The 288,358-nt window shown below is 42.2% G+C and overlaps 1 protein-coding gene and 1 non-coding gene across 5 annotated transcripts; both read left to right on the plus strand.

Moving 5' to 3' along the window:
• The first annotated feature begins 16,597 nt into the window (after nucleotides 1-16,597).
• On the plus strand, nucleotides 16,598-228,099 carry LOC126456729 (androgen-dependent TFPI-regulating protein-like). 4 transcript variants are annotated; one of them, XM_050092474.1, is made up of 5 exons: nucleotides 16,598-16,809; nucleotides 192,508-192,648; nucleotides 222,130-222,350; nucleotides 223,832-223,989; nucleotides 227,457-228,095. In XM_050092474.1, exons 1-5 carry the CDS (start codon nucleotides 16,648-16,650, stop codon nucleotides 227,525-227,527), a joined length of 753 nt encoding a protein of 250 aa, XP_049948431.1. In that variant the 5' UTR covers nucleotides 16,598-16,647; the 3' UTR covers nucleotides 227,528-228,095. The 4 variants fall into 4 exon arrangements, with proteins under 4 accessions (XP_049948431.1, XP_049948430.1, XP_049948429.1 ...); XM_050092473.1 differs by lacking the exon at nucleotides 16,598-16,809 and adding an exon at nucleotides 62,626-62,877 and having other exon boundaries at nucleotides 227,457-228,099; XM_050092472.1 differs by lacking the exon at nucleotides 16,598-16,809 and adding an exon at nucleotides 110,372-110,538 and having other exon boundaries at nucleotides 227,457-228,097.
• On the plus strand, nucleotides 141,620-141,694 carry Trnat-ugu (transfer RNA threonine (anticodon UGU)). The gene has a single exon. It is a non-coding gene; the product is annotated as a tRNA-Thr (tRNA).
• Nucleotides 228,100-288,358: the final 60,259 nt, after the last annotated feature.

The following is a 288,358-nucleotide window of genomic DNA, read 5'->3' on the forward strand; positions in this document are numbered from 1 at the left end:
GTGAATCACAGCATTCTTTTAAGTAAATTAAAATATGGTGGCGTCACTGGTAGTGCTGCAAAGTGGTTTCAGTCATATCTTACTAATAGAAAACAAAGCGTGTCACTACCTAACACTTCAGCAGTAGGTAGTCAGACATCATCTGACTGGGACAAAAAAAAAATTACATGTGGTGTTCCCCAAGGTTCCATACTAGGTCCACTATTATTTCTTGTGTATATTACTGACCAGTTATCCGTTACATTACCAGATGCCAAGTTTGTCTTATTTGCAGATGATACAAACATTGCAATAAATAGTAAATCAAATATAAATTTAGAAAGGGCAGCTAATCAAATTTTTACTGACGTTAATAAGTGGTTCATAGCCAATTCACTGTCATTAGACTTTGAAAAGACCCACTATATGCAGTTCAGAACTTCCAAGAGATTTCCTTCTGGGGTGTGTATAAAATATGATGACATGGAAATAGGAGAAGTTGAGAGTGAAAAATTCTTGGCATTACAACTTGATAATAAATTCAGTTGGGAGCAGCATACTAACAAACTGCTAAAGCGCCTAAACAAGTCTCTGTATAATGTCAGACATAAGAGAATTAAATATAAAAAAATTGGCATATTTTGATTATTTTCACTCCATTATGTCATATGGTATCATATTTTGGGGTAACTCCACAAACAGAGAAAATATTTTTCGAGTGCAGAAGCGTATAATAAGAGTAATGAGTAGTGTAAATCCAAGATCATCATGTCGAAACCTACTCAAAGAATTGGGCATATTAACCACAGCTTCTCAGTCTATTTATTCCTTAATGAAGTTTGTTGCAAATAATACATCTTTTTTTCCAACTAACTGCTTAGTACACATTATCAATACTAGGAATAAGAATAATATACATAAAGATTTAAAATCACTTACTCTTGCCCAGAAAGGATTCCAGTATTCAGCAACGCATATTTTGCAATAAGTTACCAGCAACCATTAAGAGTTTAGTTTCAGACAAGGCACAATTTAAACATAATTTAAAAGAATTTTTGGTGGCAAACTCCTTCTATTCCATCCATGAGTTTCTCAACAAGTGCAGTAGACCATTTTAAGGAAAATTTATTATACTTTGATTTTTGACAATACTTGGTTGTAACAACCAAGTAAGTACCTACTGTGTGAATGATGGATGTATGGAAAGCAGATGTAAGTCTTAAGTCTGTAAATAGTGGTAGTTTAATTTTAAATCTTGTACATAATCTGACTGTTCTTAACTGAGGATCACTGAAATGAATAATTTACTTCAATTTTTGACAATACTTGGTTGTAATAGCCAAGAAACTAGCATATGTCTGAATGATGGGATTTAATGAAACCAGATGTAAGTATTAAACCTGTAAATATTAGAAGTTTAAATTTAATTCATGTACATAATTTTACTGTTTATTGATTGAGGATCATTAAAATTAATGAAACTCAAGTTATTCTAATTACATTTTTGTAACGTGTTCATCTGACATGTCCACACCCAGGAGGCTTCTGTCTTTTACGGACCTATGGAATGACTAATTAATCTAATCTAATCTAAAAAATACCTCGTTGTCGGTGCAGAGATATTGTGGCTCTAAGCACCATGAGGCTTAACATCTGAGATCATCAGTCCCCTAGACTGAGAACTACTTAGACCTAACTAACCTAAGGACAGCACACACATCCATGCCCGAGGCAGGATTCGAACCTGCGACCGTAGCAGCAGGGCGGTTCCGGACTGAAACGCCTAGAACCGCTCGGCCACAGCGGCCGGCGTAAACCATCCTCAGTATCACTACTCCATATTTTATTCAAAAGACGTCATAATTTATAGTCTGTGCACTAATTAATTTCTATCATAAGGTTCAAATGGTTCAAATGGCTCTGAGCACTATGGGACTCAACTGCTGAGGTCATTAGTCCCCTAGAACTTAGAACTACTTAAACCTAACTAACCTAAGGACATCACAAACATCCATGCCCGAGGCAGGATTCGAATCTGCGACCGTAGCGGTCTTGCGGTTCCAGACTGCAGCGCCTTTAACCGCACGGCCACTTCGGCCGGCTATCATAAGGTCTCCGATGGGAAGTCATGTACAAAGTAAGTACAAAGTGTCTTGTTTTACCCCATATACTGACAATACCAGGTTGGCGGGAACTAGAAATTGGTAACCTGCAATCGTTAATTTGACGAGGGTTTAGTAATCTATTCTTTATGAAATAGAGCTGTGCGTTTTATAATGCAGATCTTAAATTTCGAATTATTTAAATCGCTCTGATTAGCAGATGCATGACAACAGCTGAAATCCGTGGAGAGAGTAGAAACAGTCCCCATCAACAGTCGTCAACATATTAATGGAAGCTGGTTATCTCGAGCTACCATGAGACCGTTGCCTTGACGACGTATCGCGTTGACTTCCGTGTTGAAGAGCCAGAGAAGAATGAGACACTGATTGGCAGTCTGTAGAGTTCAGCGATGAGTCTCGCTTCTCTTTGTGACAGTGTGACGCCAACGTGCCTGTTCACGACCTACTGGTCACAGGAAGCAGCTATCCTCGGGATCCACATCTCAACTCCTGGTATCACCGTGTGAGGAGCTGTTGGCTATGACTACAGGACTCGTATGTTAATTGCTGAAGCAAGGCCGAATGCTTCTTATATTATGGGAAGAATGGCGAACCACTAACAGAAGAAGCCATTACGTCAAGGTCCACCGATGGAACTACAAGGAGCGTCCATTAAGTAATGTAACGTATTTTTTTCTCGGCCAGTTTCGGTTGAAAAAATGCGGAATTTGCTGTGGGACATCGTGGAATATTCCCGATTCAGCACCTTAAGTTTCATGAGGTCCCAATACATGGCGTCGATACACGTAGCCTTCAAATTGGCGACTGTAACAGAAGTGCATTCCAGGCAGATAGTTTCATTTTCTCTTGGTAGAAAACCAGAGCATCGCAGGTATTCATAGGCTCTTGCAGCTGTGTCACCTGCAATGTTGGATCGTGCAGACACTCTCATTGCACGTGATCGACGGATCGCAGTCAAACAAATCGCTCCTCAACTGAACGTCTTTGTTGGTACTCCTGACGCACTCGTCCGTCTCTTCGGGTACTCATAGCCTTGTGTCCACTGGTTTCCTCGGCGACTAACAGAAGGCCATAAAGAGCAACGAAAACCATCTGTGCATAGTTCCTTGCACAATACGAGAATGATCGTGACAATTTTTGTCGAACATTGTTACAGGCGATGAACTATGGGTTTATCACAAAACAGCAATCCATGAAGTTGCGTCACACCACCTCTTCTCCGAAGAAAAAGTTCAAAGCTGCACACTCAGCCGTTAAAAGCATGGCGACGGTCTTCTAGGATTCTGAAGCGGTTACTCCGTTTGATGTCCATCCTCGCGGTGCAACAATCAACAGAAGCACGAGGGCTGTTCGAAAAGTAAGGGAGGATAGGTAGCGAAATGGAAGCCACAGTGAAAATCAAAACTGTTTTATTTGCAACAGTTAGCTACACCTTCCAGCTACTTCTCTACACAGTCGCCGCTCAGGCTTAGACATCTGTCGTAGCGTTGTACCAACTTTTCAATCCCCTCGTTATAGAAGACAGCCGCCAGTGCTTTTCGACAATTTTCTACTCTGGACTGCAGCTCGTTGTCTGTGTCAAAATATTGGCTTCATAGCCAGCGGTTCATTTGAGCAGAGAAGAACCTCAGGGGTAGCCAATTACGGGCCGTATTGTGGGTGATCAAGCACTTCCCATCGAAAACGCTGCAGGAGCATTTTCATCCGAGAATTGTCGTGTAGACCGAACCGCATGACAGTTATGTTACGTGGATTGCATAGCTTCAGGCGAAATCTTTCGCCAGGCTCTCGTACTTGGCAGGAGACGCTAATTTCTAGCCATCTTTACGTTCTCACTGTGAACTCAGAACTGAAAAGAGCGACATGATGCGGTAAACGGGCGTACTAGACACAGTGTTCAACGCATCTACGTAAAGCGTCATCAGATTTTCACTGTATTTTCATTTTCGCGACCGATCGTTCCTTACTTCCCGAATAACCCTCGTATATTGTTTTAGCGTCAAGATATTGAAGAAACGCCTTGAGCGTGTTCGTCTTCACAAAAATGCAAACGAACTTGTCCTTCTCCACGACAAAGCAAGGACAAGTCGGCGCACCCGAGAGGAGCTCACGAAACTTCGTTGGACTGTTCTTGTACATCCATCTTACAGTCGGGATCTCGCACCTTCCGACTTCCACCTGTTTGGCCCAATGAAGGATGAACTCCGCAGGAAGCAGAACGTGGATGGTGGGGAGGTTGTTGTGCAGCAAGACGGTGGCTTCGATGTTGACAAACAGAATGTTACCATGTAGACAAGGTGGTGTAAGGCCATCACACTGAACGGAGATTATATTGGAAAATAGGTTTTTGTAGTCAATATAGTGGTGAATAATGTGGTGGATTGGAATCCTGAATAAAGCCAACTTACATTATTTATTGATCACTCCTCGTAGCAATTTCCTCTATACGAAAATTTTAGTGAAAGCAGTCTCAATTAAAATTTAAGAACATGTTCGATCGTTTAATGCGAGAATCCTCTTCACAATTTCAGGTGTACACAGTCTTACCCACTTCTAAACAGCAACTTTCATATTGTCTGCATCATAACATCGTTGTCTCCGAAGAATCTCTCTCACTGGACGCTCAAATAGAGATCAGGGAGGAAGGGGGGGGGGGGGGGAGGGCGCAGATTTCAGAGCTTAGCGTGGCTAGGGAGCCACGAAAGGTCGTCCGATTTTTTGGCAAAGAAGTGTGCAGTCGCGAATGTCAGTGATGAATCTGTATCAGTTTCAGATCCTTGGGTGGTAACTCCCTCATAATAGATCCTCCAAACTTATGGAGTGTAATAAGGTACCGGTTGGGTCTTTGGTACTTTCGAAAAGCCAAATAAATCGACAGCGATGAACCTGTTGTCATCTGTGAAACGCATAGAGCAATTTGTACCACCCCTAATCATACAACTTTGTAAGTGACGAAGGTATCCGTTACTATTCGATTGGAAAAAAATCGCTGGAAAAACAGCCATACAAGACTTATATACAATGACCTACAGTGCAATCGCTACAAAAAAATGACTGCAGGAAAAGCATGCGCCAGACTCAGATTTAGGGGAATAATTTAAGAAATTGTAATTCATTCATAAAAAAGTGGTTTGCAAAACATTTGTAAGACCGACTGTTGAGGTTTTCTCATCAGTCTGGAACCCTTACTAGGTTGTAAAATAGAAGAGATAAGATCAAACGAAGAGCGACACTTTTCTGCATTGCTCTTTTAGTCAACGTGTGAGTGTTAGAGAAATGCTCAACAAAATCCAGTGGCAGAAGCAACAAGAGAGGATTTTTGTATCACGGGAAGATTTATTGTCGAAATTCCGAGTGCGTTCGTTCGAATAAAAATCCACAGCATGTTGATCCTCCGAGATATGTATCGCTAACTGACCAAGACGAGAGGATCAGGGAAAGTAAAACTCACACGGATATTTGTCGACAGTATTCTCCCACGCACTATTGAACAGGGAAGGGGGCAATTAACTATAATACTAGAAGTACTCTCCCTCACTCAACACAAGGTGCCTTGCGGAGTATAGACGCAGATGCAGCATTAGGGAAAAAATACGTGGAGTAAAACGCATTACGCGCCGCCAGGGACATGTAAAAACAATCGGAAACGTCTCAATTTGGTTTGAATCTATTGTTTTCAAGGACGAGAAGAAAATGGGGATAGACCAGAAGCCTTGTAAAATCAGGAAACCAGGCAGTTAATGAAGGTACTGTGCAGACTTGTTATCCTTCAGCAGGATACCGAGTTCTTATTTTCATGTTCGAAATCTGCATGTACCATTTGTCCACGTGATTAATGTCATTCTACGTGCAATATCTCTCTCTCACTCACTGACACACACACACACACACACACAAACACACACACACACGCGCGCGCGCGCACACACACACACACACACACACTATCACGCTTTATAAAATAACTCGGAATCTAAGTAAATGTAACGTGATGTTTATAGATTCAAAATTGTTGTTTTATCATTACGCCAGGTATCAGATATTGTGAGGGAGATTATTCCAGCGTCGATGACTTATACGCTATAGAATTTAGATGTGGTGACGCTGTGATGGACGAAGACTGGAGGGACTTTGCTCAGATAAGAACGAGAGGAAAATGGAAAAGCTGTGGACAATATGTTTGGCGCGTCATGCTTGTAAACAGGTGAGCAGAATAATATATAGAGCAATAGAAGGAAAAATTGAAGACGTAGCCTAAACGAGAAATATGTCTGATTTCAAAAAAATCAAAGATGCCTAGAATGCAAAACTGATCCTCGTATTGATAATAGAAGAAAAATTAGAGAAAAATCAGGACATTTTCCTAGCATTTGTGGACCTTGAGAAAGCCTTCCACACTATAAGGTGAACTGAGGTGTTCAGAATTCTTAGAAAACTTAGATTTAAGTATGAAAGCAGACGAATAATCTACATCCACAAAACTCAGGTGGTAGTAGTAAACTTGAAAGTCAAGAAAGACAAAATCGTATTAAAAAAAGATGCAAGTCAAGGGTACAGTTTTTCGATACTGTTGGTCAGCCCAAGCATCGAAGAAGCAAACATGGGCGTGTTAGTAAATTTTGGAAAAGGATTAAAATTGCGAGGGCTGCATGTAAAAGGTGTTAAGAAAAAGTATTCCGCATTTTGAGAGATGGTAGTATGGACCAAAACAATAAAAGAAGTCCAGTAAATATGGACTCTAAACTGAATACGTTATGATCTATGATCACTTGGTCATCTTTGCTACTGTGACACACATCTCTTCGACTGCAAGCTCTTTGCTAGTACGTACGACCCATAGAGAGCAGTATACAAATGAGTAAACAAGAGGACACGTTATTCTGTCACTGTGCAACAGCAGAGTTTTTGATGCAGCCTGTTTCTTAATATATACGACCTATAGACGTCAGCCATCGATGTAGGAGGTGCTCCATATAGTGTTCTTCATAGTAAGCAACGCTACTTTCTGACGTCTTAGGGAATAAAGCACTATCTGAAAAACTTCAGATTTGTCACGGGTGTGCTAACTGGCACTGATGCAGTCCTGCAGTGTTTGCACATCGTTAATGGGGCTTGCGCAAAGATTTCCAATGCCTCCACAACCAGAAATCTACGAGATTAAGATCAGGTGAATGAGCTGGCCAACTTGCTGTATCTCCCTCTCGAATACATCGCCTATTCGTTGTCTATAATAGCAAGCTTAATAAAATTTATAAAAAAATAAAAATCACCTCCTCAAAAAATTAAAGCTAGTAACATACTTATAAAAACAATTCTAGTATTCTCCCAAAATAATTAAAGTAAAACCACCTATGTAAGGTGTTCTCGGACATTTCGGAGGAAATGGCATGGCGCTCCGAGCAGCTGAAGAGACCATGCACCAGTCAACCTGTTTGGTAAGTATGCAAAGTTCTAACAGTGTATGGACCAAACCACAACAGCGGAAGTGAACAAGTCCTCGTAGCTCTTAAGGTGTGCGTTTTAGAGCCCATGTTTACTCGATATTTTTTGCTCTTTTTGGTCCATACTACCACCTCACAAATCACGGAATACTTTTTTTTTAACATCCTGTATGAATGATAAGTTTCACGAACGACAAAGCTCGTCTGGTCGAAATGAAGGAAGACTAAGACTTGTTGAAATGCATAAACACCACACTGACCGAGTATAATGGATTAAAGATAAACAAATCAAAAACGAAGATGATGAGGAATATTAGCAAGGACAATTACGATTGGTTTAGCAAAAGAATTGGGCACGATCTGGAAACAGACAGAAATACAAATACAGAGCATGGCTGAATCAAGGAAGGTATCAGAAGTAGAGTGGTACAGGAAAAAATCTTTCTCCTTGATCTTGCGCTACAGGTATGGAATATTGATACGGAATTGATGAAGAATTTTATGAAAGTGTAAGTCTGGAGCACAGCATTGCATGGAAGTTAGACGGGGACCGCTGGAAATGCGAAGCAGACGAAACTGGAAGCATCTAAAGGGAGCTGGCATCGAAGAATTTTACAGAATAAGTGATGAGAGACGGTACGGAATGAAGATATAAGAGAATAGACGATAGAAGAATACAATAAAACACCTGACGAAGGGAGAAGTTAATGGGACATCTTCTACGACATCCGGAAATAACTAAATCGGCGCAGGAATCAACACTAGAGGGGAAGAATAGTGGGGGAAGACTGTACTTATTATAAAAAACACCTAGTGGAACTGTCATAGAGGCAGTAAGGGTGTGGACTGCTGCACTGCATAAATAACCGTATACTTTTTCATTAGTTGTTATACTATGAAAAGAAGTTACAGTGTGTTGCTCTTAAGCCTATCAGATGTTATGGTTTTGTGGAGAGCTCGGTTCACCAACACGTGTTGCACTGATTCCACAACACGCCCCTGTTTCCACACAATGCAGAGGCTCTTGATGCCAATGATGAGGATTTTCTGAACTCTTAACTTCGATTGTTCTGCTAGTCCCCGTACCCCAATAAACTAAACCATATTTTATTAGAAACAAGTAGAGAATCGGGAGTAGGACTCGTTCTGGTGGTTCCATACAAGCTGAATTACGTACATGGACAGTTCATCTACAGGCTTTGAAGAGTGAATTTGCGAATATCAAGGTATGTGACGTAAATGTTGATTGCACTGACTTAGGAGCTGAAATTTTTCCATCCGCCAAGACACCATACACCTAAGTATTTGACACAAATTTCAAATGGATATCGCCACCCGCTCATAAGAAAAAAGGGGCCTTTATTGATGGACAGACAGACGGACAACCAAGTAATCGTATTAGTGTTCCGTTTTTACCGATTGAGGTACGGAACTCCAAAAAACAGTGTAACAAAATCTACCTTTCCATCACGTACGGACTGCAGCAGCCAGTTTCAGTAATGGCGACGAGCAACAGTATCTGAATTGGTCAATTTAATCATTACCGTTACATTGCTAGGTTCCAGTTTCAGTTTTTGCATTGCTGTGTAAGCAAAATGCTAGAGACAAATGAGTCTGAAACGTTACGTGGCGCAACGACTTCCGCAGACTTCTTGCCAGTGCGTATCGTTTATTCCCGAATTCACCGATACACCGTCTTGCACAAGCCAGTGAACGAACCGTTACATATACGGCTATCTGATCATACCTGCCCTTGTGTTGATCGCCGCACAACGCCGGATTCAGCGCTTGCGTCGTAGCTGAAACTTAATAGTTGTTCGTGGTGTGAAAACAAACGTTTTGCAATCAATAGTGCGAACATGGAAGATTATTTTGCATGGATTACTTTTTATCGTCATACACAAACTGTTGAAGCTATTAAGTTGCAAAGTAAAACTAAAACGTCCACCTTCTTCACAGCGGCCATCCATACGAATTATTGAACGAACCGGTATATTTCTTCTAACAACACCCAAAGTGGAAAAATGTCACCTCCATTTTTTAAAGCCATTCAGTAGTTTTTGAAAAGAAGATTTTAGTAATTTAAGGTACTTTATAGTAACAGTGAAGCATTTAGTAAAAATACCCGGAGAACAATTTGAAAGGAAGGCCAAAGCAGCCTCGTTAATCGGTATACAACAGGTGTGTGACTGCAGATACGGTCGTAATATCGAGCACACTTCTCGCCTTTACGGAAATATTAATCTTAAACTTAATAATAGAGGGAAGCTGATCTCATCACAGACGTTTGTTCGATAACATAAATGCTTTATATATTTCTGACATCGTCAATCTGGTGACAGTCTGAAGTGTGTGATAACTGAAGAAAACTTCACAAGACATATTCGCTAAAAAATCATTTTGTGGGATGACCGGTTTCGACTGAGCTCTATTGCCACCATTGGATCTTACGTTTTAGAATTTATGTATTGTCGCACGTCGCTTCATGTTGCTTATGTACTTCCCACTACCACACAGATCACTACACACCGGCATGTCAAATATAAAAGTATAATGTAAAAACATAAACGTATCTATATTGTACCGATTGCAAGTGTTCATGTTCATCGCCAGCTGGCAGCGTGAGTGATCGTCATGGTGGTGGGAAGTAGACACGCAGTGTGAAGCGGCTGGGAACACTCGTGGACAACAAGTTGTCCAAGAACGCCTGAAGATGACCAGAGCTCGGCTTGCCGAAATATCGCGCCTTTCCGGCGACGCTACCCGGCTGAATACCCGAGAAAATTTCAAATTGAGGTCCTATGATGACGGCAAAGATCTGTCGAAACGGGTTATCCAACAAAACGCTTATTTAGCGATTTGAGCTTGTGACGTTTCTGTAGTTGTCACTTAAGTGCTTTACTAGGCAACTAGCGATATTCTGAACGTGGCATTCCTATACCTTCCAGCGTCATGTGATCTGACTCAAGGAACGAATTAGAAGGAGGCCAATTATTTGAAAGGGAATCCGACATAATTGACATTTTGAAGTGCATAAGATCACATAGAACCGAAACCGGATAGACCTCATAACCATTTGACTTGTTCCGCAACTACAGTCTCTGCACTGTAACAATTTTATAGGTAATTTTAGGAACAGCTTTCTGAGCCTGAAAATTAAAGAAGTATTTTATTTACCTCGCTGAATAGATAGTATTTTTCATTTGAAAATTGCCATTTTCAAATCATTCTATTTCATCTTCATTGATGCGTGTATCTTGTAATTAACTGTTACACATATAGTACTTGCATCATCTTCATCAGGATTTCCTTCAAGCGAGCCGGGTAGGAACTTTGTGAACGATATGTCTCCATTGGTTTCTGTCCTCGTATAGCTTTTCCCTCTCCACTACATCCCATGTTACTCCTCTCCTGGACTGATGACCTTCGCAGTTAAGTCCCATAAGTAAAAAAAAAAAACTCCTCTCCTCTTGAAATCTTCCTTAACCTGGTCTGTCCGTCTATTTCTAGGCCGCCCAATTGGTCTTCCTCAGTCAATGTCACATGCAGGTCTCTCCTTACATAACCATTCCTGACTCTGTCTCTCCTAGATTTTTGTAGAGCTGACCTAAGGAACTTCATTTCACATGCTTGTATTTGACTCTCTTCTCTCTTATTTATGACACAGGCCTCTAGACTATACATCATCATTGGCATGATAGTACTAGCAATGAGAATCAAACGACGGTGCATACAGTACTGAGACATTTTTGAGATGAACTACAAACTGCTGGCAACCAAATTTGCACATCGGGAAGGAATCACAAACTAGACAGTATTGACGCCATGAGTATTCTGCATGTGAGAAGAGATAACGCAGCAGGTTTGTTACGGAGAGATCATATTTGGATGTTGGTGGGAAGATCGTGTTATGCCTGCTCTTACCAGGAGAGACATGTAGCAGCTCTTATTGGCATTCGGCAACAGTGAGATCGTGCCTCACTAAGACAGTGGTTTATCGTTCTGTAATGTTGTTAGTCGTTCTGGACAGAATGCCATGAATGTCATTCGAACATGAAATTGATGGAGGACCATACTTAAAGCTATGCCGAATGTCGAGCACCGATGCGATTAGAGCCCGATAGGACTGACATATTGGTAACTACGCCGTCCGGGACTTTTACGTACCTTAAGCCAGGAAGTGAGAGTGTCCGCATCAAGATTCGTATCCACATGGGCAGTACGACGAAGTGTGCAGCGCAACGGGATGTCTGAACGTCGGCCATTGTTGTGGCTTTCCTTGCCGCGGCAACAAAGCGACGCACGCCAACAGTGGTCCGCCCAACGTCAACACTGGACAAAGGAGTGGAACCACGCCGTCTTTTCAGGTGTGTTCCGCTTCTACGTACAGCATCACAATTAACGGATGAGTGAATGGTGGCTCTGACTAGCAAAAACGTCACCATTGTAGCATGGGCCTAGTACTTAGCGTGATGGTATGGGATGCAACTGAGTACATAAGTCGATCACCACTGGTTCGTGCAGCGGGTAATTTGGATAGTAGCTGTTCCATTTCTTACGTGGTGAGATTAGCGGCTGCACCCATTATTCGAATTCTCCATGACGTTTTGTTTCAACAAGGTAGCATGACTGAATGGTACCCGAGCTGTCGTGACCAGCACATTCTCCAGATCTGTCACTCATTGAAAATACGTGATCTTGGGTTGCTGAGAGACAGGTACGCCAGCACTTAGCAGCCACAACGGTTGATGAGCTCTCGCATAGTTGAAGTGTCATGGAGTGACGCGCACATATGTGTCACCCGAATTCAGTTCGATTCAATCGCCAGCCATCTTATAGTCATTGTTGCTACCAAATAACTCAGCTACTGCATTTTTCTCCCTGTATTCCAAAAATTACTCACAAATTTAACCGCTTATGCTTCGTACTATACTGCACAAACATAGTACACTGAAGCGCCAAAGAAACTGGTATAGGCAAGCGTATTCAAATAGAGAGACATGTAAACAGGCCGAATACGGCGCTGCGGTCGGCAACGCCTCTGCAAGACAACAAGGGTCTGGCACAGTTGTTAGATCGGCTACTGTTGCTACAATGGTAATTTATCAAGATTTAAGTGGATTTGAACGTGGCGTCATAGTCGGCCCACGAGCGAGCGATGGGACACAGCACCTTCGAGGTGGTGATGAAGTGGGGATTTTTCCCGTACGACCATTTCACGAGCTAATCCACCCAAACATAAAGCTCCGATATCTCTGTGGTCGGAAAAAGACGCTGCAAGAACAGAACCAACGACGACTAAAGAGAAACGTCCAACGTGACAGAAGTGTAACCCTTCCGCAAATTGCTGAAGATTTTAATGCTGGGCCATCAACAAGTGTCAGCACGCGAATCATTCAACAAAACATCATCGATAAGCTCTTCCGGAGCCGAAGGCCCATTCGTGCACCATTAATTACTGCACGACACAAAAATTTACGTCTCGTCTGGGCCCGTCAACACCAACATTGGTCTGTCGATGACTGGAAACATGTTGCGTGGTCGGAAGAGTCTCGTTTCAAATTGTATCGAGCAGATGGACGTGGACGTGTGTGGGTATGGAGACAACCTCATTAATCCATGTACTCTGCACGTCAGCAGAGGACTGCTCAAGCTGGAGGAACCTTTGTAATGGTGTGGAGCGTGTGCAGTTCGAGTGAAATGGGACCCCTGATACGTCTAGATACGACTCTGACGGGTGACACGTATTTAAGCATCCTGCCTGATCACCTGCATCCATTCATGTCCATTGAGCATTCCGACGGACTTGGGAAAATGTGACACCCCATACATCCAGAATTGCTACAGAGTGGCTCCAGGAATATTCTTCTGAGCTTTTTAACACTTCCGTTGGCCTCCAAACTCCCCAGACATGAAGATTATTGAGCAAATCAGGGATGCCTTGCGAAGTGCTGTCCAGAAGAGATCTCCACCCCCTCTTACTCTTACGTATTTATAGACAGCCCTGCAGGGTTCATGGTGTCAATTCCTTCCAGCACTTCTTCAGACATTAGTCGAGTCCATGCCACATCGTGTTGCGGCACTTCTGAGTGCTAGCGTGGGTCGTTCACTGTATTAGGCAGGTGTAACAGTTCCTTCGGCCCTTCAGTGTAAGTTAATATTTTTATTTGTATCCTTCTTGGTGTTTCATTTCCAATGAGCAGCAGTGTAGAATTCAACACTGATGCTGAAATGAACTGGCAGTTGGGAAGCGACAGGTAAGTGAACTACACTACTGTCCATTAAAATTGCTGCACCACGAAGATGACGTGCTACAGACGCGAAATTTAACCGACAGGAAGAAGATGCTGTGATATGCAAATGATTAGCTTTTCAGAGCATTCACACAAGGTTGGCGCCGGTGGTGACACCTACGACGTGCTGACATGAGGAAAGTTTCCAACCGATTTCTCATACACAAACAGCAGTTGACCGGCGTTGCCTGGTGAAACGTTGTTGTGATGCCTCGTGTAAGGAGGAGAAATGCGTACCATCACGTTTCCGACTTTAATAAAGGTCGGATTGTAGCCTATCGCGATTGCGGTTTATCGTATCGTGACATTGCTGCTCGCGTCGGTCGAGATCAAATGACTGTTAGCAGAATATGGAATCGGTTGGTTCAGGAGGGTAATGCGGAACGCCGTGCTGGATCCCAACGGCCTCGTATCACTAGCATTCGAGATGACAGGCATCTTATCCGCATGGCTGTAACGGATCGTGCAGCAACGCCTCGATCCCTGAGTCAACAGATGGGGACGTTTGCAAGACAATAACCATCTGCACGAACGGTTCGACGACGTTTGCAGCAGCATGGACTATCAGCTCGGAGACCGAGGCTGCGGTTACCCTTGACGTTGTATCACAGGCAGGAGTGCCAGCGATGGTGTACTCGGCGACGAACATGGGTGCACGAATGGCAAAACGTCATTTTTTCGGATGAATCCAGGTTCTGTTTACAGCATCATGATGGTCGCATCCGTTTTTGGCGACATCGCGGTGAGCGCACATCGGAAGCGTATCATCCGGCGTGATGGTATGTGGTGCCATTTGTTACATGTCTCGGTCAACTCTTGTTCGCATTGTCGGCGCTTTGAACAGTGGACGTTACATTTCAGATGTATTACGACCCGTGGCTCTACCCTTCATTCGATCCCTGCGAAACCCTACATTTCAGCAGGGTAATGCACGACCGAATGTTGAAGGTCTTGTACGGACTTTCTGGATACAGAAAATGTTCTACTGCTGCCCTGGCCAGCACATTCTCCAGATCTCTCACCAATTGAAAACGTGTGGTCAACGGTGGTCGAGGAACTGGCTCGTCACAATACGCCAGTCACTACTCTTGATGAACTGTGGTATCGTGTTGAAGCTGCATGGGTAGGTGTGCCTGTAAACGCCATCCAAGCTCTGTCTGACTCAATGCCCAGGTGTATGAAGTCCGTTATTACGGCCAGAGGTGGTTGTTCTGGGTACTGATTTCACAGGATCTTGTTTCTTGTTGTTGTTGTGGTCTTCAGTCCTGAGACTGGTTAGATGCAGCTCTCCATGCTACTCTATCCTGTGCAAGCTTCTTCATCTCCCAGTAACTATTCCAAGCTACATCCTTCTGAATGTGTTTAGTGTATTCATCTCTTGGTCTACCTCTACGATTTTTACCCTCCACGCTGCCCTCGAATACTAAATTTGTGATCCCTTGATGCCTCAGAACATGTCCTACTAACCGGTCCCTTCTTTTTGTCAAGTTGTGCCACAAACCTCTCTTCTCCCCAATCCTATTCAGTACCTCCTCATTCGTTATGTGATCTACCCATCTAATCTTCAGCATTCTCCTGTAGCACCACATTTCAAAAGGTTCTATTCTCTTCTAGTCCAAACTATTTATCGTCCATGTTTCACTTCCATACATAGCTACACTCCACACAAATACTTTCAGAAACGACTTCCTGACATTTAAATCTATACTCGATGTTAACAAGTTTCTCTTCTTCAGAAACGCTTTCCTTGCCATTACCAGTCTACATTTTATATCCTCTCTACTTCGACCATCATCAGTTATTTTGCTCCCCAAATAGCAAACCTCCTTTACTACTTTAAGTGTCTCATTTCCTAATCTAATTCCCTCAGCATCACCCGACTTAATTCGACTACTTCCATTATCCTCGTTTTGCTTTTGTGGATTTTCATCTTATATCCTCCTTTCAACACACTATCCATTCCGTTCAACTGCTCTTCGTCCGCCCCAGTAGCTGAGTGGTCAGCGTGACGGATTGCCGTCCTCTGGGCCCGGGTTCGATTCCCGGCTGGGTCGGAGATTTTCTCCGCTCAGGGACTGGGTGTTGTGTTGTCTTCATCATCATTTCATCCCCATCCGGCGTGCAGGTCGCCCAATGTGGCGCCGAATGTAATAAGACCTGCGATATGGCGGCCGGACCTGCCCCGCGAGGGGCCTCCCGGCCAATGACGCCAAACGCTCATCATCATCAACTGCTCTTCCAAGTCCTTTGCTGTCTCTGACAGAATTACAATGTCATCGGCGAACCTCAAAGTTTTCATTTCTTCTCCATGGATTTTAATACCTACTCGAAATTTTTCTTTTGTTTCCTTCACTGCTTGCTCAATATACAGATGTCAGAATCTATGCACCCAAATGACGTGAAAATGTAATCACATGTCACGTCTAGTATAATATATTTGTCCAATGAATACCCGTTTTCTTCTTGGTGTAGCAATTTTAACGGCCAGTAGTGTACATCAGCCCAGCTTCAGGATTGATGAACAAAACGAGAAGCACCCACGAGTCGGGCGACAGCGCATTAGCTACCCTTCGTGACGTCAACTACGGACGCGATAACCCCGACAGGTACGTTCTGAAGCGGTCAGCACCTCGGCTGCACAGAGCGGTGAGAGGCGCGCGGAGCCGAAAACCTCGCCCCACCACGAGCGGCCGCAGCGCGTCGCGCGCGGCGTCCGGTGGCTACGTAGGCGAAGCCGCTCCGTGTCCGGCAGTGGCGACGCCGACCGTGTGTCTGGAGGCCACGCAGAGCCGAGCCGAGCCGAGCTGCGCCATGCGAGACCGCGGGCTCGCGCTGCACGCCTCCCAGGCCGCCTACTACCTGTGGCTGGACTTCTGCGTCTTCCACACCGTCAGGCGTCTCCTCAGGATCACCGAGCACATGCACACCATCATGTTCTGCTACGGGCTCGACTTCACCACTGTCTGGAACCAGGTACCACCCACTTACGTTCACATTCCGAGAGTCACTTACGACGCATCTACATAAACCGCCATCGTCTGAATGACAAGGAGAATCAGTGTTCCCAGAATGAAATTTTCACTCTGCAGCGGAGTGTGCGCTGATATGAAAGTTTGTGGCAGATTCAAACAGTGAGCGGCACTGAGACTTGAACTAGGGACTTTTCCCTTTCGCGGGCAAGTACTCTAGCAACTGAGCTACCCAAGCACCCCTCCTCACACCTTTACTTCCGCCACTGCCTCGTCTCCTACCTTCCAAACTTCACACAAGTTCTCCTGCGAAACTCAGTTGATAGGGCACTTGCCCGCGTAAGGCAAAGGTCCCGAGTTCGAGTCTCGGTGCAGCACACAGTTTTAGTCTGCCAGGATGTTTCGTATCAGTGCCCACTCCGCTGCAAAAATTTAACTCTAGGGACATTCCTCAGGCTGTGGCAAAGCCATGCCTCCACAAAATCCTTTCTTGTAGGCGTGATAGTTCTGTTGGTTTCGCAACACAGCTTCTGTGAAGTTTGTAAGGTAGGAGACTATGTAATGGCAGAAGTAAAGCTGTGAGGAGGGATTGTGAGTCGTGCTTGGGTAGCTCAGTTGGCAGAGCACTTGCCCGCGAAAGGCAAAGGTCCCGAGTTCGATTCTCGATGCGGCACACAGTCTTAATCTACCAGGATGTTTCAGAATCAGTATTATTTCCAATAACATGACACTTTGTAAGGTACAGAAAGGGTAGAAACGGAAAACTTCACAACTGCCAAATCTGACATTTCTCAGGAGAATGAAAAATCTGTGTATTTCTGCACGAAACTGATTTCTATCCAAAAACTTGATAAGTTACTCTGATACCACAGATTTATATTGCTCACCGCATCACCACAAAACTGATGAGACAAGTTAGAAAATAAATACTTTAGTAACAAGATTCTAAATGAAATATCAGGAACCTGACAAGTTGAAGCTGCCAATAAGAAAATTTTTAGAATATGATTATTGCAAAGAAGAAGACAGCTATTTTCAGCACAAACAAACACCAACATTTTAGGTTTGGCTCTAAAGCGACTTTCATTGATTTAAAAAAAAAATTTCCTGTTACCACTCACTCTTCATTTATATCCACAACGCCTTTCCAAGCCGTAAACCGCCATCGTCAAATGCATTTATGTGTTAATACTAAAGGTGGCACTGACTAATGAAGAAACAAAACCCTGTTTCAGATCGTTAAAAACTAAACGTGGACGAATTTTTTTGAAATAAAACAACAAAAACTGAATACCTTCGTTCTCCGTCCTAAAACATCACATATAAACTGTCACGTTTTCTAAACAAAAATGGTGTCTGGAAACTATTAGGTTCAAAGAACAGACAGCAAAAACAGAAACTATTTCAACGTACAAACGACATATAGCAAAACAACACCATTATTTCAGCTTTGTGGAGATCTTTGGTTGAGTTGATGAATACCTGCGTTAGAGTGAATACTTCAGGTGGTATATAAATCCTTATCATAAAGTTTACACAGTTTAAATTTGGCATTCGTTTATGTAATCAGGTGGCAAGCTGAAAACATCAAGTGGAGTAATTATGTTGCCAACTGCGGCAAAGTAGATAACAATTTTGGCTGCGATTCTGAGAGAGTATAAAAGGACTGCGAGAATGAGAGAAAAGTATTCTATTTGTTTTCTTTTCACATTTACAAAAAAAATGGCTCTGAGCACTATGGGACTCAACATCTGAGGTCATCAGTCCCCTAGAAGTTACAACTACTTATACCTAGGTATCCTAAAGACATCATACAGGTCCATGCCCAAGCCAGGATTCGAACCTGCGACCGTAGCGGTCGCGCAGTTCCAGACTGTAGCGTCTGGAACCGCTCGTCACATTTACATTTACGTTTACTTTTCAGTCGATCTCCGCAGAGCCATGTTGCTTCTTCACTAGGCAGTTCCACAGGGTCCGCAGCTCGTGGTCGTGCGGTAGCGTTCTCGCTTCCCACGCCCGGGTTCCCGGGTTCGATTCCCAGCGGGGTCTGGGATTTTCTCTGCCTCGTAATGACTGGGTCTTGTGTGATGTCCTTAGGTTAGTTAGATTTAAGTAGTTCTAAGTTCTAGGGGACTGATGACCATAGATGTTAAGTCCCATAGTGCTCAGAGCCAAGTTCCACAGGTTACCCCAAAGTCGTAACACAAAACACACATGTCTTGTTAACACTACTTCATCTACTCGATGACGGAAGTTTAAACCTTAGAAAGGCGCTTTCGATACAAATAAACAGCGACTGGTAACAGTAAATTTGTTGTATCATTCGAAGAAAACAGCAACTATCCACTGTTAATAACGTTATTTATTTACCTAAAGAACACCGTTAGCGATTACGAAACGACAGGTTCATCTTCAACTGGCTGCTCACAGTATTACATTTATTGTTGTTTGCATTACTTGTTGGCAGTTTTTTCTGCAACTAATCTAAACAGCAACAAATGAAACGTAAACGTCGATAGCCGGTTGAAGATGAACCTGTCGGTTCGTAACTGCTATTTGTGTAAATAAATAGCACAAACAGGGGCTGGTTGCTGTTTTCTTAATACAAGTGTCGTACGAAGTACAGAGCCACAAAACAGCAGTAAGTAAGTTTTTGCTCCAACTGCCATCACTGCTGAGCTATTATGTTTTATACAAGTGCAGAAATACAGCATTACGTTCTCTACTAAAAGAATTGTAATCAAGAAAACCACTTTTCATATCTTTTAGATTTTGAAACTTCAGAGAGAAGCACAGCTTGGCACGAAGAACACGCGCCATCTACTAACGCGTATTTGAAAGACTTTCTCCGTGGTGTGGCACCTGAACAAGTCTAAGGACATGCCACAGAGTACCGAGAACACAATAGCAATGAAAACACGTTTTTTTTGAAAAAAAAGTGGCAGCTAGAACGTTTTCCATTACCAGTTTTCATATATTCTTCAATCTTTCGAACGCTTTCTTCTGTACACTCCTAAGACGAGGAGTCTCTCTTAGTGACATGGAATAAGAGACAAGCAAATCCCACCTAATATGCAGCCCACTCTATATTATGATGGACGATTTTTGACATCGATTAAAGAACAATCATAGTTTGGTTTCTAACCTCTAATAGCAACCGTGTTTGGAAACTAAATAATGGGAATTCATGTCCAGCTAAAATTCAAACAACAATTCAATGTTCTGCAAGACATTAGTTTACATTATTATGCAGCTGTATTATGTCCCTGCTGACGTCAGCAGGGAATGACAGCACAGCACCTACAAACATGGTGTTTTCTGAAATTCAAAATTTTAACTTGCAAATGTGATTCGATAAAAGCGTGCACCGCGTATTTCTACAACAGATGAGCAGGAAGACAAGGACAGGTACCGCGAAAATATGACGAGTATAATAATAGTGTAAAGAAAGCTCTGCGTAACGTAACATTCTAGAGCATAAGACATGAATAAAACAATTCACTGATGATGGCACTAATATGCCGAAACACATGATCTTCTAGCACGATTGATAAACAGTGTCCTTTCAGGTATACAACTGAATTGTTGACTGTATTGTGTTGATAATAACTCGATTTGCTACCCAGTAATATTATTTAGACGCTGCGAGCTGTTTGGTCACGCGTACTTGTTGCCCGGACTCCAGCCAGACTGTAATTGTTGGTGGGCCGCCTCTATTTGTGGTCGCGTTTGGCTCCCGGTGCCAGCTTCGCCCTCTGACACTCATTTGCTTTTCTGAGCCTGCACTGATTTTTCAACTCTGTTGGATGAGATGGCCAGCGATATTTTAATTAATTGGCTACCAATCCCTAAGCATTCCTTAAATTGAAATCACAGTTTCGGTTTATTAAGTTTTCCCGCACCTTTATGTCGATATTGTTGGTAACTGTTCTGTCCCAGAAATATTGCAATGACACCACGATGTTGGTCTCGTAGTGTTTCATTTCATGATCACATTCCAGGCTGTGCTCGACAGCAACTGATTTTCTTGGTCATTTGATGGGATGTGTCGCTGATTTTCCTTGCACCTCTTCTCGACTGTCGTTATAGCCTGCCCCACGTGAGCCGTAACACATTCGCATGGAATGCGGTACACAGTCGACTTTCGGGGACCTACATCGTCTTCAACGTTGTAAGGAGTACATTTTATATTTCTTGAGGGGAGCGCAACACATTGGAAGCCATGCTACCAGGAAGCGAGTACGCTTAACTATACAGGTCGCAGCACCTGTAGAAGACTACGTCGGTCGTCAAAATATTGTGCACAAAATGAATCAACGACTCGGCTGAACACCTGAAAGCACACCGCTTGTGCTAAACATATCTGAACATTAAAAACAATAGTTGTTTGCGTATCAGGCGGACCACAATCCAGAAACTATATAGGTTGCTAACTGCTGAGAATGAATCTGTACAACCTTTGAACGGTTCTCAATTGGAGCTTATAGCATTCTTCACAAAATCACCCGCTCCAATTCCTTAGCAGATGTTGACCACATTCCATCGATAACGCTTTAACTGGTGATTCCGAAGGACACGTCCTTTCTTTCATTACAAGATTTTCAGTGTACAAGTGCTAACGAAATCACTAGAATGATTCCCGTATTTACTCGTTTCTGTAACGTGTAAATGTGTACCGATACACTATACATCCCGATTTTTGCAGTTGGCTACGTCTGAAATATGTGAATTAAAAGTGTGATTCAGACGAGACCTTCTAACAGAATAGTTGTATGGGACGGTCTAATGAAAACGAGACAGACGGAAAAAGTAAACTGCTTATTATTGCAACAGTAGTCTCCGTAATCTATAATATAAAAATGAATCGCCGGCAGAAGTGGCCGTGCGGTTAAAGGCGCTGCAGTCTGGAACCGCAAGATCGCTACGGTCGCAGGTTCGAATCCTGCCTCGGGCATGGATGTTTGTGATGTCCTTAGGTTAGTTAGGTTTAACTAGTTCTAAGTTCTAGGGGACTAATGACCTCAGCAGTTGAGTCCCATAGTGCTCAGAGCCATTTGAACCATAAAAATGAATCGCAAAATGTGTTGGTAAGCGCATAACTCAACAACGCCTCGACCAATTTGGCCAAATCTTTTTTTAAAATGTTCGTTGAAGTTCAAGGATGGTTTTTACGGCGAGAAAAATTAGAATTATTGCTGGAAAAACCCTAAAAATAGCCCTTTTCTTTTTCCTATACAAATGATTTGTAACTAAAACGTAGTCAATTTGAGCTTTATTGCTATGGTATAAAGTTCATATTAAAATGAATCGCAAAATGTGTTGGTAAGCGCATAACTCAACAACGCCTCGACCAATTTGGCCAAATCTTTTTTTAAAATGTTCGTTGAAGTTCAAGGATGGTTTTTACGGCGAGAAAAATTAGAATTATTGCTGGAAAAACCCTAAAAATAGCCCTTTTCTTTTTCCTATACAAATGATTTGTAACTAAAACGTAGTCAATTTGAGCTTTATTGCTATGGTATAAAGTTCATATTAAATTACAAGCACTCACTGTTGTCTAAGCAATGTAGGTGTGTTCCTAACGTCAAAGATCATATCTATCAAAACAATGTGCGTGTGTGCGTTGGAGCACAGAATACATAGTTGGAGAAGTTTAATGTCGCGTTCCGAAACTCGCGTTTCTTTTGTATTAGTTTCGGCACGCGAGATAAAATGCATCAGTTTCCACGTCATTACATCAGTCAAACAAAAATCGCGTTACAATTCGTACGGCTTAAAAGGATTTGACTTCAAGTCATATAAAATTTAAAAAAAAAAAAAGTTGTCTGTGACCTAATCTACTGAGTTTGCTTTTGTCAACTGATACACGAAACAAATTCGTGTTTTGTGCAGAGTGTTTACTTAGTTAGTGTTTGTTTAGTTCGTGATTAGTGAAAAACTAATTTATATTTGATATGCCTCCTATAAGACGAAGCAATTTAGGTAGAAGAACCAGAAATGCTACAAACCAAGCTAATTACCGATCTAATCGTACGGCACAAGAACGTGACGACGGAAATGAACGTGAAAGAATTCGGATATCACAAACGCGTGAAGCGCGAGCGCGACATTCAACTAATAATCGCGCAAGTTTGAATCGAGCTGCTTTCAGTTACGATGTGTCAATTGACTACAGTAACTACCAATGTGTTGTTATTGGTTCTATGAACTCGGTTTGCTCACACTGTAAGGCATTAAAATACAAAAACGAAGCCAATGGATTGTGTTGCGCAAATGGTAAAGTGAAATTGATACCATTGGACCCACCACCAGAAACATTGTACTCATTGGTTTCAGGAATAGGAACAGATTCTATACACTTTTTGACACATATCCAACAATATAACAATTGCTTTCAAATGACTTCATTCGGGGCAACAAATGTAGTTCGGGAAAATTTTATGCCAACTTTCAAGGTATGTATTATAGCAGTTACTCATAATTATTTTAGCGAACAAAATTTTCTGTCACAAAAGTTAAGATGTGTCACTAATCTTCAATTTCTTAATCACTTATATATCACTTAGTCATCATATTATATGGTGATTCAGTTTCAGTGACACTTTTATTATATTTTATATTTGATAGATATTAGTTCAAACTAAATATATACTTTTTAAGATCAAATATTATTTAAGTTTGAATCCATTAATTTATACCACACCATAATATTTTATTTTATTTACAGATACAAGGGCAAATATATCACAGAGCAGGTTCACTGTTACCAGTGTCAGATAGCGACAACAAATTCCTGCAAATTTATTTTATGGGCAATTCACCACAAGAAATTGATCTGCGTTGTGCACATAACAATTTAGTAAAGAGGTCTATTGTAGAACCATTACAAACTTTATTTCATCAACACAATCAATTGATTATATTGTTTAAAACTGCCCTGGATCTGATGCCATCCGATAATCACAAAATTGTAATCAGAGCTGATAAAACACCTGCAGGTCAACATACAAGACGTTTTAATGCACCAACTATTGATGAAGTTGCTATCGTTGTAGTTGGAGAAAACTTGGAATCCCGTGATATTGTTTTACATCGTCGGAATGATCAATTACAACGTATAAAGGAAACACACCGCTCATATGATGCACTGCAATATCCCATTATATTTTGGCAAGGTGAAGATGGCTACGATTTCTCAATAAAAATGATAAATCCCATTACAAGTAACTAAAATATTAATTTAGCTATGGCGATAATATCTCAGTCATTATATTATGTATTTTAATTTTAGATTTGAATGTTATTAAAAGAAAATCTATTTACAGGTTCTGAAACCAACAAAAAAGTCAGTTCAATGAACTATTATTCATACCGCCTAATGATTCGGGAAAATGAAGAAAATCACATATTGAAATGTTGGCGATTATATCACAAATATGTTGTTGACATGTATGTAAAAATTGAAACGGAGAGATTAACATTCATCAGGTTGAATCAAACCAAACTCCGATCTGAAGAGTATATTCACCTTCGAGATGCGATTAATACTGATGGAAATGCACAGAATGTCGGTCGGGTGACTATTCTTCCAGCAATATACATCGGAAGCCCTCGGCATATGCACGAATATGCTCAAGATGCCATGTCGTATGTTCATCATTATGGTACAGCAGATTTGTTCATCACATTTACATGCAATCCGCAATGGATAGAAATCAAGCAGGAGTTATTCCCTGGGCAATCACCCATTGATCGTCATGATATTACAGCCAGAGTCTTTAGACAAAAGTTGAAATCTTTAATGGATTTCATCGTAAAACATAATGTGTTTGGTGAGACACGCTGCTGGATGTATTCTGTGGAGTGGCAGAAACGAGGATTGCCACATGCACACATTTTGATTTGGTTGGTTGAAAAGATAAGGCCAAATGAAGTTGATGCAGTGATATCAGCTGAAATCCCTAATGTACAAGTAGATCCTGGATTGCATGAGGTAGTTATCAAAAACATGATACATGGTCCCTGTGGAACTCTTAATCAAAATTCACCGTGTATGATGGATGGTAAATGTTCAAAACGATATCCACAGACATTAATATCGGAAACAATTACTGGTAATGACGGTTATCCATTGTATCGTCGCAGATCGACAGCAGACAATGGAAAATCAACAATTGTCAAATTAAATCAACAAGATATTGAAATAGATAATCGTTGGATTGTTCCATATTCACCCATTTTATCAAAGACATTCAAAGCACACATCAACGTTGAATCTTGCCATTCAGTGAAATCTATTAAATACATTTGCAAATATGTAACCAAAGGGAGTGATATGGCTGTGATTGGAATTGGTGCAGAGAATTCCAATGATGAAGTTACCCAATACCAAATGGGCCGCTATGTCAGTAGTAATGAAGCAGTTTGGCGAATATTTTCTTTTCCTATTCATGAGAGACACCCTTCTGTTGTTCACTTAGCTGTGCATTTAGAAAATGGACAAAGAGTGTATTTTACAGCACAGAACGCAGTACAAAGAGCTGCTCAGCCACCATCTACTACATTAACCAGTTTTTTTGAGACATGCCAAAACGATCATTTCGCACAAACATTGCTATATTCTGAAATGCCAAAATATTATACCTGGAATCAATCCTCAAGGAGATTTATACGACGGAAACAAGGAAAACCAGTTCCAGGATATACAGATGTATATTCCACCGATGCGATTGGCCGGATTTATTCAGTACATCCAAGCAATGATGAATGTTTTTATTTACGACTGCTATTAGTCAATGTACGTGGCCCAACATCATTCCAACAGTTACGAACTGTTCATGGTGAATTGTGTGGATCCTACAGAGAAGCCTGTCAACGTTTGCAATTGCTTGAAAATGACGCTCATTGGGAGCAAACTCTCAATGATGCTGTAATATCATCACACGCTCATCAAATACGAACATTGTTTTCTATAATCATATCTACATGCTTCCCATCAAACCCAATTGATTTGTGGATCAAGTACAAAGATTATATGTGTGATGATATTTTGTATCAAATACGGAATAGAATGGGAAATCCAAATATACAAATCAGTGAAGAAATTTACAATAAAGCATTGATTTCAATTGAGGACATGTGCTTGATAATGTCAAACAAACTATTAATTCAATTAGGCCTGACCGCGCCCAATCGTCCAATGCATGACGCTTTTAACCAAGAGTTGCATCGAGAAAAACTGTATGATCTCAACGCTTTGAAAGAATTAATTCAAACAAATCTTCCACTGTTAACTGAACAACAGAAGTATGTATTTGAAACTCTTATGAAAGTAACAAATGATGAAACTGGAGGGATTTACTTCTTAGATGCACCTGGTGGTACAGGAAAAACTTTTTTGATTTCATTAATATTAGCAACAATTCGCTCACAAAATAAAATTGCACTTGCACTCGCTTCGTCGGGAATCGCAGCAACTTTGCTTGAAGGTGGTCGAACAGCCCATTCAGCACTAAAATTGCCATTAAATATGCAAAGCAATGAAACTCCAACCTGCAACGTTTCGAAGAACTCTGCAATGGCAAAGGTTTTGCAGCAATGTAAATTGATTGTTTGGGATGAATGCACGATGGCACATAAAAAATCTTTGGAGGCTTTAGACAGAACCTTAAAAGATCTACGGAGCAATAATAACCGATTTGGTGGTGCAATGATTTTATTAGCAGGAGATTTTCGTCAAACATTGCCAGTGATTCCACGATCAACGCCAGCTGATGAACTCAATGCATGTCTAAAGTCCTCCAATTTGTGGAAACATGTCAAAGTACTTCATTTAAGCAAGAATATGCGTGTCGAGTTGCGAAATGACCAATCTGGAAACATATTCTCTAAACAACTCATTGACATTGGTAATGGCAAATTTCCTATAGACATGTTGACTGGCTGCATTAACTTTCCTCAAAGTTTTTGTCAGTTAACTCGATCAAAAGATGAACATATTCAGAAGGTGTTTCCAGATGTTTCTCAAAATTACAGAAACCATGATTCGTTTAGCGAACGAGCTATACTGGCTGCAAAAAACATAGATGTAAATGAATTAAATTTCAAAATTCAAGAACAAATTACAGGCGAATTGAGGATATATAAATCAGTTGATTCGGCTACTAATCAAGATGATGTAGTCAACTATCCACCGGAATTTTTAAACTCGCTGGATTTGCCAGGATTGCCACCTCACAATCTTCAATTAAAGGTTGGATCGGTGGTTATAATGTTGCGAAATATCAACCAACCGCGTCTTTGCAACGGTACACGGTTAGCGATAAAAAAATTACTAAACAATGTGATAGAAGCAACTATACTCAAAGGAAAGTATAAAGGAGAAGATGTTCTCATACCGCGCATCCCAATGATTCCGACTGATGTGCCATTTGAGTTTAAACGACTACAGTTTCCAGTGCGGCTTGCTTTTGCTATGACTATAAACAAGTCCCAGGGGCAATCATTAAGTGTTTGTGGTATTAATCTAGAAAACCCATGTTTCTCACATGGTCAATTGTATGTTGCCTGTTCCCGTGTTGGAAAACCATCAGATTTGTTTATCTATGCGCCAGGTAATCAAACAAAAAACATCGTATACCACAAAGCACTACAATGATAATAATAATAATTATGATTCACATGATTAACAATAAAGCGATTACTTACTTTTAAATCCTTATATATGTTTTATTTAATTATTTTTTATTCACAACGCCCTATCACCAGGGTGACGGTTCTGTTCAGGAGAATTTTTTTAAATACGTAGGCAAAAAAACTGCCATATTACAAATCTTTTTGACAGGACGAAGTCTGTCGGGTCAGCTAGTTGTTAATACATTTATCCCGCTGTCAGCAAAGACGGTCACTGTCTTCATAAAAAAAATTTGCGGTTGCCTATTATGCCCGCACACACACCGTCGTCGCGACTCCACAGATATCGATTCGCCGTTCCGCCCCCCCGGCAGCGGAGCTGATCTCAAAAGTTTGTGTATATATTGTCCCGGCTAGTTAAGAACCATTCCCTGCCTTGTTGGTCGGCCTTAAAACAACTCTGAATCACGTTGTGAATCTAGTCGTGTGAACTAGCAGCTGAAAATTGATCCCTTTTTTCCAGAGATATTTGATACACTTTCAACCACGACGGATCCAAAGACAGTTTTGTTTTTATTTTTATTACTCTGGAGTAAGATATCAATTGAGGTCCAGTCTATTTTTACTAATTTGTTTCCCTGAGTAATTTGATTTAGTTACTTTAGCAGTCTGTATGAATTCGTTGAATTCTATTAAATCTGTTTGTAAAAAGGTTTATCAGTATCCTTCAATAACCCTTGAATGCTCACAGATATTATTGTCTATGTACAAGCTGATTATGGAATTCAGTAAACACTGGGAATTTGTCGTATATTTCTGTTTTATTGACACAATTAAGTTCTTAAATTAATTAGAGATGGCACTGGGGAATCAATTAAAGGAGAGTTGATCCCAGAGTGTATTGTTTCGGTATGATAACAGTCAATCAGTACTACATTCCTCCTTGTACCTATCACCAAAGATATGCTTTCCCATGAAACTGTCCTTTCCCATAAACGTCCGATAAATTATAAATATTTCGCTGGGCCTTACAATGTCTAAGCTTCTGAATTCTCATGACACGATATTAATTATGGGTTCGAATCCTTTCAATGTCTGTTCAGAACGAGTTTAATCTTCTAACGGGTACTATTTTTCACTTCTCGTTTATTAGCGGAACAAGCGGCAAAGATACTAGTGAGATAAAGTACAAACTGTTTTCGGTCCCAATACTCTCTAATAATTCGCATACAGCGAATAAGGTCCTAATTCAAATTAAAGTTTGCATATTGTCAATAAATTCCTTCATAATCGTAAGTATACGAGCGTAGCGTTTCGTTTAACACGTACAATCACCATTCATCTGAATATCAATGTTCGGACACCCAGTCACCTCTAATTGACTGCGTCTTTGAATTTATCCCAGAATAATCTATTCACCACCACTTCAATGTCTAATCCAGTTCTAAGAATGCAATTTAATTGGGGCTCTAATCTCAAAATTCCGACTGAAAAACTGCGAACACACCCGCCACCGCTGAAGACAAAAGACGTAACAATGTTGCGCAGTGTATTATATATTACATTCCAAACAAAACGCAGCTCTGTTATGTCTCCCTTGGATTCCCTTTGTACTACTTTGGGTTACTCTGTTTGGAATATCTAGTCTTTGTAAAATTTTAACTAACTATTACTTCGAAGTACTACTACCGTTTTTTGGCTCTTAGGCCTTTTCGTATTACATAATTTAATCTAATATCGTTACTGTATAACCAATCTCTAAAGAGTGGTTACACAATGGAATCTTGATTGTACCCAAGCGTGCACCTCTTCGAAAAAGTCGGCGGGCACGAATGTCTTTCTCCAGCGCTGCAAAAATATGGAAACCGCTTGGGGAGAGATCTGGACTGTATGGATGACGTGAAAGGGCTTGCCATCGAAATTTCTGCTGCAAAGTCGAAACAGCCTTGCCAACACGTTGGTGGACATTATGCTGCAACAGAATGGTAGCTCTGTCAACACTCCTGGACGTTTGGACTTGGCGCGCTTCAAAGTGTCCACGAATCACTGTGCGTTGTTTATGGCACCGTGATCGAGAAAGTCAATGAAGAGCGGGCGCTTGCAGCCAAAGAAAAAGGTCGTCACGACGTTTTCGGAGCTGGCGCCCACGCCAAGGGACATTTTCGGTGGCCGTGTATCCACGTGCTTCCTTTACTGGCTTGACGCCTGTTGTGTTGTTCAAAATGATGACGCCATCGACATAAAAGTTTTCTGGGTATAGTACCGCGTCATAACGTAAAAACTACTGCTACTGGAGAAAAACCAACGTTTCGGCCACGATTGCAGCGGCCTTCTTCTGGATCTAATGGTACGTTCTAGCTATGCAGTGTCCCGCTGCAATCGTGGCCGAAACGTTAGTTTTTCTCCAGCAGCAGTAGTTTTTACATTATGACGCGGTACTATACCCAGAAAACTTTAATGTCGACTGACTCTTGCCGTGGAAGCTTTCGCAATTATATGATGACACCATGTTTTATCTCCCGCGAAGAAACGGGGCGGGAAACGATGTTCTTCATTGTGACACCGTTCCAAATTCTGCGGTGGTGTCGACATTCAGGTCTGCTCCTCGGTCTGGCTGTGGGGGAACAACTGCGCACAGATTTTCCGGAACTTCAGATGGTCTGTGGTAATGGCCTGAGAGTAGGTGTCTTCTATTATGAGCTGCTAAAACCTGGTGGAACCATTAACACTGACCGCTACCAACGACGACGATTTAAATCGAGCGTTATGTGAGAAACGACCGGAATATGGAAAAAGGCAAAACAAAATCATATTGCTCCATGATAACGCCCCATCACACACAGAAAAACGGATCACGGATACGATCGAGGTATTCAGTTTGGAAATACTAGGGCATGGCTTACCCTCTAGTCTTGACTACGTCCGGTTATCATCTATTTGCATCACTGGGACACGCTCTCGCTGATGAAAATGTACGAAAATGGCTCGCTGACTGATTCGCTTCAGAAGAACGGTTTTTTTTTTTTTGGAGTGGGATTCAAAGGCTGCAGGAGAGATGGTAGAAATGTATAAATAGCAATGGAGATTACTTTGTACAAAATATTGTTTATCAGTTTCAAACAACAGACGTGTAATTATTGCAACCAAATTCCAGTTTCATACTTCTAGACCTGGTAGTTCCATCACCAATTAAGATACTTTAGTCTAACTATCAGCTTCCAGTTGCTTCAGTTGTGTCTATTTAGCCATCATTACATTATTTGCTGTTTATTCAGAGATCTCCAGCATTTATCATTGAAATATGTAACTGAGTGTAAAACCACATGTTATTTAAGATTTAGAACTGGCTCTGGACAGAATCTACTATTCCTAAATTCAGCTTGATACTTCCCGATTTGTTCATCTAATAGAAGATTTAACATGTCCAGAATTACCGTTATTGCTGTTATTCTTGCATTTAGCAGAAATACAGATTTATCTTGTCACGTAAGACGTGTTTATGTTTCTCGTTTGCAGGCAACTAGAGCAACAAGTCATATAAACTGATACCCTCAATAAATGTTAAAAATTCTGGCCACAATAATTTCGCTGATAACGTGTTCTGCAGAATGCAATAAACTCAACTGCTACTTTTCTGTAGCAGTCTTCGTATTTGAAACGATACGCTCCTGTGTGAATCACTAATTTCAGTTGTTCTCAACCTATCGTATTTCGTAGATGACTTATTTTTTATAAACTCAGTTCTCATTTCCGAGGCCGAGCAACCCCTGTCTAAGACGCTGAGGTCATGGACTGTGCGGCTGGTCCCGGCGGAGATTCGAGTCCTCTCTCGGGCATGGGTGTGTGTGTTTGTCCTTAGGATAACTTGGTGTAAGTAGTGTGTAAGCTTAGGGACTGGTGACCTTAGCAGTTAAGTCCCATAAGATTTCACACACATTTGAACATTTTTTTAAGCAACCCCTACGTAGTTACCAACATGGCTTTCGCAAGCAGTGATCGTGTAAAACCCATCTCGTTTTGTTGTATCTTGAAGCTGAAATGGCAGCAGGCAGAGGACACCACGTTTATGCAGTGTTTGTTGGTGTCCACAAAGCCTCCGGTGTGCACTTCTGCACCGTCGCTAGTAAACCAAATATATTAATACAGAATGCTTGAATATATATACGACTGCAGAAATCCTAGAAATTGTTCTCAACACGTCGTACTTAATGGAACAACTACGTCAGAAGTAGGGGTACTATTCAGCGTACCTCTGAGTAATGCTGGTGTTAACGATAGACATAAGTAAATAGCCTTCCAGATAGCGGCTAACAGACTACATGGTTGTGTACAGCGAGGCGACATACTTACGAAATGCGGAACAACAAGCAAATGATCGGTACGTTATGCAAATATTGGAAACTGGCCCACACAACATTGATAAATGTAAAGTAATGCCTGTAAATGGCGAAACAATCCGACAGCATTTGATTACGCATCGGCGTTAGGCCACTAGAAGGAGTCACGTCACAGCCTTCACGTATCTAAGCGTCCCTGTCCAGAACAATTCAAGGTGAAGCGAGCTCACACATTCAGCTTTGGCGAAGGCAGATGGCGGGCTCTGGATCGCTGAAAGAATGCTAAGGAAGTGTAATTCAGGAACGTAAGAGGTAGCTTGCACGATCCTAGTTCGAGAAAATCGTGAGTATTCACATGATTGACAATCGTGCTTGACTTTTAAGTGACATGATTGTTATACACTACCAGCGGGATTGAGAACGAAATATTTGAAGAGTTTCGTTGCTATTGAAGTTGTGTAAGGCATAGCTACCTTTTTTTACTCGAGGATGGTCAGATTCATAACTGAAATCGGTCATCTTTATTTAAAACAATAAAATACAGCTAACTAATTTCCGATTCCATTTTTAACCTTGTCAAAGGTGTACAGCACCGCCCACAAAAATGTTTCATTTTTTACATCTACATACGAGTATATACTCCGCTAGCCACCAAGAGGTGTGTGGTGGAGGAGACAATTCGCGCCAAAGTCATATTTCCCGCTTCAAATGGTTCAAATGGCTCTGAGCACTATGGGACTTAACTTCTGAGGTCACCAGTCCACTCCATTCACGGATCGCGCGAGGGAAAAACAACTGTCTGAACGCCTCAGTACGAGCTCTTATTTCCCTTATCTTCGAATGGTGATCATTGTGCGATTTGAAAGTTGGTGGCAATAACATACACTCCTGGAAATGGAAAAAAGAACACATTGACACCGGTGTGTCAGACCCACCATACTTGCTCCGGACACTGCGAGAGAGCTGTACAAGCAATGATCACACGCACGGCACAGCGGACACACCAGGAACCGCGGTGTTGGCCGTCGAATGGCGCTAGCTGCGCAGCATTTGTGCACCGCCCCCGTCAGTGTCAGCCAGTTTGCCGTGGCATACGGAGCTCCATCGCAGTCTTTAACACTGGTAGCATGCCGTGACAGCGTGGACGTGAACCGTATGTGCAGTTGACGGACTTTGAGCGAGGGCGTATAGTGGGCATGCGGGAGGCCGGGTGGACGTACCGCCGAATTGCTCAACACGTGGGGCGTGAGGTCTCCACAGTACATCGATGTTGTCGCCAGTGGTCGGCGGAAGGTGCACGTGCCCGTCGACCTGGGACCGGACCGCAGCGACGCACGGATGCACGCCAAGGCCGTAGGATCCCACGCAGTGCCGTAGGGGACCGCACCGCCACTTCCCAGCAAATTAGGGACACTGTTGCTCCTGGGGTATCGGCGAGGACCATTCGCAACCGTCTCCATGAAGCTGGGCTACAACCCCGCACACCGTTAGGCCGTCTTCCGCTCACGCCCCAACATCGTGCAGCCCGCCTCCAGTGGTGTCGCGACAGGCGTGAATGGAGGGACGAATGGAGACGTGTCGTCTTCAGCGATGAGAGTCGCTTCTGCCTTGGTGCCAATGATGATCGTATGCGTGTTTGGCGCCGTGTAGGTGAGCGCCACAATCAGGACTGCATACGACCGAGGCACACAGGGCCAACACCTGGCATCTTGGTGTGGGGAGCGATCTCCTACACTGGCCGTACACCACTGGTGATCGTCGAGGGGACACTGAATAGTGCACGGTACATCCAAACCGTCATCGAACCCATCGTTCTACCATTCCTAGACCGGCAAGGGAACTTGCTGTTCCAACAGGACAATGCACGTCCGCATGTACCCCGTGCCACCCAACGTGCACTAGAAGGTGTAAGTCAACTACCCTGGCCAGCAAGATCTCCAGATCTGTCCCCCATTGAGCATGTTTTGGACTGGATGAAGCGTCGTCTCACGCGGTCTGCACGTCCAGCACGAACGCTGGTCCAACTGAGGTGCCAGGTGGAAATGGCATGGCAAGCCGTTCCACAGGACTACATCCAGCATCTCTACGATCGTCTCCATGGGAGAATAGCAGCCTGCATTGCTGCGAAAGGTGGATATACACTGTACTAGTGCCGACATTGTGCATGCTCTGTTGCCTGTGTCTATGTGCCTGTGGTTCTGTCAGTGTGATCATGTGATGTATCTGACCCCAGGAATGTGTCAATAAAGTTTTCCCTTCCTGGGACAATGAATTCACGGTGTTCTTATTTCAATTTCCAGGAGTGTATGTTCTACATTCTCGGTGAAGATCGGATTTCGGGATTTAGTGAGCAGCCCCTTACGTTTATCGCGCCATCTATCTGCAAGTGTGTCCCACTTCAAACTTTCTATGAGATTTGTATCGCTCTCGCGATCGCTAAATGTACCAGTCACGAATCTTGCCGCTTTTCTTTGGACCTTCTCAATCTCTTGAATCAGACCCAACTGGTAAGGGTCCCATACAGACGAACAATACTCCAAGACTGGACGAACTAACGTATTTTCAAAGAAGATTTCCACTGTTCATCATGATACTGTGCGTGGGGGCTTAATTAAATAAAATGCTAATAATTTTAATAGCTGTCTGTCCGGTTACGAAGTCTCGTAACCGGTTGGCCCTGACTAGTATTAGTACGCAATCTGACTGCATAGAATAACAACAAAGAATGATAGGAAATTTCCGTTAACACAATTAATTAATTAAGTCCCCAGCAACTATAAAAGCTACGAAACAACAAAGCACAAGTGTAACTGTTCTGTGTGTGGAAGTGTGATTCAACGTACACATCTGACACGGTTCTTCCTCAATACGACAAGATGCTTTAAACGCCATTTACAATGAAGTAATTAAAAAACCAGAAATACTATGATTGCACATAGAAACGAGAATTACGCTCTAATACATGAATACAAGCCAGATGCTTTGTTGACTGAACCTGTGACCAAGAGGCATTGTTATTTAGGAAATTTGAAGTACAAAAATTTTTTGTTACCTTCATATATATTGACGAAAAATACACTCTGATCATTACAACATCCCCAATCGAACAGCATCGGCTGTCTAGCCCATCAGAACAACTGCACACGACATGCTCACAACTAGTACTGCTATCGACATCCTCTCAACAAGCACTGCTCACGGCTACCTCAGAACGGTGATCCTTATTTAAAACAATAAAATACAGCTAACTAACTGCCCACGGCAACTTTTCAACTGCTACTGCCCCAGTGGAGGCGGCGGAAATAATACTCTTTGGCGCAATCTCTGGCGCTGTGACTCAGAGCAGCCACCTTTCAACTGTTTAGTCACTGTGGGAGTATTGCAGAAGTGCTTAACAACAGACAGTGCAAAACGTTACAAAGAAAGACGTGCCTCGCTCAGAGCCTCATTCACCAAAGAGATAACGTTCCAAAACAAACAGATAAACGTATTACTCCCTCCAATCCACATATTTCCGAAATAATCACGATGTTAAAATTTGAAAATTCGGTTTCGTTAAAGAAAGGGCCGTGTGGTGTTGTTGGCTGGTCCACCCCGAGGGGAAGATTCAGTCCCTAATCGGAAATGGACGCCTGCCTCCACGCACAGTGGTTCCATCTCTCGCGGATACACGACACTTTGTGCCGTACGAGTATGTGTTGAGTATAAGTGAGTGTAACGAATGTGTATTCAGTGTGATGTTGTTTTTGGGTTGTATGATGATGAAGGGAAAGTGTGAATGCAGGTTCTGGCATGTAGTCTACTACTCTGAAATAGCAGCAAAGGGACCGCTGGGCTTAACATCACACACACTCTCCGCAAGTCACCGTATGGTGCATGGTTGAGGGCACCTTGTACCGCTATTAGTTATTTCCTTTCTTGGGTAAGGTGAGCCCTAATTCCTCTTGTCTTCATGATCCTTATCTACATGTTTTTTGGCAGCAATAGAATCGTTCTGCATTCAGATTCAAATGTCAATATGACTTTTCTTAATAGAGTTTCGTAAAAAGAGCGTCGTCTTCCTTCCTCGGCTTTCCATCTGAGTTCACAAAGCATCTTTGTAATACGCGAGTGTTGATTTAACCTGCGAATCTCAATCGATATTTTCACATGTCTTCATTCGTGAGACACTGCAGTCTGTAATTTCAACCACGATATTGATGCAAAGTCTGATGACCACGAACTTAACGCTACTTCATGTCCTCCCTTCACTCCCCAAACACTGACTGTTAAATTCCTTCCATTCATGAATTCGAAGTGGCTAACCTCCGAATCGACGCAAATGCGCAATCGTTCGTTAGCAGGTTCATATTTACCAGCATATCTGCTGAAATTGGAATTAAAATAGAAATGAATTATATAGTACATTTTCTAACCTCCGCAACACCACACACGGTGGCTGGCGGAGTGAAGGTGTAAATGCAGATACATACACAGTAGCATTAAACACCCTACGTAGATATGCGACCAAATTCACGGACGCGCCAAGTCAGTGGACACGCCCCGTTGGATACTGTAGAGGGTGATATTAGGATACCTTAGGCACATCTTCACAACAGCCACAAATATCTGAAAGACTCAGAATATTTGTAAAAATATATTACAACGCCAAAACAACGAACACTGTCAGTGCACCGATGCCTAATACATTTTATGAAACAAGCTCCAGAAATTAGATGCTTCTGTCAGTGTGTCCGCACTACTTCCTCAAAAATCTAAATACATCACTAGAATGGCTCTGAGCACAATGGGACTTAACATCTGAGGTCATCAGTCCCCTAAACTGAGAACTACTTAAACCTAACTAACTTAAGGACATCACACACATCCATGCCCAAGGCAGGATTCGAACCTGCCACCGTAGCGGTCACGCGGTTGCAGAGTGTAGCGCCTAGAACCGCTTGGCTACCCCGGCCGGCGGTCGCAGGTTCGAATCCTGCCACGGGCATGGATGTGTGTGACGTCCTTAGGTTAGTTAGGTTTAAGTAGTTCTAAGATCTAGGGGACTGATGACCACAGCAGTTAAGTCCCATAGTGCTCAGAGCCAGTTGAACCATTTGTCCCACGATCGCTCTTGAAAACGGAAACAACCTGCGCTTGTTTCCAATCGCTAGGTGCTCTACGCTGCTCCAGCGATCAACGATAATCTATTGTTGTACGTGGAGCAATTATTCCACATAATCTTATGGGTATCTCATCTGATGTTGATGCCTTTCCACGTCTAACCGATTGCAGCTACTTTTCTATACCGCAATCACTTATCTTAATATCTGCCATTTCGGGTTTCGTCCGATGGCTGAAGCGATGTATTCTCTTATGATCCTCTGTTGTGAAACGTTTCAAAAGACCGAATTCAGTATTTTCGCATACTCTCGGTTCTATTTCGGCGCCAGTATGGCCACTGAGAAGCAGAATATACGCTTTCGATACGCTTAGTGAGTTTACGTAATACCAGAACTTCTTGGGGGTCTAGTCAGATCGGCTGACAGAATTTCACTTTCAGCTTCATTGAACATTCGTCTCATTTTTCTTCTTATGATTATTTTTCTGGTACCGCGCGCCGCGGAATTTGAATCCGCGCCAGACGTCATGGACGTCGAAGACCCCTAGAGGTCTCTGCACCATCGCGCCGTAAGCGGTGGCGGCGCGCGCCTCCTGGCCCGCTTTTAGTGTGAGTGAGCCACAGTGGAATACGTGGTTCCAGCGGCCAATAGCGGCGCCCCCGATAGGGCCTCTCGGTCAGCCAACCATGGTGTAACCAGTGGCTCCTGAAAATCAATCCTTCCGAGACCCAGGCAATCATCGTACGTCATACCACTCGCTCCTTCCGGCTCCGGGATCTCCTGGATTTCTCCCTTACCATTTGCACCCGTTCTGTCCGTCTCCCCCCCACCCTCACCTACCTTGGCCTCACCATTGACCGTCACCTCACCTGGATCCCTCATCTCTGCTCCATCCAATCCAAAGCCCACAACCGCCTCCAACTCCTCAACCTCCTCTCTGGCCGGACATGGGGTTACACCACTCTACCATCCTCCACACCTACAAATCCTTAATCCGTGCCATCCTCTGTTATGCCAGTCCCACGTGGATATCTGCCCCCTCCCCCCAAATTCTGTAAGTCCCTCCATATCCTTGAGCGTCATGCACTCCCGTCCCCCACGCAGATCCTCTATGACCTCATTCCTTTCCCCCATCTGCTCCTCTTCCTCGAACATATCGGCATACTCTACAGCTCCTGCCGCCTTGATCCCCCTCACTCCCCTGGCTGCTCCTCTCCTCTCCCGTCCCCACCCCTTGCCACGTCTTCACTGTTGTGTCCCCCCTACCCTCCATCTCCTCCTCTATCTCCTTTCCCAAGGTGGCTTCCATCAACTCCCCCTCCCGTACGATGCCCTCTCTCCCTCCATTTATCCCTCCTGTCAACTCTGATTCTCACCCCCCCCCTCCTTTCCTCTGTCCTTTCCCTGGGCTCCCTCTTCCCCCCTTCCATCCTGTCTTCTCCCCGCCTACCCTCTCCCTACCTCTCCCCCCCCCCTGAGTTCTTTTGTTTTCCCCTCCTCTGCCATTCCCCACTCCCTGTCACGTCTGCCCAGCCCTCCCCCCCCCCTTATCGGTCCTCGTCCTCCATCGGCTCCTTTCCCCCCCTTTGTTTTTCCTCTCCTTCCCCCCTTTTTTCTTTTCCCATCATCTGTGCAGGTTTCCCCCCACCTGCCCTCGGCCTTGGTATGTGATATTTGCCTAACTTTTTAGTGCAGTGTTCAAGTGAATGTCCAGTGTTGTTCGTCCTTCCAAAGTGTTGCGAACAGAAATCATGCTGTCACTGGGTGTGAATTTTATGTCTCTTGCGAACAGAAACCAGACTGTGGCCGTGGTTTTTAATTGTCTGTCTATTATTTTACCTCTCTGCTTCATGTGTATTTTATTAGCATCATGATCCCTTTGTTTCTATGTTTTAAGTTCCACGATTTTTTCTGCCATGTCACCGTTTAAGTCTCCGATTTTATCGCCTGTTTTTATTGTTTATTATCTTTCTCTTTTTAAAACGTATTCTGTAGGCTGAAGAGCGGCATACTAAGCTGCTGCCAGCCCGCCCCCTTCGGGGGGAATCGATGAAAAAAACAAGCTCAACCAGCCAGCCTAACCTTGCGTACGTCTCTGGACATGTCGCCTCGCGTTAGACAGCGTATTTACTTTCGTTTTTTGTTTACGAGTGGACGTGGTTGTCTAGTTATGTTTTCTTGACTCTGTTGTTTCGTTCTTGTTGTTGTCGTAAGGTCCTTCGTTGGTCGTGTCCGTCCTCTCCCGTTGTGTTGTTCGCTGTCCGCTCCGCGGGTCCCGCCGCGTTTTCCGTCACTTCAACCCCGCGACTGTTCCGGTCGCCGTTACAACAATTTGCGTTTCGTTTAGCGAGATTTTTAATTCGTTTAAATCTGCCATGAAGCTCTCCTCGCTTCCATAGAAACTGTCTGACATGGCTGTAACACGAAAGTGCATTTTTGTCATACCACAGTAAATTGCTCGGAACATACTAGTCTAACGCATATTGAACGACGCTTTTTAATTTTGTACACTTGTGCTCCAGATATCTGTACTGAAATCTAATATTTGTTGTTGACTACCTAGATACTCCGCAATTTATATCTTGTCATTCTTACCTAAATAGTTTTGATTCACTTACAACACATGAAAACACATGGTTGACAGTAGAAAATTGTTTTGTGACCCAACACAAGTGTATAAAACTGAAAACCAACGTATATGTGTGTCTGCGTGTGGAAAAATATGAACAACATCATGAATACGATTCGTTGGAGAAAAACTGTAAAAACGACTGTTCTAGTAAATGAACGTAACATGTGTTTTCACGAAAGCATGCAAGCCATCTGATAATGAATTGTGTCAGTTCGAAACCGGTAACGGTACTTCTTCAACGAGGTTAACGAAAAGCAATTTTTGGCTGGTTGCTGGTGTACACCACCAGCAGTTTGTTTCACTTAGCGTCCACTGTCTCCACTCGTGTCTTGATTTGACAAAATTACTTGTCTCTGAAGCACTCTGCAATTACAGCTCCTGGGGCAGGCGGCCTATAGAATCCTCCGATTACCATGTCTGATCCACCGTTATTGCTTAAATTCACCCACATTATTTGAATTCGGAATCCGTAATAACCGCACTCAGTATTATCGGATTCTTTACTGCAGCCAATACACCGCCACCATTGCCTGTACTCCCATCCTTGCGATACCTATTCCTCTATCAAGCGTTTCGTAGCTGTTGACTTACGGATTCGACAACCTTTCTGTCCCTAATACTATCTGAATGTTATTAGCTCTGATAAGCGATATTAATTCTGGAACCTTACCATGCACGTCGCTGCTGTTTACTAATGTCACATTCACCTTTCCTTTTTCCTTTCTGCGAGGACAAACGTTGTCTAGAATAATACTTTTGCTCTGGCAAGCTTTTCATATCTGTTCCCAAATGAGGGAAAAAGGGGGGGGGGAGGGTGAGAGAGAGAGAGAGTAGTCGCTAATTTCCCTCGAACCTAAAAATTCCTTCATGTGCAAGCTACACGCACTCCGCTACCTTAGTAGTCGCTTCCTGTGTGTACAGCACGCCTGACCTACTGAGTGAGGCCACAAAATTCTTCAGCCGATAGCACAGATAAAGAAATTAGGGTCCGATATTGTTGCAGAATCGACTGAGCCACTGGTTCAGACCTTCTCCTCTGCTCCAAAGCAGAGGAATACGATCGACTCCCGCTGCTCCTTCTCTGATGCTTCAAATAGTAAGCTGGGCTTGGACTCTGCGGGCGGTGCTAGGAACCTCAGGAAATCAGCCAACCGTCGAAAGGAATCGAAGATGGCCTCAGAACCCAAGAGGCACGCGTCATTCGTGCACACATGAGCCACGACCATCATCCGGTTGCAACCAGTGCGTTCGATAGCCGTAACCGGAGCCTCCTCCACATCCCCGACGAGACCTGGCGAACGTACCGACTGCTTACTGGCATTCTTTGCCGACCTACCCTTTATATCTCTGAGGGCTCTACTACCTGTGCGCTCAGTGACTAACATAACCGCCCTCTGCACTTGTCCGGACTGGATGCCATGTGCTGGCTCAAAAGCATCTCGCACTTGTTGTTAAGGTTTAATGGGATTGCCGTGTGACCATAACTCATTTTCGCCCTCTGTCTGGAGACACGGAAAAACATTACTGTCCGCCATTTCACCCTCTAGTGAAGACAGACGTCGCTTATCGGAAGACGCAGTGACAACAGGTTTTTTCATTGGGTTCCAATGGCACCAAAGATTCGCAGCTTTCGCCACTGGTGATCTTGTGTCAGCGCAACCAAAGTCGTGGCCAGCGCAGCTTCCAGCAGTTTTCGAACGGTGACTAAACCTCTCCAGTGTCCGCACACAACAACCACAGTCCCTATCCATTTCGTACTTTATAAAAGGCTATATAAAGCCTCAAAAAATGCAAACAGAGCAGGCAGGACTAATTGAAGAAGAGAAAGAAAACGTAGCAAGAGATAAAATTACCTCACTATAGCGCCTCTGTAGTTAGGATACACATAAAATGTTAACGATAAAAATAAATTTTAAAGAACGCAGCACTAAAATCTGCTCTGCAAAGAATCTTACCACATGTTCTGAAAACAAAGCAAAATTACACTAGCAAAAACAAGTATATAAATAGTTTACTTTCATTAGAAAGTCAGTTCACACAAAAGTTGACACTTATAACATGTACCTAACTCCTACTCAATCCAGATATGCACACAGATAATATGACAGAAGCTCGTGATAAAATACGAAACTAAACGCTGTGTACAAACACAGTCAGCAACTATGCTCCACACTCAGAATACGTCACCTTTCCCACGGGTAGAGCGCGTGTGGAGCTGCTTGCTTAGCAACAATACGAGTGCACTGGTCATTGTCAAAAACAATAATGTGTCTAAACACAGCAAACAGCAGATCCGCAAAGAAGAATGTCCTTACCTTCTACACCAGATTTAATCTTCAGTCTTTACACATCTCAAAGACTGAATGCACACAATGCAGCTAAATAGCGCTTAATATTTGGTGGGTGAATGGTTTACAGAACAACTAGAATGACTGTGAACATGAACGCAACTGTAAGTTGCAGAATTAAGACTCCACGTTTGCTAAACATGTACTGGGTGAGGCCACAACTACTAGCTACTGTCCCAAATAAAATCTGTTCGAAGCCCTGAAAATCAACAAACATCTGGGCCACAGTCCTGATTTAATACCAAATGACCAAACACATCTCAATACTCCCCCTCCTCTAAATGTCACTTAATCCTCACAGTTTTCCAATGTTTCCCTCAGTATTCCTGCATTTTATATGAATTTATTTATTTTATTTTTTCTGAATTTATTTATTTTTGATGTACTCCATATATTTTGTGACAACGATTGTTTACTGTATCCTTAGCTCTGTTCTGTATCACCGTCCATATCAAATCCTTTCATGCCATTGTTCTTTACTACTGTCGTGCACTAATTTCTTTTATTGGGATTATCACTCTTAACCGTTATATATACACTGTTTTCGAATTTAATGTTATGTTTTTCTGGTTTATCCCTTTAACATTTTTACCAACGCCCTGTCAAAGATGACATACTTCGTACCATACTCTTGATGTTCCCCACTCTTTTCAGTGTTGTTCATGAAATTTGCACCTTTTTTGACGGCGATAGGCAGTCCAAGTCTCATGGTGGCCTTGTAGGTTGAAAGGTGGTAAATAAAATTAATTAATACTGTCTAACGAAGTCAATATTTTGCTTTTCGATTGTAATTCTCGACTGTTTCATAGAACTGCAAACTGTTCTCTAAACTTATGTAAAAGACGCTTCCGTCTATAATTACAGACGTTAGTCTTAGACGATATTCGACAAGATACCTCCGGATGGCCTCTGCTAATCCACACAGTTCCTCAGCCAAAGAGTAAATAGAGAAAACAGGAGGCATAAAGGACCACTTGGTACTACAAAGTGCTTTCTCGAAAACGAGTAGATTTAAGTGCTACATAGTCAATAGAAACACTATATTCCTCGGTCAGTGCGGCTAAACACCCAGGGACATCGCTTTTCTCGACATTTCCTTTGCTGCAAAATTATTGTCGTTCCGTACATTTAGGCATGAGTTTGAAACACTATTCACAATATTTACTATGTAACTGTTAGCGATTCAGTGACATAAGAAAATAGGAGGAACGTATAACGTCGTAATTGGAAACAAGCGAGCGAATGTTATTCGTTTTCCACAAAACTCCCTAAGGACCCACTGAACTGCAGTCCAAGAAGGCACACACTGCTCTTCTGAATTTCACCTTTCGTGACTGTCTCTAAAGACCGTTTCTGGTCTTACGTCACGATCTGTACCAGATTTCAGTTGAAACTATACAATTCTTAAACAGGTAGGTACCGAAGATTCGAGGTACCCATTTCCGAAAGACGAGACTCGCTCTGATCGATGACAGTGAATGCTAATGTGTGTTGGTGGAAGCCTTCCGAAATTCGTTCCAAGTGTGTTTGACTTGCAAATGCAGTCCTTGAGCTGAAGGCCTGTATACTGCTTGTTATGTTGGTAGTGTGAAAAGGATTAACGTAGATAACGCTCGCGACGCCTTTAGCATCTGTAAGTAGTTGTGTTTTGCATTGCCGGTACACTGTTAATCTGCCTCAACACTGAAGGCATCAACGGAAATTGGCTGAGTGTGCTTCTCTACACACATGCGAGCGTGCGCGCGTTGACAGAACAGAGTTTTGCCGCCTCCAAAACCCAACGGCTGCGATAAGCTGTTATGTTGTAAACACTTGGTTTCAAAGCTCTTACGTCTACTGATTTTACTCATTCTAGAGTTGTATTCACGCAGTTACGAACTGCGTAAGTCATTTAGCGAGTGAAAAATGTGTGTGAAATCTTACGGGACTTAACTGCTAAGGTCATCAGCCCTTAAGCTTACACACTACTTAACCTAAACCATCCTAAGGACAAACACACACACCTATGCCGGAGGGAGGACTCGAACCTCCGCCGGGATCAGCACAGTCCATGACTGCAGCGCCTTAGACCGCTCGGCTAATCCCGCGCGGCTAGCAAGTGAAGCAAGGCAGCATACTTGTTACTTGTTTCCGTCCATTTCTGTCCAGGCAGCATGAAAAATCGAAGACTAGAAATTCAAGAGGAGCTAAGTACCATTTTTGTAAAACAGGAGATAGGAGGTACGTGTCAAGGCCATTATCTGACGAGAGATGCTATGTCCGTACGTGCTCCCGTTAGTCTCTAAGGCCGCTCGGAGATGGCGTTCAATCCATGAGGAACGTCGAAATGTGCTAAGTCCACGTTCTACCTCTGGAGCTCTGCTGTGCATCAGTTGACATTTGTTAATGAAGATGGCTGAGGTTATGATGCCTCGTGAGTATGAATACTGTGATGGTCCAAAAGCAATGAAGAGGCAATGTGAAAGTGTAAGTAAGAGAATGGTGGAGAAGGAAAGAACAGTGTTTGGTTTATCATACAAGACAGGAAAAGGAAAAGAAAGACGGCTCAAGAAACAGCCAAGCACGCAGTTATGGTACCAGTACTTCAAACGTTAATACTCTGCAATAAGAATATCTACGTGAGACTCTTATGATTGAAAACAAATAATACAGTATTGTAATATTATAATGTATCACAATATTTGGTTTTAGGTTTCCCGAAAATGTGGGTTTTACTGTCACTCCTTGTCAGTGGAACATAAGATGAACTCGTTTTCTACGCTCTACAGTAAGATGTGCAGACACAAAGTACGTTCTTAATGGGGCTCATGGACTTTATTCCAGTAGAACGTCGGAGAAATGGAAAGTACGCCGGTCCAACGGAAAGTTATCGCCAGTGCACATTGATTTTCACGGCTCCTGATGGTGAGAGTGCACATAAGCAGGTATGTAAGAAGACCTTTATGGATGTTTTCGGTATTTCAAAGAAAAATAGAGGTCATGGCACAAAAAAAAACCGGTGGTAATGTTTTCAAAGCTAAAACAGGTTGATAGTTTAATAGCAACTACACAGATGAAGATCGGCAGATTTTTCGGGCCCACATTCACGTGTTGCCTATAGATGCCAATCACTACAGTAGAAAGCGCCCAACGAAGGAGTACTTAAGCCCCCATCTCAATATGAACAGGTTCCTCACTGCATTCAAAGTAAAATATCCCAATAGTACAGTGGCGTATAAATTTTACAGAAAAGTTTCCCTTGCGGGTTTTCCGCAGGTATCCTTCAGAAAGCCACGCTCAGACACATGCCGAACACGTAAGGTTGATGGTTTAATAGAAAACACACAGATGAAGATCGGCAGATTGTTCGGAGCTACATTCAGATGTTGCTTAGAGATGTAGAAAGCACACAACGGAGGAGTTCTTAAGTCCCCATCTCAATATGAACAGTCCCCTCACTGCATTCAAACTAAAATATCCCAGTAGTACCGTGACGTATAAATTTTATAGAAAAGTTCTCGTTGCGGATTTTCCGCACGTATCCTTCGGAAAGCCACGATCAGACACATGCCGAGAATGTGACCGATTACTTGTAGAAGGTAAGAAAAACCACTAAAATGCTGACAAAGCTAAGCAAGAACTTCATTGCACCATCGCAAAGCTGAAAGGGCCACGTCAAAGTTAAGAACTCATGCACTTGTTGCCACGTTACCAAACATTGATATTTGAACGCTATCCATAGATCTCCAACAGATTATGTTCTTACCTTTTCTTATACATTCAGATATGTTCTATCTGAGGCACATCTAACGTTACAGTTTCGATGTACATATGCGTGACACTGGTGAAGCTACAATGCGTGTGTGGAATGAGACAGGAGGTGGCAGGGGAGCCAATGAAATCGCATCCTGTTTATTTGCTTTTCTCAATCAAGTACCTAGCGTCACAATAAAGTAGAAACTGTGCGTATGGAGTGACAACTGCTGCAAACAAAATAAAAACCAAATACTTCTATTCATGTACATGTTTCTAGTGTCTTGTGGTATGTTTGAATGCGTTGCCCACAAATATCTCATTTCTGGACACAGCTTTCTGGCATGCGGTCCAGATTTTGCAACCACGGAAAAGAGGAATAAGACAGTGAAATGTCTTGTTCCGTGTTATCTAATAAAGATAGTGAGTTCATCACGCCATACAAAGCCATTCAATATTCTGGAAGTACGTGACTCGCACTTTCTTGACTTTAACACAGAAGCAGAAAACTTGATCACCACCAACAAATTCTTTGTATCAGCTGCATAGTGGATTCGAATAACTGCCCCTGGAGAGGTCAGAATACGTAGAACCCTTAACGAGCTGCAAGAACGGCCAAAATTCAACGCTCTGCCAAATGGAAAAGCAGTCAATTATTTCCAAAATATGAAACTGAAGCTTATCGCGAAAGAAGAAGAAGGACCAGGTAAGTATGAAACCATATTTACCAGAAGAACGCAGGCAGTTTTACCAGGACATTTGTGGTTAAATGCGAGTAAAATCTCAGAAAATGGTGTTTGGTACTCTTATTCCGCGTCGTCTTGCTATTGTTTTCTTGCTATTGTAGTCATTGCAAAACAACACAAGAAGAATGGTCGTTGCGTTTTTGCAAATTGTCATTTTCTTTGTGATACAACGGGCGCACTAGTTACGTACCAGATCGCAGCGGCCTGCAATGCGATTTGCAAATGTATTATTTGCGTAAAGGCTTTATACGCGTAATAAATTGGTTATATTTCAATTTCTTGAAACATGTATTTTGGTACTTAGCTCTTTTTGAATTTCTAGTCTTGAATTTGGGTTCAGACAGCCTCAACAACAACAAATGCCCAGCAGTTCAGTTTGTGAATACAGAATAAGTACGAAAAGGAGAAGAAGATTATGAAAACTTTCTTCTGGGTCTCGGGGACTTCACTGACTTGTGACAAACAATGTGACGTCCCAGTGAGAGTCAAAACACGCAGTTATACGGGAGATAGTTACAGTACATCAAATAACTATTCCCCAGTAGTTCGTAAACACCGTTTCTTTCAGGAAACTAAAAGTCACCACCACAGAACTCGGATATATTGTGTTCTCAGTATACTATCAAAGAGCTCGAACTTTCACTGAACATAACAACCGTATCGCTGAAAAGCTGTGTTCCGATACACTATGAGCATGATTGTCACTTGAGATGTTCTCTTCAACCTGGAGTAGCAGACGGTGGACAGCACTGGCCACAAACTTCAGTAATATCAGTAGCGGAGTATGTCGTCCTCTCCCCCCCCCCCTTTCCATCCCCCCTCACCTCCAGTCTCGCCCTGTAACCCCACCCTCTTCCACCGAATGAAAGAGTCGCAATGTCCATAAATTATGTCCACTTCGACCATAACGCATCATAACCTTAAAAATCACTTTAACTTCTCTTCATTCACAAGATAAGGTATTTAATTTCAGACCTAAAACAAAACTTTTGACTCTGAAAGGTAGGTATTTAATGTATTAGATGTAAAAAATGGTTCAAATGGCTGTGAGCACTATGGGACTTAACATCTATGGTCATCAGTCCCCTAGAACTTAGAACTACTTAAACCTAACTAACCTAAGGACATCACACAACACCCAGTCATCACGGGGTAGAGAAAATCCCTAACCCCGCCGGGAATCGAACCCGGGAAGCGAGAACGCTACCGCACGACCACGAGCTGCAGACTATTAGATGTATTTGTCACATCAGTTCTTGATGAAAATCAGAGTTTTTGACAATGTCCACCATTGTCAACGTCAGGAAAGCAAATGGCCGCCGAAGTAGTAAAGGAATCACAGAGATCTAACGGCTGTACTAGAGACAGCGATATCTTTACTATCTGGTTTTCGAAATCCAGCTGTCTCAACATGCCGGAGAGAGATGCTTGTATTTCGTTTCTTGCCTGGTTACAACACGGCTGCCACGAAATGTCACTAGAGCGTAAAATGATAATACCTTTTGATTCTGCTTCCAGGTCAGCCTATTCATCACATACTGATATAAAGTTCAAAGTTAGAAATAAGTAAAGAATTCTTTATCACGTACAGACCGGTGGAAGCTTTCTTGCCTAGCTACAACATGGTGGACTATGCTGACGACAAGAATCTGCAAGCACGTCGAAGTTCCACGCTCTGAGATCAGAGACCTATATGCAGGTTTTATAAAGTTCACTGTGTTGCGCCCATTACGACCAGAGATTACATTTGCGCCAGCATGTACTCCTGTACAGTCTTTCGGTGTTATTATGTATAACAATACTCAGGACACTTCTCGACAGAATGACAAAAAAGGGCAGGTTTCCTTCGATCTCCACTTCCACTGTGAACTTAATGTTGGAATGTATGCTGACCTTGTGAACAATAAAATGCTGCGGTGTTACTGAGACACTACACAGGAGTGTATCCCGTGTTACATCTCGTGATGTAAACAAAGACTCTGAGACTGGCGTTTTGCCGGCCGGTGTGGCCGAGCGGTTCTAGGCGCTACGGTCTGGAACCGCGCGACCGCTACGGTCGCAGGTTCGAATCCTGCCTCGAACATGGATGTGTGTGATATCCTTAGTTTAGTTAGGTTTAAGTAGTTCTAAGTTCTAGGGGACTGATGACCTCAGCAGTTAATTCCCATAGTGCTCATAGCCATTTGAACCATTTGAACTGGCGTTTCAACGGTTGCTTCAGTGCACTCTCTGATCGCAGTGGGCACTAATCAGTTATCTCTATTACTCACAGACATATATTACTAGATTGGTCAGGCACGCCTTTTACTGAAGCCTGGAGTTTGATGAAACAAGATGGCGGCGTCAGGAAGTTTGTGTACGGTAGTACTACGATTTTCTGAAACGACATGATTTTGTTGGCTTTATGAGTTGGTCTATATATTTACGTACCTGTCGAGTTTAACACATACACTGCAGAATCGTGTTGTTGTCATAACATGAAGTTATATATACGCACGTTTAAAGCAAACTGTAGTTTACATAAAAACACTCAAATGAATAAAGACGCTTGTTGTCAACGACAAATAGCACGTTCTACTTCTATAACGAATATATTACTCGAAAAACGACAAAGTTGATGAAAACTGGTTAAAAGTACATCATTAAGCTACATATGTTAATATTATAATGAGTAAACTCCTTAGAATATTCAGATGAGACAAACTGTAATGTAATTATTTAGGCTGACATACAGTACATAAGCAAAAATAGGTAGTGATACTTGAATTAAGACGTGTTCCTTTCCTTGTATCTTCCGTCTGCTATATGAAAAATTGCAGCCAGACAAGACTCATGTCAAAACTCTAACGCTAACGGAGTTATATTAGTTTATCCCAATTTCTCACGACTGTTTTATCACTAAGTAATCAGCTCGTTAGACGTACTTTACACTTGCCTCCATATTGTTTCCCTGATGCTGACAGTTGTGGATATTGTCGGACAATCGATTATCAACCGAAATAAACACTTGAAGTGTACCGAGAAATTCATCGCGAAAGACTTTGTGGTTATATTCGGTAAGGACAGTTGTACTCTGTTTTCACGAATATTGACCAGCCGCTAATGGAATAAAAACTGCATGGTAGTAACTGCATAAGCCACCGTTATAAAAGCATTAGCTTTACTTTCTACGGCTGGTCCCGGCGGAGGTTCGAGTCCTCCCTTGGGCATGGCTGTGTGTGTTTGTCCTTAGGATAATTTAAGTAATGTGCAAGCTTAAGGACTGATGATCTTGGAAGTTAAGTCCCATAAGATTTCACACACTTTTTTTTTTTTTAGTTTCTAGAAGTGAGATTTCTTTGGCTCCAGAGTATCAGATGTGTATGTGACAACTTCAGTAATATAGCTCGTCCTTCCAGTCTGCCAATATTGGGACTATTGTCCTGTTATTGTGTCTGTCTGACGGGTCCCTGCCGGATGTTTCTGCCACTATCCATGAAATTAGCGCCGCATAAGCACGTCATACGTGATGTTTACGCTCCCCACTAAGTGGAGAGTGAGGACCCCTTCATCCATACAGTTATATCGCTTCTACCCTGGTAAAAAGAGTGCTACAATTCTGTATAAATAAACGAATGCCAGTGTCTTGGTAACTAATGAAGTTGCAGAAACGCGATATGTTTACATCATGTTCTCCCGGGCATTACTCGTTTAGGTTAAATAGCATTAAAAATATCTTCAGCGAATTTTAAGTTGTTTGATGTAAAAAACGTTAGGTGCTTCATCCTGAAACTTTAACAGTTATAAACAAGATATGTAGGATAATCACCAAATTCCCACTACATGTCGTATTTTAATGTCGACGTGTTTATTATTTCAGCAGCAACTATTTGATTACTTTGATATTAAAGCAGTTGATGTTTTGAAAGAACAAAGAAATATAATTAAAAAATAAAAGAAGAAACTCTAGTGACTAAACTGAACGTTCTGATAAATTTATTGATTTTCTTATATACATCTGCATATTTCACAAATATTAAACTGTTTGCACGGGAATGTTGCTGGTGTTAAACAGTCTACACACACTGCTGGCAATCAAAATTTCAACACCATGAAATGCTAGAAACGTCACATTGGCGCAATGTGCACTACATGCGTGGATATGCAACTAAATAGCATTTCTGTGCAACAGCAAAAATAGGTAGGGGTAACGCCATTTACATTCTCTGTATAGGAAAGATTACGTCGCAGGTTCCTCGTTCATGAGTCGCGTTTGAATTTTATGACAAGACCGTATCCTGCACCGGGTAAGGGCAAATGTCGATCAGAACATGTCTGAACTCGACAACGACATGAGTGTGGGCATTCGAGACTCTAGCTTATCGTTCTGCGATACTGCTGCCGGGGATGGTTGGAATCCCACGACTTTCATGTGAATATGGAATCGAAGTTTCCACACTTTCCTGCATAGACTGAACAAAGTTTGTGATCAGTCGCACTGGCAATGACACGGAGACGGGCGTAATAAACAGGCGGTTTCTGAGGGCGATGACGGCAGAGTTTACGAAGCGCAAGGCTAGCCGGGAGGAGAATAAAAAGCATAGCAAAAGCTGTAAGAGTGTACGAGGTCATCACTACAGTGTCAATAGCGCTATCGAAGGTTCAGACAACAGCGAGAACTGACGGCGAGGCATAGAGCTGTGGTATTTGTAGTCCCGTCACTAATGTGGACAGATCCACGTTACACGCGACCGAACTATGAAGCCTAAGTTTTTCTGACCTTTCCCATACATCAAAATCAGGCTGGGCGGGTAACTGGAATCAGTCAGATATTGAACTAAGCGTGCACGAAGATCACACTCAGTGCCATACAGGATTTCAATGGCACCAGTCGATTAGCGTCAGAGGGGTATGACATGTTGGCAACACTGTCGTGCAGTGTAGCGCGGCCACTTGTCTGCAACAATCCACAAGGACTCTGCAACGATGTCTGGAGCATCACGGACCAAAGTCGCAATTTCTCTTCACATGGGAGCACAGAGAGGCTCTCCAACCACTGTGCATACGACAGCAATGGACGCTCGAGTGGGTCCATGTCGTCTTTTCAGACGAGTACGAGAGTTGCGTACAGCATCATGGTTGGATTTAATCAACTGAGGAGGCTCCGAGGAGAACAAACGTTACGAGATTGCGTTCGTCCACGAGCCAAGCATCTCGTACGATGATATAGAGTGCGAAACACAATCTCCACTTGTTCTCATAGCCGATAATCTGGACAGCAGGCGTTACATTTATGAAATGATAAGGCTAGTAGTGGCTGTATCCTAGCTTTCAGGTCCCCATTACCGTATATTTCAGCAAGATAACGCAAGACCACTTGTTGCTCATGCTTTCCTAACCTACCTAGAAACAGAAGTTGTTAAATTGTTGCCCTGTCTAGCATGTTCTCCAGACCCCTCGCCCACTGAATAAATCTTCTCCTGCATTGCCGAGAGACTGGTATGCCTTCAATGTTATTGATGGTGCCTGACTCAGAGCTAAAGAACCATGAGATGACATTTCCCTATCTCTCATCCAATTTCTGTTCAACTATCTTCTCAGAAGGGTTAGAGTTGTTGTTGCTACTTGAAGTGGCAGCTCTGTGTACTATATTTCGCACCCTGTATAACTCCCAATTTGTCTACATATTTGGTAGTATATTCTTCCTCCTACACTGAATATACAGCGTAAGTAAAATTTCGTTATTTGCTATCCTTCCTGGAGTTGCAAATTTAATGTCCAGAACTGTAGGCACGCATTGAGGTTTGAGTACTGTACTTCCACTATGAGCGCTGTTCAGAAAGCAAGGTCCAGTCGAGTGCGAAGTGGAAACCACAGTGAAAATCCGATGAAGCCTTCCACAGATGTGTTGGGCAATGTTTCTAGTATGCTCGTCACTCTTTTCAGTTCTGAGCGCACAGTGAGCGCGTAAGGATGCGTAGAAAATTGTGTCTCCGGCTAAGTATGGGTGCCTGCGGCACATTTCGCCTGATTTCAAGCAGCCCACACAATGTAACTGTTACACAGTTCCGTCTTTATGAAAATTTTCTGCAGCACACTGCAGGGGCAACGGAGACGCTCCTGCAGCGTTTTCGATGGGAAGTTTTTGTTCGCCCACCATACTGCCCGTAATTGACTCCCCCTGGGTTTCATCTCTGCTGGCATGAACTGATGGCTATGAAGACAACATTTTGGCACAGACGAAAAGCTGCAGATGAGCGTAGAAGATTGATGAAAAGAACAGGCGAATGCCTTCTATGACAAACTGGAAGATGTAGCTCACTGTTACAAATAATTTTTTTTTATTTTCACAATGCTTTCCATTTCACGACCGATCGGACCTTACTTTCAGTCTAACCCTCATAAGCAAAATGTTTTTTTCGTGTAAATAGTGGTTCTCTTTATATCGGTAGAAGTTATCTTGTGTTGAAAACAATTCACTCATCAAGTGAAATAGTGCAGTGGTTAGCACAGTGGTCACGCATTTGGAATGGCAATGGCCCAGATCAAAGTCCATTTCCCGTGGTTCAAGTAAATAATTTATGACAAATGCCGAAATGTTTCCCTTAAGTAAGACATGGTGCATTACATTCCCCATTCTACCTTCAAACTCAGCTTGTTCTCCTTCTCCAGTGTCCTCAAAGCGGAGGGTATTTTAAACCTTAATTTGCCTTCTTTCATTTGCAGCAAAACGTTTATGTGTTTCCAAACGGCAGCTTAACTGAGACAGGTCGTAAGTGATGTATCACTTCTCTTTAACTTACAGTTCCCTGAGATTGGTGCCTTCATAGTTTGCAACCCGCAAAACGTAAGTGTCCTACAGTTCGCTGCATCCTAGGCGCTAACCTGGACAGTAATTTACGTCCCTCACAGTATTGAATTCGCAACTTAAAAGTCTCCTACAAATCATCTAGCCTTATTTGCCATATATATATATATAGTCACTGCTTTGCGATTTTCGAGGATTTTACGAATTCTTTAACTGTATGTTTTTTGGAGTTGCAGCTCAGTTCTCCATTCCATTATCCGCATAGTATTTCTAAACCTTACATAATCACCTTCCAAAGGTGCTCCGAGCAGTGGTAATACGTATGCTGTCTGCATGGACTCCATCCATAAGGAGACGAAGAAGCCAGTTGTTGGAACATTATGAGTAAAATGGAACCGCGTCATCTCGGCTGTGAATCGACATTTATGCAGTCAGTATCCCAATTGTTTAGCACTATAGTGTCTATCCCTCTCCTTCGATCTCGTGAATCTAGCATTGAAGTGTCGACGATTCCCTTCGAAAGAGGATCAGTAATACGCAATTACGGTTTTCTTGACGTGGCTTGACAAAGTGTTTTATCAAAAGGATATCTCCAACATGATGTGTCCGTGGGATGATTTCCTCAATACTCACGGCGATTTTGCCTGATTGGAATACCGATTCTGTACTGTAAGGCCTTCGGAAGAAAATTTCCTGATCGCCCCTTATAATATCAAGGTAACTATCTTGAATCTCGCAACATGATGTAGAGCGTCTATCTTCTGGTAAGATTTTTCCAACTCAATTTTTCGTAATCGTTCTTTTGTAATGCGTTTTCAATTCGAATTTCATGTTAATTCTTCGTAGCCCTCCGTAATATCTTATTTCATCTCCCTCTAATACTATGATATTTGTCTCGTCTGCGTTTCATTTCCATACGACTGAGTGCTCGAGTAACTTCAATTAATAAAATTCACCGGAAAATCTGCGAATTTGCCGTCACTTGATACCATTTGACTTCTTTTGATCAAGGAAATATTTTTCAACTACATGCTCATAGTGCCCTGGTGTGTAATGTTACTTACTAAGTAACAGAATTAAGGGGGTCTGCGCAAGAAAGCACTAGTCCACAAGAGCGGATTTTCAAACTGATTGATTAAAGGGAAATAAAAAACATAAATGCAATAAATCAAACCGATTTAAACAGATGACAACTCTTCATACTTTTTTTATAGCGGTATAAATGTAACTGCTTGATGCCAGCACGTGGTGCACTTGAATGTAAGACACAGCGTGATCAGACTTATCCTTACTAAGTTGAGGATTAGCACTTTCTTCCGGCGACCCCTTCAATTCGTTCAATGCCACTTAACTAGCATTCAGGAAGAGTGAAGTTCAAATTTGTGCCAGTTCACAACAATACAGAAGTTTCGTGATTTCCGAAATTAGATGATTGCTAGGATGGTCACGTCGAAAAATGGCTGAATAATCCTCTGCTTTCTCTTCGTATCTTTGTCCGACTAATTTATTATCCCGTCCCAGTGGAGTCGACATGGAAGGAATTGAATGAGGCATTCCCGTATCTTTTACTTTTTGCAATGAATATTGCAAAATTTTAAATACTTGTGATGTCACTAATGTTTATACTTCATCACTTTATATTCTTTTGTAGATTAAGCTCAAACTAAATTCTATGCTAAATATTTGCCCATTCAGTTTTTCACTCTCAGCCCGCAGAACTATACTAACTGCAAAACCTTAGCTTTTTAATCGGTTTCTATAGTATTTGGCTTTGGTGTATGAGGGTTGGAAAGTAGAGTGGAAACAATAGGATTGTTGGAGAATGGTTTGAGGATGGTGTAGATTGTTCGGAGGTGTTCAGGGTGAATGAGAAGGAATTTGATGAGATGGTAAAGGATCCTTGTGGAGCAAGGTAAACGGATGTGGAAAGTGAGGCGAAATACATAGTGTTTCAGGACTGATAGAATTTGGATGGGGTGGAGATTCATTCAACATTCACATAACAGAGGATGGGAAGGATCAAAGATTTGTAGGTGCAAATGACAGTGGAGACGTGCAAGAATTCACACTACCATTCCGTGTACTAAAATCCAGTGCATATGTTTCTCTCTCTGCATTTTGTTCAGACAAGGCTTATTCCTTGGAGTCCTTCCCGCAAATAATTTTTAGAAAGTTTTTGTCTGACCGTTCGATCTGAAACTTGAACCCTGACTTTTCAAGATGACATTTACATCTTGCGCTGTACGCCGATGAAGAGGGCAGATCCTACGACAGTCTTGATCGCTCAGTATTGGTTTTCTGTCAGTTTTCGTTGACCCAGTTTCTTCACATGCCTTGCAGACTTTCCTCACGCCCATGTCCAAGCATTTTGTTACTTCTGCGTAAGTAGAACCATCTTAGAGCATACATTTTTCGAAATCCAAGGTACATAGTTTAACTCAGACAGAACAGTTATGAACACCATAATTATGTCAAATGCAGCAGCTACTCACAACAAATGAAGACATTAAATCGGCTTTTAATGTCTTCGAGCCGCGCCGGGTGGCGCTAGGGTGTTCTACTTGCATCGCTGATATCGATATTCGGCTGTCCTGCTATCTTTGACTGCTCCCCCCCGGCGGGTTTTCCGGGTGAACGTGTCACGAGAGAGTCTCCAGTCGGCGTTCAACGAGCCAACTTGTGTTGAAAACAAGCCGGTGTCCCTAACCGTTGTGCATGGGCCTCGCCGTGCTCGCCGTCCTTGTCTTTTGTGGCGCCGGATGTACGGTGCCGATCATGGGCGCCTTGATGTGCAAAACTGTGGTGGGTTCGTTGTCTCACGCTGAACAGCTTCCCAGCTCATAATTTGCAAGTTCCAAGTTACGTATGACTTTTATTCTGTGTTTAACTAAGAAGACTGCTGCCGGAGATGGTTCTGAACGTGGCGCTCCACAGGGGCTATTTTAAGGAGGCTGGTGATCCTCATTTCGTTTCTCATCATCCGTGGAGTTTGCTTTTTTAAGTGGTTTCTATGCAAGTTTTAACTTGTTTTAGGACATATTGACCGCTTGGGGACTGGTTTCCGTTGTGTACGCGCCCGGCAGCCGTAGAATTAATGGTTTAATATTTGTCACGGCAGGATATGGTATGTTTATTTAATGTTGAAAGTGCTTTAAGGCGACTGGAAGTGATCTCTGAGTTTACTGCTAATTTACTGGAAGACGGGTAATGGTAGAGTATTGCTCCATAAGAATTTGGGGCCATGCTTATTATATATTCCAGTGTGGCTGTGATTTGCCCTTGTTTTCATTGCAATCTATTTGTGCTGCAGGCCATTTGTTAAGTCTGCTCGTTCCCTGGCGCAGGTGCGGTTATGGATACTTGTCAGGACTGCCCATTGTAAGGCCGGTCGGACTATATACAAATATATATACCACCTGCTAGTGAGCCCGTGCACAAGCCGTGGGGAGTGAACGCTCGTATTGCCTGCCGGCCGTAGCGTTATTGCTTCAAATTCTGCTGGGGGCATTAACGCTGTTCTCTAAAGTTAAGTGAGGCCACTTCGTTAATATCAGCGTTTCTGTAAGTTACTTTACTGGTTGAATTATTACTAGCCATTGTTATTTAACACTTATGATAATCATTTGTGTATCTTCAATGAATGTCCAACTTGTTAATTTTCCTGTGTGCCAGTTTGCGACCTTGATTGTCCCACTTTGCATTTATTAGTATAAGCATGTTTCACTGTGGACCTTTATGAGGACAGTTCAGTTTTATTACGCTTTAATATCTTTGTCTTTTGATGAAGTTGTGGTATTATGTGGCTGTGTAACCTTTCGTTGGAAGTGTGTAGTGTTAATAGTCCTTTGAGATATGGTTAAATAAGAACGATTGTTTATGGTTGATTATTCACCGTAGCTACTATCTATGACTTTGGTTGCGGACGCAAAATATGATTCTTATTCGTGAAACTTCCTGGCAGATTAAAACTGTGTGCCCGACCGAGACTCGAACTCGGGACCTTTGCCTTTCGCGGGCAAGTGCTCTACCAACTGAGCTACCAAAGCACGACCCACCCCCGGTACCCACAGTTTTACTTCTGCCAGTACGTCGTCTCCTACCTTCCAAACTTTACAGAAGCTCTCCTGCGATTATTCGTGTTCATGTAATTCAGTTAAAGTGAAGATTTGTATATTGCATCAGGAAGAGTGCAAATGTCCGAATTGAGGTTTATAATAAATTCTGTTTTGAGTCATTTTAAAATTGTAAAACAATCACAAGCTCGTCCATCACAGGTGATCCCGGGCTTCTTATTTCCTTTAAATAACTGTGGTGAGATTGTAATTTTTTATCTTCTAAACAACTGAGTAGTACCGCAGTTCAGTCTTCATTTTTAGTGATGCAGGTTCTCTAAATAGTGCCTCATGAAAAGAACTTTCCTGAATTTCTTCGATGTCTTCCTTTATTCCGACCTGGTGAGGATCCCAAACACTCGAGCAGTGCTCAAGAATCGGTCGTACTATCGTTCTGTACTGGTTCTCCTTTATAGATTAGTTACACTTCCCGAATATTCTTTCAATAAACCGAAGTCTACCATTCATCTTCCCTACCACTGTCCTTACGTGCTTTTTCCGTCTCTTATCGCTCTGCAACGTTACGAAAAATGGTTCAAATGGCTCTGAGCACTATGGAACTCAACTGCTGAGGTCATTAGTCCCCTAGAACTTAGAACTACTTAAACCTAACTAACCTAAGGACATCACAAGCATCCATGCCCGAGGCAGGATTCGAACCTGTGACCGTAGCGGTCTTGCAGTTCCAGACTGCAGTGACTTTAACCGCACGGCCACTTCGGCCGGCTGCAACGTCACGTCTAGATATTTAAACGACATGATTGTGTCGAGCTAATGCTGCGCTGGAAGGTTGTAGAATTGTTTTTCCTACTCATCCGCATTCATTTGCATTTTTCGACATTTAGAGCAAGCTGTCATTCGTCACACCAACTACAAACTAATGTCCAAGTCCTCTTGCGTCCTCCTACAGTCACTTAACGACGACACCTTTCCGCACACCATAGCGCCATCAGCAAACAGCCGAGAATTTCTGCTCATCCTGTCCTTCAGTTCATTTTCTTGTATAGAGAAAAATAGCGATCGCATCGAGGACAATGTACTGTGCTCTATTACCTAATAAGTTTCCGAGCCACTCACACATCTGTGAACCTTATTCGTGTGCTTGGACCTTCGTTAACAATCAGTAGTGGAACACTGTGCCATACGCTTTCCGAGAAATCTACGAATATGGAATCTGTCTGTTTTCCTCCACCCATGGTTTGTAAGATATCATGTGAGAAAACAGCAAGCCGTGTTTCGCACCAAGAGGACCTTTCCAAACCCGTGCTGGTATGGGGCAGAAGATTTTGTGTTCCAGGGAAATTTATTATAATCGGACGCAAGTTATGCTCAAGAATTCTACAGAAAAACGATGTAAAGGATACTGATCTGTAATTATGCTCGTTCGTTCTTTTACCCTTTTTATATATGGGAGTCATTGCGCTTTTTCCTTCGCAATGCTGCATTACTTAGAGACATGAGAGAAGTTATATCTGAAATTCTGATAAAAAGACAAGTGTATGTATAACGGAGAGTAAAAGATAAGGACATTAAGAAACTTAAAGAGAAGATCGGTATAAACTAAACTGTATACCAGACTGTAAGACGCAATTGTACACTCTTGCTCATAAATTAAGGATAATGCTGATACATGGTGGAACAACGCTCTGGTGGGAGGTTTGCGGGTTTAAGTCACCTCAGGGTATGACCATGCGGTGCATGTGACCTGCAGTCGTCGCACGGTGGCGCTGGCAGCAGTCCACATGCGCAGAGGGGTGCTGGTGCATGTCAGAGTACAGTGCAGACGTTTTCAGACGTGCTAATGGTGACTGTGTGTCGAGAATGGCTCAAAGAACACATATTCATGTGTTTATGAGGGGTAGAATACCAGGGCGACTGGAGGCTGGTCAAACACAGCAGGTTGTAGCACGGGCCCTCCGTGTGCCATGAAGTGTGATCTCAAGATTATGGCAACGGTTCCAGCAGACAGGAAACGTGTCCAAGCGCTACACTAGGGGACGTCCACAGTGTGCAACACCACAAGAAGACCGATATCTCACCATCAGTGACCGCAGACGGCCACGGAGTACTGCAGGTAACCTTGCTCGGGACCTTACCGCAGCCACTGGAACAGTTGTCTCCAGACACACAGCCTACAGACGACTGAACAAACATGGTGTCTTCGCCTGGAGACCTGCAAGGTGCATTCCACTGACCTTTGGTCACAGGAAAGCCCGTAAATCCTGGTGTCAAGAACACAGTACATGGTTACTGGAACAGTGGTACCAGGTTATGTTGACGGACGAGTTCAGGTATAGTCTGAACAGTTATTCTGGCCGGCGTGAACCAGGAACCAGATACCAACCTCTTAATGTCCTTGAAAGGGACCTGTATGATAGTCGTGATTTGATGGTGTAGGGTGGGATTATGATTGGTGCATGTACACCCCTGCAGGTCTTCGATAGAGGAACTGTAGCAGGTGAAGTGTATGGGGGCGTCATTTTGCACCAGTATGTCCGCCTTTTCAGGGATGCTGTGGGTCCAGCTTCCTCCTGATGGATGATAACGCACGGCCCCACCGAGTTGCCATCGTGGAGGAGTACCTTGAAACAGAAGATACCAAGCGAATGGAGTGGCCTGCCTGTTCTCTAGACCTAAACCCCATAGAGCACGTCTGGGATGCTCTCGTTCGACGTATCGCTGCACGTCTTCAAACCCCTACGACACTTCAGGAGCTCCGACAGGCACTGGTGCAAGAATGGGAGGCTATACCCAAGCATCTGCTCGACCACCTGATCCAGAGTATGCTAACCTGTTGTACGGCCTGTGTACGTGTGCATGGTGATCATATCCCATATTGATGTCGGGGTACATGCGCAGGAAACAGTGGCGTTTTGTAGCACATGTGATTCGGGACGGTTTTCTCAACTTATCACCAATACCTTGTACTTACAGATTTGTGTCGTGTGTGTTCCCTATACGCCTATGCTGTCAGCGCCAGTTTTGTGTAGTGCCACGTTGTGTGGCACCACATTCTGCAGTTATCCTTCATTTATGAGAATGAGTGTACTACAAAAGTTACACACATGTATAACAATTATTTTGAATGCCTGTTAACTGTATTTTCCACGTATACAGGACAGAAAATTATACAGCAAAGTATGCACTGCACGTGGTGTCAGTAAAGCTATTGCTAAATTTGGAAAAAAAAATTGAAGACCTAAATTAACATCCAACAAATGCTTCAGGGACTATTTTAAAATTAAGTATGAATAAAAATTTAAAAATACTATTACAATGTGTGAAGTGAAACTAAGTAGTAAAAGTTTCTTATAAAAATCCCATAAAGAAAATCAGTCCGAACAGGCGTTGAAGACCCAACAGTACCGACCGACCGCAGTGTCAACCTTAGTCCGAAGGCGTCACTGGATGCTCATATGAAGGGGCACGCGGTTAGCACGTCGTTCAGTTTTCTTGCCCGTAGCCGCTACTTTAGTCAAGTAGCTCCTCAGTTTGCCTCACAAGGACTTGGTTCACCCCGCTTGCCAACAGCGCTCGGCAAACCCGGGCTGTGGCCGAGCGGTTCTAGGTGCTTCGGTCCGGAACCACGCTGCTGCTACGATCACAGGTTCGAATCCTGCCTCGGGCATGGGTGTTGTGTGATGTCCTTAGGTTGGTTAGGTTTAAGTAGTTCTAAGTTCTAGGGGACTGATGACCTCAGATGTTAAGTCCCATTGTGCTCAGAGCCATTAGAACCATTTTTGAGCAGACCCGGACAAAGCTGCACAACAGCAACGGTTTCACGTAATAAAATTATAAACAGCCGACCAGTTGCAATGGATAAAGAAATTCTTTAACTAGGTTTAGACAAATATAAATTTGTCTTCTTCAGAAGGTAACAATTTTACATTAATAAGGACTAATGAACCATCGCCGTTTTTAGAATTGTCGGCATAGATCCGTGTGTCAAAAATAAAATATAGCCCTAGAGTTAGTGTTTGTCACGTTAATACAAAATATCTCATGGATCTTGCAGAGCTCACAAATTAAAATTGTTACCTTCTGAAGAAGACAAATTTATATTTGTCGAAACCTAGGTAAAGAATTTCTTTATCCATTGCAACTGATATATATATATATATATTCATCCAGTACACAATTTCTGCGAGTCCCACGTAAATCGCCAGGCTGTGGCCAGCGCAGCCGAAGTGGAAGAGAAGTGCTGGAGATAACGCCATGGAGAACGGCGGCGGTGCGGCCGGCATATATATATATATATATATATATATATATATATATATATATATATATATATATATATATACAGCCGACCAGTTACAATGGATAAAGAAATTCTTTACCTAGGTTTCGACAAATATAAATTTGTCTTCTTCAGAAGGTAACAATTTTACATTTACACATATATATATATATGTGTGTGTGTGTGTGTGTTTGTGTGTGTGTGTGTGTACGTATATTTCAAACTGGTTTGACGCCGCTGGCCACGAATTCCTCTTCTGTGCTGAATAATGGTAACATTGATATAGTAAGTAAAAATGACGAGAGTTAATTTGTCGTAAGCAGCACAGTTAAAATAGGAAAATATGTACCTCTTCTGTGAAAAGAAGCACCAATTGTTTTTGCATAAAGTACAAAAATGGTTCAAATGGCTCTAAGGACTATGGGACTTAACATCTCAGGTCATCAGTCCCCTAGAACTTAGAACTACTTAAATCTAACTAACCTAAGGACATCACACACATCCATGGCCGAGGCAGGGTTCGAACCTGCGACCGTAGCAGCAGCGTGGTTCCGGACTAAAGTGCCTAGAACCGCTCGGCCACAGCGGCCGGCATAAAGAACAGGGAACCTAGATATTACCATTCCAGGACATCGAATATATAAAACAAAATGGTTAGAGTAATGAAAGATCGTAGCTGTAAAATAAATGTTTATTCCAAGAGTCACAGAAGGAAATTGTGACAAATGACTTCTTTTTCCGATTAATTAATTACCATTTCCAGTCTCAATACGAAAATGACACAGTTAAAATCAGTATACAGTATTTCATTACAAAATAATTATTACAGCAGATAAAATTAGAAAAACACTTAAGTGTCCCTTGTCTTGTTTAACACTTTTTTTTTGGCTCGCATAGCTTTTCATATCCTCTGTACTACGTCATGCCACGGTATGGGATCTAAAGCGAATAGAATAAGGTCTAGGTTGGGCGCCTGATGCATTGCTAGTCGACGATGTTTCTCGTATCATTCCCAATGGGGGGTGTGCTATCTCAGTCCAGCACAGTCCTGCTGAATGCCACAGGATGCTCTGTTATCTCCGAGAGGTTGCCTCAGCGCGCAACAGAAGCAAATACGACACTGAGTGTTTGCCTCAGTCAGGTTAGGAGATACGTGTACAAATTCTGAGCGGAACAGCTGGAAGTTGTGCCCACAGTTCACGACGCTTGTACGCCGAACGTGCACCGCCGCCGTTCTCCATGGCGTTATCTCCAGCACTTCTCTTCCACTTCGGCTGCGCTGGCTACAGCCTGGCGATTTACGTGGGACTCGCCGAAATTGTGTGCTGGATGATACAGGACGGCGTGGACGTATGGTCTTTCTCTGCCTGCTATTCTCTGGAATACGTATCCGTCTGGAATCAGGTACTATATTTTACTCATCCATTTGTGCTTCGACCGATTTTGACGGCGTTCGCCAACAGTCCATCCTATCACTTGTTATTCTCCTTACCTATACACTTCTTACGAACAGCTATGTCAGTAATATGTGATAGATACTGGAAGCTTCGCCACTCTGTAGTTTTTCCCTTCAGTGCATTAGCAAATGTCATGTGAAACATGGTCTTTCTTCATTGACTTATTTCTCCTATCTTCTTTTAGAGCATCACTAAGTTCGTCGTTCTGTACAGCTTTTGTCGACGTTCAGTAGTACCTTACTTAAGATGTCTCCTAGTTCTACCACCCATCTCTCAGATCACATGCTTTTGACTGCTTTCTCTTAAATACACAAAATAGTAAGTATTCTACTACAGATGTCATGTTCGTGGCTCTGAGCACTATGGCTCTGAGCACTATGGGACTCAACTGCTGAGGTCACCAGTCCCCTAGAACTTAGATCTAGTTAAACCTAACTAACCTAAGGACATCAAAAACATCCATGCCCGAGGCAGGATTCGAACCTGCGACCGTAGCGGTCTTGCGGTTCCAGACTGCAGCGCCTTTAACCGCACGGCCACTTCGGCCGGCTGTCATGTTCGTAACTTGCGTCTACGTAGATATTAAAAGTTCATTTTACTTTAAAGCAGAGACAGTGCTGAAAAAGCTCTACGGTGGTAGACTTTGCCCCCGAAATTAGTACAGTTTCGCCTATTTTTCAAGTTAAGGTACACTACGTACAATGACATGTATATTTACTAATTTATTCGAATAGCCCTTTTCGAGGATACGATAAATCAACTTTAGTTTCACCTCTGTGTGTTTAATTTTCGTTTCTCCCTGACCTCCTTCATCCTTCGAGATCGCCGTTCCTTCTTTTTGTGGATCGAATTCCTTCCTTTTGCAGATCTCTTTCTTTCCTTAAATCCTGAATTTTGTGTTGCCTCTCTAAAAAGTATTCTGTTATTAAGTCTACAAGTTTGCGTCCGCCATTTCTTCTCGATGTTTGAGACTTTATTGTGAGAAAATTAGAAAAAACTTACGTTTCAAAGAATCGGCCTCGCTGGTCACTCGTTTCTCCCCTACTTCGTGCAGCATACGAACCCCATGAGGAGATCCATGAATCGATCCAATTTTTCACTTACTTATACAATCGGAAGTGCTGGTCAGTCAGGCCGTGTCCACTGACTGAAAAAGGCGGTAGTCAGAAGGAGAAACAACGTCTGGAGAACACGGCGGGTGGGGTAGTACTTCCCATTTCAACGTTTCCAAGTATGTTTTGATGGATTTTGCGACATGCGGTTGAGCATTGTCACGCTGCAAAGTCAACTTTTCTTGTCTATCGCTGTATTGTGGCTGTCTGTCTTTTAGTGTTCGGCTCAGACGTAATCAACTTTTTAAAACAAGCGTTCAGTGCATAGTGTTGTGGAATTGGGGAAAAAACCGCAAATTGGCGTTCATAAGAAGAAGAACACCAAAAATGCAACAGGAGCGTAATATGTAGGAAACTGTCCACGCAACCTGCCACTGATGATGCCTTGCAGAAAATAAAGGCGAAACGCGTATGGCACTAAAATTGTGTTTTATTCAGTTGCTGTCAGACGGTCCATAAGTAAAAATTATTAATATACCGTAATATTACACGTAACTGAGGAAGACAGGACTATAAAAGTTGAAGTTATCAACTGCTTTCGATAGCGGCATGCTGCGATTGTTTCCGTCTGTTGCAGTAGCTTCAGAAACCTTCTCTCTTCCACCGTCGTGCCGGCCTCTGACGGCAAAATCATAGTTCCTGAAGAATTGAAACCATTCTCTACACGGTATTTCACCAACAATGCCTCGCTATAGGTCTTGCCCAGCATTTTATGAGCCTCAGTTGCAGATTTCTTGATGTTAAAGCAGAAAAGTGAAACGTACCGCCAATGACGAGAATTGGCTCTTCAATTTAGAATAACTTTATGATGCAATCACAAATTGCGTTTGATGCCACTATATTTACAAATGCCTAAGCTTATTGTACGACACTTACGACCTACCATCTGCACCGCCGTTTGCTGCTACAGCCACGTACTGCTAAACGATAGAAACAATTTTGAAGATCTAATACCTGTTATGTCGCTTCGTATCTTTGTCAGTTTCACTAAACCCTGTGGTTTTTTATTTTTAACTGTTTAGTAAGTTCAAGGTCTGCTTGGTTGGTCTGATATTTCCCATTCAGTACATGTATCCATAAAACTGTTAACTTCTTTTCTTCATTACATCTGTTAGCTTTTGCGTTTTCAAATAGAGCTTTGTTTGTTCTTAATTTGTATTCAACATTACTACTACTTCTAAATTCAAGTATTTTCCTTAGAATTTTTTCGCCTTTTCCAGTTTTCCAAGATCCCCAAATTTTGTTATTTTAAGTGTGTCTGCCGCATAAAGCGTTTCAGACCGTTCGTCTGTAGATAGTGTCTTAGTTTTGTGTTGCAGGACAAACACTTTTTTATATATATTTTTTCTATAGCTATCTTTTCTTTAGCATTCCTTATTATCCGTTCTCCTAGGCGTTGAAGACAGTTTGTTTTGGGTGCTGTGTTGTTATGAACTTTAAGATTTGGAGGGCATCATTGATATTTGTCATGAAGTGTGGGTTTTTTCAAATGATATTTTTAGTCCTATTTTGTCTGCTTTTTTCTATAGTTATGTGATTCGTTCTTTCGCACTTTCCAGAGAGTCAGTAATTAATTCCATGTTATCTGCAAAAGCTAGACAATATATGATGATACTATTTCAGTTTCTTCCTAGTTGAACACATTTAGTATTGATATCCTTCCTCCTTTCTCACACTATCTTCTCTAGCGCGCAGTTGAAAAGCATCTCCCTGTCTTACTCCTGATTTCATTTCAAAAGGTTTTGACATTTCCCCTAGAATTTTAGCTTTCGGTGTTGCTTTTGATGATGTTTATTCTGTTAGTTTCGTTGTTTTATTGTCGAGTCTGAATTCCTTCATGATGCTGATTATTGCATTTGTATCAATTCCTTATCATGCCTTTTTAAACTGTACAAACGGTATTACATATTTCCAGTTTCTCATTCATATTATGTTCTTTAGGTCTAGTATTTACTGTGCGCAAGACGTTCCCTTCCTAAATCCTGCTTGATGTTCTCCTTGTTGTGGACCGAGTGTTCCTTCATCTCTCTTTAAAGGCGCCCTGGGAAAGATCTCATACGTCACTAGCGAGAGGGAGATCACTCTATGATTGTTAGGAACACTTTTCTATCCTTTTTGTGTAGTGGATTTACTAATGCCGATGTCCATTCTGGTGGTAAGCTATTTGCTATCCAAATCTAATTCATGATTGCTGTTAGACATAGAATAAGGTTGTCACTAGAGTGCTTCCACAATTCAGCAACAAATATTATTTTCTCCTGGAATTGTCTTGTTTTCAGTTTTATGTTTTTTCTGATTTCCTCTTTTGTTGGCGGCTTTGAGTCTGGTTGTATTTGGATTAAGTTATCAAAATGAAATTCTTCTTTTGGTGGGTCGCAGTTCTGCAGTTCTTTGAAGTAGTTTGCACTCATTCTGCAGTTCTCAGTTTTATTATATGCTATTATATGCAGTCTTTTGTGTTTTTGGATCTATGAACCTTAAACTTGGTAGTGTGTTCTTCTTTACACTATCTTTGAATGTCTTGTAAAAGCCCCTTGTGTCGTTATGCTTCAATTATGATACAATTTACCTTAGATTATCTTTTATATGTTGTACTTCGGTTTTCTTGAGACCTTTTGATGCACGTTTCCTTACTTCTATAAAATTTTCCTTTTTCTGATCAATTTTATTTTCGTTTCAGATATTCCAGGCTCGCTGTCTCCCTGTAATTAGCTCATCACAATCATCATTCCTCCAGAAATTTTTCCTTTATTTTTAAGAGGAACAGTTTCTTCTGCAGTCTGAATAACACCTCTTTTGCAGTTTTTCTTAACATTTAGATTTTATTTTTTCCAACGGCGTTGTGTAAATATTTTCTCTAGGTAATGTCTGAACATCAAATTTTTTGGGTGGACAATCATTTTTTCTAAATATTGGTCTGAAATTGAATTTAACGATAGATCGGTAATGATCTGAATCTAATCCTTGATTCTTGGCAGCTCTTACTTTGAGTACCTAAATTGCAGAGCGTCTATTTAGAGCATCGCGATCGAGTTGTTTTTCTCCACAAATCCGATTTGGTGATATGAATGTTTTTTGTGTTTTTTGGAAAGTTTTTTGAAGAATGTAGGCTTTACAACTGTGTTCTGCTCTCTGCACCGGCTTAAGAGTCCCTCTCCATTTGCATTATTTTTCTGTTTGGAAGAAGTAATACTGCGTTTTTCGATGGAATGTGATTTAGTGTGTCAAGACTTTACTGTATAGCTCTTTCTGTGCTCTGTTTTTCTGAGTTGTTAGTGACGGTGTAATTAAAGCAGTGTAAACTTTGATGGTTTAAATGTTAGAGTGGGAAAGTGTAGGGCAACATCCAGCAGGTCAGATATTCGGAGTGTGCGTCTGAGCGTTGACCAATGAGATGGCTCAACGCCACCTACGTCACACGCACGCCGTCTCCCTTCAGTACAGAGTTGTGAGGCGCCATATTGGTATTGATTTCAAGCCTATACGTATATATGCCGTTTATGAGCACCAGCAAATTGAGAATCACTGGAGAACCCGTTGTTAACTGTGTGATTAGTTCCCAAAAAGTAATGAGAAACATCATACTCGTGGAAAAATAATTATTGTAACTAACATATTATGAGAATATGCCATTTTAAGACAGCGACACACTGAGGATCCACCAAAAACACATCGTTCTTGGTACAATTTTTTATAATTAAATTTCAGTTAGTAACATATATACGATTAAGGTTTTCAACAAGTGGTAACATGCTATGATATCATGTAAGTAGTGTGTTGGTGGTTTAGCCCAGTGAGTGGAGTCACTGTTGTGCATGAAGTTGCATGGCGAGGTGGAGATTCGCTTTCCAACACTTCAAAATTTTTTTCCTAACATTTGCGTTTTTATTAGGTTCTCATGCTTTATTATTAGTTTAATATAAGTATATACTATAATATTTGATGTTATGTAAATATAAGTTCACCTTTTTTTGAGGGGTGACTTTGTTCGATTGGCTTAACCTACAGGACATCTTGCGCTACTTGTATAAAGATACACTCCTCGAAATTGAAATAAGAACACCGTGAATTCATTGTCCCAGGAAGGGGAAACTTTATTGACACATTCCTGGGGTCAGATACATCACATGATCACACTGACAGAACCACAGGCACATAGACACAGGCAACAGAGCATGCACAATGTCGGCACTAGTACAGTGTATATCCACCTTTCGCAGCAATGCAGGCTGCTATTCTCCCATGGCGACGATCGTAGAGATGCTGGATGTAGTCCTGTGGAACGGCTTGCCATGCCATTTCCACCTGGCGCCTCAGTTGGACCAGCGTTCGTGCTGGACGTGCAGACCGCGTGAGACGACGCTTCATACAGTCCCAAACATGCTCAATGGGGGACAGATCCGGAGATCTTGCTGGCCAGGGTAGTTGACTTACACCTTCTAGAGCACGTTGGGTGGCACGGGATACATGCGGACGTGCATTGTCCTGTTCGAACAGCAAGTTCCCTTGCCGGTCTAGGAATGGTAGAACGATGGGTTCGATGACGGTTTGGATGTACTGTGCACTATTCAGTGTCCCCTCGACGATCACCAGTGGCGTACGGCCAGTGTAAGAGATCGTTCCCCACACCATGATGCCGGGTGTTGGCCCTGTGTGCCTCGGTCGTATGTAGTCCTGATTGTGGCGCTCACCTGCACAGCGCCAAACACGCATACGTCCATCATTGGCACCAAGGCAGAAGCGACTCTCATCGCTGAAGACGACACGTCTCCATTCGTCCCTCCATTCACGCCTGTCGCGACACCACTGGAGGCGGGCTGCACGATGTTGGGGCGTGAGCGGAAGACGGCCTAACGGTGTGCGGGACCGTAGCCCAGCTTCATGGAGACGGTTGCGAATGGTCCTCGCCGATACCACAGGAGCAACAGTGTCCCTAATTTGCTAGGAAGTGGCGGTGCGGTCCCCTACGGCACTGCGTAGGATCCTACGGTCTTGGCGTGCATCCGTGCGTCGCTGCGGTCCGGTCCCAGGTCGACGGGCACGTGCACCTTCCGCCGACCACTGGCGACAACATCGATGTACTGTGGAGACCTCACGCCCCACGTGTTGAGCAATTCGGCGGTACGTCCACCCGGCCTCCCGCATGCCCACTATACGCCCTCGCTCAAAGTCCGTCAACTGCACATACGGTTCACGTCCACGCTGTCGCGGCATGCTACCAGTGTTAAAGACTGCGATGGAGCTCCGTATGCCACGGCAAACTGGCTGACACTGACGGCGGCGGTGCACAAATGCTGCGCAGCTAGCGCCATTCGACGGCCAACACCGCGGTTCCTGGTGTGTCCGCAGTGCCGTGCGTGTGATCATTGCTTGTGCAGCCCTCTCGCAGTGTCCGGAGCAAGTATGGTGGGTCTGACACACCGGTGTCAATGTATTCTTTTTTCCATTTCCAGGAGTGTATTTTGCTCCTTTTTCTTTTACGCTTCGTAATTCACATGTTACAAATATTCTGCTACTGGGTAGGAATAGTGGTCAAGTAATACTGACGTTGGGGTTTTACTAAAGTGTGGGAGTGATGAAATAATGTTTATCTTATGTGGAGAAGTATTGCAAATTTGTATCGCACTGTTTGTAATGGAACTTTTATAAGCCTGTGTCCGTATTGATTGGACATGGTACTTACCTTTTCGTGGACGATGGAGGAAATGTGTGTTTCAATAGAGCTAATGTGGGATTTTTACGCAGCCCGTTTAGTAAACAGTGTGATTTACCAACTGGAAACATACCGCAACTGCCGCTGGAGTGCGTTGTGATGGCGTATACCACGTTGGGGCCCACGTACCGTATGAACAAGTGGCATCATTTCTGAGCGTTCATCATCACCACGTTGAACTCACCGCGCTCAACGTTGACGTTCGACAGCACGGTCCGTGTGCCGACGGCTTAAGGCACCTGTCGCACCGGACTCTGCGTGTTGATTAAGGACTATTTATCAGTGCAGGTTGTTTACGAGTAGTGCACACTTCGTATTTGCATTCAGAGGCCGAGTTCGACGTGCAAGGAAAGACCTAACAGAGTTCCAAAGAGGGTAGATTGTGAGGGCTCGATTAGTTGGAGCATCAGTAACCAAGACAGACAACTTACTGAATGTTTCAAGAGCAACTGTTTCTACATTCACGAGACCCTACACAAAACATTGAAAGACATAATCGTGTAAACGTAATAGTGGTCGCTAATCAAAACTAAATGACGGATATCGTCGTACGCTAACACGAATTGTGTCAAAACAACACAAAACTACCGCGGCTAAAGTGCCTGCAGAGCTCAACAGCCATCTTTGAGACCCCGTTTCTACCGACACTGTCCGCCGAGATCTCCATAAAGCGAATATTCACGGACTAGCTGCTATATCGAAACCATTAGTGACGACCACCAACGCAAAGAAGCCTAAAACGTGGGGTGGTGTCAGGAGCATAAATCCTGGACGGCTGTTCAATGTAAACATGTAAACACTTCATATGGTCCGAAGAGTCAACGTTTGCAGTATTTCCAACATCGGGCCGGGTTTTGCGTCTGGAGAACGCCAAAAGAAGCCCACAGTCCTGACTGCTTGATTCCAACGGTTAAGCATGAAGATGGAAGTGAGATGGTGTGAGCAGACATACCGTGGTACTCTGCTGGTCCCGTCTTTACTCTCAGAGGCCGTGTTACAGTCAACGATTATGTGACCGTTACTCAAATGTTGTTCCCCCACAATGATGCCATATTTCAGGGCGATCATCCACTTACCCACATAGTCAGTTCAGTACAGTGGTGATATGACGTGCATGCAACTGAACTGCAACGTCTTCCCTGGCCAGCGCAGTCGCCGGACTTAAACATTATCGAACCCTTCTGGGCGGTATTGGGGCACAGACTGCGGAGATTTCCGCGTCCCTCATCATTACGTGAGTTAGAAGAGGTTCAGATCGAAGAGTGGCATAATATTCCACTGGAGACTATACAGTCATTATATGCCAGTATTCCAAGAAGAGCAGCCCCTTATTAATAAACCATTACCAAGTAAGTGGAGCTGTTCACATTATTTTGCCTGTCCCTTGCACTCTCTTCATGACTCTTTTCCTGGTTTTCCCTTAAATATCCTGAGTCCTTCTGAATAAGGTTATTCATGAGTAAAGCATGATTGTTGCAGCGCTTTTTCCTTCCGGAAGCATATTAAAGTTTGAAGTTTTCCTGTTTTTAAAAGTGAACTTACATTTCAAGTGGATAGGTAATTTATGTGTCTGTGTCTGATTTAACTGGTTTGTCTTTTAAGGCACCTTTCAGAGCCAACTCAGTATTGTCAGCTCTTAGGAATTTTCCAGACGCACCTCTGGTGAACAGACGCTCACCACTTTGCCGCTTGTTGGAATTCAGACGCACAGTGAATTTTATCTTGTGTTGTTTCTTCCGCTAGTTCTGCAGTTCCAGGATCTATTCTCTCCGTCTTCACTGTCGCTGAAGTCTTCACTGTAACCCTACAATAGAGGCCTCAAAGGGTGCCACCACCCGGTTCACGTGTCAGGTGAGGCCCGCCTTGGGACCGGCGTAGTGGATTGACGTGTGCTATACCGTTATTCTACTTCCGAGATATAGGTTGCCTGCTAAAAAAAGTTATTTCCGCATGATGACAGTTAAACATCATACGAATATTAACATCAATCAGAATACTAATACACAAACTACAGAACAAGTTGAATGGAATATGTTATTCAACAAAAAAACTGCTTTCCTTTCGTAAACTGTAGGTCCCTTTTTTTGTTACTTACATTATTTTCTGAAGAAGTTGTTCATTTTCTGCAGGGAACACTTGATCATCGGTACATAACCTTCTCTCTCTCTCTCTCTCTCTCTTCCTTCTTTCAGTTCCTCATATTACTCACTACTTTGCTCACAAATCTTCCACGACAGATATTAATTAGGCAAGAAACACATTATGACCTCATCTTATTTTTTTAATGGTTATTTGTCCATTTCTTTCTACTGTATTCTTACCACTCCTTTCTAGCTTATTGTTTGATGAAACTCCTCTTAGTCTCGCAGTACTTCCAGTTTAGGTCCCCTTACGATATTTCAAATATAACCTTTTTTCCCAGTAAAACGACTATCACCAGTCATTGAAAGACACATACATCCCCCAGTTGACTTCAGTATTTCGGACCATCAATAATCCACGTGTAACAGCCGAATACTTTACGTGTCAGTAAGCAAACACTTACGGCACAATATACTTTCGCCTGTTTTGCGGCTTAAACAAGAGACAACCATAATCAAGTTTTATATCACGGTACTCCTATCATCGAGGGACCTCAGTCTAAAAAAAGGATGTAGTTGTTTTAACATCCCAGTAGAGATAAAAGCTAAAAATTAACCACACAGCAAAATACCCCTGTGTGTACTACTCATTATTTTTGTTTATTTGATTTTTATCGCTGTCCACCTGACGTGGAAAATTCTTAATTAATCTAACGGTTATAAAAGCAAGCCGTTTAGAGCTTTTGAATCCTCGACAACTCTTTCTGTTACGTAGAAGAATTTAGATTATTGTAATGTGTAAAAGCTGTGGATAGCAATTACTGATTCGTATCTCTAGGTTTAATTTTAAAAAACTGGCCAGGCACGAGTAGAGCCTGCACTCAGAGAGTTCTGTGCACACTTTGTTACGTGTATAGACAGTTCATCCATCCCGGGAATCGAGACGCTCATCGATTGTTGCCTATTATCGTCACTGATGTTGCCAAGACACCTGTCCACCGTATCCCTATACTTTCGAGAATTTTTTAAGTTTAATTTTGACGTCGGATTACAAATGAAAAAATAAATATTTTGCATGTGATATAATTACAAATTCACAATTTTCGGATTTTTTTCCTTTACTTGTACTATGAAACCCAGCTTTTTGCCACATTTCATGATTATATGCCTAAGGGATGTATCCTATAGGTTTTGATTAGTGAGTTTGCGAGTACGAAAATGAATGACATAAATAGCCGTATCGTTTGATTGCACTGACCTAGAAGCTAACATTTATTACGTCGCCAACGGACCATAGACTTTGTATGTGATATAAATTCAAGTTATACGTCTACCCGATCCTTAGAAAATGGAGTCTTAACAGTCGGAGGGATACACAGACAATCGGATAAAAAATGACACTTTTTTTCGTTTCATATAATTACAAATTAACACTCTTCGTATTTTTTCCTTTAATTGTTTCGTGAAATCTTGCATCTTGCCAAATTTAATGACTGTAGATTAACGGGAAATACCTGGTCGTATTTGAGAAGAGAGTTTGCGAGTATCAAAATATGTGACATAAATGGCCGAATGTCTTGATTGCATTGACATACAAGCTTGAATTTTTTACACCGCCCTGGGTAAACGTTAGTAGGTGAGATAAATTTACACTTGATAAGTCTACCCGTTACTGAGAAAATTCAATCTTAACAGGGAGACAGACAGAGAGACAGACAACAAGGTGATCCTATGGGGGTTCGGTTTTGAGTGACTGAGGAAAGTAAACCTGAAAAATTCATAAATGCTCAATGCGCTAGGCATATTTATAAATTAATTTGCAATGTGAATGTAAAATGATTAGTTTCACATCATTACGATTTATCATGCAAAGGATCCATGAAACATGAAACTAATTAACTACATCGCTTTTTCTCCATTCAGTTTACCAGTGGGGACCCAGTAACAGTAACGGAAGTACTCAAGCACTGCAGCTACTGCAAAATTTTCTATTTACAATCACTGAGTAGCACGAAGCGAGTTCCTAGACATCATAAGATTGACCTCTGGTAACAGGTACCTGTCATTGGTACGCATTCATTTCCTTTATAATATTTTGTTTCTTTTCAGTTTCATGTGTTAAATTCTTGTTCAGACCTAGAAAGCTATGATAGTGCTACTTTCTTTGCTCACTGTACTTTCATTAGATACTCCGGTCCCTTCTTCTTGTCAGCGTTTTCCATACGTTCCTACCCTCGGTTCTTCAGAAAACATTTCTTACTATCAGTCCACATGTCAACATTCTTTTGTAGCTCTCATTGTCTATTTTGCTTCCTAAGTAGCAGAATTCCTTAACTTCATCTACTTCGTAACCATCAATCCTGATGTCAGGTTTCTCGCTGTTCTCATTTCTACTACTTCTCATTACATTCGTCTTACTTCGATTTACTCTCGATACATATTCTGTAATCATTAGATCGTTCACTCCATTTAACACATTCTGCTATCTTTCTCCACTTTCTTTATTAGTGAATCTAAGCATTAATATCCTTTAATCCTACTCTGGGACATCTCCCTCATTGGTTCTTTGACGTATAGATTGAACAGTAGAGGTGAAAGATTACATCCCTGTCTTATACCCTTTTTAATCCGAGCACTTTGTTTTTCCAATCTTATTTTTCCTGAAATGTGAAAAAAACGGCCTCTTAATTTGGCCAGGAAGGAAAACGAGGAAGGGCTAGACCAATGGGTATCTGTTACAGAAAATGTCAATTATAGCTCGCACACAATCATTGTTTGCCAAACCATAAGATAAAAGACTAATGATACAAATTTCAATCAAAATTTAAACAGCCATAAAAATTACCAAACAGCAGATGATGCCATCAAAAAAATATAATAAAATTGACTCAGCCATACAATAGGCTACTGCCAAACACTTTTACTAAAATACAAAGTGACCAAAAAATGAAAACAAAGATTTAAAACCTCATAAAACAGACATTGTAGCAAGCTTCACAAGGTTCAAATGGTTCAAATGGCTCTGAGCACTATGGGAATTAACATCTTAGGTCATCAGTCCCCTAGAACTTAGAACTACTTAAACCTAATTAACCTAAGGACATCACACACATCCATGCCCGAGGCAGGATTCGAACCTGCGACCGTAGCGGTCGCGCGGCTCCAGAGTGCAGCGCCTAGAACCGCTCGGCCACTCTGGCCGGCGCTTCACAAGGTTCGACAATAACATTCAAATAATTGAAATTTACATTAAATTGGAATGACCATTGAGATCACGACCATTAGTAAAATGTTTAAATAACTTAAAAAGAAGCAATAAAGTTATAAAAATGGAACCTCTTTTAATTAACAAGCAGTGTGACTCGGAAGTGCTCTAAGACTTCAACTTAGCTTCAAACAGTAGCATTAAAGGCCACGGCTGCGCTTGTAACAAATAACACTGCAGAAGAGGGGCAGCGCGAGCTTTCGCTGCGCAAGACTTGTGCAGAGAATAGCAAAAACAGTCGGCTGTGTAAGCCGTCTGGGTCCAGAATGAGTGGTCCCGACAAGGATCGGTAAACAGCACCGACGCCGGAGCACAAGCAGTCTCAACGAAATGCCCTGCAGCACAAATAAATTCCAATACGAGCAAGATCAAGCCGCCGGCCGAGATTATAATAAATAATGATTACGCTCCCAATGGTTACTGCTTCCATAAGGCGCGATATTCTAAATGTAAGTCTTCTAACATTTTAGCAGAAAATTTAAAACACCACATACAGTTGGCTTAAGGAAATCTCAGAATTAAATAGTTATACCAAATCCTCTTGGAACAATGACTAAGCCAACCCCGAGCCAGTTGCCTTAAAATCTAAGGCTCCTTGGCTCGTACACTCTACAGGCCAAACAAAATAAAATTTCCGTGCAAACCACAAAAATAAAATAAACAACTATATGCATGACCTGAAGCAGAATTAGCAGCACATTAGGCTCAATCAATGAGTCACGATGGGGCCACGTCCTGAAAGACGGTTAATCTTCCGCCAAACGACAACTACAAATTGAGCATAGCATTTATCCAAATGTCCTGTTGGTGCGTTGGGCAGACGGAGGGAATATTTTGAAAAGTTGCTCAATGTAGGTGAAAATACGATCAGTAATGTTTCAGATTTCGATGTACAATGGGATAGGAATGATGACGGAAATAGGATCACATTTGAGGAAGTGGAAAAAATGGTCAATAGATTGTAGTGCAATAAAGCGGCTGGAGTGGATGAAATTAAGTCGGAACTCATCAAATACAGTGGAATGTCAGGCCTTAAATGGCTACACAGGATAATTGAAATGGCCTGGGAGTCGGGACAGGATCCATCAGACTGGACGAAAGTAGTAATCACACCAATCTTTAAACATGGAAACAGAAAAGATTGTAACAACTACAGAGGTATCTCTTTAATCAGCGTTGTGGGTAAAATCTTCTCAGGTATTGTTGAAAGGAAAGTGCTGGAGGCCTCTTAGAGGTTGTCAGGACCAGATCTTTAGCTTACGGCAAATAATGGAGAAGTGTTACGAGTGGAACAGGGAATTGTATCTATGCTTTATAGATATAGAAAAGGCATATGACCGGGTTCCTAGGAGGAATTTATTGTCTGTTCTACGAGATTATGGAATAGGAGGCAAACTTTTGCAAGCAATTACAGGTCTTTATATAGATAGGCAGGCAGCAGTTAAAGTTGACGGTAAATTGAGTTCATGGTTCAGAGTAGTTTCAGGGGTAAGACAAGGCTGCAACCTGTCTCCACTGTTGTTCATATTATTTATCGATCATATGTTGAAAACAATAGACTGGCTGGGTGAGATTAAGATATGTGAACACAAAATAAGCAGTATTGCATATGTGGATGACTTAGTTGTGATGGCAGATTCGATTGAAAGTTTGCAAAGTAATATTTCAGAGCTAGATCAGAAATGTGAGGACTATGGTATGAAGATTAGCATCTTCAAAACGAAAGTAATGTCAGTTGGAAAGAGATATAAACGGATTGAGTGCCAAATAGGAGGAACAAAGTTAGAACAGGTGGACGTTTTCAAGTACTTAGGATGCATATTCTCACAGGATGGCAACATAGTGAAAGAACTGGAAGCGAGGTGTAGCAAAGCTAATGCAGTGAGCGCTCAGCTACGATCTACTCTCTTCTGCAAGAAGGAAGTCAGTACCAAGACTAAGTTATCTGTGCACCGTTCAATCTTTCGACCAACTTTGTTGTAAAGGGAGCGAAAGCTGGGTGGATTCAGGTTACCTTATCAATAAGGTTGAGGTTACGGACATGAAAGTAGCTAGGATGATTGCAGGTACTAGTAGATGGGAACAATGGCAGGAGGGTGTCCACAATGAGGAAATCAAAGAAAAACTGGGAATGAACTCTATAGATGTAGCAGTCAGGGCGAACAGGCTTAGATGGGGGGGGGGGGGGGGGTCATGTTGCACGCATGGGGGAAGCAAGGTTACCCAAGAGACTCATGGGTTCAGCAGCAGAGGGTAGGAGGAGCCGGGGTAGACCAAGGAGAAGGTACCTGGATTCGGTTAAGAATGATTTTGAGGTAATAGGCTTAGCATCAAAAGAGGCACCAATGTTAGCACTGAATAGGGGATCATAGAGGAATTTTACAAGGGGGACTATGCTCCAGACTGAACGTTGAAAGGCATAATCAGTCTTAAATGATGATGATGATGATTTATCCAAATTGTTCAAATTATACATAAGTCACTCGGTTCGTAACACTAGTCCTGATAACATGCTTCAACAAGAGAGTCCACTTTCGCACCAAAAACAGACAATCTGTGATAATATTAAACATCGACCAGTACCGTGCGCCAGAACAAATACCAGCTGACAAGGAAGCCGAGAATTAAACATTTATATAAATAATACACTGCCAACGAACTTCACAACAAACGTCCTTGTAGAGGGCGACACCAACATTACCCTAAACTAAAGGCGCCACGGACACTTAAAATTCACTGATCGAACTTCCAATAAGATGCCATATACAAAGATTTAATTAAAATATTTGACAGACCTTTATAACACAAATTATTGCACATACGAATCAGCCTGCAATATTCCATAGAGTCGCGGACTCAAGTACCAATAAACAGAACCGCAGTATCCAGAAATTCCGGTACACACGCCTCTGACAGTTGGAGAGTTTTCAATAATCCACTCCTGAGGTTCCTTGTCATTGCGAGCCAAACACAGGCCAACACGACCCCTGCATATCCTTCTCAGCTTACGTCAACACAGAGAGACAGGTGGGTGGCTGCAAAGGGCCTCCTTTTCCCGTGGTTACTTGATTGATACTCCCTTTATCATACTAACTGCCCTACTCGATTGTGCCTCCAGCAACCCGGCCCTCCACGCCACACCAGAGTGAGCTGCACTCTATGGGCAACATCTTACAGCCAAAGATAAGATTATATCGATATCGATACTGTATGACAAGCCGCCACGGCCCAGTTCCCTCTTGGTTCTTGCACATATTGTGCATTATCCTTCTTTCCCTATAGTTTACCCCTATTTTTCTCGGCATTTCGAACATCTTGCACCATTTTACATTTTCGAACGCTTTTTCCAGTCTGATAGTATATCGCCAGTCTCATACGTTCTACATATCAACGTGAATAGTCGGTTTGTTGCCACTTCCCCCAGTGATTTTAGAAATCCGGATGGAATGCTGTCAATTCCTTCTGCCTTTTTTGATCTTAAGTCTTCCAGAGCTCTTTTTAATTGTGTTTCTAATACTGGATCCCATAATGCTTCCTTGTCGATTCCTGTTTCTTATTCTATCACATCGTCAGACACGTCTTGTCCCTCGTAGAGAACTTCAATGCCCTCTTTCCACGTACCAGAACTTAAAGGTGTCCAGGTCAGTCTGCAAATTTCGACTTCTGTAAAACATCACCAGTATTGAGAATTTTGTGTTCTTTTAAATTTGGCATGCTTTCTTTCGTTACTTCTGAAAGTGTTCTGGCCCGTTGTGTGTACCATGGGAGGTCAGTTCCGTCTCTTATTAATTTATTTGGTATATATCTCTCAACACCCGTCGGAACTGTTTCCCTGAATTTAAACCACATCTCGTCTACGCTTTTATAGTAAGACTGGAAAGACTGAAGACTGTCTTTTAAACAGACGTCATCGAATTTTTGTCTGCTGTTTTTGAATAGATACATTTTACACGTATTGTTAGTGGATTTGGATGTTTCGTTATTCAGTCTTGTACATCAACCTTTTGATCACTAATCTTTACTGTTATTTCACTCCTCTTGCGTCGTACAAAAGGAAGATGAGATTGCAGCAGAACCAATATTTAGCACTTCAGCCTATTTTTTTAATAAAATAATAGATACAAGCAAGATAAAGCACTGAAAAAAATTCACACTTATTTTAAGATATTAAAAAAGTTACTTTTATTGACGATATTTACAACTGAACTTTTTCCTATTTTCTCTTCTAATCAGAAAGGTGGCAAAGGTTGGAGAAAAAAATTTAAAAATATGACATGCGTTCAAATGGCTCAAATGGCTCTGAGCACTATGGGACTTAACTTCTGAGGTCATCAGTCCCCTAGATATTAGAACTACTTAAACCTAACTAACCTAAGGACGTCACACACATCCATGCCCGAGGCAGGATTCGAACCTGCGACCGTAACAGTCGGGTGGTTCCAGACTGAAGCGCCTAGAACCGCTCGGCCATAGCGGCCGGCTGACATGCGTTCATAAAAGAATCTAAACTGGGAAGCGATATATTGAAAGAGGAAACGTAGGGAATATGGAGTAGGAAGAAGACTGAAAGATTAGGGTTTACTGTCCCATCGACAACGAGGTGATAAGAGACGGATCACAAGTTCAGTTTTGGGATGGATTGGAAAGAATGTCGCATGTATTATTTTTAAAGGAACCATCCCTTAATCCCCTTTAAGATCTTTCAGGAAACCACGGGAAATCTAAAGCTAGATAGCGGAACAGGGATTCGAGCCGCTGTCCCCAGGCATGCAGATCGGCTCGGAGAGTGAGATCGGGACTGGCTCGTGTATGAAGAGATAGAATAAGAAGGAAGCCCTGATATAGGGTAGGAGAGATAGGTATAAGGCCGGCCGCTGTGGCCGATCGATTCTAGGCGCTTCAGTCCGGAACCGCGCTGCTGCTACGGTCGCAGGTTCGAATCCTGCCTCGGTCATGGATATATCGATGTCCTTCGGTCACTTAGGTTTAAGTAGTTCTAAGTTCTAGGGGACTGATGACCTCAGATGTTAAGTCCCATAATGCTCAGAGCGATTTGAACCATTTGAAGTGCCCGCAATACGTACGAGGCGAGATCGGTTCTTGTCACCAATGACGCCCCAAACAATCACACCTGGTGTTTGTCCGCTATGCCGCTCCACAATGCAGCCCGCCGGACACATCACTGTATGACATGTTGAAGTGGGACTCATCCGAAAAGATTAGATGTTGCCACTCATCACCCGAGTGACGGTGTTCACGTGCCCATTGCAATCGGAGGAGCTTGTGGTTTCGGGACCATGGAAGACGACGTAATGGCTTGCGTGCAACCAGTCCAACCTGCAGCAGATGGCGACGAACCGTCGATGCAGACACGTTCACACCTGTTGCAGCACTCCAGCGACGAACCAAACAGTGGATGACGCTGTACGGTCCGTAATGGCCATGCAGACAAGATGACGGTCATCCCGTGCTGTGGTCATGTTCCGTGGTCCAGTTCCCGCTTGTCGCTGCGTACGACCTTCCTCTGTCCACTGCTTCCACACACGCATCACTGTCGTAGCAGCATGCCCTGTGCGAGCCCAAATGCCACGGTATGACAACTCCGTTTCCCGCAGACCGATCATTCTGCCCCGTTCGAACTCGCTCACATGCCGATATGGCTCCCTTTGACGTCGACGAGGCATACTAGCACTCATTGTATTGTTTCCACCTTGCGTGAGAGCTCTGCACCGACTACACTAGGCGCAACACCGACCCTGTAGGACCGACACTAGAGGGCTCTGCTCGGCCTAAGTGTACCCCATCTCGCTGCAAAACGTGTGGTGTCACCGCCAGACACCACATTTGCTAGGTGGTAGCCTTTAAATCGGCCGCGGTCCGTTAGTATACGTCGGACCCGCGTGTCGCCACTATCAGTGATTGCAGACCGAGCGCCGCCACACGGCAGGTCTAGAGAGACTTCCTAGCACTCGCCCCAGTTGTACAGCCCACTTTGCTAGCGATGTTTCACTGACAAAATACGCTCTCATTTGCCGAGACGATAGTTAGCATAGCCTTCCGCTACGTCATTTGCTACGACCTAGCAAGGCGCCATGTTCAGTTGCTATTGATGCTGTAAAACATGTACCGTCAAGAGCGATGTTCACCATTTATGGATTAAAGTTAAGTATTCCACCAGCTACGTCCGTTTTTCTAAAGTCTAATTTCCTTGTCCCATTCCAGACCTCACGCCAGCCTGCGTGAGCTAAAACGCGTGCCTATCATCTTCCTCTAGTATTCCTGGGTTGGCTCTCCTGCCAATCCACAACAAAACGTATCACATATTGCTTGCACATACGTCGCCACTTCCACCAAGTGTGGCGCTATTCGGGTAATTGCTTTTCGGTGTTGCACTTTTCGCAAACGGCAGTGTAATAAGGTAAAATCCTTGAACGTGGAACCTGTGGATGCATCCTCCAATAATTACTTCTTGGTTTTGGAGGGACTGAATTTGAATACCCCGTGGCCGCACTAGAAGTTGAAATGGTTGACATAAAGATGTTGGAAGGTCAATAGTTAACTTCTTATGTGAGTTCCCAGTAGGTATACCAGATAGTGTGAAATTAATCTTGATGACTTTTGGAGCATTTAGGTCGTCACTTCCAGCTCGGTTGAAGACTTTTACAGTGATGCGTCCAGGGAGGTTAGGATGTGCGAAGTTGAAGTCTGTTTAACTCTCAGGATGGGGTTGGGAGTTTTGTGACCGGCAGGCTATCAGGAGCAGGAGCTCTTTGCGCTGTCAGCTGTAGACATTTAGGTCACTGGTAATAATAATAATAATAATCATATTCTTCTTCTTTCTTTCAAGGATAACACTATTGCGCCGGCCGCTATGGCCGAGCGGTTCTAGGAGCTTCAGTCGGAAATCGCGCTGCTGCTACGGCCGCAGGTTCGAATCCTGCCTCGGCCATGGATGAGTGTGATGTCCTTAGGTTAGTTCGGTTTAAGTAGTTCTAAGTCTACGGGGCTGATGACCTCAGATGTTAAGTCCCATAGTGCTTAGAGCCATTTCAACCATCTGATAACGCTATAGCCTGTTCCGAACTGACAAACAAAAACATATCCATCCCTTCCGAGGTCTCCCAATATCTCTTTCCTCATTCGGCTTCTGCGGAATTCTGTGCTCGGCATTCTCATGAGTTCGTGTCTCCAATTTTCACGATATTTTTGGCATATTTTCATTCACGTAGCAAATTTTCTCTTCTGAGATGTGCGTTTTCTTGTGCAGCCGTTCGTCCCCTTTAGGAACCATTTTTTTTTTCTGTGTTAACCCAATTTTCCCTTCCGTACGACAACACAGGAACAGCCATTACTTTATAGAATTCTACGACGGTCTCTTGTTGTACTTTTATGGCGTAATATTCTGCTGATGCTATCAAATGGTTCAAATGGCTCTGAGCACTATGGGACTTAACATCTGAGGTCATCAGTCCCCTAGAACTTAGAACTACTTAAAGCGTCAGATTTTAATAGAGGTTTGGAAGACTTCCCGTCAAAGAAGGTGGAAGGGATGGATGACATTTCTTCGGAATTTCTGAAATACTTTAAGAAAGCGGAAAACAAATGTCTATTAAAGCTTGTGTGCAGAATCTATGAGACTGGATATACACCGTCAGGTTTTCGGAAAAATATACGCTCTCAAGATAATGATATCGCACATTCAGCTTAACGACTCATGTGTCCGATTTGCTGACAAGAATAAAATAAAGAAGAATGAAAAATAAAACTGACGGACTGTTAGATGATGAGCAGTTTGGCTTTAGGAGTGGTAAAAGGACCAGAGAAGCAGTTCTGATGTAGCAGTCGATAATGGAAACATGACTTACGAAAAATCAAGGCACAGTCTTAGGATTTGTCGACGTAGAAAAAAAGTGTGACAGTGTAAAATGCTATAAAATGTAGAAATTCCGAGAAGAATAGGAGATTGTTACAGTAAAATAAGGATAATGTGCAATATGCAGGGAGATAAGAATGGGAGACAAAGAACGAAGTTTTCGGATTAAAGAGTGTGTTAAGACAGGGAAGCAGTCTTTTGCCACTACTGTTCCGTTTACACATCGAAGAAACATCATCAGTCTGACGGTAGCGGCTGTGTTGATGCAGCTCTTGGCCCTAAGCGGCCGTTCGGCTGCCATTTTATTTCCGTGGAATATTTTATCCAGTTGTAAGTGTCGTGTGACTAGGGACTACCGCCGAGTAGATCGTTCGCCGGGTGCAAGTCTTTCGATTTGACGCCACTTCGGCGATTTGCGCGTCGATGGGGATGAAATAATGATGATTAGAACACACAACATCCAGTCCCTGAGCGGAGAAAATCTCCGACCCAGGGAATCGAACCCAGGCCCTTAGGATTGACATTCTGTCGCGCTGACCACTTTTTTTATTTTCATTTTTTGTTCGCTTTCGTTCGTTTAATCTGCTTGGGGCGGACGTCGTAAGACATCCATTTAAGTTCGTTGTTGATCTGTTAACTCAGTTTTTTTATTACAGGGGGCACATTACCCTCTGTACCACTCAGCTACCGGGGACGGACATTTTATCCACTTGACAAACATGTTATAATTTTTCATTTTAGTTTTTATTCTTGTGACGTTCTCTATTTGACGAGAGCACTTTTGCTCAGACGTTTTTTACCAATGGTGTGACAACTTGTAACCCATGAAGTTTTTATTCTGATGAAGATTGCTCTAGTGCAATCGAAACCATGGTCAATTTGACAAAAATTGAGTGCAACCGACGTGGCTATATATACGTCCTGTAATTAATTTATGTAGAAGTAAATGTTACACAACCTAAATGAAATTTTAAAATTATTTATGACCTAAATCTCAGTGTAAACGCAGAAGTCGCCGACACCGCACCTCGTAGTACGTTTTACCGAAAAGCCACCTCGTGCGTTACGGGTCAAATAGTCAACGACATAGCTGTGGCTGGAAGTGGGTCAGATGTTGATTTGTGACCATCTTAGAACAGCGGAGTAGAAGATGGTCCATTTAAATATGAAATCCGGTGGTGAAATCGAAACATTCATCATATTCCGCAACGGTGCAGAGATAAAGCTCAAGCATTTCCTTTAAGAGTTTAATACTAATATGTCAGTTTCGTTAATCGACTACTGTGAATCGTGCACATAAGCTATCAGTTGGTTCCTCTCAGCGTTCTCGCGGATGCAGGAAGACACGTGCGGACTTCAGAGGCTTTATCTACAGCAGGCATAAATGAGAAATCGAAGGTAAACATTACTCACTGCGAGCTGAATCACTTGTTTGCGGAACTGGGGACAGCTCTTCCGAGTAGCAAAAGGGTCCAGCAGACTCCCTCTCATGCTCTTCGTCTTTCCATCCCGAACAAATGCTACCAACCGGCCGCTGTGGCCGAGCGGTTCTAGGCGCTTTAGTCTGGAACCGCCCTGCTGCTGCGGTCGCAGTTTCGATTCCTGCCTCGGGCATGGATGTGTGTGATGTCCTTAGGTTAGTTAGGTTTCAGTAGTTCTAGGTCTAGGGGACTGATGACCTCAGAAGTTAAGTCCCACAGCGCTTAGAGCCATTTGAAATGCTACCATGCCTCCAACTCTAGCATCGCTAATCGTAGTAGAAACTGTGCACTAACGGTCCTTTGATACTTGGGTATCCCTCTCAGTTGTCTAGTGTTTTGTCGAGCGATATTCCTTAATGCAACGAAGCCAAACTTTTATACAAATAATTGCAAAATTTTTGTGAATTAGTATGATGCAAATATGTGGGCTTATAGTGATAGTGGGTTTTAGATTCACGTATTAACCTGAAACCTATGTGAATGACGAGCAGTCTCTGAAATACTGTTGCATTAATTATCTTTTATTTCAGAACCGTTTCACATTTAAATTAATATTTAGAACAAACATGAAAACTATAAAGTAGGAAGAAATCGTTTGCGACATGCAGTACTTCAAAGCAGGCATTAATAAAAACGTAAATGAGAACTGAAGGTTATTCCCAGACCAGAAATTTTTAGCAGCTATATCTACGTTCGTCTCACATGTATTTACTTCTGTAGGTGCCGTAGCAGTCCGTAAATTGAAGCGTGAAATTCAGGAGAAGGAAATTATTTCGTCTGCTAGACCTCTCCCTTATTACTCTTCACGAAAGAATTGTTCTCAAGATATGTCCAGGCATTCGCATAAAATGATTCAGGGAAACGACGGAAAACTGTAATCTGGAAAACCAGTCGTAGATCTGAACACAATACTTACCGCTGTGAGTTAAATCGTCATCATTCCACAGAAACAAGAAAATCAAATAGCTCCGAGCACTATGGGACTTAACATCTGAGGTCATCAGTCCCCTAGAACTTAGAACTACTAAACCTAACTAACCTAAGGACATCACACACCTCCATGCCCGAGACAGGATTCGAACCTGCGACCGTAGCAGTCGCGCGGTTCCGGACTGAAGCGCCTAGAACCGCTAGGCCACACGGGCCGGCTCAGAAAAAAGTGCATTGTAGCACTTAAAAAATGAAAATAGCAGAACTTTAAACCACGACAATGGTATTTTAACGGCTAGAGATATCTGCAGCAAAAAAAAAAAAAAAAAAAAAAAAAACGAATAGGCAGTTAGTGATTCGAGACGGTTTGTTGTAATCCACACCTTAGACTGCAACTAATATTGAGACACATGACGGATTGGAGCTTCTCTCTCGATGCCAAAGAAAATATATAATGGAACAGATGTTCATGTTTGATTTTCAACTAACGCGTTCCACGCTTCCTCCATCATATTGCATAGTTCATTGATTTTGACTGCCTGATTATGTATCAGATTATTGAATGGTCTGTTCTCTATACACACATATAAGTCGGCGACGTAGCTGGGATATTGGAGTCCGAGAGGGAATTGGCATTTTACGCAACATGTTGTCTCAGGTGTCGGTGACCATACATTTAAGAGTAACATTATTCAGTAACCGAATTATACGCCCATATACAGGTGGATACAGACGCAAACGCAATGGCAGGCAGCTTCTTAGCATACCAAACGATTCTATTTTATGACGCGACCTATATATGTTCATTTTGCAGCCTAACATGATGTGTTTAGAGTGTAACATCGTTTTACTAACCTTAAACTTAAATGATCAGTTGTTTGGCATACGCTACGTAGGCTTAACGATATTCTGATGATAACATTTCTGAAGTTATTATTGTATTGTTATTGTGGTGCCGGTTTTCAGTCTGGCGACTGGTTTGATTCACCTCCCCACGCTATTAGAAACCATCTCCAAATAACTTCTTCAATCTATACCCATTTGAACCTGCTTATCGCTTTCATCCCTTGATCTGCTTCTACAATCTTTAACACCACACTTCTCTCCATTACCAAATTGTCGATCCCTTGGTGTCTTAGGATGTGCCCTATCAGGCGATCCTTTCTTGCAGTCACGATATACCACAAACTTGTTTTCTTCCCCAATTCTTCCAACAGTACTTCTCAGTATTTATTCTATCTACCGATCTAATCACCTGTATTCGTCTGTAGCTCCTATTCTCTTCCTGTTGGTGCTGTTTACCACCCACGTTTCACTCTCTATCAAGGATACAGTCCACACAAATATCTTAATATCGAATGTAAATTTAAGTGTTCAGAAAAGACTTCCTAAACACTTAAATTTACATTCGATATTAACAGAAACATCTTTCCCAGAATCACTTCTCTTGCTACTGCCAGTCTGCAGTCTATACCTCTCTACTTCAGTCATTATCAATTTTTTGCTACCCAAATAACAAAACTCATCTACAACTTTTGGTGGCCAGCTGGTGTGGCCGTGCGGTTCTAGGCGCTTCAGTCTGGAACCGCGTGACCGCTACGGTCACAGGTTCGAATTCTACCTCGGGCATGGATGTGTGTGATGTCCTTAGGTTAGTTAGGTTTCAGTACTTCTAAGTTCTAGGGGACTGATGAGCTCACATGTTAAGTCCCATAGTGCTGAGAGCCATTTGAACCATTTACAACTTTTGGTGCCCCGTTTCCTTATGTAGTTCCCTCAGCGTCGTTTGATTTACGACTTCATTCCATTACCCTTTGTTTTACTTTTGTTAATATTCTTCATGTAACTTCTTTTCAAGACGCTATTCATTCCGTTCAGAGTTTCTTCCAGGTTCTTTGCAGGCTCTGACAGAACTGCAATGTCACTGGACAAACCATAAATTTTTTATTTCCTCTCCCTTAAGTTAAACTCCCTCTCCTAATTTATCCTTCATTTCCTATGAATATAGCTTACGCTTTCCCTCTAGTAGGTAAACGGAGCGACTTGTTCAAGACGTTGGACTAGTATTCGGAATGGACGATGTTCAGATCTCCCTTAGGTCAACTTGGTTTACTTAAATTTAGATGAATCCTAGATTATTTTCTCCGACAAGCTATTGCAAATAGTCTCCCTAATTCCGATCGATAAACAGAGTTTACCCATTCTGTGACGTGACCATGGTAATTATTAAATACAGTAAATAAATTACCATCCCTGCGAAAAAGTCCTATACCTATAATACCGTCAATTTCTGAGGACTGAACCTCTCTCTGTAATGACGAAGTAGTCCTCCGAAAGTGGTAGCGTTATTAATAAAAGATATTGTGGCAGAGGTCGACCACTGTTTACTCCATAAAATAATATCGTATTGTTGACTGGGAGTCAACTAAAGGATTATTAAGCCTGATTGAGGATGCCTTCCTTCGCAAAGTGTACGTTTTATGACTTAAGTATATCCGCCTAATGAAGTTGATAGTGCCGAGTGTGTGTCACGTGTGTTGCTGAAGATGATGAGTGAGGGAGGAGGGGTAATGGTGCTGATATATAACAAGAGGGTCGACAAGTTTTCAACTACCCGTCCAACCGTCTAACTAGTCACGTGTTTCACTCCATAAGACACTGCGGAGAGCCTTGGAATTTGGCCCACAACATTGACACAAAGGTTGGAGATCAGAAACCCTATTCTACGACCTCTCCTCGCCTCCTGACCAAACACTTGCGAATACAAATTTTTCCTCCAGCAGGACTCCTGCCGGCTAGCCCCAAGTCGCGCGCCGCCCAAAAGTTCTTCAGGATCTCAGTTATCTCAGTTACTGGTCCTGGTAGTCCATATTAAGCAATTCTAATGACCTCGATATCGACGGGATGTTGATCTCTGACCTTTATACCTCCCTAATGTTGTGTGCTTTCGGTAAACACGAACCTGACAAGTACCACACCAGTCCAACTCCCTCTAAATGGCGGTTATCTACAACAAGCAGTAGTTGACGAAGGACAGTAAACATGACTCATTGTGAGCTCAGGAGTGTGTTTGAACTGCGTAAGAATCTTCCAATGAGGGAGAGGTTCCAGCAACGGAACAACGCGGGCCCCCACCACCAAGTCTCTTCGTCCGAGATCGAAGTCAGCGACAGTGGACAGTGGACAGTGGACAGTTGAGGATGTGCATCATCACGGGTACGGTCTCTCTGAGGCTGCTCCTACGGAGCGCCTACCACGTTGGGCTCGCAGTTTACAAAGTCGGCGTCAACATCGGTATCAGCCGCAATCTGCAGCACATGATGGACGACGGCGTCGACGTCTACTGCCTCACCGGGTGCTTAGCAATGGAGTACGCTACCATCTGGAACCAGGTAACTAAGCTCCTCTTTTAAATTTCCGTTGATCTACATCTACATATATACTCCGCTAGCCACCAAGCGGTGTGTGGCGGAGGGCACAATTCGCGCCAAAGTCACATTCCCCCTTCCCCCCCCCCCCCCCCCTCCCACTGTTACACTCAAGGATCGCGCGAGGGAAAAACGACTGTCTGAACGCCTCAGTACGAGCTCTTATTTCCCTTATCTTCGAACGGTGATCATTGCACGATTTGAAAGTTGATGGTAATAATAAATACTCTACATTCTCGGTGAACATCGGATTTCGGAATTTAGTGAGCAGCCCCTTCTGTTTAGCGCGTCGTCTATCTGCAAGTGTATCCCACTTCAAACTTTCTATGAGATTTGTAACGCTCTCGCGATGGCTAAATGTACCAGTCGCGAATCTTGCCGCTCTTCTTTGGACCTTCTCAATCTCTTGAGTCAGACCCAACTGGCAAGGGTCCCTTACAGACGAACAACACTCCAAGACTGGACGAACTACCGTATTGTAAGCTATTTGAAGGACTGCTTCGCTTCAGGATTCTACCAATAAACCGCAATCTAGAGTTCGCCTTACCCGTTACTTGTGTAATCTGATCATTCCATTTGAGATCATTTCGAATAGTCACACCCAGATACTTGACGGACGTTACCGCTTCCAAAAACTAGGCATTTATTTTGTACTCTTACATTAATGGGGATTTTCGCCTTGTTATACACAGTAGGTTACACTTACTAATATTGAGATATAACTGCCGGTCATTACACCACGCATTTATTTTCTGCAAAACCTCATTGATTTGTTCACAACTTTCGTGTGATACTACTTTCCTGTAGACTACAGCATCATCGGCAAACAGTCTAAGGCCGCTGCCAATACTATCAACCAGATCGTTTACGTAAATCGTAAAAAGCAGCGGACCTATTACGCTGCCCTGGGGCACACCTGAAGTTACTCTTGTTTCTGTTGAAGTCGCCCCGTTCAGGACGACATACCGCTTCCTGTCTGTTAGAAAACTTACTATCCAATCGCATATGTCATCGGATAGACCGGAAACGCGCACTTTTTGTAGCAAGCGACAGTGCGTAACTGAGTCGAACGCCTTTCGAAAGTCGAGAAATATGGTATCAACCTGGGAGCCGGTATCTAGAGCCTGTTGCATTTCATGCACAAAGAGGGCCAGCTGTGTCTCGCATGACCGCTGTTTCCTAAAACCGTGCTGGTTTCTGCAGAGGAACTTCTCAGAGACTAGAAAGGTCATTATGTCTGAACACAAAATATGTTCCAGATTCTACAACAAATCGATGCCAGTGAAATAGGCCGGTAATTATGTGCATCCGATTTTCTACCCTTTTTGTAGATTGCTATGACCTGGGCCTTCTTCCAGTTCCGTGGAACTTTGCGCCGTTCCAATGATCTCTGATAGACGGTGGATAAGAATCGTGCTATATTTGTAGTATAGTCAATATAAAATCTTACGGGGATACCGTCTGGGCCTTCCTGGTGTCTAAGGATCTCAACTGTTTTACAATCCCAGATACACTAAACACTATGTCAGTCATGCTTTCGTTTCTTCGATAACTGAAAGGGGGAATGGTGTTGCAGTCCTCTATCGTAAACGAGTTTTTGAAGGCTAGGTTTAGAATTTCGACCTTCTGTTTATCATCATCAGGTGCTTTACCCGTACTGTCAGCAAGAGGAGATATTGAATTATTTGTAGCGTTCATAGATTTTACGTACGACCAAAATTTTTTGGGGTTATTTTTAGAATCTATAGACAATATATTGCTTTCAAATTCGTTAAAAGAACCTCTCATTGTCCTTCTAGCAGCTGCTTTCATTTCGCATAATTTATGTTTGTCAGCGGGGCAGTGAGTACGTTTAAAACGACTGTGATAGAGTAGCTGTTTCATTTTCTATGAATACGCTTCTATTTTACCTCAATTCTTCCGTGTAGTGCGTCTATGTCTTGCCAGTGCTCATAGTGTTGTCACTCCTTTCGAAATGATCTGCGCCTTAACTATCACGGGGAGGTTTACTATTGAAATTTCGATAGCGTCCTTTCCGGAAACACGCGAGCAACATATTACCTGATCCCACACACGTCTCGCCAAGTGACCACAATGCTAAAATACGAGAAACCAGAGCCAATGCAGAGGCTTGCCGACAGTCATTTCCCCCACGCGCCATTCGCGAATGGAACGGGGATGTGGGGTCCAGTTTACGCTGTCAAAAGTATCCTCCGCCACACACCGCCTGGCTTGCGGTGTACTGATGTAGATATACAGTTCTACATGCACCTGTGGCATTTCTTAAAACACATCCAGTTTGCTCGTTCTCTAAATTTATCACTCTGGTGGCTTCCAAAGCTGATAGAGCTATTTCTGTTATTATCTGTTAACGCTGGAACCGTTTACGGAGTCTATGTGCGATAAATAATGTACAGGGTGAACCCGCACTCCGTCGACAAAATTTTGGGGGTTTTTATGCGATATTTTGTGGGTACCGTTACAGCACGGAAACGCTATAACCGATACACTGCCGGAAAAAAAAACCACAATATCAAAAAATAATGAATGTAGAGTAATGAAATTTTGTGAATACGTTTGTCTAGGTTACATGTTTAGGTGATTAACTCTGCAAGATCACATGTTAATGTAAGAGCGAGATAAGCCACTGCAAATGAGAAATTCTTGAACATTAACAACCGGTGTAACCGACAGACTGTTGAATCCAAGCGTGCAAACGTGCATGGATTGTGCTCTCCAGGTGCCGGCTGTCAGTTTGGTAGGTAGAGTTCCACCCCTGTTGAAATTTGGCGGTCATCATTGGAATAGTTAGCGGCTATGCTGGTTATGAATGGCGCTGGAGATGTCCGATGATGTCCCCGTACGTGCTCGATCGGAGACATATCTGGTAATCGAGCAGGCCAAGGCAAACATGTTGGCTCTCTGTAGAACACTCTGGATTACAACAGCGTTTTGTGGTCGAGCGTTATCCTGTTGGAAAACACCCGCTGGAATGTTGTTCATGAATGGCAGCACGACTGGTCTGAACGACGAACCGGAGCTGGCGACCAGGCAAATTGTGCGAATCGGTTAATTCGTTTCTCAAAAGATATTATTTGGCCTGAAGTTAACACTCAGCTAAAGGCACCATTTGCATCTGCACCGTTTGGATTTTACGTGCAAATTATGTGCAAGAAACACGTTTTCTTGGTAGGTTTTTGAACTTCTATACTTTTGTTATGTAATAATCTTTATCAGTTGTCGAGGCATTATGGTTCGAAGTCGAGGTAAATGCATCATTCTTACGTGAAATGAATGCGTGGAAACCGTTTAAAGTGATTCAGAGAAATAAAAAAATAATTCTTAGTATAAAAATGAAAATATGTTTTCAAAAATCTAGCTTCATTTGGATTTTAAGTGCAAAAAAAACTTTTTTGTTAGTCTTTTACGCGTGTCATTTCTATACTTCAGACTTGTACGAACCGGTTAAAATTTTGTAAGAAGAATACATATTATTAATGGTTGTTCCGTAGTTTTGTGAAAGCTTTAGCCATTGCCACGATACAAACATTATGGTTTGAAAGACAATAAAAATACCGTTACCGGATCAGTCGTCGGCCGAGTCTACAAAATTCTCCATCAGTTGCCAAGCTACGGCGGTTTAATGTCTAAATTATGGCAGAGAAGAAGTTGGGAAGTAGAATGAAAAATTGACTCTATCGTAGAACTAAAAAGGCGAATATATCTTGGCAGAGGTAGGGATGTAAAAGAAGGGAACAAAATTTTGAACTTACCTGGCAACTTCAACGAATTTTAAACCAAAATATCGCGGTTTTTTTGCTAGTTAACTTTACTTCTCAAGCGCAGTGAGCTCTCTTAACTGCAAGATATTGCAACATCTCAATCTCTCAATTTGTAGGCTACAGTTCAACATCCAGTGCCAAAAACCCAGAAGATTCACCAGTCATAGCAAATAATGTGTATCATATAATTGAAGAGTATCCATGTAATGGCTAAAAAAGTTTTTCTAGGAGGATTAAATTTCTGGAGGTGGATTTCTACCTGGGTGGGATGACATACAGTATCATGTCACTTTACACAACGCTTTATATTGCATGACATTCGAACTAACACTAGCAAGTGAAAAAGCGCGGATATGTCAAAATATTTTGACTTCAATGTCTTTGATGTTGCCAGATAAGTCGAAAAGCTAGTTCCCTTCTTTTACATTCCTCACTCTGCCCGTGACATATTTACCTTCTTCGCGCTGTTGTAGGAGAATCTTTTATTCTGGTTTTGGTATGAGAGATCCAGGTCTCCCCAGCTGATCATTATGAAGTAATAATGCAGCTATGATTTATTCGGTTTATTACCTCAGTTAATTTTTTTCTGTGACTGTAACCCACAAAACAGCTGAAGACTCTGTGATATGCAATTTTCAAAACGTGTAAATTGCCATCGCTGCCGGAACACGCAGACATAGCGTCACTGCGTCTCTCTACCATTTCATTCAATGAAATCACACACGAGGTGTGTGTCAAGCAACTCCTCAGTAAACCTATCCATTATGCTGCTTATCACTGTTGACGTACGACTAATACTGCCGGAAAAACAAATTCGGAACTGAATCGAGAAGCACTGAATACAAGCTTGTGGACGGAGAGTGAAGTGGGCGTTAGTATTGTCAACAGCAAGCACCGTGAATGAATGAAACAAGTTTGTTTCAAACCGAGAAACACAGCGCCTACCACAGAAACTTGCATCGTTGTGCAGTTATTTTCAGAGTAATGAAGATACAAAGGTAAAAGGCGGGTAGGAAATCAAACGAAATTAAATTACCATCTCTGACGAGCAACTGAACAGCCTCCGACATTCTTTCAGTTAAGTTGGAGTTTACCATGTGCATATATTTTAATACGTTGCTCTACAAGTAAAACTAAAGGAAAAAGTTCATATAAACATACGTTCGCAAATGTTTAGTTATGGAGCTACGGCTAGTAAAAGATTTTGTCTGACATTTAGCAACTTCGCTAATATGAAGCCATCGCCAACCTGTACGAGATTAAAGTAAAGCACAGTTTCCATTTATTTCGCAGTTATTGGTCTGGTGAATCTAATAAAACATGTCCCAGTGGTGTATCTACAGTAGTTTTCCAGAACATATAGAGAAGCGAAGAGTATTATAAAAGTAAATTTGTTTACTTTCCATTAAGAATGTAGAAACGCTCCTGTTATTGTTGGCAACCGTTAGTGACATGTTTTTCCGAAATTAAATGCTCTACAACTTCTGTTGAAAAATTTGTGCAATTGTCTGGAATTTAAAAAACAAACTGGGCCAAGTAGTTAATGCTTCTCTGGATATTCTGGAAAACTACTGCAGATACACGTCTGGGACATGTTTCATTAGATTCACCATATCAATAACAACAAAATAAATGGAAATCGTGCTTTACTTTAACCTGGTACAGTTTTGCGATGGCTTCACATTAGCGAAGTTGCTAAGTTTCAGGCAAAATCTTTTATTAGCTGTAACACCGTAACTAAGCATTTGCGGACCTATGTTTATTTGAACTTTTTTCTTTAGTTTTACTTGTAGAATAACATATTAAAATCTTTGAATATCTTCGTGCATCAACCTGTATATACGCTGAAATCCACCGCAGTGCTCTGGACAGTTTCAGACGGGGCGAGTCACGTCTAGCCGACTATAAAACAAGATTTTTTTTCCCCGAGATTACTCATTCGGAAAATATTTATAGCTGTTCGCCGACGCACGTTCCACCCAGAGTCTAGACTTGAGCTTAATATTTATGACGTCATATCTTTTGAACTGTGTGTCGTACAATCATATAATTTTGTAAGTGCATTCAGCGGCATATGTGGAAACCGTCTGCAAAATGTGTGGAGAATAGAGTTAGTAGCAACGGAGTAATGAATTTAAACATCTTGCAAGACGCGGCAGTTTCTCACGCGTGTCACTGTTTATGACGTCATATCTCCTAACTAAATGCCTACAGTGATGTAATTTTACAGTTACATTCAGCGCTATATGTGCATACTGTCTGCAAAATATGTCGCAAATACAGACAGTAGTGAAGAAGTAATAAATTACGTCACGTCCCATTCGGTATTTTTGCTGTATGAACAGTGGGATGATAGTAAGCGATAAACTTTTTTCCTTTCATCTTTTTATATGGGTTTATAGGGCTGAAATTATATGCAAAGTTGGTTGATAGTGGCCAAGTATTCTCAAATACTTGGTGAATTAAATCTGGAAACGGTCGCGGGCTACGCTTCGTTTACATCCCCACAACCACCCCTCTCAAAGGACAGAAAAGACCTACCATGGTTTAATAACGAGATTCGAAAAATGCTGAAGAAGCAGAGGCTGTTGCACTCTCGGTTCGAAAGAGAACGCACAAATGACGCCAAGCAAATGTTAGTAGAGATTCGTGCGTCTGTGAAAAGATCTATGCGCGAAGTATACAACTGCCACCTTAGAAAAAGATCTGACAGAGAAACCGAGAAAATTCTGGACCTATGTAAAATCTCTAAGTGTGTCTAAGGCATGCATTTAGTCACTTGTTGACCAGTCTACACCAGCTGAAGATAGCAAAACGAAAGCCGAATTTATAAATTTCACATTCAAGTAATCTTTCACACAGGACAATCATACAAAGATTTGTGTATGTGTGGTCATGTTTTCATACTGCTGCTCCATTTCATGAAATCATTCCCGTTTGAATCACCTCCAAAATTTACTTACTTTACTGACACTGTTCAGTTAGTTGTATCGTCTGATATATATACACTCCTGGAAATGGAAAAAAGAACACATTGACACCGGTGTGTCAGACCCACCATACTTGCTCCGGACACTGCGAGAGGGCTGTACAAGCAATGATCACACGCACGGCACAGCTGACACACCAGGAACCGCGGTGTTGGCCGTCGAATGGCGCTAGCTGCGCGGCATTTGTGCACCGCCGCCGTCAGTGTCAGTCAGTTTGCCGTGGCATACGGAGCTCCATCGCAGTCTTTAACACTGGTAGCATGCCGCGACAGCGTGAACGTGAACCGTATGTGCAGTTGACGGACTTTGAGCGAGGGCGTATGGTGGGCATGCGGGAGGCCGGATGGACGTACCGCCGAATTGCTCAACACGTGGGGCGTGAGGTCTCCACAGTACATCGATGTTGTCGCCAGTGGTCGGCGGAAGGTGCACGTGCCCGTCGACCTGGGACCGGACCGCAGCGACGCACGGATGCACGCCAAGACCGTAGAATCCTACGCAGTGCCGTAGGGGACCGCACCGCCACTTCCCAGCAAATTAGGGACACTGTTGCTCCTGGGGTATCGGCGAGGACCATTCGCAACCGTCTCCATGAAGCTGGGCTACGGTCCCGCACACCGTTAGGCCGTCTTCCGCTCACGCCCCAACATCGTGCAGCCCGCCTCCAGTGGTGTCGCGACAGGCGTGAATGGAGGGACGAATGGAGACGTGTCGTCTTCAACGATGAGAGTCGCTTCTGCCTTGGTGCCAATGATGGTCGTATGCGTGTTTGGCGCCGTGCAGGTGAGCGCCACAATCAGGACTGCATACGACCGAGGCACACAGGGCCAACACCCGGCATCATGGTGTGGGGAGCGATCTCCTACACTGGCCGTACACCACTGGTGATCGTCGAGGGGACACTGAATAGTGCACGGTACATCCAAACCGTCATCGAACCCATCGTTCTACCATTCCTAGACCGGCAAGGGAACGTGCTGTTCCAACAGGACAATGCACGTCCGCATGTATCCCGTGCCACCCAACGTGCTCTAGAAGGTGTAAGTCAACTACCCTGGCCAGCAAGATCTCCGGATCTATCCCCCATTGAGCATGTTTGGGACTGTATGAAGCGTCGTCTCACGCGGTCTGCACGTCCAGCACGAACGCTGGTCCAACTGAGGCGCCAGGTGGAAATGGCATGGCAAGCCGTTCCACAGGACTACATCCAGCATCTCTACGATCGTCTCCATGGGAGAATAGCAGCCTGCATTGCTGCGAAAGGTGGATATACACTGTACTAGTGCCGACATTGTGCATGCTCTGTTGCCTGTGTCTATGTGCCTGTGGTTCTGTCAGTGTGATCATGTGATGTATCTGACCCCTTCCTGGGACAATGAATTCACGGTGTTCTTATTTCAATTTCCAGGAGTGTATATATATATATATATATATATATATATATATATATATATATATATATATATATATATAGTTAATGGTCTGATGGGGCCTATTCAACGGCTAACTTAAGGTCAGCATATATATATATAATCTGGCCAAAGACTTCGCTCAGCTCCAAAACTTAGTTACAGATCTTGCATGAGAATGTCAGCTGATTGGCTTGAACATGAAGCTTTCCAAAACAAAAGTAATGTCCAACAAATGGGTCCCAGTTGGAGATGTGAAAGCCAAGGACAGTCTATTAGAAGAGGTCAGTGAATATGTCTACCTTGGCCAGATTAAAAATATAAGGCTAGAAGTCTATCGACGCATCAAGTTTGGCTGGCAAGCATTTGAGAAGAATTCAACAGTATTCAGATCAAAAATGTCAGTAAATATAAAGAAAGCAGTATTTGATCAATCCATTCTTCCTGTGATGACGTATGGCTGCGAGACATGGACACTGAACTCATTTACAAAAGGACAGCACGGAGAGCCATGGAGAGATCAATGCTGGGCTATACAAGAAAGGACAGGAAAAGTGCACATGGTCCGTGACGAAGGTTAAGGACATCTTAGAGACAGTAGGTTCCTTGAAATGGCAGTGGGCTGGCCACGTCGCAAGAAGAAAAGACAACAAATGGACCAAGCTAGTACTGGAGTGGAGTCCGAGAGAGCACCGGAGGCCTAGAGGAAGACCACCAGACAGATGGGACAAAGACATCAAGATGATCGCTGGTAACACCTGGCAGAGAACTGCCCAAGACCGTCCCACTTGGAGAAGACTGCTGAAAGCCTACCTGAATCCACGACTCGAAAGGACACATCATTTAATGATTGAATTGGCTGATTATATATATATATATATATATATTTGACTGTGTTTTCTATTATTGGTACTTTGGTATTTGAATTTTTTGACCAAAAACGTTCTTAAAACTAACCTCAGCGTTAAATACTTAAGATGTAACGACTTTTAACTGCAGGAGTCAATAATGGATACCAATCATATCAATTACCTCGTAGGGAGCCGGCCGGAGTGGCCGTGCGGTTCTAGGCGCTAGAGTCTGGAGCCGAGCGACCGCTACGATCGCAGGTTTGAATCCTGCCTCGGGCATGGATTTGTGTGATGTCCTTAGGTTAGTTAGGTTTAATTAGTTCTAAGTTCTAGGCGACTGAAGACCTCAGAAGTTAAGTCGCATAGTGCTCAGAGCCATTTGAACCAACCTCGTAGGGGTGTGTATATGTAAGAGTTCGCTGATCGCAACTGATTTATGCTAAGCTTAAGTTAACGGTAGGATACGTGCCATCAGAGGATACAATACATTGAACAGTGGCAGTGCTTCAGGTAAATTTTGGGGGTGATTCAAACGAGAAAGATTTCATGAAGTGGAGCAGCATCATGAGTGATAGAAACAGAATTAAGTCATTTCATTACTCGATAAGGTAGCAGAACTAAGACGCTGGAGAAAAGAATTTTCCAAGAGTAGGTAGCGCAGAATTCAAACCGAGTACGGACAGTCACCTGGGGGCAGTGAAGAGGATAGGGTTTATGTTATCGCAAATAACTACCTCAAGTGGATTCTGAAGCAAATCCATAACGAATGGATTCAAAAAATGTTGCACTTCAGCCTCTTGGATAGTCGGAAGAATGTATATTTTGGTAGTAGTAGCAAGAAGGAAAGAAACAGCGATAGACTTGTTCTCTTGTTGTTGGTGACGATGATGCTGATGAGGGGAATGAAGAGAGTCTGTTAGAATATGCATTAAAAGTAAAAGCTTGTGACTGCAGACTCATGTGAAATACTATTTTCCTTGATTTTATTTGGTATTTTATTGTCTTAATCCAGAAAACCGTCTTCAGTTTAAAAGGGACATGTTAAATTTTTAGTGCACTTGAATATTATGACTATAAGATAGTTTGAAATTTTCTTTACTCTGTTCTTGTCAAAATTAGAATATTCCCAATAGAATAGAGAATAGGGGAAAACGGCAGAGGAAGTGGAACCTTTTTTTTATATCCAGGGTCTTTTTATAATCAGATATGTACTGTACTGGGTAATAATATTGTCACCAACATTTTCTATCCGCGAAAGACATACTCCTTTAAGAAGTATTATTGTATCTTATCTATGCAGTCTTCGAGTGAAAGATACGCTAAGGGGATTATAGTTGTTGCATTACAGTCCGTCTTAGGCGCTGCAGTCATGGACCGTGCGGCCGGTCCCAGCGGAGGTTCGAGTCCTCCCTTGGGCATGGGTGTGTGTGTTTGTCGTTTGGATAATTTAGGTTAAGCAGTGTGTAAGCTTAGGGACTGATGACCTTAGCAGTTTGGCCGCTTAGGAATTCACACTCATTTGAACATTTTTGAACAGCATTACAGTCCATCTCTAATACTATAATTATCTAACCCTCCACAGAGAGCAATTGTATCAATTTTATGTCTTCAGACTAAGTGTATTTAAGATCCCCGGACGTCTTCCTACCACTTGGGACGCTCTGAATTCCTTCGGCCTCTTCCTTCTGGCGAGCGTGATGAAGCTCCTACACGTTTACTGTATGTTAAAGAATAGATCAAACACAGACGGTCGAGTGATATGTCTCTGTGGTCAAAGCGTCAAAGCACTGAATTCACATTGAGAGGAGCAGCGATCCACTCCCTGCCTTATTATGTTGATTTTGCTAGTTTGTGGTTTCCCTGAATTGCTTCACTGAGATACTGATACTTTCCTTGTAAGAACATGGGTTATTTCGCTCCCTATTCGTTCTCTGAACCTAACACCAAATTAAGAACACTGGAGAAAATTAAAGTGAAGCTCCTTCATAATAGGGCATATACACTATGTGATCAATAGTATCCGGACGCCCCCAAAAACATACGTTTTTCGTAGTAGGTGCATTGTGCTGCCACCTACTGCCAGGTACTCCATATCAGCGACCTCAGTAGTCATTAGATATCGTGAGAGAGCAGAATGGGGCGCTCCGCGAAACTCACGGACTTCGAATGTGATCAGGTGATTGTGTATCACTTGCGTCATACGTCTGTATGCGAGATTTCCACGCTTCTAAACATCCCTAGGTCCACTGCTTCGGATGTGATAGTGAAATGGAAACGTGAAAGGACACGTACAGCACAAAAGCGTACAGGCCGACCGTGTCTGTTGACTGACAGAGACGGCACTGAGTTGAAGAGGGTCGTAATGTGTAATAGACAGACATTTATCTAGGCCATCACACAGGAATTTCAAACTGCATCAGGATCCACCGCAAGTACTGTGTCATTTAGGCGGGAAGTGAGAAAACGTGGATTTTATGGTCGAGCGGCTGCTCATAGGCCACACATCACGCCGGTAAATGCCAGACGATACCTCGCTTGGTGTAAGGAGCGTAAACGTTGGACGATTGAACAGTTGTAAAACGTTGTGTGGAGTGACGAATCACGGTACACAATGTGGCGATCCGACAGCAGGGTGTGGGTATGGCGAATGCCCGGTGAACGTCATCTGCCACCGTGTGTAGCGCCAACAGTAAAATTCGGAGGCGGTGGTGTTACAGTGTGGTCATGTTTTCATGGAGGAGAGTTGCACCCCTTGTTGTTTTGCGTGGCATTATTACAGCACAGACCTCCATTGATGTTTTAAGCACCTTCTTCCTTCCCGCTGTTGAAGAGCAATTCGGGGATGGCGACTGCAACTTTCAACACAACCGAGCACCTGTTCATAATGCACGGCCTGTGGCGGTAAGGTTACACGACAATAACATCGTTGTAATGAACTGGCCTGCATAGAGTCCTGGCCTGAATTCTGTAGAACATCTTTGGGGTGTTTTGGAACGGCGACTTCGTGCCAGGTCTCACCGACTGACATCGATACCTCTCCTCAGTGCAGTACTCCATGAAGAATGGACTGCCATTCCCCAAGAAATCTTCCAGCACCTGATTGAACGTATGCCTGCGAGAGTGGACGGTGTCATCAAGGCTAAGGATGGGCCAACACCATATTGAATTCCAGCATTACCGATGTAGGGCGCCACGACCTTGTAAGTCATTTTCAGCCAGGTGTCCGGATACTTTTGATCACATAGTGTAACCCAGTGACAATCTTTAAATTTAGCAACTGTACAGTGTATCGTGAATAAAAATATATTAAACTTTGAGTAACTTAAAGTTTACCTTAACAAGTAAATAAGCAAATAAAGGAACGAAGGTGATGGTAATTGAGAAATTAACATTAAAATTACTTTGAAAGAAGATGTTTGATCAAAGAACTTGGATTTTACCCAAGTAATCAGCAATTCTGAGAATGCACTGTTCACTGTGCACTGAAATAGCAAGACGTTCGCTACACAGTAATCACAATATCGAGAACGCATTCACTTTAGCTAGTCCTTCATCTTGCAGGTATCCGTTTTTCTTGTCTTCCGTTTGACACTAGAATTAAGGAACCATTGCTGACAAGGTACGCCCTGTTGTACAGCCCAGTACCAACGTCTTTCATCTACATCCATACTCCGCAAGCCACCTGACCTGACTTCAAGTAACTGTGCTCGTTACATAGCACTGGTCATTCTGTTGTTGTCTCAACTACAGGAAATCAATAATAAGAGAATTATAAGTAGCCGACCAGTTGCAATGGATAAAGAAATTCTTTACCTAGGTTTCGACAAATATAAATTTGTCTTCTTCAGAAGGTAGCCTAAGGACAATGAACATCATAGCTTACATTCGAAAAGTATGAAACTTTAGCCAAGAATACATTTTAACACCAATTAGAGAATTCTTGCATTACAGAAATATGATAACGAAGACTGGTACTTACAATTTTACATTAGTAAGGACTAATGTACCATCGCCGTTTTTACAATTGTCGGCATAGATCCATTTGTCAAAAATGAAAGATAGCCCTAGAATTAGGGTTTGTCACGTAAATACAAAATAGTTCATGGATCGAAAGGTAAAGGCACCAGAGCGGCAGTTCTGACGTTGCTGTTGTTAATGGAAACAAGGCTAAAGAAAAATCAAGACATGTTCCACAATGTCAAATGGTGTTAGATGTTCGAAATTACGTTAAAAATAGGGTTTAGCTGTAGGGAAAGACGGGTAGTATACAATACGCACAAGAGCCAAAAGAGAAAAATAAGAATGGAAGGACAAGAGCGAAGTGCTCGCCATACATCGAAAAAGCAATGACGGAAATAAAAGATAGATTCAAGACTGGAATTGAAACCCAAGGTCGAAAGATATCAGTGATACGATTCGCTGATGACATTGCTATCCTCAGTGAAAGTAAAGAATTACTGGCTCTGTTGATTCGAATGAACAGCCTAATGAGTACAGAATATTGACTGAGAGCAAATCGGAGAGGGACGTAAGTCATGACAAGTAGCGGATATGAGAACTGCGAAAACTGAACAGTAGTATTGATGATCATGGAGTAGATGAAGTTAAAGAATTCTATTATCTAGGGCCGGCCGCTGTGACCGAGCGACTGCTACGCTCGCAGGTTCTAATCCAGCCTCGGGCATGGATGTGTGTGATGTCCTTAGGTTAGTTAGGTTTAAGTAGTTTTAAGTTCTAGGGGACTGATGACCTCAGATGTTAAGTCCCATAGTGCACAGAGCCATTTGAACCACTTTTTGTCCAGGCGGCAAAATAACCCAAGACGTACGGAGCAAGGAGGACATAAAAAGCAGACTAGCGCTGGAAATAGGCCATTCCTGGCCAAGACAAGACTGTTATTATTAAATATAAGCCTTAAAGTGACAAAGAAATTTCTGAGCGTGTACGTTTGGAACACAGCATTGTATAATAATGAAAAATGGACTGTGGGAAAACCGGAACAGAAGATAATCGAAGCATTTGAGGTGTGGTGGTACAGACCAACGTTGAAAATTAGGTAAGGAATCACAAGGTTCTCCGGCGAATCGGTGAGGAAAGGATTATATGGTAAAAATTGGCAAGAAGTGACAGGATGGTAGGTCAAGTGTTAAGACGTCAATGAATAACTTCCATGGTGCTAGAGGGAGTTACAGAGGAAATCTGAGATTGGAATACATGCGGCAAACAATTGAGGACGTAGGTTGCAAGAGCTACTTCGAGATGAAGACGTTGGCACAGGAGAGTAATTCGTGGCGGGCCACATCAAACCAGTCAGAAAACTGATGACTAGGAAAAACAAAGGGGGAGGGTTAGAACGTTCCCTGCGATGTCATGCGTTAGATCATTCGTTTATTTCCCGCGGAGGTCCCCTTGTAAGGGACAGAAGAGTAATCGCTAAATAGGTACGTATAAGCACTCGGAAGTTGTGTAGCAAACTGCATATACTATGACCTACAATATAGCAAAAAACTCAACTATTAGCAAAGACCAATCTATAAATAGCATTAAAGGTTCTGTCATGCAGAACTACCTCATCGGAGAATGCAGGTCCCACAGAGCTATTTGTTATTTTCGATCCATGTATCCTTTGTGCCAGGCATTCCGAAAGCTCTTAAGCCATTTGTTTATTTAATTAGTATACAGTCAATAATGAACAAGAGATTTAACACCACGTAATTGACACGATGTTTACTCGATAAATATGGAACTTATATGGCACTGGGATTTGCGATTCTGTTTCAGAGAAATACGATTCCACTCTTTGCAGTAAATAAAAACGACCTGCTGGATCACAATTTTTATTACTGACCACCAGTTTCAATCTGTGCTGCAGGTATTCTTCAGGTGTAACGCCGCAAGTGCAGCTGTCAACACCGGTATAAAAGCGGTAGTCTGTAATACAAAGTTGTGATCCAGATGGTGTTTGTTTATTTATCATACCAAAAAGAGGTCAGTCTTCCTAAGACGTGCCGTCAGTTATTAAAATCATATCATCAACGGTTTTAGAATGATGCAACATCTTCAGACGTCTAAAGGTGCAATTATTCCAAGTGTAATGAGGCTTTTTGCGAAGTGCGATTTTCATTGTATTATTGTCGTCTTCCAAATTGTCATCTTCCAAATAATTTTCAAGTTACCTTTTTTGAAGCACGTTGTCCAGCTCGTGGCTTTGATGTCATGTACAGCCGGCCGCGGTGGTCTCGCGGTTAAGGCGCTCAGTCCGGAACCGCGCGACTGCTACGGTCGCGGGTTCGAATCCTGCCTCGGGCATGGATGTGTGTGATGTCCTTAGGTTAGTTAGGTTTAAGTAGTTCTAAGTTCTAGTGGACTGATGACCACAGGAATTAAGTCCCATAGTGCTCAGAGCCATTTGTCATGTACAGTGAGATGGAACCTTTTGTGTTTGTCCACTCTGACACTGTACTTGAAAACTTCTTGTACGTGATAATGAAGTATAAAGTATGAGTAATAGGTTACACTGTTCCAGTTACACTAACGCAATCGAAACCTATCACTTTTTAATGGGTCGCGAATTAAGCTGTGAAGTACCATGAAACAAAGGAAACTGTTCGCGTAACTATAGCACTTTGTCTCTGAATGAAGACGGTTGCTCCAAATGTGTTCCCAAATTACTCACAGTCTTTCTAAAATGTAATGTTTGACGAAGATTAGTCCACCGTGAAATTTTTTTAGTCTCTTCTTTCAAAGACAAAAAATATCTGCGCAAATAATAGATTTGTTTCATTCATTATTGCCTACACACAACATTTAATTTGAAATATCTCTACTTCACGTTCCTGTCGTATGCCACATTTGCATAATACGCAAGTACAGACCTGCAGTCAACAAATCGTAACAAACTGGGAGCTGAAAACGTTCGTGACTTCCGCGTTGGAACGATTGTACTGCATTAGATTACACGTCTGTCAACCGAAGGAACCTATACCTACCAGCACTTACGAGTAAACAACACCCTGCCCGCTGGCGCTTTCGATGAGTCACGACTGCATTCCTGAATGGCAGCGAAGATACGAATGCGTAGCAAGCTCACGGATAACCCCTGACTGCAAGCAACGACACGCGCGCGATGGGCGATGAGGCTGCCTGTCAGTGACAAGGCCAGAATGGTACTCATTTGTTTGTTGTTGTGCTCTCCATTCCGAAGTCTGGTTCGATACAGATCTCCATGTTACTCTGTTCTGTGCAAGCCTGTTCATCTCTAAGTAACTACTGCAACTTAATTCTTGTGCAACTGCATACGATATTCGTCTCTAGTTTCCCCCTACGATGTTTTCCCTCCCACACTTCCCTCCAATACTGAATTACTGATACCTCCAATATTAAGCAATCTCTTGATGTCTCAGGATATATTCTGTCAACATAGTCGGGTTATGCCACAAATTTCTCTTCGTCGCAATTCTATTCAGTACCTCCTGATCAGTTGCGTTGAAAGGGCGTCTCCAACACAAAATGTCCGTCAATAGATCTTGAGAATTACTGCAAATGGATCATCTGATTTAAGTCGAGCAAAGAGTAATTGAAGTCATTGATACCGATCACCTTCCATCATCATACCCCGAGAGAGCCATTAGAGAAAATAAATGAGACGACCTGCCAAAAGGGTTGGATCTACCCCTCTATCTAATCTTGAGTGCTCCTGTGTAGCATCATATTTCAAAAGCTTCTATTATCTTTTTCTCTGCACTGTTTATCGTCCATGTTTCTCTTTGATACGTGGCTGCACTCCTTACAAAAGCCTTCAGGAAAGACTTTCCAACTTCCTAACACTTAAATATTATTATTATGTGCGTATGGACCCTGCCGAATCGGTCTAGCGGTTCTAGGCGCTCAGTCCGGAACCGCGGGACAGCTACGGTCGCAGGTTCGAATCCTGCCTCGGGCATGGATGTGTGTGATGTCCTTAGGTTGAAGTAGTTCTAAGTTCTAGGTGACTGATGACCTCAGAAGTTAAGTCGCATAGTGCTCAGAGCCAGCCTGCCGAATCACGTATTACATTTATGATCCGCCTTTCTAATAGCCCATATAGATTTCATTCTTTCGCTACGTGCTTTCTTCCTTTCTTATGACCACTTGGTCCCTTATCTTATAGGGGCTTCATTCTCTGACTTTACTACCCATCGTCCCGGGTTTGATTCCCGGCGGGGTCAGGGATTTTTCCTGCCTCGAGATGACTGGGTGTTGCTGTGTCGTCTTCATCATCATCATTCATCACCATTACGGTCGGAGGAAGGCAACGGCAAATCACCTCCGCTAGGACCTTGCCTAGTACGGCGGTGCAGGTCTCCCGCATCGTCCCCCTACGCTCCTAGGATGAACGTTTCTCCCTATGTAGGTTGGCGTCAACAAAATGTTTTCCCATTAGGAGGAGAAAGTTGGTGATTGAAATACCGTTGCAACGAGAAACGCCTTTGTTTTAATTATGCCTACCTCAAATCCTGTATCATGTCCGTGACACTCTCTCCCCCTTTTCTCGGTAATACAGAACGTACTGCCGGTCTTTGAACTTTCTCGATTTATACCCTTAATCCTGTCTGGTAAGGACACTGCGCAGCAGTACTCCAAAAAAGGACGGACAAGCGTAGTGTAGGCAATCTCTTTAGTACATCTGTTGCATCCTCTAAGTGTTCTGCCAATAAAATGCAGTCTCTAGTTCGACTTCCCCACAACATTTTCTGTGTGTTCTTTCCAATTTTAGTTGTTCGTAATTGTAATTCCTAGTTATGTAGTTTAAGTTACGGCCTTTGGATTTGATTGATTTATCTTGTAACCGGAGTTTAATGGACGTGGATGACCTCGCACTTTTCATTATTTAAGATCACTTGCCTATTTTGCACAGATATCTTTTCTAAATCTATATCCAATTTGCTTTCATCTTCTGATGACTTCACTAGAGCATAAACGACAGCATCATCTGCAAACAATCCAAGACGCCTACTCAGATTGTCTCCTAAACCATTTATAGAGATAAGGAACAGCAGATGGCTTATAACACTACCTCAGGTAAGGCCAGAAAACATTTCTGCTTTACTCAACCACTTTCCGTCAATTGCTACCAACTGTGACCTCACTGACAGGAAATCACGAATCCAGTTGCATAACTGAGATGATATTCCATAAGCAAATGATTTTATTACGAGCCGCTTGTCAGGTGTCAAAAGCCTTCTGGAAATCTATAAATAAGGAATCAATTTGAAATCCCTTGCCAGTAGCACTCAGCACTTCGTGTGAGTAAAGAGCTACTTGTGTTTCAGGAGAAGGATGTTTTCTAAATCCGTGTTGACTATGTATCAATAGATCGATCTCTTCGAGGTAATTCACATTATATGTTCTCAAATCCTGCTGTACACTGGATATGCTGCACGTTAATCATATGAGCCAGTAATCTATTGGATTACTTAGAATGCCTTTCTTGAAAATTGATGTGACTTGTGCAACATTCCAGTCTTTGGGTACGGATCTATCGTCGAGCGAGCGGTTGTATATGATGAAGTGTGAAACTATTGCAACAGCATACATAGTCTGGACCGGAAGACTTGCTTCTGTTAAGTGATTAAGCTGCTTCACTACTCCCAGAATTTCTGTTTCTAAGTTACTCATGTTAGCAGCTGTTCTTGATTCGAACTCTGGAGTATTTACTTCGTCTTCTTTGGTGAAGGAATTTCTGATTTAGCAGCAGAGTCATCGATAGTACTTCCATTGCTATCGTGCAGAGAAGGCACTGATTTTCTTTTGCCGCTAGCATACTTTACATACGACCAGAGTTATCTTTGGATTTACTACCAGGCTTCGAAACAAAGCTTCGTTGTGGAAACTGCTATAGTCATCTCGCTCTGAAGACCGTGCTAAATGTCGAGCTTCTGTAAAATATCTCCAACCTTGGGAATTTTGCCTTCGTTTAAATTTGGCATGCTTTTTTGGATGCTTCTGGAACAGTGTCCCGGCCTGTTTTGTGTGCCGTATGGAATCATCTCTGTCGTTTGTTAAATTATTTGGTATAAATCTCTCAATTGTTAACGACACTCTATTTGATTTCAAGCCACATGTCGTCTACAATTACATTGTTAATTAGGAAGGAGTGAAGATTGTCTCCCAGGAATGCGACAAGCGAATTTTTACCTGCTTTTTTTCCGTTCTGTATCGCCGTGAAAGTGTGTATCATGACAGAAACATTCGGTGTGTTCCTATTCTGAGGCAAATTAATACACTACTGGCCATTAAAACTGCTACACCATGAAGATGCCGTGTTACAGACGCGAAATTTAACCGACAGGAAGAAGAAGTTGTGATATGCAAATGATTAGCTTTTCAGACCATTCACACAAGGTTGGCGCCGGTGGCGACACCTACAACGTGCTGACATGAGGAAAGTTTCCAACCGATTTCTCATACACAAACAGCAGTTGACCGGCGTTTCCTGGTGAAACGTTGTTGTGATGCCTCGTGGAAGGAGGAGAAATGCGTACCATCACGTTTCCGACTTTAATAAAGGTCGGATTGTAGCCTGTCGCGATTGCGGTTTATCGTATCGTGACATTGGTGCTCGCGTTGGTCGAGATCCAATGACTGTTAGCAGAATATGGTGTCGGTGGGTTCAGGAGGATAATACGGAACGCCGTGCTGGATCGCAACGGCCTCGTATCACTAGCAGTCGAGATGACAGGCATCTTATCCGCATGGCTGCAACGGATCGTGTAGCCACGTCTCGATCCCTGAGTCAACAGATGGGGACGTTTGCAAGACAACAACCATCTGCACGAACAGTTCGACGACGTTTGCAGCAGCATGGACTATCACCTCAGAGACCATGGCTGCGGCTACCCTTGACGCTGCATCACAGGCAGGAGCGCTTGCGATGGTGTACTCAACGACGAACCTGGGTGCAAGAATGGCAAAACGTCATTTTTTCGGATGAATCCAGGTTCTGTTTACAACTTCGTGATGGTCGCACCCGTGTTTGGAGACATCGCGGTGAACGCACATCGGAAGCGTGTATTCGTCATCGCCATACTGGCGTTTCACCCGGCGTGATGGTATGGGGTGCGGTTGGTTACACGTCTCGGTCACCTCTTGTTCCCATTGATGGCACTTTGAACAGTGGACGTTACATTTCAGTGTTACTATCCGTGGCTCTATCCTTGATTCGATCCCTGCGAAACGCGCGACTGCTACGGTCGCAGGTTCGAATCCTGCCTCGGGCATGGATGTGTGTGATGTCCTTAGGTTAGTTAGGTTTAAGTAGTTCTAAGTTCTAGGGGACTGACGACCACAGATGTTAAGTCCCATAGTGCTCAGAGCCATTTTTTGATCCCTGCGAAACCCTACATTTCAGCAGGATAATGCACGACCGCATGTTGTAGGTCCTGTACGGGCCTTTCTGGATACGGAAAATGTTCTACTGCTGCCCTGGCCACCACATTCTTCAAATCTCTCACCAATTGAAAATGTCTGGTCAATGGTGGCCGAGCAACCGGCTCGAATGGTTCAAATGGCTCTGAGCACTATGGGACTCAACTGCTGAGGTCATTAGTCTCCTAGAACTTAGAACTAGTTAAACCTAACTAACCTAAGGACATCACAAACATCCATGCCCGAGGCAGGATTCGAACCTGCGACCGTAGCGGTCTTGCGGTTCCAGACTGCAGCGCCTTTTACCGCACGGCCACTTCGGCCGGCAGCAACCGGCTCGTCACAATACAGCAGTCACTACTCTTGATGAACTGTGGTATCGTGTTGAAGCTACATGGCCAGCTGTACCTGTACACGCCATCCAAGCTCTGTTTGACTCAATGCCGGGGCGTATCAAGGCCGTTATTACGGCCAGAGGTGGTTGTTCTGGGTACTGATTTCTCAGGATCTATGCGTGAAAATGTAATCACATGTCAGTTCTAGTATAATATATTTGTCTCTTGAATACCCTTTTATCATCTGCATTTCTTCTTGGTGTAGCAATTTTAATGGCCAGTAGTGTACTATGGTATGTGTCACATAAGGAATGACGTCGTCACAGGGAGCTCAAGACCCGGAATTTCAACTTCCCACTTCGCGCAAAACAAGAGCGCGTAAGACTGAAATGTCATTTCTGAGAGTTCCCGAAACGCGTTGGCGTCGCGACTGCACAGGAAGACATACGTACCACATCGGCTCACCTGCTGCTCGTGTCGGAATGTCGTTCGGAGGAGACAAGTCGTGTCGCACTGAATGCGACCCTCTGGAGGGTACAGCCTTTCGCAGTGCTCGTCTATCGTCGTCCCAGACGTGACTCAGTTGTAAACTCGGGTCGCGGTGACGTGGGCGCACAGTTTGCTTCGGCTTCGCAACAGTTATCACCCGCAAGTGGTCAGCGTCCGTAGCCAGCAGCCAGCACTGTACGTCACAGAGTGCCCGGCCGCCCAAGTCTCGGTCTTCGTGTCCCGTATGCCCTCCTCCAGTGTCCGCCACAACAACACTCCATGCTGGACATCTTCCACCATGAAAGTGCACGGGGAATTCGTCTTCCACTTCGTCGTAGCCGCCTACGCCGTATGGCTCCAGGTTCGCATGGTCCTGCTGATGATGCAGATGCACGAAGACGGTCTACAGTTCTACTCCTTCACGGCCTGCTACACCATCGAGTACGCCTCTATGTGGCCCCAGGTACAGGATCGCTCTCACTCCTACTATGAACCTGCGTTTCTACATGTAATCTATTCCTGGTCTCGACAAGCGCTATCAGTCGAGAAGAGCAATTACATGCATTCATTTTTGCAGACATTTCAGCCTTAAGCAATCAACAGAAGTCGACTAACGGAGACATGGACTCATTAAATGAAAATAGTGATCAACCGCCGCAAAGAATTAAATCTGTAAACAAACAAAGTGCCGTCAGACGGGGTGATTTTGGACACCGGGGCGAATTCGGACAGTATGGCTTATTTGCTCTTTGCTACTGCATAGGAACAAAGAGTTAACGTACGTGCGCCAGTTATTTTAAGCGCAAGATTCCATTTATCGCTTTCCACAACTTTTATTTTGCGTCAAATATTTCCCTTGGTGAATAACTGACGAACAGTCTCAGTGTTAAAAATCCATGCTTTATCGTAAAGTGGAAACTTTCTGTTGTTGCGACCAGCGCGAAGTTATTGTAACCGTAATTGTCAGTAGCTAACAGCATTGAGACAATTTCTGTACATGTTTGTCGAGTTTCTCGTGCAAGGTTATAAAATAATAACGGTTTTTGTAAAACTGTGTACTGTGTGGGGTGATTTCGGACAATGCCAAGAACGTATAAGAGCAGGGGAGGTGCTACAGTACGGTTTAATTATGACCCCGGAACTTTTAGATAAAGCTGTTCGTGACATTCAGAGTGGTAAATTATCCTACAGAAAACCATGTGATTTGTGTGGTATACCTAAATCAACCCTACAAAATGAAGTGCAGGAAGCACATCCAAAAAAAAAAAAAAATGGAAGGACAGCCAGCGCTAAATAAAGAAGAAGAAATGTTGAAGGAAGGTATATTGAGGGCTGCACATGGGGGATTTCCCTTCACTCACTTGGATATTAGATATTTAGTTAAAAGCTACCGTGATAAATCTAGCCGAAAAGAGAAGAAATTTCGTAATATCTTGCAGGAGAAGAATGGGTGCATTTATTCCTTAAACGACAGTCAGTAGATCTTCCCATTCGCTTAGCGAAAATATTAAATTAGCTCGTGCAGAAGTGAACAAAGAGATTGTTTATTTAAATTCTTGCAAAATATAAGTTTATCTGTAATATATAAAATTCATTATATCATTCCATATCACTTATTCGCAACAAAGGACGCCCTTACAATGTGTAAAATGTCACCAAAATCAAATAAAAAGCATGTAGAATTTTTAAAAAAAGGCAGTAACTGTCCGAATTCGCCATCTATATGCTGTAACTTCGGACACAGATTTAAAAAACACATGTGTCCGAAATCACCCCAATCCCTAGGGTGACTTCGGACACTTTATTTAACTGCCTCAGATAAATATACCTACACATACATTTTCTGTTTCTCGGATATTTTATTCGTTACACATATGCCCTATCACTTCCATAACAATCAATTTAATCTAACAATATATACGAAAGTTACAGTCAAAATAACGACAAAACCGTCCTAAATCACCCCGGTGCTAGAATTTAAATGTGATTGCAACCTATCATTTCTGGCACTTGTTAATATCTCAGAAAATGAATGTGAATATAAGAGTAATAAACTAGGTATACCGGTAAAGACAATTAGCTGTTTAATGTGGGGTCGGAATATTCTCACGGAGTGACATTTGCACGGAGCCAGAGGCTTCTTCCAGGCTAACCGGCTTTTCACAGTTACAGCACGTTAAGAAGTCCAGCAGTTCATCACAGCTGCTCCTGCGAGCCGGCCTGGGTGGCCGAGCGGTTCTATAGGCGCTATAGTCTGGAACCCAGCGACCGCTACGGTCGCAGGTTCGAATCCTGCCTCGGGCATGCATGTGTGTGATGTCCTTAGGTTAGTTAGGTTTAAGTAATTATAAGTTCTAGGGGACTGATGACCTCAGAAGTTAAGTCCCGTAGTGCTCAGAACCATTTGAATCATTTGAATTTTTGCTCATGCGAACTGGCTCGCGCTCACACCACAGCAGTGAAGAACCATGTATCGCTTCAGGATGGCAAATTTATTTTTAAGAGTGTTGTATTAATGATAGCTGAGAATGAAATTCTTTTTAATATCTTGATGATGGAAGGGATGGAGGGCAGCTGAGTAAGAAACATGATATTTCTTACGACTGTTGCAACCTTAAGTTGACTGCCGCTTTAGGACGAAATTCGAATTGACAAATTTATATTTCGTTTCAATTTTATTTAAACGTTAAGGATGAAAACACAGGGCATCAGTGAATATTACTTTTTTTCTTTTCAGTAAAGGACCGCTGTCTGTTATCGCTTTTCGAGTACTGTCAGTTCGAAGACAGCCTCTCAAGTTAAAGTCTGCTAGTGAGTGTGTTGTGGGTGGATTTCGTTCTCTTCATTGCGTAAAAAAGCAGCATTTACATGTAAGTCTAAACATCAGCAAAGTCGTAGCTACTGACTTGAAAAATCGTGAAATTTACTTCGGGTAAATAGAAGTCTAACACATAATTTTGCTACGAAACTAATCACGCAAACATCACACTCTAGGTGTGTAAGTTCTAGCTGTAGCAGACTTTCAACACTGGTAACATAAACCAAAAATCAGTGCAACTGCGCAGTCCTTTGCAGCCTGAGAAATAGTACGGTAACTTAACCTAACTGCTCGTCACTGAGTGTCCCTTCTCAAAATAAAAATGTATTTCCTCAGTGAAAATGTTGGGAAAGTTACTGAGACGTTTGTTTTTCTGCTCTTGTATGACGAATACTTTCTTCAGTCATATTACTTAAAAGTGTAGTTTTTTATTTTTTATTTTTTATTTATTTCTGCAGTTCGGCTTCTTGCTTTTGGCCTTCCAACTGTCCATAATCTTTTGCATGGAAATTGTAATGATGCTGTAAACTGAACTATTTCCTCATGTTCAAAGTTTTCAAGAACATTAATAGAACACTGAGCGTATCAAGATCCCATCGCATACAATAAACATACAGACTAGGCACCCCGCACTGATACATAGATGTTGATGTGTCTGGCCCCTTTGAAGTTCCTAACCCGACCATCATGCAATTTCTCATCTCTTTAAAAACAGCTACTCTCCATTTTAAGGGGAGACTTCACCCTAAAACTTCAATTTTTTTCAAAATCTTTAGGCTGTTTACTCTTATATCCCAGAACGATTTGGCTGTATTCAAATTAAAAGTACGCCTAATAAATGTTTGAAATGCTGACTGCGTAAGGTACTGTGGCACACTGTGCCAAAGATAATTTTTGATTTCTGTCACCATCAAACAGAACCATCTTTACTCCGACTTTCGCATAAACTCAAAGTGGGAAAACCAAGTTGCAAGATTACTAGGAAAACTGAAGCGATACTGCTGGTTTGTCCACCCAGATCGTCCGACGTGAATCCCATCTAACATTTATGGGACATAATCGAGAGCTCAGTTCGTGCACAAAATCCTTCACCGGCAACACCTTTTTAGCAATTAGCGACTGCTATAGGGGCAGTATGACTCAGTATTTCTGCAGGGGACTTCCAACGACTTTTTGAGTCAATATCAATTAAAGATGCTGAGCTACGCAAGGCAAAAGATGGTTCGGGACCATATTAGGAGGTATTCCGTAACTTTTGTCACTTCATTGTAAGTACTCATGTAATAATCTGAAAAAAAACTTTCCTATATAAACACGAGATCAGTGAAGTTATTTTCTCTACTTATTTAAGAAAACTGGTCAGGCAATGGCCAGCTGGATTGGCCGAGCGGTTCTAGGCTCTACAGTCTGGAACCGAGCGACCGCTACGGTCGCAGTTTTAAATCCTGCCTCGGGCATGGATGCGTGTGATGTCCTTAGTTAGGTTTAAGTAGTTCTAAGTTCTAGGGGAATGATGACCTCAGAAGTTAAGTCCCATAGTGCTCAGAGCCATTTGAACCATTTCGAACAGGCAATGCTGAGAAGGTACAGTCCGTCTGTAAACTGAAACATGTTCGTGATGGTGAAACTTGCCTTTGCAGGAAGAACGATACAGCTACCGTACAATGTGACTAAAAATCAATTTCCTCTCAAGTAATGTAGGACACTGTTCAGGCATTACGTACATTCTGTCCATATGAGTTTCTTTTCTTACTGTTGTTAGTAACTCCATGTAGTGTTAAAGCATTTTTTCGAAAATAAACATCCCCCGGGCATGTCTGCAGGATCGGTATAACTTAGTGAAACGCCCTGTGGATACTTCTTGTGACGTAGTGGGGTAGATGGAGTGGTGAATCACCTTCTCGTTCTTCAATTTACAGACCTATCAATGAACGAAGTCCATGACCACAATGTGGCGACCTGCTTTCCCTCGTGCATCTACCCTGCAGCTACCCTCTACCACCTACCTACTCCAACCCCCTACACCCTGTTACAACCCCAGAACACAATTTACCCCATAATACGGCTCTTCTGCCCTCAAGCGTGGTACATAAATTTAATACTTGTTCCTAACCCTCCTCATTTAACAGTAGTCCACCCTGGTAGCTGAGTGGTCAGCGTGACAGACTGTCAATCCTAAGGGCCCGGGTTCGATTCCCGGCTGGGTCGGAGATTTTCTCCGCTCAGGGACTGGGTGTTGTGTTGTCCTAATCATCATCATTTCATCCCCATCGGCGCGCAGGTCGCCGAAGTGGCGTCAAATCGAAAGACCTGCACCAGGTGAACGGTCTACCCGACGGGAGGCCCTAGCCACACGACATTTCCATTTTCCATTTAACAGTAAGTAGTAATCTTATACCATTAACACTTCGGAGATCGATCACTTAGTAGAATATTGGGCCTATGAAACAGGACGTTTATGCTGTATTTTAAAGCGATACTGGCACGTAATTTACTTATCTTCAAGAATAATGCATATTAAAAAAGTTTTTTGATACATCACAAATTCTAAAATCATGACGACGGGAAATACAGCTATCGTCCCAAGAAAAAAGTACGAAGTGAGATATTCAGCAGTTTCTTCCTCTTGAGGTTCCAAACTTTCTTGCTCTCTTGACAGACGTCACGTATTTGTGGCAGAGAGTTACAGCAAACTGCGAAACCTATCGAGTACACGCACGAAACTGCGTCAGTACGATCATAGGTCTCAGTCTTCACGACAGCAGCTGTTACGTTCGCTAATGTTATTTCGAAATAATTCTATTTATTGACAACAAAAGGCAAAGGCTAAGTTGCGAGACCTCCGTACGCGGTTCTCAAACGAAATGAATCCAGTTTAAGAGCGACAGGTGGCTCGCGCAGCGAGAAAATTGCGGCCCGACATACACTCGGGCATGGCATTTTTAATAAAGTCGTGACTTGTGCTACGCTGGGCTTGGTCTCCAAAGTGCTTAAACACAATTTTAATAACCTGCGATTTTTCCATTTCCCGCAACACGGAAACTGTTTAGTGCTAGAGAAAAAATGAGTAGGATCTTTTTTGTAAGAAATTTGATGTAGTGTTTATACTGAGAAATATTTTCGCTAAAAGAAGCGGATTTATTGTTATTCGAGGAAAATATAAAAAATGACCTTCAGACGGGCCATTGTTCCCTTACTAAAGCTCCAAAAAGTAGTGTTCGGCGCTAGAGTTGGCTTTAATTGAGTAGAGCTGACGTTCTGTGTCTTACAATATGGTCCTCCACTGGAAGTTAAACCCAAATTTACATCTATATACTTCTCAAGCCATTTTCTTGATATTCTCGTACTTGCCAGACGAACCCTTCAAGAAAGGCGTATCTCTTCTTTGGCTCATCTCTGGATCCCCTATTAATCCTAACTGGTAAATGTCCCAGACTGATGAGCTATACTAAAGAATCGGTAGAGCCAGTATTTTGCAAACGACTTTAACTGGTTGCAGTATGTTATACAAGGTATCTTGTAGCAGAGCACTGTTCATCTGACTTCAGTCGGAATGAATACTGAAACTTCCTGGCAGATTCAAATTGTGTGTCGGGCCGAGACTCGAACTCCGAACCTTAGCCTTTCGCGGGCACGTGCTCTACCAACTGAGCTACCCAAGCACGACTCACGCCCCGTCCTCACAGCTTTACTTCCGCCAGTACCTAGTCTCCTACCTTCCAAACTTCACAGAAGCTCTCCGCGAACATTGCAGAACTAGCACTTCTGTGAAGTTTGGAAGGTAGGAGACGAGGTACTGGCGGAAGTAAAGCTGTGAGGACGGGGCGTGAGTCGTGCTTGGGTAGCTCAGATGGTACAGCACTGGCCCGCGAAAGGCTAAGATCCCGAGTTCGAGTCTCGGTCCGGTTCACAATTTTGATATGCCAGAAAGTTTGACATCAGCGCACACTCTGCTGCAAAGTGAAAATCTGATTCCAGAATGAATTCTGCCCAGAAAAAGATATGAGTCTCCCATGGAAACCACTTACCGCATGTCTCTAATTTCAGCAGCCAGATACGCGAACTGCGAAAACAAATTCAGGGGAGAAAAGTAACTGATTTATGAACGCAACCTGCTTACCTTGCGTCGGGTATGAATTGGGCGCAAGAAAGCGAAAAGTAACGAAACATATTAGAGACTTAGAGAGTCATGGAATACTCTCTACTCAGTAACGAATGTAGACGGTTTGCAACACATCTACAAACCTACACCAAGACAACAAACGAAATATTCCATTTTGATAGTTGTGAACTGATAATGTAAAAATCGGTACTGGTGGATGTCTGGACACTGCCATCACAAAATGGTTCACTCGCGTTCGGCTACGCAATGACCGTCAAATTTTCACTCATCATGATCATTGTGGGAATGTTCTATGGCCGTCGCGGCTTTTCGTTTCCCGACTTCCAGCTGCTGTCTTGCCAGTCCCTCTCCTGAGGATGTCGGATCATGAACATCTTCGTATCAATTTGAAGGTCGTCGTCATTCAAGCTTCTCTGAGAGAACCAAGGTCTATACATTTTTCGGCCTTGAAGACAATTAGTACCATTGTACCACCTTGGTGCAATCACTTGAATCCATTAATATTGAAGATATTTGAAATTCTTCAGTGAAAAATAGCCTGGTCATCGTGGTTGAGGGTTGGGGCATTGGTCCTACTCCTTGACAGTAATAATAACTTATAAAATTTCCCTCTGTACACAATGTCAATTCCGACACACATTTTTTTTCTGTTTAGAAGCTCGTTATGTTGGCAAGGGAACGTGTTCAGTGGTAGTTAGTGCTAATTTCATTTCATTTCATACGAGGATAGACCTGTTGTTTATAGCTGCTCACTCAATAAAACCCTCAGTTTTGACTCTCTTTTGTTTTTCCTCATCTTGATACTCTTTGGACAGAAATACACATTAATTATGAAGGTATTATTACGATCTCGAGATAAATGAATTTGTTTATCGCCACTCAGCTGCGTTATTTTATCAAAATTATTTAATTAAGTTGGCACTAACTGGAATTAGATCATAAATAAAAGTTTTTGATATCCATTTGGTTAGAACTAAATTCGAATTGTAAATATTCTTCATCACACTTTAAAGGGCTTAATCGTATGGTTCTCGGCAGCTCGTCAGCTCGCCAATCTAATAAGGAGCCTTTCCTTGTTAGGATTTAATTCAAGCAAGAGCAGTAACACCCTTGTACTATCAGCCAGTCTACAAACAAATGCCACATATGTGACGTTTTTCAGTTCATCTCCAAAAGTGCAGCTATGAAGTAAAGCAAACAAATCTCGATGGAGCAATTAATAATTTTCATTTTGCAGTCAGTAACATATCGTATTAAGTATATGTAAATAACTAAACAGAACAGCTTACCAGGTTACGCAGCACACTGAGAAGAAAATTTCGAAAAAAAATTAAGAATAGAAACTTATTAAAATTTTAATTCCAGTGCCTATAACGGCTTCCTTGGATTAGCACAAAAAGTCATTAAGTAAAAATATAATGAAATGAAACGAGTTTTTAAGGTGGCTACCCGAATCGACGGCTAAAACAGGGAAAAACAGTAATGAATAGTTTCCTGTAAAAAAGAAAAAAAAAACTGTGGAAGCTTATGTGTGTGTGTGTGTGTGTGTGTGTGTGTGTGTGTGTGTGAGAGAGAGAGAGAGAGAGAGAGAGAGAGAGAGAGAGAGAGAGAGGGGGGGAGGGAGAAAGAGAGAAAAGTCAGGAGGAGAGAGGGGGGAGGGGGGGAGAAAGAGAGAGAGAATTTTAATGGTCGTATCTTTACTGCATACGAAAAGAAATTATATGTCTGGGTGATTGATCATGATGATACTCAAGGGCAAAAAAATAAAAAGGAGTAAAATGACGTCAGTAGTTCGTCTACAATACTCGTACTTCTAAGGAACTTCAGTGACCTACTCTCGATTTGGATAATCAGCAATTGCTTCGTTTCGGATTGGGAAGATTCTGGTTCGAAATTCAGACCTGTCGTAGAGGACGTTTGCACGTTGTAAGCAAACCTACCGTACCTCAGAATATGGTGGCGCACGCGTAAAATATGTAACAACAAATCGTGTTCGAATTATGCGTTGGTCAGGCCTGTTTGAAAGTAGCTTGATGGTGCTACGTACTCCATACAAACACTATGATTCTTTCTTCAACACTCAACACAAATTCCTTTTCATTGATTTTAGAAAACCTCTGCTAGCTTGATGTCTGTCGATTCATTTCTTACCAGATGTTAAAAAAAAATTCAAAATATCGAGGGAGACACCAGTATCACTCTAGCAGGAGCATAAACATGTCTATAGTTCCGCAGCTATAATTATTAAGGGTTGCGATTAAGAAGAACAGGGGTACTTGCGGATACGGTAAGAACAAATACATTCTAATGTCTGTTAAATGTAACTACTGACAGTTTTTTTACATTCTCTTGACCTTTTAGAATAACCTTGTGTCTAGTGTTTCTGAACTTGCGATAGTAAGGAACTTAACACATTAGCGGAGATTGCATTCTTTTTATACTGAATATAATACTGAGGAATATATTTTATAATATTCCTGTACTGTTTAATATTTAAGATCTCTTTAGATGATGAAATCTGAATGACGAAACAACTGAGGACAGCCATTAGAGTCGTGCAGTTAAGTGTGTTTGCTTTAATTTCTGTGAAATGCTATCGACTGCAGTAGCATGGGAGCTTGGCCAAATTTACGCACACTGACTTCTAGATTGAGCTTTTTTCATGGTAACTGAGTTATCTAGCAGCTTCTTGCCTTATCTCTTTTAGTTTTAACCATGTTATATATAAGAGATAACGAAAGTTATAGTTACCAATTTCATGGATACCTTAAAAAGCAATTGATTAGCGGGAATCGATTTGATGAAATCACTGCAAACGAATTTGATAATACCATGAATCTTTACGCAGATTAATCTAGTGCGATATTCGGTGTAGCGGCGTGTTTTAATAGGTGAAGTAAAACACGAAAAATACACAGTGCTTCAGCGGTGACTGACTAGCACGATAGCAGTCAGTGCAGGGCAGAGCGGCACACAACAGGTGGCGAGCTGGGCAAAGGCCGCTGCCAGAGTACTGGTAACTCTTAATGCTTTACAGTCTCCATTAATGTGTATCGATAAAAGGAATAACGTACTAGACTAACTTAGGACAGATTTTCGAATAGGCACGTAAAATACCGCTTTAAAAATCATTTTGTTTGTAACGGGGAACAAACCAATGCATTCCGCTGTCACTGGACGTCGTCTGAAAGTCGTAATGACCAATATTTGTTTAGGATGACCCCCAACTACACTCTGTCGTTGTTGTTGTTGTGGTCTTCAGTCCTGGCACTGGTTTGGTGCAGCTCTCCATGCCACTCTGTCCTGTGCAAGCTTCTTCATCTCCCAGTACCTACTGCAACCTACATCCTTCTCAGTCTCATTAATGTATTCCTTTCTTGGTCTCCCTCTACGATTTTTACCCTCCACGTTTCCCTCCGGTACTAAATTGGTGATCCCTTGATGTCCTACCAACCAATCCCTTCTTCTACTCAGGTTGTGCCACAAATTCCTCTCCTCCCCATTTCTGCTCAGTACCTCCTCATTAGTTACGTGATCTACCCACCTAATCTTCAGTACCACATTTCGAAAGCTTCTATTCTCTTCTTGTCTAAACTATTTATCGTCCACGTTTCACTTCCATACATGGCTGCACTCCATACAAATACTTTCAGAAACGACTTCCTGACACTTGAATGTGATCTACCCATCTAATCTTCAGCACCCTTCTGTAACACCACATTTCGAAAGCTTCTATTCTCTTTTTGTCTAAACTATTTATCGTCCACGTTTCACTTCCATATAAGGCTACGCTCCATACAAATACTTTCAGAAATGACTTCCTGACACTTAAATCTACACTCGATGTTAACAAATTTCTCTTCTTCAGAAACGCTTTCCTTGCCATTGTCAGTCTACACTTTATATTACCTCTACTACGACCATCATCAGTTATTTTGCTCCCCAAATAGCAAAACTCCTTTACTACTTTAAGCATCTCATTTCCTAATCTAATACCCTCAGCATCACCCGATTTAATTCTACTAGATTCCATTATCCTCGTTTTGCTTTTGTAGATGTTCATTTTATATCCTCCTTTCAAGACGCTGTCCATACCGTTCAGCCGCTCTTCCAGGTCCTCTACTGTCTCTGACAGAATTACAATGTCATCGGCGAACCTCAAAGTTTTTATTTCTTCTCCATGGATTTTAGTTCCTACTCAGAATTTTTCTTTTGTTTCCTTTACTGCTTGCTCTATATACAATTGAATAACATCGGTGATAGGCTACAACCCTGTCTCACTCCCTTCTCAACCACTGCTTCCCTTTCATGCCCCTCAACTCTTATAACTGCCATCTGGTTTCTGTACAAATTGTAAATAGCCTTTCGCTCCCTGTATTTTACCCCTACCACTTTCAGAATTTGAAAGAGAGTATTCCAGTCAACATTGTCAAAAGCTTTCTCTAAATCTACAAATGCTAGAAACGTAGGTTTGCCTTTCCTTAATCTATTTTCTAAGATAAGTCGTAGGGTCAGTATTGCCTCACGTGTTCCTTCTACGGAATTCAAACTAATCTTCCCCGAGGTCGGCTTCTACCAGTTTCTCAATACGTCTGTAAATAAATCGTGTTAGTATTTTGCAGCTATGGCTTATTAAACTGATAGTTCGGTAATTTTCACATCTGTCAACACCTGATTTCTTTGGGATTTTGTCAGGGCTGGCTCTCCCAAGGCTGTCAGTAGTTCTTATGGAATGTTGTCTACTACCGGGACCTTGTTTGGACTTAGGTCTTTCAGTGCTCTGTCAAACTCTTCACGCAGTATCATATCTCCCACTTCATCTTCATCTATATACTCTTCCATTTCCATAATACTGTCCTCAAAAACATCGCCCTTGTATAGACCCTCTATTTACTCCTTCCACCTTTCTGCTTTCCCTTCTTTGCTTAGAACTGGGTTTCCATCTGAGCTCTTGATATTCATGCAAGTGGTTCTCTTTTCGAAAAAGGTCTCTTTAATTTTCCGGTAAGTATAATCTATCTTACCCCTAGCGATATAGGGCTCTACATCCTTACATTTGTCCTCTAGCCATTTTGCACTTCCTGTCGATCTCATATTTGAGACGTTTGTATTCCTTTTTGCCCTCTTCATTTACTGCATTTTTATATTTCCTCCTTGCATGAATTAATTTCAGTATCTCTTCTGTTACCCAAGGATTTGTATTAGCCCTCGTCTTTTTACCTACTTGATCCTCTGCTACCTTCACTATTTCATCTCTCAAAGCTACCCATTCTTCTTCTACTGTATTTCTTTCCCCCATTCTTGTCAATCGTTCCCTAATGCTCTCCTTGAAGCTCTCTACAACCTCTGGTTCTTTCAGTTTATCCAGGTCCCATCTCCTCAATTTCCCACCTCTTTGCAATTTCTTCAGTTTTAATCTACAGTTAATAAGCAATAGATTGTGGTCAGAGTCCACATCTGCCCCTGGAAATGTCTTACAGTTTAAAACCTGGTTCCTGAATCTCTGTCTTACCATTATATAATCCATCTGATACCTTCCAGTATCTTCAGCCTTCTTCCATGTATACAACCTTCTTTTATGATTCTTGAACCAAGTAAGTGTTAGCTATGATTAAGTTATGCTCTGTGCAAAATTCTACCAGGCGGCTTCCTCTTTCATTCCTTACTTCCATTCCATATTCACCTACTACGTTTCCTTCTCTTCCTTTACCTACTGTCGAGTTCCAGTCACCCATGACTATTAAATTTTCGTCTCCCTTCACTATCTGAATAATTTCTTTTATCTCAACATACATTTCATCAATCTCTTCGTCGTATGCGGAGCTAGTTGGCATATAAACTTGTACTATTGTAGTAGGTGTGGGCTTCGTATCTATATTGGCCAGAATAATGTGTTCACTGTGCTGTTTGTAGTGGCTTACCCGCATTCCTATTTTCCTATTCATTATTAAACCTACTCCTGCATTACCCCTATTTGATTTTGTATTTTAACCCTGTATTTACCTGTCAAGAAGTCTTGTTCCTCCTGCCACCGAACTTTACTAATTGTCACTATATCTAACTTTAACCTATCCACTTCCCTTTTTAAATTTTCTAACCTACCTGCCCGATTAAGGGATCTGACATTCCACTCTCCGATTCGTAGAACGCCAGTTTTCTTTCTTCTGATAACAACGTCCTCCTAAGTAATGCCCGCCCGGAGATCCGAATGTGGGACTATTTTACCTCTGGAACATTTTACCCAAGAGGATGCCATCATCATTTAACCATACAGTAAAGCTGCATGCCCTCGGGAAAAATTACGGCCGTAGTTTCCCCTTGCTTTTAGCCATTCGCAGTACCAGCACAGCAAGGCTGTTTTGGTTAGTGTTACAAGGCCAGATCAGTCAATCATCCAGACTGTTGCCCCTGCGACTACTGAGAAGGCTGTTGCCCCTCTTCAGGAACCACACGTTTGTCTGGCCTCTGAACAGATACCTCCCCCCTCCCCCCTCCCCTCTCTCCACCCTACCCCCCCCCCACCCCCACCCCCCTCCGTTGTGGTTGCACCTACGGCACGGCTATCTGTATCGCAGAAGCACGCAAGCGTCCCCACCAACGGCAACGTCCATGGTTCATGGGGAGAAAGATAAGGCTATAGGAAAGATAAGGCGCCAGAGAGTCAATTCTGTCGTTGGGGTTGATAATGGAAGCGAGAGTAAAGAAAAATCAAGGTTCGTTCATAGGATTTGACCTCCTGGAGAAAGCGTTCGACAGCGTCAAGTGGCGTAAGACGTTCGATACTCTGAGAAAAACAAGGAAAGCTATAGTGAAACACGGGTAATATACAATATGTACAAGAGCCAAGAGGGAATAATAACACTGGAAGACCAAGAACGAAGAGCTCGGATTACAAAAGGGTGTAAGATAGGGATGTAGTCTTTCGCCTCTACTTTTCAGTTTATGCATCCAAGAAGGAATGACGGAAATAAAAGAAATATTCAAGAATGGAATTAAAATTCAGGTGAAAAGATGTTAAGATTCGCTGATGACATTGCTATCGTGTGTGAAAGTGAACAAGATTACAGGATCTGTTGAATGGAATGAACAGTCTAATGAGTACAGAATAGTGACTGAGAGTAAGTCGAAGAAAGACGAAAGTAATGAGAAGTAGCAGAGATGAGAACATTGAGAAACTTACCATCAGGATTGATGGTCACGAAGTAGATGAAGCTAAGACAGCAAAATAACCAATGACGGACGGAGGAAGTAAGACATAAACAGCAGACAAGCAATTGGAAAAAGGGCGTTCCTGGCCAAAAGAACCTACTAGTGTCAAACATTGCCTTAGTTTGAGCAAGAAGTTTCTGAGATTGTACGTCTGGAGCACAGCCGTGAAGGGTAATGAAACATGGATTATGGGAAGACCGGAAAGAAAGAGAATCGAAGCATTTGAGACGTGATGCTGCAGAAGAATATCGAAAATTATGTGGACTGATAAGGTAAGAACATCACGGAATAACTTCCGTGGTATTAGAGCGAGGTATAGAGGGTAAAAAGTGTAGAGGAAAACGGAGATAGGAATACACCCAGCAAATAATCAAGGACATAGGTTGCAAGTGTTACTCTCAGATGAAGAGAGGTTGGCGTAGGACAGAAATTCGTGCCGGACAGCATCAAACCAGTCAGAAGACTGATGACTCAAAAAAAGAAAAAACAAAAATAAAACCTTCAGGAGAACATCAGTCAATGCCAACCGAATAACTGCTTGCGTATTGGCCAAAGTTGAACCATCGCGAACTTGCTCAGTTCACAAAGCTCTTTCACTTCAATAGATCATCCAGTTTTTCTTGATTTATAACCGTTTGTTTATTTGTAGATTACATCTATTGATGTCCACCCCGAATAATTCCTTCGTGGTGCGTTGGTTTCTTTTTCTTATTTTATTTTTTTGACTGTATTCGCAGCATGTTTGTTTTTCACTACGATAATTTTACCACATTTTCAACCTGTTATTCAATTGCGGAACCTTTTCCCCTACGTGTTCAACGAGTAAAAAGGTACAATTATTGAGCTGACATAAGCAGTTGCTAAGAAAGACGCATTTGGAAAAACGTATTAATTACTAGATATTACAAACAGAAAACATACTGAAAATATTTGCTCCATTGGAGAGTACAGCTGTCTCGTGTTGTAAGAAGGCAGCGGAAATTGCCCCTGTTGTGCATCTTGAATTATCCTTACCTTGCTGCTATACCGCTCATCACCCGCTTCCTGTTTTTCTTCAGCCGACAATCATTCGTGGTATTGGTCTCCCGTAGTGAGATGGAAAACAGTTCAAATATAGAAAGTGACTCCATTAATCTGGTGGCCAATAAAATAGCCACAGTTCTATGGAAGCTACTTCACGCGACCAAGATGCGTCTGGTATTATTTACGCTCATAAGTGTGCAGGGCACAATGCGCCACTTGCGTCATTGTTTGTGCGATTAATGAAAGTAGTATGACCTACTTTCAACCTAGACAACGGATCACAATACGTCAAACACAAATGAGCCGACAAGTCGTGTCGTACATTATGAATTACTTCGATGAAAACGATCTATTGATTCATAGTCAGCATCGATTCAGAAAATATAGTTCTTGTGCAACCCAAGTATATCTTCATTAGAAGGCTTTTGATACGATTTATTACAAGCGATCTCTAATAAAACTACGTACCTATGAAGTATTGTCTCATTTGCGTGATTAGACTCGTGGTTTCCTGTCAGGAAAGTCACAGTTCGTAGTAGCTGACGGAGACTCATCGAGAAAGACAAAAGTCATATTTGGCGTTACCCAAGGAATTGTTATAGTCATTCTGCTGTTACCATTCTACATAAATGATTTAGGAGACAATGTGGGCAGCAATCGTAGAATTTTTGCATTTGGTGCAGTCATTTACCGTCTCCTAACGTCATCAGAAGATCAAAAACAACTACAAACTGATGTAGAAAAGACATCTGTATGATGCTATACTTCAGAATTGATCCTAAATAATGAAAAGTGTGAGGTCATCCATATGAGTACTAAAAGGAATCAGTCAGACTGCGGTTGCACGACAAAACACGTAAGTACAAAGGCTGTCAAATCAGCTAAATGCTTATGGATAATAATTACAAGTAACTTAAATTGGCACGATCACACAGATAATGTTGTGGAGAAGAAGAACCAAAGACTGCGTTTTATTGGCAGAACATATGAGATCCTTTCCAGATAGGACTGATGGAGGACATCAAAAAAAGTTCATAGAAGGGCAACTCGCTTTATGTTATCGCGAAATAGGAGACAGTGTGTCACAGATATGATACACGAGTTTTGAAATCATTTTATGAAATTTCAGTCAGCTTCTTTCTCCTTCAAATGCGAAAATCTCTTGTTAGCGCCCAACCACAAGGGGCAGAATGATCATCATAATAAAATACGAGAAATCAGAACAACGAGAAATCGATGAACCCTCTGCCAGGCACTTAAATATTATCTGCAGAGTAGCCAATCAGATACAGACGTCGGTGTAGATGAGAGTGGTTTAAGAATTTTTACAAGTATCTCCGCTAATTATCTTACAGCTTTTTTTTGTTTTGTTTTCGGTGACGACTACGCCCAGAGATTATCTTCGACATACACAGCTGCTTTCAGTAGATAGCACACCACATAAAAATTTTTAGAAACGAGTTATATTCAGTTCAGAAGCTCTGCTCAGTCAAATGATAAGTGGGAAGGTATGCGATAATTTTCAGCTTCCTCTAACCGTTGGTTACAAACGGAGCAGCTTAAGCAATGAATTTCGATAGCCGTATGTAAACAGAATTAACTGGCGTTTATCGAAATGCTAGATATGTAAACGAGCCCCATGCATGATCCAGGTGATCGTTGTACACGGCAACAAAACTGCAGCCATTTTTTTCACGCTGTCCAAGAAAATCAAAGATCGAAAGTATGCAAATAATTATTAGACTTCTTCCAGCACTAACACGCCAACCGCTGAGCAAGCGCGCGACTGTCGTACTGTGCCGAGTGGTGCATTGTTAGCACCAGACACGCTCATTTGGAGGATCAGGTTTGAAACCCCTGGCTTACTATCTAGATTTTGGCTATTCACGATTTCTCGAAGTCAGTTAAGGCGAATGCTGGGAGACGCCTGTGACGCACGATCGATTTCCATCAGTGCCTCACCAGTAACACTCGACCTCATTCGTGGCAAATCAGCGACTTTTCAGTTTCACTGAATACGCCGAACACGTAAGACTTACAGTGCAGAAAATCTCTGGACTCAGTTTTCCATCACGATATGAAAAAGTTCAGGTATTTTGGAAAAAAATGTAATTTTAAAAACTGTAGGTATGTCTATGCAATTCATTAATTCTCTTAGTATACTGCGTAATAGTTAATTCGTTTTACTGTGTCAATATTTCTTTCTTTACGGGTATCACATACTTGTACGGAGAGCGAGTAGAAAAGGTCAAAGCATCGCACTTACCTCCGTAGCTAAATAATATTGCTCAGTCCCAAGTGATACACTTCCGTGCATAATCACTTAGATCGTAGATACATACTGTACGGAGTGCGTAACCCCTATCTCTGCCGCACTGAACTTGGAAAGTAACATCAAAGACACGTGCCGATTGCATAAGTGCCGAATCCCTGCCATTACACCATATGCGAAGTGCAAATGATGGTTGCAGCTTTTCTCGTTTATGCCTGAAATCAATCACTGACTGTAAACATTCGTGCAAAGTACTAATTTTTATTAAATATGTAGTAAATGTAATTTAATGTAGTAAATTTAATTTCGGTGAAACATCTAGTATCAACATGGCGGTTATCGTTTTAAAATGCGGACATATAAAGGGGGAAAAGGTTTGAAACCTTATATTTACAGTTCGTTCTGTGGCACACAATTTCATAAGCGCCAAGGTTACCTTTTCTACGCTGAATTTTCTTTCTTTGCTCTATCGTATATCATCTGGTTCACACAGGATTAGTGAACAACCCATTAGTTTGATAGGGAAGCATTTGTTTTTCAAATGATTCATAAAATATACGTGTAAATGCTTTTCGTGTTGTTAGAAACGAATTCCCCCTTTAGCTATCATGTTCAACTTCGCATAAAATAAGCGTTTAAGTTCTATAACGTTTGCTAAATCCAGTACTTGGAATGAAACGATGTTACTACACGAAACAGAATAGTAACATTTTGCCGCCTCAGAATAATAGTCAATCACCGGATTATTCATCTGAACATCATCGTAAATAACATTTTTCAACTCGTATAAACATGAAAGTTTCTGTGCTAGACTCTTGAGAGAGAAATTTTTATCGAATTTTTATCCAAACTAAACCATCTCTTTTTGGAAATCCATATACAGGGTGCTCCATTGATAATGACCGAGCCAAATATCTCACGAAATAAGCATCAAACGAAAAAACTACAAAGAACGAAACTCGTCTAGCTTGAAGGCGGAAACCAGATGGCGCTATGGTTGGCCCGCTAGATGGCACTGCTATAGGCCAAATGGATATCAACTGCGTTTTTTTTTTAAATAGGGACCCCCATTTTCATTACATATTCATGTAGTACGTAAAGAAATATGAATGTTTTAGTTGGACCACTATTTTCGCTTTGTGATATATGGCGCTGTAATAGTCACAAACGTATAAGTACGTGGTATCACGTAACATTACGCCTGTGCGGACGATATTTGCTTCGTGATACATTACCAGTGTAAAATGGACCGTCTACCAATTGCGGAAAAGGTCGATATGGTGTTGATGTATAGCTAGTGATCAAAATGCCCAACGGGCGTGTGCTATGTATGCTGCTCGGTATCCTGGACGACATCATCCAAGTGTCCGGACCATTAGCCGGATAGTTACGTTATTTAAGGAAACAGGAAGTGTTCAGCCACATGTGAAACGTCAACCACTACCTGCAACAAATGATGATGCCCAAGTAGGTGTTTTAGCTGCTGTCGCGGCTAATGAGCATATCAGTAGCAGACAAACTGCGCGAGAATCGGGAATCTCAAAAACGTCGGTGTTGAGAATGCTACATCAACATCGATTGCACCCGTACCATATTTCAATGCACCAGCAATTGTATGGTGGCCGGCCGGAGTGGCCAAGCGGTTCTAGGCGCTTCAGCCTGGAACCGCGTGACCGCTACGGTCGCAGGTTCGAATCCTGCCTCGGGCATGGATGTGTGTGTCCTCCTTAGGTTAGTTAGGTTTAAGTAGTTCTAAGTTCTAGGGGACAGATGACCTCAGATGTTAAGTCCCATAGTGCTCAGAGCCATTTGAACCAATTGCATGGCGACGAATTTGAACGTCATGTACAGGTTTGCTACTGGGCACAAGAGAAATTACGGGACGATGACAGATTTTTTGCACGCGTTCTATTTAGCGACGAAGCGTCATTCAACAACAGCGGTAACGTAAACCGGCATTATATGCACTACTGGGCAACAGAAAATCCACGATTGTTGCGACAAGTGGAACATCAGCGACCTTGGCGGTTTAATGTATGGTGCGGCATTATGGGAGAAAGGATAGTTGGCCTCCATTTTATCGATGCCAATATAAATGGTACAATGTATGCTGATTTCCTATGTAATGTTCTACCGATGTTACTACAAGCTGTTTCAGTGCATCACAGAATGGCGCGATGTACTTCCAACACGATGGATGTCCGGCACATAGCTCGCGTGCGGTTGAAGCGGTATTGAATAGCATATTTCATGACAGCTGGATTGGTCGAAGAAGCACCATACCATGGCCAGCACGTTCGCCGGATCTCACGTCTCCAGATTTCTTTCTGTGGGGAAAGTTGAAGGATATTTACTATCGTGATCCACCGACAACGCCTGTCAACATGCGACAGCACATTGTCAATGCATGTGCGAACATTACGGAAGGCGAACTACTCGCTGTTGAGAGGAATGTCGTTACACATACTGCCTAATGCATTGAGGTTGACGGACATCATTTTGAGTATTTATTGCATTAATGTGGTATTTACAGGTAACCAGGCTGTAACAGCATGCGTTCTCAGAAATGATAAGTTTGCAAAGGAACATGTATCACCTTGGAACGACCGAAATAAAATGTTCAAACGCACCTACGTTCTGTATTTTAATTTAAAAAACCTGCCTGTTACCAACTGTTCGTCTAAAATTGTGAGCCATATGTTCGTGACTATTCCAGCGCCATGTATCACAAAGCAAAAAAAGTGGTCCAACTAAAACATTCGTATTTCTTTACGTACTACCTGAGTATGTAGTAAAAATGGGGGTTTCTATTTTAAAAAAACGCAGTTTATATAGATTTGACCTATGGCAGCGCCATCTGGCGGGCCATCCATAGCGCCATCTGGTTTCCCCCTTCAGGCTAGACAAGTTTCGTTTTTTTTTTTTTTTAATTTTTTTCTTTTGACGCTTATTTCGTGAAATATTTGGCCCGGTCACGATCAACGGACCGCCCTGTATAGGGATGAAGTGTGCCAAGCAGCATTCCAAATGAATGTCGACTGTGCACTTACGGAGCCCTTGAATGCAGGACAGGCGTCAGAGCGTAACCATTCCTGGACAAATCTTACATCCAATGTTACGAGCTCCCGACTCAGAGGAATCTCTATCACTCACGGTAGCCATCAATAATATGCTCATCGAGCTGCAGACAGACATTGGGTCCTCTACTCTCAACAGCTCCCTTCCTGCAGCCAGTGCTTTTTTAAAAAATGGTTCAAATGGCTCTGAGAACTATGGGATTTAACTTCTGAGGTCATCAGTCCCCTAGAACTTAGAACTACTTAAACCTAACTAACCTAAGGACAGCACACACATCCATGCCCGAGGCAGGATTCGAACCTGCGACCATAGCGGTCGCGCGGTTCCAGACTATAGCGCCTAGAACCGCTCGGCCAAACCGGCCGGCGGTTTTTTAAAAAGAGACGCCAGTGCCACTACTGGTGTGCTGTGTGTTTTCACACGCAATGAAACTAGAAATTGCACGACTGAAACTTGTACACATCAACGTTTTTCGCAATCAAATCGGTTGAAGTCCATATTAAATAGACCGCATGTTTCATAGTGACATGCAAATACTAGTTCTTGTGTATTTCTCTGAATTGGTGGCACAACATCGGGCTTTATGTTTTTCCATCTCGAAAGACCTCAGTATCAAAGCATTCATGCAAAAAATGCTTCCTGCATTGCTTTGAGGTATTTTCCTTTTGATGGTAAATTTCTAATATTCCATTGTATTTCATCAGAGGGAAACCTCTTAATATGACTCATTATTAGTTCATAAAGAATTTACGAGGTTCGTGCTATAGGCAGAAAAAATGAAAACAATATCATTAATGTTTCATAGATTTCGGCACGTACTTCTGTCAGAGGGATGTTGAAACACCATTGTCAGTGAATTTGTATCACAAATTAATATTGTTAAATAAAAGACCATTCACATCTGCTTAGTAACGAAGTCACTCCTTATCTTCAGCCACGCGATGTGATTTCGAAACATGTGGTAGCAAAGTTTTGATATTTTAAATACAAACCACGCAGAAAAATATTACTTTTTTCACGTGGATTTCCTCACAACCAACGCTGCACAAGTTTTACGACTACAATAAAAGCAACTTTCTGTAAAACACTATAATAAAAATGTTTACTCCATCAGCCACCATACATTAAATGAGAGGTCATTGGTTTCTATATAATGCCATACGCTGACTGTCTCATACATGGTTTAAGAATCACCGTTGTTGCACCAGCCTCACAAAACAACGTGATACGACTGAACTCTTCAGCAGCAGTAATATGTGTGTACCTCTGTCAGTATTCATCATTGCCTTCCTTCTTCATTGTGACAGCTGAAAATATGAGCATCGATGATAGTGACACAAATGAGTAATAAAAACGGATAATAACTAGATGAACAGTAAAACTAAACGGAAAGAGTTCTTCCTAGGCCCCTTTCATTACAAAAGTTAGTTCCTTGTTCGGAGATGAATGTTATGAACATAATTGAAATGCCTGTTACGTATTAATTAATTAACTCAGTCACGAATCGTATTCCGTGAACCTTATCTTGAAGGAAATCCTTTAGAGATAAGGAACGAGTCAAGTCATACATTAACAGTCAGACTGCTTCGTAAGATACACTACCTATTATGATGGCTACCAGTTTACTTTCTTTCATAATTATGGTACTTACTAATCCCTCACTTTTCTTGTGTATTGGGATTATAGCAACTACTCTGAAACCAGACACGGCTCTTGGTCTTAGACTGCTCCTCAGTTGATGCTATCTTTACAACTCCGCGCTAAACTTTTATTTAACTTCACGAACTTTTGAGTTTTCTATCAGCTACATTTAAAGCCTGTATAATATGGACTTCAGCATTAATCGGAGTTCATTTTCCTGGCTCCAAATATTCTAACGAATCATAGAAGTGCTTCTTTATTTTCTAATATCTGCGGATTTTAAATTTCCTGCTTGATGGCCACTACACCACAACAAGGGACACAACGTCGAAGTTTTCTCTGGACTTTTATTATCCTAGTTGCTCACTTCCTCTATACTATGCACAAACAGTTATTTAAAGGGAGAAATTAAAAAAACTTAAAATTAAATATATTTTAATATTATTATAGGATTCCATCATACTACTGTTCCACGTATACTTGATCTTTTGCAATCTTCGATGATTTTACAATATTTCTTCTGCAACTGACAAATTATAATAGTAAAAACTGAAAGCATATAGGTCCTCAAAACCCGTCACGATGAAAACTGTGTTACTATGATAATACCAAGAAGAAGTATAAATAATTGGTTAGTACATGTTAATTACTTTTTTCCGTGGTCGGACTGTTGTGTTTGTCGATTTCTTATTTTTCCCCTCCAAAAGATGCAATGATACAAAACGCAGAATTAGTTTAACTGTGATGTTCAATTTAAGTTATCTCCAGTACTTACCTCCAAATATTTTGAAGACCCTGCCTTACTTATTAACTCTGGCCCACGCTCCAAATTTAAATGTAGGAACTCGTGACAATTTCCACAACTCCTAACTATCGAAACCAGCAACAATAGTATGGTAAACACATTATTTATTGGAGCAGTAATGATTAACTGTTTAAACTTCATCCGTAGCAGTGGCTAACGCCTGTTACTTTGAACATTCGCAAGTTTCTCATCAAGACCTCTACAACTACTTACCTCACTCAACGAGCTACTAAACATAATGGATATAGTACCTTAGCTTTATTCTGTTAAGTGATAATTTCAACGTTCTCTTCTTCCATCGGGCTAGTTATTCATTTGTCATCACTTAACAGGTAATATGGATAGAATGCTTTTGACTTTCTCTGGAACTCAGCTTCTCAAAGAAGAGATGTAATGCATATGACAGTTTTCAAGAGTACGAGTAATTTTTAAAAACACACATTATTATGGCATGAAACGCTCATATCTGAACTGAAGTTTCCTTCCGATAAGCAACCTTTTAGGTCTAGAGTCGAGTTCACGTGGAGCAATAGGCCACGCGTTATGACAACTGTTTTAAAACTTCCGTGATAAAGCTGTCGATTGCGAAATGCAGACGTCAGAGTTCTAGTCGCTCACCGTTAATCTATCAGAAAATTCCACAGGCGATCGAGTGGCAGAGGCCCCTGACCTTCAACTCTCAAACAAGCACATCGCAAACTACTCTAGTTGCTTACCTTGTGCATGGGCTTCTAGAGCCATTTAGCCCTAACAATGCGGTATTGTTTGAGACAATCCTTGCCACAATAAACTAGGTGCCAAATATGGATCACACATCTGTCAAGCAAAGTATGATAACGCCTTATGTCTGAATGGTGCATACTTTCTGTTTTCCTTGCAAACTCGTCGTGTGCTGTAGTGATTTTTGTGCAGTTTTGTAAAAATCTAAATCTACAGTTTCTTGTGAAACAGTTTTGGATTGCTGGGTCCATTAAGACATGTCAGCGAATGTTTATTGAACAGTTGAGTGACCAGCATGTTGTCGTTGTTGTGGTCTTCAGTCCTGAGACTGGTTTGATGCAGCTCTACATGCTACTCTATCCTTCGCAAGCTTCTTCATCTCCCAGTACCTACTGCAGCCCACATCCTTCAGAATCTGCTTAGTGTATTCATCTCTTGGTCTCCCTCTACGATTTTTACCCTCCACGCTGCCCTCCAGTACCAAATTGGTGATCCCTTGATGCCTCAGAACATGTCCTACCAACCGATCCCTTCTTCTAGTCAAGTTGTGCCACAAACTCCTCTTCTCCCAAATTCTATTCAATACCTCCTCATTAGTTATGTGATCTACCCATCTAATCTCCAGCATTCTTCTGTAGCACCACATTTCGAAAGCTTCTATTCTCTTCTTGTCTAAACTGTTTATCGTCCATGTTTCACTTCCATAAATGGCTACACTCCATACAAATACTTTCAGAAACGTCTTCCTGACACTTAAATCAATACTCGATGTTAACAAATTTCTGTTCTTCGAAACGGTTTCCTTGCCATTGCCAGTCTACATTTTATATCCTCTCTACTTCGACCATCATCAGTTATTTTGCTCCCCAAATAGCAAATCTCCTTTACTACTTTAAGTGTCTCGTTTCCTAACCTAATTCCCTCAGGATCACCCGATTTAATTCAACTACATTCCACTATCCTCGTTTTGCTTTTGTTGATGTTCATCTTATATCCTCCTTTCAAGACACTGTCCATTCCGATCAACTGCTCTTCCAAGTCCTTTGCGTGACCAGCATATACCGTCTAAATACTGCAGACGAAGGTTAATGAACAAGATGGAGAGCAGTGGAACAGTGCTGGACCTTCACGGCGGGGCACGGTCGCCATTATCGGAAGAAAAAGTGACTGACGCGAAACACCGACCGTTGGCCTCTCCTGCAAAGTCTGTTCGAGGTTTATCTCAGGAATGTGGAATGTCACGAAGCACTCGTAACAGAGCAGCGAAGAAGGCCGGCACGTGGATACACAGGTTTAACACTTGTTCAGGAACAGAATGTCAGCGACAATCGCATTAAATTTTGCCGTTGGTTTCAACAGGCCTTTAATCTTGCAGTACACATGGTTCAGTGATGTGGAGTGGTTCTATCTCTCTGGCTATGAAAACTCTCATATTACACGTTTGTGGTGTAATGAAAATCCGCATTCAGTGGTCGAGGAACCCCTGCATTCACAAAAGATTGAAGTTCTCTGTGCAATAACACAGTGTCTTATCATCGGACCAATTTTTTCGAGTCTATTGTGACAAGTGTAGTTTACATCGAAATGTTTCGGGAAATTATCAACCAGTCGGACGATGAAGAACTTACCCTCGGCTGGTACCAACAGGACTGAAACGACCTGCCACATGTCTCGAGCGACCATGGCTGAGGTCGAATCATTTTTCCCCGGCAGACTGATTTCGAAAGGACTGTGGTGCCCAAGGACACCTGATTTAACCCCACCTGACTTTTTCCTCTGGGGTGCCCTCAAAGGCAAGGTCCAAGAAACAAACCTCACAACTTGGAAGATTTGCGAGAGAACATCATCAGTGATATAGAGGCAGTGACACCAGAGGTTCTGGCATCAACATTCTAGAATCTGCAGCGTCGTTTTCAACTGTGTTTACATGTCGAGAGTGGTCACAACCAGCACCTTTTGTTATTCGCCTTTATTACCCCGTGAACAAGGTATGACATGTTCATTTCATTTCCTGATTTTTATGTGAAGCCTTTAAGTGTAATTTATGCAAATGTTTATTTGTGTGGCCTCTTTCGAATAGGACACCCTGTATTCCTGGTTCCATTCAAGACGGGCCCCGGCGCCAACGAGGTCAATACAGATGGGGCTTAAATTCGTATTAGTGGAGGATGGGAAGGAAATGAGCCATGTTCTTTTCAAGGGAACCATTTTCCTTAAGGGATTTAGGGAATTCACCGAAAACTATATCTGAAGTTTTAAACCGGCGTCCTGCAGAGTTTCAGTCCAGTGTTATCTCGCTCGGTTGGAGGCGCTACGTTTTTAATTATGTTTCTTATGACTACTACGCCATCCACTGACATTAATGTTGTCACCTGTCAATAGCCTGAATAACTACCTTTTGCAGCACGGGCCACTGCGAGGCGTGGGGGAAAAGAGTCATTTATGTTCAGGAAGCTGTAAGTGGGCTGCTTCTGTGTTGGCAGCGCTGTGTAGCGCTTTGCATTGGATCTCTGACTGCTCATTGTAAGAGACTCTGTGGCTGGTCGGACTCGTTGTTGCAAGTTAATCGCCAGTAGTGTTGGGCAGTTGGAAGTAAGTCGCCAGCAGTGATGGAAGTACTGTTGGGCAGTTGGAGGCGAACAGCTGTCATTGATGGATGTTAGATGTGGGAAGTTAGCACTGACGGAGGGTAGAGGTCTGAAGTGTTAGCGTAGGCTAACGATCTGGAAGTATCCGACTTTGAAAATTATTCATGGTTCCGTACCTTTGTACTGGATGTCAATGACGATTTATATGTTTGAACTGGATGTCACATTATTAAGGTAAATACGTTATTTGATTTGCAACAAAATCTTTCCTCTGCTAACCACATGCCTATTAGAAGTTAGTGGATTTACTAGATAGAATCTTTTATTTAGCTGGCAGTAGAGTTTGGTGACCACTGGAGTACGATAAACTCATCCAGGTGCTCGTCGCCACCACGCAAGTGAAGTGCGAGCCGTGAGACACTTTGCACTGTCTTGCTCTTAGAGGCTGTCGTGCTGAGGAAAAACCAGCTGCATGTATGGATGGACAGGGTCGCCAAGGATACAAGGCTAGAGGCATACTTGTGCCACGAAAACTTTCCCCGCACCATAATACCCCTCCTCTGACCTAGACCGTTCCGACGGTTGTTGCCGGCTGTTTGCTTTCAGACAGTTCAACTTGTACGCGCCAACGACCATCTGGCTGATGGAGCATAAAACGCGGTTCATCTGAAAAGACCACCTGTCACCGCTCAGTGGACACCCAGATGCGGTACTGGAGTGTGAATTCCAGCCTTCTTCGATGACGAACAGCAGTCAACATGGGCGCGTGGACCAAGCACCTGCTGCGGAGGTCGCTGAACAGTCGTTGAGGAGACATATGGTATCCCGACTTGGGCAATCAGTTGCGCAACAATTGCAAGTCTAATCGCCTGTACCCATACCCCCACCCCTGTTATCTACGGCCCGTGGTCGACCATAGTTGCCTCGGCGCCGGTTTTGCATAGCGCCGTTTTGCCATGCGCTGTACACTTCAATCATGGCGACACGCTTCCACCTTTGGCCCGAAAGCCAGTGGTGATGCCCTTTTGGACATCAGATAAATCGTTCCGTTTCGACGTTACGACAACGACGGCGCTTTTATTCAGCTCCCCGATACACTTTACAATCCCCTTTACTGCCAGTGCTTCCACCCACCGTCTGTGACGTGGACGTCGAACGGGGGTAGCGGTCACATTTGCGGCGTACACATGATTTAGAGGCATTATCGATTTTCATTGTCGCAGCCAAGGGGAACGATGCCTAGTCACCGATAGTGACATGTATGGAGATAAATAATTTTCATCTACTGTGCTCTTAAAACCTGAAGGAAGAAAAATTAGGATTTAACAATCCGTCGACGACGGCGCCATTAGCGATAGCGATAGCGAAGCACAAGCTCTGGCTGGAGAGGGACAGGGAAGGAAACAGCCACGCCGTTTCGCGGGAACCATCCCGGTGTTCTCCATAAGCGATTTAGGGATATCACGGAGAATCTAAATTTCGTCGTCAGGGCTGAGATATGAAGCTCCGTCCTCCCGAAGACCGATGTGCTAACCACTGTGCCGCCCCACTAATTTATAAGAAACTGTTCCTAGATCACAACCGTGTATGTTTTTGCTTTGTATATATCAGTCGCACTAGTTGAGCACTAGTTGAGGACGGAGGCATTTACATCTGGGATTGTAAAACAGTTAGATGCTTAGACGCCAGGAAGGTATCAGGCCCAGAAGCTATCCCCATAACATTATATGTCGACTATGCTACAAATATAGCACCATTCTTATCCATCACCTATCAAAGATCATTGGAACAGCGGAAAGTTCCACGGGACTGGAAGAAGGCCCAGGTCTTAGGAATCTATAACAAGGGTAGAAAATCTGATGCACATAATTACCGGCCAATTTCACTGTCGTTGATTTGTTTTAGAATCATGGAATATATTTTGTGTTCAGACGTAATGACGTTTCTAGACTCTGAGAAGCTCGTCTGCAGAAACCAGCATGGTTTCAGGAAACAGCGGTCATTGCGAGACACAGCTGGCCCTCTTTGTGCATGATATGCAACAGGCTCTAGATACCGGCTCCCAGGCTGATGCCATATTTCTCGACTTTCGAAAGGCGTTCGACTCAGTTACGCACTGTGGCTTGCTACAAAAAGTGCGCGCTTACGGTCTATGCGATGACATATGCGGTTGGACAGAAATTTTTCTAACAGACGGGAAGCAATATGTCGTCCTGAGCGGGGTGACTTAAACAGAAACAAGCATAACTTCAGGTGTGCCCCAGGGCAGCGTAATAGGTCCGCTGCTTTTTACGATTTACGTAAACGATCTGGTTGATGGTATTGACAGCGGCCTTAGACTGTTTACAGGAAAGTAGTATCACACGAAAGTTGTGAACAAATCAATGAGGATTTGCGGAAAGTAAATGCGTGGTGTAATGACTGGCAGTTATCTCTCAATATTAGTAATTGTAACCTACTGCGTAAAACAAGGCGAAGATCCCCATTAATGTAAGAGTACAAAATAAATGCCGAATCTTTGGAAGCGGTAACATCCGTCAAATATCTGGGTCTGACTATTCGAAATGATCTCAAATGGAATGATCAGATCACACAAGTAACGGGCAAGGCGAACTCTAGATTGCGGTTTATTGGTAGAATTCTAAAGCGATGCAGTCCTTCAAGAAAGGAAATTGTTTACAATACAATAGTTCGTCCAGTCTCAGAGTATTGTTCGTCTGTATGGGACCCTTACCAGTTGGGTCTGATTCAAGAGATTGAGAAGGTCCAAAAAAGAGCGGCAAGATTCGTGACTGCTACATTTAGCCATCGCGAGAGCGATACAAATCTCATAGAAAGTTTGAAGTGGAACACACTTAGATAGACCACGCTCTAAACTGGAGGGGCTGCTCACTAAATTCCGAAATCCGATCTTCGCCGAGGATGTAGAGGATATATTGTCACCACCAACTTTCAAATAGCGCAATGATCACCATTCAAAGATAAGGGAAATTAGAGCTCGTACTGATTCGTTCAGACAGTTGTTTTTCCCTCGCGCGATCCGCGAGTGGAACAGACAGGATGGGGGGTGGGGGGTGGAGGAATGACTCTGGCGCGAATTATGCCCTCCGCCACACACCGCTTGGTGGATAGCGGAGTATATAAGTAGATGTAACCGGTCACTATTCATGCTTTCTTATATTCTATCTTACAAACGTGGGCGACATCTAATTACAAATCATTACAAGTGTTTTAGAAACAATTTCTATCATAAACAAACTTCAGATTACCAGCATCTGTCATTTCCTTCACCTACAACTATACCTTCGCGACTGTTTTCATTTTATGTCCGCACTGTAAGAGAATGTTACGTGTGTGTATTAGTTTTACGATATTCATATGTTGCGAATTCTTTTCGACATCAGCTACGTTAAGCATGGAAATATTACCTATTGATGATACATGAAAATTTTTGGTGGATCGGGACTTAGACCCGGATTTCGCGCTTGTCGCGAGCTACCGCCTTAACCATCACTTCTATACGTCCACGCTCCCTGGTCCCTATTGCTCGCAACATTTTGTATTCATTATACCCCTGGGAGACGGAGGGGCATTGGCACTCTGCAGCGTGTGTGCACCTTGAGTGTTGCCTATAATCCCGTCATCTGCTTCGTATGAATGGGGGTGGGCCCAGAATAAATAAAGTTTTTGAGTCGTTCCTGAAATATCTTTCCCCGTTTTCTGACAGTCATTCTTAAAGCTTACTTTACCAGAATCACTGTATAAAGACTGATAGTTTCGTCAAATCTCGCCGAACCATAGCCGACGAATGCTAAAGAGGACATAGCGTCGCCGGGAAGCGTCAGCGAACAGGGAGTAGCCCTCCACAGATGCAACGTAACTTCTTCGGCAGTGGTTCTAAAGTCCTGTTGATGTTCTAAGGCAACTGCTCCTTGACTTGCGTCGTGCCGGCCGGAGTGGCCGAGCGGTTCTAGGCGCTACAATCTGGAACCGCGCGACTGCTACGGTCGCAGGTTCGAATCCTTCCTCGGGCATGGATGCGTGTGATGTCCTTAGGTTAGTTAGGTTTAAGTAGTTCTAAGTTCTAGGGGACTGATGACCTCAGATGTTAAGTCCCATAGTGCTCAGAGCCATTTGAACCATCTGAACTTGCGTCGTTGCTGTTCATGTTCATATAAAGGATGGGTTCGCTCCTTCTCCACTGTCTTCCTTTCCTTATTTGCAGCTGTTTCTCGTCAAACAGCTGTGAGGCGGTAAAGCTATTCGACTGGAGTGGATTTCAAGCAATCTCTTACGATTCTACAAGTGTCACAGAGGACTATGTCCACTTTTTGACATGTGTAGCATTATACAAAAGACGACATGCGTATTCTGCCGCAGAATAGCATAGTGTCATTGCAGAAGTTCGTATGGTTTCACGCTGAATACCTCACTGCGATCCAGCCTCTTTCCGCAGCTGGTTGTGCAGACTTTTGACTTGCAGTTTATGCAGTTCTTCTTGAAAGTAAGAGATCTATCAGGTGTCAGAGAACACCAGAAACATCTATGGCTAGAAGACTCAGACGTGGAGAAGAATGAAACACATCAGATCTCCACCCTGCCCTCCAATGAGGTCTTTCTCGACACCAATGATGCTGCAAAAGCTGTGGTGGTTTGTGGTCAGTGGAATGAACGCTACAAGGCGTCTGGTTCCTTGCTGATCTTGAAGTAACCGATCTGTAACATTTCATTGCGCCGCTGTGGTGCTACTGCTGCTCGAATTTCTGATGCATACAGAGTACGATGCGCCATCGCCACACACCGAATACGATGGTCTTTCCTCCCGCTAACGCCAGTTGGCCGTCCGGAACCCGGTCTTCTTGCTAACGCACCTTTCCGGGACCACCACTGCCAGTAGTCATGCACAGTGGCTACATTCCTGCAAAGTCTTTCTGCATTATCACGGAAGGAACATCTACCTCCTCGTACCCCCATTACACGTCATCGTTCAAACTAGATACTTATATGGATATGGTGCCTGTTCATTCGGACATGTCCATACCCATATAAGTATCTAGTTCTGGCAATACCGGCCATTACCTTCTTCTTCTGTGCGGATGCACACAGATTCCCCGAACTCTTATGGGACTCGGTAAGAATGCCTTCCACGAGTAATGAGTGTGTCGGTGTAGGACACTACGAATGTAGTGTGTGGACACACAAGGTGAGAATGTGGGTGTCGTGGGAGGCGTGCGCGAGATAGTCCCTGCAGTTGCACTGTCCTCTCTGCCCTCGGTGGCTCAGATGGATAGAGCGTCTGCCATGTAAGCAGGAGATCCCGGGTTCGAGTCCCGGTCGGGGCACACATTTTCGCCTGTCCCCGTTGATATATATCAACACCCGTCAGCAGCTGAAGGTATTAATATAGTCCTAAATTAGTTCAAACTAAGTGAGCTGTTGACAATGGCGTCGTCATTGCTTAAAGACGTTATTCACACACATCAGCTCACTACGTCCTTTCTCAAAGGTAAGAAAAGATCATGACCATTACTGCTCGTATTAAAAGCCAAGCTGATTTGGACTCTCATAGTGGCGCCACTAGCCCCACTGTCACCCTAAAGGCGCAAAATTCCTATAGACGTCATCTTTCGGGTGTAGAAACACGTCTACCAGCTTTCGTTTATGTCGCACAATTCTTTCTTAGTGCTCCGATTTTTTTTCCATCGGTGTATCGTTGACTAATTAACATACGCTGAAGTGCCAAAGAAACTGGCATGAGCATGCGTATTCAAATACAGAAATATGTAAACAAGCAAAATACGACGCAGCGGTCAGTAAAGCCCATATAAGACAACAAGTGTCTGGCGCAGTTGTTAGATCGATTACTGTTGCTACAATGCCAAGTTATCAAGATTAAAGTGAAGTTGAACGTGGTGTTATAGTCGGCGCACGAGCCATGGGGCACAGCATTTCTGAGGTAGCGATTAAGTGGGGATTTTCTCGTACGACCATCTCACGAGCCTACCGTGAATGTCAGGAATCCGGTAAACCACCAAATCTCCGACATCGCTGCGTCCGGAAAAATATCCTGCAAGACCAACGACGACTGAAGAGAATCGCTCAACGTGACAGAAGTGCAACCCTCCTCAAACTGCTGCAGATTTCAGTGCTGGACCATCAACAAGTGTCGGCGTGCGAACCATTCGACGAAACATCATCGATATAGGATTTCGGAGACAAAGGCCACTCGTATACTCTTGATGACTGCACGACAGAAAACTTTACGCCTCGCCTGGGACCGTCAATACCGACATTGGACTGTTGATAACTGGAAACATGTTGTCTGTTCGGACGAGTCTCGTTTCAAATTTTATCGGGCGGATGGACGTGTATTACACGCGCAAACAAAGTCGACACTCGGCGCGGGGGCTGACGGGAGCGACGGTAAAGGCATTTCCCATTTACAATAGCTCCCGTCAGCCACGGCGCCGAGTGTCAACTTTGTTTGCGCGAGTAATACAGGTAATGAGACTACCTCATGAATCCACGGACCCTGCATGTCAATAGGAGACTGTTCAAGCTGGTGGAGGCTCTGCAATGGTGTAGGGCGTGTGCAGTTGGAGTGACATGGGACCCATGATACGTGTTGATACTCTGACAGGTGACTCGTACGTAAGCATCTTGTCTGGTCACCTGGATCCATTTAATAAACAATGAGCACGTACGCCCGTAATAGCCCGTAATGAAACCAGTTAAAGGCACTGCTATATTTGTAACACGAAGGTTACTGGATTGGAGCAGTTTTGGCCTGAAGATCACATAGTGTGACGTCGAAACTGGTTGCCTAGAAATATACCTATATAACGGCGATTGGTATTGTTTTTACTGAACATTGAACAGCCGTAGTCTCATACTCCACCAGAAGATGGAGTTACATTCATGGGTCCATGCATGTCCAATGTAATTTCCGATGGACTTGGGCAATTCCAGCAGGACAATGTGACAGCACACACGTCCAGAATTGCCACAGAGTGGCTCCAGAAAAACTCTTCTGAGTTTAAACACTTCCACTGACCACCAAAATCTCCATACATGAACGTTATTGATCATATCTGGGATGCCTTGCAACGTGCTGTTCAGAAGAAATCTCCACCCCCTCGTAGTGTTACGGATTTATGGACAGCCCCCTTCCTGCAGCGGTGTACCGTAGGTCTCTAGAAGAGCGTATCGTTCCAAAGGATTGGAAAATGGCACAGGTCATCCCCGTTTTCAAGAAGGGACGTCGAACAGATGTGCAGAACTATAGACCTATATCTCTAAAGTCGATCAGTTGAAGAATTTTGTAACACGTATTATGTTCGAGTATAATGACTTTTCTGGAGACTAGAATCTCCTCTGTAGGAATCAGCATCGGTTTCGAAAAAGACGATCGTGTGAAATCCAGCTCGCGCTATTCGTCCACGAGACTCAGAGGGCCATAGACACGGGTTCCCAGGCAGATGCCGTGTTTCTTGACTTCCGCAAGGCGTTCGATACAGTTCCCCACAGTCGTTTGATGAACAAAGTAAGAGCATACGGACTATCAGACCAAGTGTGTGGTTGGATAGAAGAGTTTCTACATAACAGAACGCAACATTTCATTCTCAATGGAGAGAAGTCTTCCGAAGTAAGAGTGATTTCAGGTGTGCCGCAGGGGAGTGTCGTAGGACCGTTTCTATTCACAATATACATAAATGACCTTGTGGATGACATCGGAAATTCACTGAGGCTTTTTGCGGATGATGATGTAGTACATCGAGAGGTTGTAACAATGGAAAATTGTACTGAAATGCAGGAGGATCTGCAACGAATTGATGCATGGTGCAGGGAATGGCAATTGAATCTCAGGGTAGACAAGTATGACGTGCTGCGAATACATAGAAAGAAAGATCCCTTATCATTTAGCTACAATATAACAGTCAGCAACTGGAAGCAGTTAATTCTATAAATTATCTGGGAGTAGGCATCAGGAGTGATTTAAAATGGAATGATCATATAAAAGTGATCGTCGGTATAGCAGATGTCAGGTTGAGATTCATTGGGAGAGTCCTTAGAAAATGTAGTCCATCAACAAAGGAGGTGGCTCACAAAACACTCGTTCGACCTATACTTGAGTATTACTCATCAGTGTGGTATCCGTACCAGGTCGGGTTAACGGAGGAGATAGAGAAGATCCAAAGAAGAGCGGCGCGTTTCGTCACAGCGTTATTTGGTAAGCGTGATAGCGTTACGGAGATGTTTAGCAAACTCAAGTGGCAGACTCTGCAAGAGAGGCGCTCTGCATCGCGGTGTAGCTTGCTCGCCAGGTTTCGAGAGGGTGCATTTCTGGATGAGGTATCGAATATATTGCTTCCCCCTACTTATACCTCCCGAGGAGATCACGAATGTAAAATAGAGAGATTCGAGCGCGCACGGAGGCTTTCCGGCAGTCGTTCTTCCCGCAAACCACACGCGAGTGGAACAGGAACGGGAGGTAATGACAGTGGCACGTAAAGTGCTCTCCGCCGCACACCGTTGGGTGGCTTGCGGAGTATAAATGTACATCTACATGTACATTCTACATCTACATGATTACTCTGCAATTCACATTTAAGTGCTTGGCAGAGGGTTCGTCGAACCACAATCATACTATCTCCCTACCATTCCACTCCGGAGCAGCGCGCGGGAAAAACGAACACCTAAACCTTTCTGTTCGAGCACTGATTTATCTTATTTTATTTTGATGATCATTCCTACATATGTAGGTTGGGCTCAACAAAACATTTTCGCATTCGGAAAAGAAAGTTGGTAACTGAAATTTCGTAAATAGATCTCGCCGCGACGAAAAACGTCTTCGCTTTAATGACTTCCATCCCAACTCGCCTATCATATCTGCCACACTCTCTCCCCTATTACGTGATAATACAAAACAAGCTGCCCTTTTTTGCACCCTTTCGATGTCCTCCGTCAATCCCACCTGGTAAGGATCCCACACCGCGCAGCAATATTCTAACAGAGGACGAACGAGTGTAGTGTAAGCTGTCTCTTTAGTGGACTTGTTGCATCTTCTAAGTGTCCTGCCAATGAAACGCAACCTTTGGCTCGTCTTCCCCACAATATTATCTATGTGACCTTTCCAACTGAAGTTGTTCGTAATTTTAACACCCAGGTACTTAGTTGAATTGACAGCCTCGAGAATTGTACTATTTATCGAGTAATCGAATTCCAACGGATTTCTTTTGGAACTCATGTGGATCACCTCACACTTTTCGTTATTTAGCGTCAAATGCCACCTGCCACACCATACAGCAATCTTTTCTAAATCGCTTTGCAACTGATACTGGTCTTCGGATGACCTTACTAGACGGTAAATTACACCATCATCTGCGAACAACCTAAGAGAACTGCTCAGATTGTCACCCAGGTCATTTATATAGATCAGGAACAGCAGAGGTCCCAGGACGCTTCCCTGAGGAACACCTGATATCACTTCAGTTTTACTCGATGATTTGCCGTCTATTACTACGAACTGCGACCTTCCTGACAGGAAATCACGAATCTAGTCGCACAACTGAGACGATACGTCATAGGCCCGCAGCTTGATTAGAAGTCGCTTGTGAGGAAAGGTGTCAAAAGCTTTCCGGAAATCCAGAAATACGGAATCAACCTGAGATCCCCTGTCGATAACGGCCATTACTTCGTGCGAATAAAGTTAGCTGCGTTGGACAAGAACGATGTTTTCTGAAACCCCGCTGATTACGTATCAATAGATCGTTCCCTTCGAGGTGATTCATAATGTTTGAATACAGTATATGCTCCAAAACCCTACTGCAAACCGACGTCAATGATATAGGTCTGTAGTTCGATGGATTACTCGTAGTACCCTTCTTAAACAGTGGTGCGACCTGCGCAATTTTCCAATCTGTAGGTACAGATCTATCGGTGAGCGAGCGGTTGTATATGATTGCCAAGTAGGGAGCTATTGTATCAGCGTAATCTGAAAGGAACCTAATCGGTATACAATCTGGACCTGAAGACTTGCCCGTATCAAGCGATTTGAGTTGCTTCCCAACCCCTAAGATATCTACTTCTAAGAAACGCATGCTAGCAGCTGTTCATGTTTGAAATTCTGGAATATTCCATTCGTCTTCCCAGGTGAAGGGCCGGCCGTGATGGCAGAGCGGTTCTAGGCGCTACAGTGTGGAACCGCGCGACCACTACGGTCGCAGATTCGAATCCTGCCTCGGGCATGGATGTGTGTAATGTCCTTAGGTTAGTTAGGTTTAAGTATTTCTACGTTCTAGGGGACTGATGACCTCAGCAGTTAAGTCACATAGTGCTCAGAGCCAAGCCAGCCTGGTGAAGGAATTTCGGAAAACTGCGTTCAATAACTCCGCTTTAGCGGCACAGTCGTCGGTAACAGTACCATCGGTACTGCGCAGCGAAGATATTGACCTCGTCTTGTCGCTTGTGTACTTTACATACGACCAGAATTTCTTCGGTAGGTGTAGATGTAGATTTAGAGACGCTCAGTAGCTCGGTACGGGCTTTTGTTGAAGTTTCGAGAACATACCTTCACCGGAGAGTGAAGCAGTATATTGCTCCCTCCTATTATATCTCGCGAAGAGACCATGAGGATAAAATCAGAGAGATTAGAGCGCACACAGATGCATAGCGACAATCTTTCTTTCCACGAACAATACGAGACTGGAACAGAAGGGAGAAGCGGCAGAGGTACTCAAAGTACCCTCCGCCACACACCATCAGGTGGCTTGCGGAGTATGGATGTAGATGTAGATATAGATGTAGCCGAAACACATTTGTGAGTACACTAGAAAGCGCAGAAGCGGATACTGTCGTGATGGCGAATAGCCGCTGCTGTCGTAACCGCCGGCGCGCGTCTATTCACCGCTGCATGCTGAAGATTAGATGGGTAGATCACATAACTAATGAGGAGATATTGAACAGAATTGGGGAGAAGATGAGTTTGTGGCACAGCTTGGCAAGAAGAAGGGACAGGTTGATAGGACATGTTCTGAGGCATCAGGGGATCACAAATTTAGCATTGGAGGGCGGCGTGGAGGGTAAAAATCGTAGAGGGAGACCAAGAGATGAATACACTAAGCAGATTCAGAAGGATGTAGGTTGCAGTAGGTACTGGGAAATGAAGAAGCTTGCACAGGATAGAGTAGCATGGAGAGCTGCATCAAACCAGTCTCAGGACTGAAGACAACAACAACAGCTCGCATCTCGTGGTCGCGCGGTAGCGTTCTCGCTTCCCACGCCCGGGTTCCCGGGTTCGATTCCCGGCGGGGTCTGGGATTTTCTCTGCCTCGTGATGGCTGGGTGTTGTGTGATGTCCTTAGGTTAGTTAGGTTTAAGTAGTTCTAAGTTCTAGGGGACTGATGACCATAGATGTTAAGTCCCATAGTGCTCAGAGCCATTTGAACCATTTTTCAACAACAAGAACAACAACCATCACCGAGGAGTCAAGTAGTATATTGTTCCCTCCTACGTATACCTCGCGAAGAGACCATGAGGATAAAATCAGGGAGATTAGAACCCACACAGAGGGATACCGACAATCTTTCTTTCCACGAACAGTACGAGACTGGAATCGAAGGGAGAACTGGTAGAGGTACTCAAAGTACCCTCCGCCACACACCGTAGGGGGCTTGCGGAGTATGGATGTAGATGTAGATGTATCCGAAACGGATTTGTGAGTAGGCTATAAAGCGCAGAAGCGGATACTGCCCTGATGGCGAATAGCCACCGCTGTCGTAACCGCCGGCGCGCCTCTATTCATCGCCGCGTATCGTCGGTCAGCAGTCGATTAGGAGCGCGTCACCGGCTAATGCGCCGCGCGCCGGCGAGTCCTGCGGAAGCGGCGTTCGGCCGCAGTGTGGCCGCGGCTGCGGTGGCGGCAGCAGCAGCAGCAGCAGGTAGCGGCTGTAGCGCCCGGCCACCCGCCATGACGACGCAGACAGCGACGGGCCCGCTGCTGCTGCACAGCGCGCTCACCGCCTACAGCTTGTTCAGCGACCTCTCGTTCCTCTTCCTCGTGCTCGATATCGTGCGGGGCGTGCCCGGGCTGTACGACGAGGTCGTCTGCTGCGGCGGCGAGTACATCACCATCTGGAACCAGGTACTGGCCGTGTGGCTGCGCCGCCTGGCCTCGAAAACATCCCATTAAAACCGGCGCCTCTCGCCCTGTGAACCGCAGACACACCGCAGCCTCCTCTGACACACACAGCAAAGTAGGAGCTGTTACGTTGCTTTATACGCGTCTGTATACGAGTAGGTTAGAAGCATAACTCACATGCTCCAAAAACATAAATTTTCACAAATGACTAAAAACGTGTTTTACATGCGTCGTACGCATATCCCATATACAGGGTGTTACAAAAAGGTACGGCCAAACTATCAGGAAACTTTCACTGTCTCGAAAAGATCATTCAGTTTTTCTCACATTGTAATCATCTATTTGTCTGGGCGCGTACATAACATCCACTGATTTCCTTCCCATTCAGATAATTCCTTGGTGGTGTGTCGTTTTCCTTTTCTGTCTTAGAATTTATAACTAAACGACTTGCCTAGCATTTCGTTGTGTAAATCCACGCTCTATGCAGATGACACTTCTTTTATTGAAGCGGAGAGAGACTTTGAAACATTACAGCAAGGAAAGTACGAATCGAGTCAGAGCCGCCAGTAATTTCAAATCAATGAAATGACCTATTAATCACGAGAAAACAGTAAGAATCCTCTTTAGTCAATGCATTAAAGATGAAAGCAACGACTGCACTTTAACTAGACTATTTGAGATTCACCATGACTTGAAATTAACGTGGAAGAGTCCTACTCGTTATACACTTACTAAGCGCGTGTGACATATTTGTTAGTTAACCTAAGGTATTGTGTTAGCGATAAGTTATTGCTCAACGCATGCTATGCCTTTTTCCACACCCACTTGACATATGTCATTCTGTTATGGGAGAATTTCCATGGAGCAAAACAAGTTCTCACTAGCAAAAGAAGGTAATCAGATGCATCTGTGGAGTCAGAGACAGCAAGTCTTGTACACCATACTTAAAAAAAACTACAAATACCAACGGTTACGTCTTTCTTCATATTAAGTTGTCTGATACATACAAAAAAAAAAACCCAACACAGTCACAACCTACGACAATCTGATCATCAACAAAACACACGCCTAAAACTACAGACTGACATCACAGGTCCTTGACTTAAGAAAACTCAAGACAGTTACAGGTACGCGGAGTAAAACCTTTAACATGTTGCCAATACAGGCACCCAATGTGTCACTAAGTATGTTTAAAAGCGCCACACACAAATGGTTTAAAGAAATAGCATTTTGTACAACAGAAGAGTTCAAAATGTGCCCTAAAGATATTAAGTATTAAGATAGTTTCATTTCGATGCAACTTATACAGGGTGTTACAAAAAGGTACGGCCAAACTTTCAGGAAACATTCCTCAAACACAAATAAAGAAAAGATGTTATGTGGAAATGTGTCCGGAAACGCTTAATTTCCATGTTAGAGTTCATTTTAGTTTCGTCAGTATGTACTGTACTTCCTCGATTCACCGCCAGTTGGCCCAATTGAAGGAAGGTAATGTCGACTTCGGTGCTTGTGTTCACATGCGACTCATTTCTCTACAGTACTAACATCAAGCACATCAGTACGTAGCATCAACAGGTTAGTGTTCATCACGAACGTGGTTTTGCAGTCAGTGCAATGTTTACAAATGCGGAGATGGCACATGCCCATTTGATGTATGGATTAGCACGGGGCAATAGCCGTGGCGCGGCACGTTTGTATCGAGACAGATTTCCAGAACGAAGGTGTCTAGACAGAAAGACGTTCGAAGCAATTGATCGGCGTCTTAGGGAGCACGGAACATTCCAGCCTATGACTCGCGACTGAGGAAGACCTAGAACGACGAGGACACCTGCAATGGACGAGGCAATTCTTCGTGCAGTTGACGATAACCCTAATGTCAGCGTCAGAGAAGTTGCCGCTGTACAACGTAACGTTGACCACGTCACTGTATGGAGAATGCTACGGGAGAACCAGTTGTTTCCGTACCATGTACAGCGTGTGCAGGCGCTATCAGCAGCTGATTGGTCTCCACGGGTACACTTCTGCGAATGGTTCACCCAACAATGTGTCAATCCTCATTTCAGTGCAAATGTTCTCTTTACGAATGAGGCTTCATTCCAACGTGATCAAATTGTAAATTTTCACAATCAACATGTGTGGGCTGACGAGAATCCGTACGCAGTTGTGCAGTCACGTCATCAACACAGATTTTCTGTGAACGTTTGGGCAGGTATTGTTGATTGGGCCCCATGTTCTTCCACCTACGCTCAATGGAGCATGTTATCACGATTTCATACGGGATACTCTACCAGTGCTGCTAGAAAATGTGTCTTTACAAGTACGACACAACATGTGTTTCATGCACGATGGAGCTCCTGCACATTTCAATCGAAGTGTTCGTACGCTTCTGAACAACAGATTCGGTGACCGATGGATTGATAGAGACAGGCCTCCATGGCCTCCACGCTCTCATGACCTCAACCCTTTTGACTTTCATTTATGGGGGCATTTGAAAGCTCTCGTCTACGCAACCCCGGTACCAAATGTAGGGACTCTTCGTGCTCGTATTGTGGACGGCTGTGATACAATACGCCATTCTCGAGGGCTGCATCAGCGCATCAGGGATTCCATGCGACGGAGGGTTGATGCATATATCCTCGCTAACGAAAGACATTTTGAACATTTCCTGTAACAAAGTGTTTGAAGTCACGCTGGTACGTTCTGTTGCAGTGTGTTTCCATCCCATGATTAATGTGATTTGAAGAGAAGTAATAAAATGAGCTCTAACATGGAAAGTAAGCGTTTCCGGACACATGTCCACATAACATATTTTCTTTCTTTGTGTGTGAGGAATGTTTCCTGAAAGTTTGGCCGCACGTTTTTGTAACACCGTGTATTGACATCAAATGGTTCAAATGGCTCTGAGCACTATGGGACTTAACATCTATGGTCATCAGTCCCCTAGAACTTAGAACTACCTAAACCCAACTAACCTAAGGACATCACACAACACCCAGTCATCACGAGGCAGAGAAAATCCCTGACCCCGCCGGGAATCGAACCCGGGAACCCGGGCGTGGGATGTATTGACATCAGTATGTGCAAGAACAGTAGCTATAAATCATTATGTATATTTCAGATTATGTTTGCTTATTGAGAAATTATAATTATTTGAGGTTATATTATGGATCATATGAGTTTTGTTAATAAGCTATGGAACATGTAAGTTTTGATAATCCCCATTTTGGATCCTGTGAGTTTTGTTACTGAACTGTTTGGACGATGTTGCTTTCGCGGGAACCATCGTGCTGCGACTCGATTTGCAACACTTTTTGGTTCCGACCGCAAGCCACTTTTTCTTCTACAGTGTATATATAATATTACATTCCGATGTTAATCGTGATAGCCGGCCGGAGTGACCGAGCGGTTCAGGCGCTACTGTCTGGAACCGCGCGACCGCTACGGTCGCAGGTTCGAATCCTGCCTCGGGGATGGATGTGTGGGATGTCCTTAGGTTAGTTAGGTTTAAGTAGTTCTAAGTTCTAGGGGACTGATGACCACAACAGTTAAGTCCCATAGTGCTCAGAGCCATTAATCGTGATAAATACCAATTAATCATCTTTTATGGACTTTGCTTGTGTTAGTTTACAAAAGATATTCTCTAGTTTGGAATACCGTTTGCAATTTCATTAAAGAAACGTCTACCGTGCACATTTCTTCAGTTCAATGATAAAGAAATTTACAATTTTTCCATTCCTCTTTCTACAACAGGTGCAACGTTTTCTTCTATGACTTGTGTCTCAAATCAGTTTTATTCCAACCACTACATTGAATTATATTCCCCAAAATAACTGAACAGAACAGAAAACACACTCCACTGGCATCAATCTTTACTAGTACACAAGAAAATGGCGCCGAGTGAGCTAATCGCTGATTCGTCAAGATGAGGTACGGAACAAAACTCAAAAGATCCCGAGGATCATGAGACTTTTGAAACTAACCATGAAGTTTAACACCGGTTTTCTCAAGGATCTTGTGCCAAATGTGAATAACTGTTTCGAGAATTATTTTCTATGTATAAAGCTATATGAGAATGTGTCGGCATCTCAATTTTCATTATCTTGGAGCATGACTCTAACCTACACATATTCAAACTCACGTCTTTGGTACAGTGTGCGTGAAAATGCTATGAGACGATGCGGGCATTTGGATGCACTTCAATAACTTTCTGATGTCTTGACTACAGTTTTTATTATTTCCAAAACCGCCTTAACCTCTTCGACATTCCGCAATTTTCATACGCTACAAAACACAACTGGTATCAAAAGGTATGAAAATAAGTTCATTTCACCATTGATTAGAGACATAGTATAATGAGTAGAATATGGCTTTCCAGCTTACCAACGTTATGTCAGTCATACAAAATTGTTGAAACTTCCTGGCATATTAAAAGTGTGTGCCGGACCGAGACTCGAATTCGGGACCTTTGCCTCCAGGGCTGCTAGTTCTGCAAGGTTCGCAGGAGAGCTTCTGTGAAGTTTGGTAGGTAGGAGACAAGGTACATGCTTGGGTAGCTCAGTTGGTAGAGCACTTGCCCGCGAAAGGCAAAGGTCCCGAGTTCGAATCTCGGTCCGGCACACAGTTTTAATCTGCCAGGAAGTTTCATATCAGCGCACACTCCGCTCTAGAGTGATAATTTCATTCTATATAAAATTGGTCATTAGACACATTGCATCTCGTCAACATTCTCAATCACGAGACAACTGCCAACTGCTACCAAGGGACAACTTGTCAACCAAGTAGACTAAATCGCTAGGCGACGCTGGATACATGGTACACGCTGCATTTTTTGGTTTAAAACTACATTTTCATCGTTAAATCGTATAATTAATTCATATAAATCACTCTACAATGTTTTACAAAAAGGTATTTCTTTACAAAACTATGCGTAACAAATCTTTTGAGGTCGAAAATAGTACATTGGAAGAGCCCGCTAGGTGACGCTTGGGTACATGAGACCAACTATGGCCGCGCGGAGTCGCCGCACGGTTAGAGGCGCTATGTCACTAAATCGTAGGGCCCCTCCTGCCGGAGTTTCGAGTCTTCCCTCGGGCATGGCTGTGAGTGTTGTCCTTAGCGATAAGTCAGTTTAAGTAGTGTGTAAGTCTAGGGACCGATGACCTCAGCAGTTTGGTCCCTTAGGAATTCACACACATTTGAACAGTTTGAGACCAACTATATCTTAACAAGTAGTCTTTGACAACTGACAGCGTTTGCATTACTAGCGTCTGTAAAAATTCATGAATAACGTTTTATAAGAATTTACGGAGTCTAGAAACACCAGCTGAGGCAAGTAGCATTCACTTATGAAGAACAGGTTGTGCCTATGCATTGTTATTTGCGACACTGGCAGCAAATGTGCAAATGCATATATACAGGAAATTCAAATAATTCGAGAATACGCAATCTTGGAACGCCGTACATCAGTTCAAGCAATAGTATATCGCAACCACCCCATATTGCCTAATCTAATTACAACTCCTTAACTACACTTTAACAAAAGCACCACACACTCACGTAAAAACCAGTGCAAAATTACAGACAATGGTACATTAACAATAACGTAAAAGGGAAATTTGTAAATTTGTCGTAAGATCTTATGGGACCAAACTGCTTAGGTCATCGGTCCCTAAGCTTACACACTACTTAATCTAACTTAAGCTGGCTTACGGTGTGGACTATATACACACCCACGCCCGAGGGAGGACTCGAACCTCCGACGGAGAGATACATAATAGGGAACAAGTTATATAAGGCAGTACAATTAGCTGTATATCATTATCAGTTGTACTGCATTACGTAAGGGAATCTGGGTTGGTTGCCATATATTATTGGTGGAGTTGATGTATCAGACTGCGTCTTCTCAGATTGTTTGAATTTCCTGTGTATGTGCATCAACGCATCGTTGCAGCCTTTTCTTCGTAAATGAATGCTACACGCCTCATCTGGCGTTTCTAGGCTTCGTAAATTCTTTTAAAATCATATTTATGACATCTCTTAAACATTGTTTTCAAAAGAAATACCGCTTTGTAAAACATTGTAGAGTAATTTCCATGAACAGTTTAACGATGAAATTGTGTTTTATGACCTAACAATGAAAATGCAGTTGCAAACAAACAAATGCAGCTTGTACCACGTATGCAGCACCGCCTTGCGTTCATCGCACTTGTCTCATAATTGAGGATTTTATACTACTGATATAACACCGGTAAGCTAGAAAGCTATATCCTACTCATTATACTATGTTTCTAGTCAGTGGTGAAAAGTAACATATTTTCACATCTTTAGATAACAGTTTTGTGTTGTATTTTGTAGCCTTTGAAAATGAAGCAATGTCGAAACGTATAACGTGGTTTTGGAAATAATAGAAAAAGTGCCAGCAAGACATCAGGAAGACATTGAAGTCACACATTTGGGATGGCGATACGAGTCACGACGGCGGGAGAAATTTTCATCAGACGTGTCTCATTCGCCTCAGAGGAGCGATTGCAGGATGGTGAAGCAAATGTAGCGTATTCGATACTCTTCTTGAACTTGAACGTGGTTTTTAAGCGTATCAGCTTTCGTCAATACAGAGAAATAATTAGAAACGGTGGATCTGAGTATACAAAGCAAATCACCTTGCAGCCCTTTTATTTCGTGAACGGCTCAATATATCGAATGGAGGTTTCCGGCAAATGAAAATAGAGGGGAAAATCACATGCAACTTGCAACCCTTTTATTTCGTGAACGGCTCAAGATATCGAATGGAGGTTTCTGGCAAATGATAATACAGGGGCACGTAATTTCGTTGTATGGATAATTCTCTTAATTCTTGCATACAGTGCTCCGTCACTGCATCGTCATTCGTTACATTACAAGCGTAACTAACGAACAACAAAAATTTAGCTATGTAAACGGGCCTATCTGTTTATGTGGAACAGACCCATCACATTTTACAGAGATCTTTTGAAGATGACATAGCAACATGCCTCTGTACCATGGGTTTTCTTCTAGAAACGAATAACATGTAATAGTTAAATATTTTTGCTACGTGGATTTAACGTTGCAATCGACCCGCCAAGTTAGCCGAGAGCGCTAACGCGCCGCTTCCTGGACTCGGGTAGGCGCGCCGGCCCCGGCTCGAATCCGCCCAGCGGATTACCGACGAGGCCTGGTGTGCCGGCCAGCCTGGATATGGTTTTTAGGTGGTTTTCCACATCCCACTAGGTGAATACCGGGCTGGTCCCCACGTCCCGCCTCAGTTACACGACTCGCAGACATCTGGTACACATTCGCACTATTTCATGATTTACACTAGACACAGACAGCTGGGATACACTGTTTCTGTCCTGTGGGGAGGGGGTATGGGGTGGCGACAGGAAGGGCATCCGCTCCCCCCCCCCCCCCCTGTCCTATCTTTTGTTCAGAGCAGTATTGCTGTGACAGCTGCACAAATAATATGTAATGAAGTTAAGTAGAATAAATGAAAGCATGTAGTTTGACCAAGCGATCGGCCATCAGTCTACAGAACCCGTCACAATGTCGAGTTCTAGGAACTTGCGAAACTCATCTACCTCTGTTGCACCACGAGATCCATACGGCTGTACACAACGTCACTCAGGTAGAAGCCATGTTCCTTGACTTCAAGACGCCATTTGACACCGTCCCTCACATCTGTTAAATGAAAAAGTACGAGCTTATCGGGTAACGGACCAGATTTGGGACTGGATCTAAGACTTCCTTGGAGATAGAACTCAGTACGTCGTTCTTAGCGACAGATGTGTAAGTAATGTCCCGAGTACCCCAAGGAAGTGTGACAGGACAGTTACTATTTACGATTTATATAAATAATTTAGTAGAAAGCGTCCGGTGTTCTTTAAGGCTGTTCGCAGATGATGCGTTTGTCTATAAGAAAGTAGCAACGCCGGATGACACTATCAATTTGCAGAATGAGCTGCAGAGGAGTGAGTAATGGTGCAGGCTCTAGTAGTTGACCCTGAACGTAAATAAATATAGCTTATAGCGCATAGAAAGGCAAAGAAAGCCACTGCTGTGCAAGTACACTATTGATCAGAAACTGCTGGAAATGGAATCTACCGTAAATTATCCAGAAGTAACTATACGGACCTTAGTTGGAATGACCTCATAAAACAAACAGTAGGAAGCGCAGATGCCAGACTGAGATGCATCAAATGTAACTGATCGACGAAGGAAGTGGCTTATACGGTTCGACCGGTTCTTGAGTTACTGTTTGTTAACATGAGATCCCTAGCAGGTACAGAGGATATCCAAAGAGAAGAGCGGCGTGTTTCGTCACGGGTTCGTTTAGTCGGAACAAGTGCGTTACGGTAATGTTCAACGAGCTCCAGTGGCAGACATTAAATAGAGGCGTAGTGCATCGGGTTCAGATTAGCTGTTCAGATTTCGAGAGAGCACTTTCCGGGAAGAGTCGGACGACATAGTATTTCCAAACACATACATCTCGCGTAATGATCACGACGAAGAAATCTGAGAAATTACAGACGACACACAGGCTTACCGACAATCGTTCTTCCCACATGCCATTCGCAGATGGAACAGGGTAGGTTGGATCAGTTCATGGTACCAGAAGTGCCCTCTGGCACACATGTAGATGTAGATCTGTCTGGACCGATTTAAGTTAGAATTACCACATGAATTTAATCATGTGGAAACCAGATACCAAGCTCAAATTTAATGGAGGAATACTTAAGGAAATCCTATTCTTGCACGCTGATAGAAACCTCGTTCGACAGACTGAGACCGTTATCAAGTTGTAGTAAAGGAAGAGACAGATAATATGCTAAGACGATCCACCCATTTCGTCATAGGTTCGTTTAGTCAGAGGGTGAGTGTCAGAGAAATGCTGTGGAAGACTGTACAGTAATAACGCCATGTATAGCGGACAGCCTTACTCATGAAATTTCGAGAGCAAACAATCTAAAATGAGTCGAGGAATATAGTGCTTTCTGTGGTATCAACGTTCGATATCACACTTGTTACGGGTTGCAGTTATCGATCGCGGTCTGTATTAGTATCGTTGGACCCGCGAGTCGAGACCAGCGTCACTCTGCGACTTGTATCAAGTTTCTAGCAAGCTCTCGTCCACTCTTGCTCGGAACGTCAAGTAGTAAAGCAGCATAGCCTTCAGGTGATAGGAAGCAACCTCTAACAAGGCGCTTAGTAACGTATGGCTTAAGTGAGGCCTCAATAGCGATCTGTTTATAATTATATGCATGCAGCCAAGAAGAATCCTCTAGAGCCAGTTAAATACAATATATATTATTTTTTACCAACGACTTCTAATTATTTTAATCGTTGCAGATGCAGACGATGCAGCTAACACCGCATCGACGTTACTGACAAACCTGGTGTGACTTATATGTTGTGGCCACCAGTCATCATTGGTGACGACTCGTTTGTCGTCATCGTATCACTTTCCCCAACACACATCTCAAAGAATGACAACGACGGTAAAATTAGAGAAGTGTTGAGAGTCTCTTTTCTTCCATACCATGTGCAAATACAAGGGGGGAGAGAGGAGGGATGATTTTGGCTGTGACTGACTGTAAATAATAAATACTGTATAACATTACATAATGTGCATGTTTTCTTTTATAATGAGTAGCTTACGGTTTACAGATATAGATGTCCATGGATAATATTCGCTATAAAGGCAACGATCAGGAAAATAGCCTGCGTTTTGTAGAAGTGCCACACAATTTCATTGAAAGTTCTGACTGCCTGTTGCGTACCTCATACAAGGCTTATAGCAGATCAGCCCGGTAAGATATATCACATGACAAACGAAGCAGTGGGACATAAAACGCAGACTGGCACAAGCAAATAGTATTCTTGAAACTTTTATCCATTCTGCATTTGGAAACCTGCGACTGTCTTGTTAAAGGTTTCAAGAATTACTGTAACCAATCGCCGTTTTTTCTTCAATTTTTATTTATTCACGACCGGTTTCCAATCGCCTGGCGATTCATTTTCAGATGATACAAGTTAGTTTAGAGTATTGTGAGGGTCGTGCATCTGTGGCAAATATAAAGACGAAAAAGTGAGCACTGTATGTGGGAAGAATATTAAGATCGTAAGATTAATTTGATGGTATTACTCATTGTTTTTATTCTTGTTGTAAGCACTGCTCTGGAAAACATAATGTATGCTTTCAAGTACCGTTAAACATCAAGCGAAACAGGCACTTTTCCACCGATGGCGACTCCCACATACTTTACAAAATATAAACAAACCAAAGAGTGTGGCTGTTGTTGTCTCCAAAGAATGCTGTGGCGGCAGAGATTTTCTTTGCTCATTTTTCGTTTTGTGTGGCATTCTTCGCCATAGGAAGTTTACTGGTATCAAATTTCAACGTAATTTGAGGAAGAAATCTCATTACATTTGGAGCACAGCATTGCATGGATGTGAACTACGGCTTACGGAAAAGCCGGAAAAAAGAGACGCGAAGGATACCGAAAATTAGATAGACTGATAAGAAACGAAGAATTTTTCCGCAGAATCCGCGAGGAGAGAAACACATGAACAACGCTGATGAAAAGAAGAGACAGGATGAAAGGACATGTGGTGAGAATCTCAGGGAATAACTCCCGTGATACTGGAGTTTGCTGTAGAGGGCGAAAACTGTAGGGATAGACAGACATTGGAACGTATCTAGCAAGTAACTGAGTATGTTGTGTGCATGTGCTGCTCTGAGATGAGGAGGTTGACACAGGATAGAAAGTGTCGGGCCTGCTTATGATTAAGGGCGTGTCTTGAAACCGGATGGTCGCGGCCTCGAATCCTGGTCAGACCACGGTAATTTTCCGTCTGCCTTTAATCTGGCCTTGACCTCTCAACAATGGGAGGGGTCGTCAGGTACGACATGAGGTTCCGATTCCACGTTAAGACGTACGTCCCCTTTCCCCGGCTGGTTAACTGGGATACAGGGCCACGTGATCATATCTTCTGGACCAAATTCGGGACACATTATACATTGTAATATTGCAAAAAAATTGAAAATATCTTAATTAAATCTGTTAAATACAAAATATAACTTTAATGTGTTACAAAACGTGATTTAATTTATACTTCATTAGTACCTACTAAAAAGAAGTATTGTATTTGTCACTATTACGAATTTTCTTCAGCTTGTCTGTATTCCTCAACGACATATGGAAAATTAAACACTAGTTTCATCATAATTGAAGCTAATCACATTGCTTTCACAGTTTTTAAAGCAAGCTGTGTTTTGATACTAGCCCACATATTATTCATGTGGAAAATGGTCTGTCAGAATCAGCATTAGTGCCAGGAAGGCAGAAGAAAACCTCCACTAACATGAGGATGGAGAACTAGTATGAGAACTACATGTGGTTGTGGCTGAAATGAGAAATCCTGTCCATCTATACTTTGCTTGGCAAAGTTTTTCTCACTGGTTACAATATGTTTGGCAGAACATGCTCATCATACATTTTGCTTTGTGCATATTGAACACATGGCACATAATCCCATAAACGTATTTTGTTTAAGAGAAATCAACTGTAGGATCCCATGTTGTGGAAACTTTCTTCAGTCCACTGTTTCAAGAAGGATGGAGAAGTTTGATAGAAAATTGTTACAGCGCTAGAAGCTTTTTTTACCTCTGCTGCAAACACTTTGCTCTGTTTCTTTTCAAGAATTTTTTAACACTTTAGGGAAGAAACTGTACATCAATTTTCGACTGCATGCTAGATTTCAACCTACTTTTACAAATCAATTATTTCAAATGGCGTGAATGTCTGTCCTTCAACTTTTTTCACTACTTCATAAAATGGTGAAGCCTAGATGTGAACGGATTACAACTGTACTTCAGAAAATGGGTTGAAGTATCCGGACACCTGGCTGGAAATGACTTAAAAGTTCGTGGCGCCCTCCATCGGTAATATTGGAATTCAATATGGTGCTGGCCCATCCTTATCCTTGATGTCAGCTTCCACTCTCGCAAGCATACTTTCAATCAGGTGCTGGAAGGTTTCTTGGGGAATGCCAGCCCATTCTTCACGGAGTGCTGCACTGTGGAGAGGTATCGATGTCAGTCGATGAGGCCTGGCACGAAGTCGGCGTTCCAAAACGTATCAAAGGTGTTATATAGGATTCAGGTCAGGACTCTGCGCAGGGATGTTATTGTCGTGTAACCACTCCACCACCGGCCATGCATTTTGAACAGGTGCTCGATCGTGTTGAAAGATGAAATCGCCATCCCCGAATTGCTCTTGAACAGTGGGAGGCAAGAAGGTGCTTAAAACATCAATGAAGGCCTGCGCTGTGATAATGCCACTCAAAACAACAATGGGTGCAAGCCCCCCTCCATGAGAAACACAACCACACCATAACAACACCACCGCCGCCGAATTTTACTGTTGGCACTATACACGCTGGCAGATGACGTTCACCGGGAATTAGCCATACCCACACCCTGCCATCGGATCGCCACATTGTTTACCATGATTCTTCACTCCACACAACGTACAACGTTTTCTCATTGTTCAATCGTCCAATGTTTACGTTCCTTACACCAAGCTTGGCGTCGTTCGCCATTTACCGGCGTGATGTGTGGCTTATGAGCAGCCACTCGATATGAAATCCAAGTTTTTTCCACCTCCCGTTAACTGTCGTAGTACTTGCAGTGGATCCTGTTGCAGTTTGGAATTCCTGTGTCATGGTCTGGATAGATGTCTGCCTATTACACATTACGACCCTCTTCAACTGTTGGTAACCTCTGTCAGTCAACAGACGAGGTCGGCCTGTGCGCTTTTGTGCTGTACGTGTCCCTTCACGTTTCCACTTCACTATCACATCGGAAACAGTGGAACCAGGGATCTTTAGGAGCTGGCCGTTGTGGCCGAGCGGTTCTAGGCGATTTAGTCCGGACCCGCGCGTCCGCTACGGTCGCAGGTTCGAATCTTGATGTCCTTCGGTTAGTTAGGTTTAAGTAGTTCTAAGTTCTAGGGGACTGATGACCTCAGGTGTTAAGTCCCATAGTGCTCAGAGCCATTTTTTGATCTTTAAGAGTATGGAAATCTCAGTACAGACGTATGACGCAAGTGACACGTTTGAAGTCCGTGAGTTCCGCGGAGCAACCCATTCTGCTCTCTCACGATGTGTAATGACTACTGAGGCCGCTGATATGGAGTACCTGGCAGTAGGTGGCAGCACAATGCACTTAATGCGAAAAACGTACGTTTTTGCGGGTATCCGGATACTTTTGATCACATAGTGTATATGCAACGAACCCAGCCCCTATCGGTCCAGTTGATTTTATAGTTTGGTAAAACATTGTTGTGAGCTCTTCTTACAGCCCCTCAAAATTGCAGTTAGCATATCAGCACACAGTCCAACATTTTTTTTCTTCTAGACAGTTTTGTCTGTTAAATAGTCACTCACAGTAGTAGGTGTTTTTCCAGGAAATAGTTGTAACTGTAATAATCTTACTTTTACACCACTTTCGTAACCAAAATACGTAACAATCAGAAGAAACACTTTAATGTTTTTGTGGTTTGCTGCATCAATCAGAAGTTGGATAAATTCACCCTTTTCCACTTCACATTTCAACGTATCGAAGGCCTGAGGGGCTAATACATTCACGACTATGATCTCTGTTTTAGTATGTGCACGTGCACACGCGAATTTAGGCGCTCATGTTGCTTCAAGAAGCTTCGATATGCAATCCACAGATCTGAAGCGATGATTTTGTTGGGTTGTGTGATATGCGAAGACTCCTGTTTCACTTAACCTCTCTTCCTGACCACTAACCTGTAGAGATACAAAGAATGACTTTAATGTTGCGCTAGACGCTACCGCGAAGACTGCTTTTTTATGTTTGTCACTTTAAGTGTGGTTGCGTTTCTCCAAGTCGACTGAGACTTAGTGAGAAACTAGAAGCACAGTTATTGCATCTCTCTTTCCCTTTTGAATCCGAAGAACTAACGTCACTATTGAAGGGAAATTCCTGTTGAAATCCTGCATTGAACAAGTACTTGCACTACTTTGAGTGCCGGTAAGTATGGTTACTAATGAAGAAAAAAAGTAGGTTAGATGGCCTTGGGCAAGTACAGAAAGGGCAACAGCCTCAACGGGTGCGGGGCAAAGTCAGGACATGCGGGGACCAAGCAGCAATCGGTATTGTAATTGTAAACTGTCGAAGCTGCGTTGGTAAAGTACCGGAACTTCAAGCGCTGATAGAAAGCACCGAAGCTGAAATCGTTATAGGTACAGAAAGCTGGCTGAAGTACCGGAAGTACCGGAACTTCAAGCGCTGATAGAAAGCACCGAAGCTGAAATCGTTATAGGTACAGAAAGCTGGCTGAAGCCAGAGATAAATTCTGCCGAAATTTTTACAAAGGTACAGACGGTGTTTAGAAAGGATAGATTGCGTGCAACCGGTGGTGGAGTGTTCGTCGCTGTTAGTAGTAGTTTATCCTGTAGTGAAGTAGAAGTGGATAGTTCCTGATTATTATGGGTGGAGGTTACACTCAACAACCGAGCTAGGTTAATAATTGGCTCCTTTTACCGACCTCCCGACTCAGCAGCATTAGTGGCAGAACAACTGAGAGAAAATTTGGAATACATTTCACATAAATTTTCTCATCATGTTATAGTCTTAGGTGGAGATTTCAATTTACCAGATATAGACTGGGACACTCAGATGTTTAGGACGGTAGGGACAGAGCATCGAGTGACATTATACTGTGTGCACTATCCGAAAATTACCTCGAGCAATTAAACTGAGAACCCACTCGTGGAGATAACATCTTGGACCTACTGATAACAAACAGACCCGAACTTTTCGACTCTGTATGTACAGAACAGGGAATCAGTGATCATAAGGCCGTTGCAGCATCCCTGAATATGGAAGTTAATAGGAATATAAAAAAAGGGAGGAAGGTTTATCTGTTTAGAAAGAGTAATAGAAGGCAGATTTCAAACTACCTAACAGATCAAAACGAAAATTTCTGTTCCGACACTGACAATGTTGAGTGTTTATGGAAAAAGTTCAAGGCAATCGTATAATGCGTTTTAGACAGGTACGTGCCGAGTAACACTGCGAGGGACGGGAAAAACCCACCGTGGTACAACAACAAAGTTAGGAAACTACTGTGAAAGCAAAGAGAGCTTCACTGCAAGTTTAAACGCAGCCAAAACCTCTCAGACAAACAGAAGCTAAACGATGTCAAAGTTAGCGTAAGGAGGGCTATGCGTGAAGCGTTCAGTGAATTCGAAAGTAAAATTCTATGTACCGACTTGACAGAAAATCCTCGGAAGTTCTGGTCTTACGTTAAATCAGTAAGTGGCTCGAAACAGCATATCCAGACACTCCGGGATGATGATGGCATTGAAACAGAGGATGACACGCGTAAAGCTGAAATACTAAACACCTTATTCCAAAGCTGTGTCACAGAGGAAGACCGCACTGCAGTTCCTTCTCTAAATCCTCGCACAAACGAAAAAATGTCTGACATCGAAATAAGTGTCCAAGGAATAGAAAAGCAACTCGAATCACTCAACAGAGGAAAGTCCGCTGGACCTGACGGGATACCAGTTCGATTCTACACAGAGTACGCGAAAGAACTTGCCCCCCTTCTAACAACCGTGTACCGCAAGTCTCTAGAGGAACTGAAGGTTCCAAATGATTGGAAAAGAGCGCAGGTAGTCCCAGTCTTCAAGAAGGGTCGCCGAGCAGATGCGCAAAACTATAGACCTATATCTCTGACGTCGATCTGTTGTAGAATTTTAGAACATGTTTTTTGCCCGAGTATCATGTCGTTTTTGGAAACCCAGAATCTACTATGTAGGAATCAACATGGATTCCGGAGACAGCGATCGTGTGAGACCCAACTCGCTTTATTTGTTCATGAGACCCAGAAAATATTAGATAAAGGCTCCCAGGTAGATGCTATTTTTCTTGACTTCCGGAAGGCTTTCGATACAGTTCCGCACTGTCGCCTGATAAACAAAGTAAGAGCCTACGGAATATCAGACCAGCTGTGTGCCTAGATTGAAGAGTTTTTAGCAAACAGAACACAGCATGTTGTTATCAATGGAGAGACGTCTACAGACGTTAAAGTAACCTCTGGCGTGCCACAAGGGAGTGTTATGGGACCATTGCTTTTCACAATATATATAAATGACCTAGTAGGTAGTGTCGGAAGTTCCATGCGGCTTTTCGCGGATGATGCTGTAGTACACAGAGAAGTTGCAGCATTAGAAAATTGTAGCGAAATGCAGGAAGATCTGCAGCGGATAGGCACTTGGTGCAGGGAGTGGCAACTGACCCTTAACATAGACAAATGTAATGTATTGCGAATACATAGAAAGAAGGATCCTCTATTGTATGATTATATGATAGCGGAACAAACACTGGTAGCAGTTACTTCTGTAAAATATCTGAGAGTATGCGTGCGGAACGATTTGAAGTGGAATGATCATATAAAATCAATTGTTGGTAAGGTGGGTACCAGGTTGAGATTCATTGGGAGAGTCCTCAGAAAATGTAGTCCATCAACAAAGGAGGTGGCATACAAAACACTCGTTCGACCTATACTTGAGTTTTGCTCATCAGTGTGGGATCCGTACCAGATCGGCTTGACGGAGGAGATAGAGAAGATCCAAAGAAGAGCGGCGCTTTTCGTCACAGGGTTATTTGGTAACCGTGATAGCGTTACGGAGATGTTTAACTAACTCAAGTGGCAGACTCTGCAAGAGAGGCGCTCTGCATCGCGGTGTAGCTTGCTCGCCAGGTTTCGAGAGGGTGCGTTTCTGGATGAGGTATCGAATATATTGCTTCCCCCTACTTATACCTCCAGAGGAGATCACGAATGTAAAATTAGAGAGATTAGAGCGCGCACGGAGGCATTCAGACAGTCGTTCTTCCCGCGAACCATACGCGACTGGAACAGGGAAAGGAGGTAATGACAGTGGCACGTAAAGTGCCCTCCGCCACACACCGTTGGGTGGCTTGCGGAGTATAAATGTAGATGTAGAACTGAAGCACTACGTGGCACACCATACACCCTGGTATAATTTCGCGCGTAAACATGACATATGGTGATAGAAACGAGGGCCTTGTGAGCAACGACGTTAGTGGGAACTCTTTGGTATGAGTAGAATCTCTGTCAAACAGTTTCGCCAACTTAACTAAAAATAACTGACTGCACGAAATAATCTTTTAGGAGAGCGCTGATGTTGGTGCCCACAACACAATTTTTGCTGCTGTGAGTCAACGTGGAAACAAAAACAATTGACTTCTGAACATAAACAGGTTATAATAATATTGCTACTACAAGTTCATCTAACTTTTGTCGTGCAATAGCGAATATTTTTCGCCAGTTTTGCGTTAAGATTAAATTCTCGTAGCTCTGTTAGTTATTCCTTAAGTGACTCACTAAAATTATCCTGAAAAGTTCATTGGAAAAATTTTAAAAAATCGTAAGAGTGACTTAAGCATCCCCTGTACTCTGATGTCTAATATTTATTTGGCATCGCTGCAAATTTATAGAAACATTTGCACCTAGCTTACTATTAACACCTAAAATCTCGAAACCGTAGCTGAAGTCTCTTTCATAGAATATAATTGTCAATGAATTGTGAGTTTGTACAGTAATTACTTTTGGTAACGGAGAGCATGTTGATGCTTATTCATCTGACACGTAACTTTTTTTTTTAATTCCAACCTTAACTGACAGAGATTGGGGGGGGGGGGGAGGAAGGGAGGGACTGCAGTCTTCTTTCTTATTACGGCTCGTGGTATGGGCACGTCGATCGACTGTCCTCGACCGACATTTAAAAAGTGTATCAAATCTGGCGATGTCCATTAAAGCATAAAAACAATTTCATGTTCGATAACTCTTTTGCATTTCAATTGCTTCCCCGCAAATTCTTAAATGATGTACGAAATGGCTTCAAAAAATGGCTCTGAGCACTATGTGACTTAACTTCTGAGGTCATCAGTCGCCTAGAACTTAGAACTAATTAAACCTAAGTAACCTAAGAACATCACACACATCTATGCCCGAGGCAGGATTGGAACCTGCGACCGTAACGGTCGCTCGGCTCCAGACTGTAGCGCCTAGAACCGCACGGCCACTCCGGCCGGCGATGTAGTAAATAAAAGGATTTCAGAAAATTAACGACAAAGTCCTTCCATTTTAAAATTTTTCACTGCCAAGATAGGTGTATTTAACTAAATCTGCCTATACACAGCTCTTGCCCCTACGACATTGTAGCGCCGTTCAAAACTTCATGTTTACTTACAGAGGGTCATAAATTAACCTCGCTGCTCACAGCATCGATAACCATCAGTTGTGGACACCATAATTTCACGTTGCAATCTTCAAAAGCACAAAATCTCATCCGCGAGTACATACTTACTTCTTAATTAATCAGCACAAATTTAGAAAAGATTTTTCTGTATCCTGACCAGTTTTCATCATTTCACAGTATACAACATTTCTGTGGAGGCCAACCATGAACGAGCAGGGTACTACTGGTATGTCCATATAGCCTACCAATAGATATTAATTGTAGAAGGCACTTTGTGGACAGAACTCTCGCAGAAAGTTACTGATGCACGTACAAGATTACAGAAAATTTCTGTTAAACACTTTTTACAGTAGCATGGCAGTATTCCATTAATCGTCGTTCACATTTAAAGTCATATTTCATAATTTCATAGTTACAGTGTTTGTTATAGTAGACAAATGTTTTCGCCACGTTAGTCATAGATCGCCTATACGTAAACGAAAAAGAGGAAAGTCACAAAGTTCATCAGTGACACAATGTAGATCTTAAGCATAATTTCTCAAAAATCGTGATATTTCTAATATTTTTTTAACTTAATAATGAAACCAATTATTCCAGAATATTTATATTTTTCGCCTATTCGTGACTCTTCATTGTTACTAGTTTCTCTATTTACACAGCAAACTTCGACTTTAAATACATTTTCAGCTAGTAAAACGTGTGTCTCTTCTCCCGCTAGGAATTTAACACCGTGCTGTATCTACATTGTTTTCCATTTATGCCATTCAACGAATTTGCTTAAATGACGAAAGTGACAAATCTGGCATTTTTTTAGTGCAGCCCCTCAGTGATAAATCTAAGTCTTTTTAACTTTTTTTTGTTACTTAAAGATCGTATGGTTTCTTTCAGACAGCTGCGAAAAACGTTTGATATTACTGACAACGATTTTACAGTTACAGATCCTGTTTTGTTGTCGTTGTCATCTGATACATTTGATTTCAGACTGCCAACCCGCCCCTTCCCCAGTAGAATCAACTAGTAAACGACCTTTAAACTTACGTGTACTGCACAAACTGCCAAGGGGGTACAACAATTACTTACTTTATCGTTCTTCGCACTATATTGGGCGTATTATCAAGGAAGTCACAGCTGTACATTTCAGTACTTTCTGACTTTTCCTATATATTCATCTTCTAAATGAAGCTGATACCGTGGGCTTCCTCAGTTTATTGAAATGTTGCTCAACTGGGAAAAAAAAAATCATCTGAATACGGCGAATATTGTGTAAGTCTAGGAATCTGAGAGAGTGCAACATTTTTTTTAACAGTGGTGGCAGATTTGAAATATCCAGTTTACATGAACGACGAAAAAGGAATTAACAAAAAAGGCCAAAATTGTTTCTATTGAAAACTTTTTGGAATATTCAGCGAAACGTATACTGAGCTGTGAGTTCTCATATTCTGCAGTGCTAAAATCCACTATGGAACACACTCTTCAAAGGTTTTAATTTCGGACGAATTGTCATAACTAAACATTTTTTCTATCGTAGAATACGTACTCCTAACAGATTTTTGCACGACAATGACATTAAGCTAAAGAAAGCTGTTTTAATATGAGAAATGTGTCCTGAATCTTAATTTTAGAGGCTCTGGTGAATCATGACTTTGTCCAGTTCGGTTGATTTCGTATTTCTGTATATCCGGAAGACAACCGATAGTTCCGCACTGTCGCCTTATGAACAAAATATGAACTTATAGAATATCTGATTTGCTTTGTGACTGATTTCAAGACTCCACAGTAGGTAGTAGGCTGTTCCTAATGGAATAAAATCGTCAGATGTAATCGTATTTTCGAAGTGCCCCAAGGGATTGCTACAGGGCTGCTACAGTTCACGACATATATAAATGACCTGGTGACTAACGTACGAAGTGCCACGAGGCTGTTGGTGGATGATGCTATTGTATACAGCGAAGTCATAATGCCAGAAAACTGTAGCGAAATATTCGAAAATCTGTAGGGATCGTCGCTTGGCGCTGGGACCTGCAGTTGATCCTCAACATAAACATTTATCGTGCATAAATAAACGTAAAGACGAACTGATACAATCGGCGATCAATGGTCGTAGTGAAATTGTTAAGCCCCAAGGAGCACGCTACCTGGGGCTATTTATAGAGTTGCGACTACGAAATTCTAACTACGGCGAAGGCAGATGCTAGAATCGTCACGTGTCGTGGAGAGATTTACTGCTGAAATGTCGAGTGCGTATGTTAAAAGATTCTATTCGATCTGGCGTGGAAGATGTATCGGACAGGCGAAATACTCTCAGACTCCAAGAAAAATGTAATAATTCTAATATGAAAGAAAGCAGGTGCCGACAGGTGTCACTACTACTGAACTATCAGTTTAATAAGTTATGGTTGCAAAATACTAATTTTTTACAGAAGAATGGAAAAACTAGTGGAAGCTGACCTCGGAGTTTGGATTGCAGAGAAATGCAGGAACACGAGAGGCAATACCGACCCTACGACGTATCTTAGAAGATACGTTAAGGAAAGGCAAACTTACATTTGTTGCATTTGTAGACTTAGAGAAAGCTTTTGATAACGTTGACTGGATAACTCTTTTTGCAGCGCCGAAGGTAGTAGGCGTAAAATACAGGAAGAGAAAGGATTACACAACTAGTACAGAAACCAGACGGAATACAGTCGTTGGGCATGAAAGGGAAGCAGTGATTGAGAAGGGAGTGAGATAAGATTGTAGCTTATTCCCGCTGTTATTCAATCTGTAGTTTGAGCAAGCAGTAAACGAAACCAAATGTCAATTTGGAGTAGGACTTAAAATTCATGGAGAGAAAATAAAAACTTTGTAATTTGCCGATATCATTATAATTCTGTCAGAGACAGCAAAAGACTTGGAAGAGCAATTGAACGGGATGGACATCGTCTTAAGACAGTATGTAAGATGAACATCAACAAAAGCAAAAGAAAAATAATAGAATGTAGTCTAATTAAATCAGGTGATGCTGCGGGAATTAGCTTAGAAACGAGACTCTAAAAGTCGTAGATGAGTTATGCTATTTGAGCAGCAAAATAACTGGTGACATACGAAGCGTAGAGATATGGAGTGAAGCAGGTGTAGATGCGAAACATGCACGATAAACAGTTCAGAGAAGAAGAGAATATTTTTTGAAATGTGGTGCTTCATAAAAATGCTGAATATTACATGAGCAGATCATGTAGCCAATGAGGAGAAAATAAAGTTGTGGCATCACTTGACTAAAAGAAAGGATCGTTTGACAGGACACAAAGGATCCCCAATTTTGTATTGGAATGACACGTGTGTGTTCGGGAGGGGGGGCGGGTGTGTAAAAATCGTAGAAGAAGAACAAGAGATGAATACAGTAAGCAGAGATGTAGACTGCAGCAGTTACTCGGAGATGAAGACGTTTTCACAGGATAGAGCACCATACAGCGCTGCATCGAATAGGTCTTCGGACTGAAGACCATAACAGCAACAGCAACGTCAACAACATGTTAAAAGAATATTCAAGCAACATTATTTCCGCTCACCTGTACGCTGCGAAGTTGACGTAACGGTGGCTTTCCGACTGTCGCACCATCCTCGTACAGACCACAAGCACACAGTAAGCCAGCGTACGACGTGCAAATGTACAGTACATGTAAGGCCTTTTCTATTGGTACGTTCCAACACTGAGGCTGCGATTCGCAGATGAATGAATATTGTTTCTGGATTCATCTCAGTAAAATCCATCGAATGCGCCTCGTTTAGAGTCTCAGTATTTGTTTCAATAAAATTTCAAAGTGCCGTGCTCCGGTTTCTCCTTTTCGTATGATTATGAAAAAAAAAACACCTTGAGTTTGTTCCTGTTTATAGGTAAACGAGTAAACATCCGATTCCTTAAAGAATCAATCTGTCATATATAAAACAATTTCAAAGTTCTGATTACTTCACAAATGAGTAAACCGAGGGAGGTGGCGAAGTGGTTAGACACTGGACTCGCATTCGGGAGGACGACGGTTCAATCCCGCGTCCGGCCATTCTGATTTAGGTTTTCCGTGATTTCCCTAAATCGCTCTAGGCAAATGCCGGGATGGTTCCTTTCAAAGGGCACGGCCGACTTCCTTCCCCGTCCTTCCCTAATCCGATGAGACCGATGACCTCGCTGCCTGGTCTCCTTCCCCAAACCAACCAACCAACAAATGAGTAAATGTGTTAAATATTTGACATTAACCGTGTAAGCACGAAGAAGATTAGAAAAACTTTGAAACTATGTTCAAAGTTTGTTAAAAGTCGTGAAGTACTGTCATTCACAAATATTGGGTGAATATAGTCTAAGTGTAGTCTTACTGTGTTAAACCTGCAGCATAAGATTATACCTCTCAGCCAGTATATTATGACACCAATTTAAATATTTAATTCAGCCAATGATTAAATGGAGTATCGAAAATCAAATTTTTGTTGCTCCTGAAAGGCGTTACATAGGCAACTTGCAATATTATTCGTCACCGTGCCCCATTGTAGCCGCTAAGTAATACAGATGTTGAACTATAACCTCCGGAGGTCTCACTTTGTAGGGAACGTTTTGTTAGTACGTAAGGCGAAGAAATGATGATGTTTTGCGTGGAGGAATTCCTGAGATTGAGGACAACCGTTCGTAGACTTTCAACAGTCAGTGTAGCCGGCGCGGAAATCTGACGGTGGCAAATTGGTGTCGATCGCGGTCACTCGGGCTATTGACACTATCTGCCTGGTCCCCAGTTCTCATGACCCCTGCAGCCGACGACGCTTTGAGGTCAGAGGCAACAAGATTCCGTGCTTGTGAATCCTGCTCTGTTGCGAAGTTCGTCACACAATGCTGCGGTTTCGCCAATTCGAAGATCGTTTACACAAAACTCACACATCGATCTTAATTCTTCTCAGTAAGAGTTCATCTTTTTCTTCCTTTGTAACTTTTGAGAGAGTGTAACCTGCATACGTATAATCAGCATCTAGTCTCTGGTTTCAAGCCGATCTAAATCTAACCAGATTAAAACCATGTACACACACGTAAGTGCACACACACACACACACACACACACACACACACACACACACACACACACACTGCACGCACTTGCGCACATACTTGCCATATCGGTTACGTAATATCTCTCACCCATTTATTATTGATCTTCACTAAGCTAGCTTCAACAGCTCTGTGAATGCTCTTCGCCTCAAACAATGAAACCAGAGAAGCAGCGGCAGAAACATTCTGTTGTGTGAAAGCCACAGTACAATGCCACAATGTAGTCTTGGAGAAAGTGCTACAAAAGCTACTAAATGTTAGCATCTTCTTCAGCTATTTCTTAAGAATATCTAATGTTCTCATGTTCTTTAACTCTGTAGATAATGCATGGAAGAGATCATTGTTTCCTTGTGTACGGATTTGTTGTGTACTTCTTCATGGAAATCGTTCCTACTTCTAGTTTCAAATTTGTGAACTTGGCTATTTAATGCTGAAAACTGTCTATGTGATTTAAGGTCGTGTACATTTTCATGAATATAAAACGCTGGCAAAGTGAGAAGTATTAATTATTTTAAAATGTTCCTGCAGGTCTCCCTCCTGACGACCCCCTTCATTATTCTTATCGCTCGTTCTTCAGTGTTAGAAGATTGTTTTGTAAAACTAGCATTTCCAAAGATCACACAATATCAGGACTGTTTCAATTTCACAATAGTCCTTAAGCTGTCTTTAAGACAATGCACTATTTCCTCACCTTCCGTTCGAGAGTTAGTATATTTTTCTCATCTTAAACGATTATTTAACCGAACTACTGGAAAGTTCGTGTAAGCTTTATCTTCAATGCCATTAGGCGTTTTGTTCTAGGACTGTATTGCTTTCGGCTTTCGTTCTTATGTATCAAAAGCTCGTCCATAGAATTTTCTTCTTATTTAGCACCATTGAATTGCCTTTAAACCGTCTTTCTGCTGTTGTCAAAATGACCATACGCTGTAAATCAATTTCGTTATCTCCTTTAATGACAATGTTGAACTATCTCTGCTGCTAACAAGTGGTATGGTAAATCAGATAGGCCGTAAATAATTTTCCCATGTCCTAAGAATTAACTTTTATTTTTATGACGTAGACTATATTATTCTCCGCCAGGAAGCTACCACTTAAACAAAATGTCGGCAAGTCCACGAACTCAATATTTGTGTAATTTCCTTAACAGCAGATCATTATTGATGAAATAAAAGGTTTTTATAGGTCTAGAAAAATCCCACAATTTAACTCGTATTGGTCTATGTCATTAAGAACTTGTCTCAATAAGTTAAAGACAGTTGTTCCAGTAGATTTATTCTTCCTAAAATCATTTGGATCATTAACTAGAATTTTATTTTCATTTGAAAAGGTTAATTTCCGCGCACTACTCTTTCAGTTACTTTAGAAGAGGTAGATTATAGTGAGACCGATCTGCAATTCTGTATGTCTTTTGCATCGTCCATTTTGTGAAGTGACTTCACTGTCGACTGTCTTAAGTTTGTTGGAAATATTCTTGTAGGGAAGAGTGCTGTATCTTGAAACACTTTTCAGATTTCCGCCCATAGAAGTAATTGAAATTTGATATATTTTCTAATTCAGTTATTAAATTATAGGATTCACTTCTTGTCTGCTGCAGTCTGTTTCTGAAATGACAAGAATTACTCCGATAAGATGTGGTTTTTTTGTTTTTTTTTAACGTTTCTTCCAACAACATGGTCGTGTACCTAGGAACAAATATTCAACTCAAATTTAAAAGTGGTGCAATCGAGAAAAGCGTGTCAATAATTTATGTAATACTCTGTGTGTCGCATTATTACTCCACTACACACTAATAATCAGAAAGAGAAATCAAATTAAATAGAAGTATTATCAAAAACCAGCTACAACTTAAAAACATTTTGAAATTAAATCCATTGGCAACCAACACGACTTTACATTTTCAATACAGGGCAAATTGTTAAGACATTTAAGAAACTCAGTTCGTTTGCGAATATCACCTGTTCTGTAATGGAAGACCTTCTTCCGTTTCGAGGTACAAGATGGTTCACGACCTACCAAGTACTTTTTTAATCATCCACACGTTAAATAACTATTTTTAAAAAAATATGCGGGATATTACTCACCATAAAACCTTCTAACTGAAGAATTAACAACAGCCTCCAGAAACCTTCAAAATATCTTACAGCAATTAAATATGTAGAATTCTTAATACTTGCAAACGCTTCACAAAATACAGCCTTATGTCTCACAACAACAGAAACAGTACAAAATGCCACAAACTGCTTATGGCTGTTTAGAGTGCGCATTTCATTACATTATTCTAAAATCAGACAGCAAATTTAAACACCAACCAGGAGACATCATATGTTCCTAGGTACACTACAAAATTCTCTAGTATTAAATGATGTATTGATTATATCAGTTGCATGAGAGTCTTCTTTGCTTGAAAGTTAATCAATTCATTTCTGATACCATCAGTACCACAGAATATTTTATTTTTTAGTTTATTGATTGTGTTTCTTAATTTTGTTGTAGTGACTGGATACGAAAACATGTCTTCATTAGGACTGTTTTGATTTTGATTAAATTCTGTAGTATCTGTATCATGTTCATTAAATATGTTAGCAATCTGTATGAGTTTTTCAACAGTTCTTTCTTCAGTTTTTAATGAGACGATTTATTTCTGCTTACATTATTATTAATAACTGTCGATAGTTATTTTCTTTCATTTGTTCCTTTTTTGATAGTTGCGTTAATTGCTAACATTTTTTGGTGTACTATAATTTTCCTATACTTCTTCCAGTAGCTTCTAGCATACTGTAACCAAGTTGCATTTCGTTTAGCATTATCTACTCGTAGGCAGAGATGAATATTTTCCGTGATTACGAGCTCAGCGAAGCTTTCGATTGCAATGGATGTTCACTGCAAATGAGTCACGCTGTAAATAAAGTTTAGAACGTCGGAGCTGCGCTGTAGCACTTCCGTCCGAGAGGAGATCGCAATAAACGAAACAGCGTCCGGCTAATGTCACGCAGAGCAATCACCAACGAAATCAATTAACTGCGTTAAAAGTTTCACTTTCTGTGTCATTAGCGACTCGGTTTCACTGGCCGTCAACTCATTCGAAGTCTGCCCCTGGCAGCTGCAGTAATGAACGTGACAGGCTGGGAACGGAAACTCACTCTGACGGCGCAAATTCACTCGCAAAGTTGGCGGTATCGGGGAAGAGTTAATCACGCAAACGGCGTTGGATAAATGAAAGTATTTTGAGTCTCAGTATTCGGCATACTAGACTGTTCAGCTAATCTGCTGAGAGGAGCAACAGAATCTGGATTGTCACGATGTTCCACAAGGTTCTATAGCGGGTCCAACGTTGCATTGTTATTCTTCTTGACATATAAATGATATACCATTTCATTTCAATCACGAAGTGGAATTCAACCATATTTTTTGATTAAGCTAAATAGACATAGTACGACTGTAATATCTAAAATACTTTCTCAGCTTACAGCTTGCAGGTGCATGAACAAATGCGTTATGTTACTTTATTCTCTTCTTTAATGTAGGAAAGTAGTAACTGATCTTAGCTAAGAAACAATGATTGTAACACAGCGTTACACTTTAGAGTGTTAGACTCTTTAAATTACTTTTTGACGCCACATAATTAGTGATTCTGAGCATTTAGAAATTACAAATTCAGCATATTTTTTTTATTTTTATTCATTACTGTCCTCAGAGCGGACGCCTATTGGACATCCACTGTTGGAACTAGACCACACATAGAATTTACAGTGCGTTACAGTCCTCAGATGAACTCGTCTCTCTTTTTCCTGCATCTTTCCCAATGTAAGCCACACGTCTTCCATTAGGTCGTCGTCTCGGTCTTTCCTTGTCTCTTGGAATCCACCAAAGTACTCCCTCAATACACCTACCATCCATTCACCTTGTTAAATATCCCTTACACCTCCAGTTATTTTCAATTATTATCACAACTTCATCTTCTACTTGACTCTTTCCCTCTTATCCCTTCCTAGCTGTTACAAATACTCGTCAAATCCAAACTTCGTAATGATTTTATGAATGCATTGTTTTAATATTTTCCACAAAAAAAACTTGTCATACAACCTGCTTTAAGTACCAATACTTCTGTAAGTGCAATGTTTAAATAAATATTGTTTACTATCGTGACTCTTAGTAAATCTCAACATCTCCAACTAATTCTCGGTGTCTATCCATTGCTCGCAGAGCTGTCGTCAGTATTGGAATAATTTTAGCACTTAAAAGGTAAATACACATTTATTGTAAACTTGGTTTTTCAGAAACATCGGAAACATGGTTTTGAAAACCATGTTTAGTTACTCAAAAGGACTGCATACCGTTTCACTCTTGCCTTTGTTTCTTGTATTGTCCATTCGGTTATTGTCCTCAGCTGCCCTGGTTTCGAAACTCATCACTTTGTTTCGTAATTTTAAATTTGTACAATTCCTTTTCATTACGTTGGGTATACATTATATCCGCCCTGTTATTCTTTATTTAAGGCCTACTTTCGAACATACATTACCGGTAAGCCCGTCATTCCTTAAAGAGTCAAACTCCCAGCTATAAAACAGCTTTTGATTCCTTCGCAAATGTGTTAATGTGTTGAATAGTTATTGGACTTTAGGCATGTAAACTAGAAAAAATTTAGGAAAGGTTTCAAATCATGCTTAAAGTTTGTTGCAAATTCTGGAGACAATGGCTGAATATAGTCTGGGTAATTTGTACTCCATTTCAATCAAAAGCTAATTTTTCACGCATCTGAATGTTTATAACGTCACATCTGCTGAACTATATGTTGTACGATGGTATAATTTTACAGGTGAATTCAGTAATATATTTAGATACTCTCTGCAAAGTGAGTTGCAAATAGAGCAAATAGTAAAGAAATAATAAATTAAAACGTCACATCTGATGCTGAAGTTCCACTACATGATCAGCGAAAATTTAATAAGAGATAAACTTTTTTTCATCATTTTGAATGTGCAGAAGTGGTGTGCGCGAGTAAGAAAAAATTCACAAAGATTTAAAATTATGTGTCATTCTCCAATACGGGATGAATATAGTACGTGTATTTTCGCGCCATCAGTTTCGCTGCCTCAAGACAAAAACACAGTTTCTTATTGTGTTACTTGTCTAATTGTGTTAAACTTTCAATATACGATGCCTCTTTGTGAGTAGCTTATGAACGTATTATAAATTTTTGAAATGGGTTAATAATTGCGTGAAACTTTGAAAATAAAATGTTTGTTGCCCCTAGAAGCTGTCAGACAGGCAACCTCGAACTGGAATGGGGTTCAGGGATATTGGTTTCATAACATAGATCACTTTCTCCAATAATTGTTGAAAGCTGCCTACATTGGAAGCAGACGGTGTTACGTCATCAGCAAAAGGAAGATGGCGCAGAAGTGTCCATTAACACGTGTTACTTCTTCTTCCTCGTCCTTGTTTAAAGATCTGAAAACTTCCTGTACGAGTCTTGGCTGTAGTTTTCGTGGTATTGATTTCGTTGCCTTACTCCTCTTTCCATTCTGAACTTCTCACTAACCCGAAGGTCTCTGGTGGAAATTGTAGAGTTGGTGTACATTTTCTTCAGCAGCTGTCAGAACAGATTACTTTCTATTTAAACGAAAAGCTTTCTCAAGGTCTACGAAAGCTAGATAATGTGGTAATCCTCACTCATTGCACCAATCCATAACTTAGTCCACGAATTTCGACTGATGCATTGTGCTATATACATTTCTGAAGCCAGTTTGTTCCATTGCCTGATTTAAATCTGTTTTTAGTGGATGTCTTGTAACACAGAGATGAGACGGATACGTCAATTTTTTTTATTTTTTCTGTTTTTTTTGTGTGTTGTAGACTAATTACAGTGCTTCTCCAGTTTTGTGTCAGTGTGCTCATATGTTGACATACAACACACAGATTCCCGTATTTTCTCAGCAGCTGTATATAATTGCAGTAGGTTAAAAGAAACACACCTTTTGAGTTCTGAACATTAATTTTTTTCATTTAATTTGTGCACCCAGATGCGTTTGCTTATTTACAAGGCATCCTCAGCGGGTATAATGAAATACTACACGATTGTCTATCTTGTACGTGTAGGTTATCCTTTGTTCAATTAGGTTATGGGTCTAAAACAGTTAACTGAAGTTTTTTTTTTATAAACGTGGAAGTGTATGTATGCAGATCAGCGTCTGATTCATAATCTGTAAGCGATAACAGCTTTCTGCCATATGGCTAACTGAGCGAAAGCTTGCAGTTTTCCTTGTGGTCGCTGTTTTCGAAACATAGCACAGTAACTGCCATTTTCTGCGTTCCGAGTGGCATTCGTTTCTATAAGTGTTGTCAGCATTCTCATATTTTGCTTTCAACTGTATTTTTGTTTGGCTATATTTATGTAGACGTATGTTTCTCTCTCTCTCTCTCCCTCTCTCTCTCTCTCTCTTTCTCTCTCTCTGTGTGTGTGTGTCTGTGTGTGTGTGTGTGTGTGTGTGTGTGTGTGTGTACTCTTTGTTTTTTGTTTTATTATTTATTTTTTTCCTATACATTACTTTTCTTTACCATTTTTCATTTATATACTTAGGAGAGAAATTGGATTTTTGACCATCTATTTGAAATTTCCGTCTATTATATGATCAGTCAGTGCAAATAGTGAATGGTTAGTCACATTGACTTGACCATTTAGTAGTAGCTTCTTTTTTGGCTTTGTTTTGCATATGTGATAGTTTTCTTGTAAGGAGGTTAGGGATTGTCTTTCATTTAACTATGTTCATGTGTTTCTCTCTTGTATAGGTTTGAGATTATTTTCTCGTAAATCTTCTGCAAAAAATGAGTAGCTCGAAGATGCATTTTTGTACTACAAAGAGTTTTGATATCTTCGGAGGCATGTCGTAGTAATTCCTTATTTTTGCAAAAAGAGTACAGTAGTTAATAATCTGAGAGTACAGTAGTTAATAATCTGCAATGAGCGTTTCACACATGCTAATTTTGGACATTTGTATAATTAGTTTGGAATATCATCAAAATTACTCGGCACGTTTTCTTCACTGGTGAAACATATTGCCAACAATCCACTCGAATTCGACAGTTGTAGTGATAGCGACAAATACAACACCAGCTGAAAAAAATTAGGTGCTCTGCTTTCTTGTGAATGTAACTGTTTCTTATGAGTAAATGAAATACAATGTAACCGCAGGCTTAAAACGTTTGATGCGGCAGCCGTATTCTCTGATTTAGAGCATAGTTTTCTCCTTCATACGATTCGGCCAGTGTTGGTGAATAGGTATAGAGTAACACGTTTCTGTAGTCATATAAATACGCTGACAGAAAACAGCACAACACCAAAAAGCCATTAATGTAGTAATAAAATTTCGGGAATACGTTTGTCTACGTAACATATTAAAGTGATTAACATTGCTTGAAGTGATTAATATTGCAGTATCACAGGTTAATGTAAGCGCGAGGTAACCCATTCAAAATGTGAAATGCTGTTATATTAATAACCGGCGTATTTAAGTGATTAAAATTGCAGTATCACAGGTTAATGTAAACGCGAGATAAGCCATTGAAAATGTGAAATGCTGTTACATTAATAACCGCTATAGCCACCAGATTGTTGAACGCGAGCATGCAAACGTGCATTCATTGTGTTGCACGGGTGCCGGATGTCAGTTTGTGGCATGAAGTTCCATGTCTGTTGCACGTGGTCGGCCAGTACAGGGACTGTTAATGCTGTTTGTGGATGACGCTAGTGTTGTCATTCGATGATGTCCCACACGTGCTCGATTGGAGTCAATCTAGTGATAGAGCAGCACAAAGTAACATATCGACAGACTGTAGAGCAAGCGTTATCCTGTTGGAAAACGCCCACTGGAATGCTGTTTATGAGTGACAGCACGACAGGTCTAAACACCAGATTGACATACAGATTCGAAGTCAGGGTGCGTGGGATAACCACTAGAGTACTCCTGGTGTCATACGAGATAGCGCCCCAGACCATAACGACAGGTTTAAGTCCAGTGTGTCTACCACTCAGACAGATTCGTTGCAGGGCCTCGGCTAGCCTGTTGCCCCCAACACACGGGCCTCACTGCACCAAGGCAGATCAAGCTGTCCTACGACAACACAACAGACCTTCCCCCCACCCCATCAGCTCTCGCTTGAAGCCACTAAAGCCGCAGTGGTTTAGTGTCAGTGGAATACACGCTACAGGGCACCTGGCTCGGAGGTATCCCTGAAGTAACGGATTAGTAACAGTTCGTTGTGTCACTGTGGTACCAATTGCTCCTCAAATTGCTGCTGCAGATGCAGTACGGGGCGCTGGAGCCATACGCCGAGCATGATGGTGTTCCGTTTCAACAGCGCCAAGTGCAGCCCGGTCTTGTTGCAACCCTACATTCTCGTGACCACCGCTGCCAGCAGTCATGTACAGTGGTTACACTCCTGCCCAGTGTTTCTGCAGTATCGCAGAGGAACATCTAACTTCTCGTAGCCCTACTACACGATCTCGTTCAAGCTAAGTGAGGTGTTGATAAAGGCGTCTTTCTAGCCTTAAAGACATTCTAGACTAACAGTAATTCACCACGCCCAACCTCAATGGTATTGTATTGTATGTTAACCGGGGACCTAGAAACGACGGAGAGGCTCCTTCCCTGCCGCAGCCGCAATGGTCCACAACCCCCACACCGAACCACCCTTTCAAGGTTATTGTGCGGTTCGGCCCCCGGTGCCCCCCCTCCCAGGGAACGTCTAACACCAGACTAGTGTAACCTCTATGTTTGCGTGGTAGAGTAATGTACGCGTACGTGGAGAACTTGTTTGCGCAGCAATCGCCGACATAGTGTAGCTGAGGCGGAATGAGAGGAACCAGTCCGCATTAGCCGAGGCATATGGAAAACCGCCTAAAAACCTTCCACAGACTGGCCGGCTCACCGGACCTCGACAGAAGTCCGTCGGGCGAATTCGTGCCGGGCACCAGACGCTCCTTCCCAATCTCAAAGGTACTTAACTCTCACGGCCGTTACAGCGTGTATTTAAAGCAAACCTGATTAGCATCCTCATGGTGGTGCTTCTAGCGCCACTTTTATGCGTCCAAAACACAAGTCAGCGCCTTCCAGCTTCGGTCCTGGTAAGCTAACCGTAAACTTAACGTCTCTTGGAACAATACCACACTGGAGCATACCGACAAACCAACTTACCTAGGCGTGGTGCTCGATAAATCTCTGACATACAGGTACCATTGCGAAAAGACGCGACAAAAGGTAACTGCCAGAAATAACATTCTGCGGAAACTAGCTAACAGATAAATGGGGTGCTAACCCTACCATATTAAGAACCACCGCACAAGTCTTAAGCTTCTCTGCAGCCGCATATGCCTGCCCAGTATGGTCCAGATCAGCCCATGCAAAGAAGGTCGACATAAGTCTTAATGAAACATGTCGATTAACAACGGTGTGCATGAAACCTACTTCCCTACCAAAAATATATAGAGCTGCCGGGTTTGTGAATCCCAACTCTCTGAGAACACCACGTGAATTCACAGAGAGACTCAGAGAAACTATTGAAGACCGGCATCCGCTTTTTGGCAGCGAGTGTAAACCCGGGCGATTGAAATCCCGTAAAAGGTTCTTAGCCACGACAGCAGAAGAACCACCGAGCGAGGTGGCGCAATGGTTAGCACACTGGACTCGCATTCGGGAGGACGACGGTTCAATCCCGTCTCCGGCCATCCTGATTTAGGTTTTCCGTGATTTCCCTAAATCTTATCAGGCAAATGCCGGGATGGTTCCTTTGAAAGGGCACGGCCGATTTCCTTCCCAATCCTTCCCTAACCCGAGCTTGCGCTCCGTCTCTAATGACCTCGTTGTCGACGGGACGTTAAACACTAACCACCACCACCACCACCACCGCAGAAGAACCACCAGCTGATTACCCACCTACACGGGAAGTACCTAGCGGATTCAGCACGAACTGGGAGACGTGGAGGACACTGAATGGAATGAGGACAGAGGTGGCCCCAGTGAAGACAAATATGATTAGGTCGGGTCTTGGAACCACGGATGATGAGTTTGACTGTGGCGTTGTGCACGATACGGAGCATCTGCTCGCCTGCCCAAACTGCCCTTATAGGTGCAACCCCGACGATTTATGGCTGGACAAGAAAAGAAGCCTTGGACTTGGCCCTATACTGGCCTGAAAGATTGTGGCCTGGTTTCCGTTCACGAAGAAGTAAGTAAGTATGCGACTGGTACGAAATTTGAATAGTCATCTTTCGGATGCAGAAACACGGCCACCAGTTTTCGTTTAATCTCTGTTGGTCCATCACGGCCAGAGAATATCGGCTGGAATTTAAGATATCTAGTGTTTTATGGAGCTATACCATAAGTTCGTTGACTTGGATAAAAGCGTATGAGGCCTGAAGATGACAATATGAATTGCCGAAATTGGTTGCTTTCTGAATAAAATAAAATATCTTAAAGCATGTGGCTGTTGGTCAAGTTTATTCACATTGAAAAGCTTTCGTTTATGTCGTACAACTCCTTCTTGGTACGAGGTGGCGCAGTGGTTAGACACTGGACTCGCATTCGGGAGGACGACGGTTCAATCCCGCGTCCGGCCATCCTGATTTAGGTTTTCCGTGATTTCCCTAAATCACTCCAGGCAAATGCCGGGATGGTTCATCTGAAAGGGCACGGCCGACTTCCTTCCCCATCCTTCCCTAATCCGATGAGACCGATGACCACGCTGTCTGGTCTCCTTCCCCAAAACAACCAACCAACCAACCTTCTTGGTGTTGCAACTTCTCTCCGTCAGCATATTATTTTAATAAATGTATGCAACTTTTGTTCAGCTTACTGTTCCTACAAAGTATATGTGACTTATGACAATACCATAGCATTTTCCATAACGTTGGGGGGGGGGGGGGTTACTTTGTGTCCAGTCTAAAAAAAATTAAACAAAACGTAATCCGTTGATTGTTATTGAATGGTATTAAAATAAACTCTTTAAAATGGTACCGATGTGAAATCAGGGTTCAGAACCTGAAAATTCCTTTAACACACCCTTAACCATATCAGTTCGTTTACAGTAATGTATACTTTGTGACCATCACAAAAAATATAAAAAAATGTAAATTTCGTTTATTGTTGTTGACATTTACCCTCAATATAACTGATGTGTAAGGAAGGCCCTCAAGCTAGAAATATTGAATGTGACCTTCACTCTGGAAAGTGACATATTACACTCAAATTTTTCGGTTAGTTTAAGTACAAATTTTAAAAAACTTATGGAATCTGGACCAAAACTAGCACGGGTAGGGAAGACTCGTTAAGCCATGGTGAAGGCAAATCCCTAGGGGTAGAGTACCCCAAAATCAAGACTCCTGGTCCTCCAGGTTGGGGGTTGTGCAGAGGGCTACCAACCCACTCACGTAAAACAATGGCCGGTCAGGACACTCAAGGTATGCCTCGGAAACAGGACAGAATTTACTGGAACAGAAATTGGCAAAGTTACAAGGATTTCTCTTTTGGTTCGTGGAATGTCAGAAGTCTATACCGCCCAGGAAGCGCACAAATACTAATAAATGAACTAGGAAAATACAAGGTACAACTGGTAGCGCTCCAAGAAATAAGATGGCAGGGAACGGGATCAATGAAAATAGGAGACAGGACAATAATGTATGGAGACTGCGGTCAGCACCATGAATTTGGAACGGGCTGTTACATTCATAAAACAGCAATTGACACAATAAAGGAATTCAAATCAATTAACAACCGAATATCACACATTACAATTCAGGCTCAGTGGTTTGATATTACATTTATAAATGTTCATGCACCCACAGAAGATAAGGAAGATGACGTGAAAGAAGAATTTTATAGTCAACTGGAACAGACATATAATTCAATAAGTAGACATAACGTAACAATAGTGTTAGGAGACTTTAATGCCAAAGTAGGAAAAGAAGAAATCTACAAACCAACCATTGGGAATTACAGCTTACATGATGAAAGTTCAGAGAATGGTGTGCGACTCATAAACTTTGCAATGGCAAATGGTCTCACATTAAGCAGCACAAAATTCCAACACAAACGCATTCATTTAGGGACATGGATATCACCAGATGGAAAAGTAGTGAACCAGATTGACCATGTCGCCATCCAAAGACGATTTCAAAACAGTATTAAAGACGTTAGAACTTTTAGGGGAGCAGATTGTGAGACAGATCATATGTTAATCATAGCTCAAATGAAAATAAAGCTAAAAAAGAAACAAAGTACAAATAGGGTTGAAATTAAAAGGTACGATGTAGAAAATCTGGCAGAAGAAAAAATAAAAGAAAACTTTAGGAAAGAAATGGAAATTAACCTATCGGAATCTAGACTGACACATAGTGACCAGCAAGACGTGGAAAGTAGATGGAGACACCTCAGAAACAGTATTCAAGATGTAGCTTCCAAAACTATAGGTAAAAGAAAACGAACTAACAAAATCTGGTTTAATATAAAGAAAGAGTACTGGAGAGGCAAAATGCGAGGAAGGCATGGTTGCAAGACATGGACAATATTACACTAAAGGAGAGATACTATAAAATCCGCAAGGAAACACAACGAACTCTAAGACAAGAGAAGAGAAAACACTACAACAACATGGTAAGAGAAGCGGAGGATGATTTCAAGCATCACAGAGCAAGGCAGATGTACCAGAATATAAAAAAGTCCTTGAGAAAATTCACTAAAACGGGACAGTTTATAAAGGACCATAATGGGAAAATACAAACAAGAATGACATACAAGAAACATGGAAGACATACTTTACACAGCTGCTCAACTGCAATGATCCACAATATTACTTTACATTTGAAGAACCAGATACAGTTGATATACAAGTCTCCACACCATCAGTAAATGAAATAAGACAAACAATAAAGAAATTAAAGAACAACAAGACCTGTGGGGAAGACCAGGTATATGCTGAGCTTTTAAAAAATGGAGGACCACAATTGGAAATAGAACTACATTCCTTAATTGAAACAATTTGGGAGACAGAAAACATACCGGCCGATTGGAAAACTGCAATTATATGCCCCATCTTTAAGAAGAATGATCCCCTTGTCTGTGATAACTACAGAGGAATTGCCCTACTCGATGTCACGTATAAAATTTTGTCGATGTGTATACTACACAGACTGATTCCCATAACCGAAGAACTGATTGGGGACTACCAATGTGGTTTCCGCCCTAACAGATCCACTTTGGATCACTTATTCACATTGAGACAAATAAATGAGAAGGCATGGGAATTTAATGTAGATATCCATATTCTATTTATAGACTTCAAGAAGGCCTATGATAGCATACACCGACAGACACTCTTAAACACCATGAAAGAATTTGAAATACCATTAAAATTAATCAAATTAGTTAAAATGTGTTTGGAAGAAACCATATGCAAAGTTAAGACACCTGCAGGAGTGACTGAAAATTTTAAGGTGTACACTGGACTGAGACAAGGGGATGCCATCTCACCTATTCTATTTAATATTATCTTAGAGAAGATTGATAGAGAATTCACCAAAACTAATCCACAAGGGATCCAACTGCAGGGACAGAACATTACTAGACTTGCTTATGCAGATGATGTAGCCTTAATAAGCACTTCAAAAGCTGAATTAATCAGGATGATGCAAAATTATTACAAAATGGCTGAGAAAGCTGGACTTCATGTGAATGAAGAAAAGACAGAATATCTAGTCATAAGTAAAAAACTCCAAAAGAATACACCACTGACCGTAAATGGTCTCACTTTCAAGGCAGTTGACCACTTCAAGTACTTAGGGAGTCTTTTTAGCAGAGACAACAGAGCAGAAATAGAAATAGACGCCCGTCTAGCAGCAGCTAATAGAACTTTTTACAGCTGTATCAAAATTTTAAGGATGAGATCACTTAGTACTGAATTCAAAATCCGTTTTTATCAGTCAACTATTGTACCAGTAGCATTATATGGATGTGAAGCTATTACATTCAGGAAAAAAGATGAAGAAAAACTGTTGATATTTGAAAGAAAAATACTAAGAAAAATATTTGGACCAATCTTCAATGAAAATGTCATGGAGTGGAGGATAAGGAAAAATGAAGAACTACGGGAGCTGTACAAACATAGTACCATTGCGGAAATGTTAAAGAAGAGAAGACTGCACTGGGCTGGTCACGTAGCAAGGATGCCGGAGAACAGACTACCCAAAATAGCATCCACTAAGAAATTAGAAGGAAAGAGAAGAAGAGGAAGACCTCGAATTAGGTGGATGGAGAATATCCGGGAAGATGCAGCTAGGATGGGCATCAACTCTGATTGGACAACAATTTCCCTGGATAGAAATAATTGGAAGAGGCTCGTAGAGCAGGTGTATGGTCGATAAGGCCTTAGCCACGTGTAAATTAAAGTAAAAAGTAAAGTAAAGTAATGGAATCTGGTAGAAGAAGTCATAAAAAACAATAAACATTTTTTCATAATTTTAATATATAGAAAAAACCGACTAGATTATTAGAGTTATTAATCGCTTCAGTCAATATCTCATCACGTGAATGGAGAATTTGATTTAATGATGTTGTTTTTCCACGCTACTTGCTGTTACAATTTGAATAACATGTTTTCAACGGCGAATTACCCAGCCAGATTAAGGTTCCTATAATTGAAACTAGTCGACCAGATTCCTCTCGCTAAGAGAATTTTGGCGCCGCCTTGACGCTATTAGTATTCCATTCTTCGGCTTATCACTGCAGATAGTAACGGAGCGATAAGAGAGATATTGTTGGCTCTTTTTCCCTAACACAACAGTTTTCCTGCCTCCTAACCTACCCATACAATTTCTATGCCGAATGTGACTTCCACAATGTTGGGTTCGTATTCAGGATTATCCCCGCTCAATTAGCTATCAAGCCATCTTGGTTTTAAGTTTTCTGTTTTTGTGCAAAAATTCTACGAGAGAGCGACGTGAACGTTCATTTAACAACAACCCCTCGATTCTGCCCCCCTCCCCTTCTCTACCCTTCCCTTCTTCACCACATCACCCCACTATCGCCCCCCCCCCCCCAATTTCTTGCCGAACTTCGTCATCAGTTCGCTTTTGCCTACAGTGTCAAAGAGGCGATTTAAATTCTAACGAAACTCTGTTCCTGAAGTATAGCGGTCAGATTAATTTTATATATATATATATATATATATATATATATATATATATATATATATATTTTAACATGAGGTATTGATTGAAGACTGCTGATCAGCCATCTTAAGTCAGTTTCAGTCTATCATACATATGCTCAGTTTCGTAGTGTTTCGGCACATACTCTTTTCTATCTTCAGATACTGTTTTTTTTCAGTTTTCATGAATGTTTGTAAGGGATATACATTCAAACGTGGTCTTCAGACACAAAATAATATTATTTTAATCGCACACGACGTCATTAGGGAGAATCTTCGGGTGCATTAATGTGCTTCCTCGCGTCTGACCTCTTAAAGCAGCCGGCTGTGAACTATAATTTCAAGCTTAAAATATAACTCCAGTATCCTACACGTGGCACTGGTGTTAACAATAAACAACTCAAAATGGATCCAGAGGCTTCGATATATCTTTGTATTTCAATACAATAAAATCTAATGTAACACTAAACGACAGTTACATCATCTTTAGAGGTCTATAATTTTTTATTTTTCGCTTGCTTAAAATCTACGAACATTTCTCATCCCCTTCTAAGAAATTTACCAAATAATTTTAACAGTTTCAGTCACTTTTTACCATTATTTAGTAGGCCGACCCGTTTTGGCATCATGCAGCAGTCATCAGGTGCATAACAATGACATGCACGTTACTGAAATGCACCTGATAATGTTACCATGCTGCCGAAACGGGTCGTGCTAATCAATATTAGTAAAAAGTGACTGAAAAAATTAAAATTATTTAATAAATTCGAAACAGAGTCGCACACTTCAAATAATACCACAGATATGGATAAAATTAAGCATCCACTTTTATTTGCAGCATTGTGAAGATTAGTGCTTCAGTATTTATAGGTTATTCGTTTACTTGATTATATGAATTCTGAGGTTTATCTCGGCGTATTTGGTTGATTGGTAATATGTTTACGATCTTCTGGCTGAGAGGACAATTACATTTTGCACACACGATTTCGACAGATCCGTAAAAATCGGCTAGAAACCCGGAAAGATACCGCCTACTTTAGTATACTAAAGTAGTTTAACGTGGACTGCAAAACCACGGCGCAACTTCACATATCTCGCATTAACAAATCATTTCCCACGGTGAAACAAGTAATAAGAGATAGAAAAAAACCTTCGAACCGTCTAGGGATCGAACCCCGACTGTATTAGGATCAATACTGTGAAACGCCCCCTTTGAAAAATTTATGAATGATTGTGCTGATAAACCTCTTACGTTATTTGCTTTTCAAACAGCTGAGCAAAACTGAACGTACTCAGACATTACTCTCTTTACTTATTCTGATCAACACTAAACTGACACACAATATTTTTAGCGCAGCGCAATCTGACTTTTAATAATCCCTTCAAAAGAATGGCCCTGACTAACATTAACCTATACGTTTCATAAATCACTTACCTTACAAAAATCTTCGTTACTCGAACTACTGCAATACAGCGAGCGCCACTACTGCCAGCTAAATAAAAGATTCAAACTACTGAAGGCACTAACTACTGATAGGCATCGTTAGCAAATGAAAGATTTTGATAGAGAACAAGCAATGCTTTTACCTTAATAGCGCTCAAAAGTCATTATATATATACACGCTGTTCACATCCAGCTGCCCAACACTACAATAGCAAACAACAATGCAAACCAGCCACAGACTGCACACAGCACAGCCAGTGATTTTCATACAGAGCGCTACGTGGCGTTACCAATGTAAAAACCTAAACAGCCTACTTACAACTGGAACAGCAGTTTTCGGAGATCATGAGTGTAGCATATCAGTTTCGCTTCTTGCTGACAAAGCAGACATTTCGCATTGTCAGATCTACCTGTCGAAATATCACAGCCCTGTAGGCGTGAAACCACTTGTTTGGCTTCCTACAGCTGACTGGGACGCACGTTGGCTGGCTTCGGGCCGGGAATAGACTGGCGAGAACACTTTAAAGCCATGAATAAGCAGAGGCACTTAAAACTGCTACGCAACTCTGTTTTGAAACTGCTTGACAGCAGCTACATTTTTAATGCTGTTTGATGGTGCTGTGCTGTGTCAAGATATTTATGTGTGTCGTTGTCCTGTTACACTTGAGAGGCACAACGTGACTGATACTGAAGAGAGTGTCTCATCGGCTTCGACAATTGACAATGACTACATAAAGTGACTCTATACTTTTTCGGAAAAAACTAAGGGGAACCGTGGACTTCTTGCCTGAAGTTACTTAGGGAACTCATCAACCCTGAATACAAGTTCTACCGATGAGGCACTGTGCTACGTCGTTCTGATGGTAAATACAGAATGTCCCAGGACGAATGATGAGATTCATGGATGTGGTAGTGTAATGGTACTTTAATTACATAACCATTACGGCACCTCACCTCAACCTCTCGATACCAGCAATATTATACTGTGTTTCTGTAAAATAGTTAACATATTTCTGTGACAACATTCAGATTTGATTTCATTAATGTAGAGGTACTTCGATACATCGATATGCATATATTGCAATGATATTATTCTTATGTGTATTCTTTCTTTTGTCACTATGATCATTGACGTACTTGTAACTCTGATTTTTGGGCGCGTAAGCGGTTATTAGAGAGTCAGGCTTTGGTCGTCATGTTAAAAAGACACAAATTGTAGTCAGTTTATGAAATGTGGACTTCAAAAGTGAGGAAGATATTTTCAAGTATGTTTTATATTGTGAAGTGATATTTTGGAACAAGTTACGTGAAATTGCAACAAATGTAATAAAAAAGAAGTGTAACTTAAATTCGGAGTGCTGATTACTTTTTTACATCACCATTGTCCTAACTTGCAAAAGTTTAATCTTCAAGAATGGTTTATCTATAGAACTTTTGAATATCGCAGAATAACACCTAGGCCTCTTTGCATCCGAGCCTGGAATCATCACTACCTAGATTTTCGACGATTGAGCCATGAGTTCACAACGAGACCAGCGTGGGAAACACGAAAAGATGAGTGCCAAGTTTATCCATTATTTCAAGAAATGACTTCATTAACTGTGCTCTAATGACACCTGCCACATAATATAACTTCGTTGTTGCCCGAAAATGCAATATTTAGCAGCGTGAGCAACACTACAATCATAATTAATTTTTGACCTTTGTTGTGGTAGGGTTGTTAGAGTAGGAACGATCATTTGGAACGAAAAACTCTAGTAAACCCGTGCTCTAAAATACATACCTTAAGAGCAAAGAGCGCTTTTTCATCTTCGATGCTATGAAACAAATCTCTCCTTCTGCACGCTCTTTATTTTCCATGTTGTGATAGGTGGTAGTATGGGCCAAAGCAACGAAGAAATGTCAAGTATACATGGACTCTAAAGTGCATACCTTAAGAGCTATGCATACTTGTTCATCTTCACTACCGTGAAGCATATCTCCTCTACTGAACAAGTGCTCATAGCCCTTAAGGTATATGTTTTAGAGACAGTGTTTACTCGACAATTTTTCCTTGTTTTGGCCCAATAATACCTCCCTCCAAAATACAGAAAGAAAGCGCTTGCAATAGAAGAGATTTGTTTCACGGCATCGAAAATTAAGACCTACTCACAGCTCTTAAGATAACCATTTTAGAGTCCACGATTACCAAACTTTCTTTGCTGGGAATGTTCGTTCCTGTCATAGGCCTGATTACTGACCATTCTTCCTGGGACTCCCTGCATAGTAGTTAAAACAATCAACTATACAGTAAAATTCTCTTCCCTTTTCGCTCTGTCACTTGTCAAACACGTTGTGTTATGTTGAAACGTCTTGTACTTTACGTGGTACACTTCGTAATCAGTCACATGCTGGTTATAACCAGCTAGTACCATAGTGTTCTTAGGATGCCTGAAATATGACACAATTTGAGGATTTGTGCCAAATTACCCTTCTTTGCTCACTTGGTACTCGAACCCAGACACGTGCTTTTTACAGCCAGCACACTTTCAGTTGCACTGTTCGAGCAAGTCTTGTAACATGACATTTCCTGGCAGTACCCGTGGGTTCGTCCTGTAGCTTTTTGTGACTCTGATTTCTCTTCAAGCGAATAGCTTGCGTATTGCGAATGCTACTGGCGGACCAAGTAGGGGAAGGGGGTTTGTCAAGCCAAGAGATCGGGCATCACTCTTTTCGCAGTCCTACTAAGTGGGATGTGATCGGCGCCCATTATGCTGGCTTAAGAGTTAGCGACTGCAGCGGAGTGTGCGCTGATATGAAACTTCCTGGCAGATTAAAACTGTGTGCCCGACCGAGACTCGAACTCGGGACCTTTGCCTTTCGCTGGAAAGTGCTCTACCAGCTGAGCTACCCAAGCACGACTCACGCCCCGTCCTCACAGCTTTACTACTTCCAGTTGGTAGAGCACTTGCCCGCGAAAGGCCAAGGTCCCGAGTTCGAGTCTTGGTCGGGCACACAGTTTTAATCTGCCAGGAAGTTTCATATCAGCTCACACTCTGCTGCAGGGTGAAAATCTCATTCTGGATCTTGCTTCTGACTGTCTTGAAGGCAGTCGTTGCACAAACATCACCGCAATCATCTCATGTCGAATTCTTCTGATAGAATGCGTTCACATGTGCCGTAACTTATTCCCGAAGTGCTGAAAAGGTGTTTAATGGTCTGTCTACGATCTTTCAGACTGAACATTTATCAGTGTGACGTCAGCTGTCGAACGATCGGAACGCTCGTCGTCATCACTCGATATCCACACGCTTCTAAAGCGGTTATACCAGGCGCAAGTCTGTATCTGGTCTAAAGCGTCATCTCCAAAATTTTGCTGCAGTATTTGATTTCTACAGCGTTTTTCCCAAGTTTGAAGCGCAACTTTTACAGACACGCTGTTCCTTAAGGTAAGCCGTCAGCCAGCGCACAATGGCAAGCTTAAGGAAACACAACAATGGAAACACAACAATGGAAATACGAGTAGCCACGCGGGATTAGCCTCGCGGTCTAAGGCGCTGCAGTCATGGACTGTGCGGCTGGTCCCGGCGGTGGTTCGAGTCCTCCTTCGGGCATGCGTGTGTGTGTTTGTCCTTAGGATAATTTAGGTTAAGTAGTGTGTAAGCTTAGGGACTGATGACCTTAGCAGTTAAGTCCCATAAGATTTCGCATACATTTGAACGTTTTTAAATAGGAGTATGTTCTCCAGTAACCAACCAAACCACTCAGCTCGCAGCTATGTGCCACAAAAATTCAAGAAGGATGTATGAGTAGGCATCTAGCGGTATTTCAGTGTACACGGAACCATTTTCGCAAAAAATTCAAATTTTTGGATACCACTTCGTATTTCAAACAACTCTTGTGCATGTAAGGAATTCAGTGTGCTTTGCTATTAACCTACATGTGTTAAACACCATCTCTACAGCTATGCTTACCTCCGTTCTTGTTACAGGTCCTTCAGCAGGTGTACGTCTTCAGTAGCCTGTGGGTGGACATTGTGAAGGCGTTCCCAGGACGCTTCCCCTACTCCAGGAAAGCCGCTTCGGCAGTGCGTAACTTCCTGTTCCCAGCATGTGTCGTTCCTATCAACACTGTAAGTATATTCCAAATATTTTGTTCACATGTTGACATATTTAACTCCACTGAAGTAATAGTCGAGGGATAGCGCCTTTGACTAGTCACGTCCTGGGTCCTGCATTCGAACCCAGACACTGCTTAAATGTTGAATAAAAATCATCAAAAGTCGCGGCCGAAGACGCCCTGTGTAAGGAGGCACCCCCGCGCCAGAGAGGGCAGAGGAGTGGACAAGAGTTTCAGGACAGCACCTTGTCCTCCGGAAACTCCCCCTGAAAGGTGGGAAAAGTCAGCAGTGATCAACGGCGTGAGGATACAGAAGGCAATTAGAACCACTGCATTAAAGAGACAGTTTGTACCACAGGACATGTGCCCTATAATTTAAAAAGAACGGAGTAATGCCAGTAGGATTCGTGTTCAGAAGGTTCTATGCATACTTTATTTCGTACATACGATGGTTATCCAGAAAGTAATGCACCGCATTTGTTCTCTACAACAAGTCTTTATTGAACATAATGAGAATTACACACACGAAAGAATGTAGTTTTACCTACACACCTTATTTTTCCACGTAATCTCCATCCCATTGTATGGCCTTCCTCCAGCGCGAAACAAGGGCGTGTATGCCCTGTCGGTACCAGTTCCTGTCCACGTGGCGGATCCAGTGCTTCTCTGTGTCAATTACGTCCTAATCGTCCTCAAAGTGTCTTCCATGATTGGCATCTTTATTGGCCAAACAACTGGAAGTTCGAGGGGGCTAGGTCAGGACCGTACGGTGGATGGGGTAACACTGTCCAACCCTGTTTTTCGATGTCTTCAGCAGTCCCCAGTCTTGTGTGGGGCCGAGCGTTATCGTGTTGCAGCAAAACATCTCCTGGGTGGCTGTGGCGCCGACGTCGCTGTAAGCGCGTCTTGAGTTTTGTTAATGTGTTGACATACGCTTCTGAATTAATGGTACTGCCTCTTGGCATCAAATCAATGAGAATACCACCTTCACAGTCTCAGAACACAGTGATCCCGACCTTACCTATGGATGCAGTTGCTTTGAATTTTTTCTTCCGTGGGAATGGGAATGGGGCCATTCGATCATCTGTCATTTTATTTCTGGCTCAAAATTGTGAACCCAGGTTTCATCACCTGTCAAAATCCGGGACAACAAGGCCACACCCCTCAGCTTCAAAACTTTGGAACAAATCAAGACAAAGGTGTTTTCTGTGCGATTTGTGATCCACCGTTAGACACCGCCAGACCCATCTTGCACACACTTTTAAATATCCATGAGTGTGGAGAATTGGATCCACACTTCCCTTGCTGTTTGACAGATGTCCTCGCGAATGACATCAGCATCCTGCAACGTGTCAAGTGTGACAGCCTTCGATGGTCTCCCCGACCGCTGCAAATCGTGGAGCTCCGCCGAACTGCCGTCTGATGACGTCACTCTCCGTGTCCGGCGACTAACTGGACTTCTGTCGAGAACAGATGCTCCATAGACTTTGCATTTTTGTGAATATTCCCCCACAGTTTCTTTCTTTTCAGTGAGAAATTCAATGACGACACGGTGCTTGTAACGTACACTGATCGGTTTCAGAGTGAATTAAAGAACTTCCTGTTGGCCAACTCCTCCTACTCCATCGATGAATATCTTCACAACGATTATAGCTCATAACTCTGTCTGTATTAGAATTGTACAATATCCGTGAAACTGAGTAAAAAAAATAGAAACAAAACTTTGACTCTTTCCACAACACAACCCAGAGACTCCTCTCCAAGGGATTCATGGAAAACGATGAATGTAATGTAATATAACATCACCTACAGACGCCATTTTCAAACCGTCCTGCACTTCCAACGAAGTGACGGAAATTTGGTGTGCTCACTTAGGAGCCTTCAAATATTACATAAGTAACGTTTCGCATTTGTAGCATTGTTTTCCACTGAGAAAAAAAAATGCGGTGCATTACTTGCTGGGCAAGACGGCAAGAGCTGACAAGTGCGAGAATTATCGCACAATCAGCTTAACAGCTCATGCATCGAAGCTGCTTACAAGAATAATATACAGAAGAACGGAAAAGGAAAATTGAGAATGCGCTAGGTGACGATCAGTTTGGCTTTAGGAAAAGTAAAGGGACGAGAGAGGCAATTCTGACGTTACGGCTAATAATGGAAGCAAGGCTAAACAATAATCAAGACACTTTCATAGGATTTGTCGACCTGGAAAAAGCGTTCGACAATATAAAATGGTGCAAGCTGTTCGAGATTCTGAAAAAAGTAGGGGTAAACTATAGGGAGAGACGGGTCATATACAATATGTACAACAACCAAGAGGGAATAATAAGAGTAGACAATCAAGAACGAAGTGCTCGTATTAAGAAGGGTATAAGACAATGCTGTAGCCTTTCGCCCCTACTCTTCAATCTGTACATCGAGGAAGCAATGATGGAAATAAAAGAAAGGTTCAGGAGTGGAATTAAAATACAAGGTGAAAGGATATCAATGATACGATTCGCTGATGACATTGCTATCCTGAGTGAAAGTGAAGAAGAATTGAATGATCTGCTGAATGGAATGAACAGTCTAATGAGTACACAGTATGGTTTGAGAGTAAATCGGAGAAAGACGAAAGTAATGAGAAGTAGTAGAAATGAGAACAGCGAGAAACTTAACAACAGGATTGATGGTCACGAAGTCAACGAAGTTAAGGAATTCTGCTACCTAGGCAGTAAAATAACTAATGACGGACGGAGCAAGGAGGACATCAAAAGCAGACTCGCTATGGCAAAAAAGGCATTTCTGGCGAAGAGAAGTCTACTAATATCAAATACCGGCCTTAATTTGAGGAAGAAATTTCTGAGGATGTACGTCTGGAGTACAGCATTGTATGGTAGTGAAACATGGACTGTGGGAAAACCGGAACAGAAGAGAATCGAAGCATTTGAGATGTGGTGCTATAGACGAATGTTGAAAATTAGGTGGACTGATAAGGAAAGGAATGAGGAGGTTCTACGCAGGATCGGAGAGGAAAAGAATATGTGGAAAACACTGATAAGGAGAAGGGACAGGATGATAGCACATTTGCTAAGACATGAGGGAATGACTTCCATGGTACTAGAGGGAGCTGTAGAGGGCAAAAACTGTAGAGGAAGACAGAGATTGGAATACGTCAAGCAAATAATTGAGGACGTATGTTGCAAGTGCTACTCTGAGATGAAGAGGTTAGCACATGAAAGGAATTCATGGCGGGCCGCATCAAACCAGTCAGTAGACTGATGACCAAAACAAAAAACACACTTTTACCTATTTTTCTACATAGTTGGCTTGTTTATTTAAGCACTTGTCATACCGTACAACTAAGTTTTTAATTCCCTCTTCAAAGAATTCGGCCACCTGCTCCGACAGCCAAGAGTTCACGGCCGCTTTCACTTCACCGTCGTCATTGAAGCGCTGCCCGCCAAGATGGTGTTTCAGGTACCGGAAAAGGTGAAAATCGCTAGGAGCAAGGTCGGGGCTGTATGGTGCATGGTCCAAAACTTCCCAGCTAAAAGAATTAATCAAATCCCGAGTCTTTGAAAGATGTGAGGCGTAGCGTTATCGTGCAGGAGCTAAACTCCTTTTGTCAGCATGCCGCGCCTTTTGTTTTGAATTGCTCTGCGGAGCTTCTTTAGAGTTGCACAGTAGGCATCTGATTGTCGTTCCTTGTGGCATAAAGTCCACTAGCAAAACACCGCGCCGGTCCCAGAACACAGTTGCCATAATCTTGCGCTTTGACAGCGTCTGTTTGGCTTTGACCTTGACGGGTGAGGTTGTGTGTCGCCATTCCATCGATTGTCGCTTGCTTTCGGGAGTGATATGGGATACCCATGTTTCATCTCCAGTGAGAATTTGACTCAACATGTCATCCACTTCTTTCTGGTAACGAATCAAAAAGTCCAATGAAGTGGCAAATCTCTTCCCTTTGTGGTCCTCTGTGAGGAGTCTGGGTACCCATGGAGAACACAGTTTCTTAAAGTTTGGGTTTTAAGACACAATTTTGCACAAAACCGATCTGGAAACTTGTGGAAATTCCAAAGAAAGAGTGGAAATTGTGAATTTTCTGTCCTCACGAATCTTTCTTTCGACTGCAGCCACCAAATCATCAGTGATCACAGAGGGCCGGCCTGAGCTTCTTCGTCATAGACGTTTTGACGGCCATTTTTAAACTCTCTAACCCACTGACGCACTTTACCTTCACTCATTGCATTCAAGCCATAAACTTCTGTTAACTGACGATGAATTTCTGCAGCTGATAGGCTTCTTGCGGTCAAAAAACGTATCACTGACCGTATCTCACACGCGGCGGGCGATTCAATAATCGTAAACATTATAAAGTAGCACAGCGATGCGTACACGTCAGATACAGAGATGCAACTTGCATCAGTGTGAACGGGAAGGATGCCGGCAAGTGGCGCGGTGGCTTGTTGCGGCGTCCGCGCGAACTACGGGACTATACGCGCGAACGGCCCTTACTTAAAAAACAACCCTCGTACATACTCATGTGAACAGGCAGAATACTGCGCTGCGGTCGGCACGCCTGTATAAGACAAAAAGTGTGTGGTGCAGTTGTTAGATCGGTTACTGCTGCTGAGATAGTGGGTTATCAAGATTTAAATGAGTTTGAACGTGGTGTTAGCGACGGGGCACAGAGTCTCGGAGGCAGCGATGATGTGGGGATTTTCACATACTACCATTTCACGAGTGTGCCGTGAATATCAGGAATCCGGTAAATCAGCAAATCTCCGACAATGTTGCGGCTGGAAAAAGATCCTTCAAGGACGGGACCAACGACGACAGAAGACAATCGTTGAACGTGACAGAACTGCAACCCTTCCTGAAATTGCTGCAGATTTAAATTACGGGCCATCAACAAGTGTCAGCATGCGAACCATTCAACGAAACATCATCGATATGGGCTTTCTTAGCCATAGGTCCACTCGTGTACCCTTGATGACTGCACGACACAAAGCTTCACGCTTCGCCTGGACCCGTCAACACCGACATTGGACTCTTGATGATTGATGACTAGAAACATGTTGCCTGGTCGGACGAGTCTCCTTTGAAATTGTATCGAGCAGATGGACATGTTGCCTGGTCGGACGAGTTTCCTTTGAAATTGTATCGAGCAGATGGACATGCACGTGAATGGAGACAACCTCATGAATCCATGGACTCTGCTTGTCAGCAGGGGGCTGTTCAAGATGGTAGAGGCTCTGTAAGGGTTTGGGGTGTGTGCTGTTGTTGTAATGTGGGACCCCTGATCCTTCTAGATACGACCCTGACAGATGACGCGTACGTAAGCACCCTGTCTGACTACGTGCATCCATTTATGTCCATTGTGCATTCCGACAGACTTGGGCAATTTCAGCAGGACAATGCGACACCCCAAACGTCCAGAATTGCTACAAAGTGGCTCCAGGAACACTTTTATGAATATTTTCAACATTTCGCGGCCCTGTCAGCAACTGTATAAATATTTATTTTAATTTATACAAACAGCCTCAGTTGCAAGAATTACCTGGATTTACCTAGGTTTCAGTCGGGATAACCCAACCTTCTTCAAAATAAAAGTAACTACTGTTTGTCCATAGTGGACATCGTCAAGCTAAAACTACAAATCCATAAATTATCGTCAGATTGTAAAAACCTATCCGAAAATGCCTCGGCCCCATTTCGCCACCGCGATGCGGCAGCCACGAGTTTCGTACCGGAACTGAACGATGAACGATGAACGATGTCCACTATGGACAAACGGTAGTTACTTTTATTCTGAAGAAGGTTGAGTTATCCCGACTGAAACCCGGGTAAGTCCAGGTAATCCTTGCAGCTGAGGCTGTTGGTTTAAATTAAAATAAACACTCTTATGAGTTTAAACACTTCCGCTGGCCTCTAAACTCCCAGACATGAACGTTATTGAGCGTATCTGGGACGCCTTGCAACGTCGCTGCTGTTCAGAAGATATCTCCACCCCCTCGTACTCTTACGGATTTATAGACGGCCCTGCAGGATTCATGGTGTCAGTTCCCTCCTGCACTACTTCAGACATTAGTCGAGTCCGTGCCACGTCGTTTTGCGTCACTTATGCGCACTCGCAGCGCCCTACACGATATTAGGCAGGTGTGCCAGTTTCTTTGGCTCTTCAATGTAGTAGTTGCTGAGGTTTTTGATGGATTACGAATGCAATGTACGTCTCTAATGGTAAAAAATAATATTTTGTGTGACGTAATTACAAACTAACCACTGTCGGATATTTTTGATTTATTTGCACTGTCAAACATTGCTTGTTGCCAAATTTCATGATTTTAGGTCAACAGGAAATACCCTATAGGTTTTGATGAGTGAGTTTGCGAGTATCAGAATATGTAGCATAAATGGCCGTATCTTTTGATTGCATTGACGCAGAAGCTTAAATTTTTTTTTACACAGCCAAGGGATCGTAGACCATACACTTTAGTAAGAAACATCAATTTCAACTTGATATCTCTACTCGTTTCTGAGAAAAAGGAATCCTAACAGTCGGGGAGACAGGGGGGCAGACGGGCGGACAACATAGTGATGCTGTAAGGATTCCGTTTGTGCCGACTGAGGTGCGAGACGTTACAAGTGTCATGATGATCTTCCCACTGACAAAAGATTCCAGATTAGTCTCCCATTTGGACCTCTAACTGAAGACTGAAAACGGGTCGGTAATGATGAGAAAAATATCTAGTAACCAACGAAAGGGTAACTGAGAGTAGAATGTCAGAAGGTAGGGAGAGTAGAAAATCTGAAAAGAGAAATGCAAAGGCTCAATTTAAATGTAGTGCGGGATCAGTGAAGTGAAATGGAATTAATTTGAAGAGAGTAATCCAAAGACTCAGTATAGATATAGTGCGGGATCGGTGAAGTGAAATGGAATTTCGGCTCAGACAAATATAGCGTAATGTCAACAGCCGCAGAAAATGGTATAACGCGAGTCGGACTCGTCACGAGCAGAGCAGAGACTGACTTTATGCGAACAGTTCAGTGATACGGTTGTCCTCATTAGAAAAGATGGCAAACAAAAGCCAATAACAATAGTTCAAATATGCAGACGTCGCTAGCATAAAATGAAGAGAAAGAGAAAGTGATGTGGATAGTGACCGGGTGATTGAGTGTATAAAAGGAGATCATAACCTAATAATTATGGGATTACGTTTTGTTTATTTCTTTACGCAGTCACTTTTTATAACACACCCATAACCGGTTTCGGCCATGATGAACGCCGTCAGTGGCTCCAAAAATATAAAAATGCTCATACTAAAACCTTAAAGCACGTAACAATATTTTTACTAGATCTGCTTGTGAGCTAAGTAAACACACACATCTGGATCATACCTGAAAGTGGCATTTGGTGTACATACGTCCATGTCAAACAGCAGGTAAACCCAAAAATCATAGAATTATATAGGTACAACAGTGTAGTTTCCTTTCCCTAATTTTTGCGGTAGATGCACGTGTGTTGTGTACGGCAATCCCTACTTTTGGAAACCATAAAAGACGGCAAATATAACAACGATATTCAAATCAGGGAATACCTTCCGCGGTATTAGAGGGAGCTATAAAGGGCAAACGCTGTAGCGGAAGACAGAGATTTCAATGCATCCAACAAATAACTGAGAACGTAGGTTGGAAGTGCCACCTTGAGGTGAGAGTTTGGTGCAATAAAGGAATTCGTGGCTAGCTGCATCGAACCAGTCAGAAGACTGACAACTTACCTTATTAAAAAAAACAAAACTAAATAACGGTACTTGCCGATAGTGATTCTACGCTTTGGACGAATGACAGAGTGGTTATTAGCTTCCATGCTGTTCTGACCATGAGACGAATATGGTTCAAAGACATAATGTAATAACAAAGAAAGACACTTCATTGCTGTTCTCCTATGATTTTTATCTATTCACTAACCGGTTTTCGGTTTCTTAGGTCATTCACTCTGCTCCAAACCATATGACCGCGATCGACTCTGGTAACGCTGCTACAAATAGTGAACTTTCACCCCTCGTGCGATGCTAGCTACCTTCACCAAATCAGCCGGCCGCAGAAAGGAACCGAGGATGGTCTCAGAACCCAAGTGGCAGGCTTATCCGTGCCGACATGAACCACAACATGCACCCAGTTGCAGCCAGTGCGTTCGATAGACTCCGGAAGAGGCTCCTCGACATTTCTGAGAAGACCTCCCAGCAAAGTTACCGAATGCACACCGGAATTCTTCCCCGACCCCCCTCTTATTTCCCTTAAGGGCTACTAGCGTCGGAGCTCCCAGTGATTAGCATACCCGCCCTATGTACTTGATCGTACTGGATAGCGATATCGGCCACAGGCCCAACATAAGAGGCATCCAGTGCTGGCTCAGGTGTGTCATCAACGCTGCGCAGCACCATGAACCCGTTGATAAGGCGAAAGGGGGCAGCTATGTGGCCAGTTCTCACTTCCACCCTCCGCCCGGTGACATGTGAACCAACCATAGCCCACTACTAATCGTCGAGTGAAGGCAGGCTGGTCAGATGTTGCCTGTGAAAAGAGGCAGCGACAGCGGAGTTTCCAGGGGATTTCAATGGCATGAAAGGTGTCGAGCTTTCACCATTGGTCCCCCAATGCCGCAGCTTTGAGCAGTACTGTGAAGCCTGTCGACCGTGGTAACACTATTACCAGATGTTTTTGGACAGCAGCCAGTTCTCCTTGTGTCTGCACATTCTCATATTCCGACCTCTCATTCAAAAATGGTACATATTCTGCTAAATCGGCTATGATTGCTCGATGCAGCTCTACTAGCCGCATCCGTAAACACGTTGTTCATATTAATCGGCCAAACCCTTGCCGAGATATTAGCTTTTGAACTTTAATTTGTAAACATAGCTGCACAACAGCAACGGTTCCACGTAATAAAATTATAAACAGCCGACCAGTTGCAATGGATAAAGAAATTCTTTACCTAGGTTTCGGCAAATAGAAATTTGTCTTCTTCAGAAGGTAGCAATTTTACATTAGTAAGGACTTATGTACCATCACCGTTTTTACAATAGTCGGCATAGATCCATGTGTCAAAAATAAAATATAACCCTAGAATTAGGGTTTGTAACGTAAATATAAAATAGTTCATGGATCTTGCAGAGCTCACAACCGGTTTACTAATGTAAAATTGCTACCTTCTGAAGAAGACAAATTTATATTTGTCGAAACCTAGGTAAAGAATTTCTTTATCCATTGCAACTGGTCGGCTGTTTATAATTTTATTACTTTTGAACTTTCGTAAATTTACAATTTTTAAGACAACGATAACTTTTAAACTATTATATTCCTTTGTGGCGCGTCTAGATAATTGAGCTTTACGTATTTTTCTCTGGCACATAAATTCCTACAGGCGCGCAAAACGGCCATACGCGCCCCTGCCAAGCTTCCGCTCGGGTTTTTCCAAGGCCGCGTAGACGCTAGCCGCACGCCAAGGCTCCGTAGCAAGTGCTGTGCGGCGGGAAACTGCTGCTCTAATCTCCCGCCACAGCTTGTACACTCACAGTGCTGAATAAAACTAAGGAGATTAAGAAACAGAGGTTGGATATTCTAAGCCACTTATCATAAAATATTAAAGCTAAACGTAGAGAAAATTCGTTTTACACGCTTTCTTAGAGGTAAAACTGCACTGAAGAGCCAAAGAAACTGGTACACCCGCCTAATATCGTGTAGGGCCCCCGTGAACTGGCACAAGTGCCGCAACACGTCGTCGCATGGACTCGACTAATGTCTGAAGTAGCGCTGGAGAGAACTGACACCATCAATCCTGCAGGGCTGTCCATAAATCCGTAAGAGTACGAGGGAGTGTAGATCTCTTCTGAACGTTGCAAGGCATCCCAGATGTTTGGTTGAAAGGTTCGTACTCTGACACTTGTTGATGGCCCAGCATTGAAATCAGCAGCAATTTGCGGAAGGGTTGCACTTCTGTCACGTTGAACATTTCTCTTCAGTCGTCCTTGGTCCCGTTCTTGCAGGATCTTTTTCCTTCCGCAGCTATGTCGAAGATCTGATGTTTCACCGGATTCCTGATATTCATGGTACTCTCGTGAAATGGTCGTACGGGAAAATCCTCGTTTCGTCGCTACCTCGGAGATGCTGTGTCCCATCGCTCGTGCGCCGACTATAACACCACGTTCAAACTCGCTTAAATCTTGATAACCTGCCATTGTACCAGCAGTAACCGATCTAACAACTACGCCAGACACTTGGTGCCTTATAGAGGCGTTGCCGACCACAGCATCATATTCTGCCCGTTTACATAGCTCTGTGTTTGAATACGCATCGCTACACCACTTTCTTTGGCGCTTCAGTGTATAGCTCAGCCGGCCGGTGTGGACGAGCGGTTCTAGGCGCTACAGTCTGGAACGTCGCGACCGCTACGGTCGCAGTTTCGAATCCTGCCTCGGGCATGGATGTGTGTGATGTCCTTATGTTGGTTAGGTTTAAGTAGTTCTAAGTTCTAGGGGACTGATGATCTCAGAAGTTAAGTCCCATATGCTCAGAGCCATTTGAACCATTTGTATAGCTCTCTTAAATGTAGAGGATAGCTGCGAAACCAATTATTAAACTAAGAAGCAATGTCCACCACAAAACTCTGAGATATTGGTCTGAGTCATTGTATGGGTATTTTAATAGCTCATTTATCACTGCAGATCATTCGTTTCCAGTCATCCTCTGCCCAATGGATTCGCTCTTTACGCCACATGAAGCGTCGTTTGTCACTGACTACAGAAATATTTTCCAGTCATCCTCTGCCCAATGGATTCGCTCTTTACGCCACATGAAGCGTCGTTTGTCACTGACTACAGAAATATTTTCCAGTCATCCTCTGCCCAATGGATTCGCTCTTTACGCCACATGAAGCGTCGTTTGTCACTGACTACAGAAATATGTGTCCTGTGAGGAGTTGCTCAGCCACTGTACCCCACACTTTCTAATTCACTACGCACAATCTAGCTGGACTACTGGCAACACTTTGGAGCTCACTAGCGGTTCCTTCTGTTGATGCCACGACATTTTTTGCAACCCCTTCCGGAATTTCGGAGGGTCTGTGTCCGTCAGTACGTGAGGTCTGCCTGCTCTTGGTTTAGTTGCGATGGTTTTCTCGCGTTTCCACTCAGCGACGTAAATGACGAAGAGTCGACTTGGTCGACTTTAGGTGGTTTGAAACGTCCCTGATTTATTCGTTGCTTAGATGAGGTCCGTTGCCTAGTCCACTTTCAACGGTACTGAGCTCTCCTGATCGAACCACTCTACTGTTAGGAAAAAAAAAAAAAACAACACAATACTCTCCGCTTATCGTGGCATCCAGTTGTCAATTCCGCATTACATGTGGATGTCCGGATGCTTTTGACCAGATAGTAAACGTTAATACAATAATGGCGTTCAAGAATTGGTGCCACGCTACGATAAGTTTGTCAAAAATGGAGACAGTTAGGTAGAAATAAAGAAGAAGCTACGTAATTAAATATAGAGTAGGTCCTAAATACATTGAGATATTTGAGTTTCACTGTCTCTTTTCCATTTCGCAACGGCATTTAACCTTCTGAATAACTCTCGTCAAAACGCTGATTGTTCACATTTGCAACACGTTTTGTGTAACAACATAATCGGAACTAAGACGCTAAATGTATGCTGACCGAGACGTCAGCCAGGAAGAACAACACGAATTATTATCATTGGATACAGGACATATCATGGTGGCCTGGTTACCAGTAAGAGAATTGCCTTAGAGAAATTTGTACTGAGCTGAACGAGTAGATAGAGGTCAATAAATGGGATGTACGCAGATGTGGATTTCGTTAGGTAAATGGCTGACAAGTGCTATCAGATCGTGAATAATGCTAGACTGGATGTCTTCTTTCGCAATCAAGACACGTGTTAGTTTTGTAGTGCCAAGTTTTTCTCCATTAATGTGGAAGCCTATTATGCGAACTGCCGGATAAGAATGTGAGGTTATCAACTGGCAGTCGCGTAACAGCGCTGATAAAGGGAGCACAGATGTTGGGCGGCGCCGTAGCGTGTTTGACCTTCCGGGAAGGTCGTTTCCGAGGATGAATAATGTAGGGCACTTTCGAGTCAGCTTTTATACGTACATACATCTACACTCGATGTTGTGACAGGATCAGAACTCGGTCGTAAATGATGCTTCTGAACACAGCAATAATGACGAAGTTCTCGTTACATGTGGTACAGAATAGGACAAGGAAATATGTAGCAGAACCGCGCTAGACTCTTTGTTTCAAATTATTCAACAACATTTTTAATAGTTTACAGTTTACGAAAGTGCACCGAATTATCTTTCTAGGAAAGATAAAAGACACATTTATGATTTCCTGTGTTCTACATATTTATTGGTTCCATATACATGGTGTGACAAAAAGGTACGGCCAAACTTTCAGGAAACATTCCTCACACACAAATAAAGAAAAGATGTTATGTGGACACGTGTCCGGAAACGCATAATTTCCGTGTTAGAGCTCATTTTAGTTTCGTCAGTATGTACTGTACTTCCTCGATTCACCGCCAGTTGGCCCAATTGAAGGAAGGTAATGTTGACTTCGGTGCTTGTGTTGACATGCGACTCATTGCTCTACAGTACTAGCGTCAAGCACATCAGTACGTAGCATCAACAGGTTAGTGTTCATCACGAACGTGGTTTTGCAGTCAGTGCAATGTTTACAAATGCGGAGTTGCCAGATGCCCATTTGATGTATGGATTAGCACGGGGCAATAGCCGTGGCGCGGTACGTTTGTATCGACACAGATTTCCAGAACGAAGGTGTCCCGACAGGAAGACGTTCGAAGCAATTGATCGGCGTCTTAGGGAGCACGGTACATTCCAGCCTATGACTCGCGACTGGGGAAGACCTAGAACGACGAGGACACCTGCAATGGACGAGGCAATTCTTCGTGCAGTTGACGATAACCCTAATGTCAGCGTCAGAGAAGTTGCTGCTGTACAAGGTAACGTTGACCACGTCACTGTATGGAGAGTGCTACGGGAGAACCAGTTGTTTCCGTACCATGTACAGCGTGTGCAGGCACTATCAGCAGCTGATTGGCCTCCACGGGTACACTTCTGCGAATGGTTCATCCAACAATGTGTCAATCCTCATTTCAGTGCAAATGTTCTCATTATGGATGAGGCTTCATTCCAACGTGATCAAATTGTAAATTTTCACAATCAACATGTGTGGACTGACGAGAATCCGCACGCAATTGTGCAATCACGTCATCAACACAGATTTTCTGTGAACGTTTGGGCAGGCATTGTTGGTGATGTCTTGATTGGGCCCCATGTTCTTCCACCTACGCTCAATGGAGCACGTTATCATGATTTCATACGGGATACTCTACCTGTGCTGCTAGAACATGTGCCTTTACAAGTACGACACAACACGTGGTTCATGTACGATGGAGCTCCTGCACATTTCAGTCTAAGTGTTCGTACGCTTCTCAACAACAGATTCGGTGCGATGGATTGGTAGAGGCGGACCAATTCCATGGCCTCCACGCTCTCCTGACCTCAACCCTCTTGACTTTCATTTATGGGGGCATTTGAAAGCTCTTGTCTACGCAACCCCGGTACCAAATGTAGAGACTCTTCGTGCTCGTATTGTGGACGGCTGTGATACAATACGCCATTCTCCAGGGCTGCATCAGCGCATCAGGGATTCCATGCGACGGAGGGTGGATGCTTGTGTTCTCGCTAACGGAGGACATTTTGAACATTTCCCGTAACAAAGTGAAGTCACGCTGGTACGTTCTGTTGCTGTGTGTTTCCATTCCATGATTAATGTGATTTGAAGGGAAGTATTAAAATGAGCTCTAAAATGGAAAGTAAGCGTTTCCGGACACATGTCCACATAACATATTTTCTTTCTTTGTGTGTGAGGAATGTTACCTGTAAGTTTGGCCGTACCTTTTTGTAACATCCTGTATAAAAGATAAACAGTAAATCAAGAAAAAATTATGGTGATAGATTTAATTTAAACAAGACACAGGTTTTGTGAGGCTAGACCAAATTAAAGCATTTGTGAGGCGACTTCAGTATTCCCAGGAAAACATATTTAGAAATTTTGCAGTGCCCCTTTCCTTCAAGTAATTTCCTGCCCCCCTCACAGTAAAGAACTTGAATGCAACTGCATAGTTGCTAGTTCAGCAGTCTATCGATACCTCCTAATAGTCTCTCTAGTTCCCAAAATACTTAGGTAGATCTTCTAGAACATCTAACAAGGAAGATGAATTAAATAGATTCTTAGAGAATTTATTAAAATGTATAAACACTTACTTAGAAGCCGTCTGACTGCCTACAGGCGAATCTTCACGATTCTAGTTCTGTAGGCGCCTAAGTCAGCTATCTTTCAACTTCATATTCAGGTTTTTTTTCATATTAAGTTCATTCGTCGTTTGCTCCAGTAGCTGGTAATGGTTTGTATTTGCGTTTAATCACCGTTAGGTGAATCGAGAACAGGTCTGATATAACTCTTCAGGCTTTCCCGGCGAGATCCTGACATGTGGAATAATCGGGTCTACTGCCGGATGTTTGTGTCGCTGTGGCACAATATTTCCGCCACGGGACTCGTTGCCTTCTTCAGATGCTTGCTACGTGAGACTGACAGTAGCACCTGAAGAAGGCAACGAGTCACGTGGCCGAAATATTGTGCCACAGCGACACAAACATCCGGCAGTAGACCCGATTATTCCACATGTCAGGCCTGATGTAGTTTACAAACAGAATAATGTGAACCATCAGTAAAACAGTACCTGAGTTTCGTGGTGAGTGCAAAAGAATGTGCTGTCATTGTTTTAACGATCCTTCAGATCTCACAGTACACAATCATTTGTGACAATTTAAAACTGTTTCCCGGACCGGGACGTGGACCCAGATTTCTGCTTTTGTTTTCAGTCAAACAGCTAATACCACCTTCCAAGGGACTTTTCTAGAGCTATGCAACCGTTTTGCCGGCCGTTGTGGCCGTGCGGTTCTAGGCGCTACAGTCTGGAGCCGGACGACCGCTACGGTCGCAGGTTCGAATCCTGCCTCGGGCATGGATGTGTGTGATGTCCTTAGGTTAGTTAGATTTAAGTAGTTCTAAGTGTAGGGGACTGATGACCTCAGATCTTAAGTCTCATAGTGCTTAGAGCCATTTGAACCATTTTGAGCACCAGTTTTGGAAATTTATCGTGCAAGGTACGTGTAGTATCCATTCAAGAGATAGAGCTAGTACACATCGAATCTTCACACTACTGAGGACGACTATCCTACAGGTAAACACAGCCTACTACACTATGAGTCCCGCTTATGGAAAGCGCAATGAGTTCCAGACGAGCTAAAATCAACATGCTTCTTTTTTTTTAGAATGTGATGTGAAGAGTATCGTGTGCCCCAAACAGATAAAGGAACTGATCGGGCACACTGTCTTCGATCAAATTTAGCACAGGCTTCAAATGTTAGATAAGGCCCAATAGCTATTGTTAAGACTGTAACATACGCAGTCAGGTTCGTTATAGATGGCACAATGCTTTCAGAAACTGCGCTCAATAATACTTTTCTTTTTTTTTTGGCTCATTAAAAAGGAAGAAAGAAAAGAAGGATACCAAGGTTATCACAAACAGGGCGCTGGCTCAACAAAAGTGGGAAAGGAATCGATTGCGATCTACTGAACGAATTAATAATGAAATTCCAGAAGACATAAATCAAGTTGACTGGACGTGACCCTGCTCCTTTCAAAATAACGTGCTCGCCTTGGGACAATAGGTTATCTTATGTCACGGAATCAACAAAGGGAAGCCGGCCGCGGTGGCCGAGTGGTTCTAGGCGCTTCAGTCCGGATCCGCGCGACTGCTACGATCGCAGGTTCGAATCCTGCCTCGGGCATGGATGTGTGTGACGTCCTTAGGTTAGTTAGGTTTAAGTAGTTCTAAGTTCTAGTGGACTGATGACCTCAGAAGTTAAGTCTCACAGTGCTCAGAGCCCTTTGAGCCATCAACAAAGGGAAACTAGCGATTGGTACAAAGCGCCGGTCATTCATTTTCGAGATAGGTCGGCGACAGACGCGCATGACCCTTATCCACGCATATTATAAAAATGTGTGTTTGTGTATGTATGTATGAATGTACCACATCTCCTAAACCACGAGACCAATTTTAGCTGAACTTGCTACGTATATCACTTACTGTGTGGAAACGGGGGAGGAGGGGGGGGAGGGGGGGCAGTGGATAGGGAGTGGGGGCGAAAAAGTATTGCAGCTTACGGCGAGCGGATACCCCTACTTCAGTCATTCAGTATTTGAAAATGAGGGCACGTACTGACTTGCAACAAACTTTACACAGAATTTCAAACCTATATGAGACTTTTTCTCCCTGACAACTTTGTCGCTTATTAAATTTTTCGCTCTTCATGCAGTAAAACTGCCGCATGAAGCATAACGTTTTAATTTGTTACTTCCTTACTTCTATTTGCATTCGCACACCTTTTTCAGGCACTATTAACATTTACCCCGTACGAGCAAAATCATGCCGTTGTACGACACATGGTTAAGGACATATGACGCCATAAACACTGAGATGCCCGGAAAGTGCCACGTCATGTATGGCGTTTAAATTTACCACTTCTCTGCTAATAACTCTATTTGTAACAAATAATAACTCTATTTGTAACACATTTCCAACTCAGTATTCACTAATGTCACAAATGTCTACAAAAATATATCCATTTACGATACACAGTTTAGGAGATATGACGTCAAATATTGAGATGTGTGAAAAACAGTTGCGTCATGCATGACGTTTAAATTTATAACTTCTTTGATACCTATAATATTTGCGACGGATTTCGCAGACGATCTTCATATATACCACTGGCTGTACCTCCTAATCTATAGTACTGTACGACACGTGTTTCAGGAGGTACTATGTCATAATCATTGAGCTGCGTGAAAACGAAACTGCAGGACGAAATTATTTAGATATTTAGATGAAGTATGTGCACAAATACGAGTGAAATTTGTTAAATATATGTGACATATTTGGCATGTGCGTATGCGGGTTAATCCACATGTAAAAAGCTCATCCTAAATCGCTGCAAGGAATTCAACCAAATTTGGAACACACATTATCTATGATCTGATGCGGTTCCAATTCGGTTTTACAAAGAGTACTCCACTACATTGACTCCTTACTTAGCTCGCATTTATCGCCAATCTCTTGCCCAACGTAAAGTCCCGAGCGACTGGAAAAAAGCGCCTGTATATAAGAAGGTTAGAAGGGCGGATCCTCAAAATTACAGACCTATATCCTCAACATCGGTTTGTTGCAGGATTCTCGAACATATTCTCAGTTCGAATATAATGAATTTCCTTCAGACAGAGAAGTTGCTGTCCATGTATCAGCACGGCTTTAGAAAGCATCGCTCCTGCGAAACGCAACTCGCCCTTTTTTCTCATGGTATCTTGCGAACCATGGATGAAGAGTATCAGACGGATGCCATATTCCTTGACTTCCGGAAAGCGTTTGACTCGGTGCCCCACTACAGACTCCTAACTAAGGTACGAGCATATGGGATTGGTTTCGAAGTATGTGAGTGGCTCGAAGACTTCTTAAGTAACAGAACCCAGTACGTTGTCCTCGATGGTGAGTGTTCATCGGAGGTGAGGGTATCATCTGGAGTGCCCCAGGGAAGTGTGGTAGGTCCGCTGTTGTCATCTATCTACATAAATGATCTTTTGGATAGGGTGGATAGCAATGTGCGCCTGTTTGCTGATTATGCTGTGGTGTACGGGAAGGTGTCGTCGTTGAGTGACTGTAGGAGGATACAAGATGACTTGGACAGGATTTGTGATTGGTGTAAAGAATGGCAGCTAACTCTAAATATAGATAAATGTAAATTAATGCAGATGAATAGGAAAAAGAATCCAGTAATGTTTGAATAATCCATTAGTACTGTAGCGCTTGACACAGTCACGTCGATTAAATATTTGGGCGTAACATTGCAGAGCGATATGAAGTGGGACAAGCATGTAATGGCAGTTTTGGGGAAGGCGGATAGTCGTCTTCGGTTCATTGGTAGAATTTTGGGAAGATGTGGTTCATCTGTAAAGGAGACCGCTTATAAAACACTAATACGACCTATTCTTGAGTACTGCTCGAGCGTTTGGGATCCCTATCAGGTCGGATTGAGGGAGGACATAGATGCAATTCAGAGGCGGGCTGCTAGATTTGTTACTGGTAGGTTTGATCATCACGCGAGTGTTACGGAAATGCTTCAGGAACTCGAGTGGGAGTCTAGAGGAAAGGAGGCGTTCTTTTCGTGAATCGCTACTGCGGATATTTAGAGAACCAGCATTTGAGGCTGACTGCAGCACAAATTCACTACCGCCAACTTACATTTCGCGGAAAGACCACAAAGATAAGATAAGAGAGATTAGGGCTCGTACAGAGGCATATAGGCAGTCATTTTCCCTCGTTCTGTTTGGGAGTGGAACAGGGAGAGAAGATGCTAGTTGTGGTACGAGGTACCCTCCGCCACGCACCGTACGGTGGATTGCGGAGTATATATGCAGATTCAGATGCAGATGTGGAAGTATATACTCTGGGGGTAAGAAGTGGAATGAGGGTGATAACGTAAAGATACAAGGGTGAGGAGCAAATGGTGAGACAGAAAGTGGGAAGGAAGTGATGGGCAAAGATAATGGAAAGGAGAGGGACAGAGATAAGGAGAGGAAAAAATTGGAAATTTGTGGTAGGGTCTTACGGGACCAAACTGCTGAGGTCATCGGTCCCTAAGCTTACGCACTAGTTAACCTAACTTAAAATAACTTACGCTAAGGACATCACACACACCCATGCCCGAGGGAGGACTCGAACCTCCGACGGGGACAGCCGCGCGTACGGCGACAAGGCGCCTCAAACCGTGGGGCTACCCCGCGCGGCGACAAGGAGAGGAGACCTGGACAAAGAGAGGGGAGAAGAGGTAATGTACAGAGAAAGAGGAGGTAGACAGACATGAGGGGAGAAGGAAATAGACAGAGGGGGGGGGGGGAAGAATTGGAGAGGGGTAGGAAGAGATGGACAGAGGCGGGAAGAGCAGATAAACAGAGAGAGGAGTAGGAGGAGACGGACAGAGCGAGGAGTAGGACAAGATGACAAGGGGGGGGGGGGCGAAGAAGATGGAGATAGAATGGGTGTTGGAGCGGGTGGGCAGAGAGATGAGGTGCAGGGGATCGACACAGAGACGACGGCTCGTAGTAAAATTGCGTGCTTATGGAATATGGTCTCAGCTATGTGACTGGATTTGCGATTTCCTGTCAGAGAGGTCACAGTTCGTGGTAATTGACGGCAAGTCATCGAGTAAAACAGAGGTGATTCAGGTGTTCCCCAAGGTAGTGTTATAGGCCCTTTGCTGTTCCTTATCTATATAAACGGTTTGGGAGACAATCTGAGCAGCCGTCTTAGGTTGTTTGCAGATGACGCTGTCGTTTATCGACTAATAAAGTCATCTGAAGATCAAAACAAACTGCAAAACGATTTAGAAAAAATATCGGAATGGTGTGAAAAGTGGCAGTTGACCCTAGATAATTAAAAGTGTGAGGTCATCCACAAGAGTGCGAAAAGGAACTCGTTAAACTTCGGTTACATGATAAATCAGTCTAATCTAAAAGCCGTAAATCCAACTAAATACCTAGGTATTACAATTACGAACAACTTAAATTGGTAGGAACACACAGAAAATGTTGTGGGGAAGGCTAACCAAAGGCTGCGTTTTATTGGCAGGACACTTAGAAAATGTAACAGACCTACTGAGGAGACTGCTTACACTACGCTTGTCCGTCCTCTTTTAGAATACTGCTGCGCGCTGTGGGACCCTTACATCGAAAAAGTTCAAAGGAAGGCAGCACGTTTTGTATTATCGCGAAATATGGGAGAGAGTGTCACAGAAATGATACAGGATTTGAGCTGGAAACCATTAAAACAGAGGCGTTTTTCGTTGCGACTGAATCTTCTCACGAAATTCCAATCACCAACTTTCTCGTCCGAATGCGAAAATATTTTTTTGACTCCGACCTACATAGGGCGGAACGATCACGACGATAGGATAAGGGAAATCAGAGCTCGTACGGAAAGACATAGGTGTTCATTCTTTACGCGCGCTATACGAGATTGGAATAATAGAGAATTGTGAAGGTGGTTCGATGAAGCCTCTGCCAGGCACTTAAATGTGATTTGCAGTGTATCCATGTAGAAGTAGATGTAGAGAGAGGGAGAAGGAGGAAACAGAGTAAAACAAGCTTGGAATATACGTGTATACCTATTGCCCTGGTACTCAACTGGTTGTAGGTTACACCGATGACGTCAGTCTTGTAGAATTGTAGGACATATACGCTCATGCACTATGACGTTCTACAAGAAAGAAAATCTTCTCTTTAAAAATCAACATCGATTCCGCAAACAAAGACCTTACAAAACTCAGTTCGCTGTCTTCTGCCATGAGATTTGGAGCGCTGTAGGCAGATGGTAATGGTGATGCGGTGTTCTGCAACACATTCAATACAGTGTTGTTTATTGAACAAAGTAGTAGCTGGCTGAGTGCTGTACCAGATATGTAATTGGATACGGACCATATTTGTAAATGGATACGGGTCTTTAATGTTTTGTAGATAGCATTCATGTTTAAAATCTGTGTGTCCAGTTAAAATTTCGTGTGAACTTTCCTTGCATGTATATAAATTTGCAGTTCTTCGACAATGTGCATAGCAAATGCTTTCGGTATTTTGTTCAATATTTCTAACATATGTTCAATTTTCTTCGCTTTGCGGTGCTGAGTTTTCAAGTATAAATAGAAACTTGCCGGATTATTATCACTGTTTCTAGTGGTTTTTTTTTTTTTTTTTAATCCGTTGTTGAAATTTCGTCCAGTTTGGCCAACATACAAATTGTTGCAACCGTCACAATTGATTTTATATATTCCAGAAGTGGCATACTCTGAGATTTTGGTCGTGCTTGAACGTAATTTCGTTATAAGACTGCTGTTTGTGTGTAAAGCCAGTTACCTGTGCGTGGATTTAAATAGTGAATTTATCCTATTTAATATGCGTTGCAGTTAAATTGTAGGCATGTAGATTGTTCAGTGTTTTGTTAAGGTTTCTCTGGTAAGATGTATGCCCTTATTTATCGTGATGGGTTTCGGTTTTGTATGTTTTTGATACAATTTTCTTACTATATCTTGATCAAAATCGGTTTTGTAGGCTATGTAACAGCGTGTTTTTAGTTCTTTTTTCATAGCTGGTGGTTCTGAAAGCAAACTGATTATTATGTTTATAAAGCAGTGAAAGAAGGCATGCTTTTGTATTTTAGAATAGCAAGAGTTGGCCTTTATAATATTATATGTGATGGTTGGTTTATCTGTGTATGTTGCCTTTGCTAATACTCAGTTCTAAGTCATTTATTGAATTGTCTGTTTACAACTTCATAGTAAATTTGCTGTTGGGATGGAGGTTGTTCAGTATTGATGTCTGTATTGTTTCCATCAACCAGCATTAACACATCATCTAAATATCTATAATAGTAGATGACCTTATTAAGTACTGGCAACTGTAAGTGGAAAGAAATTTTCTTCTAATGTGTTGAGTACTTGCAATTGTGCCAGCTACACAGTTTCCCATAGCTACTCTGTCTGCTTGGGTGTAGATCTTTCAGTTGAATTCAAAATAATTTTGTGATAAAGTAGTTTTAAGGACATCTATGATTTCCTAACTTCGAGCAGTAGAAGTTTTCCTATGCTGTAACAGATTTTGTTTTATAATTTCTATTGTTTCCTGTACTGGTATGTTGATGTAAACGTTTGTACTGTCAAAAGATAAAAGTTTCCCACTTGGTGGTATTTGTATGTCTTTTATTGCTTTTGCTAAAGTACGTGCATTTTTTGTGGCATATTTCTTGTTGTATGTTTACAGCTATTTTACACGACAGGCGCGTTTCAGATAATTGCCATTATCAAGTGACCTGCGATTAGTAAGATTATCTGTATATAAATTGTAGCTGTTTTACGTTTACGTTTACGCTGGTACTTACGTGTGGTTGGAAGTGGCGACCATATTGCATCTATAGTAAAGACTTTCTGTCATGTCTCGGTAAGTATAATAGTTTTTGTAGTTGCGACGTTCTGGTCAGGTATTTTGGCAGTTCAGTTTTGACAGTCCTTTACTAAGATCCCAAAATACGACCGCAGTAAGCTACAGCCGATAAAATTAAAGGCAGAACTTCAAAACCATGACTTTCAAACATGGGATGACCTTAGAAATGACATCATAGAAGCAACGGTCAGAACGGCACCACATACCAAACGTAAAATACAGACATCGTGGAACCACCAATGTGACCAGGTTCTACAAGAAAGACACAAATCATGGGATAAGTGGAATACAAACAATAGTAAGGAAAACGCAGAAAACGTCCTACAAAAGAAAAGCGAAGCTATTAGAATGTTTAAGAGAGGAAGCTCTTCATCATGAGCCCAACTACTGAGCCCAAAAACCAATCAAATGGTCCATCCTAAGCAGAAAAACTGAGACATAATAGCAAAATAGTTTGAATATTTACACAGTTATCATAACTCTGAAACCAAAATACATTTTAATGAAAATTATACTCAAAATAACAATTCGAAGGTCCCGGATTTAAAATAACTTTAAGAAATCATATGCGCTTAAAAAAACTATAAGGCAGCCAGTGAGGCTGGGATTAAGGCAGAGCTTTGGAAGGCTGTTAAGATATGACATCATTCTTAAACTTAAAAATATAATAGATAAAATCTAGGAGAAAGAAGAAATTCTGGAAGACTGGGAAACTGCCGTCATACACCCTCTTCACAAGAAAGGCACTAAATCAAATAATTGTATGGGGATATCGCTTCTGCCAGTAACATATAAGATCCTTTTTACAGCACTACCCATCCGGGCGGGACATCAACTAGACCCACAAGTAAGGGTATACCAAGCTGGATTTCGGAAAAATAGATCATGCATTGAACAGATCTGGATCTAAAGACCATCCTTGAAATGAGAAAACAGACAAATAAAGAAACAAATGTTACCTTTGTATTTTTCATGAAAGCGTATGATTCCATTGCTAGATAATCCCTTATCAGTATTATAAAAGAATTCGGCTTAGATCCAAAAACTGCAAACGTTATCAAAGACACAATGACAAACACGTCATCGAAAGTTAGGCTCTATGGAGGCTTCTCCAAAACCTTTGAAATAAAAACAGGAGTCAGGCAGGGAGACGAGTTGTTACCTGTGCCCTGGAAAAAGTGATTAAAGAGTGGAGAAAATCCGATACGAAAGCATCAAATTAGGAAAACCGAAAGGATAACATCAGTGTAGATTCCTTGGCATTCGTGGATGGCGTTGCTCTGATCACAGACACACCGGTGAATGCAAAAATCCAAACAGAAAACCTAATTGAGCAAGCGAGAAAAGTCATTTCACAAACTTCTCTCACAAAGACAGGGTTTATAACAAACGTAAAAAATTGCCCAAGGAAACTACTCACAAATCAAAACACAATCAAGAAAGTTAATTCATTCAAATATTTAGGTGAGTGGCTAACCATAAACAGTAATGAGAAAGAAAGTCTAGAGATAAGAGCAAAAAAAAATTAACATCGCATTCCAGACCACCAGAAACATATACAAGAAGAAGGCATTAACGTAGGCAACAAAACTAAACACTACAATACAGTGGTGAGCACAGAGGTTATGTATAGTTCCTAAGCACCAAACCTAGTACGAGAAGGCGGGACAAATAAAGTAATGAAAATCGAAAGGAGACTGGTTAGAAGCATACTCGGCCGAAGGACAACAGTAACTCACCACGACCCAACAAGGGAAATCTATGAACATGTAGAAAACATATGACAAGCAGTGCGGTTTACACAGACTTTAAATGACCTCGAAGAAACAAACATTGAGTAAATGAACACACGCAACACAAACTTGTATGGGAACAGAAGGTGACCTTCAAGGAAGAACAAGAGAGAAAAAAAAGCACCCTTATAACATTGAGAAGCTCCGAAGACAGAGATAAGAACGCATGAAATTAATGTGGGCAGAAAGGAAGAAGAAGGAAGAAAACAAGAATTGATGTATTGATTTAACGTGCTCTTTAAAAGTGCCATTCAAATAAATAAATAATAAAATTTAAAGGAACATAGGAACAATGGTAGGTAGCATCATTTCTGGTAAGCTGTATATCCTTTCTAGAGTGAAATTTTCACTCTACAGCGGAGTGTGCGCTGATATGAAAGTTCCTGGACGATTAAAACTGTGTGCCAGACCGAGACTCGAACTCGAGACCTTTGCCTTTCGCGGGTAAGTGCTCTACCAACTGAGCTACCCAAGTACGAGTCATGCACCGTTTTCATAGCTTTAATTCCGCCAGTACCTCGTCTCCTACCTTCCTATATCCTTTGTAAACACACAGCATCATAGCAAAGAACTGTCAAAAGTGAACTGTCAAAATGTCTGACAAAAAAGTATTTTTACGTTTCGTAACTGCAAGAAGTATTATACTAACCGAGGCATGACAGAAATAAGCCGAAACAGATCTGTCATGTAAAATATTAAAAAAAAAAAAACATAATACCTTGTTGGAGTTGGTTTGGAGCATTCATTTGCATAATGTCTTATACCGATATATATTTTTCGTTGCGCCGAAATCTTTTCACAGTGTCAATCGACAACTTTCTACATCTACATCCATACTCCGCTAGCCACCTGACGGTGTGTGGCGGAGGGTACCCTGAGTACCTCTATCGGTTCTCCCTTCTATTTCAGTCTCGTATTGTTCGTGGAAAGAAGGATAGTCGGTATGCCTCTGTGTGGGCTCTAATCTCTGATTTTATCCTCATGGTCTCTTCGCGAGATATACGTAGGAGGGAGCAATATACTGCTTGACTCTTCGGTGAAGGTATATTCTCGAAACTTTAACAAAAGCCCGTACCGAGCTACTGAGCGTCTCTCCTGCAGAGTCTTCCACTGGAGTTTATCTATCATCTCCGTAACGCTTTCGTGATTACTAAATGATCCTGTAACGAAGCGCGCTGCTCTCCGTTGGAACTTCTCTATCTCTTCTATCAATCCCATCTGGTACGGATCCCACACTGGTGAGCAGTATTCAAGCAGTGGGCGAACGAGTGACTGTAACCTACTTCCTTTGTTTTCGGATTGCATTTCCTTAGGATTCTTCCAATGAATCTCAGTCTGACATCTGCTTTAGGCCTACCGAAGATCAAGTTTATATGATCGTTCCATTTTAAATCACTCCTAATGCGTACTCCCAGATAATTTATGGAATTAACTGCTTCCAGTTACTGACCTGCTATATTGTAGCTAAATGATAAAGGATATTTCTTTCTATGTATTCGCAGCACTTGTCTACATTGCGATTCAGTTGCCATTTCCTGCACCATGCGTCAATTCGTTGCAGATCCTCCTGCAGTACAATTTCGCATCGTTACAACCTCTCGATATACTACAGCATCATCCGCAAAAAGCCTCAGTGAACTTCCGATGTCATTTACAAGGTCATTTATGTATATTGTGAATGGCAACGGTCCTACGACACTCCCCTGCGGCAGACCTGAAATCACTCTTACTTTGGAAGACTTGTCTCCATTGAGAATGACATGCTGCCTTCTGTTATCTGTTATATCCTCCGAATGTGAAAATATTTTGTTTGTTCCCATCTAGATAGGAAGAAATGACCGTCGTAAGAAAATAAGAGAAATCAGACGGGAAGACTGAGGTGTTCATTTCGCCCTCGTGCTATTCTGGAATGAAACGGTCGAGAAAGAATCTGGAAGTGGTTCGGTGTACCTTCTGTCAAACACTTAATTGTGAACTGCAGAGGAGTGGTGTAGATGTGAGGGTAGCAGAGCATTTGCCCGCACAAGGCAGAGGTTTCTGGTTTGACTCCCAGTCCAACTGACGGTTTAAATCCACCAGAAAGTTTCAGTCCTAAAATTGACACGTGCGCTCCTCTCTAGCACTTGTCAGAAAACTTCAACTCTCCGGCGCCTTTTGCTGGAGTATTATTGCCAGCAGAAGAATTGGGAACTTCAAAGTCGAGCAGATGTGCGCATACCGGTGTGGCCCATTTGTTGACCGCAGTAGACTGAAATCCTGGTTCAAATACAGGTCCAGTAAACACTCCCAGCCAGTAGGATACTTCTTTTTTTCTTCGTCGAGTTCTTCCTCGTTGCAAGATTCTCGGTAATTTCCAAGAATGTTTGCCTATCGCAGCTGCGGGCTCCAAACAATAGATGTCGAACGTGCGATTCTAAATCGACTACGAGACTGTGGTGGCGGGCGTTATGAGCATGTTTATAGTAGTCAGTACAGAAACAACAAAAGAAGAGCGTTACTAAAATAGTTCTAATTACAAAGGAAACGACTTCCCTCACTCGTCGTCGGCGTTGTCGTCATGAGGAAGTCCATTTGACGTGTATGCTACGGGAAGCATTCCCTTTTTTCCCGTAACATTGGTAGACTGTCGATGTCACGCAAAAATATAGGTAGAGTGTCACATTTCCGACAAAAATTCAACTTTCTACATTTCATGATCATGGAATTAGATACTTACACGTGAGTCAATCGGCCGAAGAAACGTAAACAGTACCACAAATCCCACTAACTACCGTCAGAAATCGTTTTGGTTTTCCTAGCATCTCACAAATAATTTATCATAACGCCCACCACCACAGTCAAATGGCTCTGAGCACTATGGAACTTAACATCTGAGATCATCAGTCCCCTAGAAGTTAGAACTACTTAAACCTAATTAACCTAAGGGCATCGCACACATCCATGCCCCAGGCAGGATTCGAACCTGCGACCGCAGCGGTCGCGCGGTTCCAGACTGAAGAGCCTAGAACAGCTCGGCCACAGCGGTCGGCCCACCACAGTCGCGTGATCGACTTAGAATCGCGCGTTGGATATGTACCGTTTGCAGCCCGCGGCTTCGATAGGCAAACATTCTTGGAGATTACCACATTCTCCATACGCGCTATCAGATAGCAGACGGAAGTTATTAGGTCGTCCTCCGTTCAAAGACGTCAGGAGCGAACACAACGTCTGACTGCCGCTGAAAGACGTCAGAACTGAACAGCGGCTCGTGGAGTGCATGATAATGTGACGACTGTGTAATTTCTTCACAACAGATAGGTGATGTAAGATAAATACGTGATGTTGATAGCTTTGAGACTGCCAAAATCGCAGGTTCCAGTTAGCACACTAATCTGGGTAATCTCCAAGAATGATTGCCTATCGAAGTCGCTGGGTCCAAACGATACATATCGAACGTGCGGTCGGAAATCGATCATGCGACTCTGGTGGCGGGCGTTATGAGTATGTTTACGTTGTTCACTACAGCAACGACAAAAGAAGAGCGCTACAAAAATACTTGTAACTGCAAAGGAGACGACTTACCTTACTCGTCGTCGGTGTTATCGTCATGTGAAAGTCCATTACGGTGGTCTAGATGGATAATTTGGAAGAGTCGAACGATGTATTCTTCCTGATACTCGTTCGTTTTCCGCACTGTATGCAATGAAATTGTAACGGTATTTCAGCATCGAAACTGTTCTTGCGAAGTTTTACACACTTCGCACCACCACAGTCTACACAGTCCCTTCTTTCCTCGTCCGGTAGTAGGCCTACTCCATATTTGCGACAAAAAGTCGAACAATTTTCTACACTGGACAAACATGGAATTAGATTCTTCCATGTGAGAGAATCCGCCGAAGAAACATCAAGAACACCAGACATCCCACTTACTAACGACATAAATCGTCTGGGTTTTCCTAGCAACTAACAAATAATTCGCTGAGGTATGTAATTTAGAGCAACTAAGGGAACGACGGGAAACAGACAAAATTGACGATCACAAATAACTGATCACATGCCCGCCACCGGGGAGTCGCATGATCGATTTCCGATCGCACGTTCGATATGTATTGTTTGGACCCTGCGACTTCGATATGCAATCATTTTTGCAAATTACCCTAATCTGTATTGTCACAACAGTAAACAGTTCATTGTGTGAGGGGGAGGCACACCATTACGCTCAACTGCGAATGCGATTTGAAACTGTGTAATACGTTCATTAATACTGTGACAAGAGACATCATAGTCGCTTTCAAATTAAATATTACAATTTAAAACAGTTTGTGCTTGTCCACTACCGCACCGTTATCTGTAATCGATGTCCGTGAAGCAAGCGAATGAAGAATAAATAGTACCCTACCTGTCATAATGTAGGCTACTTAATTTAAATTGTCACTCGAGAAAACAGCTATAACCACTAAAAGTCTACTCTTGAATACCGGTTTTTATGCACAGTCTGTAAACACTGCACCAAGATGAAGCTGAGTAATGGTACCGGTACGCAAAGAATCACCGGTTCTTTTTGAATCTTTTCGTTAATCGTAACACCACTCGAGTATTTACTAAGTATTGTAAATTGTTCGCAGTATTTGTTTTTACTGCCGTATATTCAGTGACGATCAGTTACTTCCAAAACATCTTTCACTTTCTGAGTTGTTGCTCGAAAAGGTGTATTCACCACGAACGTGCAATACTGCAGAGAAAACCGTTAACTACATGAAAGTGAATAATGCTGAGTCATCAGTACCGTATACAAACCAGACTGTCTGTTCTGTGATCTAACACATCTGTGATACAAACCAAGATGCTCTTATAACGTACTTTAGGCCTACTGTTTTCGTATCTTTGCGTGGTTGTTCATAAAAAATAGGTACTTACAGGTATAAAAGGCTATTTGCAGTGTTATTTACTCGAATCCGCTGGTGTTGTCATATCGGTGTAAACGATGTAACAGGATATTCATAGCAACCGGTATTTTTATAGTCAGGATGGTTCCCTGGGCCGCACAGGAAGAAGACTAGCCTAGTATTTTTGGGCCGCACATAATATGCTTTAAAAAACCAGGATGGATCGATGAGAGAACAGCATAGTGTGGCGAGAGTTTCAACTAGAAAAGATTCAGTTTATCATAACTGTACATTATCGGAATTCTATGGAATTTTTTTACGATTGTGTGACAGATGCTCACGCTTTGGGCCGCACACATATTTGCTTTCGGCCGCGGATTGGACACTCATGGTCTAAACCATGACTTATACTTTCATATAAAATAAATGAGTCGTAACGGAGAAAGAAGGATGGTATCACACTTGGTTGCTTCAACACGAAGAACATCGTGCTAATACCGGTATTTCTTGAGTGTGCAGACGACTATAATCCAATATGAACATTCACATTTAGCTGGTGTAATATTAGTGATTAGTCAATCAACGAATTAATTGTAATTATTGGATGTTACTGATAAATTTTCTAAAATGTACGCTCTCTTCACAGATTGTGTTGGTCTTATTTTGGAGCCTGTATCTCTCAGCACCACATATGATAGAAGATCGAGGCATAATGGAACGTTACCTGGAGTCCTGGATGAACCACTGTCTACACACAAATATTATCATTATTAGTCTGATGGAGATCATCATTTGTGCACCCAAGTTTCCCAGCAGAAGACGGGCTTTCGTAACAATTGTTGGGATGGTACTACTGTACAGCATAACGTAAGTAAAAACAGGATAAACTATATTAAATTAAGCAAAACACTCATATCGTTGCTGTTGAAAATATTTATAAAAATTGGTGTTTTGATATGGAGAAATTTTTACAGTAATCAACATTTTATATCCAGGTATTCGTTAATCTTGTCTCTCTCTTTGTAGATGTTGTAGGTTTTCCTTTCACCTGCGTTATAGAGGTTACCGTTTCTCTTCAAGTTTTACAGCTTCACTCTTTCGTTGCTCATTGAAGAAGTTTTTTTTGATTCCTCTCCTGACCTCTCTCAGATACAGGGTGTTTAAAAAAAATGACCGGTATATTTGAAACGGCAATAAAAACTAAACGAGCAGCGATAGAAATACACCGTTTGTTGCAATATGCTTGGGACAACAGTACATTTTTAGGCAGACAAACTTTCGAAATTACAGTAGTTACAATTTTCAACAACAGATGGCGCTGCGGTCTGGGAAACTCTATAGTACGATATTTTCCACATATCCACCATGCGTAGCAATAATATGGCGTAGTCTCTGAATGAAATTACCCGAAACCTTTGACAACGTGTCTGGCGGAATGGCTTCACATGCAGATGAGATGTACTGCTTCAGCTGTTCAGTTGTTTCTGGATTCTGGCGGTACACCTGGTCTTTCAAGTGTCCCCACAGAAAGAAGTCACAGGGGTTCATGTCTGGCGAATAGGGAGGCCAATCCACGCCGCCTCCTGTAAGTTTCGGATAGCCCAAAGCAATCACACGATCATCGAAATACTCAATCAGGAACAACAAAAATGGCACTCTATTGATCAAGTGTGGAATGTTAGATGACTTAATTGGGTAGTTTCATTAAAAAAATTGGAAAGAAAAATGGATAAATTGAAGTTAGACATGGTGCGTATTAATTACATTCAATGGCAGAATGATCAGGACTTCTGGTCTGGTGAGTACAGGGTCATGGCCCATCGAACATAGGCCGGTGTGAGGTGGAGCATACACCATTAAGTTAAGTAGTGGTTTTGACTTTGTACATATGTTCTGTTTATGTTTTCTTTTTTTTGTTTATAAATGTATAGCTATGGTTTTCTTTTAATCATTGACAAATGTCTTCCTAGGCACTTGTGGGTTTTATTGTTCTGAAGAAGGTGTAGTTATCTACACCAAAACCTAGGTTAACACTAGGTGCTTTTTTCGCAATCGAGGCGGGTTTCTAGTTTTTTAATATATTAACCAATGATTGCTGACTTACTGCGATGCTGAAGGTTCTTAAAAGCTATAGCTTGTTCTTTTTGCTTTCTGTACCACTAACATGTACAGTGGATTCTCTTCATTCCTCTCCTCATTATGTCTCTGAATGTGACAAAAAAAGTGTGAGGAGACATCCATCACTTCATCAGCATCCTTGCAGTGAAGTGCACGTGAATAGCAGAGATAATTTAAATATCATATAAGCTGTAAGCTCCATTTGTTATCTGTGATTTTCTTTGTTGCAGGGCAAGTAGTTGTCGCATGCTGGGTGGGCCTTGGGCATATCCCATAGTAAAAATTATGTTCAGTAACTGGATGTCGTTCATCGTGTTTCAAGCAATTTGCATCAGTATTGGATTTTCTGGTTATATTGTAGCAGAGCGTATAAACAACTTAGTACATGGTAAGTAAAACCCACTTTGAATACAAATACAGCAGCTGGAGTCTGTAACCATTTTTGTGTCAGCTGCACTTATATAAGGACATTTTTTACATGATATCTTATATGTTTAGCAGTCTTTTCATTGTGCCTCTCTGTGACTTGAAGCCTCCCCTATGTTGTAAGTAGCAGTCTATTCTTTTCGTAATATTGTTGTTATTCTGCTCTGGATTTCTATTGTTGAAAATAAAAACAGTCCAGAACCTGAACCCAGAACCTGGCCTTTTGTGGAAATGTTCTTGAAATGGAAATGCTCTTACCAGTGAGTTGTCCAAACATGATTCATGACCTGCTCTCATAGCTTCACTTCTGCCAGTATCTCTTTCCCAGTTTCCAAACTTCACAAGGTCTCCTGCATACCTTGCTTGATTAGCACACCCAGAAGAAAATATATTGTCAAGAAATGTCTGTTACAGCCTAAATAAATGTTTCCAGACAAAGTCTTTTGCTCTGCAACATAGTTTGCACTGTTTCTAGCTTCCTGAAATATTAAAATTGTGTGGCCAGATGGCAACACACACACTCCCACATGCTGCTGCACAATGAAAGATTCAGTCTACAAGCATTTCTGTTTACTACCTTAATATTCAAGACAAGGTCTATATTCTTTTTTAATTATACATGACAGGAGGAGAGATATTATTTATTGCCTAAGCAAATCTTCTGCACTAACTTACAATTCTCATGTTTTCTCTCCAAAGTTTCCACGAATAAAAACTTAGTTCCACATGTGGATCAGGTGGCTATGAAATTCCAGCCAACAACTTTAAAATCAAACAATGGAAACTCCGTGCAGGAATATCAACACTGTAGGAAAAGGGATGAAATTTACATGTAACAAAGCACCAGTGTCACATCTACCACTTTCAACTGGTCTAGGTTTATGAAAATCATGCAAATATCTCTTTTAGGAACTATTTCACAATACACATATTCATTAATGACCCTTGTTGTCACCATTATTTCTCTTTTCTCAAAAATTGTGCAGTGCACAAATGTAATACTGGGTCTAAAAATAATATCTAAAAAGACTTCAAACACTTAATATCAATTTAACATGCTACATTTAGCCTGAATTTAAACCCTCATATCTTGACCATGGATAAAGATTATTGATAAAAAAATTTTTTTGGCTTTATCCGTTTATTTACCTTTGTGCCAAGTTTGAAGAACAGAAGTGGCATACCTCAGAACTCTCCCAGAAATATGTGTTTTTTTGCACATAAAATCCAAATGAACCAAAATTTTTTGAACAGTTAAAACTTATCTTATGTTTGATGCACTGACAGACCAAATTTGAACTATCTGTCTTCCTCCAGTCCAGAGTTATTTAAGGATGACTGTTTTTGCACATACAGATGGTGCCTTTAGCTGAGTGTTCATTCCATCACACTTAAAACCTGATCAAAAGGAATTAACTGATTCTCACAATCTGCCTGGATTCCAGCTTCATTTTGTCATTCAAACCTTGCTTAATATACTGTACCATAGCTACAGTAAGACAGGCGTTCAAATGACTATACAAATGGCCACTGGTTCTGACTAAACCAAAAACTTTTTATACCCTATGTTTCTAGTTCAGATTTGCTACAGCAATTCCATGCTGTAACAATTTACAGTTAATATTTATATACTTTCATAGAACTGGGTATGGAGTTTAGCTTTAAAAATCATAATGATGTCTCTGATACAGATAGTATGTTGAAATATCACAATTTTCATATTAAGACTTTATGAAATGTATATTGATTACAGTGACCTAATTATTTCTGTGAAACTGCAGTATAACTTTTGTTGCTGGCATTAATCCTGGGTCTTTTCTGTGAGCAATATCAAATTTAGTATTAGTCTACATATAAACTCCACAAAGGATAAGTTAGCCTTATGTTTACATTACATTTGACATATTTTTGATTTGTGGTACAATATCTCCATAAATTAATCAGAATAATTTCATCTTAAGTCAAAAAGTTGTCATTAATACAGTAAGCTAGCAATGTCACAGTTTAAACTTCTGCACGTACATAACTTCACGTAAACATCACATGATAGTATCATGATCTCCAGTATGTGTGAAATAGTACTATTGGTTTAATACTGTCCCATTCTGCTACATTACACTCCTCTACATTCTCCTTCCACTTTGGCTTTCCCTTCTATGTGTAGTATTTCTTTTGATTTGAGCTCTTGACATTCACACAGCAGCTTTCTTTTATTTTCCTCAAGGCACTGTCTATATTTTCCCTAGTTATGTATGCTTCTGCCTCCTTACATCTGTCCTACAGCCATTTTTGCTCAGCCATTTTGCACTTTCCATCAATTACATTTCTTATATGTTTGTATTCCCTTTCACCTGCTTCATTTGTAGCATTTTTATATTTTCTTCTTTCATAAATTAAATTCAGTATTTCCTGTGACATCTAAGGATTTCTGCTAGGCCTTGTCTTTTCACCTATGTGCTCTTGCACTACCTTCACCATTTCATCTCTCAAAATTCCCCATTTTTCTTCAACTGTATTTCTTTCACATGTTTCAGTTAATTGTTGCCTATTGGTCTCTCTGAAACTCTGAACAAGCTTGTTTTTTTCAACAAATGAAAGTCCCATCTCCTTAATTTCGTAACTTTTTGGAAATTCTTCAGTTTTAATCTACAGTTCATAATCTGTAAATTGTTGTCAGAACACACATATGGCCCTGGAAATGTTTGATGGTTTAAAATCTGGTTTAGAAATCTCTGTTTTGCCACTATATAATCAGTCTGAAACCTTCCACATGTTTCCAGATCCCTTCCAAGTCTACTACCTTCTTTAACAATTCTTAAACAAAGTGTTGGTGATGATTAAATTATGCTCTGTGAAAAATTTTACAAGACACCTTCCTCTTTCATTACCTTCCCCCAGACCACAATCACCTATCACTTGATCCTTCTCTTTCTTTTCCTGCTATCAAATTCCAGTCTCCCAGCATAATTAAATTTTTTCTCCATTAACTACCTGAATAGTTTCTTTTACCTCATAGTACATTTCTTCAATCTCTTCATAATCTGCAGAACTACTCAGCATATCAACTTGTACTACTGTGGTGGGTGTTGGCTTTATGTCTCTGTCAGCTGTGACAATGCATTCACAATGGTGTACACTGTTTGTAGTAGCTTACATGTAATCCTCTTTTCATATTCATAATTAGACCTACTCCTGCATTATCCCTGTTTGATTTTTGAATTTGAACACTCTTCTCTTTCCTCTTCAAAAATTGTTATTGTAAATGTTTGAAGTGCAAGGGATTGGAGATGAGCTAACCAGGTAGATTGTAATTTATTTTACAATATGGAAGAATATTTCTCTCAGTTGTATCCAGATGCAATATATGATGTTGACAACTTCAGTGTGGCAGATCAGTGTTATTATCTGTTATTATCTATACTTTTTCAGGTGAGCAAAGGAAAATAATGAATGCATCTAATGGATATCATCAAGATTGTATCAAAAATCATCTTCAATAGCCATGACTTCCAGACACTCCATGACTATTTGCTACTGATACTGGTTTGACGAGGCCTTGGTGAGACTGTTGACTTCAAAAGTATACCACATGTGAATTACAAAACTGAAATTTTGCAAAAGTGGTTCTTCAGTTTTGTGTACTTTGAAAATATTGTGGAACATTTGAGTAAGATATGGATACATAATGTCTGAATACTAATTACAAGGATCTTGCATGACTACAGAATTTATGAAGACTGAATACAAGTGAGTTCCTTTAGTAACTGATGTGTCAGACCAAAGAAATGCAAAAACAGTGTGAGCTACATAGCTCTTTAAATGACAAATCTTAGATATATATATATATATACTGCACCTGAAGAAATTTACAGTGCAACGTGTGCTCTGATTTTATTTGTTTCAGTATTGAAACTTTGAAAGCATGCTTGCTTTCAAGCAAGAGACTTTATTTTTTGATAGCTGTTTTACTTGGTAAATTAAATTCATGTGGCCACACTAAGAGATGGCCATTTCATATTTTTATCATTTTAAGGATGTATTTTTGTAACATAAATGTCATTTGTTTCTCTATGTAATCATAAATAAAGTTCTCTCAGTATGTATAGTCTATTTTTAATAAAACATAGTTGTGAAATTCAGTGTGTTGTACTTTTTATGAACCTCAGATGACATTTGTTGTCATTGTGGATGACACTTGGAGAAATCAAGGCAAACTTTGTATTTTCCCTTTTCCTGTTCAGTACTGAAGAGGTTAGTAATACACTGAAGGATCACATGTGCACATTATGTTCTTGTTACTTTCAGTTCTTTGTGACTGAATTCTAAACCATTCTCCATGTTTTGAATGATAACAGCTTTTGAGAAGAAAAATTTCCATCCTTCCATTAAAAAATGGAAAATCCAGGATGGAATGTAACAATATGAGAGAAAGTAAGTTGCTACTCACCGTATAGTGGAGATGCCGAGCTGCGATAGACACTGGCTGTAAATATCCTCCCAGCCTTGTACAAAAACAAATCCCCCATGCCTTATCTTTCCAGTCTCCCACCACCTCGCAAAGTCCCACAGTCCGGCCACAGAGGAGCATTCCCCTCGTAACTCAGTACCATCCAGGACTGGAGCAACTGAATTACATTCTCCTCCGGGGTTTCGATTATCTCTCGTCGTGCCCTGAAATGAGAAATGTCCTACCCACTATCTTTCCCACCCCTCCTACCATGGTATTCCACCATCCACTGAACCTACACAATATACTCATCTATCCTTACACAAACCCTGCTCCCAATCCCTTACCTCATGGCTCATACCCCTGTAACAGACCTAGATGCAAGACCTGTCCTGTACATCCTCCTACCACCACCTGCTCCAGTCCAGTCACTAACATTACCTATCACATCAAAGATAGGGCTACCTGCGAAACCAGTCACGTGATCTACAAGCTAAGCTGCAACCACTGTGCTGCATTCTATATAGGCATGACAACAAACAACCTGTCTGTCTGCATGAACGACCAACCATAAACTGTGGCCAAAAAACAAGTGGACCACCCTGTAGCAGAACACGCTGCCAAACATGATATCCCTCATCTCAGTGACTGTTTCAAGGCCTGTGCCATATGGATCCTTCCCACCAACACCAGCTTTACTGAATTGCGCAGGTGGGAATACATCCTATATTCCCATAACCCTCCTGGCCTCAACCTTTGTTAGTCGCTGTCCTCACACATCCAGCCCCCTCCCTGTTTCCATTCCAGCACTACACAGCTGTATTTCACTGCCACACCCAGTCTTTTAATTTCTTTTATTTTTATTTCTCTCCTTTCCGCTGCTTACCCCATCCCCCTCCGCACCTTCTCTACTACCGTCCGTCTAAACTGCAACACTTCACTGTCTGCCACTCCCACCATTCTATCTCACCCCCTCCCTGCCCCAGCCTCCTCCTTACCCCCACCTCCTTCTTTCTTAAAAACAAAAAAACAAAAAAAAGATATCCTCAATAAAAAAGAACTTCTGCATTTTTTCTGTACACATAGGAATGAAGTCCACAGACTACTTGAAGGGATTAGAATCCACCATGATTGGGCCAGTAGTCAGAATAAGCTACCAAAGGGATGGTAGGATTGAAATAAACCTTCAGTTTGAGAGATAAACCAAACAATATAATTTAATTCTAATATACTGTATCAGTACAAACAACTGCTGGTTAAAAATTTTCAGCAAAGACCAGAATTTTTTTTTTCCATCCAATTATATCTTAGTGATCGAAAGGTCAGTGGGGAATCTCTGATGTGTTGTCTTTTGAAATGGCATGTTGTTGTTGTTGTTGTTGTTGTTGTTGTTGTGGTCTTCAGTCCTGAGACTGGTTTGATGCAGCTCTCCATGCTACTCTATCCTGTGTAAGCTTCTTTATCTCCCAGTACCTACTGCAACCTACATCCTTCTGAATTTGCTTAGTGTATTCATCTCTTGGTCTCCCTCTATGATTTTGACCCTCCACGCTGCCCTCCAATACTAAATTGGTGATCCCTTGATGCCTCAGAACATGTCCTACCAATCGATCCCTTCTTCTAGTCAAGTTGTGCCACAAACTTCTCTTCTCCCCAATCCTGTTCAATACCTCCTCATTAGTTATGTGACCTACCCATCTAATCTTCAGCATTCTTCTGTAGCACCACATTTCGAAAGCTTCTATTCTCTTCTTGTCCAAACTATTTATCGTCCACGTTTCACTTCCGTACATGGCTACACTCCAGACAAATACTTTCAGAAATGACTTCCTGACACTTAAATCTATACTCGATGTTAACTGTAAATGGAGAAAAGAAAACATCAAAAATGAAGTGCATTACCACGCCTAATATAATTTAGGAAAACTGTTGGCATTCAAAACACCTTCTAGTCATCCCAGAATTGATAAATACAGGTCCTATATGAGTTTCAATGGAATTTTATATTCTTCCTGCAAAATAATGGCAAGTTCAGGTAACAATGATGGAGGTGGGTAGCTATCATCCTTCCTTCTCTCCAAAGAGGGTTCAGTCATATTGATATCTGTTGACCAGTGGCTACAGGAGATGCTGCAGTTCATCCTCAAGTTCACAAAACCAGTCCTGGATGATCCAAACTGTGTGAATGGGGCCCTGTCATCTTAAAATACAACATAACCATTGGGAACAAATATTGTACCATGGGATGAATCTGATCAGCCAAAATAATACTTTGTAGTAAAGCAGCCTTGCAGAGTAACCATGGGGCCCATGGAATAACATGATATGGCAGTACAAATCGTCACTAAACCCCTGCCATTTTCCACTCTTGGGATGTGAACTTGACCATAAATTGAAATGATGTGAATTAAAATGTCTTTCTTCCATTTCTTCATAGTCCAGGTTTTTTTACTTCAGCACCATATTTTCCTGTTACAGGCATTTGCATCAGCGATGAGCTGTTTTTAAATTCCAGTTCACCCTTTAATTCGCTGCTTATCCTCTTCACTTCCCACACATCATATGCGATACATGGACTGGTGACATATTTGAATACAGAACCTATGTAATGTCAAATATACACAAGTCAATACATTCCTCACCTCCTGCTAGCTGTCATTACCTAGCACAATAAGTTTCAGTACTCTGTCCCATCATTTATGCATAACAGAAATTTAGAGGGATAAAATTTTTTTCTTCTAGCATGACTCAAGAGGTTGTGGAGCTCCCATTGTGTTATTTTCATGCTGATAGGTTTCACAACTATGATATTCTGTTCTTCAGTGATTTTTGCAGCTGTTGTCACAATCTTTTTCAGTGACTATTGATTGCAATCACTCAGCACACTTTTGTCTGTATTGTTAGTTAATTAATTATGTTTTTTCTGCTTTCCCTTTATGTGGTATAAATTTTTGATTATTTGGTACCTCTTGAAACAACAAACACTTTGGCCACTTCACTTACAGAAGCACCTACATAAGAGCACCAACAATCTGCCCACTTTTAAATTTACTTTTCTCTGACGTTATGCACTCACAACTACACAAAATACTGTTCTGATCATGATGACACTTGCAATGTATTGAGGACACTACAAAAGAGCCATTCATGGCTGAATAGAACAGTGCAACCTTTGCGCTTGACTGGTATCCGCATTTATGTTCAACCATGCGTTTCTCACAGTATTTCCATATTTCTGTCCAACCTCTATATGTGGGCTGTTATTCTTCATTTTCTTTTTTCCTACATTCAACTCAATAAGATGTCAAGCTCCAATCAAAATTAATGCCATATTGAGAAATACACTAAATGTGACAATTAGGTGTGTTGGAAGTTCACAGTACCAGTGTATTTAGGGCAAACAAACTTTGGGACTATGTGTGCAGTACAACCAATAATCTAAAGAAAGTAGTTAAGGCTAGAGGTAATCTGATATTATTATTAGATCCAGTCATTTACAATCATCTACAACATGCAGCTAAGCTAAGAAGGTCTGGGAGAAACTGGAGCAAGCTGTTGATGATAGTGGTGCAGAAGATGAAGGACCTTATTGCCACTACCTTTGAATTGTCTGAAAATTATGTGAACAATATCATAGTCACTCATAAATTAAGAAACATTAAATTTGATGTCAATTAGGATTTTTACAAATTGTGGATGTCCTTGAATACATTCATGAAAAATCTTACATCCTTGGAGATATCAAGGGTAGTAATATACTCTTAAGTCTGAAGAAAGGCTTGGAAGACCAAGTTTACCTTGTGGATTTTGGTTTAGAAACACGATATTCATCTACGGAATACAAGCTTGATCCCAAGAGAGCTCACAATGGAACCACTGAGTATAAGAGCAGAGATGCCCATGTAGGAGGTATGAAGAAATTCCAAAATACATGTTACTAGCTTTATGTTAAATTGTGAAAAACTTCTTTTTTATAAGGTATGTGTTAAGTGTGGTTATTATATAGTTTGCGTATTGTGTTACATCACTATATTAATCCACATATTATTGTATGCTCTTAATTCCAATTGAGAGGCCAGACAAACGTGTGGTTCCTGAAGAGGGGCAGCAGCCTTTTCAGTAGTTGCAGGGGCAACAGTCTGGATGATTGACTGATCTGGCTTTGTAACACTAACCAAAACAGCCTTGCTGTGCTGGTACTGCAAATGACTGTAAGCAAGGGGAAACTACAGCCGTAATTTTTCCCGAGGCCATGCAGTTTTACTGTATGGTTAAATGATGATGGCATCCTCTTAGGTAAAATATTCTAAAATATTCTGGAGGTAAAATAGTCCCCCATTCGGATCTCTGGGCGGGGACAACTCAAGAGGACGTCATTATCAGGGAAAAGAAAACTGGCGTTCTACGGATCAGTGTGTGGAATGTCAGATCCCTTAATCGGGCAGGTAGGTTAGAAAATTTAAAAAGGGAAATGGATAGGTTAAAGTTAGATATAGTGGGAATTAGTGACGTTCGGTGGCAGGAGGAACATGACTTTTGGTCAGTTGGCAGGAGGAACATGACTTTTGGTCAGGTGAATACAGGGCTATAAATACAAGATCAAATAGGGGTAATGCAGGAGTAGATTTAATAATGAATAGGAAAATAGGAGTGCGGGTAAGCTACAACAAACAGCATAGTGTACACATTATTGTGGCCAAGGTAGACACGAAGCCCACCCCTACTACAGTAGTACAAGTTTATATGCCAACTAGCTCTGCAAATGATGAAGAAATTGATGAAATGTATGATGAGATAAAAGAAATTATTTAGGTAGTGGAGGGAGACGAAAATTTAATAGTCATGGGTGACTGGAATTCGAGAGTAGGAAAAGGGAGAGAAGGAAGCATAGTAAGTGAATATGGATTGGGGCTAAGAAATGAAAGAGGAAGGCACCTGGTAGAGTTTTGCACAGAGCATAACTTAATCATAGCTAACACTTGGTTCAAGAATCATGAAAGAAGGTTGTATACATGGAAGAATCCTGGAGATGCTAGAAGGTATCAGATAGATTATATAATGGTAAGACAGAGATTTAGGAACCAGGTTTTAAATTGTAAGACATTTCCAGGGTCAGATGTGGACTCTGACCACAATATATTGGTTATGAACTGTAGATTAAAGCTGAGGAAACTGCAAAAACTTGGGAATTTAAGGAGATGGGACCTGGATAAAGTGAAAGAACCAGAGGTTGTACAGAGTTTCAGGAAGAGCATAAGGGAACAATTGACAGGAATGGGGCAAAGAAGTACAGTAGAAGAAGAATGGGTAGCACTGAGGGATGAAGTAGTGAAGGCAGCAGAGGATCAAGTAGGTAAAAAGACGAGGGCTAGTAGAAATCCTTGGGTAACAGAAGAAATATTGAATTTAATTGATGAAAGGAGAAAATATAAAAATGCAGTAAATGAAGCAGGCAAAAAGCATTACAAACGTCTCAAAAATGAGATCGACAAAAAGTGCAAAATGGCTAAGCAGGGATGGCTAGAGGACAAATGTAAGGATGTAGAGGCTTATCTCACTAGGGGTAAGATAGATACAGCCTACAGGAAAATTAAAGAGACCTTTGGAGAAAAGAGAGCCACTTGTATGAATATCAAGAGCTCAGATGGAAACCCAGTTCTAAGCAAAGAAGGGAAAGCGGAATGGTGGAAGGAGTATATAGAGGGTCTATACAAGGGTAATGTACTTCAGGGCAATATTATGGAAATGGGAGAGGATGTAGATGAAGATGAAGTGGGAGATACAATGCTGCATGAAGAGTTTGACAGAGCACTGAAAGACCTGGGGCATCAAGGGATCACAAATTTAGCACTGGAGGGCACCGTGGAGGGTAAAAATCATAGAGGGTGACCAAAAGATGAATACACTAAGCAGATTCAGAAGGATGTAGGTTGCAGTAAGTACTAGGAGATGAAGAAGCTTGCACAGAATAGGGTAGCATGGAGAGCTGCATAAAACCAGTCTCAGGACTGAAGACCACAACAACAACAACAACATGATTAGTTTGGAACATTCATATTAGCCAGTTTGCCTCAAACATACAATCCAGTGATGATGGGAGTTGAAAGCTCAGGAACAAGAATCAGTGTAGATCATTCAAAAACAAAGCTTTTATATGTAAAAGGCTCATAAAGTTTAGTGTTCTTCACAGGAAAAAGGCATGTTCAAAGAAAACAGGTGCACAAGCAAAACAGCAAAAGGCAATAAGGTGTTCAAGTTGCAATAATTACAGCCACAGTGCTAAGCAGTAAACGGGAAAAAAAATCTGAAGAAGATGAAACTTTCCTCTTGGGTTTTACAGATTCGTCACATTCACTGAATCCCAGCATATGGTATGTGGACTCAGATGCCTCTATGCACATGACAAGTCAATATAATTTGCTGTATTGAATATGAAGCCCACTGTCACCTAGCATAACTGATGCCAGCAAGACATTACTTCCTGTAGCAAGTCTTAGATATGTCAGTTTGATACTGAATGATGATCAAAATAAATTTCAGGTAAGAGATGTGTTAAATGCACCTAAACTTATTGCTAATCTTCTGTCACTTAGTGCAGTGGTTAAAAACAGATGCCAAGTACATTCTAGACACTATGGCTGTGTTGTCTACCACAAGGAGGGAAAGTTTGTGAGTTTAGTGTCATTGGTAAATTATCTGTATTTACTAAACTGTTGCTCTAACTTTTCCCATTACTTTAAACTCTGTTATCTTGTGGGACCAGCACATGGGCCATTTGAATCTTAAAGATATCAATAAGCTTGTCTCCTGCATGTCCTCAAACTGAAGTAAACCAGACTGTCAATCAGTAATTCTGGTTCAAGAATTTCATAACCATGACAGTTGATTTACACCAACATATGTGGTCCAAAGGAAACTGCATCACTAAAAAGTATGAAATATTTCATTACAATCATATATCAGTATTCCAGAAATTTGCATGTGACTTTTCTAAAAGACAAACTCATTGTATTGGGATCTTTCAAGGTTTAAAAAAGCCCAGTGGAAAATAAACTGCAGAAGAAATTAAAGATGTTTGCTTTACTTATCAAGTGGGACAAAGTTCATGTTTTAAAATAGGACATCTATCAGTGATGATGTGGAAGTTTAATGCTGGTTTCTTATTGCCAGTAATACATAATTTTCCATTTTTATGGATCTCTGGACTAAAAATATTTTCAATGCAATGGAAAAACACTCAAAGTAGCAAATTTCACATTTATTTACTTGATGACTTGTTTTAGGTTGGGACTCATTTTCAAATCATCCAGATAGTCAAAATGGTATCTGCTTGCTCTGTAACTGTTCATTTGCACTTTGTTATAAGTTACATATATGTTTGTTATTCTGACATGGTTCTCATATTTTAGGAAATACCATTTTGATTATCTGGATGATCTAAAACTGAATCCTCACCTAACACTAGTCATCAAGTAAATAAAACTGAACTTTTGCAACAGTGGCTTTTTTCCATTGTATTGATAACACAAGCTGCTGCCCCACTAGTACTCTCAGGTACTGAAAGCTTAGAAATATTTTATTTATTTCATAATGCAGTAATTACTCCCACATACTGAAAGCTTACAAATATTTTATTTATTTCATAATGCATTTTGGCCACTGGCCATTTCAAAAAGGTATGCAATACCAAGAACTTTGTCAATGGTTTTGGCACAAATCATAAGTGCTAACTCATTTCTATTTGCAGGTAAACTAGATCGTACAGTATTCTATGACTGAATTTTGTTAGAAGCATATTTAATTCAAAAAAATTTAATTTTTTCAGGGTTCTGTTAGCCATTCTCAACCTGAAGAGTGTGTAAGTGCTCTTTCATCATGTAAAGTTTAAGTTTGCTTGTTGTCTCTTCAATTTGGTGTTTACTGAGGGGCATCCAATACAGTAGTTCTGCTGACTGAATAACAAGACAATTTTTTATCAGTAACTTACAACGTGGAATGAGGGTTGTCTAAATTCAAAGTTTTTTTCATTGACTATGCCACTGGAAGCAACTGTATTTAATTCCACTTGCTAATCATGTTCATCAGACTTGACAATAAGCAACTGTTATTTAATGCATTAACAGCATTTATTTAATCAGTTTTGGTAAATTGTCGTAAGATATCAATCTGTTCCACTGGCTGCATCAATACAATAGCTTGATCTGTGGCTTGGATTCCTCAAGCTATTTTTGCTGACTTACAGACTTCAGTGATGTGTCCTTTTTGGATGGCAGATGGCTTTACAAAACTGATGTTTGTAGCATCTGTGTTATTTCCACAAATCCAACATTTATTGAGGTCACTATCGTAGTTTTTTATATAATTGCATTCTAATATTGGTACATCACTGCGCTGCTGTGTCTACTTCCACAAGAATGCTCTTTAATCGAAAAAGGGAGAATCCAGGATGGAATGTAACAATACCAGAGAAGGAAAGTTGCTACTCACAATATAGCGGAGATGCTGAGTCGCGATAGACACAGCAAAAAGATTCACACAATTATAACTTTCAGCCAATAAGGCCTTTGTCAGCAGTAGGCACACATACACACACGCACACAAACACACACACACACACTCATGCAAACACAACTTGCACACACACCTCCAGTCTCAGAGAACCGAAACCACACTGCGAGCAGCAGCACCAGTGCATGATGGGAATGGCGACTGGCTGGGGGTAAGGAGGAGGCTGGGGCAGGGAGGGGGAGGGATAGAATGGTGGGAGTGGCAGACAGTGAAGTGTTGCAGTTTAGATGGAGGACAGGAGAGAAGGTGCAGAGGGGGAGGGGAAAAGCAGCAGAAAGGGGAGATATAAAAGAAATTAAAAAACTGGATGTGGCGGTGAAATGACAGCTGTGTAGTGCTGGAATGGGAACAAGGAGGGGGCTGGATGGGTGAGGCCAGTGACTAACGAAGGGTGAGGCCAGCTCCATGCTAACCTAATCTGTGCAAGCTTCTTCATCTCCTAGTACTTACTGCAACCTACATCCTTCTGAATCTGCTTAGTGTATTCATCTCTTGGTCACCCTCTATGATTTTTACCCTCCACGGTGCCCTCCAGTGCTAAATTTGTGATCCCTTGATGCCTCAGGTCTTTCAGTGCTCCGTCAAACTCTTCACACAGCATCGTATCTCCCACTTGATCTTCATCTACATCCTCTTCCATTTCCATAATATTGCGCTGAAGTACATTACTCTTGTATAGACCCTCTACATACTCCTTCCACCTTTCTGCTTTCCCTTCTTCCATCTGAGCTCTTGATATTCATACAAGTGGCTCTCTTTTCTCCAAAGGTCTCTTTAATTTTCCTGTAGGCTGTATCTATCTTATCCCTAGTGAGATAAGCCTCTACATCCTTACATTTGCCCTCCAGCCATCCGTGCTTAGCCATTTTGCACTTCTTGTCGATCTCATTTTTGAGACGTTTGTAATCCTTTTTGCCTGCTTCATTTACTGCATTTTTATATTTTCTCCTTTCATCAATTAAATTCAATATTTCTTCTGTTACCCAAGGATTTCTACTAGCCCTCATCTTTTTACCTACTTGATCCTCTGCTGCCTTCACTACTTCATCCCTCAGTGCTACCCATTCTTCTTCTACTGTACTTCTTTCCCCCATTCCTGTCAATTGTTCCCTTATGCTCTTCCTGAAACTCTGTACAACCTCTGGTTCTTTCACTTTATCCAGGTCCCATCTCCTTAAATTCCCAAGTTTTTGCAGTTTCCTCAGCTTTAATCTACAGTTCATAACCAATATATTGTGGTCAGAGTCCACATCTGACCCTGGAAATGTCTTACAATTTAAAACCTGGTTCCTAAATCTCTGTCTTACCATTATATAATCTATCTGATACCTTCTAGCATCTCCAGGATTCTTCCATGTATACAACCTTCTTTCATGATTCTTGAACCAAGTGTTAGCTATGATTAAGTTATGCTCTGTGCAAAACTCTACCAGGTGCCTTCCTCTTTCATTTCTTAGCCCCAATCCATATTCACTTACTATGCTTCCTTCTCTCCCTTTTCCTACTCTCGAATTCCAGTCGCCCATGACTATTAAATTTTCGTCTCCATTAACTACGTGAATAATTTCTTTTATCTCATCATACATTTCATCAATTTCTTCATCATTTGCAGAGCTAGTTGGCATATAAACTTGTACTACTGTAGTAGGGGTGGGCTTCGTGTCTACCTTGGCCACAATAATGCGTTCACTATGCTGTTTGTAGTAGCTTACCCGCACTCCTATTTTCCTATTCATTATTAAATCTACTCCTGCATTACCCCTATTTGATTTTGTATTTATAGCCCTGTATTCACCTGACCAAAAGTCATGTTCCTCCTGCCAACTGACCAAAAGTCATGTTCCTCCTGCCACCGAACTTCACTAATTCCCACTATATCCAACTTTAACCTATCCATTTCCCTTTTTAAATTTTCTAACCTACCTGCCTGATTAAGGGATCTGACATTCCACACTCTGAAACTTCTGGGCAGATTAAAACTGTGTGCAAGACCGAGACTCGAACTCGGGAACTTGGCCTTTCGTGGGCAAGTGCTCTACCGGCTGAGCTACCCAAGCACAACTCACGCCCCGTCCTCACAGCCTTAATTCCGCCAGTAGAGCACTTACCCGCGAAAGTCAAAGGTTCCGAGTTTGAGTCTCGGTCCGGCACACAGTTTTAATCTGCCAGGAAGTTTCATATCAGCGCACACACCGCTGTAGAGTGAAAATTTCATTCTATTCCACACTCTGATCCGTAGAACGCCAGTTTTCTTTTCCTGATAATGACGTCCTCTTGAATAGTCCCCACCCAGAGATCCAAATGGGGGACTATTTTACCTCCAGAATATTTTACCTAAGAGGATGCCAACATCATTTAACCATACAGTAAAGCTGCATGCCCTCAGGAAAAATTACGGCTGTAGTTTCCCCTTGCTTACAGCCATTCACAGTACCAGCACAGCAAGGCTGTTTTGGTTAGTGTTACAAGGCCAGATCAGTCAATCATCCAGACTGTCGCCCCTGTAACTACTGAAAAGGCTGCTGCCCCTCTTCAGGAACCACACGTTTGTCTGTCCTCTCAATTGGAATTAAGAGCATACAATAATATGAGGATTAATATAGCGATGTAACACAATACGCAAACTATATAATAACCACACTTAACACATACATTTTAAAAATGAAGTTTTTCACAATTTAACATAAAGCTAGTAACATGTATTTTGGACTTTCTTCATACCTCCTACATGGGCATCTCTGCTCTCATACTCAATGGTTCCATTGTGAGCTCTCTTGGGATCAAGCTTGAAATCTGTAGATGAATATCGTGTTGCTAAACCAAAATCCACAAGGTAAACTTGGTCTTCCAAGCCTTTTTTCAGACTTAACAGTATATTACTACCCTTGATATCTCCATGGATGTAAGATTTTTCATGAATATATTCAAAGACATCCACAATTTGTAAAAATTATAATTGACATCAAACTTAATGTGCTGCACCACTATCAACAACATCTTGCTCCAGTTTCTCCCAGACCTTCTTAGCTTAGCTGCATGTTGTAGATGATTGTAAATGACTGGATGTAATAATAATATCAGATTACCTCTGGCCTTAACTACTTTCTTTACATTATTGGTTGTACTGCACACATAGTCCCAAAGTTTGTTTGCCCTAAATACACTGGTACTGTGAACTTCCAACACACCTAATTGTCACATTTAGTTGCAGTAGGTACTGGGAGATAAAGAAGCTTGCACAGGATAGAGTAGCATGGAGAGCTGCATCAAACCAGTCTCAGGACTGAAGACCACAACAACAACAACAACAACAACAACAAGATGCCATCTCAAAAGACAACACATCAGAGACTCCCCACTGACCTTCCGATCACTAAGAAATAATTGGATGGAAAAAAAATTCTGGTCTTTGCTGAAAATTTTTAACCAGCAGTTGTTTGTACTGATACAGTATATTAGAATTAAATTATATTGTTTGGTTTATCTCTCAAACTGAAGGTTTATTTCAATCCTACCATCCCTTCGGTAGCTTATTCTGACTACTGGCCCGATCACGGTGGATTCTAATCCCTTCAAGTAGTCTGTGGACTTCATTCCTATGTGTACAGAAAAAATGCAGAAGTTCCTTTTTGTTGATGATATCTTTTCTTTTTTTTTTTTTTTTTTGTTTTTTTTTGTTTTTTTAAGAAATGGAAACAGTGTTATTTGAAAATCACACAACCTTGTCACCTGAGCTCAAATTAGAGTGTTAATTCAATAAGTGGAAGGTATTCAAGGAAATCACTTTTAGGATATAGTTAATTAACTAGTGATCCAAAATAAACCAGCTGGAATGTCCGTGTTAGCCTTGTTACAATCAAATATTGTATGGAGTTTAAAAGTACATATACATACAATACAGATGCCTAAATGGCTATCAAACCAGTCTGTCATAACCATAGTTTAATACAAGCCAGAGGAAAGTGCTTGTTTTGACACATAAGCTCAAACATCTGTTTATGTTTTTTTTTAATTTTAGAGCATGTCTAGTGCATTACTGAAGCACAGTAACTCGGAATGTGTCACCTTAGGATAACTCCTGTTCTTGTCACAAGAGAACAGCCTGAGAAAACAAACAAGAGCAGGTCATTGATAGCTATCAAGAAGTTGATAGTGAGGAGTCATCTACCGAGAGAGATGAAGTTGGTGGGAGTGAAGGGAACTGGGATGACATTGATAATGATATTATGTCTTGATTTTCATTCTGAGGTATAATGTATGGTTTTTCTTTTCTTTTCTTTTCTTTCTTTCTTTCTTTAAAGGAGGAAATTCTGATATAATTTAACCTTTGACTGTAGCACATTATAATCATTTTGTGGATGTGAAGCAATAACAAATTTGAGAAAATGGAATTTGATTGTTGATAATTATAAGACACCCTTCCCCTTTAGTGATATAATTATAACCAGTGTTAGTTGACTTAACAATAGGACTGTCTTATATAACATTAATTTTTCAGATGCCTATATTTAAATATCCAGAAAATTCCTGACATGCCAATGAATAGTAGTCAATAATCACCTATTTATATGTGTTGTGCAACAGCATACTTTAAGTGGGAAAAATAAGTTTATTGTATCATCAGTCTCAAGGGATATTAAGCATATTATTGTTATACTTTGCCATGTTTGTTGTCTGTTTAAATAAGAACATTTTATAGATATCACATTAAGTGAGTTCGATATAGTCTTACATCTGAAATATTTTAATGGAAGGATGTAACAATACGAGAGAAGGAAAGTTGCTACTCACCATATAGCAGACATGCTGAGCTGCGATAGGCACAATAAAAAGGTTCACACAATCATAGATTTTGGCCATTAAGGCCTTTGTCAGTAGTAGACACACACACATACACACACACACACACACACACACACACACACACACACACACACACACAAATGCAACTTGCTCACACCTCTGCAGTCTCAGAGAGCTGAAACTACACTGTGAGCAGTAGCACCAGTGCATGATGGGAATGGCAACTGGGTGGGGGTAAGGAGGAGGCTGGGGCAGGGAGGGGGAAGGATAGTATGGTGGGAGTGGCGGACAGTGAAGTGTTGCAGTTTAGACGGAGGGTAGTAGAGAAGGTGCGGAGGGGAAGGGGGTAAGTAGCGAAAAGGAGATAAATAAAAATAAAAGAAATTAAAAGACTGGGTGTGGCAGTGAAATACAGCTGTGTGGTGCTGGAATGGGAACAGGGAGGGGGCCGGATGGGTGAGGACAGTGACTAACAAAGGTTGGGGCCAGGAGGGTTATGGGAATATAGGATGTATTCCCATCTGCGCAATTCAGTAAAGCTGGTGTTGGTGGGAAGGATCCATATGGCACAGGCCTTGAAGCAGTCATTGAGATGAGGGATATCACGTTTGGCAATGTGTACGGCAACATGGAGGTCCACTTGTTTTTTGGCCACAACTTGTCGGTGGCCGTTCATGTGGACAGACAGCTTGATGGTTGTCATGCCTATACGGAATGCAGCACAGTGGTTGCAGCATAGCTTGTAAATCACATGACTTGCTTCCTGGGTAGCCCTGCCTTTGATGGGATAGGTGATATTAGTGACCTGACTGGAGTAGGTGTTGGTATGAGGATGTATGGGACAGGTCTTGCATCTAGGTCTGTTACAGGGGTATGAGCCATGAGGTAAGGGATTGGGAGCAGGGGTTGTGTAAGGATGGGCGAGTATATTGTGTAGGTTCAGTGGATGGTGGAATACCACGGTAGGAGCGTGGGAAGGATAGTGAGTAGGACATTTCTCATTTCAGGGCATGACGAGAGGTAATCGAAACCCTGGCGGAGAATGTAATTCAGTTGCTCCAGTCCTGGATGGTACTGAGTTACGAGGGGAATGCTCATCTATGGCCAGACTGTGAGAACTTTCCCTGCAATGCATCCTATGTTCCTGTAACCCTCCTGGCCTCAACCTTTGTTAGTCACTGTCCTCACCCATCCAGCCCCCTCCTTGTTCCCATTCCAGCACTACACAGCCGTCATTTCACCGCCACACTCAGTTTTTTAATTTCTTTTATATCTCCCCTTTCTGCTGCTTTCCCCCTCCCCCTCTGCAACTTCTCTCTTGTCCTCTATCTAAACTGCAACACTTCACTGTCTGCCACTCCCACCATTCTATCCCTCCCCCTCCCTGCCCCAGCCTCCTCCTTATCCCCACCCAGTCGCCATTCCCATCATGCACTGGTGCTGCTGCTCGCAGTGTGGTTTCAGTTCTCTGAGACTGCAGATGTGTGTGCAAGTTGTGTTTGCATGAGTGTGTGTGTGCATGTGTGTATGTGTGTCTACTGCTAACAGAGGCCTTAATGACCAAAAGCTGTGATAGTGTGAATCTTTTTATTGTGCCTATCGCGTCTCAGCATCTCTGCTTCATGGTGAGTAGCAAGTTGCTTTCTCTGGTATTGTTACATTCCTTCATGTTACATATTCATCACACTGATGTTAATGTGGCAATGGGTACAAAGTTTGAAATTGAAGTCAGTAAAGATATTACTTTTTCTAAATCAAATGCAAACACTACAGCTACTAGGAATCTGAGATTCATTAAAAAAATTTATCATTTCTTTTCTCACATTTTCAGCTTTAAAATGATGAAGTTTTAATTTATTTCTGAAATCTGTTTCAGCTGTACCGGATGATATTCCGATTTGACAGGCTTACAGATCACGTGTTGTACATGCATCTGTTCTACGTTGCTTGAAGGATGGTTAATTTCTGAAATGCTTATTAAATACCATATAATAAAAATGGTACAACACAGTGCTGTCAGGATATTTTCTCTTGAAAGTCTCGTACAACCTGGATATGTTCAAATCCTGTGAAAGATATCCCTTCCCTGAATCCTGCCTCCTGTAATGGCTTACATCTTTTGGTAATGACTGTATGTTCTCATAAGCAAGAGCCTTGCCATCATGAATATATTTTTGATCATGTTTCATATTACTCCTTCTTTCAACATACAATGGATTAGCAGTCTGCTTGATTTTTATTAAAAACTGGCACCTTTTACTGGAGAAAGCAAAAATTATGTAGGAAATATTCTTACAAACTTGTACAATTTCCGCTCCACCATTTTTTTTTTTTTTTTTTTTTTTTTACAATTGTCTACCTTATAAAATGCATCAAAGAGCGAAAATGTTTTGGTCTTAGGGTAGACATTTGCACTTGTATATGTTAATCTTCCTTCTCCTGTCTTCCTTCATATCTTAACACCATTATCTACCATAGTTTTTGCTGAATAATACTGATAAGCCTTCTAATGATAGGCCTAGTCACTCAAAGTACACTACAAAGAAAACGGGCTGTAACATAACACAACAATACACATGTTCAGCAAACTAGATAAAAAATCAGTAGTGTCGTATCTTAATGAGGAACTTGAAACATTCAGAACAAGTGAGGAACATGTAAAGAAACTCTGGCTCAAGTTTAAAAGAATAGTTGACTATGCACTAGATAGATATGTACCCAGTAGAAAAGTGGGAGGAAGCCTCCATCGTACACAGTCATTGTAAAGAAACTCCTAAGGCAACAGAGATTACTGCATAACATGTGTAAGACAGCATAAGGGTTTTTAATCACATGTTAAAAAATATAACTTGGGACAGAGAATCAATCTATGATGTAGATAAAAAATTTGAGTCATTCCTAGCAAATTATTGGCATTGTTATGATATCGCATTTCCTATTAAATGAGTCAAAATTAAAACCAAAACAAAGACATGGGTAACACAGGGAATAAAACAATCTGCAGACACTCTGGAAAAGTTAAACAAATCTGCAAAAAATACTGTTGCATTAAAACCATATGTGAAAATTTACAAGAAAGTATATAAAAAAGTTATCATAGCAGCTAAGAAACTAAATAATGACTCATATATCAGGAAAGGTACTAACAAAATAAAACCAACCAGGGAGGTAATAAATAGGAGCATAGGTAAATAAAAAAGTAAAAACAGCATTCTTGTAATTAAAGCGGAAGGGAAAACAGTTGAGGACCCACTACAGATAGCCAACATATTCAACAAACATTACACAAATATCACAACAAAACTAATTCAAGGAAGATGTGATTTCAGCTCCAGAGCATAACTACCAATGAATAATAAAACCATGTTTCTATACCCTGTTACTGCATTAGAGGTACAAAATACATTAAATCAGTTAAAAAATAAAATGACATGTGGCTGTGATGGGATTCCAGACAAAATAATAAAGAACAGTGCAAGATACATAGATTACCCACTTGATGACATGATTAACATGTCATTTAGCACAAGAGTCTTCCCACAAAAACTAAAGAAATCGAATGTCAAGCCTATTTACAAGAAGGGCGACCAGTCTCGTGTTATCAATTACTGGCCTGTATCCTTATTACCTGACCTGACCTTATACGGATTTTCAAAAGTAATTGAAAGGTTAATGCACCAAAGACTGACTCATTTTCTTAATAAAAATCAAATTCTAGTTAATGGGCAAAACGGCTTTAGGAAAAATAGGTCAACTGACACAGCAATTTATAACTTTTTAAAACTGATCATAAATTCTGTAAACAAAAATGAATTAAACTGTGACATGTTTTTGGACCTTTCTAAGGCTTTTGATGTCACTGACCATAATTTACTGCCGGCCGTGGTGGTCTCGCGGTTCTAGGCGCGCAGTCCGGAACCGCACGACTGCTACAGTCGCAGGTTTGAATCCTGCCTCGGGCATGGATGTGTGTGATGTCCTTAGGTTAGTTAGGTTTAAGTAGTTCTAAGTTCTAGGGGACTGATGACCACAGCTGTTAAGTCCCATAGTGCTCAGAGCCATTTTGAACCATAATTTACTGCTCAGGAAACTATATTGCTACGGGGTTTGTGGAGTAGTACATGATTGGTTCAAATTCTATCTTTCTAATACGTATTAGAAGGTAGAGAGACAGCATGCATGTAAAACCTACTCATCGGCATACCTAAGAGTCAGGTATGGTGTGCCGCAGGGCTCTGTACTGGGGCCATTGCTGTTCTTGCCAAGCCATACATCAACAGCAGATGCAGTATTGTTTGCTGACGCCACAAGTCTGTTTGTCAAAGCTACAAATGAAACTGACTTGCTGGAGAGAGTCACAGTAGCCACAGAAGAAGCAAACATGTGGTTTACTAACAACAAATTAATTGTTAATGACAAAAAACAGTTTGAATGAACTTCAGACATATTACAAACAAAGTAAAATCTGACCCAACTAGAAATTGGGCAGTGTAAGATAGAGCAAACCCCTCATACTAAATTTTTAGGATTATGGCAAGATGAATATTTAATGTGGGAGAAACACACAGAAATGTTAAACAAAAAATTAAGTCAGTATTGTTATGTTCTTAGAATACTAAAAAATTCCTACAGAGTTGACGCAGTGTTATGTTCATACTTTGCACTCATGCATAACACACTAAGATATGGTTTCATATTTTGGGGGAATACCAGTTTGGCCAAACACTTGTTTGTGCTTCAGAAGAGGGTAATAAGGATAATCAGAGGTATGACACACAGTGAATTATGTAAAAAAGTCTTCAAGGAACTACAAATCATGACTGTGGCATGTATCTGTATTTATGAAAGTATATATTTTATGAAGGCACACCAGGAACATTCTTTGTTAAACAGTCAAGTTCACAACTACAAAATGAGAAATAGAGACAACTTTAATACAGATTGTCACACAAAAGCTACATATCAAAAAAGTGTTCTTTATCAGCCACAAATCTTATTTAGTGCACTACCAAAGGAAATTAAAAGTATACCAAAATTCCACAAATTCAAAAAGAACTTTAAAAAATGCTAATTAGCAAGATTTTTTATAGTGTCAAGGAATACTTAAATCACCAGAATTCAATATACAGTAGCTTATTTCCTTCATCATAATGACCCAAAATGCTCATTGAAAACTAAATTGTATTCATCTCTTATTCTAATTTAGCATATTATGAATGTTGTTATGCATATGGTTTCATGTTATATGTAATAATATTTTATTTATGGACATATAATTGTGATATTTTTCATGTCCTATTTTCTATGTAAGGATATGTATGACAAATCCTATATCATTTTTATAATGATGAGATACAAGGATGCTAAGTAAATAAATAAATAAAACAAAATGTACGGCCACAGATAGATTCTGAATAAAACACATTTGGCTGTCAAGAGAGCAATGCATGAGGCCTTCCATGACTACTGTAGCAGACTATTGTCAAATGACATTTCACAAAATCTAAAGAAATTCTGGGTATACATAAAGGCTGTTAATGACACCAAAGTTAGTGTCCAGTCTCTAGTGAATGAGACAGGAACTGAAATTGAGGGTAGCAACGTGAAAACTGAAATGCGTAAGTCCATTTTCAAATGTTCTTTTACAACAGAAAACCCAGGAGAATTGCCCAAATTTAATCGTCGTACCACTGAAGAGCAGAATGAAATAAATAATAGTGTCAGTGATGCTGAGAAACAGCTGAATTCATTAAAAATGAACAAAGCTCCAGGCCCTTATGGAACCCCTGCCAGATTCTATATTGAATTTGTGGCTGAGTTAGCTCATATTCTCACTATAATCTGTCATACATCCCTCAAACAAAAAACCATGCCTAGCTCTTGGAAAAATGCACAGATCGCACCCATCTACAAGAATGGTCTTAGAAGTGATCCACGAAACTACCATTGAATATCCTTCACGTCAAATTGTTGTAGACTCTTAGAAAATATTCTGAGCTCAAACATAATCAGCTACCTTGAACAGAACAACCTCCTCAATGACAACCAGCATGGATTCTGAAAACATCAATCATGTGAAATCAAACTCACACTTTCCTCATGTGACACACTGAAAGCTTTGGTTCAAAGCAGTCAGATAGATGCCATATTCCTTGACTTCCAAAAAGCATTCAGCTCAGTAACACACCATCACTTAATGTGAAAAGTACAATCATATGGGCTATCAAGTGAAATTTATGACTGGACTGAGCATGTTTTGGTAGGGAGAATACAGCATGGTATCTTGGATGGAGAATTATCATCAGATGTAGAAGTAACTTTGGCTGTGCCCCAAGAAAGTGTATTGGGACCCTAGCTGTTCATGTTGTACATTAATGACCTTGCAGACAATATTAATAGTAAAATCAGGCTTTTTGCAGATGATCAGTTATCTATAATGATGCACTCTCTGAGAGAAGCTTCATAAATATTCAGTCAGGTCTTGATAAGATTTCAACATGATGCTGAGATTGGCAACTTTCTCTAAATGTTCAGTAAACTAAAATTTTGTACTCCACAAAACAAAAAAATGTGGTATCCTATGAGAATAACATCAATGACTCACTGTTGGAATCAGCCAACTCATCCAAATACCTGGGTATAACACTCTGTAGGGAAACAAAACGGAATGACCACATAGATTCAGTCATGGGTAAAGCAGATGGTAGACTTTGGTTTATTGGTAGAATACTGGAGAAGTACAGTCAGTCTACAATGCAGATTGCTTACAAATCACTCGTGTGACCCATCCTAGAATATTACTCAAGTGTGTGGGACTCATACCGTACAGAAGTAATAGGGTATACTCAACATATACAGAGAAGGGCAGCATGAATGGTCAAATGTTTGTTTAATCCATGGGAGAGTGTCACAGAAATACTGAAGGAACTGAAATGGCAGACTCTTGAAAGACAGACATAAACTATCCTGAGAAAGCCTATTTCCAGTATTTCAAGAACCAGGTTTAAATTATTACTCTAGAGGTATATTAAAACCCTCTACGTATTGCTCACACAGGGAATGTAAGTGTAAGATTAGAATCATTACTGCATGCACTGATGAGGTATTCAAACAATCATTCTTCCCACACTCCACTTGTGAATTGAACAGGAAGAAACCCTAATAACTGGTATAATGGCACATACCCTCTGCCATGCACCACTCAATTGTTTGTTGATTATAGATGTAAATGTAGGTGTAGAACAATGATGAATGACAAACATAAGGCAAGTCACTGGCGCATCAGGAGTCAGATCCATTTATATGTTTGTTCATCTGACACATATACCAGCCCATTCAGTTATCAATCGCTGAAATTAAAAGGAACTGTCTTGGCACTTAAATTGCCTTTTACATTGTTGGCATTGGTGCCCAGATCCCTTTTTTGGTAAAACTACACTTTTAGAAAAAATGGCACTTAAATCCTTATTTATTTCAAGCCTTTAATTTTCCCAATTAATTGTCAGATGATTACAGTGTTTACCAATGAAGACTGGGGAACTTATATACAAGTGAACTGAGGTTTTCTCTAAAGTTTTTGGTTACATCAGGAGATGAGTCTGGAGTGCAACAGAAGGATCCAATTATTATTTTATTCCCACCTCCAATATTGAGTCTTGCCCAAACAGTCTCGCTTGCAGCTTCAGTTTATGTCTCAGTAGATCTGAGGTTCTTGACTACTGGCATATGACACTTCCACTTCCCATTTGACTGTCCTTTCAAAATACACTCACATTTACCCCAAAATCCTGCTGCTATCAATTTCAGGTTTCATCCAGCTTCCTTTACCTACTACTATGTGAGCTTCACTACTTTCTGGGGAGAGCTTGAAAAGCTCTGGCACTGTTTTGTGAATGATTTGGCAGTTAACCATTAGGCTTTTAATACTCTCTCCTGTCAGAAGCATATCTTTCAATCTTATGCTGATACATCTGTGTTTCCTACAGCTATCATTATCTGAACTGGATGGAGAGTTGCCTAACCAAAAAAATCCTTGTGTGAAGCCCACCTGCATTCAGCTACATGAGTAGCAGCCTCTGATGTGTAGTCCCATTTACAGGGACCTTACCGTCCTCAGCCCTATGAGGCAGGCCCAGTAAGTGGCAGCCTAGCTTGTCACAGAAGCTTTGATGTCCCTGGCTCAGTCCTTCCACTCAACTCAGAACCAAAGTGCCACAATCAGCTCTGGGGACAATTCTGCAAATTGTGAACTTTGTTGAAACTCCATGCACAAGGCTCATCTACTCAACCTTCCATGCCAGCCACTGAAATGACCCAAATGTGACCTTGGAGCCAGACAACTGGCATCATTGGTTCCTATCTACAGTTGGCTGCACCCTGTTCCCTCAATGGTTGCTGGACTACACTCTTCAACATGTTGAACGAGGCCCCCAGGCACACACACTGAGTGTGCCTGGTGTCCTTCCCACAATTTCCCTAAGGGGTACCATTATTCACTTTAAATTTGATGATTAATAGACCCCTCCCCTTTTGCATTTGTCTCCTATTGATGCCAAACAAAAGCATGTTTCCCCAAAACAGGTGAAGTCAACTCCCACTGGCTCAGTTTCATTTTCAATGAAAAATGTTTGGTTAGGGGGATTCGCAAAACACGCCTACTCCTCCCTGGTGCCCATCCATCCTGTATTGTACACCACTTACTCAACAGTTGCAGTCAAGTGGAGAATAATGACAGATGCTGTACTTTCCATGGGGGAGACAGGATCCACAGCAGAGGATAGTACTTGATGTACCTCTGGTACATGACTCTCAGGAGCTCTCCCAACACACAAGTTCACAGCAACTGCCAATAGTTTGACAATAGTCAGGCAGAATTCCAGCTGCTTACAAACATCAATCAACTCATCCTGTGTTTGAGAACAGCATTCACAGTAGGGCTGCATTTTGGCTGGTGCAATGAATTACAGGCAAATGAACATATAACTTTAAATTAACCCTGCTGATTACCTTTTAATCTGTTGAGCTAAAGAGTTGCTATGGTAATTCCTTTTAAGAGTTGAAGCAAATACTCAAAACAATGTTTCTATTAAGGCAACACAAAACTTGGGTAAAAATTATTAGTTTCCTAAAATGTTTTGGGTTAGTTATGGTTGTTAGCAAACTCAAAAACAGAGTTAATTTACAACTAATGCTATAATGTATATGGCCACTCATCTAAGAGAAAACTGAATGTAACACAATATGTTAATTATGATATCTGCTACAGTAACTGAACCACAAACGTTGATTTACTGCAAATTACTCATAGATTATGAAAAGAACAATGGCAGCTTCTGAAAATTCTCAAAAATGCATGTTTACGCCAACAAAAGTATAGCATAAAACATGGGAAACAAATAAGTTTAAGGCCTCAAATAATAAAAGTATTTTGGGATGTGTCCAAAATATAGTTATAGATATTTTATCTGTAATTTTAACTGTTACATAAACACGTTTATCTAACAGTTGCCAGGTGATGGTTGTGGTGGTCACCGTAGCAAGCAGATATCTACTAATACCAATATTGCTGGCCCCTGTTTCGATCACAAGTGAGGTAGATTATTCCTACACATTAGTCAGGGGCCTGAAGATGGTGTTGTAAAACACTGAAATTGGTTGCCTAATAAAATGAAGTTGAAAATTGGTGGCTGAAAATTGTTTAATTTGACATCCTCTGTCGAACAGCTGAGTCCCGCAACCACTGCTGCACCTCAGTCAATCCTCCATTGCTATTTTGAACTTTCGATCAGTTTCATTTTTCAGACATTTGTATTCTACTGTCTGCTTCAGTTCTGTATTTTATCTTTTTGCTGACTAACTTCAATATCTAATGTGTTATCCAGACCTCCTGATTAGCTTTGCATGTTAAAGTGCTGCTTCCAGGACATGGAGGTATGCCAGCTCCTGATCAAACTTGCCATTGGATTAATAATGAGGGTCAGTGTAACAGCTGGCCTGGATGTTGTTTTTAGTCGGTTTCCCACTTCCCACTAGGTGAATAACGTGCTGGTGCCCAAGTCCCTCCTCAGTTACAAGTATTGCAAATATTTATAAAACATTCGCTCATTTCAACATGAATAAAACTAAATACAAACTGTTGAGGTATACATATTCCATCCTGGAGGTAATTGATTGGTGACAAGGAGAGCATCTGGCCACCCCTTAAATTAACCATGTTACATCCATTCATAACAGCAATGTGCATTGATGTGGGAAAAGTCAGAAAAAAGGAAAGAAAGAAGAAAAAAAGAAGATGATGACAAAGAAGATGATGATTATGATGATGATGGTGACGATGATGATGATGATTTGGTGTGTTACCCAAAGGCACCTACTGGGCATTGTACTATTGGCTGCTTGATCCTTTGTTGACTTCAGTATTTCATCGGTCCCCATTAACCATTCATTTTCTATTTTATTTCTTTCCCTTGTTCCTGTCAGTCATTTCCTAATGCTCCATCTGATGTTCTCAACAGTCTTTGTTTCTTTAAATTTATCTAGGTCTCATTTCCTTAATTTTTCACCTTTCTGTATTTTTTCAAATCTATTGTCACAACTGATAAACTATTATAAGCGTAATCTGTTCAAAATGTTCCAACGCATTCACTCCTCTTTCACATATACAACCTTGTTTCACTATTGTCATACTGAGTGTTAGCAATGATTGATTTTGCTTTCATCCTCCCCCTCCCCCCCCCCCCCCCCCAACCGCTCCATGTTCACCTACTATTTTTTCTTTTCCCCTTTCTCCTACAATCGAATTACAGACCCATCGTAAATTTTCATCTTTGTTAATGATATTAGTAATTTACTACTTCTCATCATACATTCTTTCAATATATTTATCATTTACGAAGTGAGAAGGCACATATACTTGGCCAACTATGCTGGGAGTTGGCTTTTCTTCTGTCTTGGCTATAATTATGCATTTGCTATGTTTATCATAGCAGTTGACCCACATTCTCTATTTCTTATTTCTTATTGGACCTCTCTTGCATACCTGTGTTTGATTCTGTGCTAATAACCCTGTGCACACCAGATCAACAGTCCTATTCTTCCTAACAGTGTATTTCACTAATTCCCACTACATGAAAGTTGAACCGAATGACTCATTTTTTTAAAATTCTCTTACATGCCTACATGTTTAAGAGATGCTCACACACATAGAAGACAAGATCTGTTTTTGACAATGGCATCCTCCTGAGTAGTCTCCACCTGGAGGATTACTTTACCTTCTAAACATTTTACCAATAGGATGCCATCATCATTAAACAATACAGGAAATCTTCATGTTCTTAGGAAACAAAATGGCTGTAGTTTCGGCTTAGTTTCAGCCCTCATAGTATGTACATAGCAGCGTCATGTTGGTTAATGTGTGACGACTATCGACCAAGTCGCGGTTAATATCTTTGTTTTTGGCAAGCTCTTTGCCCAGTCTGTAGTCGCGCGCGAAAGTGTACGGACGTGTACCGAGAATTCAGAATGTAAACAACTGTAGATGTGTGCTTACGAGAAATAAAAATAGTGTTTATTACATGTGGTGTAGCGTGCATCATTGGATTCGGCAACCCTACTACTCCTACCCATACTGGTGACCCCGAATTTTGTTCGCGAGTGCTACAACGAAATCTTATACCATCGAACAGTACACAATGGAGCGCTTGCCGCCTGCTACACCGACCACGTGCCAACTAAGTGTTCCAACGGACGCTTCGGCATGGTTTTACAATTATCCACCGGGCGTCCACAATAGCTCTACGCAGTTTCCGAACACATCGATTAGCTGTACTCAACAGGACAGTGTTTATACAATTCCACAGCCACGTGTTCCGAGTGCGCAACAGCCGACACAATGTGCTCAAACCCCAGTGACTATGTTTACAGGTTTCCCAAGTGCAAGTGTGAATTTTCCACCCGAATCAGTGACTGTACAAATCGAGCCGGACGCTCAAGACAGGAGAGTTCATATTTCTGCCGGAACTCCGGATTTTGCACCAACCCCCCCTACACCACCAGCGTCCGCTTTACGAGTGTTTCCGACGGCACACGCCGTTCCTGCCGCGTGTGTTACACAAACATTAGGTGATTTTAACTATTTTAATGCACCTGTAGGGGAGGGGCCCGGAAACTGTATTCCGTCGTTCGCCGCACATCGGTCGACTACGGTCAATTCTACCGCGCCGGTCCATTCTACGCCCGTCGGCGTTACTCCGTCGACCGCTCGATTCGTTGATTTCTCGACCAAGGTCGAGCCAGCTGCGCCTACCGTGCCGCGTGCCACTGACAGTGGCGGAACCTGGTGCACCGCTACTGCACCCGAGACAATTACGTTGCAGAACTATGGACAGGGAGAGACAGTTTCTGATAAACATTTATGTCAAGACTTTCCCACCCGTTGGCTGAAGCTACCACCCCTTCGCAAGGATCACCCACGCACATGGTTTACCTTGGTCGACCACGTCCTGCAGCTACACGGTGTCGCCGACGACAATTCGAAGTTCCTATGCTTACTGTGTCACCTCCATGACGAACTGGATCTGATCTGCGACATTGTGGCTTCGCCCCCCGCTACGGACAAATATGCGTTCGCCCGACGCACCATCCTCGAGCGACTATCCACATCGACAGAGGAAGCTATCCGCCTCATCAATCAGGAATCGCTGGGATCCAGGTCCCCGTCGCAACTCTGGCGTCATCTCCGCGCTATGATTGACACGCATCACATGCCGGACATTACACTTTGGACCATCTGGTTGCTGAAACTTCCCCCGCAAGTTCAACTTCACCTTCTACATGTAACTTCGGCCCCACTAGATGCCAAACTGAAGATCGCAGACCAGGTTTACAACATTCTGCCCCCCCGCATGCCCCCCCAGGGTGCCCTCAGGCCTCAGGGGTTGGCACACCTGCGCGGCAGTTCCCATCCTGCAGTACAGAGTGCGCACGACTCGCTCCACGCATGCGCGCGGAGCCAACGCCGCCTGGCAACCGCCGCAGTAACTCCTCTCCTACCAGCACTACTGCAGCGTCGCCGTCGGAGGGAACTACAAACAAGTCCCCCTCCACTGCCGCTTCGACCTCAACCAGCACGACGGGCGACGCCACGCGCCGCCCCGCTTGGTGTTATTTCCACTCCCGCTTTGGCGACGCGGCTAAGAACTGTCGTTCTCCATGCGCGTTCCCAAACTAATAACGCGACCCAATTCAGGCGCTACGGGCCACGTTGAACCGCACAGACGCCTATCACTAAATACTTCTTCTCCTCACGCGCCAGGACGCTTGTACGTGAAAGATGCAGTGTCTTGCCTTTCATTTCTAGTCGACACGGGGGCCGAGGTTAGTGTGATACCTTTGTCCGCAGGTATTAAATTCGAGCTTCAGCCTTGCCCCCCGCTTCGAGCCGCCAATAATTCCCTGATCCGCTCTCATGGAATAACGAATTTAAGCCTTAAACTGCAGGACATTAATACGCCCTTACAGTGGACTTTCGTTATCGCGGATGTGGATGAACCCGTGCTTGGGGTAGATTTTCTCTTAGCCCACGCACTGTCACCCGACCTACAACGAGGTACACTAACCTTTAACTCGGGAGACCGTACCACCGGTTCAGATATCTTACCCCTCTCATCCGAAAGCGCCATTCTGCTGTGTGAGCTAGCGGAAACTGCTGTTGCAGTGCTTTCTCTTAGATCACACAACGACGAACTTCGGGACAGCAATGGGGCCCTCCGCTTACGCATCGCCGCCGTGCAAGCCAAGCTCACGGACGCGCGTAAGCAGACCGCCCAGCTGTCGCACACGGCCACGCCCCCAACCCCCGCACCACTTCCTCGCACCTGCAGCCGACGCCGCGTGACATTTCTACTGCCGGACGGAAGCTGTACCCGCGACGCTACCAGGTACCCCACCGAGCTCTTCGACATGGACTACCAGTGGATCACCGCCACTGCTGCTGAACTGCCGGCCTTGGACACACACACGTGTGCATTACAGGTTAGTCACAGTGCAACGGGTGCTGGTCCAGCATCCCCATCGGTGTTCGCGATCAATAACGGTACTGTCCACAGAATAAATACCACAGAAGGCCCACCGGTACGTGCAAAGGCTAGGCGTTTAAATCCGGAAAAACTTAAACACGCCAAAGCTATTGTTCAGGAACTTTTAGATAATAAGACTATCCGCCCTTCTTCTAGTTGTTGGTCGTCACCCATTCATTTGGTGCCTAAGAAAGATGACACTTTCCGTCTCTGCGGTGACTATCGGGCGCTTAACGCCAGAACAATTTTAGATAATTATCCCGTCCCAAATATTCAAGACTTTGCTTCCCAGCTGCATGGGGCACAAATTTTCAGTGTAGTCGATTGTCATAAGGCGTACCACCAACTGCCAATGGCACCTGAGGACGTTGAAAAGACCGCTATCATCACCCCGTTCGGGTTGTGCGAGTATTTGTTTATGCCATTCGGCCTTAAAAATGCTGCACAGACGTGGCAACGGTTCATCGACTCGCTGGTTGGAAAACTGGACTTTGCATATGCGTACCTGGACGATTTGTTAATTTTTTCTTCCTCCCTCGAGGAACATGAACAACATTTAAATACAGTGCTCCAACTATTAAAAGCAAACGGTATCGCAGTGAACAATACTAAGTCACAACTCCGCCGCACCAGTGTCACTTTTCTGGGTCACAGAGTTTCGGGCGACGGCATCCGCCCCCTAACTGAACGGGTGGAGGCCATTAGTACGGTGCCTTTGCCCAAAGATTTTCAGGGCCTCCGCCGGTTCCTTGGAACGGTAAATTACTACCGTAAACATATTCCCCGCGCCGCCGACATACAAGCCCCACTGACGGATGCCCTCGCAGGAAAAAACACATCAGGGTCTCGGGCGGTCACGTGGACTCCAGATATGCGTCGCGCATTTGATAATCTAAAGTCAGCCTTACAGACAGCTGTTACGCTTGCTCACCCCATTCCCGATGCTCCCATCTCGCTTACTACAGACGCAAGTGATACAGCAGTGGGGGCAGTACTTCAGCAATCCGTGGGTTCTGTTGTACAGCCGCTCAGATTTTTCTCCCACAAACTGACCGCTTCCCAACGTAAATGGTCGACCTTCGACCGGGAACTGTTTGCTATTTACGCTGCTATCAAATATTTCCAAGACGATATCGAAGGTCGCCATCTCGTGGTATTTACCGACCACGAGCCATTGGTTTACGCTTTCCGTAACCCAGGTAAGGACTCATCCCCGAGACGTTTTAGGCATATGGACCTTATATGTCAGTTTATGAATGACATACGTTACGTCAGAGGCGCAGACAATGTCGTCGCTGATTTTCTGTCTCGGGTGTCGGTTTTATCTTCACAACTGGACCTCAGTGAGCTCCCTAAATTGCAGACAGAGGATACTGAACTCGCAGCATTGCGTTCCGATATCAAAACAGGACTCAAACTAGAGTTACGGACACTTCCTGGGTTTTCATCACCCATCTGGTGCGACATTTCAACAGGACGCATACGCCCGGTGATTCCTGCACCTCTCCGCCGGGACATATTTAATAGTATCCACGACTTGGCACACCCTGGCATTCGCGCCTCCGCACATCTGGTATCTGAACGTTTTGTTTGGCCCGGGGTGATAAAACAGTGTCGCAGTTGGGCACGAGCATGTGTGGCTTGTCAGCGCGCAAAAGTAGGACGTCATGCACAGCCCCCCACGGGTACGTTCGATGTGGCAAAAAGAAGATTCCAGCATATACACATCGATATCGTCCGGCCCTTACCCCCCTCAGGCCCCTTCCGTTACATACTGTCCGCAATTGACAGGTTTACCCGCTGGGTAGAGGTAATTCCTCTCACTACTATCACAGCCGATGCAGTGGCCCGAGCCCTGCTGTTAATGTGGATCTCGCGCTTCGGCTGCCCAGTCTCTGTCACCACCGACCAGGGCCGCCAGTTCGAGTCTGCCCTCTTCCGACAGCTTTGTGAACTGTGTGGGGTGAAACGATTTAGGACTACAGCATACCACCCCCAGAGCAATGGGCTTGTGGAACGCTGGCACCGAACGCTTAAAGCTTCCCTGATGTGCCACGGAGGTGAGTGGGCCGATGCCTTACCATGGGTAATGTTAGGCGTTCGGGCCGCGTACAAAGAGGACCTTGGCGCATCCCTGGCAGAGGTGCTGTATGGAGAACCCCTCACACTCCCAGCAGAGTTAGTCGAGCCTTCACTTCCTCCAGATCAAATCTGCGACTCGACATTCGTCGGGCAGGTCAAGGAGCTAATTGCTAACATCCGCGTGCCGCCTCCTCGACCACACACGCCCCCTCCCGTATTTCTGCATAAGGACTTGGCGTCGTGCACTCACGTCATGGTGCGTGACGACACCATCCGACCGCCACTCAAACCTCCATATACGGGCCCGCACAGAGTCATATCACGGCGTACCAACACGTTCGAAGTGCTCATTAACAGCACGCCTCAAACGGTATCCGTCTGCCGCCTCAAACCCGCATGGACTCTGGGAGAACTGCCCGATACCCCTCCCAGTCAGACCCCATCCCCTGCTGCACCCACCTCGCATGAGGCATCTACCGACAGTCCGTGGATGAGCGACGCCCATTCCCACACGTGTGACTTTCCCCACTCCCAGTCGTGTGACAGTGCTACAGGTGCGTGTGACATTCCTAGGCAGAGTGATGCGTGTGATGACTTACCCTCCTACAGGCAACCCCTCGCCTCTCCCCTGTTAGGATTCAGTGACGTATCAGGGACCAGCCTCAGAGCGTGTGATGCCACCGATGACGACTCGTGTGGAGATTCTGTCAACCCGTATCAGGAAGTGGTAGTGAATGTCAACACAGATCTTATTTGCAGCTCTAATGTGTTTTTTGTTATGCAGCCGGGTAACGTGTACATCTTCTACGAACAAGCCAGCTTCCCCAGTGACAACTTAACTCACATTCATCTCCTCCAGTCTGTCCCCTTGCCTGTTGGTACTGGCCCATCAACGGTCAAAGTCCTACGTACCGCCACAGGCATTCAGATCCGCTATCCTGGCCCCTCACAACCCACCATCCCCTCCCCAGATCCCTCAACTGCTGTACGAGGATTCACCCGGTCAGGCAGGACCATCCGCCCCCCTCGCTGGCTCGAAGACTTCAATTACTAATGTAATGTAATGTAAGGTATGGTTTCTGATTAAACACCCTCTCCCTCCCCCCTGGGTGTTCCCTTTACATGTATGCCCCAATATTTATGTTTGTGCTCCACACTCTAGGGGGGGGGGGGGGGGGCTAATGTGGCGACTATCGACCAAGTCGCGGTTAATATCTTTGTTTTTGGCAAGCTCTTTGCCCAGTCTGTGGTCGCGCGCGAAAGTGTACGGACGTGTACCGAGAATTCAGAATGTAAACAACTGCAGATGTGTGCTTACGAGAAATAAAAATAGTGTTTATTACATGTGGTGTAGCGTGCATCATTGGATTCGGCAACCCTACTACGCCTACCCATAAATGTTATGAGGCAAGTTCAGTCAGTCATCCAGACTGTTGCCCCCGCAACTACTGAAAGGGTACAGGAAGTAGTTTTGTGTTTCTTTAATTTAATATTTTTTTGGACTTTTGTTATTGTTAGGATTTCTTGCAATTCATGCTCATTCTTTTGTGTTAATTATTGGAAGTCATGCTGTCACTGTATAGCAGTCACACTGCGTTTTGCTTGTATAGTGTGGGTAATAGGAATCGATGACCTCAGCAGTTTGGTCCCATAGTAACTTACCTCAAATTTCCACAAATAAATGAATAGGTTAAGTTTGATTTGTCTTTGTCAGGGAAAATTCTGTAGGTCAGTGTTTAAATGATAAAAATAATTAAAGGCTTAGGTCCACATGCTACTCTATCCTGTGCAAGCCTCTTCATCTCCGAATAACTACTGCAACTTACATCATTTTGAATATGCTTAGCGTATTCATCTCTTGGTCTCCCTATACGATTTTTATCTTCCACGCTTGCCTCCAGTACTAAACTGGCGATCCCTTGATGCCTCAGAATGTGCCCTACCAACTGAACCCTTCTTCTTGTCAAGTTGTACCACAAATTCTTCTTCTTCCCAATTCTATTCAGTACCTCCTCATTAGTTACGTGATCTACCCATCTAATCTTGAGCATTATTCTGTAGCACCACATTTCGAAAGCTTCTATTCTCTTCTTGTCTAAACCGTTCATCATCCATGTTTCATTTCCATACATGGCTACACTCCATACAAATACAGTCATGACACTTAAATCTATTCTCGAAGTTAAGAAATTTATCTTCGTCAAAAATGCTTTCCAGCCTACATTTTATATCCTCTCTACTCTGATCATCATCAGTTATTTTGCTCCCCAAGTAACAAAACTCATTTACTACTTTAAGTGTCTCATTTTCTAATCTAATACCATCAGCATCACCTGATTTAATTCGACCACATTCCATTATCCTCGTTTTGCTTTTGTTGATATTCATCTTGTATCTTCCTTTCAGCTGCTCTTCCAGGTCCTTTTCTGTCTCTGAATTACAATGTCGTCGGCAAACCTCAAAGTTTTTATTTCTTCTCCATGGATTTTAATTCCTACTCCAAATTTATCTTTTGTTTCCTTTACTACTTGCTCAATATACAGACTGAATAACATGTTCGGGGATAAGCTACAAACCTATCTCACTCCCTTCTGTATCACTACTTCCCTTTCGTGTTCCTTGACTATAATAACTGTCATCTGGTTTCTGTACAAATTGTAAATAGCCTTTTGCTCCCTGTATTTTACTCGTGCCACCTTCAGAATTTGAAAGAAAGTATTCCAGTCCTCATTGTCAAAAGCTTTCTCTAAGTCTACAAATGCTAGAAATGTAGGTTTACTTTTCCTCAACCTATCTTCTAACATACGTCATAGGGTAAAGTATTGCCTCACATACTACAACATTTATGCGGAATCCAAACTGATCTTCCCCGAGGTCAGCTTCTACCAGTCTTCTCATTTGTCTGCAAAGAATAAGTGTTAGTATTTTGCAGCCATGGCTTATTAAACTGATAGTTCCATAATTTTCACACCTTTCAACACCTTTCTTTTGAATTGGAATTATTATATTCTTCTTGAAGTCGAAGGGTATTTCGTCTGTCTGATATATCTTGCTCACCAGATGGAAGAGTTTTATCACAGCTGGCTTTCAAAAGGCTATCAGTGGTTCTAATGGACTGTTGTCTACTTCCGGGGCCTTATTTCGACTTAGGTGTTTCAGTGGTCTGTCAAATTCTTCACACAGTATCATATCTCCCATTTCATCTTCATCTACATTCTCTTCCATTTCCATAACATTGCCCTCAAGTACATCGCCCTTGAATAGACCCTCTATATACTCCCACATTTCTGCTTTCCCTTCTTTGCTAGGATGGGTTTTCCATCTGAGCTCTTGATATTCATACAGATGGTTCTCTTTTCTCCAAAGGTCTCCCTAATTTTCGTATTGGCAATATCTATCTTACCTCGAGTTATACATGCTGCTTCATCCTTACGTTTCTCCTCTAGTCATCCCTGCTTAGCCATTTTGCACTTCCTGTTGATCTCATTTTTTGAGACATTTGTGTCCTTTTCGCCTACTTCATTTACTGCATTTTTATATTTTCTCCTTTCATCAACTATATTCAATATATCTTCTGTTGCCCAAGGCTTCCTACTAGCCATGTTCTTTTTACCTGCTTGATCCTCTTTTGCTTTCACTATTTCGCCTCTCAAAGCTAGCCATTCTTCTTCTACTATATTCCTTCTCCCTGTTCTTGTTTGTCGTTCCCTAATACTCTGCCTGAAACTCGGTATAACCTCTAGTTCTTTCAGTTTATCCAGGTCCCATCTCCTTAAAATCCTACCTTTATGCAGTTTCTTCAGTTTCAATCTACTGTTCATAAGCAATAAACTGTGATCAGAGTCCACATCTGTCCCTGGAAATGTCTTACAATTTAAAACCTGGTTCCCAAATCTCTGCCTTACCATTATATAATCTATCTGAAACGTTCCACTGTCTCCAGGCATCTTCCATGTATAGAACCTTCTTTCACGATTCTTAAACTAAGTGTTAGCTACGATTAAGCTACGCTCTGTGCAAAATTCTACCAGGCAGCTTCCCCTTTCATTCCTGACCCCCAGACCAAATTCACTTACCACTTTTCCTTCTCTTAATTTTCCTACAATTGCATTCCAGGCATGGTGCCAGCTATGCAGTAAAAATTACGTAACCTACACACGAAAGTCAAAGATACGCATTATTTCCATAAAAGTCAAAGATACTTACATACCTCCAGAGTAATCTTCAAATGATATGCAGAACAGTTTCATTATTCTTTATCTCAACCATCTCAGTGAAATGACATACTGAACTGTGTACACACAAATGCCCTCCCGACCCCTATCCCCTCCCTCCCCCGCTGCACCATATACACACACACCATCTGTATATCATACATCAACTATTGTATTCTTTATACACATGTGATTTCTCTCATAAAAATTAATTATTTCTGTCTGTATTTCATTTATCAAATAGTGTATTCCTTACAAACATGTGATCTCTCTCATGCACAGTAATCATTTCTTTGCTATTCTCTCTCTCTCTCTCTCTTTCGCTCACTTACGCTCTCTTACACACTCGCTGTCTGTCTCTCTCTCTCTCTCACTCTCTCACACACACATGCTCTCTCACTTACACTCTCTTAGTCGCACTCTCTCATGCACTTTCACATACACTTTCTATTACAAAAATTGGCCCTTCTGAAATTTGGTTTTTAAATTAATGCAGCTACCTTCCCACAATGTTGCTAGTTTTATGTCCTATGTTTTTCAACGTTTCACTTAGTTTTGCCGGAAATAGTATTATTCATGAGATTGAATAAATTCTTCTCAAACTCATTGCGTGCACTAATGACGTTTTGTGCATTAATCTCAACATATAGCTTCACCCAGAGAGATCGCATAAACGATAAAATTTGGTGAATATTTTCTAAAAGCACTTTATTCTGTAAACACCGTTCCACATTTCTATAATTAATGATATGGTTTTCCTTGTCATTCAAGTTTGAAAACAATTTTCTTGATTTCCTACTGTCAGAGGGTGGCGTCATTTTTTTTGGACATAGGGGAAAAATCTGAATGCATATCATGAATATTCTCTGGGTATTCACGATCTTTGTAGCCTATGTTCAAATTACCAGGTACATCCTTCACCACAAAACCTTTGACACACTGTGACGGAAGCTATTCAGAAGTGGACATCGGAAGGTGCTGCAGCATATCTTAGCTGTATAGACTGTTCCTGTCGGTATTAATAATGTAAGAATCGTCAGTTTTATCATCCTAATTGACCATGAATCTATTACTGGCAACTGCTTGCCTGCAAAAACAATGAACAATTCTGCCTTTGATGCCTTGTTCAACAATCCAGAGTTGTTCAATATCGGTAATAAGCTGCGATTATACTTAGCTAATTTTCAGCAGAACACACCATACCAATGCACGTGGGGTAATATAATGTGCAGGATCTAGTTCAATGTCTTAGGGAAAAACTGGAAAAGTTTTCGATCACATCAGCAAGAAGTAGCACATCAATTTTTACATATATACTTGAACTTCATACAAGTATTTTACACTCGAATACGTTCCATGCAGTGCCATTTCTTACATAATTAGCCTTTGTTATCGTTTCACCTGTTAATATACTTTTAAAGTTTTCGATTGGGAGCAGGCGATCTTCATATAAAATCTAACCACCGTTCGCACGTTCATATGAGAAAATTGCCTTTCGACGAACTACACTGCACTTTCGATAAACGGGAAAATACGTCCTCACTATCTCTTGTTCATCGGATTTCAGGTATGATGCACACTTTTCGGGGGAACACACCGATTCGATAAATCAGAAATTCAAATCGCATCTCATCTCTTGGTGCATTATTGAATTGCTCTTTGTAAGTGATTTACATTTTTCCATGTTCAATGGCGGAATAGAAAGGTGACTTAGATTTAGCTTCTCTGCGTCTTTATTCTCACCTACTGTCATTTGTTCACGTAGGTTCACGATCAAGAAATGACTGTCATAATTGTTCAGATGATTGTATACGATGAGCACTTTTGCAGTGAGGCCTGTAGTTCAGACTGCAGCTGGGATGTGCTGCATTTCGGTAAGTTGTTGTTGTTGTTGTGGTCCTCAGTCCTAAGACTGGTTTGATGCAGCCCTCGGTATGCACCGGCGAAATGACAACGGTCTCAATGACTTTCGTCATCTCCCTCAATTAGTTTCCCACAAATATGGCAAATCTCTGCCAATCAGAATACAGATTTTTCTTGGGGCTGAATATAATCGTTTCATTTTGTTATAATGCATTTACAGTCCCAGCGATTGCATAGACCTATTCAGTGAACCATTTCATGCAGTCTCTGCCTATGTAGAATTTAAACTCAGGATGTTATTGTTTATAGCTGCAGTATATGCAGTATTCAATGCGGAACGTTTTATATAAATGCCTCTGTTTGGAATACGAACAACAGTCAGTACTATGACTGCAACTAGTAGATTATCCCAATACGCATACTGTATAAGCATAAATCGTGAAATCAAGTTTCAGTTAGTTATTAAGCTTTGTAAATTTTATATATACTGGTGGCTGGTCTAAACTGTGCACAGTCAAATAAATGAGCGCCTAATGTTTCCTTGGAATGAAAATAATACAGGCAGCGTTCACATACTATAACTGCATGGCGATGATCAGTAAAGTTACCCCATGTGAGCCTCAGAAAGTTATTTACGCAATAGAAATGGCATATATCTGCGTTATCAATCTGTAACATCAGTAGATTCACATGTCTGTCGTGACAGTGCTTCGTGACATGCACTTCCACAGTCATTCATTCATTATGGATGTTGTAGACGTTCACAGAAACATCTTCGTTTTGTTTGGTCTTCAAGAATGAGAACATAATTTGAGCTCTGCAGGGAATGGTATGTTAGCAAAGTTTAATTTCTCTACATGTTGGGCAACATGAATACTGTGCTTTCAGTTTACTGGAATAGGCCTACTATCCTGCTAGAACTGTCTACATGAAGCAGGAATTGTCCTTTGACTTAATATTTATTCAAGTGGTTTCATTGGCTATTTCACTAGGCAGTTTCGTGTATACCCGTGCTTTGAATTATTTCCTTCAGTACCCAGCCGGAAACGTGAATATGAAAAGTTTCCAGGTTTTTCAGAAGTCAGTTTGTGACGATGAATGAGTACCACTCTCTGATGTCAGCAGACAGTGATATGAGCACGTTCTTTGTGTTGAGGTAGGCCTATAACTGTTTTTCTCACCTGAACTCGAGAAAAGAAAGCTGCAGACTACTGAACAATTAATCTTAAGACGTTGGTTAATTTGATGAATTTTGGTTTCAAAGATATGAAAACAGGCGTCCAAGAAATGTCTAGGCTCCTCAGATTCAATCTTATTATCTATAGTTCCAGCACATATTCGTCTTTTAAATGCAGACTCTACAGCAATCCACTCGAGATCATGTGAGCTAACATGTTTTGCAGCCAACTGACGCATAATAATAATAATAATGGGTTAGTCGATGAAGTTCAGCGTACCAAGGTGGTCGTCTACTTCTTCCTCTGCAGGTTCCCTGTTACTGCTGCAGCTTCTTCTTACGTATTTCTTCCAACTACCCAATCAGAAGAGTACCAGATGCCAAGATTCTATGCTGCTCGATCGGGAGTATGAGAGCACTAGAGCACAAATTCTGTAACATTACATAATAAAAAGCATGTAGAAACGAAACATGTGTAACAATTGATAGACAACGTAAGTAGAGAGGGTTTCAGGAAGACAAGAAGAAGACTTCCATTTTTGCCGAATTTCCAACTCTGCTCTCTGTCCCATGTCCCATTTGATCACGATTTTGGCTCTAAAGTTGAAACATAAATCCCTTCAGCGTGTTGAAGCTATGCTTTTTATACCGTATGCGTCCCTGCAGAAAAGTTTCCAATACATCCGAGTTGTTCTGAGCCTTCCTGCTGAGACAGCAAAAATTTCTTTACCTCATGTGCTGAATCAGAGCTTGCACAAGTACATGTCCAGAAATGCCGGTTTCCCACAAATGCACCAAGCGTATTCAGGCAGCAAGCCGAGACTCGCTCTGACAAGTTTCCACAAGAAAAAGAAGCAACTTGAGACTTGTTCACGCCGTTCTAGTCAAGGGCTTATTCGCACTCAGCCACCAACTGCAGACTGCAGCCTCCAGAAGCAGAGCAGGAGATTTGCGTTAAATTGAAAGTATCACGGAACCTGGTTCAAAACATCGATATTTATTTGTATTATTGTACGAACTCCAAGGGAATTTCAGAGAACGAGGTTTACTTAGAGTCCGGATTCTAAAATGTCTGCCGGGAATTCCCCGAAATTTCTCATGAATCACAGCCCGTGCATCCGCATTCTTTGAAAATAATAGCAATGAATCGGATCAATACAACAACATTTATTTACAAACAACAGGAACCATGGACCTTGCCGTTGGTGGGGAGGCTTGCGTGCCTCAGCGATACAGATGGCCGTACCGTAGGTGCAACCACAACGGAGGGGTATCTGTTGAGAGGCCAGACAAACATGTGGTTCCTGAAGAGGGGCAGCAGCCTTTTCAGTAGTTGCAGGGGCAACAGTCTGGGTGATTGACTGATCTGGCCTTGTAACATTAACCAAAACAGCCTTGCTGTGCTGGTACTGCGAACGGCTGAAAGCAAGGGGAAACTACAGCCGTATTTTTTCCCGAGGACATGCAGCTTTAATGTATGATTAAATGATGATGGCGTCCTCTTGGGTAAAATATTCCGGAGGTAAAATAGTCCCCCATTCGGATCTCCGGGCGGGTACTACTCAGGAGGACGTCGTTATCAGGAGAAAGAAAACTGGCGTTCTACGGATCGGAGCGTGGAATGTCAGATCCCTTAATCGGGCAGGTAGGTTAGAAAATTTAAAAAGGGAAATGGATAGGTTAAAGTTAGATATAGTGGGAATTAGTGAAGTTCGGTGGCAGGAGGAACAAGACTTTTGGTCAGGTGATTACAGGTTTATAAATACAAAATCAAATAGGGGTAATGCAGGAGTAGGTTTAATAATGAATAAAAAAATAGAGTCCGGGTTAGCTACTACAAAAAGCATAGTGAACGCATTATTGTGGCCAAGTTGGACACGAAGCCCATGCCCACTACAGTAGTACAAGTTTATATGCCAACTAGCTCTGCAGATGATGAAGAAATAGATGAAATGTATGACGAGTTAAAAGAAATTATTCAGGTAGTGAAGGGAGACGAAAATTTAATAGTCATGGGTGACTGGAATTCGTCAGTAGGAAAAGGGAGAGAAGGAAACATAGTAGGTGAATATGGATTGGGAGGAAGAAATGAAAGAGGAAGCCGCCTTATAGAATTTTGCACAGAGCATAACTTAATCATAACTAACACTTGGTTCAAGAATCATAAAAGAAGGTTGTATACCTGGAAGAATCCTGGAGATACTAAAAGGTATCAGATAGATTATATAATGGTAAGACAGAGATTTAGGAACCAGGTTTTAAATTGTAAGACATTTCCAGGGGCAGATGTGGATTCTGACCACAATCTATTGGTTATGAACTGCAGATTGAAACTGAAGAAACTGCAATAAGGTGGGAATTTAAGGAGATGGGACCTGGATAAACTGAAAGAACCGGAGGTTGTAGAGAGTTTCAGGGAGAGCATAAGGGAACAATTGACAGGAATGGGGGAAAGAAATACAGTAGAAGAAGAATGGGTAGCTCTGAGGGATGAAGTAGCGAAGGCAGCAGACGATCAAGTACGTAAAAAGACGAGGGCTAATAGAAATCCTCGGGTAACAGAAGAAATATTGAATTTAATTGATGAAAGGAGAAAATATAAAAATGCAGTAAATGAAGCAGGCAAAAAGGAAAACAAACGTCTCAAAAATGAGATCGACAAAAAGTGCAAAATGGCTAAGCAGGGATGGCTAGAGGACAAATGTAAGGATGTAGAGACTTGTCTCACTAGGGATAAGATAGATACTGCCTACAGGAAAATTAAAGAGTCCTTTGGAGAGAAGAGAACCACTTGTATGAATATCAAGAGCTCAGAAGTCAACCCAGTTCTAAGCAAAGAAGGGAAGGCAGAAAGGTGGAAGGAGTATATAGAGGGTTTATACAAGGGCAATGTACTTGAGGACAATATTATGGAAATGGAAGAGGATGTAATGAAGACGAAATGGGAGATAAGATACTGCGTGAAGAGTTTGACAGAGTACTGAAAGATCTGAGTCGAAACAAGGCCCCAGGAGTAGACAACATTCCATTAGAACTACTGATGGCCTTGGGAGAGCCAGTCATGGCAAAACTCTACCATCTGGTGAGCAAGATGTATGAGACAGGCGAAATACCCTCAGACTTCAAGAAGAATATAATAATTCCATTCCCAAAGAAAGCAGGTGTTGACAGATGTGAAAATTACCGAACTATCAGTTTAATAAGTCACAGCTGCAAAATACTAACGCGAATTCTTTACAGACGAATGGAAAAACTGGTAGAAGCGGACCTCGGGGAAGATCAGTTTGGATTCCGTAGAAATGCTGGAACACGTGAGGCAATACTAACCTTACGACTTATCTTAGAAGAAAGATTAAGAAAAGGCAAACCTACGTTTCTAGCATTTGTAGACTTAGAGAAAGCTTTTGACAATGTTAACTGGAATACTCTCTTTCAAATTCTGAAGGTGGCAGGGGTAAAATACAGGGAGCGAAAGGCTATTTACAATTTGTACAGGAACCAGATGGCAGTTATAAGAGTCGAGGGGCATGAAAGGGAAGCACTGGTTGGGAAAGGAGTGAGACAGCGTTGTAGCCCTCCCCGATGTTATTCAACCTGTATATTGAGCAAGCAGTAAAGGAAACAAAAGAAAAATTCGGAGTAGGTATTAAAATTCATGGAGAAGAAGTAAAAACTTTGAGGTTCGCCGATGACATTGTAATTCTGTCAGAGACAGCAAAGGACTTGAAAGAGCAGTTGAACGGAATGGACAGTGTCTTGAAAGGAGGATATAAGATGAACATCAACAAAAGCAAAACGAGGATAATGGAATGTAGTCAAATTAAATCGGGTGATGCTGAGGGAATTAGATTAGGAAATGAGACACTTAAAGTAGTAAAGGAGTTTTGTTATTTAGGGAGTAAAATAACTGATGATGGTCGAAGTAGAGAGGATATAAAATGTAGACTGGCAATGGCAAGGAAAGCGTTTCTGAAGAAGAAAAATTTGTTAACATCGAGTATAGATTTAAGTGTCAGGAAGTCGTTTCTGAAATTATTTGTGTGGAGTGTAGCCATGTATGGAAGTGAAACATGGACGATAAATAGTTCGGACAGGAGGAGAATACAAGCTTTCGAAATGTGGTGCTACAGAAGAATGCTGAAGATTAGATGGGTAGATCACATAACTAATGAGGAGGTATTGAATAGAATTGGGGAGAAGAGGAGTTTGTGGCACAACTTGACTAGAAGAAGGGACCGGTTGGTAGGACATGTTTTGAGGCATCAAGGGATCACAAATTTAGCATTGGAGGGCAGCGTGGAGGGTAAAAATCGTAGAGGGAGACCAAGAGATGAATACACTAAGCAGATTCAGAAGGATGTAGGTTGCAGTAGGTACTGGGAGATGAAGAAGCTTGCACAGGATAGAGTAGCATGGAGAGCTGCATCAAACCAGTCTCAGGACTGAAGACAACAACAACAACATGAAATCTGAGCCCACAAGGAATTTCAAAGTCAATGAATATGACGCTGCACGTCTTGTAATAACATGAGTATCATGAAAGAAAATAAATAATGTTGCCCACCCCTTAATCCACGGCGGTGAGCACAGCATTCCTCTGTATTTAAGAGGCTTAGTGTGAGCTATTTTATCAATGGTTGTTTGGATCTTGAGCAAGTAAGAGATCACAGTTAATCTCCTTATACTACTGTTTACACTGCATCGAGGTAAGCCTTATTTTGCATCACATATTTGTTGGACGAAAGCATGTATTTGGAGATAATGGCACTGGCCTAATAGTATCCATTTTCTTCGTGTGTAGGAATTGGACTGCAAAAGATGTAAGAAGGTTTATCGATTGAAAAGGTACTTGACAATTTAAAGTACCTTGTAACGGACTGCATGAAAGAGCTCTGCAGGAAAACGTGCGCATTATGTAAGTGCTACCAACAGTTAGCACAACAACTGTACAAAGACTGAAGTGCAGTGGTCAAGGCGTTCTACTTATTTCTGTGTTTATTGCTAAGCGACGCTTGAGATGGTGCAAAGAGTAATGCCACTGAACAATCAACGACTGGAAACGAGCGATTTAGTGTGGTGAACACTACCTGTCGTCAGTGAAGTATGGAGGTCACGGTGTTTCAGTAAGGGGCTGTTATGCGCGGTTAGGGCTTGGTCCCCTTATTGTACTTAACTGGCCTGTCCTGACGAACCTGATGGAACATCTCTCCAATGAGTTAGAACGCCAACAGACATGAACATCCAATATCACTGGTTTTGCCACTGCGGCAGAATGGGCTGCCAGTTCTCCATGGAGTTTCAGACGTATTGTTGAAAGTCTTCCCAGCTGAATTCAAACCTGAATAAAAGCAAAGTGTGGGCACACACGTTACTAATTTTACTAGCAATTTTTGGCTAGGACACTGGGCCATAACACGAACCAATCGAAAGCGTTAGCAATAATTCACGAAATAATATCTGTTGAGGAGGAGCTTCGATTGCTGCCTAAATTTTGTGACGTCTGACGAAAACATCAAAGCGAAAGACTGGGATGTTGCATATGAGAATATTCCATTATTTGAAAGATGTGCGCAAAAGAAAAGTTCGTTAAGAAACAATCACGCACTATAATTGCGTAGGCTCCCGCGGCGAGAATCAGTCGACATAAACGTTTTCTGGGTATGGTACCGCGTCATAATGTATAAAACTATTGTTGCTGGAGAAAAACCAACGTTTCGGTCACAGTTGCAGCGGCCTTCTTCTGGGTCTAGTTTTATACATTATGACACGGTACCATACCCAGAAAACGTTTATGTCGAATCACGTAATAACTGCAGGGGATTTTGCATATCAATCTGCGTGCACTGGGTTGTGGGAACGGATGGTGACAGATTGTATTCACTTTCGCAGAAGAACTGAAAATATTAGTTAAATAACGGAGCCAGTTTTGCATACAAGTGTGAAGCTAGAAGCGAGAAAGTGCCCTAGGTAAGACAACAAGATAATATAATCTTATCTCGTAAAACTGCGGCAAATTCTGGGGGGCTTGTATTACTTGCGTTTAAAGAGTAGTAAAATATTATTTTTTACTACAATTTCTTTTTTTAACGCAAAACAGCAATGCCCCCCCCCCCCCCAGGACATTCGACACACATGCGCGAGCGCTTCCGCCAGAGATATTCAGTTCACGGAATATCTCAGAAAACTCATGTTCCTGGTGGGAGAAGATCAGAAACAACAACAAAGTCGCCCAGACGTATCTGATCTCCCGCTTGTCGCCCTGCAGCACTTAGTTGTACTACCCTCAGGAAACTGAAGAACTGACTTTCGTATATTCGGCGCCACAAAAATGCAAACGAATTTCTCCTTCATGACGAAGCAAGGCCTCACACAAGTCAACGCGTCTTCATTGCATTGTCCTTCCTCATCTGCCCTACAACCCGAAAGTCGCACTTTCCAACTTCAAACTGTTTGACTCAGTGGAGGGTGCACCCTGCGGGAACCAGTATGTGGAAGATGGGGATTGATGCAGCAAGGCGTCAGCTCCAGTAGACTGGTAGCATGAAGTCATTCAGGTCCTCCCAGTAAGGTGGGGTAAGGCCGTCGCTCCGAACGGAGATTATGTTGAAAAATAGAGTTTTAGAGCCAAAAGAATGGGGAATAGAAAGGTATATTGGAATCCTAAATAAAACCAACCTGCTTACAGCAAAAAAAAAAAAAAAAAAAAAAAAAACGTGCTACGTTACTTATTGAACGTCTTTCATATATTGAGCATGAAACGCGTCACCACCAAATTTGGAAAAGTGCTGCTGGTGCATCCGAGTAAGTGCAAGATACAGTACATCTACTGTCACTGACACAGTTGATTTAGAAAATATTGGTATATAACTTTTTGTGAAAAAATTGTCAGTTTCTATTCACAAAGCATCATACGTTGGAAGAATAAGAATATTAATATTAGACCTCTAAAAGAAGACTGTTGTGGCTCCTCGTTTAATGCGTTAGAGGGTTTAGTTCTCATGCATAAAGTCATTGGTGATCTAAATGCTCTTACAGAAGTGAATGATAGAAGAACACACTCACTTCAGAAAAAGTGCTTAACAGTTTCTGAACGCTTTCTTGATTTTGAATTGTTTGATAGATACGATTGCATTTGCTACAGACAACTCTTTCCGTTTTAGTATAACAAAATGGTCGATTGTTACCTTAAACATATGTTAATCAAATTGTATACCGCTTACCTGCAAAATGCAGTTCAGTGCCGTTCCGATTTTATTAACCCTTTGTAGGGCGGTACTATGAACTTCCAAAAACAAAACTTGAAATGCTTTCAAATCCAAGACAAGAGGTTAGTGATATAACACACTTATTTTCTTGATTATCTAAGTGCATGGTGTCCTATGGGGTGGTAAGTATACTTACCAGAGAACGTTTGTGATACCAGATTTCATACATTGTTCTCTGGTAAGTATTCTTACCACATATTGTATTTTAGAAATATTATGGAATAAATGAGTATTAATACCATATTGCTTGTATTTGTGATATAGATGTAGATGTATTTTATTTCTTAAACACATCATTACATGTTACAATATTTGATTTATATATATATATATATATATATATATATATATATATATATATATATATACACTCCTGGAAATTGAAATAAGAACACCGTGAATTCATTGTCCCAGGAAGGGGAAACTTTATTGACACATTCCTGGGGTCAGATACATCACATGATCACACTGACAGAACCACAGGCACATAGACACAGGCAACAGAGCATGCACAATGTCGGCACTAGTACAGTGTATATCCACCTTTCGCAGCAATGCAGGCTGCTATTCTCCCATGGAGACGATCGTAGAGATGCTGGATGTAGTCCTGTGGAACGGCTTGCCATGCCATTTCCACCTGGCGCCTCAGTTGGACCAGCGTTCGTGCTGGACGTGCAGACCGCGTGAGACGACGCTTCATCCAGTCCCAAACATGCTCAATGGGGGACAGATCCGGAGATCTTGCTGGCCAGGGTAGTTGACGTACACCTTCTAGAGCACGTTGGGTGGCACGAGATACGTGCGGACGTGCATTGTCCTGTTGGAACAGCAAGTTCCCTTGCCGGTCTAGGAATGGTAGAACGATGGGTTCGATGACGGTTTGGATGTACCGTGCACTATTCAGTGTCCCCTCGACGATCACCAGTGGTGTACGGCCAGTGTAGGAGATCGCTCCCCACACCATGATGCCGGGTGTTGGCCCTGTGTGCCTCGGTCGTATGCAGTCCTGATTGTGGCGCTCACCTGCACGGCGCCAAACACGCATACGACCATCATTGGCACCAAGGCAGAAGCGACTCTCATCGCTGAAGACGACACGTCTCCATTCGTCCCTCCATTCACGCCTGTCGCGACACCACTGGAGGCGGGCTGCACGATGTTGGGGCGTGAGCGAAAGACGGCCTAACGGTGTGCGGGACCGTAGCCCAGCTTCATGGAGACGGTTGCGAATGGTCCTCGCCGATACCCCAGGAGCAACAGTGTCCCTAATTTGCTGGGAAGTGGCGGTGCGGTCCCCTACGGCACTGCGTAGGATCCTACGGTCTTGGCGTGCATCCGTGCGTCGCTGCGGTCCGGTCCCAGGTCGACGGGCACGTGCACCTTCCGCCGACCACTGGCGACAACATCGATGTACTGTGGAGACCTCACGCCCCACGTGTTGAGCAATTCGGCGGTACGTCCACCCGGCCTCCCGCATGCCCACTATACGTCCTCGCTCAAAGTCCGTCAACTGCACATACGGTTCACGTCCACGCTGTCACGGCATGCTACCAGTATGCCACGGCAAACTGGCTGACACTGACGGCGGCAGTGCACAAATGCTGCGCAGCTAGCGCCATTCGACGGCCAACACCGCGGTTCCTGGTGTGTCCGCTGTGCCGTGCGTGTGATCATTGCTTGTACAGCCCTCTCGCAGTGTCCGGAGCAAGTATGGTGGGTCTGACACACCGGTGTCAATGTGTTCTTTTTTCCATTTCCAGGAGTGTATGTATATATATATATATATATATATATATATATATATATGCAAAACTGTAACTACAGCTGTATCAGAATGAATGTAACGGAGAAATCTACATCATCTACATCATGAACAGCTATTATAAATAGCTGAAGGATGATGTGGGAATAATTGTTGTTGTTAAGAACAAAATCACAGACGAAACCAACTGAATGGAGTTTTACTCATAATTACGAATTGGGCGTGTGGAAAGGTATGAAGCATGGCAAACACAGGGCTACATTGCATCTTATGCAAACTGTGGTGGAGCGTTTTTGTTTCTTTGTAGTACTGCAATGGGCACATCGTCGAAAGGTAGGACCCTTTGCTGGTAGATGCTGCCCTACATTTGTTAGACGAATTGTATTGGCTACAGTTGCTCGTCCATCAGGAGCATTTCCCTTCTTTCCTCTTCCAATCTAAATTACTGGGCCCTTCTTGATTCATACAGAGAAGGAACCAATCATTTCAGTTGCTAACTGTGACTTGTATTTCAAGTGACTCAAAGGTTTAGTGCCAGACATACATTTCCTGACTGTATCTTTGTAGAGGATGTAACTGTTTACAGTGTTCGCATCAGTACAATAATAAAATTATTTTAGCCACCATTGTCGGGATTTCTATGATAAGTTGTAGGTACAGAGAAGCTGATCAAAACGATCCACCCCTCCCACATATAAGTTGTTGATTCTGGACAAGGAACGCTTTCCCTAACACCCTTGTTATTTGTTCTCAGAACAAAACATTTGGATTCAACATCATGCATCTTGCTAATTACAGTAACACACTTCTTTCCCCTCTCTTTGCATTTTGATACTCCTATGTCTCCAGCCATAACTGTATCAGATTCTCCAATTTTTAGAGTTTTGTCGGCAGCTAATGTATCTTTAGGAAAGAACTTTCGTGTTTGTCTGTAGTACGATAAGATAAAATCTCCCTCGTTTCGAAGGATTCCAAACCAGCTCTCCCTGCACTGTTACATGCAACAAAAGCAACGGTTATCCACCCATTACCAAGGCTGGAAGAAGTCGAACTTTTCATTAGAGAAAAATTAAATCTCGCGCCACAAAACAAGGTAGGCCCATTTAAAAGGACAAATTGAGCAGTTTTACCTACTCCCTTAACAACATTCTTCCCCTTACCTGTAGATGCAGCAGCACCAAGTGTGCCGTCCACATTTACAAGTGATTTGTATACGAGCAATCGTTTCATCATGCAAACAGATTTTTCTCAGCAGATTTCTCATCATTACATTTGAAAAAAAAATTATCGAAGGACAAGCAGTATCCTAGACCCTCGTAAGGAGCTGCAAGTGTTTCTATGACACGTTCACCTAAGGACTTTTGTTGCCTCCCTCTTCTTTGCCCTCATACACTGACAGTCCTAGACAGTACCCTGTACCAGCACATGCAGTCACCCAGATTTTAAAACCTCTGTTAACTGGTTTATTTGGCATAACCGTTTCAAGGATCTTCCTTTGAATCCCACCATAGATTTATCAACTGACAAATATCTGGCAGGATGGAACAATTTCATGAAACAACTGTTGAGGTGATCCAACATAGGTCTAATCTTGTATAATCGGTCAAAACCAATTTCACCCTTTTTTGTCAATTTGGAATTATCATTTAGGTGTAAAAATCTCATAATTTTCAAGAAACGTTTTACAGGCACCAATTGTGCAACTCTACTGTTATAAATTTTTTTTGTCATTACCCCAGTACAATCTAACATTAGGTAATGGATTGAAACGCATAATAACATGTATATCTAAGAATGCTCTCAGTTCATCAACAGTTAAATTTAATTGGTTATTTTTCTGTGTAGCTTACAAATTTGATTGAGCAGTGTACTGCTCCAAGAACGCATCAGTCAGGATTAGGTTCAAAATTGCCATTGGGCTACTCACATTCACTTCAGCCATATTCGATATGCCAAAAGGCATTGAGAAAACGGTGTTGCAGAACAGTTGGAGTACGTGCCCTGCTCTGCACCATGAGGAAGTTCCAATTACAACATGGTCAGCTTCATTTTCACTTTCACTTTCTGTTTCGTCAACAACTGAAAAGTAAGTTTCATCGTTGTCAGATGACAACCGGGCATCATTGGTGGATGTTGTGGATGTGTGTAGTTCAACTGGTAGGCAGTTATCTGCATCTTCATCCCCACCTTCTTCTGAATCTTCAGCCATCTCGTCTGTCTCTCTGTTTAGCTCCTCTAAAATTTCCTTCTCTGTCAGGCCTATTCTGTTTACAGCCATGATCAGGCCTGCAACAAAATGGAACTGTTACCTAAGAAGTAATCCCTTCAGTAAAAACTAACACATTTTTGATGGTGTCTCAACTAGTAAATAAATAAAGGGAAACTTACACATTCGTCACTGAAATCGTGTGTAACCTACCTTCTGGTGATCCATGTATTATTATAACGCAGTAACATCTTAGCCGCTATTTTGAGAACGAAATTGTACCCACCACGTAAGAAAATACTCTTCAATTAATTAACAAAATATAATTGTAATCGACAATTTCATTAGAAGGACGAGAAATCTTAGTCTGAAATGGACCCATTTTCGGCTCACGCAAAGCATAAGCTATACATCGTTATAAATATTTCAGCACATAACGGAAGTGAATAATTTATACCAGAATATACACAGAATTAAGCATAGAATTGTTGTCTTACCTTGGAATGCACAAATCTGAAGTGTTTCTGTCTTGCAGAACACGTAATTGACGACTGTTTACTTCTCTCAACAATACTACGACCAGAGACGCTCTTTGGTAAGAATGCGTATCACTTTCACTTCTTTTTACATGTTTAGAAGACGGTGAGGCGGGATTTCAAAAAGTGGTACGTATTTCTACCAGAGATCGTTAAAGGAAGTGATTTGTTACAATAAAGGTCAATGTAAACAGGTGCTTCTGTACAAAGAGGCAGGTGGTAAGTATACTTATCAGTATCCTATAAAGGGTCATACACTTCTACTGAGTGTGCCAGTATTAAAATGACTTGAGAGTCATAGATATGTATTTTTTGTGTTAGTAGAAGAGCCAACACCGTGTTACGAGTGGAGGCCGAAATGCATGCGTCTTAGCTCACGCAGGCTGGCGTGAGAACGGAAGAACTATACTGACGTGAGGTCTGGAACATGACAAGGAATGAGAATTCAGAAAGCGGGCGTAATTAGTTTGATACTTAACTTTAATCCATTAATGATGAACGTCGCTCTTGACGATATATGATTCACAATATTATCTGTTCAGAATACATTCTTGAAGATAGTAATTATAGTAACTGAATATGGCGCCTTGCTAGGTCGTAGCAAATGACGTGACTGAAGGCTATGCTAAACTGTCGTCTCTGCAAATGAGAGCATATGTAGACAGTGAACCATCGCTAGCAAAGTCGGCTGTACAACTGGGGCGAGTGCTAGGGAGTCTCTCTAGACTAGACCTGCCGTGTGGCGGTGCTCGGTCTGTAATCACTGATAGTGGCGACACGCGGGTCCGACGTATACTAACGGACCGTGGCCGATATAAAGGCTACCACCTAGCAAGTGTGGTGTCTGGCGGTGACACCACATTTTTTATATAAAATGTCGTACTGAATTGCGTACACACACACATACACACACACACACACACACACACACACACACACACACACACACGCAAAGTGACATACCATCGCTGTAAATATTGTACTGTCTCCTCATTTAAAATATAATATTTCCTATCACTGTCCTTCCACCTTCACTCGAGTATTAAATTTCGTATCATATCTGTCACATCATTTTGATATTGTACACTGGGTATGAAAAAAGAAACTATATATACATAGTTTGTTTTTTTTCATTGCACTGCGTGGAAATGAAAAAAACAAATTATATATATATATACAATAAAACCTCGATATAACGAATTTCATGGGACCATGAAAATTAAATTTTTGTACCAGGCTTATTGTTGTATTAAGCTTTTGTTATCATGACTAGGAGCAAGGAGCCATGTTTACGTGGCTGAGAAGTACATTATTGTAGTACTTTTCTGATGAAAAACAACATTAAAACACAAATAATGAAACACATTTTGTTCACTTCATTTATTAATACTGTACCAGTAGAATATCTTACTTTTGTGTACAGAGAAATTCACTTATTTTCCTTTGTTCCTTTTTTCTTAAAGATTCTATTGTGAATATTGTCTTTATCTTCTCTAACGCAATCAATTGCTGCGCTGAAACTCTGGGGACTGAAGATGCTACTTGCTGAAAGGTTTCCGACTCCCCTATTAGCTCCATTAGAGAAGGGGGATTCGCAATCAACCGCTATTTGCCTTAAAATTTGAATCGCCAAGCAACTTAGCGAAAGCTAAGGCTTTTTCACATAACAACCGACCATTAATTGGTACATTCTGCACACGCATCTCACTAAACCAGCGCAGTGTAGGACTGTCCACATCGACAGCAGCAGCCGCCTTCATTCTTTTTCTTGAAAGGTTAACTTTGTCACCTACAAAACTTTCTTCAATTTATTTTCTTTGTTTCAGGAACGTAGCTAACGTTGATTGTGCAGGTCCATACTTCCTCGCCACGACTACTTGTTTCATCAATGTCTTTGAAAACCTCCATCTTTGTCTCCAACCTTATTTGTTTCCCATTTCGAGCCATTGTCCAAATCTTAGCGAAGTGCACAGCGTAACAGTACTTAGCGCTATAGTGAGCTTCTTAGAAGTGGGAAATAGTAAATTCCTCGGAATTTTGTCCTCGTTATAACAGGGTGTTGCTAAATTGACTTCATCGTTGTAATTAGGGGTAATTAACATAGTACATACAGAAAATCAGCCGGGACCATATAAAATTATCGCTGTTCCCGGGTTTATCGTTGTATTGGTAATCGTTACACGGAGGTTTGACTATATATATTAGTTTTTTTATTACACTGTACTGTATTATAATGATGTGACAGATGTGAGAAGAAATTTAATGGTCGAGTGCAAGTGAAAGGACAGCGATAGGAAATATTGTATTTTAAATTAGGAGACAGCACAGTATTTACAGAGACGCCGTGTCACATAGTTATACATAAATAATGTAGCTTGTCACAATTGTTCCACTTCATTATAACATTATATCACAGATATATATGTGAATGTACACTCCTGGAAATGGAAAAAAGAACACATTGACACCGGTGTGTCAGACCCACCATACTTGCTCCGGACACTGCGAGAGGGCTGTACAAGCAATGATCACACGCACGGCACAGCGGACACACCAGGAACCGCGGTGTTGGCCGTCGAATGGCGCTAACTGCGCAGCATTTGTGCACCGCCGCCGTCAGTGTCAGCCAGTTTGCCGTGGCATACGGAGCTCCATCGCAGTCTTTAACACTGGTAGCATGCCGCGACAGCGTGGACGTGAACCGTATGTGCAGTTGACGGACTTTGAGCGAGGGCGTATAGTGGGCATGCGGGAGGCCGGGTGGACGTACCGCCGAATTGCTCAACACGTGGGGCGTGAGGTCTCCACAGTACATCGATGTTGTCGCCAGTGGTCGGCGGAAGGTGCACGTGCCAGTCAACCTGGGACCGGACCGCAGCGACGCACGGATGCACGCCAAGACCGTAGGATCCTACGCAGTGCCGTAGGGGACCGCACCGCCACTTCCCAGCAAATTAGGGACACTGTTGCTCCTGGGGTATCGGCGAGGACCATTCGCAACCGTCTCCATGAAGCTGGGCTACGGTCCCGCACACCGTTAGGCCGTCTTCCGCTCACGCCCCAACATCGTGCAGCCCGCCTCCAGTGGTGTCGCGACAGGCGTGAATGGAGGGACGAATGGAGACGTGTCGTCTTCAGCGATGAGAGTCGCTTCTGCCTTGGTGCCAATGATGGTCGTATGCGTGTTTGGCGCTGTGCAGGTGAGCGCCACAATCAGGACTGCATACGACCGAGGCACACAGGGCCAACACCCGGCATCATGGTGTGTGGAGCGATCTCCTACACTGGCCGTACACCACTGGTGATCGTCGAGGGGACACTGAATAGTGCACGGTACATCCAAACCGTCATCGAACCCATCTTTCTACCATTCCTAGACCGGCAAGGGAACTTGCTGTTCCAACAGGACAATGCACGTCCGCATGTATCCCGTGCCACCCAACGTGCTCTAGAAGGTGTAAGTCAACTACCCTGGCCAGCAAGATCTCCGGATCTGTCCCCCATTGAGCATGTTTGGGACTAGATGAAGCGTCGTCTCACGCGGTCTGCACGTCCAGCACGAACGCTGGTCCAACTGAGGCGCCAGGTGGAAATGGCATGGCAAGCCGTTCCACAGGACTACATCCAGCATCTCTACGATCGTCTCCATGGGAGAATAGCAGCCTGCATTGCTGCGAAAGGTGGATATACACTGTACTAGTGCCGACATTGTGCATGCTCTGTTGCCTGTGTCTATGTGCCTGTGGTTCTGTCAGTGTGATCATGTGATGTATCTGACCCCAGGAATGTGTCAATAAAGTTTCCCCTTCCTGGGACAATGAATTCACGGTGTTCTTATTTCAATTTCCAGGAGTGTATATAGTGTAATTTGACACCACTTTCATGCCTCATTTTAATATTACACCATAGGAAGACTACTATCTTCCAGAAATAATGTAACTTCCTGCCATTTTTATGTACGATTTTAATACTTCACTGTGACTGGTTGGAGAGGACGGGGAGAAGAATAAAGCACAATTTTGCTAGTTGGGTTTTTTTGAATTTTATTTTGTTGATAAACTGATTGATTTTATTTATTGATTGGTGACGTCATTGATAAGGGTCACAATATGAGTGATAAGAGTGATGACACCTGATGAGGATGGGACTTGTGACATCATAAGGTTTCATGGTCAATGACCATCCTAGAGTTCATTTTTTATTCAGAAGGTACATTGCCTTCCTACTTCGACACATATGGATGCAAATAAAAAGACTTGTCGGTGTGATGCAGTTGTGAGTAGCATTTCTCTGATCTGTACAGAGCATATCCATACGCAGGGGCTTCAAGAGGAGCAGACGTGACCAGACTGCCTTCATTCACATCATACGGGCTCAGCACCTGGCATTGTCGTACAGGGTCCATTGGATGGATGCTAAAACAATCCACACAACCAGTACATTGTACAGTACCCTTTGCAGTTCTGATAGTTTATGGCTGGTGGCTGTGCGCTATCTTCATATTCTTTAAACAAAATAGCACAGGACCTCACCTCCTGGCGAACCTCGATGTCCTGGTCGGTGCTTGCTCGCTATCTCTCGCCCACTGAAAACATCCGCTCCTTGGTTAGCGAGAGACCAATACGCCACCACTGGCCAGCCATTACAATTGATGAACCTTGGCAGTACGTTTGAAGCAGCGTGAAATCCGAACAAACGCCTTTTTTTTAAAAAAAAATAAAGGCAAATTTATTAAAACAAAATACAAATGGGAATGAAATTCGTTTCACATACAAGATGTGGTATCTTTCTAGAGTGACGTTAATCGACGTAATCCCCCTTCAGCCGCAATGCCTCCAGTCTTGTCCTGAAGCGATTGCACGCACTCTTTAATCGCGAATGCTGCTTCAATAGTTGTGCATAGAGACGCGACATTCGGATGCATCGTCTTATTGGTAACTCTTTCGACTACGCTCCAAATATAGTAGTCGAAGGAGTTCAAATCCGGGCTATTCGGTGACCAGAACTCCTTTGACCAGAATATGTCAGCGTTGTCCGAGAGCCAGTTTTGGACGCAATGGCTCATATGATGTCCTCCTCTGCCATCCGATGCATTGTTATCCCGCTGATATTCAATACTGACGCCAGTTTCCTCTGCGCTTGCCCCTAGTCTTCCGAAATCAGCACCTGAGCCTTTTCAATGTCTACTGCAGTTCGTGACACGCGTTTTCTGGAATGATATTTCTTCGCCGGGTTAGCGGAACCTTCACCAGGCTTCTCTGAAGCATATACTTGGCCACAGTATCGTAAACAGTTGATCTTGGGAACCCAAAGTATCGAACTATTTCAGTGGGTGAAGGCCCAGCGAGAATACTTTCAATAATAGCGGCTCTTCGGTTGTAGTCCGCACTTTTCCGTAACATCTCGGCCATTTTGAGGTTCTGACCGTTTACTAGATGCCTATGGCTTTCAAGAACACCAATCGTGACATCCGGTGGAACTACAATATGACAGAAAATTCAAACTGAAATTTCTCCGGACCTAAGCGCCGCATCCTGTACATATTCTTCCTACTACCCTGTGCGTGGTAATTAAAGCCCATGAAACATTTTAAAAACATTTATATAGCTAAATGGCTAAGCATAACGTAAAGAATGATGCAATACGTGAATGTTCTTTTTTGAACGTGGTGCCGGAAAGTTAGTTAGGAAAACCCCCAACATACGATGCACCGATAACAGTTGCTGAAATGGCGGAGAAGCAGGTAGAGAAAGCATTTTGTGTGCTACAATTTGCTCTTTGTCGGTCGGTAGTGAGTGTGCTAACGGATTTTCGTACCAGTGTACAACAGCTAAGTGACTTTGTACAAGTCTATGGACGTTTCTTCTTCGCTGAGAAATCTGTCGATAGTATCACTTACTTTGACAGGCTGCATTTGTGGCTCGTGAGACAAACTGAAGCTAGTAGCTAGGATTCCTTCTCTCAACAAGAGGGGACCCTTTCACATTTCTGCAATTGCGTATGAGTTTATCTGAATGAGGTGTAACCACGTTGCTTGGTAGGCTGTGTTTTGGCCGCAAACGTGGCGCTATTCGAATGGCAACAGAGATCGCTGGATTTGACGCCTTGTGATGTTTCTTGTGGGGTTCCATCTCTACCTTTGAACTCGAATACGTGTGACACAGCATTGCAGCAGCTGTTATCACCGTCACTCATGATACACTCGGACTGGTATGGGCAGGTGGACTACCAACTAGATGTGTACCGTGTGACGAAGGGTGGACACAAAGAATTATAAACATTGTAAAAAAAATCTTTGATGGTTTACGTAATGTATCATTTGTTACGTTACTCTTGGGCATTTACTTGTGCTCGTTTTTTGAAATGTTTGATGGACTTTATAATTTCCCCATACATTTTCTATCGTTCCTGATGTTGCAGCTATAAGGTGATCAGTATATAAACACTAATATACAGGGTGAAAAGTATTTAAACCGACAAACTCTGGGAGGTTGTAGGGGACATCAAAACAAATATTTTTCCCTAATGTCATTTTTTCCTATGAGGATTATTTAAACCGGTAGAGGAAGATTTCTCTGGCGGCAAATTAATTAAACCAACAAACACTTTTCCATTTTTTATGACCAAGAGACTACACATTAACACAGCCCAATACAATTCAATCAGGAGTATCCTGAATTGTTCCTGCTGCTGCTACTATCCGGGCAACCAGGTCCTCTTCTGATGCAACAGGAGTTGCGTAAACAAGGTTGCGCGTCTCTCCCCACACAAAAAAGTCCAGAGGGGACGTATCTGGGGATCCAGCAGGCCGTGGTACAGGACCACCTCTGCCAATCCACATTTCTGGGAACCGTCGGTCTAGGAATCGACGCACACGACGACTGAAATGTGCCGGCGCCCCGTCATGTTGGAACCACATGCGTTGTCTCGTAGAGAGCGGGACGTCTTCCAGGAATTCTGGCAATGCTCTGGCGAGAAAATTGTAATAGTGCCTGCCATTTAATGGCCTAGGTAGCAGATACAGTCCAATTAAACAATCCCCAACGACATCGTCCCACACGTTAACGAAGAACCGCACTTTATGAGCGGTAGTAACTGTGGCATGTGGGTTATCCTCACTCCAAACATGCGAATTGTGCATGTTGAAGACTCCATCAAGCCCGAACGTTGCTTCATCGGTAAACAACACAGAGGATGGAAATGTAGGATGCATTTCACACTGTTCCAGGTACCACTCCGAAAACTGTGTTCTGGTTGGATAACCAACTGGTTCCAAGTTGTGGACACGCTGTAAGTGAAATGGACGTAACAATTGCTCTCGAAGGACTGTTCTTACATTCGTCCGATTCGTCCCCATGTTACGTGCAATTGCACGAGTGCTGATTGAAGTATCCCGCCCCACATGCTGCAAGACAGCTTCCTGAAATTGCAGCGTTTTTACCGTGCGACGGCGTCCCTGTCCAGGTAATCTCCTGAATAATCCGGTCTAACGCAGACGTTGGTACACAGCAGCGAAGGTCGTATGATGCGGGATACGGCGATTAGGATATTGTTGTTGATAAACCCGCTGTGCTGTTCGTCCGTTGTGGTGTGCAACCATACCAGTGTACTCACTCCAGGTGTATCGCTCCATTAGTAAACAGAGACAATGCTCTACTACACTGGTGGACAGCAGTTGCCTACAACTGAAGAGCGTAATACGCCCTCTAACAACTGAAGATCGTAATACGGCCTCTAACAACTTAAGAGCGTAATACGGCCTCCACCGGTTTAAATAATCCTCATAGGAAGAAGTATTTGCTTTTATGTCCCCTACAAACTCCTAGAGTTTGTCAGTTTAAATACTTTTCACCCTGTACCCCGAAGCGCCAAAGAAACTGGTATAGGCATGTGTATTCAAATACAGAGATATATGTAAACAGGGGGAATACGGCCCTGCGGTCGGCAGCGCCTATATGGCGATGGGACACAGCATCTCCGAGACAGCGATAGAAGTTGGGATTTTCCAGTACGAACACTTCACGAGTGTTTCGTGAATATCGGGAATCCGGTAAAACATCAAATCTGCGACATCACTGCGGCCGCAAAAACATCCTGCAAGAACGAGACCGACGACTGAAGAGAATCGCTCAACGTGACAGAAGTACAAGCCTTCCGCAGATTGCTGCACATTTCGGTGTTGGGCCATCGACATGAGTCAGCGTGCGAAACATTCAACGAAACATCATCGATATGGATTATCGGAGCCGAAGGCCCACTCGTGTACTCTTGGTGAATGCATGACACAAAGCTTTACGCCTCGCTTGGTCCCGTCGACACCGACACTGGATTGTTGATGACTCGAAACATGTTGCCTGGTCGGAACGGCCTCGTTTCATATTGAATCGAGCAGATAGACGTGTATGGGTGTGGAGACAACCTCATGTATCCGTGGACGCTGCATGTCAGCAGGGGACAGTTCAAGCTGGTGAAGGCTCTGTAATGGTGTGGGGCATGTGCTGATACTTCTAGATACGACTCTGACATCCTGTCTGATCACTTGCATCCATTCATGTCCATTGTGCATTCCGACGGACTCGGTCAATTCCATCAGGACAATGCGACATCCCACACGTCCAGAATTGCTACAGAGTTGCTCCAGGAACACTCTTTTGATTTTAAACACTTCCGCTGGCCACCAGACTCCCCAGGCATGAACATTATTTAGGATGTATAGCATGTCTTGCAACGTGCTGTTCAGAAGACATCTCTCACTGCCTCGTACTCTTACGGATTTATGGACAACCCTGCAGGATTCATGGTGTCAATTCCCTCCAGCACTAACTTCACACATTAGTCGAGTCCATGCCACGTCGTGTTGCGGCACTTCTGCAAGTTCGCGGAGGCCTTACACAATATTAGGCAGGTATACCAGTTTCTTTGGCTGTTCAGTGTATTTATCTATGTAATAGGCTACATTTCTGTAGCAGTGAATAAGAATATTGTGGGCTTGAATTAATTCTCATTGGTGACGTAGTACAGTGTAGTGGAGCAAGACCTATTTAACAGACTCCATATCCGTATAAATATATAGTTCTGGCAATAGCGGCCATGACCTTCTTCTTCTGTGCACGTGCACACATATTCTCCGAACTCTTACCGGACTTGGAAAGAAGTCTTCCACGAGTAATGAGTGTGTTGGGGTGGGACACTACTCACGTAGTGTGTGCATATAGAAGATGAGAATGTGCGTCTCACGTGGAGCGTGCAAGGGATAAGCCCCTGCAGTCGCACTATCCTCTGTGCCCTCGGTGGCTCAGATGAACAGAGCGTGTGCCATGTAAGCAGGAGATCCCGGGTTCGAGTCCTGGTCGGGGCACACATTTCCACCTGTCCCCGTTGATATATATCAACCCCCGTGAGCAGCTGACGGTATTAATATAATTCTAATGTCATAGAGACATTAGGCTTTCAGGTGTTTGTGTAGCTTTCGAGCAGAGTGCAAGGATCATTCGTATTTAGTGTCTTAAACGTGTAGGTTTCTGTACCTACAAAACAGTATTTACGGGAAAATCGTCCTCGGAAAAGTCATTTCCTGCTAGTGGAAGTGTATGGAGAACGTGCTCTGTCGGAAACAATGTGCAGAGATTGGATTCGACGATTCAGGGACAACGAGTTTCAAGTGAGTGACAACATCCTTCTTGGTCGGTGTGTTGTACCATGAGCTGTTGCAATCTGGTCAGGCTATGACCGGATAGGACTAACGGATACAGGGATGGGCAGCATGAATGGTCACAGATTAGTTTAACCCGTGGGAGAATGTCGGAGAGATACTGAAGGAACTGAACTGGAAGACTCTTGAAGATAGCTGTAAGTTATCCCGAAAACGTCTATTAACAAAGTTTCAAAAACCGGCTTTAAACATTTATTCTAGGAATATACTACAACGTACATATCGCTTCCATAGGGATCGGAAGGAAAAGATTAGAATAATCACTGCATGAGTAAAGTGATTCAAACAATCATTCTTCCCGCTCTACATACTTGGAGTGAGGACAGAATGATTGTTTGAATGCCTGATACAATGGGGCGTACCGTCTGCCTTGCTACTCACGGCGGTTTGCAAAGTATAGATGTAGATGTAGATTGCCGAATGCCTGTGAAGCACGATACTCTATTTGAATCATGCACTTATGACATTAAACTGTTCCAGTTCCGACCCTACCAAAAGTCTGTGCAATGCCGACTTTTATATTATTTTATTCAAAGAAATACACTGATCAAATTATATTTTTTACTTTGCCTGAGAGCTGGACAGGGGCCGAGCCCCCTGCCCCCCGCCCCTTTGCTTCCGAGTACGGGCGCCCTTGAACCAGCCCATGCCTACGTATGAGGCAGAATTGTGGCTATAAATCGTTATAAGTATGAAGGCTGACAGCAGGGACAAGAATGAAAGACAAAAAAAAAGAAAAACGCCTTTGTCAGACAAGTTCGCGGCCGTAGCGCAAAGTGCGTTTATTGCTGGTCAGTGCGCATGCGCAGCTAGGAACAGTCGCGGCACAGCCGTTTCATATTGGCCGTGCGTGTCGCTGGAGAGCGGCTTACGTAAATACGCGCCCTGCTGTGGAGGGGGGCAGTCGCACGTACTGTACAACACACGCCGTGCGCTCCGCGGACTTCGTAGAAGTGCGGCGGGTCGTGTCGTCTGTCTGCCGGTAAGTGTGTCTTCTACTCTGGCAGTCCGTCTTTCTTATTCCCTAATGAATTTCGCATTTCGCAATATAGTCGCGTATCTATTGGCAAGAAAGCTGTCGCTCTACAAAATGTGACGTCGTTAATATATTTTTGAAGAACGGTATCCTAGAACCCCCAGAAGCTGCTGTGACGTTTATTTGTGCAGAAAATACCAGCTTAGGTCACGTGATAATCTTCAAACCACGGATTAATTCTCCGTGAAGTTAAGGGGAGGTTCCTTCTCGTCGAATACATAACTGCTTCTAGTTGCGGTATGTGTCAATCACATGTGCGTCTGGACTCCTATACGTTCTTCGTCAGTCACGAAGAGCAAAACTCGACACTTCGTTATGGTGTTCGGCACACGATCTGGCCAACGTCTTTATGATAGGATACGTTTTGGCAGACAGCATCCTGATTGCAACCATAGAGTGGCGAATTCTGCATTTTGCTCAAACACATACAAAGAAATAGAAGCACATGCGTGTGTGTGACACATGCTGCAACAAGGAACGGTTAAGTATATGACGGTAAGGAAGAAGGAACCGTCCTTTAATGAGATGTTCTATTGATCCGTGACCTGGAGAAGATCGCTTTCCTACGAAAAATATACAACAGCT

This window comes from Schistocerca serialis, chromosome 2 (assembly GCF_023864345.2).
Source record: "Schistocerca serialis cubense isolate TAMUIC-IGC-003099 chromosome 2, iqSchSeri2.2, whole genome shotgun sequence".
In the NCBI taxonomy this organism is placed as follows: Eukaryota; Metazoa; Arthropoda; class Insecta; order Orthoptera; family Acrididae; genus Schistocerca; species Schistocerca serialis.

Excerpts from the sequence above, each read along its gene's own strand:
- LOC126456729 (XM_050092471.1), top strand. The coding sequence starts at position 148,321 with ATGACGACGCAGACAGCGACGGGCCCGCTGCTGCTGCACAGCGCGCTC. Across the intron at positions 222,351-223,831 it reads GTACTACTGTACAGCATAAC|GGCAAGTAGTTGTCGCATGC; the intron begins GTAAGTAAAAAC and ends TCTTTGTTGCAG. Across the intron at positions 223,990-227,456 it reads TATAAACAACTTAGTACATG|GTGAGCAAAGGAAAATAATG; the intron begins GTAAGTAAAACC and ends ATACTTTTTCAG.